This window comes from Amblyomma americanum, chromosome 4 (genome assembly GCF_052857255.1).
Source record: "Amblyomma americanum isolate KBUSLIRL-KWMA chromosome 4, ASM5285725v1, whole genome shotgun sequence".
In the NCBI taxonomy this organism is placed as follows: Eukaryota; Metazoa; Arthropoda; class Arachnida; order Ixodida; family Ixodidae; genus Amblyomma; species Amblyomma americanum.
Genome location: NC_135500.1, coordinates 195,309,679 through 195,598,036, shown reverse-complemented (window position 1 = coordinate 195,598,036; position 288,358 = coordinate 195,309,679). Strand labels below are relative to the sequence as shown.

Sequence of the window (288,358 nt, the reverse complement as noted above, 5' to 3'; positions counted from 1 at the left end):
ATATATGCTGACGACAGTACCATACTTATTCCCGAGTACAATGTGGACCGACTAATAATAAAATGCAATGAAGTCCTCCAGAAGTTATCCATATGGTCTCAGCTCAACATAATTAAAATAAATACAATGAAAACAAAAGCAATGATATTCCGCGCCCGAAATAAACCTGTTGAAATACATCAGTCTATTAATTTTCAGTGCCATAACATCGAAATTGTGGACGTTCATAAAATCCTCGGTGTACATTTTTCTCAGAACTTAAGCTGGGATGCACACACTCACTATCTTAGGAAAAAACTATCCTCAGTTGCAGGCATGATATCGCGTTGTCGGAGACTGCTTCCAGTAAAAGCTAAACTTCAAGTCTATAATGCTTTATTCAATTCCTATTTAAATTACTGTTCGTTGGTATGGGCCACAACAACAAAGAAAAACTTAGACAAACTCCATTTGTTACAAAAGAAGGTTATCCGCTACATTGGAAATATCGATCCAACAGCCAGTACTAAAGATGCGTTTGTTTCCTTTAACATCATAAGGGTTGATAACTTATACAAATATCGATTACTCCAAACATTCTTTTTTTCCTCTACTGAAGTCAAGAACTTACTCTCATCTCTGGCATTTTTAACACTACGTAGCACAGATATACACACAAGAAGTAAAGATGTCTGGGAAATCCCCCACTTCCGCACTTATTATAAACATCAATCATTAGCACATAACCTGCCATCAATGCTTAATATGTACCAAAACACAACTCGTCTGAATCCCAAGAAATTGTGCACTTACTTCATAACATTGTGAACCACATTTTTGATGTTATACTTAGTTTTTTCTACTGTGCTTCCTTTGTTTACAATTTCGTACTGTTATTTATGTCAACTTGTACTATTTAAACTATTTTTAGCTCATTTTGGCGAATATAGTGCATTACATACTGTATTATGTTGCCGCAATACTGTATTATGTTGCGTATGGTGTACATTGCTTTATATTCACATTTTTTTTTTCTCAACTTCACTGTCCTGCCATGTAACGGTCTCCTGGGCCTCGTCAAGCTGCTCACCCAGCTTTTAGCCCAGGAGACCATTCCAGTTCTTTCTGGGAAAAATAAAGAATGATTGATTGATTGATTGATTGATTGATTGATTGATTGATTGATTGATTGATTGATTGATTGATTGATTGATTGATTGATTGACGAAGAATGGCGAGCACCCATTTTGCACAAATCATATTTCGGCTACTTAAAGCGAGGACCGCGCATGCGACGTCCTTCCGATATCATGTAACGAGCAGAACAGTAAAGTGATTGTTTTGTGATCCTTAGTGCTAATAAATGTTATGTCAAGTTTACCTGCTAAAAAAATCATAGCAAAATATGTATAAAAAAGCTCGCATACCTCCAGACTTTCCTCGCGATAAGTAATCGCATAAATGGCAGCGCTGTTTCATTGAATCCAAACCAATGCTGTTCTCCGTTTTCTATTCTGTTATTGTGTTATCAGAACGCCACTTACCTCGATTAAACAGCTTATATATCGGAAATGTCACAGGCTACGCTTCAGAATTTTCCTACACCGGTCACCCATGGTTTTAGAGCTCCAGCCAACGGTGTTTCTTAGATAAAATATTCTATACATAATTTTCATCATAGAGCCTCTACCTCCTCTGTTTCCGTCATTCGCGGTTCTTTATCTTATATTCGGATTAGTAGGCTACAGGCTTGCTCCGCAGGTCGACCGGTCCACCTTTCTCGAAATAAAGACATTATATTCAAACCTCACGCGTTGTATTTTTTAGTACAACCGTTTCTTGTACCATTCATGTCGGGAAACAGAGATTAATATGCGTCATTTTTAAACGTGGCACGTTCGAACGAAAGTGCTGGAAATGAGAATATAAAGCAAGCGGAACAAAATGTGCAGTAACGAAATCCCTCGTGCCAACGTGGCACATATGCACTGCATTCAAGCGCTGGTGCTGTCGCGTGCAAGGTGCCTATAAAACCCTTTGCTTTTAAGCTCGAGTGGCTCCTGGCGTAGGCAGTGAAGTGGAGCGGCAAGCGGGTTAACTTTCATAGTGCCGGGATAATACGATGGAGAGTCCTTCAGATTGAGAGAGAGAGAAAAAAAAAAGAAGCGCCCGTCGTATCCTTGTCCCAAGCTTATAAAGCGCTTGAGGCCATCTGTCACGTGTCATAGGCGCTGAAGAAAGAAAAAATACAACTTCCTGCGTTGGTACCTACAGGGAACTGATTGGTTGTTGCGTTACGACACAAAACACTTGAGGCATAAAAAACAGAGCAAGGAAAAGAGAATAGTGGTGACACTCATTGACATTGCGTGTATAGATGGTCATTAGCTTGCCAGCAAGTGTATACCGTAACATTCGTAGTAAACAGAAAGAAAGTGTACGTACAAATTTTTACCCTTTATTCTAAAGGAGGGTACTCTAAACATTATGCTAACTCGCACCCTGCTTTGCAATGCTTTTCATGTAATATCTTAAAAATATAACTTAAACGCTGTGCTCTCCGAAAAAATAACTTAAAGAATACTGAATTAATAGAGACAAGCCTTGCCATCTTTTGCGCAGGATAAACACTCTAAGAGCTCCCCCCCCCCCCCCCCCCTTAAAAGAAACGGCACTGCGTTCATTGTAAGGAGCGAGGAGTTCGTCCCTTGTCTACCACTGCGAACATTTTCTCCAGAAAAAAAACATGTTTGGACAGACAAAAAAAGATCACTGTCGTCATTTCTTCCACAACACCGGCAATGTAAGGAAACACATCACGATGCGAGAGTTGATGAGCGAACGCAAATTTTTGGCTCCACAAATACAAACCGTTTCTTGTGAAGGGATATTCTGAACGCGTCGCTGAGAACGTGAAATGTTTCTTGGTGTTGTTGCTTCTGAGTTGATGTTTTATTGCGCACATCGCACCGTCGACTTGCCTGCTCAAGCCTTGCCTTAGCGGCAAGAAAGTTGTGAGCACAAAGACAACAGCGTTTTTCTCCGCGGCTTCACTTCTCAGTCGAATGCGAAAGTGTGCCTGTCGAGGCTTCCAACGTGACACGTTTGTCAAGTGCACGCTCCTTTGAATGGGGAGCACGTCAGAGCACGCCAAACAACCTTCACGGTTTCATCCCTTGTGAAGCGCGACAGGGTACACTAAATGTAATAACACGCTTGCCACCGTTTTTTCTTCACTCTCAATGCTGACAGTGCGAACTATGAAAGAGTCAGTCATGATTGGGTAATCTAGGATATGTTGTGTTTGCTGAAAAAAAGGAGCAATCATAGACGAGACAAGAAAACTGTTTCCGAGCTATAATATTAAGCGAAGGGTAGATAGTGGACACACTGCTGCACGAATTTTCAACGTTTACATTATTATGCCTTCACTGATTTTTTTCAGCCTTCACTGTCGCTATTGCAACGCATTAAATTCGGATCAGAGGGCTTCCGCTGTTAACTAGTTGTGTCGTTAAAGCGCAGGACTTTCGATTTGCTTTGTGTTATCAGTCGCGTTCACTTCCAATTAATGCCTGTAAAGCGTGCTTTGCCTGTAGGACAGACAAGACTTGCAGCAAAGCTACATTCTGGTACTCGTGGAATGTTTTGTTTTTGGTAACTTTTATTTACATGTGGAGTAAATGTCGAAAAAAACCTGACTGTAAAAAGGAACGAAAAAACTACGGCATAAGCCCACCCATCACTGATAATGCCCAATCTTAGGAACCTTGTTATTGCCGTGAAAAATTTACGCTATGTCTATATCACAGAAACACGTAAATCTTTGCCCCATTATTATATCTCTTTAATTTCCTGCCAACCGAAGTTTATGCTGTCTCTGCAGTGATATGCATCGCGACAAGTCGTTTTTTTTATCTAATGATTTGAACAAAGCATCTTTCGTCATGGTAAGCCATGTGTCAATTTCGAATTCACATTTAACACGTTAGAATTTGTCTATGCTTAGAATAATGCTGAAGGTCTTCGCCCGTCTTAAATGCAAATTTTTTTATCTGAGTGCCCAAGGGCTACAAATCCTTCCAGTACGCGTTATAATTTAATACGAAGAGAAGCAATATGAATACATTACCAAGCAATCAGCGCTTTCTTACAGCCTACAAGCTTGTTGAAAGGAGTATAAACGTAATTTAATTGAATATAACTTAGTAAAAGGCAGTAATCTCAGGGTTAATATAAATAAAGGAGCGCCTTAAACTTCACCCCTGCTTTCGTGAAGGCGCCTATTAAAGTTTTTCTGGAAACTTCGTAACAGTAGCGTCGCTATTGTCTTGCTAAGACTCGGCTGGTGTGGGAAATGAATCCTTCTCACGGAAGGCAAAAGCGTTTTCCCTTCACATGACGCCAGTTTTTTTAACATACATCCAAACAAGATGAAGTTAAAATGTCCTCTAAATCGATCGCCCTGTTAAGGCGCGAAAACTCATCCACGGTACATGTTTAGAGAAGCGAGCTTTTCAAGAGCGCGATAATGCGAAGGCATTAGCTGGACCATTAATCAACTCGCGAAAGCTCGAAGAATTGCAAACTGTTCTTTAATAAGACAGCCACTGGAGTTCCGTCTTGCCGCCGCTCGTGCGAGAGTTTTCTTTCTCATAATTTCGCCCGCGTAGATGTAAACTGCATCAGTTATGAATTTAGTGTCCAAAGCGACTTTTGCCGGCTGTAACCATGTCACTAACAGCTACTGTCAGTTCTTTGCTAGACCATGCGAGTCGGGATCTTGAGGCTGTTTTTGAAGTGTGTGTCAATGCGTGTTTATGAAAAGATACCTATCATCACGTTGGCATACTTGGATGTGTTTTCTGATTTGTTTTTTTTTTACTTATTTACTAGCATAATGCTTTCCTGCATTTACAAACAAGATACGTAAGCATGCTGTAGATTTTATAAATAAATTTTAACATACAGGAGCGACGCGTGCACCGTTAGACGCGCCGTAATAGAGGAGTACAAATTAATTTGGACCTCTTTGGGCAGCTGAACGCGCATAAAAGCCTCAGTACAGCGGCGACTTTGCCCTCAGTAAAAAGCGGCAGTTGCCAAGCAAGTACTTCCGGTACTGAACGTGCCAATTAGTGCTCAGTTGTCGAACATCATGGCCACTGCATCGTAGCAGCAGGTTATGCATGCGCGTGCAATTACTTATAAATTTCTGAGTGGAGAATGGCGCCTCATTGTTTTGTCCGAACCGCTACGATACTCCCTATGCCTTAAGGTGGACTTAAGATCTGTCATCGGCACGGGGCCGCGGTAGCAGAGGCGCAGTATTGTTCTCATTTGCTTTGCTACGGTGGCATTGTGGTACTTTTGAGCGCTTTCAGTTAATCGGTGTTTTAACCCCAGCCTGTGGTGTGTTACTCGTCTGAGGAGACTGGTTCGGAGACCCCGCTTAAGTAGACGGCGTAGTCTTTAGATACTCAACAACTATCGCCGCTTAACTCATCACAAGATAAGGAAAGTGCATTACGCCTAATGGCAAACATCTCGAATAAAAAAAAAGAAACCCGAAAAAATGATACGTTCGCAAGCGTGTCAGCGCGGGAATAGGTAATAAGGTCCCACTGTCAGCACCAACATATTTCTACGTTTACTAAAATAATCCCCGCAAAAACTGCTGTTTCCTGTTTCCTTTCCGGAAAACAAGCAAAAAAAAGTAGAGCAATGATGTGCATTATAAATGCGAGTGGATTAGAGTCAAGTGCTACGTCAGCGCATGGCGCATACCCCTGGCACTGACAGTGGCCAGCGAAATCCGACATGTAACGAAGGGAGGGTGCATGGGAAGGAACACAAGCCACACCACTAACAGAGGAGGCCGCACGCGTTCCGAAAACGATCCACAGCGAGCGCCGACGTCACCGCGCGGCTACGCAGAGCCTGGGCCGCGAAGACCGCCAGCAGAAAACAGAGAGCAAGTGGAAACCTATTTCTTTCATTTCTTTTTTCTTTATCTCTCTCTCTCCCTCTTAAAGCTCCTTTCGTTCCCGCATTCGGCTTTTCCTCTGCACTGGTGTCGCACTACCGACTTGCTCGCGGCGTTCAGACTCTGTCTTTTCTCAGTCGGAGTCGTTCCCGCACGTTCACAAGAATAATCAATAAAGGTCGCTCAGTTCCATAACCAAAGCGTGTAGGGTGAAAGAAAAAAAAAATGAAGGCGTAAGCGGAAACTTATTTCGGACTTCATTTGTTTTTCGTAGCTGTTCACTTCTTCACAAAGCAATCCGCTTTTTTTTTTTTTTTGCGTTTGTACGGCCTCGGTACTCCGTTCTTCCTGCCTTCCGCGCAGTTCACCACAGCCGAGGCGACCAATCGCTCTAATGCGAGTAGCCGGCTGTCCCAACCGCTCTCCTCCGCTCTCCTCTCTGGCCTCCTTCCGCATAGTCAACTCACTGCAATGCACCCGTCGTCGCTGGCCCTCTCCTCTCCAGTGCCATCCGCGCTCTTGCCTCGGAGAGATCGGCGTTCCTCCAAAGTTGGGCACGAGCATTTTTCATCCTTGATATATATCCCCTCCCTTTCCCCTACTCTTCGTGTTTCCGCTCTCTCTCTCTTTCTCTCTCCCCTCTTCACTGCGCTACCTCCGTCGTCTTCCCGGTTTTCCTCCCGTCTTTGTTTGTGTCTGAGTTGTTTTTGTTCCAGTAGGCTCGTGCGCGTGGTGTCGACCCGCGCAAGGAGGCGGCGGCCGGAGGGTGTCCTTGTTGTTTGCCGGAGAAAGAGAGAAAGGGAGACGGATCCGTAATTACTGCGTCGCGCACCGCCGTTTACACGAAGTGGCACTCCATTTGGAAGCGAAGAAAGCGGGGCGGCTCCGCCAGCGTCCCGCCTTCTGGCGACCCTGCTGGTAACAAATGATCGGCCACGCACGCTGCGCCGTCCGGGGCCGCCGCCGACGCCGCCGGAGAACCAGCGCCAGAGAGGACCTCCTCTCTTGACGTCCTGGCTGCCGCGAGTGCCGGTTGCACTCAGGGCTGGCTCGGAGTGGCCAAACCGGCTCCACCAAAAAAAAAAAAACGCACAGCGATGGCACATGACTGCGAGCCACGCGTTTCCCTAGCAGCCTAATCGCAGTCTCCACGCGTGCAACAGCGTAGTGTCGATGCTGAACTCGGTAGCGGTGAGTAGAGGACGAGCACAGACTCAGAACGTTGCGTTCAAGAAAAAAAAAACAGTTAAAAAAGAGTTTATGAAAAATAAAACAGAGATCGAACGAGAGTCGTGCACCTTGAACATAAAGCTCAAATTCAAAAATAAGAGCGCGAAAAAGGAAGACGGAAGGGGAGGAAAACACAGGACAAGCGCTGACTCTCAACTGAAGTTTAGTCACAGGAAAGACAGGAATCGTAATAAATCTGTAGCGACCTGTGCAATTAAGTATGAAACGAAGTTTTTGCCGCACTCTGAGGGCGCAGTGTATAAAATGCCTCGGTACCACGGCCAAATTTACATTGGACAAATGGAACGCTGTATTGACACACGACTCAGAGAACATCATAACTCATTAGATTCTACCCGGTCTACTAATTTAATTGATCATTGCCGATAGTGTCAATCCTGTTCTCCTCCTTATACCCTAGTGAGATATTGTATAAACACACCGACCAATTAATTGACCAGTGAACTGGTAGAAGCCTACCGAATCAAGAAAAAAACCGAGATTGTGTGTCAGCAAACCATCGCTGCTCCTGCATGATAGTGAGGTTGCCTATCTTGACCCTACGTAGCAACATGTGCCTTGTGGCTTTGTTGTTTGGTTGTTGCCTGCCACCCCTTATATTTCTGTCTGTTTTCTTTATTCAACTTCAACTGGGGGTCAGCCGCTTGTCTTGCGTTTTTCTCTCCTTCCGTCTTCGCATTTAGCGCTGTTATTCTTGAACATGTATCACCAACTCGCCCGCCTAGCTATTGCGATAACATCTAAGATTGCACGCTCCTAAAGTCAGTTTCTTCAAGCTTTGTCCCCAAATAGTTTGTTTATTTGTCTCTAATGTTTTCAAATTGCGTGAACGCGAGAATCAGTTTGGCTGTTGGAGAAACCCTCCGTCAGTACTCAGGAGATGAGAACAGAGGAACGCGACAAAGCTACAAGAAACTTCATATCTTACAATTCCGCGCTGCTTTGAATGCTTCCGCCAAGATATACAAGACTTGATGACTGGTGCCCGTTTGATTAACATGTATCTTAGTGGCAAATTGAATATGTCAATTTAAAATTCTTGTAGAACAACAGAAAAAAGCTTTACGTTTATATTCAGACAAGAAATAATATTATTAAGGACACCCGAACTAATTAACCAAATAAAAAGAGCTAGTTATGAAAACACAAAATCGCACAAAAAATGTCACATTTTAAACAGGTCTAAAAGATAATTACTCTTTGATTAGTAGACAAAAAAAATCTTGAGGCCACTTAAATCACTTCAACAGCGCAATACGATACTGATGTGTTCTGGATCCATTGCAAACACTTACGGCTCGAGCTCTCGGCATATTCAACCAGGAGCAGCTGCCAACTGACGCGGGGGCAGCCGCGCCTTGATTTCCCCTCCGCTACTGTACCGTACAAAGCGGCCACGCTCTCAAATTTGGGCTGATGATGATAACGGCATCCCAATGACAGCGCGAGAGACTGGCAGTTGCCGATGGCGTTGTGGTCTGATGCAGAGGTCAGTTAAGCTGACTTGCTCGCGGCGCCGCGGGTTTTAATCGCACTCGTGGCCGTAAAGTATTTTATTTATATATTACGTCATCTGCAAACCTGACACTTCGACGCCCCTTGATGTGCTTGTCGTCTCCGGTAGCGATACTAGCGACTTCTGAAATAGGGGACCCTATTGGCTAGAGGGATAGGGAAATAGCGAATAACACCCCTCTGGTAACTGCTCGGTTCCCTTACATTGGCACCTTGCTATTCCCCTATGCTCTTAATTTATAGCGTTCCCTTAAGGTGAAAGGTAAGCACAAACTCAAGACAGACCACAAAGAACCGCCAAGGACAAGCTCTACTACCAACTACGATGCAACATTGCTACCAACACGCTACTATCAACTACCATGCAACATAACATGCACCCACTAGCCCCAACCGAAGTTTTATTGATATCGTTCCTTTATTCAAGAAGTCAATATTGTCGCAGCCTCCCATCTCCTCCGGTGCTGATGGATTCTCACATTTGGCGGTGCGCTGTGCTGGTCACGCTTTGCTTTGCTGGTCACGCGACGCCACTGACGTCACCACTGTTGCGACCAATCAGGAAAGTCCATCTCGGATATCGGCGGTTTTGGTGTGAGGACAACTTTAATGCTCTCGCATTAATGCGTAATTGGCCTGTTAAGGATGGATGTATTAATGGCCAGTGGATTGCATCACGATTATTATCCATGATCACTGTTCGTCGACGTCTATTGCTCGAGTCTGTCTCTCGCTTGCTTTCGGTTTTTCTTTACCTAGAAAGGTGCCCTTCCCAGCACGTGATTAAAGCTTTTTTTTTTTCTGCGGAACGTGCTCTATTGAAGCCGGGCTATTTGTTGGTTGGAGAAAAGTTGTCACGTGATATTCTAATTTTGTCCTTGTTCCGTCTGTATGAAAGAGCCAAGTTCAGAAGAGTACTTTTTAAACTTCGGGCTTTTGAAAAGGTATTTTCACGGTTAGAACAAATAATTATTATTCACATTAGAACATTTGAGCGTTTATAACAGGCGCATTTTTCTGTATTTTTTCTTTCACATGCGTTTGTGAGAAACATGTGCATCTTTCATACTTGTCTAAAGCAACTGCACCATTTCGAACTGCGGAGAGTGAGTGGCCTCGTCATACAAAATCAGCTTTTAGCTTCTGTGTATGTTTCGCGCCTAGTTTTCTCATCGTTGGTACCAAGTACACATATAATTTTGGACAAAAGAGCGCATTTGCGTCTCGCAATATTCTCCTCAGTTCGATCTAGTGCTGTTGTTTGAAGAGACTATGCTCACACAGGCGCTTATTTAAAAGCGTTTTGCAGACTAGCCAACACACGCTTTCTCGCAAGCGAGCGATTTGTCGTACGCAGTTCCTACATTGCATTCGAAATTAAGGTCACTATACTTCGCTTCACCGCCGTGGTTCTGTTTTTTTTTTCCCCCGAATGTTTTTTTTTTCCTTTTTCACTTGTTTTCAGTCATCTGCCCTTCAGCTGCAGGGCGTCGGAGACAGAATAAAAACTAAGCGCTTGTTTCCGTTTTATTTTTTCATGTTATGAGCCACAAGAAGTGAAAACAATACGACCTGTGGCCTTTTCTTTTCTTTATCGTCTTGAGCACGATTTTTCGCCCTTCCTTTCGTTTAATCCATATGCTGCAGCAAAACTTACGTGTCTACAGATAGAGCTGATTAAAAGAAACTAGCTTTTTGCAGCCCTGAAATACGGGAACTAAAACTGTTCTGCACCACGTTGCAACTGACTTCCTATAGTTTCCCCCTCCATCAACAAAGCTGCAACAGCTCTTTTAGTCATGTCAGACTGAGCTAACTCGAAAGATGTTTACACTTTGTGGGCACGAGTAGTGCAAACCAAGCTTGCCAGTCCCTCTAAAGAGCGGAGTTCAGTGTTTAAGAGCTGTACCTTATTATTTGTTTGGAACTTATGCGTAAATTTACTCCTCTTCTGCACAGTCTAATAGTGGCTGAAACGACCAAAATATCACGACACATTTCGATAAAACAGCAACTTGGGAGTACATTATACGCTTCCGAAATGCGTAAAAGCAAGCGTTCGCATTCACAAAACAAGAAAAGAAAATGCTGAGCCAGTCAGCTAATACCAATTGTTTATAGACCTAAAACATCGTGACTAGCTCTTTGTCATTCTTTTCTGCTTTGATTTGGATTCTTCAACAGTGTTTACGTTTCGGCTAATAAAAAGAAGACTCATAGTTTACTGTTCTTCATACGCCAACTTCATCGAATTGCTACGTCATTGACAGTTTACGCACAGTAACAATCAAGACAAACAATCTACTGTGATAACTGTACACAAATATTGCTTCTAACAGTTAGAGTAATTTCCATCCAAGACCACGAAAAGACGACACCCCCTTTCGCGCGACGTCGACTGGGTACGCTACCCACTTTATTACTGCCAAGTTTGACTTTGCCTTTACTTTAATGACCCAGGAGCATAGATTCACCCAAGGGTCATATATCTGACGCGCACTGCTCCCTGGATTTGCGTAATTATTTTCTCCTTTTAGAAGGCCAAAGAAATGATATGAGCGCGAAAACTGGACCAATGTAAGAGAGGGAGAGAGAAAAAATCAAGCCAATGGGAGAAGAGGCAGTACCGACTGAATCTTGCATCGGTCTGAGCTTCACTCCCTTCTGTCTTCCGTGCTGTGAAAGCAATATTTAAAGTCGAAGCGACAGCGCAATTTGCGAGGTTCATTTCAAGCGTGCTACAGCAATTCGAGTTCCCCGCGCTTCCATTTCTTCAGAACCTTGCCTTTTCAAGATGCATAGACGACAATTTCATGCTGTGATGGCCATGACACTTCGCTCCATTCAAGATCGTTGGGAGAATGCGTGACCGCTGCCATGAGTAAAGCTTTCCTCTTCTTTTTTTTTTCATTTCACAAATTGAGTTAAACAGCCATTTTTCTTCCGTTTTCACCCTGTATAATCGCTGCGTTTCACTGGTGATTTCATTCGAGATAATTCCTTTCTGCCTTTTCTTTTCATCATTATAACTCTATTTATTTCTTTTCCTAGACTTTGTCATTTCTTTCGTGGGCCTGCCCAGATAGAGAAAAAATACCCTTTTCTGGGACAATGAGTTTCCCGAAACAGTCTATAAAATCGTGTGAAATACAAAAGGATTATTTCTCTTCTACCCCAACAGAATTACACTTACTGTGCTACATTTTAATCAGCATATCTTGCTAATACGTTCCTATCACACTGCACGCACTTGGTCACATTTTAATGAGCATAGGTTGTTAATGCCTTTCTATCACATTGCACATTCTGTGCCAAATTTTAATGAGCATAGCTCATTGGATGCGTCTTATGTGTAGACTTCTGTAGACTATAATAATTGGGGTCGAAAATATAACAGTTTACGAGGGGTCAGGAGCTCAGAAGGCTTTATGCCACACGACACAATTCAAATAGATGCAGTTTATTGATTAAAAAAAATCTGTTTACAACACAAGTGATTTATTAAATAACTAATTTTTACTCGCCTAAGCAAAACAGGGGATAGCGAGGATAACCATAGTAGAGGGTTCTGGATTAACTTTACCACCTGGTGTTAGCGAAGTCTCAGTAAATAGGTATTTTTACAATTCACCTTTGTCGACGTTGAAGAGATGTTAATTAGCCCTATCAGTGTGGAGACGCATGCGTGATTCAAATAGCGAATACAGGTAGTGCGCTTCCAGACTGTGGCCGCGGGCTGAAGGCGAAATGCTCTATTTTCCTAACAACACTGTCAAGAGAACCGTGCCGCTTCAGTGAAGCTGGACTTTTCAGTATTCCGCTTCACATTCCGCTACTGAATTTTGTTTACGCAAAGAACGGTATTGTACATCACAAAAGAATAACCACATATTCCGGCAGATAAAAGGTATAAAAAAGGAACTAAGCTGGCTCCGTTGTGCTGAAAAAAAGAACAAGCAACTCGGTTCTAAGCCGAGGAGTAAGAACAAGGAGCACACAGCGTGAACTTAATGTGGTAGGCAGTGAATTGAAAAACAAAGATCAATATCCGTTCACATACACGCACACACGGGCATACACACACATGCACAGCTACTACATGTCCCCCCTACCACCCCTTCCGTTCTTTTCACGCCCGAAGTCGAGCGAAAAAAAGACAAAAAATAAACGATAACCAGAAGTGCTGGCAATGGCGAGAACGACAGCAGGAGAAACTGGCAGGATATAAAAAAAATGAGAGAAAGAGAGAGAAAAAAAAAGGGGGGGGGGATTGCGCGGACGTCGAAAACTGCGCGGGCTGCACAAAACACCAGATCCGGCGGAAGGTTTATCTCGCGTTATGAAGACTGCTACTTGTTCACAGCCAGAAGCAATTTCATCTTTCTCCCGTGGAGTTGATCTCTCAGCCTCTTCCTCATCCCACAGGGACGACGCTGGGGCAACTGCGGATGAAGAAGCGGAGAGTAGAAGAAAAAAAGAAACAGAAAGAACATAGAGCGAGAAAAAAAACGTGATACCGATCTAAGAAGCGGGGAAAAAAAAGAAGAAGGAATGAAGGGAAGCCAGAGAGAGGGGAAACAAAGGAGAAGAGAAGGACGGAAAGAGGAGGCAAGCGCCGCGTAAGTAGTGGCCTTCGCATCGTGATTGGGCAAATTACGGGGGCCCCACCATTAACATACGCACGGGTCGATTCGAGTCTGCGATTGGACAGACGACCGTTCCCGCCCCTCCCCGCTCGGCGTACCCTCTCCACATGCGCGACCATCGGTTGCCATGGCGACAAACTCCTTCCTGCTGGCCTCCTCATCTTCCAGCCGCCTCCTCTCCCTTCGGTCCACCTTTTTCCTTCTGTTCCCTTCGTTGTCATTTTTTAGATTTTTTTTTATATCCCCGACTCTGGCAGCGTCTGCCTTTCGGTTGCAGTCGACGATGCCGGTCGTACAGCGCAACGCGAAACGAGAAATGTTTTCTTTCGATGCAAATTAAATCTGAGCGTTTATCACGCCATTTCGGATAGTAAACTTTTGTCGGCGGTGCGCACGCCTCCTTTTCTATTCCTCGTTCACTTTTTATTTTATTTTTACTCCGCTCTTTCTTCGCTCGGGAGCTGCTCTTCTTCGGCATGTGTGCCGTGCTTGTGCGAGCGATCGTATTCAGCGGTCGTATAAAAACGTTATCGCCTCCGACGTGCTGCGCGAAGCTTTCTATGCCTTCTTGGCGCTGAGGCGAAAACGTCTCTAGTCAGGTGTGTAGCATTGCCGAGGCTGCTTCTCCTTTTTTTTCGCTCGCTATCGCTGTCTTCTCCTTCCTAATGGGCGCAAATTGCGCTCGCGTATCCGCCTCTTTCTTTTGTTTTTGCTTTTCTGGGCCGCTCCTTATCCGTGCCCCATCGACGGTTGCCGATGATCTCAAGGAGGCGTGGGTGGGGGAAGGAGCATGTGCTCCTAGGAACGCCAAGAAGAAAACACTCGTTCGGGTGAGCGAGTGGGGGAGAGAAAAAGACAGGCACGCTGCCGAGGGAGAGGAGGAAGCGCCGAGGTGGTGGGAGGGGGCCGACGAGGGGACGGAAATTGAATCAGTCTGATTAGCGTGGAAGCGCAAACGCAGTGTGCGTGCGGACAAGTGAGTCAAAGGCGCCGCTCGAAACAAGGTTAAGAGGCGATTACAAGGTCAGCTGACCCCCGCCAACAGCGGCCCGATCAAGCAGGTGGTCTCACGTGATCGCTGCCGTCACGCCGCCACGCTGCCGCCACGTGACTTGGCGGCCCTACACTATTTCGCTCTCAGGCGATTTATGTGCGGCGAGAATTCGGCGCGAATTGGAATTGGGTTTGCATGGAAGAATGAACCGCAAAGCAAATAAGGATATGAAAAGGGCAGCCAAGAAATATTTGTGGCTTTTACGTAGCGCGGAACAAAATAAAATGGCCAAATAAAACTTTCACCTTTCAAAGAACTACGGCACATGCCAACAGAGAATGAGTCACACAGCTAGAATGTGCAGAGAGATTGTCGTAGGGAACTTGAGGTGAAAAGCACAATACAATAGTATGTTCCGAACAAAAAAGTAGTGCGCAACTTTCAACTGCCACACGATTTTCGCTGAAAGTATCCCGCAGGAAGAATCCGGCTGTAGGGCTTCACTTAAACTTTCGCCGAGAGATGTGACCGCGCGCCAACGTGAGGATGAAAACCGCTGACGGCGGTTCTAAGCGTCCTTTTCAGGCTCTTCCAGGGTTCTCGAAATTAAAACCCGCCTCCACCCCTCTCCCCTCCCCCAACCTCCCGAAAAAATGGTTTCCACGCGCGGGAAGAGCGGCCAGCGCCAACACCTGAACGCTTTCCAGACACCCTGGCCGCTCTACGCCATCTCGCCGCTCCCTCGGAGGCAAGACCCTCTCGCGGCGCCTCCAACGCTGCACCGTTTATCACACTTCTCCTGCGTCTACGAAGGCCGCAGCAGCTTCAACCTTAGCTACGCGTCTTCCCTTTCTTGCGCGGTTCTGCTTGCTTTTACTCTATATATATATTACGTTTTTGCCGAAGTCGAACTCGCAATGTGAAGAAACGCTGAGGCAGCCGTTTTGCGAGCGAACAGATTCGTCACATCCAGGGTGAGATGAGCTTCTCAGCTGAACTGTCTTGTTCTTACGCATTCTGTGGGTCCACGCGGGATTCGGTCGTTAAAACCTGCTTTTTACCCTCTCTTGCCTCCGAGAAACTTTACTGTGTCGGTCTTAACAGATGGTTTTAGACGAGGGTGACGTGTGCGGCGCCTTTCCGTATTAAAATACTTATCCATCACATCAGGAGCCAGCAAAACGTGCCACGGCGTAAATTTAAGAGCGGAACATTAATTATTTTCTTTCATATACAAGATAAGAACTGGTCCTGCAGCGGAGGGCCTTGTGTGCACGAAAGCGAGGGAACTAGGTCTACAGCAACGGTCTCTGGATACCTGCGAGCTTTAGGGAGAAGGGGCGTATGAGAAAAGGGCGAGGGATGGATGGAACGTTTTAAATTTCGCAAGACGGGACGGGGCACACACTTGGCACGGAACAGGCTGACTCATGCCTCTAATTAATGCTGATAGATGAGTATACTTCATCGCAGAATCCTCATCGTTCTTCTGGCGTGTCACGAAACACGCTGAGCTGACCTTATCCGCATTCAAGAGAAATTTTCGTGTTTTTTCAGCCTTCCTTCAAAGTTGGCGCGGATGGCAGCACTATTTTTTTTTAACTACATATTTCATCACATTCCGTAATGCGCGTCGACCTCGTTAGTTTGGGAGGACACAATGCATAGCGCTCAGCCCTTCTGCAAATCGATGCCAAAGCGCATCTTTTGGTTTGTAGAAAAACACTGCCCCGTGAGAGACAGCACGAGTTTTGGGGAAGCGCATTCCACTATCTCAAAAAACGCTCTTTTTAAACCTCTCCCCCAGAATTCTTGATTCGTACCCACTTCCGGGCGCCCACTGTCCGGTAAACACAGCTCCAGCCGAAACTTGTGCGTCGCAAGCCTTGTCTGGTGACGCAGTATCTGCTGCACTTCGGTCTTGATTCTAGACGCCACTGTTTTTAAGCTCACTTGAGAAAACGATGGTAAAACCATGGTTGTGTAGCCATCATCGTCTTACGACTTGCGACAGAGTAGACCGAGCATTTGGGCGTGTTAGACGCGGTTCATTTCGAACAATAGGATAGCGTAAAATAGGATGGACGTTTGCGATGTAAAAACTAGAGGAGAGCTGATTCTAAACTAAGATTTTTTTGGAACAGGCACAGATAAGTAGGTTAACAGCAGGGATGAAAACTTCAATAAACAATGACAACAGCGCGAACTTTTCAATGCAGAGGCAATGACTCTCGCCTGCTACCTAAAAACGCAATTTCTCGATCTTCCAAGGCAAAGCTGGGCTTTATTGGCCTCAATACAGCACCGGGCCCTGCGACATACCCCTCTTGAGCCAGCAAAAAAGGAAACGTTTGTTCAAAAAGTAAGGAAAAAATGAACAGTACAAAAGAAACAGAGCACAAACTGCGCTCTGTACAGCTCGGTTCTGTAGAGAGAGCACCGAGCGATGCGGAGGGATGCTGCGGAGCGGATGGGGATGAGGAGGAGGAAGCGCACGGAGCGCGGCCGGAGCTTCGGGAGAGAGCGCGCGCTGTGGGGAGGTTCCCGGAGGAGGGGCCTCCTATAAAGGCGCCGGGGGAGTCCCGGTGCCTCGATCAAAACACCGTGCTGCGACGGGAACGTGCATCGGCGAGAGCGAATGCTGCGCGAGTGCCATCGTGTGATCGGCACGGTGACTGCGACTGTCGCTGCTGTTCTGCTGGTGCTGTGTGCGTGCGGGTGACCGAGTTCTGCTGCACTGTTCGGGCTGCTTCACCGCGTCACTCCGAGCTACCCTTCCTGGACCTGGAGTGACGACTTTTAGCGCTGAACCAAAGAAACGCTTCCGTGTCAGGCTTAACCGAAACCGAGTCGGCAGTCCCCTCACGGTTCCGAACCACCTGCACGCGAGACGTTGCGAATCTGTCCAGGTAAGATTTGACTGGGTTTACGGAGGCCGCTCATCGAGACTGTTTCGACTTCCCCTTGACAAGGACTGCAGCCAGCGTCGCACGAACACTGAGGTGCTGCGCGCGCCGTGTCGAAAGTTTCGTGTCAAACTTGTAGTCGTGTGTACATGCATTTGAGCGAATATGAGCTGTCCATGTAGCGACCAGCTGGGAACTCTGCCATAAGAAACTTCTTTCATCAGGCATGCCTCTTTCAACTGTCTACCCGTCGCATTAGTCATCACCAATCCAAGCGGTTAGAAAGGTTAAAGGACTGAGAACTGCTTAACAAATTATTCGTTGAACTCCGGCATCTGTTCAAAATACAATGGTCGTTCTTCGACAAAAGGTCGATTAGACGCCTTACCGAAGCAGACGTATATATAAGCAACGGGGCACTTCCTGGAGAAGAGTTTGAGACGGGTACCCAGCTTGACTGACGGATGAAATGATCTCGCCGGTGAGCCTGAGCTGAAGAAGAGCGCGAGCCCGACCGGTAGATGGTCTTCCCGTAAGCAGACAGACCTCAAGGGTCCTGTGTTGTCGTCAGAGACAGTTCTTCCCGGAAGAAGTGGTGGAGTGGCAGAGGGGAGAGAGCGTCGTCATGGACTACGGATACCTGAACCAGGCGGCGGCCAGCGCCGCGTTCGAGCCCTGCATGGAGTCCGCGGCGTGCCAGCTGTCCTGCTCGTACGCCGAGCTGGGTCCGCCCACGGCCGCCTACCACCGGTACTCGGCGGCCCCCGTGCCAAGGTCCTTCTCGGCGCCGCCGTCCGCGTCGGCACCGACCTGCGGCGCAGCGGGGCTCATCTCGCGAGGTGTGCGCCCGGAGCCCCCGCCGCCACCGCCGCCGCCCCCGCCGCCGCAGCAGCCGCAGCACCACCCGACGCCCGTCTTCCCGGCCATACAGAGTGAGTGCGTCGCCCTCCCTGACGGGCCCTTCGCGCCACTCGGTACACCTCTCCGTCACAACGCGGATTGGTACAAAATAGTTGTTGTGGCTTGTCAGTATACGCACCTGTGGGGTCGAAACTTGGGGGCTAACGAAAAGGTTGGAAATTTGGTGGTTAACGTTAAGAAGCACGAAAATAGAAGAATGCATCAGGGAACAAACGCAAGCTAATGACTTCCTAGCTGAATTCAAGAAGAGGAAATGCGCATGGGCAGGGTATGTGTAATGCACAGAACAGATAAGCGACTGTAGTTAATGGTAGTGGAGTGGATGCTAAGAAAAGGTTAACTTCGCAAGGAGAGGCTTAGAACCAGGTTGGAGGAGGGGATTATAAATACGCAGGAAGATGGGGGGGCCGCAGAAGGCGCAAGATGGGGTTGATTGGTGATCAGTGGGGTAGGTCTTTTTCTAGCAGTGGATGTGGTCGATGTGATGATGAATATTATGTACTACAGATGTACAGACGAGGGTACTACAAACGTCCACAGGCATGGAAATATCGTGACACTTTAAAGCACTTGCATGCATTCTCCTCGCGCGGTGAAAAGCAACATTGTATGCCTTTGTGACAGATCTGAATGTTTGACGAAATGTGGCGAAGTCGAGGCTGCGACAAATGTTCGGAACCCTGAAGATTATCATGGCAGAAGTAACGTGACATAAAATCCGACCAAAGTTAGAAAAGCTTTTAAGGATTGATAGAAATGGAAAGATTTAAGTTCACAGTTTTCCAGCGCAACGCCACACGGCAAAAGAAGGAAAGAATAAGGAAGAAAACTATGAACTTAAATCTACAATACTAATTAGCCCAACAACTGACGCTACAGAAATGAAAAGGTGGTTCAGACTTCGAAACAAATTCCGAACTACCGATTACATATGCACAACTGCGAGGAAAGGATATAATGTGAAGGCAGAAAAGTGTTTTAGCTTCGTTTTCAGTTTATTCTGGAATGCTGTCGCCGTCCGCGACTTTGTTGCTGCCGTTAAGTTTAGGCAGCTGGAAAAAGAGCAGAGTAAAGAGGGCGCTGTTAAAGCGACAGTTTTTTTTTTTTTTTGAAGCGATGTTTATTGCCTCAGGGCATAAAAACTATGAAGTGAAAGATGAGTAAAATGCTTAAATAAATGAAAAAAGTTTAGCTGATCTGATGAAATCAAGAAGTGAACGATGATATGGACCCTGTGTCCATGCAATATATGAATCCGGATTGTCCGGCGAGAGTCCCACTGACGCCAGGTGCCGAATTCTCTTCTTGAGGGATGTTCTCCGCCATTGTCGTAACTTCCTTCAAGAGAAGGACGAATAATCTTGGAACTCCTTCTTTGAACATCATTTTATATTTGCCTATCAGACACCGCGTCGCATGGATGTTCGGTTCCAGTAACTATGTGCGACAGTGGCTGTGACTCACAGTTGAAGTCGCAGGAGCAGATCACGCAAGAAGGATTGTTCCTCTAAGAACGTGCTCAGTGGCGTGTGGGGTGCCATTGGACAAAGAACCTGATGTCTAGGGAGAAAAAAGGAGAACCACTTGAATCCTACTGAACGCTAGGAAACACATTCGGAACTGAACTACACCGAAATGAGATTGTTTGTCATCTCTTGTCCACCCCAAGGTTCTCCGAAAGCCACTTACGCAATAACCTCCAGATTTAACTCTAGCTTGTCATTGAACGGCTGCAATATTCTAGGGTTTAAGTCGCGTGTAAGTAATGCGGGTACCATACGGTTCATCCAAGCATGTTTCACTATAGATTTTTTTTCCTTTTGGGGGTGTTTTTTTTTTCATATATCATAGGCAGCGAAGCTTGTTGGCAAGTTCCAGTGGAGTGGTACCTACAACGGTAGTGATGTGGCCCTGCATCACTGACGCCAGAGCTAGCGTCAATCGCTGGCATAGAGGGCGACAGAAAGAATGGCTGTATCGAGTGAAGACATCAGCATCTTCAGCTTGTGAATGCGCATCAGCGCTGTGATAGCGTTGATTGACATTTTAAATAGAATAAAACTCTTCAACATCGTCACAGTTTGGTAGGCAGTGTCAATGACGCTTTTGATTCCCCAATTTTAATGATCGCATATTGAGGAGCTCTAATAATATAATCTGGGTTTGAAGCTTCACTGCATGGCGAAAAGAGTTGCGATATGAAAATAAGAAGAAAACAGTAAGTTTTCACGTGTAACGTGAACAAAACGGTCTCAACATGAGGTGTCGACTAAATGGGCGATATGTACTTTAGCAAGCGCAAACTCTACCTGCTTGCGCATTCTGCTCTCACTATTGGCGGTTGGCTTTCGGATACCACGGCTATAGCGGATACAATACCTGTGACTGTACCTGTATCTGACATCACCTGTGACTGTACGAAATGATTTATACTATCTGTAGATTTCAGAGACAAGAACACCGAGAACACGTTTACTATATGTTTGAGGCGCGTAACGAAAGCTCGCTCGACCCCAATACGACACACCCGTCCCATCATCAATTGACTGAATGTGACTGAAATGTTGGATGCTTTGAAATGCTTTGAAATGCTTGTATCGTGGGTTATCAGGCAGATTTGTCCGGATTGTCTGCGGGCTAACACAAAAACAATGGTATAAGAAAGCAAAAAAAAATACTACTGAAAAGAGCGGCGAACTTATCTCATTCTTTTAAGGTCCTACGTTATGACGCGCTACCAAATCTAAGAACAACGCAGGTAATTTAAAAAGAAATGGTATGGACAAATCATGTACCCTCGATGATGTAGCAGTTATGCGGGTATAGGAGTAGACTTTTCCTAACCTCAAGAGGGGAACTTGTGACACATCACGCTGTTATATCAAGCCTGATTAATTAACGCTAAACTCAAAAGTAAAGGAAGGAATTAATGCAGCAGACAAAAATTTGCAGAATCGTCTGAATTAAACGCTTGGAGACTAATGTCATTATCTGGTGCACTGAATCAGCTACGTCGAAGCATGCCACCTTCCTTGCCGCTAGTTGCACACTGGCGAATTGCGTTCCTGCTTAAATTTAGTATTTAGCATTGTTTAGAGCTGTCTTCAAGAAGACTAGACTATTGATAAAACGTGATATCCGTACTGAAAGTTTCATATGACGAGTTCCATAATTCCATACGTCTCCATAAGAAATTTTCTGAAGTCAGTATGGAGGATATGAAGCCGGCATGGACTATCTGGAAGCACGTTTGAAATCTTACGGACTCCATATGACATCATGTACACCGTATAGAAATTGCAGAGAAATTATGTGGAATGCTTATGAACTTCGTACAGACCAGATATGGATTTCCATATAACTTTACATATCGTATGGACTCCACATTCTCAGAATTCAATACGAGCGGCTCATATGGAACGTTTCAGTAGGTTAATGTATGTCATACTATGTTTACGGAGGGAGCTGCGCATGACTGCACGTGCTTGAGATCTGGCCAACCAGAAATTAATGAGAAGACGTGGCATTCATTACCAGGAATTCGGACAAGTGCTTCTAGTTTCCTTGGCTTCCACCACGTGGTGCGCAGGGCTTTGAGCATTCAAAAATAGCGCAGTGACGTCATCAGTGACGTACGAAAGTAAGAGAATGACCGAGTGGCCGCAGAAGAGAACGTAATAGGCCGCTAGGCTTAGCGGTACTGGCTAGGCGCTGTCGAGAATTCCTGGTAATGAGTAATAGTGACTGCGTTTTGGGGGCCCGACGCCACTGACGAATCACGTGCAAGGTGTCAAAGAAAAAGCAAACGACCACGCAGAAGAATTCTTACACGTGCCAAGACAGTGCGACCCTGCAGAAGTGAGCGCGTGTGCTCATTTCTCAGTTGGTCGATCGCTTATCTTGTGACATGCTTTGTCAACAGCCACGAAAGATAAGGCTGCACTTTTCCTTCACGAAAACTCTTCCCGCACTTCTACGCGACAATTAACGTACTCCATGCGGCGAGAACACTCCGCGTCATTTTCAATTTTTCCGATGCACTGCCGATACGTATTGCCGCGCGCTCTGCTACTCAACGCCTCCTACACTTTTGATTCCAATCACTTCGAAGATTCCGCAATCTTCCATGCGTAGTACGGGCGCATATTGAACCACCTTCAACGTCGACACGTTGTCGGCCAAACCCTACGCTCGCAAGACAAGATGAACATCCCGCTCAAGTGACAAGACACCACTCGCATGACGAGCCCATCGGGAAAGTACATGTGCCCGAAAAGAAGGCCTCTTCGTTCAACTGCTCCAAACGGGTCTGTGAATGCATTCGGTAATAAAACAAACACATCGTGCAAAAACATGTCGCCCTATTTCTTCTAACATTGTGATCATGTAGTTCAGAATGCAGCTCCTTTTGCTACATAAGCAGAACGACCAAGCAAGCAAGTCAAATGGAGAACCGAGTCATGCGTTTTAGCCGCTGGACAACACACGAGTCTTGCAATTATGTTTCTTTGTAACTAGGGAATGGTGCCTAAATAAAGGTGCCTACTTGGCACGCTGCAGAGGCGAAACATGGCGAGCGTGGGTCCACCTGCCACCCATTAGAACAAAAGAAGTAGTGAGGAGAGAGGATTTAAAGTTAAGCTCGATTTACTTATCTGTCGTTGGTAAATTGAAAAGGTGACGACATGCCCCTGTGTCACTTTCATCAATGCTGCCATTTGCAACTTTGAAGTACTAAACCTCACATTTCAAGCCATACTATACCATACCGTACCAAACCATACCAAGGCGAAGAATCAGTCCCGCGAAGTCGTTATGCGGGAGAAGGACAAAACATTCTTTATGCAATTAAGAAATAACCGTTCTCAACTCCTAAAGTAAAGCAGCTTGAAGAGAAGCCAGCGACAGTGAAGGACGAGGGTTGGTTGCTGTGAACAATTTAGAGGTCTGGCTGTGGCTTCATGGATGAAAACAAAATTTCCTACTCTGTAAAGATAACATTCCTTCCCCCAACACGTGTCAGCGATTCCCCTAAAAAAAAGCTTGCTATTCCCTGGGAAGCAAAGTTTGTAATTGTAAAGAAATCGGTCTGGGGACTGAAAATAAGGACCATTACCTCATTATAGAAATCGTTATATCACCCGAGCTCGTCAGAGTAGTTGGCAGTCCGAAGGGTATTTTACTGACAACTAGAAGTAAAATGCTGAAAAAATCAATGAGTTTAATAGCCATGAAGAAATGACAAGGTGTAACATTTTCACACAAAAAAAAATATTTGCCTTCTACGTACCTGCATTTACTGTAGACGAGAAGAAAAAGAGCTGGCTGCCTCAAAAGAAAGCGTGGCAGTTGACGAAATATTTTTTTTTCTGGTAATAGAACTAGAGGCCATCATTTAACAAGCTAGCCCTGCTTAGATTATCATGAAGCTTCCTGCAGGAAGTGCAAGAACAAATTGCTTCGAGTATCTGAGTGAGATCCACTTGCTTAGTCCAGTTCTCTTCCCAGATACATTGTCATTTCAAATAATATGATCGCAAGAGGCTAATGCTGCGGTGAGGTAGCAGCAAAGCGAAGTCTCTGATATTATACCGGGTATTTCAAATTATTCAGTACAGATTTTTTTTTAACAGGCATGAGAGATACGCCATTGCCGTCTATGCATGTGGATTGTACGGCAAGCAGACATTTTTTGTGTGACAAAATGAAATTCAAAGACTATAAACTACTTAAAGTGAAGAAATCGCATTTTTTAAATTTTTGTTAGGGCTCGAGGTTATATTGCGAAATTGCAGGCCGTCAACATCGAGCGAGAGCAGTATTTGAAATTTCTGAAATGGCATCGTGTTTCGGTGTGTCGAAAGTAGAAGAAAAGTACTCTTTCAAAATCTCTGAACTGGATTTCGCCACATTGCACATTCATCAAATGGAGCCACTGCGCGTGAACCCGCCCCGGAGACAACGCCAAGATCTTCTACGTGACGAAATACAGGAACTTCATAAGTACTAGATTTAATAATTGAGAGACGCCTTTTTGATTAATGTGAAATGACGGAAAGCCATCCTAATGAGTTTTCAAAAGCATAGTTTTTCACTGTCGTTATCTCGAATCACAATGCCAATTCAGAAAATTTTAACGTTGAGCTCGCCTTCGATGTTGACGGCCCTTAATTTCGATATATAATCTTGTCCCCTAAAAGAAAAACAAAAAGAAATTAACTAGCTTTATTTTACTAATCGTGTCTTCATTTCATTTACCGCGTAAATAATGCCCGCCTTACCGTGAAACCCACTGTACAAAACTGAAAAGAAAAATTTGTATTCAATAATTTGAGACACCCTGTATATCACAACTCGCTGGAGAATTGTAAAAGCTGCGAAACAGTTATGTGTGTTATAATTTTTTCGGGCATTCATATTCGATAAATTGACACGTTTGCCTCACTCTGTTTTTTCTCTGTTTCCTGTGCTTTCTGTTTTAACCACTAATAAAGTCAGAGCTGCATTAATTTCTGACGTCTGCCCAACACTTTGTAGTTGCACGTGCTATTTTCGTTCATTTGTGGGACTGACCGATGAATAGCGCGCTCAAGCATTACACAGAACTTACCTTGCAAGAGAGAATTATTTCGTGGCGCCACATAATAGAAACGAGTATAGCTATTTAAACTTCCCGTAAATGCTTTGCACGAAAATTATGTCTGACAGGTGCAAGAATTGTTAAAACCGTCAGAACAGAAAGAACAAGAGAATATTGTGTCTTTGATGACCAGATGTATCAAGTTTTTTTTTGCATTTTTAAATCCGCCGTTTGGCTACAGAGCGTAAAAAAGGTTTGGGGAAAGAAAAAGATTAGGAAAAAGGCAAGAAAGAAAAACTTTACAAATTTGCAGCAGTCAAATTGTTATCATGATATGTGGAGGTGAGAAGCCTTCGGATGGTGATGCATGGTCTTAGGTTTGTCAAAAAATGACAGTACCTTAAAAAAATAAAAGCTCCAAGCTCGGCGCCGTTGTGCTGTGGCATTAAAGAGAGTAGAAGGCTTTTCAGTGTCAGCAACGCTTCACTAAACGGATCATTTTAACCTGGTCATGGATTATCTAGTGCACATGAAATGGGCATTCCATTAATGTATGCTGCAGTGTCTAAATTGAACCACAGTTTCCAGACTACAGAGTGATGGCTTCAATTAAAAAGAGGTGTCTTAAGTGACGTGCATGTAACTTATATAAACCTTAACCTTATATTCGGGTCAATTAAATGTAGGAAATTATGATGATGATACGCGAACGCCAGAGGCAACACCTTATTTATATTTTTTCACCGGTGAATTCATTCCTATGAATTATGGCATCAGCGTGGTAAGAAATATTTATTAAGTTTTCGTAGTGAAGAGCTTTGTGGGCCGCTTCTTCCTTATGTTGTCTGAAATGCGACGATGTTCTGGAACCTCCTAGGATACTAAAGAATGACTCTTGGTGTCGAGACCAGCCCAGTGCGTTGGTCTCCACGCCAAGAGTGCTTCGTGAGGTGGCAACCCCATGGAGAACGGCAAGGCTCGGAACACGAGAAGGGGGGGGGGGGGGGGGGGGGGCGGGGCTTACTGTCGCTTAAGATAGTACTTATCCTTTACATCAGGTAGCAGGTGTGTGACAAGATATTCTGTTCGTTAGATAACGGTGTGGCGAAGGTACTTTTGAACTGCCTGCCGAACGATATAAAGTGCGGCGTGCCTGATTTCTTGCAGCTGTGTTAATGCTGATGACTTCATCCGTTCAAAGATATAGGAGAGCATTTGGCTTGTAGAAGGCACATAGACACAACAAGATGATCTTTGATCTGAAGAGAATCCGACAGTGAAGAAGTGGTTATCTGCTCAATGCTTTTTCTATAGAAGTTAGCAGATTTGCAGCCCGGGCCTATGCTTGGAAATTCCAGAGTCTGAGTGGAGGATTAAACGAAGGAACAAGCTGCAGCGACTGAGTGACGATGAGGAGACCAGGGCAGTAATTCAAAGCGTGGATGAAGCTGGAACTATTGCAAGCTTTGCCAACGTGAATTGAGGAATGCGTACTCGCTTGAAATACATGCCAGAGATTAGCTCGTAGCTTTCCTTGAGAACTTAACGTTTAGAGAGGAAGACATCCAGTGGAGATCTGCATTTTTCGAGCATGACATGTCTCTGGAGCCAAAGCAGCCACTAAGAAGCCACGAAGGCGTTCGCAATACATTTAGTTTCTTCTCTCTTGACATCGATAACCGCTCGAGAACAGGCAGGCAGTAGTCCATTTGGGCTCTGAGCGAATTATCACAAAACTATTTTACTATTTTTTTCTCTTCAGGGCCGCATATTTACCTCCTGGCCTGCTTTGCAATTTACCAAAAATTATCCTGTCCAAAATGACGCATCGAGCTGAGCAGGATGGTGCCTAATCATTAAAATGGTTCAAAAAGAGGTTGAAACTAAATCAATTTTAACTCAGCCAACTGGTCGCTTCGGAAAGAACAAAAGGATGCAGTAGCTAAGACGCAAACAAAACACTTCTAAGAAATTCATACGGGCATTTTGCACGTGCTGAGACACGCTAAAATTCACGCATTAGCTCTCTTTATCAGTCGCAGAATGCCTGATGTTCTCACCAGGTGCATTTAACTGCGAGCGTTCTGTTATTACTGTGGGCTAGTCAACGACCCTTGCTTTAACTCTATTCTGATCGTCTCCACTGGCACTTAAAGGACGTACTAAAGACGGCGCTGCTTTTGGCAAATTTACTTTATGTCTTATTGTGTCAAAGACGTCCACTACCTTTGTCCAGTTACGTTTGTCGCCAGAGTATGCAAACCAAATTTACTGCCGGTTTGTGCTAAACAAAAGCATTTCGAGAGTCTAAGCAGTGTCTTTTCTCCTGTGGTTTCCCGAAGAACAAATGACCGTCGATTGAAATATTGTCCAGTGGTATTGCACGTACTGATTAAGTGTTACCTGTTTCTTATTAACGACCAGTTAAGCGCATTACTTGAGGCGTTGCGTAAAGGGGGTTGCAGGCGATATGGCAGGTATCCAAGCTGTTTATACAGTATTTAAGGTATTGTCTATTCGATATTGGCGGTACAAAAGTTTCAGTAGGAAAAAGTACTGTGGAAATGTTCTGTGAGACAACTGAGGACGAAACAGCACCAGGACGGCCACGATATGAGATGCGAGACATTCGTTTGATTTGCGGATTTTCCCGGAGGATGGCCACCTAACAATATATGAAAGACAAAAGCACGCTATCCTGTGACGTGAGGCGATAATTTTGCTTTGATTATAGGGCAGATATGCTTTAGTTACGAGTAATTGCAGTGAACCTGGCTGCATGTTTTTGTATCAATGAACAGAGTTTGTTGCATTAGCCTATTCAAGATATTTCATCTAGATTTGACGAAAATTAACCTGCTCAGGCATTAGATGTGGAAGGTTAGAGTCACAGCCACTGGCCGAGCCAAGATCAAGGAAGTCTTTTCAAAACCTCTACGATTGCTTGGCAACAATGACGTGGACATCGTCGAAGTTTCCCGTCTAGTTTGGTCCAGTAATTTTTTGATCAAGAAATCTACACCGGTTCCGGACAGTGTTTCTTCACCTTGGTTTGGCCAGTGACCATAAGTGTCATTTTTCGCTCAACGTGGATCAAGACAGCAATATACCGTGCTGTTTTTTTTTTTGTCGTACGACGTCTTTATAAGCGAGTATTTTAATGCAAGAGACTGCGGTGGAGTGTTGAGGCGTAGGTATTTCAGGCTCGTAAAGTGTATTTTAGCTACGAAGCTAACGTAGCTCTCCCCGTGTCAGAGAGAGACAGAGAGAAAGGCAGGGAGGTTAACTAGGCAGCGCCCGGTATGCTACCCTACACGCGGGTAGGGGAACGGAGGGAGAGATAGAAAGGGGAGAGAACAAAGGGAGATGATCACTTTTCCACATGTCCGTTGGCCATTACTGGCAGGGTACACAGGGCACACACTGATAGTTCACAATCTTGCACTCAGTCCTGAGTCATTCAAGAACTTGAAAGTGCCTTGTCAGAATTTTTAAAGACCCCGTATGCAATGCTGCACACTTCTCACGGGACTTCATATTTCCGTGAATCGTGCCCATATTCGATCAAACCATCGCATCCCTAGCGGCGGGCACTGGCGGATAGTTTATTCCGTCGAACCTTGCCATCTGCGGAGGCATTTGATTTTTATCTTTTTTTATTCCCGTTGCCGTGAGTACTGGGACGTCAAAGAAAGAATCTACGGGGATCCACGGAGGGTGTTTTCCGAAAAGAGATGAGAGGCGAGGAAGAACGGCGCATGGTTTGGGGGAGGGGGGGGGGGGAGGCTGAGTGGCGGGGGAAAGGGGGCAGGCGGACGGGGGCCGCAGGGGTTATAACCGAGTTACGGGACGTGGTGCGCTGGCCGCTCGTTCGGCGGCGGCCTCGGCCGATGCTTGCTTGCGTGTCCAAATTACCGCCACCTCGCCGCTCTCTCTCTCTCTCCCTCCTCCTCCTCCTCTCCGGGGCGGCGGCGGCCGCCTTCGCCGCAAATTTGATCAAAGGCACCCTGGCTTGGATATATAAAACGCTCGGGCCGAACCAACGGGGCCGCCAGTTCGTGTAAGGTTGGTGGTTCGCCGTCATTCCACACACACTGCGCGCACATTCAGCGTCGATCGGAGCCGAGGATCCGTTGCGCGCCTCGCACGGGCACCGACGATTTCTGCGGTCCCTCCGAGGAAGTTGGGCGCCTCCGCCACGGAACCAAGTGCAGTGCGACTCGCCGGACGAACGGTGCCGATGAGGAAGTGGGATTTGGTTCCAATACCACGTGTTTTAGATGTCGTGAGCGACTGCGGTGGTTTTGTTCTTCACTGGGAAAGAAGAGTTGCACTAGAGGCGAATTTCTGTACAGGCTGTGCACGATGAGGTGGTTATATAACTCTAGACAAGATGGCGGTACCACAAGGAAGGTGAGTGTGCCCTTGACTCGGAACTGTGATTTGCCGCTGAATGGGCGCATCTTATCGTCGCAAGCGTAACCTCTGTAGTTGGGAAAATAACGACGATTTTTACTGCACTTCGGAATGACCTTGAGCTCTGTGACCATTGTGCGTAATTTGCATGAAGATTCAGTTTAGCACCCCGGTAAGTACGACAAGCTTAAATGCAGTCTCGCATCATTCCTCACGCCTAATGAGTATGCGTAAGCATAACGCCCTTTCTCTCGTTATAATTTCTTTATTTACAGTATATTCAAGGGTCCTCGATTCAGAAGTTAAATTCAGAAAATACATTTAAAAAGAAGATTATTGACTTACTTATGTTATTTCTCTATTCAGTTATGTGCTGCGAAGAACCATAAAAAAAAGGATGCGTGTGAAAGTAACCTGCCCCTTCGACTGGTCAATGTTTGTTGCAATTCTTGAAATAATGTCGTTTTACTTGCCTTCAGTTTATTATCACTGCGTTGATGTGGTTACGAATTGAGCTTAGATTATAGATATGTGCAGGAAAACTAAAGGGCTGCCTCATTTTTTTATTGTGAATAAATGACTAATGCGAGAATTTCGAAGAAAACTCTAGTTTAGTAACGTGCAGAAATAAAGGCAGTTGTCTTGTTATAAATTTGTAGTATCTGACTAAAATTCAGCGCAAATATAAATAATGATCAACACAGAATATAAGCGCTTGACATGGTGTGATTTTACTTGGTGGAATCGTCCGTGTGTGTTGAATTCACCTGAATGCTATATTTTCGTACCAATGTGAGCACAACGCTGTCACTATGCAAATTTCTTGTGATGCATTCTATTATTCTTGCCAAGGAAGGAGATAATGACCATTTGTCATGACCGCCGTAAGAATGATATCTCAATCAACTGTCGGAACGCATGTTACATCAGCATTAGCGCGGGTAAAAAGAATTATGGAACTTATTCTTCATTTTTTTATTGCATTTCACTTTGATCTCGGTGTTTGTGGGCTAAAAAACTGCCGTGAAAAAAGAAATCTCGCATCCATGCAGAACTGTACTTTTCAAAACCTTCCATGCGTTCTGCGTTGTTCAATGACACAATTTTGATTTTAGGACTGCAAGGCTACAACAAGCTATATCTGCCTGAAAAGGCACTTACTCTTTTCAAATATTAAATAAATGGCTGCTTAATGCTTTCCTGACGCATTCCGAACTTTTATCGAGGACCGAGATACAAAGGGAATTTGACAAGGAGTAAATTTTTTTTCTATCTGAGATTCATAACTTTTTAATGAGCCTCTCTATAACCGAAAATGACTATTTAAGACGTACAATGGCTCAATTGGGTATTTCAGTTAGCGTAACAACTTTTCTTTTTTTCTCTAAAAAGATGTTGCATGCGTGGCACTTGTGATTCAGGCAAGTTCCTGGCATGGATCATTAACTCTAAATTTCTATCGTAACTGAGCCCACAAAAAAACCCACTGTGAGGAAAAATGCAAAATTTAGCATGGGACACATCTGTCCTAACGAATGAACCCTTCAGCCTGAATCATAATCCGAAAACCGCATTCTGTTTTTCGAGAGGTCCAATGTTTGTCAAAGCGAAATTTCGTATTATTTTGCTTATTAAGAAAACATTTATTAATAAAATCTACCCCTTGAACAACCGAAAGACTGGCTCAGTTTATATTTTACGCGTGTCTGTATACGTGCGTGGTAAGTGAAGAGGATGCCCGGCTTTCCTGATGATGATATTGAATGGGCGTCATCAACCAGCGCCATTTGTCGGCTGTCAGTAGCGAACATAACTTAATTCAATGGGAATAATTTATTCGAAACAAAGAAAAAATAGTGCGGTGAGATGGCGCGCGAAACTTTTGATGCTGAAGGCCTACTCTTCCTGTGCGCTGCATAATCTGACTTATGAAATACTCCCTACGTTAGCACCGACTAGTTCTGACGGCCATAGGAAATCAATGAAGCTTACCAAACATTCTAAATTCCCACGGTGATTTTCCTTTCATGTTTTCGCTTTGCTTCTAAATAACTTGGTGATAATAATTATTTACTTTCTATACGTACATACTGCCCAACTACTAAGATATAAGCGCCAAAGCTGGAGAGCGTCGTCATAAATGCCCCATCTGGGTCTTTTTCTCAAAAAGTACTTTGATTTAATCATTTTCGAGCAACTAACATGAAAATTTGTCGAATCTTCTATAAATTCTACGTAAAAAGCTCCCCTGACCTCCACGAGTCACCACGACAAATGCAGCGCTACTACGCAAAACACAAGTATACTGAACACAGCTAGTCTCCAGAATACGTGTTAGTGGCTACCTGCTAACATCGATCTCGGAAAGAACAAAAATGCGAAGCAGTGCCTGGGCACTGATAAAGCGGGAAACAGGGCCACGATGGCTATTAACTTTTATTGTAATTCCATTCTAAGCTTAGTCTGTTCGCCCTTCTTCACTGCTCAAGCGCTGCCCTGCCCCCTTTACAGGTCCTTGCAGTAAACTGCCCCCTGTACTGGTCCTTGCAGTCCTTGCGACATTCGTCAATGGGGGGTGGGGGGTGGGGTGTGGGGTGGGGGGTAAAGCAGAAAAGGATCAAAGAAAAAGTAGCGTCATAACATACAAGTCAAGGAAGGATCAGTGTAAGGCACGATTACGTTTTCTTCAAATATGTCGCGTTCTCGTCGTTCGGTGCGCTAATTGGCAGATCTTGTTGCAGGAAGGAGGAAAGGGAGAGGTAGGCTTGCATTAGGCGGCCCCTTAAAGGTAGTCAGAAATACGATTAATTAAAACTGCGGGAAAAAATGCTGTTATATTACTCCTCTTTATTCTCTCATCAAACAAAAAAATTTTAGGTGCATGTCATTGTGCACTCGTTTGTTGTCGTAAATTATGATGTCTCTTGCAGCAGCTCTTGCCCCTCCTCCCTCTCCGCCTCCTTTCATTCCTCCTGTTTCTCCAAACATTGAATAAAATGTGCTGTCGTGGAAGTTCCGTACGCCGACAACTTTCTCACTCTCCTCCCAACAGTGTGTTCTTTTACGGCATGCTATTCTGATATTAGATATAGAGCAGGGCGGCAGCACGCTGCACCCCATTACGCCCACTAATTAACGGCATTCCGTTCGAAAAGTTCGATCAATACACGTTGTCGGTTCATTTGAGCAAAATCATTAATTACTGGCTTCGCGTCGTCACTTTTTCGTTCAGGCAAAAGAACGGCAACACGATGGAATGCGCATCCGGTCGGGCCTTGCGCACCTTATTAAAGGGAAAAGGAAGTTGACATTTCGTAAAGACATCGCTAACTCTGCCCACGATTACCTAAAAATCGTGAGAGCTCGTGTCTCTTGGTGCACACGTTAATTTAGAAGTTAATTGGGAAAATCGAGCTCCTGAATCAATTTAGCGCAGTTGTGAGCACGTCTTGTGGGTGCTGTGAGCAGGCTTTAATAATTTTCTTTGTGCACTGCACTCTTCTTTCTTGCTCCACATACGTCCAGGCAACTGGAAAGCATGTTCTCCTGTATGACATCCTGCGCGTTCTTTTATATGAACTGCCAAACTTTTAAACCGCTGCTCAAAATATTTTTATTTTTTTCGATCCAATGTCTTCAGTATTCGCAATCAAATAACTGCGATGGTCAACGTACGAGACGCAGTGCGCTCATCTGCCGCACTTCGAGGAACGGCCGGAACATCAAAATAAACGTTCCTAAGGTTCCCCAAGTAAAAAATAATTCAGTGTCGCAACCGTTAGAGTTAGACCATTACTTCCTGCAAATATCACGAAATAAAGCTGCAGTCATAACAGACAGTTGTTCCGTGTTACTTTAAAAGAAGCAAACATTGTTAAGAAATCCGCATTTCGACAAAAATGTTAGAATGCGCACAACTTCCGCTTGTGGAGACGTGGGCATCTTAATGCACAATTCCCGGGTCGTGTGTATTTATAGTCTGTGCTTTATATTAGTTTTGTGTGCTAGCGTTTGTGTCACGCAGGGTGCATTAAATGAGTGCCAGAAACCTATTTCCTTTATATTCTGCGCTATTTGTTCTTGTTTGTTTGTTTGTTTGTTTGTTTGTTTGTTTGTTTGTTTGTTTGTTTTACTCCAATTTTACGCGTCTTAAGGGGAAATCTGGGTTTTTTTTCACATTTTGAGTTAATTATCGCATCACATTGCCTGCTGTCCCCTGTCTCTGGCACAAGAAACAGTTTTTCAAAATACTGAGTGGAACTATTTTAAAACGGCAGACACAGCAAACCGAAATCGAAACTTTGTGGCCAGAGACGATGCTCGTACGAGTGTTTAATGGCTGAAATGGTGACTGGAAATGACAACTCCGTCCATAAAAAGGTCTAAGACGACCTAATACAAAATCTCAAAATATTTTTTTCACGCGGCGAGGAGGCATCAACGTCTGGGTAATTTTGTGACGTCGCAAAAGCAGTGTTGTTCATAGAAATGACCTGAAGTGAGGCCCCGGGAACGGCAGACATTAAAATTAATTTGCGCGAGAACAAATTGCCGCAAGGCTGCGAAACGTTGCGAAAAAAATGAAGACGCGGACGAAAACTGACACCAAAGGTTTGGTTAGAATACGTGAGCCCGTAAATATTCTCCAGAGTTCCCGTTTAATGTTGCGAAAGGAAGTTCTCCTGCACAGTGCAGCCCCGCCGCGGTGGCTCAGTGGTTAGGGCGCTCGACTACTGATCCGGAGTTCCCGGGTTCGAACCCGACCGCGGCGGCTGCGTTTTTATGGAGGAAAAACACTAAGGCGCCCGTGTGCTGTGCGATGTCAGTGCACGTTAAAGATCCCCAGGTGGTCGAAATTATTCCGGAGCCCTCCACTACGGCACCTATTCTTCCTTCCTTCTTTCAATCCCTCCTTTATCCCTTCCCTTACGGCGCGGTTCAGGTGTCCAAAGATATATGAGACAGATACTGCGTCATTTCCTTTCCCCAAAAACCAATTATTATTATTATTATTATTTCTCGCTCAGACAGCAATGAACCACGATTACGAATCTTTAATTCACGAATATAATATCTCAAGGGGCATCAAATTCACCAAAAAGCAGAACATCCGCAGAAATTTGATGAGTGAAAGCCCGTATTGCTCCAGAATGTCGACTCTTCTCGCAGCATTTAAATCACGAAGGAACAAAAAAAAATCATACGTGGTCTTTGTTGAGTCAACCGTATTCTTCGCGCTACATTTTGGACCATAAAAGCATGCCTTATTAATGTTACGCTACTCACAAACTACTGATGATGAACAGCTTAAAAGTGCTCTAGAAGCTCTCACTGCAACCTGATTAGTGACCTTATTTTTTTTGTATGCACGTTATGCAACGTTTTCTATTTAAAAAGACAAAAAACTTATGTGTATATTCACATTGCATATCTACTAGACTGTTATGCGCCCGACTTGCTTGTTCAAAACTGAATTTTTTTTCTTGTTTGAACGTAACATTCCACAAATATAGCGCATGTGCCTGTAGCCAATCCAGAGTATAGCACGTACGCAACGGATTCCAGTTTATGTCTTGCTCTTCACTATCACCCTTGCCTTCTTCGGATACATTCCTAATAAAATGCGCACCTCACCTCATTAATTCTCTGAGTGGCTGGTTCTATGCCACAGCGATGACAGGGCCGACCTCTTTCCTGAAAACCAACTCCATCCCCACCCTACCCCTCTTTTCGCATTAGGCTTCTCCTCAGCATAGCTGTTGTAGTGGCAGAGCACCCTTTACAAAAGGAAAAAAATTTGAGGGGACACTTAGGCTCCGCCTTAAGAGCATGACGCGATAGCTTCATGGGTTAATGCCCATATATGCAGAATTTGTCATTCTCTACTTAACATTTATGGACCCCTGAGAGTCCTCATACAGCTCCTGGCGCTGTAACGCATAGGTTAAGCGATGCGCCACAGCCCTGCGGTGGCAGGAGCTGCCACCGATGGGGCTTGTGCAACACAGGTTGCCCTCTAGCAACCACTCGTGAGCAATCATTACTTTAACTGCCACCTTCCCCGGTGCGCAGCTTTCCCACAATCCGGTGGACAGGTTGTAATGACGTCAAAAGGTCACGTGACCCAGGTGGCCCACCTGCTTCCTAGGTTGCTTCTCTTGAGATTTTACGTGGATTTTTAGCTCACGTTAGACGACCCGCAGCGCATTTTCTGCGACATTACCTTCTTAATGCTCTCGCGTAAAAAAAAATGTGCAGCAAAAAATTTTTTTATGTGAGAATATGGTGATCCGAGCACAGGTGCAGAGGGAAATAAAGAGAGAGAGAGAGAAAGCGGACTGCGGCCTGCTTTACACGTCGTTTTATACAAAGGGGAGAAACCATTTTTAAAGGTCGTTGTTTGCTCAATTTATGATGTAGACCTGAAACAAGCTATCCTCACGTTCCGCCAGTGGGCTTGTTGTTGTGTAGCCTTGGAGCTGAGAGGTCAGCTCTGGATTATGTGAGGACACGAGTTCTCTTTTTTCTTTTTAGCCTTTGCGTAGTGCTGCCAACTTTTTATTTTTATGTGTCCCGGGTTTTGGAAAACGTTAATGGTTCTTATTAAAAATCACCGTGAAATTTTCGAAACAATAGAGGAGAACTGTTCCAACTACCACTGACAATAACAATAAAAATTGATTGCCTGCTTCGGAATCATGTTCTGTCTACATTCTAGCATATTCTCAGATCCCTTGTCGTTATTAGAGAGGGTCTGAGACCCCCTAGGACCCCCCCCCCTCCTCATCTTAAGCCCTGATGATATGGTATGGTATGGTATGGTGTTATGGTGTGGTATGGTATGGTATTATGGTATGGTATGGTATGGCCTGGTATGGTATGGTATGGATGGTATGGTATGGCACGGCATGGCATGGCATGGCATGGCATGGCATGGCATGGCATGGAATGGTATGGTATGGTATGGTATGGTATGGTATGGTATGGTATGGTATGGTATGGTATGGTATGGTATGGTATGGTATGGTATAGTATAGTATGGTATGGTATGGTATGGTATGGTATGGTATAGTATGGTAGGGTATAAAGTACTAAATCTGCTCTTTCGCTCTGAGATACGCCGAAGTGGAGGGCTTCGGAATAAATTCGATAACCTGAGGTCTTTTTATGTGTAGTGAGATTGCACAGCACACGGGCATTTTTGCATTTCGCCTCCGTCGAAATGCGGCAGTCATGGCTGGGATTCAGTCCCGCGTCCTTGTCCTCAGCACCCGGATGCCTTTGCCACTCAGCCACCGTGCCGGTAAGACAGTGTGATGGACCGATATGAAAGGAGCTGCCGCTGTTGTTGTCAACAAAGACGAACTGTCGTAATATCCAGAAAAAAAGAAACAACGTCTAAATACGCCAAACAAGGCAAAACGAAAGAAAGTGCACAATCACTGAAATATGCGCGAGATTTGCATTCCTTTTCTTACCCTTTATTCACCGCAGAAGCTTCAAGAATTAAGACGCGTGGAAGTAAAAACGACACAAACGCAACCAGATTTCAACGAAGCACCGCGATTTCCTGACGTAACAGCATCTATTTTCAAGTGAGGGTCCCGAGCACCTTTATTGGGCAGTCACTAAGAGGAGTAACCAGTAATGTCGCCTACTTAATTCTTCAAACATACAAATGGTCAGATATGAGTAGAACACTTATTTGTGAGTGTGTGCGCGCCACCCTCTATGTGCCTGTATTTATTCGCCACCATCCATCCTGTTCTCTACAACACTCAGATCGCTCCCAGGCCTATACTCACACCAAAACTGACCTCTGTCATGGCTATAGCCGGTGCTTTAGGTGTGTTCTCCAATTCCTGCCACAACCTCTCCCAGTGCATAGCGGCGGACTTGGTCAGGCCACCATTCGTGTTTTTTTATAACCATAGTTTGTCTCACATTTGGAAATCTACACCCCGACAAAAAATCGAAGCAACTTTCATGCCAGAACGGGTTGTGACTTGCTGATGCTCATCGCTGTGGCAGTCGTGACACCCCGGTGAGCAGCAGCAAAAAACTCCCAGGGCAATCACGATAATCGGTAGCGCGTTATTACAGTGAGGGTGATTTCTGTTAATGAATTAATATGTATTTTATGATAATGACGTATTTAGGCCATATAATTCAGACATTGTACGTATTTTCTCCTATAACTTATTTAGTTACCTTTTTTTTCAAGATTTCAAGTTTTCCTCCTTAGTAATGTTCTTGAGAGTGACAAAAGGCGCCTTATCATCTCTGAAATTAACGCTTGTGCAGTCTAATTGTCGCGCCATATCCTTGCTTTGAAGCACGAGGTATACGCAGCCTTGTTTAACGCAAGTCACTGCATTTTCCGGCGTAACCACCTGCAAGTTATTATATGCGGCGGCAAACGCCGTCCTCAACAGCCTCGCTGGTGACGTCACAAAGTCTGAGAAACAATCACAGGCGTCGGAGAGGTCATATGGGTGCTGGCGTCATGATTCTAAGAATCAATGAGACGCTTTGCATGAGGCACGTGAGTGGTGACGTCATGTTTCTGAGAATCAATCAGAAGCGCTGTTTGAGTCACGTGATGGGCCTGTGGACACGTTATCTGCTACACCAGCAACCTCTCGCGACGCAAGCAGACGAGCTACGGGGGTTGCGTCCCGTAAACAGAACAGCCAAACAGACAACGCGGCATATTATAAGCGCTCTGTGCGCATGCGCGCACTCTCTCTCGTCCGTTTCGCTACTGCGGTCCTGCATGGGACGCTGAACGGCCCTCTCGTCTCGTGATATATGAATAAAAAAATGGAGAGCTTTGCAAGTACACTTTCTCCGTCAATATGTGCCTCGAAGCTCCAACCGTGGCGCTCTTACAGAAGCCCAAACTGTTGTTTCAGAAGCTGATGCATGGGCGAGGGCGGAGCGGCTGCCGGAGTGGAGCCCCGACCGCGAGCGAAGCGCCGCGGCGGCAGCGGCCAGACAAGTATCCTGGTTCGGACAGGGTGAGTAGCCTGCTCGGCCACGGTGCCCCTCTCCGCTTCTCTCTCTGTTTCCTTTTCTCTACAGTGATCTCTGGGTTCAAAACTTGGTACCTTAACTTTGAATGACCCTTTTTGAACCTGTACAGCTCCATATTCCGATGAAATTGTCAGACGTATAAGCATGCACGTCATAGGATGAGAATGAAGGCCAGCCTAAACTGCAACTCGTAGCTTAAGAACAGCGGTAAAGAGGTGACAGCGACACAGAAAGAATCCAGAACTAAGGTTTATCCGCTCCTTTCTTGTCCTGATCTTCTTTCCTTGGGTGTTTTCTTAAGCATACATATTTTAACGAAGAGACCGCAGCAGTGCATTACGATGAAAACTCACATTGTGTTGTACATTTGTCGAGCTACCAATAATTGTGCACAGAACACCATAAAAGTATGTTCTTTTTAAATTGTTTTCAAATTCTATTCTTCAATGCGAAGTCGAAAAAACAAGCACTATCGACCTGCAGTCTAATTCTTGTGCTTCGTGAGTTAGTATAAGCTTGAGCACGCCCTGGTGCTACAAATTTCTTTTCGAAGCGAAAGCTTCACTACGATAGGTGAAGCCGATTTCACCGTGCATTGCCGACTGACCTTCAAGTGAGTTAGAGGTCAAGTGTGGCTATAGGCCTTACCATATGTGGTCCACCGTGGTGCCTCACCACTTGACCTTTGACCTTTCGATTCGCCGGTAGTTGGCGGTAGAAGAGGCCGCAGCGTTCATTGCGTAACCAACCTCTCGCGATCAACAATTAATTTAACTGCCACCTGCCAGGGTGGCAGGGTGGGCGCGCTGCCTATCCAGTATGCGGAACGCACTCAACGTTAGAGACGCCAAGCCGCGTCTACTTGCCCGATACACCACAGCTTTCGCTGTCTAACCAGGTTCAGCAGTTGTTAATCCGCAGCTGTTTTTTTTTTAATTAACGAAAGATAAAGTAGCAAACCGACTCGCTAACGGAGACGCAGTGAATAGCCAGAAGCCTTTAAAAAATCTGGCCAGAGTACTTTAACAGCAGATTCTGCGAGGACAGCCAAACTGTAACGATAATGGGCTCTGTGCAGGTAAAAAAAAAAAAGAATAACGTGCGAATTCACACCTTAAGCAGCAATTTTTGGAAGCCCTTCTAGCTCAGCGAAGAAGCGGTCGGGATATATCGTAGCAGCGATAATTCTGCGCAGGACCCCTCAGGTTCGTAGAAGTAGGGCGCCGCCACTTAGAGAAGCCAAGGCGACAGTGGACACGCTGTAATGAATGCGCCACCCGTAACGGACACAGCACCATGTCTTCGTTACCTGAGTGTGTCACTGCAAGCCCGGGAGCAGAATCGCCGGTCCAGTGCCGGGGTCGTTATGACGACGCAACATGGAACGCGACATTGCTTATTAGATTAGCCCGGAGTAACGGGTTTTCTCCGCCGAGGAAGCATGCCGAATGGACGCCATCTTTTTTCGTTAGCCGGATGTAGGTGAGAGCCTCACGGGATTAGCGCAATTTGCACCGGAGACGAAGATTTCGTCCCGCGTGCAGAGCGAGCCGCGGGAGTGGGAAGTTGTGATGTAGGCCGCCAGAGACGTGTACTGGTAGGCAGAAAATACAGACGAAGCTGCGTCCGCTTAATGGGCGACGTAACAACTTACTTCATCATTTACCGCGTTATATTTGTCGCGTGTTAAGTAAACGCTGCCATCGCTTCGCGATAAGTTTGCAAAAAATTTCTCTGCCTTGTGCTTAACTGCGTTTAAGGCCTGTAAAACAAATAAATGTAGACACGAGAATAAAATAAAGTAGGTACGAGGAAGCAGTTTCACCCCAACAACTGAATTTTTTTCAATAATTCGATTGTATAAGCTGTGATTGCCTACTGCAATACCGTTGGTTGAGTGAACGTTAATGGCATGTTGGAGACAGAACCAGTTCGCACTGTATGGTGGCATGTGCAGTGTTAGGGGTAAATCTCTTAAGGTGGAGTGTATATGTAATAGGGGAGTAGTTATTAGCATCCACCTAAGCGCAGCCATACGGCTCCAAAGAAAGCTAGTTTTCACAGAAACTTCTAAGTTGAAGAAAAAATCGTTCTGGTTCGTGATTCAAACCCGGGACCACCGCCTCACTGGAGCAGTCGCTGCAATTGAGGAAGCCACCAAGGCAGAGAACTTTGGCAGGTTAGACACCGTTAACGCCAGGTGGTAGTCTTTCTGCTCAAACAGAACAGTTTACCATATTTATGGTCTATGGTTTATGGGGGTTTAACGTCCCGAAGCGACTCAGGCTATGAGGGACGCCGTAGTGAAGGGCTCCTGAAATTTCGACCACCTGGGGTTCTTTAGCGTGCACTGACATCGCACAGTACACGGGCCTCTGGCATTTCGCCTCCATCGAAATTCGACCGCCATGGCCGGGAGCGAACGCGCGTCTTTCGGGCCAGCAGCCGAGCACCATAACCACTCAGCCACCGCGGCGGCTAGTTTACTATATTTGAAAACAGCGCATACAACAGACGAGGAAAACACAGGACGAAATGACGACACAGGCGCTGTTTTGAAATCTGAACTTCAACCAACCCTTCCAACTTCTGGTGTTACTGAACAGTTTACCGTTGACTTCGCACATGAAAATATAGCCCATTTAAGTCTTGCAGTACCTGATTGGAACCTGTTCTCAGAAATGGTTCATCTTTTCAGTAGCATCGTTTTCTTTATCACCATGCTCCGCAAGCTCATGTTTTTATCAAGATTTTCGGTTGGCGTTCTTTCTAATACAGCTTTTGCACCGCCTAGAATGCGTTAAATATGCGCACGAAAAAGCTCTATGTGAACTTCTGAACATTTATCTTTATTTTGAGCCGTATTCTATGGCGGAATTACTGTGTACTTTAATCTACATATTCCTTTCCGGCTTCTTGGCACCGTCCTTAAGACAAAGATCTTGCAGAATACTAGAGTTCGTTACAACATTATATGGGTGTTATCGTCCAATAGCATTATTTCAGCTTATAAGTGCTTATAAAACACTACTTTTCCTCGCAATTTCTCAGTGCCCTTTATACATAAGTGAAAAAAAAAAAGCACGCGGACCTACTAGCAGAGAGTCGTCGTAAACATGGAAATCAAAAACAGCTTCAATATCTATGTTCACACTATGAATTTCATATAAAATTGCCAGAACGCTGCTAAACTCCTTCGTTCATCGAGAACTGAGGAGGAATATAAATATTTGTTAGTCCTTATAAATCTTTCAACTATAATTTACTTCTTCCTATAGTTTTTCTAGCTGTTCCTGCTTACTGGAGAAAAAAAAAGTAAGGAAAGTCAGTTTCATATTCTGACGTATCCAACATGCCCGGATGAGCGTCCTTAAACAGTCGAAGACGTAAAAGCTTCAGCTTGAGCTGAAGGATAAAACATTCTGACGAGCTGTTCCGGAGGCCACGCGCACAATGGTTCGCAACAACAGCAGTAGCGAAGTCACCATGCGGGCCGCATGAACAATGGGAGCGCTCCTGAACAGAATGGGCTCGCACCGTGACGGACACGCTTCCGTGGGCAGCGGGTCTCGCATTTGTCTTCCCAATAGCGGCCACCAGACTCGGGCATAAGAAAACTTTTGAATGTGGCATGCGCACAGAGTGGCGCTCGGATCGCTATCGTTCCTACACGAGAATCCGGACTCTTGCTATCGCCTAGTCTACGAGATTCTGGACCGGATTTCACCAGAAGCCTGCGCTCACGCTCCGTTCTTCGCCGTTTTTCTAAAATAAACAATGGTCGTGCTGCCGCCACATCGCGAGTTTCTTAGTGGGGTTACGTAAACACCGGTCTTCGAGCCCGGCTATTTCGATATCAGTGGAAAACAAGGAAGGTAACTGCGACGTTCTTACACCATTACTGAGTGCAACCTGTCACGCAATATGTCATTTTAAGCGTCTCGTAATGCTATAAGCGTCACGCACGTTAGGGAAATCACTTGAGCAGACTCTGGGCCTGCATGCGTCCAAGTTTTTTTCATGTGCAAACCATCGTAGCGAGCCTAACGTAATAAACAGAACGTATACGCTGTGGTACGTAGGGATTTGTCTTCGTCACTACGAAGCGCGCAACTCAGTTTTGCTTATCATAAACTCGAGAACCCCAGAAAGAGTTCGTAGTTTGCATCTTACCAGATTCATGTTAGCACTGCGTGAGCTCACTGAGCTCGACGCAGGCATCTTGTCAGCTTGCAACAGTCAGCTCACATAAGCATACATTGATTTTCGTGATCACATGCAAGGACAGACCTGCGGAAATACTAACGTTAGGAGATTAATCTCGAAGATTGCTTCCTTCCGGTTGTTTGTTGTGACAGCACTCAGTGAGCATGAGTTACTTAGTTTTCATTAAATGTCTTCCCAAACCACATTTCTTGAGTGAACCCTTCTGGATACTGCATCCCTGTATATTGTTTGAGCTGGGGTTTTTGGCAATGCAGGAAGAGGTCAAACCAAGCGGGCATAACATGATAAATTTCTGTAAGTCAGTTACGTTTTATACTTCGCCCCTGCTTTACCGGCCTTATTAAATTCAAATTTCCTCAACACAGCGCAGTTATTACATTAGGGACAAAGGAACATAAGGCTCAGCTAAATGTACACCCCTCGTACTTCAATTTATTGTAGTCCGCCACTTTTCATCATATTATTCTAAGAAAAACGCTAATTTAATGAATTAGACGAAGTGAGAAATATTAAGAATGTAAAACACCCTGCACGTTTCCCCTTACTAGTGATCTTTAACGGTAAACTTAGTTTTGGTGACTACTGAGACGCACAACAAGACGTGGCTCGAACAAATCACAACACCTTATCATCGCGTGTTGCCCAGAAGTCACTTGGTTGGTGTTAACTTTTAAACCAACTCCAACACGTAATGTTCCTTTCTCTTGTCAAGCTGTCATAGTCACTCAGCGAAATGAGCATAAAAATTAATAAAAATAATAACAGCCTAAGACCATATGACATTTTTCTTTTTGTTCCCGACAAATCTCTAGAATGTGTTAAAACTCGGAAATATCTCCTATTTTAGGTAAGAGGCATCATGGACATGTTCTCTGTCTTCCTGATCCAAAGCTAATCTTTTACAAACCTGAACCCGTACAGGCATGCCTAGCACGGTCACTTTAAGCAAAGACGTCTCAAAGTAAAACCCCATTTTCTCTTCATGTTTTATGCGTTCGCTTCATCAAATCATTCCTCGATGTACTAAGGGGTTTATCGCCAGCACCCTCCCACAAAGCGCGCATCTTTAACGTCTGTATTAGCCAACACCGTTTCGTATACAATAAAGTTGAATTTGATTAATTTCTAACAGCGTCCGCAATGTCTTTCATTCTTTTTCTCCCTTCTTTCATTCTTTCCGACCTTTTTTTCACTAGGAGCTCGTCAAGGGAGGACGCTCGCTCTCTATTGTGCCTTTCATTTCAAGTGACACTGATACGCTAGGGAAACGTGACGGGAAAGAAAGCGATGCTAGTTCTGTGTTGAGAAAAATGACGGCAGCTTGCGAATTTGCACACCGTTTGTCAAAGAAAGAGTTAGGGCCTAAAGAAAAGGACGAAGGAAGGTACGAAGGTATCGACCCAGGCAGCCGGCGATCACAAAGGGCTCTGAGCGGCCATGCTACCACTGCGGCGGTCGATGAGGCAACCAGTGGTGGTGGCGCGGGTGTGGTATGCTGGCAGGGTGGGGAACACTGTCGCGCCCCCTACCTCATAAGCCGCCTTCACAGAACCCGCCGCTCACAAAGCCTGCTCCCAGCAGGCTATGGCTTTGCTGCATTCTTAAAGAGCCCTGGCCGCGACTTCGTCAATACGCTCAAATAGGAATCGACCAAAGCATCGCAGTGACAAGCACTTTGACCTTGCGTTCATCTTGTTTCTTACATCTTTCGCACGCAGTATCTGCACTGTCTTTTAAAGGAAAATGTTACACTGAGAAACGACACCACCCAAAAAGATTGTTCACAGCGTTCTCTTTATTAAAAAGATCGCAATACCTCACTAATTTTTTTTCTCTGACTCAACAGTTTTTCGTTACAGTGGTTTATAAACGAACTTCGCAGTCTCGCAGCAGTAAATTTTTTTTCGCAGACGCCCTCCGACTGTGATGCTCTGTACCTCGCTTTTCAGCGATGGAGAACACAGAATGCTACTTCAAAGTATTTCAACGGAATGATACAGCCCTATCTCCAGCCGTGCAATGTCCATGTTGCATTCAGCCGAGCCCTAGCGGCTGCGACCGGCGTGTCATTAATAGTCTTTAGAACTTTCGAAATGGCGCACGGTTTCTGTGAAGTGTTCCTTAACTACTGCGTCTGTGGTTGCAGCTGTCATTAGACAGCGTGGTAGAGCTCTTAGGGCTGTGAAAGTTTATGAAAACAATGGAAACGGGACTCTCGAAAATGCACATCATTACAGTAGTAAGGTTGCCACGGCAAGCCGACTATGCTCCTTGAATTGATAAATCGTCAACTTGGTACTCGCTCAGAAAAAAATTGACGAAAACAGTAGAGAATAATGCCTTGCTTATGATATTAAGGGCTTATGACGGGGTCAGTTCTGACACGGCACCGTGACCCTTGCATCGGCTTTAACGATCCCATCGTACATTTGCTTGCGATGAATCTAGTGATAACATCTTTAAATCCTATCTCCTGAGGCCACAGTATGTTTTCGTTGAATTATGCCAAGCATGCCATGTTTTTAGCGTATCATTTGCTCTAGGATTCATTTTACAGTACTTTGGCAATCACTCGTAAAGAAATAGCAACTTTATATCGATAACAGCTGGATGCACATTTTAATAATGGCGAGAATAAAACTGTTTTACATTCAATAATCATAGCAGCCTTTGTGAGCAACTCAATAAAAGAGCGGCGGGCTTGCCAGAAATAGCACGGCTTTAGCAATCAACTCCACTGATGAAGTTGAGGACTGTGTAGCAAAAAGAAGTCATCATTTGTGAGGAAGCAAGAAGTGATGCAGCGACGCTGCTCCTAAGAAGAAGCAAGTGGTAGATTATATATTACTGGAAACAACAAAGAAAACCATCCATAACGTATGCACAATAAGAGTTGCAGATATAAGACACTATGACTGAAAGCTCAAAGCGAAGAGCCGTTCAAAAATGAAGACCACTCTGTGAAAATTTGTCGAAATAAATTTTGTGTTCTTTCTTCTACTTTTTATGTTTTAACCGAAGACACTCAACTCGAACTTTTTTCGTATTTCCAGTTCTTCTTTGCGGAGAGCACTACCCGCATTTGATGGAGCTCTTGATGCGAACAAAAAAAACTGCATACGGGCAGGCACAACACAGCCAAAAAAGATGTTCCATGCACTTGCTTTTTATCCCCGTCGCCCCTCAGTGGAGCTCTTTCCACATTTGATCCCTCTCGTCTCGAGGAGTGGTGTCCCAGCCGCACTTTTTCCTGACCAAACCTACGACTCGTCGCCCCAGACAGTCCTCGGACAAGCGGTTACGGTTAGGGCAGTTCAAGCCGCCGCGTCCCGACAATCTGGCCAAGTGTTCTATCCCTCACGTTGCCCCCGCTGACGATTTCCTTCTTTATTTTTGTTTCTTTTTTCTTCGCGGCCCATGGGTGAGCACACAGTCCTGCGCTGTTTCCTAGCTCGTTGGGAACACGACAGGCTTGGCGGAGCTAGTGCGGGTGGCGCTCCCCCGTCGTCTATTCGCCCAGAGCCGTGTGTAGTACGTTCTCCGCAGAGCCCCAAGCGCCACCAGCCACGACATACGAGGCCGCATCGCGTCGACTGGCTAGCAGTGCACACACGCGCGCGCAGACGCCCGTCGAGGGGAAGAGATGTTGCTGCTTCTGGTGCGCCGGGTTGCCGAAGCCGCAGTAGCAACAGAGGCGGCAGCGGTAGTAGTAGGGGGGGAGGTTGCGGACGGCATCACCCCTCCCCACCTCCTCTACTCTCCTGCACGCCCTTCCTCGTGATGGCGCGTATGACTAAGAGCAGAGAACTCGGGCGCCGAGAGATCTCGGAGCCCTAACTTGATTAGGACCCTTTTCATCTTCCGCGAAGGCCCGCGTTGTTTTCCATCGTTCCTTCCCTATCCGCGCGCGCAGACACGGGCCCTCCGCCGCCGAGCAATGAGCCTGGGGTCTGTCGCACCCCACTGCGCATGCGTCGCCGACCTCGCGGCATCGCCTCGCTCCTGGTTCCCTCCCTCTCTCCTTCATCTCATCTTTCCTCGTGCCGCATCTTCCGCTTCGCTCCCTCCTCTCCCATCCTCCGGCTTCGCTTCGCCTGGCGTCTTTCTCTCCATCCTCGCACTCTCTCTCGCTCTTCTTCTCCTGCGCCGCCTTTGTTCTGGCCGGGCCGCAAAAAACACACGCAGCTTGCGGCGGCGCATTGTTCCCTCCCAGCCATCGTCATCGCGCATCTATGGCGAGCTTTGCAATCTCTCTTCCTTTCAACGCAGTGCGCCATTTCCGTCCGCTGTGTTTCTGCTTTTCGCCGCAGAAAGCCTCCGAGAGCCGCGGCGCTCGTTCTCCTCTCTTCTTTCTATTTACTTTCGTTGACCGACTATTCCGGTTAGCGAAGGCGTTATCAGCCGTCGATGATGGAAAGAACGCCCTTTTTCGCAAGCGGTTCAGCTACAGAAACAGCATCTTTGTTGTTGCTGTTGTACAACAAACAGAGGCTTTTTTTTTTCGTCTGTAGACAACAGCGGTTCAACGGTGAAAGGGGATGCCAAAGTAGAGGTAAATTTTAAAATAACTCATTCTCACACTGAGTGAGGCACTCAAAGCGCAGTTATGGAGATCCAATTTTTCATCAATCCTACCACACCTTCTTTATGGTAACAGTGATGTTATGAAAGCGAGCATTGAACTCTGTTTGAAAAAAAAATGCGTTGCTTTTTTTTTCAAAAAAAAAACTTTGATAATGGCATTGTGATTATCTCAGTACCTAATTCAGATGAAGCATCCCGTTGCTTAGTCTATAATGTTGATTTAATGTAAAGCGAAGACTGTTCGCTATTTATTTTTGTATCGCTTGTTATTTTTATCGACGCTGTTTTGATGCTAGAAACGGCAAGCTATGACCGACCAGCTACTCTAGATTATTTTTGTTTAGCTGTTGTTGCGGCTGCTGCGCTCAACACTATGATCATTAGAAACAACTTAAGCAAAATTAAAAAGATGGATAGCCTAAAATAAATGAATGACCGATAGAAATGGAGACGTTGTGTGCTACACGCGAACGCAGGAAACACTTAGATTAAGTGTTCACAACTTTAAAGAGAAATTTAAGCAACAGAAAGCTGTTCAGGATGCAATCATGTAATGTATTTGAAGCGCAATAAACAAACAAATGTCACACTCTTCTTAAATAAACATCACTTCAGCGCTATTGTATAACATAATTATGTTACCACCACGCAAAGAGGAATTTCTCCCCTTAAAACATCGAGTTTCACAGGGTACCGAAAGGCTAAAACAAAATAAATTCGTTGTTCCGAAGGGTACAATTTTTTTTTAGTCCAGCGCTCGAAAAACTTTCCCCTGCGCACGCTACGCTCCTAAACGCTTTTGTATTGGCGATGGAAAACCGCAGCGTGCCTCGGAGCACCCTATAATTTCTCACAGAGGCGTCGGAGCGTCTGCTGCCGTCATCAGTATTCATTCGACCCTAAGATATACAAGGCCACAAAACTCACGTAAATCTCTTTCACCTCAACCCTTCTTTGTTTTTTTTTTATTCCAATCCTTCCTTTCCGACTCGTGTGGCTTCAAATACGGGCCGCATTAATTTTCGACAAAGCCACCCACCAAAAAGCGGTCGTATTCCTACCATGGTAGCTGGCACACTTGCAGCATTTGCATTGCGCTTCACGTGAGAAGCAAACAAACAGCATCTTGAGTTCACAGAGAGCTGTGGAGAAAGGAGGAGGGGAGGGGGGGGGGGGGAGATGGTGCGTGTCGGTTGCGCGCCCTAATAACGGAATGCATCTCATCTGTTGATGCCTCCGGGACGACAGAGTGAATGCCATCGTTTTCGCGGCCTCACCCCATGCCCGCTGCTGGAGATGGCGGCGTTGTTGTGGAGCACCCCGGAAGGAAGGAGCGAAAGAAGGAAGGAAGCGAAGAGAGAGGACGATGGGGGACTTCCGCTGTCTCTGCGGCGCGAACGCCATCGTTCTTAGTTTACCCCGCCATGCGAACGACGCCGCGGGCGCGTGTAAACGCTTCTTGTTTCGATCGTCGAAGTAAGAGGCAATCAAGGAAAGGGTTCACCACCACCACGTAAATCACTCCGCTTACGAGATTGCCGACGGCCTTCGCTTTTGTGCTGTTGTTTTTATTGTTGTTATCGTTTGGTTTCGCGGGGACCATTTCTGAATAGCCTGTCCCCGCGACGTTTGCAAAGAGATGCAATCTCGCTTTCGAGAGGGCCGGGAAAGTAGCGCATACACAATTTTATAAAAGAGATGCGTGGATGCGCGAACGATCTGAGGAGAGCGTTGTTTTATTTAAAGGCATCATTTTAACTAAATCCTAAGCGTGTTATTCTGTTTTGTTTTGTTCTTATTTCAATAAACATTGAAACAGAAGAGCTTGAGTCTAAACATGCGAAAATTTTCGAACGTTCGAAGAACACGCGAACGCTGAGCAAACGCCATTTTCAGGTTTATGCATGAATCCTAGAGAAGCATTCTCGAGAAAAATCGTATTACAATACGAATTAAGCTTGTACTCATTATTTTGTGAGCCGATTTATTCGCTTTCGCAGTGCAAATACAGTCACATCCAAAAAGAATAGACTTGCAATTAGGGCTGAATTTTGGGGCAGCACTCACTGTACGTAACAATTTTGAACGCATGATCCGTCATCGCTAGTTCCCGCATCCGTATGCATCCCATTGTCTTCACCGAATGAAAGCTATTTGGCTGACCATCGGAGAGAACAGGAGATATACAGATTGAAGCGTGTGTGAAGCTCAAATATGTAAAGAGAAGCTGTAGAACAACAAAGGTCACAGGTACGCATGCGCGCTGAAGTTACTGTCTTGTTACCGTCTACCTCAAAGGTCTGTAAGGCTGGTACACTGATGAACAGAAAGTTGGGTCGGTTGGTTGAGGGTTCTATTTTCCCTCTATTTTCTTTTCCTTTGTATTCACGAAAGTTCAGGATTAAATTTCAGGCAGCCATATTGTTCAAAGAATTTTACGCTCTATCAAGCGGTCGCTCAAGCAAAGACTTGTCTGGAAAAAAGAGTGGGTTTCACCACACATTTGGCAATATCGATCATCTCGTTTGGTGTCTTGCGTTGCAACCAACTTCCCCTCTTTGTCCTATGCCTTCAGCAATCGGCTTTGTTGCGCTGCTAACCGGGGTGGATCTGCATGGATGGCTAAACTGTTAATGTCACTGGACAGCCTTGAATTCGCATACATGCAAGTAATGTTTCAAGAAGTGCAACACGTGTTCGTAGAAATATTGACGAAGTTGTCTGCGAAAGACAATGAAGAAGAAAATATGAAAATTTCTAATAATTTAGTCAAGCTTTAAAAAGGAGGGGAGGGGGAGGCTGGAACTCACATTTGAAAACCTACCCATTTGTACACGTGTGGCAGATTTGCAAGCCAAAGCGCAGTGCACAGGGCACCGTGCACTAGGCACCCTTCAATGGGTGCTGTGCACTGGGCATTATTCAATGTGCACTGGATGGTGTGCTCTCAGCACTAGGCTGTGGGAGTTTGACGGGGGACTGTGAGCACGGGACAGTTGCCCCTGAGCACCATGCAGATACCACTAAGCTGGTGGCACCTGCAGGTTCGAAGCGTACACCAACAGAATCGAAACCAGATTATGTAAGGTCACATGATCAAATGCCTGAATGTGACAGTTTCCGTTCTGACAACTGATGCCCGCGGGTCAGTGTTGATAGATATCGATGTTCTTAAGCATTCTTCTCAACAAAGATGTTCGAATGTGCAAAGCAAGAAAAAATTCAACTCTGATTCAAAATTTACACTTCGAGTGCCTGTTTTGCACAGACTCATACTACAAAAAATAAACCAAGCTCAACCATGACAGCACGCGGCGAGACGGGCGAACTATTACGTCACGCGACAAACGCCGTTTCGAATATCCTCCGAATGGGAGCCGGGTTCGCGCAAGTGCGGTTAGCGCCGACCCTCCGAGACACCCCGCCCCTGACTCGGCTCCCCAGAAGGCGGCGGACCTCGGTTCTCCCCGAACTGCAGTCGCTGGGCATTGAACTAGCCAGGCGGAAGACGCGGTCTCCACGCTCAATTTGCGTCCCCGGACGAAGCTCCCTCGGTTCTGCTTGCATTGTTTTCTTTTCTCTTCTTTAGTCGCAAATTTGTGCCGTGTCGTTTCGCGGTTTGCGTCCTGTTTGGTCTTGTAACACTTTTTCGCAATATTTGACGATGCGCTTCATGTAACGTGGCGCTTGCGCAAGGCGAAAAGAAGCGGGGACAACTGGTCAATTCTGCGTAGTTTATCTTAGCACCATTGCAAAAAAGCCGCCGCGGTAGCTGAGTGGTTATGGCCCTCGGCTGCCGGCCCCAAAGAAGCGGGTTCGATCCCGGCCGCGGCGGTCGAATTTCGATGGAGGCGAAATTCTAGAGGCCCGTGTGCTGTGCGATGTCAGTGCACGTTAAAGAACCCCAGGTGGTCGAAATTTCCGGAGCCCTTCACTACGGCGTCTCTCATAGCCTGAGTCGCCTTGGGACGTTAAACCCCCCAAACCAAACCATTGCAAAAATGCTCATTTTAGCAAGGTGAAGAAGGAGACAAGGCAAGACATTGTCGAACAACGACACAGCCACAAGGTGTGACTCGTTCTTGCTCACCCGAAAATAGCAGAACACGCGAATGTAAGCCTGTATTTGAAGGGACGTCCGTTATCTTCTGGCGTCAAAAGGCTCGACTGATTACGGAAGTTCTCCATGTTAGAAGAGACAAAAAAAAACAAGATAAATATGTGTTGCTCTGCTAATCCAAGCCTAAAATAGTTAACCGGCTCTACCGGATAGAACATGAATGGAGTGCGCGTATATTAAACTTTTTGCGGTCCTCTTTTTCTTTTTTCAGTTTGATTTTCCCGCGCATGCATATAGATAGCGCCGTTGGCTAAATTATTGTTTTCCTTTTTGTAATAAAAGGTTGCTGTCCAGCGCATTGTCCTGTTTGTTTTCCCGGATTTGTGTGCTATCGATTCACGCTGCTGTCAAAATGTTTGCGCCTACTGCCAGAAAAAGGTCATTTACCTTTCGTTCTGCGTTTCAGTACTAAAATTACATCGTGTACGGTCGGTTACTCAGTTCACAAAGTACTGCTTTCGTAGTACTTAGTAGTGATTTTGCAGCAGTACTCACTAATTCTTGTTTTTAGTCTAACGCTCATATTTCCCAGAAGCTGCTCTTCTGTTATTTTTCTTTCCATCATATGATGTTTCTTGACCTCTACACATTCTACAGCCCCGACAATTTCTGTTTTGCCGCAGACAGTGAGTTTTCCGCTACATCTTCGGTTAGCGCAAATGCAAACATGGCGCCATCACACGGCCGCGCGGAAAGCAGTAAGCTTTCTGTTGTTCGCCAAATCGAAGGAAAGCTTCTCAGACCTACAGAAGCCCACAATGCATTCCATCACGTTTTGCCTGTTTTTCGGTGTTAAGTGTGGCTCACACAGCCACTTGTTGCGTTGCATGCAGTTTGTAGTAGCCCACACGCCCCTACGAAGAGCAATCTTCTTCTGCTACAATCGGCACCCGAAGCATACGCTCCTATCACCACTCCTTAGTTGAGTAAGACATCCCAAATGAATAAACCTGAAGCACATTTTCAACCACATACTACATGGCTATTCCTGAACAGCGTTCTATTCTGCGCCATTTCCTTTCCCAAACAGCCAATTCAATTCAGTTCGTTGATGTCTACAGAGTAGTTTGTCCTGCCGCGACATTTTTCTGCGTCTGCAGGCACAAGCTAGCGCAATTCATGTTTTCTTCGAAGCTTCAAATTACGATCGCTGTGGACATGTCGCCACCTGTGCGCAGTGATGTTCAAACTGCTCAACAAATACTCTGCCCTTTTATGCTTGCGATAGACTCTTCATGGCCGTGTCCGCTTTTCTTGACTTCGTGTCGTTCAGCGAGCAAACCGATTTCCCTACGGTCAGTGTGGACGTGTTCACTGTATGCGTAGACCATTTTATAACAAAGTTCCAGCTCTTTACTCCCGTGTTTTAGATTTCTGCAGCTTTGAAATATATATTGCCGAAAATAAACAGGAGTTTGCTGGTTTTCATTGGTACCCTGTGTTTATTTATCTTCTTTCCTGGGTAAAACAGTGCACTGTGCGGTGGTTCACTTCTTTTCATTGCCGCTTGTGAAGAATGCACCTGGGCACAGGCAATCATCAAACAGAATGACCTTCCAATCAAAATCAAAACAAAAGTTCGAGACTTCTCTGATCAGTACACTATAAACGCGAACACGCTTATTTGGGAGTAAAAAAAAGAGGAAGGTGTTCTCTAGCGCACTCAATTTTATAAAAGGCAGTGCGCTAAAGGACAGCTTACTCACTTTTTGAAGCGAAAAGCTTCACTACGCCAGGTAAAGCAGTCGTCGCGTAGGCCGGAGAATGACCTTGAACGACCTTCAGCCCAACCATGTTAATGTGGTACAGTTATGGTGTCTAACCCTTGACCTTGGCCCATGACCTCTAATTGACATCTGACCTTCAGATGACCTTTGACATTGGGTGACCTGGGTCACTGGGTGACCTGGGTCACCCAATGTGACCCTGGGTGACCTGGGTCTTGAGGTTGAGGCTTATTTTCCTTCAAAAATGAAAGAGGGAACTGCGACAAAAGGCGGTAAAGCCTGACGAGGTCACAGTTCCCCAAAACAGTTTACACAGCAGTGCGCAACACAGAAATAACAAATATTAAAATAATATGATGGTGAACAAAATACACTGCACCAAACGACAGTATCACCGTAAAAATAAAGAAGGTCAAAGGTTAAGAATATCCGATGGGGTGATGTGAAACCACGTGATGACATCCGGTGGGGGTGTTGTAACACCAAGCGATACCGCGTCTCACCGGACGTAACCCGAAGCGTGGCTGTGTTGTGTGTCCCCGCAGGAGCCCTGCCGTACAAGGTGTACACGGCTGCGGCGGCCGCTGCGGCGGCGGCGCACGAGGGCGTGCTGACCGAGAAGCGCAAGCAGCGGCGCATCCGCACCACGTTCACGTCGGCGCAGCTCAAGGAGCTCGAGCGGGCCTTCCAGGAGACGCACTACCCGGACATCTACACGCGCGAGGAGATCGCCATGAAGACCGACCTCACCGAGGCACGGGTGCAGGTGAGGACGCACTGTCTCCACCGTCCTCCTCCTCCTCCTCTTGCAGCATCACTGCGTATACTGGCAGCAGACCAGCACTCAGCGAGAGGGATGCGCAAAAAGTTCTGGAAAACGGAGATACCTCCGTATTTTGTCCTTAATCGGGGGGCTAAAAGGGACGAGGAGACCGATTTGTGCGAGTTGGTTCTTCAATGACAAGCGAGGTTATCTTACACCTTGTGATCTTATTTTCCTTCTGATTATTTCGGGCATACCAAGCACCCTTCGCTCTAGCACGATTCCGTAACTTACATTAACTTGGCATTGCGTGTGTCCTGCTGCGACCCTTAGTACAGATGACTCTCGAAGAAAATATGGCATCATCTTTTTTTTTTTGTGCACGTTGGCAGCGCATGTGGGCCTCTCTGAGAGTGTTCTAATGGTATAACTCCGATAGGCAGCGGGAGCCAGTCGGGATTTGTAGCAGGAAAGTGGTTACGGTGAGACGCCCTGTACTGTAGCGGAACAGCGGTTCAGAATTTCGTCCGACAGTTATGAACAAGCGTAATGCCTGGAAATGCCAACAGCATTTAGTGCTTATCGAGATCGCAAACGACTACGGCAATGATCTTTCTATTTAGGATTTTTTTTCCTCGAAAGAACGGGCCAGAAACTCTTCAGGCAGCCAGCAAGACCAAAATATTCCCAACAACACAAAGAATCCCTCTCAAACAATCCTAAGCAGTCCACTGCGAATATCGGTCTTAAGCACACCTGAAGTTCTCAGTGAATTTACACGGTATATATACTATACACGGCGCGAAACGGTCACCAACGGAGTACAAGGTATATACACGCTCTCCCCCTTTCTTTAACGGCGCTTTTTCGCTCGCCTTAGCGTTATGAAGCAGCCACCGTTGTGGCGTCAGCACCTGCTCTTTCCACGTTGGCCGACACCCGTCAAAACACGGAAAGAACGTGGTTGTTATACTTTTTAGGAATGGCGACCGGGCGCAGCCCAAACGTAACCGGGAAGTCGCTTCAGGAAGCACCTGTCAAGAAAAAATGAGAGGAGAGAATTTGAGCTCAGGGGAGCTGCGAAAGCTACGCATCGTACCTTCAGTTTACCCAGGTTTTGCACCCTCAGGAAGAACTATTTCAGGATGATGTCACTTCTAAGACGCCCTACCGATTTCAATGCGCTCCTTGAGGGACGAATTTATGGTTCACCTTAGTGAACAAAACTTTACCTCGGTAGGTGGCAACATAACTCTCATTTGAGACTGTACCACCCTTGTAAATGCGGTGAAATATAACTCTGAGATGAAAACGCAATGCGTGACCAGCATTCAAGTGCTAAACGGGCCAGCAGGATGCATCCCTTACTTCCCAGACGACCATAAAAGAGCAAGCGGAACGCTGCTCCTATAGAGCACATCATGGCCCGAGACCCAGCACCCTCGAAAGGTTATAAGCCTGCCTCTCCTGAAACGCCGCAGTGGTGCGCACCCCGCGGCTGGCCATTTGAACGGGCACGTCGAGCCATTGACGAAAACCATTACAGCGTGTTCAATGATCTGCCGGAAAAGCTTTGCGTCCCGCTGCGCACCAATGGAAGCCCCGCGGCTGATACGCGTGGTTACGCGTGGTTCGTCCCCGGTTGACTGTGCCCCGCTGGCCTCTCGGTTGACTGATTCCAGCTGGCGTCGCAGGTGCCCGGACACTCACTGTGGGTCTGACGTTCTTAACAGTAATGAGGCTCCCTTTGCGCCCTTATAAAAATGATCCATAGACAGTATATAGACTTCTTATAGACTCTACTGACTTCCCTTAGATATTTCTTTTTGTCTATTCACACTCTATTGACTGTCTATAGACAAAAGTCTACTAAATGTGAATGGCCATAAATCTATAGGTTGTCTATAGACTGTCTATGGCATTTTTATTGCCTATAGACTGTTCTCTATGCTTGTCTATAGAGTGTAGACTTTATAGACAGAAGTCTATGGACAGCCTAAAGAATGTTTTGTATGGGCGGATTCTGTCTCGTCAGCGAGCAGCACCACGCGGTCTGTTCTGCACCAAACAGGTTTGACAATCGCTATAGATTGCAACAACTTGAGAAGAGGCACTCTTGGGGACGCTATAGTTTTGAGAGAGATTTATTAGCCCCAGACAGCTTTAAATGCACTACTGCACTTTCTGAGCGCACGATCAGCTATGATAACTGAATGTGGCCGCCTTTTATCGAGGGTTTCCGGATTTTTATCTCTTCAGTGTTCACGGTAGCCAAACGGATATATAGGTCTGCTTAATTTCCTTGTTTTTTCCCAAATATAGTAGTTTTATTTCTTGCTTTTCTGTCATATATTCGCGAGACGTAAGCCGTAAATTAGGTTCTCGAACGACTGTATTTATCAAAACGGTGTCTAATGGCGTTATTTAATGCACGTCTATCCAGGAATACTGAACAATCATAAGGTGGAAAATATTAGCAGCAGATTGCAAAACACTTGAATTCCTACTTGTTCTTCGCGCTTCTTGTAAACTTTACAATACTATGGGCGAGCAGCCATTGGTTCGTTATCCAAACGCTGAGACATAGCTTTAGTAAAAACTCGCAATTATTCGTCCCAGTCCAACGTTTCGACAACACTTAAATTGTAAAACATAATGTGCAGTACTAGTTATGCGAGGATAGGACGCCAAGTGTATCCTGAAGATACTGAGGGTTTGCCTTTATAGTTCCCATCATAGATCATGCACTGCATGCTAACATATAAGGAGATGTCCGTAGTAATACTACCGCACTTTTATTTATCTTTTTTAAAGCTTAAGTTTGCCTTCAAAAGTTAAACGATCTGTAAAATACGGCTTTTCTACTCACTGCGCGACCAGCAGATCTGCACCACCATTTTTTCTGCTTCAAGTGTTGTCCGACGTAGATCTTGTGACTTGGATGCAGTTTCAATCCGCAAGTTAGAAATTTAGTGGCAGAAATAATAATAACTGCCATTAACTGCTGTTAATAATTGCACAACTTATTTTGTGTCGAGAACAAACAAAAAGATTTCTTCATTCGGGGAAGCTTTCTCCATATCCTGCGTTCCAGAGCTTCCGTAATATTAGCGAGCGACCTCACGATTAAGTATTCGCCAAGAATATAAAAAAGCGCACTACAGTCAAGCGCTGTTCGACCGAAAGAAAACCATCTACGGATACGAAAACGATGAAGAAACCAAGACCTAAGAGCACAAAAAGCGTCGAGAGTGACGCCGCGGTAACTCTAGTAAGCTCGGAATCGAGAACGCCGTGCGGTGAGCACCCAACCGTGCTAAACGTCCTTCCGCCCGCGCACCACGCGAGCAAAAGGCCGACAGGAGAAGGGGAGAGGGGGGGGGGGGGGAAGCAAGGCTGCTCTGTAAGCCACCCTCGCGCCTTTTGTTTGTGTTCCGATCCGCGCAGCCAATGGTTCCGGTGCTATACAGCGCACAACCAGTGTCAGGCGCCCGCCACAGCCCGACTGGTTTGTGGTGCCCCGCGCTCCGAGCGGCACACACACACTCACAGACACACTGAATACCCCCTGTCTGTACAGCGGGCCCTTCTCCCCCCGCCTTCCATTCGCTTGCCTGGCATGCTCGGAACTGCATGCTTCCTCGATTTTCCCCTGATGAGCCGGCCGAGATAAACGAGCTTATAATAAAATAACAAGTGCTGCCCTCTCTTCGTCTCACCCGCACTACACAGCTCGAGCGGGGGTGAAGTGAAGGGGGGGCGCTGTGTGGAGTGGGAAGGGACGCGGCCACCGACACGTGACCGGTCCAGAAAGGGTGTCGCGAAAAGCAGAACGAAAAAGGGAGAGAAAATCAAGCAGCGGGGCCAAGCTCCGGGTGCAGATCGCCCGCCGGACAGAACGGCAGCAGCAGCAGCAGGTTCAATCTAAGAGAGTGCTCAGTTTTCTATCGGCACGACAAGCGGACGGACGGGCGCTCTGTCTGAGAGAGCGCTCCACGAAGGCCTAAAAAGCGCGCGCTTTCCCGAAAGAGCGCGCGCGGAGCTCGGGAGGCCACTCTGTCAAGAAGGGCGAGGGAAGAGCCCAGCGACACGGTCGGCTGTGTGGCGTGTAAACAGGGCCCGTTATTAAAGCGTCATCCCCCGTGCTCCGAGTGGATGGAGGAGGGCGCGGGGGTGTCCGTCCATCACGTGGTCAGCGTTCGCGATCCCGCTGTCATGCTGCAGCCATCTGTGCACGGTCTGCGGCGTTACACTGCTTCTCATCACGTTTTCGCTGGTAAAGCCGTGAATCTGAGCACGTCCAGCAGCGAAGATTGTGCTCGCGAGCTTCCACAGGGTGATTTCGAGGTCGCTTTGGCACCGCTCCTTGTCATATTCGCCGATTAACGCTGGCTGAGTAATGACATTAATTTATCTGACTTACGCCCACCGAGACGTCATTCTTTGCTTCTTAAATTTTTGATGAGTGAGAAAACACGCTCTGTTCATTGGGTTTGTGCCAGAAATGATATAAACGTTATTTGTTTAACCGTAATGCAACGTTCTAGTCAGTTTTGAAGAAACGACACTGCTTTAGCGTTCACACTTCTCATCTTAACATCTGTTTGAAGAAATTCGTTCTAGAACAGGACGGACAGCCAAAAGGGAACGGTGTGCTCGCTCAAAGCGTTACAAATGCTGTGGATTTCACAACAACGAACATTTCCGGCGCACATTGGTCATGTTTCGGATATAAACGCGTTAGTGCGCGTAAAGTCCACATAAAGGCTAAACTTTGATCGCACTGCCGGTTTCTAAGCTTATTTCACCAGCTCTGAACTTAGCAAAGTAGGCGAGATTTTATTTCAAGCATCCACGCGCGAAAAATGACAGCCATATTCCCGCGCTCTCGAAGGACGCCGCGAGCTCCTCTAGCGGCTCGGACCACCGCGAGCGCGTCAGTTCAGCTCCAGGCAGCCGCATCGAACGCCCCCTTGTAAAAGAGACGCGCAAGCATCAGCGCCAGCAGGACACGAAGTAACGCCTTATTTAACGCAGGCCGCACATCTGCGCTCGCTTCGCCGCACAAGCAAACTAGAGGCGACAGTTCACCGGGGATCGAACAACAGTGAGAAAAGTAAAGGGGGGGGGGGGGGTACACTTGCGTAGGGCCCTCAGAAGACAAAGGCGGCGGCAGGCGCCGCGTTGTAATCAAACTGCCATCTCTGACCGCGACAACCGGACGACGTCGAACGACAGGCGACGTCGCTCGGAAACACTTTGCCGCAGCAGCAGCGGCGGGGGGCGTTCGCCACAAGCACCACACAAGCAGCGCGTGGCCGCGACACGCGACAACACGCGTTAGTGCGCCGGGCCTCCGCCGCGCGACGCCGCCGTCGCACGTGCGGCACGTGGCCTGACAAGGGGCCTCCTGATTGGTGCACGCGGCGCGAACCGGGGTTGGTCACGTGTGTGGCCTGGGGCCATCTGCTCCTCCTGCTGCTCGCGGCGCTCTTGAGGCCGCCGCTGCTGGGTCCAGAAACCAACCCGCAGCTGTTTCCCCGTATACGAGAAAGGGAGGCTGGTCGAAGTACGCTTCTGGCAACTGTGCGATGAACTAACGGCGGACAAAACGTCTTCAAAGCAAAGTTCACCGGGTTAGATATTTTGCATGTTAACCACGGCTTTCTTTTTCTATGCCAGAGGAAGCTGTTGTCTACTATCTGAAGAGAAAGTAGGAAAGAAAAATTTGAAAAGGAAATGAAACAAAAATCAGCCTTTTGAAAAATAAAGGCTCGAATGAATATTTTCTTCACATTTGCCGGAATAGAAGTGACCACCGTGCCTTCAATAAACATTGGTATTCTTTCTTTTACAGCGTAGTTTATAAATAAGGCTGCAGTAATTTAATATTTCGCTGCATACGACGTCTTTTATTATGCTGTCTAACGCCTGTAGTGGCTGGGTCTGACCTGCCTTTTGTAGTGGGCTACTGACCTGACACCGCTAGCCATGCACAGATGATACGCAAGAACTTGGGTCAGTGTAATTGGGTGAAACTGGCTCTTTATGCGAAATTTACGTAGTCCCGAAGAAGAGCTGTTGAGCCCAAACCAGCTTTTAGAAGTTTGCCGTTTTCTCAGCTGATCCTCGTGCACGAATGCATCCTGTTTATTGTTGTTGTCGTTGTTTACGCTTTCATTCGTAAACTAAGGTATGTTTTAATTTAACCTCAACTTCAATCTACAGAGAAGGCCTCCAGCGCTGTGCTCACCTAAGGGCGCACTGTGAATGCCAAGAAGGGGAAATTATGCTTCCGTGTAACGGCACTTGAATTATTACCAGCTCCAGATGCCAGTCCCCCAGTCGAAGGACGGGCGCTTTTGAGCGCGTTTTCAAAGAGCGACTAAGTGTACCTCGTGAACACTTACCCTCTCGGTTCATTAATCACGGACGTCATTTGACGTTGCGCAGGGGAGCACGACAGGCTGCTCTGCTGCCTCTTCACTGTGCGCTATCGCGTTATCTGCAGCATCGCGCGGCGCGACACGATCACAGCGGGAAGACAGGGACGATGCGGCGACTCGTGCCAGCATCCGTCCGCGCAACCAAGTCCGTCGCGCAGTTGGAGACCATTTTTAAGGAGGCTACGATTGATGCTTACCGCGATTACATCGACCCCGGCGGCCCCGTGTGCGAGGGTCGCCGGGTCATCTTTTAGTGCCGACTCGGTGCTTCGATGCGTTCCGCTGATTCTTGCCTGTTCTAAATGATCCACACTGCAGGCGGGCTTTACTCAAGCGTGGATGGATCTGCGATTGTCCGAAGCGAGTCTGCGGGACCTTTAGAAAGTGGCAGATGTGCGGTGGTGGTGGTGGTTCGCTGATGACTATTTCGCGCCGAGCCTGACAGCAGTGAGGGAGAGAAAAGTGGGTGAAAACCGGGTTCGCTTTCAAGGCTTGTTTGATCGGCCTTATACGGAAGCCGTGTTCAGAGTCTACTGTGCCCACGCGCCTGTTCTGCGCCGCTCCCCCCGTCACCGTTCCGCGGTTCGACGACGAGTACCGTACACTAGACCCCCCCCCCCCCCCCGCCCCCCTTCATTTTGCACCCTCTGCTCAACCACACCACGAACAGCGCCCTCCCCTACACAACCTTTGGCGCACAACTCAACCCAAGCACTCTCCCCCTCTCCTTTCTTTTCTTCTCCTCATCGGGCTCCGCAAGCTAGTGCGGGACGCTTGGTTTCACGCATTCAGTGCCCTTTTCAGTCCCCGCACCTAAGCTGCCAACTGCGGCGGCAACAATGGCGGGTTAAACCAGAGGCCCTCCGCGGGCAGAGGGAGGTCCCGTTGCTATAAACGATCGCTTAATAAACTGCCCCCCGTGGCACAGTGAGCGTATTGACTGGCATGCTTGACGGCCACTTTTGTGCTGTCCTTTATACGCTCACATTCATGGCGATGTTCTGTTCTTCGGGCTTACCTCCTGCTTAGAGCTGGTAATTAAAATAAATATTTCGGTGATGACACAGTTTTTCGCTCCGTTCCGCTGTCAGAGAAGTTTCTATGCTGGAAGCGACCGGCGCCGCATGCGTGCAATGATGCAAACTTGAAGAATCTATGCTTTGTTTAAGGTCACGCTCACTAATAAAGTTCGTACACGTGTGGACCTGAAGTCGGCCAACCGTGTGCTGTGTCAAGTATGATGATTCGCTGGCACCAAGCTCCAGTGAGCGGAGAAATAATGATGATGATAATGGATTTTTTTATGGCGCAAGGGCAACTGTTGGCAAAAAGTGCTATGGCACAAGGTATTTTTTTTCTACTGAGCTTGCTTGAGAGCAATGGGTTAACCGTTTCAGAATTGTGGGAGACGAAAGTCAGCATTGGATCAAAAAGCTGTGCATTCGTGCATTAGCTAAACATAAACTGATGCTATCAAGTTCCTGACAAGTAAGCTTGTAGTGGGGGAACATTTTCAGACAAGAAACATCATTCAAATTGTAGAACCGAAAGAAGCTTTTACAAATGCGTAAAAAAAACACTCCTTCATCCGAAGTAATTTTGGGAAAAGCCACGTCGTCAAAAATATGCAAGAAAAACAGATAAAAGAACAAATAAACATGCCTCATTTAAGGTAGCATAATTATGATTAATCTTGGCTTTGCTAAATCAGTGGTGGAACCTATATAGCCCCTGGACGACGTAATCTGAAGAGCGAACATTTTCTTGCGAAGGGCTGCCGAAAAAGGTTACGGTTTAAAAGAAACAACATTAAAGAAAGAACAGCAAGAAGGCTGCGTTGATTATCGCATTATTTTAATTATCCTGCCTACGCCACCTGCACTGGCAAAATCTAAAAACGACCCAAAGAAAAGGCGTGTTGGGTTCCATCGATGACGGACAGGCATTTTTCAAGCTGAACAAAAACCATGCAACCCAAAGCACCCCCCTGCGTAACCCTCTCGCGCCTATTCAGTATCAGCCGCCGCAGAAACTCGGGCATTCCAGCCCTGCATGGCGAGGATTCGATGATGCTGGGCAGAAAACTACAACAGGCTATGAAGACAGACAGCGTGCAAGGGTACAGAGGACGGAGAGGGTTTTCGGAGGAGGGGGATGACAGGGCGGAGAGGCATTGATAAAAAAACCAGACTCGCATATAAGCAGGTTGCTTGCGTCCAAGACTCGATGGTTTACTGCGCCCTAGCCGCCAGCGCGGCATATGTGACGCGTTACGCGCGACAAAGCCTCGCGGGGAGAGAGAGAAAGAGAAAGGGAGAAACAGTTCTCTGTTCTAGCTGCGAAGCCCAGCCTGTGCTTTTCTGTCCTATCATATGCCAATAGCCGCAGGCAGGGTTTTCACGTCTCCCGGTGTTTGGCGCGCGCGTTGTAATTCAAACATGAGGCTGTACAGGACATAGCTAAAGAAGGGGGAAAGCCTGTGAGGGGGAGAACACCAGGGTGCGCCACGCTAGGATGGAGACGTATACCCCGACACGCCGGGGTGATCACCTGTGTGCAGTGTGCGGCTCTGTTTAACCTCCTCCATAAGTAAGTTACGCGGCGCCGTCCGGGTAAGTGAAATCCCGTTAGCCGAAGAGGGGGGAGGGCGAACTTCATCCGATGTCGTCGGGGGAGGAGGGGGATGAGCGGATTAGCGGATCGGGGTGCCCCAAACGCTGCGAGCAGGTGTGACAGATGGGTGAAAAGCTTGCGCGGTTTACGGGAAAGGCCGGCGCAAACCGTGCGGACTGGCGCGTGTGTACTTATGTAAGTGTCGACAATGGGCGCAGTATATAGCGTCGGGCCCCACGTGTAGAGGGCAGCAGCAGCGTTTGTTAGCTGTGCGTTCAGTTCCGAGTCCGCGGGGCGATAAGCTTGATTGCCTCCAGTCGCGTCCATATAGCAGCGGGAATGGTAATGAGAAGGCATGGAGCACAACCCGAGCCGCACGACGAATGATTCTGCATTCGTACTTTTTTTTATTGCGCGCGAAGGGATATCGAATAACGCGTGCTTTGATTTACTGGCAGGTGCAAACGAAAAGCGCGAAAAGTAGCTTTTTTGTAATGCCGTTTTGTTGCTACAAAGTGAAGCAAAATACTAAAACTCTTAGTTTACCAAAAGATAGGTATCGCTGCTGCATTCACTCAATATGTTAGCAGCGAAATAGCTTTTGTTGTTAACAATGGTGCTTACGCTGCATGCTACAGTACAGTTTAAATGAAAACGTTAGTGTCCTCAGAAAAGCGCTCGGAAGCCAGCACGATTAAGAAAGCCATAGGTGCTCTGTGTGAAGTTTCAACCATCGATGTTCAAATTAGAGCACTTGTAGCGCACAGCAGTTCAACATAATGCAAGATGTCCAGTGCTGAGGCGGGACCAACTTCGTCTTAACGATGATATATACTACACCGGTTCCTGTATACTACGCTGTCGAAAGTGCACCTGAAGTTCGGGATCGCGAGACAAGCATCTCCTAACTAAAACAGACAAAACTATAACGAAATGTTTTGGGAAATAATAGGATAGGAAAACTTGTAATGTCCAACAGAAAGAGGTTAGCTAGAGGGCTACCCGCCTAAACGACGGCCGAAAGGTAACTTTTTTTAATTTGTTCACAACTGTCCAAGAAAAATACGAGTCAAGTTTGACTTAAAACGGGCGTAATGTGTTTCGCTTGCCTAATCTCCTGAACACGAAGCTAAGCCTATCTGATTTATCTTTAAGGCAAAAACAAAATGTCTGGCCTTCCTTCTCCGATGGGAGGGACCCTTGACACTAGATTAGCACACTGCGGAGGCGCGCAAAAATTACTCATCCGAGCGGAGAACTTGACAGCGTCTCAAAATTGGCGGGGTGTAAAGACGAAGTGCAGAGGGCGCGCACGCAGCATAGAGCTAAAGGTCACCTCTCTTAAGCCTCCTCCTCCGAAGGACAAGGCGACGGTGCACCCAGTGGGGAAAAGGGGGCGACCCGTTTCATACACTTCCCCTTTTCCCCTTTCTTCTTGGCTTCGTCGTGCGCACGAGAAGGGAAAGGCCGGTAGCAGGGAAGATGCTCTCCCAGTTCCACAGAGGCCCGAAGTAGAGAAAGGGTGGTGACCAAGGGCGAAAGAGAGACGAAAGTATAAAGGCGGAAAAGGACACGGAAGAGGCCTTCCTTTTTTTCCCCTTTCTCCCAAAGAGACGGCCCGTGGTACGGCCGGGAGAATAAATCTTCGTTTTCCGAGCGAGGAACGGGAAGAAGCGAGCAAAGGCGCGGGAAAGGAGGGAGACAGCGGGAGGGGAAAGAAGAAAAAGGGAAAAGAAAAGGAAGGGCGCGTCGCGCGAACGCCACGAAAAGAGGGCGCAGCCTCTTCCCTTTAATTTCCGTCTATTACGGGCCTCTTCTTAATGGACTGCCTCCGTTTACTTATTCATCTATCACAGCTCCTTTCCCGCCGCCGCTTTCTTGGCCTCCGCGCCGACCGAGCGCTCTCTTTGCGCTGTTTCAGCTCTTTGCTCTTACAGCCCCCCGCTCTTTCTTCCCCCTCTGCTATCCCGCGTTAGTTCTTGCTACCTCTTTCCGAGGTGCACGTCTTGCCTTCGGTCGTTCCTTTCCTTGTCTGCTTGGAAAAAAAAAGAAGGAAGAGTGTAGCGAGGACGCTTAAGTGCGTCGCCTGTGTTTTGTCGGGTCTTAAAGCGCCGCCCCTATGCAACAACTGCTTCACGGCACTGCGAGTAAAAGCTCCGGCGTTGCGCATGGCGAGTGTATACGGGCTGAAAAGTTGCCTCAAAGTTGCCAGAACTTTTTTTTCTGTTTATTGTTGGTTGTGTATCGCTAAAGTTGCTCTTGTTCTGTAAAGTCTTATTTTTTTGGTCAGTCTCGCGGATATTGGAGCGCGGATAGCAGAAGCTAGGCGGTGAAACTATCGGCAGAGCTGAAACTATCTCAGCACAGCTGAAAATTCTTGTTGATTCACTTGTAGCTTAGAGATCAATGTTTTGTCTGCGGTCAAATTCAGTCGATGGGTAGTGCGGACTGTTGAAAATTGTACTGCGAACTTTTTTTATATATCAGAAGCGCGATTGTATGATTAGTCATCATATGCAGGTCCTAGCCAGAGACGTTCTCCCCTCACAGTACTCATGCCTGTCAGACCACCTATGTTATATGTGGATAACGTGCATCACACAAAGACATGAAAGGAAAGTCAGACGTCCAAAAATACGCTTTAAAATACCTCATAAATTTGCTTAGACTTCACATTTCACATTGTGTGCATCCAGGAGTTCCCAGACCAGGCTTTTTATCGATTGATGAAACGAATTTTTTTGTTCTCTTCTTGGCGGTTCGACATATGCTTAGTTTTGATCAACTTTTTAGGCCTTTGTCACATTTACTACGTAGATTTGTATGCGGTACGTGGTTCTCACCCATGAATATATGAGGGGGAGGGGGCAAACGTCGCGCTGTCTTGCATAGTTACACTGAACAACTGTTTCCAACGTATTTTCTTCCCTCTAAGCATAGCTATTTGGCTTGAGAAAATCGCCTTGGATTGATATCTTTGTCTTAACCTGAGTATTCAGTCGATTTCTCCAAAGTTTATCCTTGTATGGGAATGCCTTATAGAGGCTGTAGGAAAGGAGGAATCAACATGCTTTTTTTCCTGCATGGCGTTAAAAATGTTTTGCAGAACAATCATAGGAAACTTTCATCTCGTTTTTTTTTATTTTAGGAAAGTTCTATTTCTATCTAGAGGCCGCGTTTCTGAAGAAGAAAAAAAAATGAGGGGGCTAAAGAATGCATCAAACATTCTGCAACAACAACAACAACATTCTGATGAAAAGCTGTCGAACCAATAAGTTATATTGCCTGAGAGCAACAAGACCTTGTTGAGATAGTAAAACAGGATATTTCTACGGTCAACAATGTATTATAAGAATCACGTTTACTTTGCGGCTGGGCTTACAAGGAGCTTTATATAGTTGAGAATATTCTACGTCACGAACCACATTATTCCTACACTGTAAACAAAAGGGGTAAAGATGGAGTAAACTGTCCTCTAGAGGACAGTTTACTTTCTTTTTACTCCCGTATAGGTGTATTTGTGTTCAGAGTGTAGTTAGCAGAAATGCGTAACTTGCATACATCGCAACGTGCCTTCTACATGCTAATTATATTTCGTTGTAAGGACGATCACGAAAAGTAGTTCTTCTGTCGCGTCTACAGTATCACCTATAGTCATTCTATCCTTCCAGTGAAGACGGTGGCTTCTGGCCCAAGTATCTCGATCGGAGCCCGAATATTGTCATCCATTTTTCTGGTTTCGCTTACACACGCGGTTACTCCTCCTTACACGACCCGTTGACAACAATTCTTGGCTTTTTGTTATGAACATATGCCACGCCCAGTATGCCTTTGTTTTCATCTTTGTTCTTCCTGAAGCGCCGACGTCGATGCAAGGTAAAAAAAATACAAATAAAATGCAGAGCCAAGCAGCTGAAAAGTTATGGAAAGTCGCTCTATACCTGCGGTTCCGTTCATGCACAGAACACGAGTGAACAGATCCCTCTGTGCGCTTTCTAAAGGAATTGAATCGAACTGAATTGAAAAACTGCGAAAATTCGCACTTCCTGCGAGGCGAGCGTGTCGATTCGGTTCCCCCTGTCGACGCCCATGGCGTATGGTGCCCGCTTTCGAACTCGTAGAGAAGCCGATCTTCCGGGTGATTTGAGTGACGGTTCCACCGGATCCCGAGGCCAAAGCAAACGGTCCCCCCCCCCCCCCCCCCTTCGTCCTCCTCCTCTTAAAACACAAACGAGATCTCCCTCTCCTCCCGTGCGCATCCGCCTTGGTACGTGACCGGGATAGGAGAGGCTCCCGCGGAGCAGAAAAGGTAACCGCAAGGATCCCCTGCTCCTCTTTCTCCGTGCCTTCTTTCCTTTTTGTTGTCTTTTTTGTCGTGAATTTCCTTGTCGCAGCGGCGTTTCAAACGCTTCTGCAAGTGCTCCCGGACCAGCGATGCTGATAGCTCATTTCCGCCAAACTGTTGGGCAGGAACCAGAACTGGCTTCCCTATAAGAGTGGGTATCACATGCTATTTAACTGAGACGTTCGTACCTTTGCAGCATACATGCGCCAGTGGTCACCACATGTGACTGAGGTAGAAGGTCTTGTGGGACGTCATCAAGCATAAAGGCCTAACAAAAATGTTATTTAGCCTAAATTAGTGCAAAAAATGCGTGAAAAGGGGTGGAGGTACGATATGGGATGTTGTTTAGTTTCATGACAACAAAAGAACACATGTGTATGTGCCTACGGGATGCAAAGGTGAATGGATAGAACAGTTGTGGTTGCACTGTTTTATGGTGTCGACTTTTATTGAGATCGTAGGAGTTGCGTTTAAAGCTGCAAGGAGTGAGGGCTACAAAGCTCTGATTTTAAAAATACATATACATCTAGGGAAGACTTCTCGTCGCTCTCAATGCAAAGTAGTCATTTCATGTTTTTCATTGCAGGCGTACGAAGTTTTTTACCAGGTCATAGTAACGTTTATTATGGTGCTCATCATCTTCCATCCCAAAGCAAAGATGGTAACGAACCACAGAGAGATGAAAAAAGTCGTAACCAAGGCAAAAACTAACTGCAGAGAACATTTCGTGTTTGTAAGGGTTATCTGATACATGACCACATAAACATCTCATGCTCACTTCTCTAGAAACCTGCAAGCAACCCGTTGGAGTCGCTGCACCTTTCAATATAGTCCATTCCTGTCCAAATTTCTATTCATTTTTTAATTCACAATGTGCGGAACGTTTTCTTGTCCAGAAACTGCTCGCGACAGCTACGTCAGGTCCGGGAAAGTCATTTACACTGTCGTCACCGCAGAAGCTAACACATGATCGATGCACTTCAGTAGAACACAGGGACACCTCGGCATAAAGCGAGGCATAACAGAAAATTCAACCCACGTACAGGAGGAACAAGACACCGCAGGCTAGAGGAGAAGCCAGAGTTAGAAACAGAAAGATCGAAAGGAGAAAACCAGGTCCCCGCGGACAACGCACCTCGCTTTGCGAAACGCGCAACGCAAAAAGACGAACGAAGCATGCGGCAGGAAACAAGGCGCCGTCAGGCAGCGGGAGCTCGTAATATACGTCTGCCGCGAGACCGAAGGGAACAGCCACGGCGGCACGGCCATAGCGCGGCCATGGAGGCGAGCGTCGTCCTGGCATTTCCCCTCGCCGCTCCTCGTCCCGCAAGGTTCGCGGCGGCTGTCTCAAGAGTGGGGGGGATCTCCGCCGCCGCAGCAGCCAGCGAAGCCCTGCAGCGCACGCCGTTCCCGCTCGCGGTGGCGTATCGATCCGGAAGAGCCCAATGTTTCCGCCAGAGGGGGTCAACCTGCCGGAGGAGACCGCGGGCCTCCCCGCCGCGCGCCCCTCTGTCCCGGCGACGAAAGACGAATCAACAAACGCCTTTTGTCGCAGGGTGCACACGCGGCTGTCGTGTGAGATCTATAACACAGGCCAAGTTCCGCTTGAGGAAGAGAAACCGGAAGAACAAGAAAAGTAGGCAACACTTAAACGCCAGGTAGAGCCAAACGCTATAATTTTGAGACAATTATAAACCCATGAAGTCTTATCGTCTCCTTAAACCATGTTATATTGCGCTAAAACTGCGACCCAAAAGAGAAGAAGACATAGCACAGGAAGAGCGCTCTTCCTGTGCTATGTCTTCTTCTCGTTTGTGTCTTAGCTTTAGCGCAATATAACACGGTTCATGGAGACGGTCACTAAAACTGCGACCCAAAAGAGAAAAAGACATACAAGAGGACGAGCACTTGTATGTCTTCTTCTCTTTTGTGTCGTAGTTTTAGCGCAATATAACATGGTTCATGGAGACGATCACCAACTCGCCCGACAATAGCTCTTGTTAAAGCATACTATCGTATTCAGTGCCGGAAATGTGTTTTATAGCGTATGCGGACTAGACAACTGCGATACGCCTCTAGCTGGGGCACAAATGCGACTCTTGCGCTATTTAAAGCAAGGGACTCCTAGGAAGAATGGTTAACTCAACTGTAAAGCAGGCATGACGCGCGCTACGTGACTGAAAGCTGCCTAAATTTCATAGTCATCGAAATGGCGAAGTCAAGTCAACCGTTACCCGCGCTCTTGACTTGTCTTTGCAGCTTGCAAGCGGTGGACACTATAGGGGGCAGCTGGCTGCTGCAACTCAGCGAAGGCGTTTCTTTCAAACCTTTCAGACACAGTATTAAGTATGCAAGTTATAGCATCGCTTAGCTTACCTATTGTGTTTCAAATCAAAATCAAGCGTCACCTGTACGCAAACATTAGCAGTGGCCTGCGCCTCTAATGGCTGATGCCTTTGTTACCTTCCTTGAGGCTTTGAAAAAAACAATGTTAGATGTCGTTTCATATCACTTCTGGAAAGACTGCAGTTTAACGACTCCCGCCGTTATAAAATGAAAATTCACTGCGGTGTTACCTGTCAATGATGACGTATATTTGCGAAGTTACGAAGAACTTTTCACCGGAAAAGTTTTACAACTAAAACCTACTCTTTAAGTTCCCATAATGGAACGGTCACCTGGCTTGGTGGCTCAGTGGCTTTCTTGTTCTGCTATTTTGCCCAAAGTTCTTATATCAAATACCTACTTTGGTGACCGGATTTTGATTGAGGCTAAATGCTCAAGGCGTCCACGTTGTGTACGATATCACGCACGTTAAGAACCCCATTTGCTGGAAATTAATCCGGAGCTCCCAACGATAGCGTCCTTCATAACTCCAACGCAGCTTCTGGACGTTAAATATCACATTCCATACCATACCATACCATACCATGGCAAAACAAATCGAAACCTTACCAAATAATGGGTAACACAACAGAAAATTCAATGTTCAAGGTATCTGGAAAGAGTTTAAATAAAGCGCAGGCCAACAGCATACGGGTACGGGCGTCGATGTTATAGTTCATGCCTAGCAGCTGAACAAATGTCGCTTCGTTAAAAGAGTAAGAGAGACTGGTTAAACTTGTCTATGGCTTAGTTAAAATATTCGACGAGAGCCGGGATATACCTCCATTTTCTCGTACTTCTTCTCTTCTTTCTCTCTTCTTTTGCTTCTTCTACTTCTTTCGCCTCCACTTCTTTCTTTCCGTCTTTCTTCTTCTCTACCTTATATTCGCTGTCTTCTTCGCTTCTTCCTTCTTTTTTCTTCTCCTTCTTCTTTGTTCTATTCATTGTCTTCTCTCTCCTGATTTACTTGGCTTCTGTCTGCTTCTTCGCATCTTTCATCTTGTTTTTCTTCTTCGCTCTCTTCGCTTTTTGTGTAAACATTTTGGTGTAAACATTTTTTTTTCATGTAGCACATGTTATGGCGACCCAGTGAAAAATTTTATATTGCTCACGAATGTGGCGTGGACTTTAAACTTTAAAGGAGTTCCAAAATGGAGCGTTTTGAGTTAAAAGCTACAAAAACATAAAAACGTGCTGGGAAAGTCTTGACAAATGATAAAAAAGTACAACTAATATACATTGTCATAAAAAAAAATGGAGGGCAAAAGGGAAATAAACATTTTGTAACGATTTTTTTTTTACCGAGACATAGTTTTGTACTGCTCTGGAAAATTTAAAGGGCTATCAAACGACGGGAAAATTATTTTCACGATAAATTTAAGAGAAATTGGTTTCGACGGTTCAATAAAAAGCCAGAATTTTTTTGAACGAAATCGAAGAAGGTAGAGCGCAAACGTTGGTGCGTTTGGCATAGAATGACCCTTAATCAATTATTATGCTGTCATCGCTGACGCCTGGAGCTTATTAACTATTAAATAAGACCGGCCGAAGCCACCCTCAGAAGCCTCAGCACTATTCCTGCCATTCTGGCACAGCGACTTCTCTGGTCTGTCTGTGAGAGTGGCAACAGCCTCTCTCCATACGAAATGGATTTTCAGTGGAGGTGTGTGAATATTCGAAATTTCGAACACGAATCGAATATGTTTGATATTCGGCTCATATTCGATTCAAGAATTTGCCAATCGCAAGTTTCCGAATGTTCGCCAGTGATCGAGTACCGCGCTGACCTTCATTAATTCAACAGCGGCAAACCATATCTGGGCAAACTAATCAAAGGTCGAGGTCAAATTGCCGGGAAAAGAGTACAAATGCTTCCTTTTCACTTTCTTCGGCGTCGTTTATCGCGTGGACCCACCTAATCAGGGTGTTGCTACGCTTTTCCACATACAACACCTGACGATAACAAGATGGCCGACCAAGCGCAATGAGAAAGCGCGCGCTTTTTCCTTTAGGGTGGACTTCGCCGTCTCGTTTCCGAGACTGTGAAATGCGGGAAAGCGCACTTGCGAAGTTCTGCATGAGGATACCGAAGGGTTGAGTCGAGGTGACGCCGGCAGGGCAAACGATCGCGTCTGTTGCATGGTGCGCAGTAACCCTGCGCACTTCTGAAGTGCGTGTGACGGCAGGCGTGACGACAATCGGAAGAGCCCGGTCGCTAGGAGAAAAAATAGCCTGGCCGCGTAGTTTCTGTTTCTGAGCTTAGACGCTAGCCCTCTGCGAGCGACGGAAGTTGTCGGCCCGCGCTTTCACCGACCGTCCGAGCTAAGCCGCTCGCCGGTTTTGGATGCCGACTGGCCTGCCTCCACTCATATATTTTTTTCCTTTTCAAAAGCAGTCTTGTCGCTCCGACGCCAATGTACATTCTCCCGCTTACGTCTTCTTTGTTCTTCTAGCACGTCGGAGCTGCGCACTCGTCACTGGCTTTCCGGTGTTTGTAGAAGGGAGCCTCCTCATAAGGCTCCACCGCATTTTCGCATTTTAGGAAGTTTTTGTTTATTTTTTTTTACCCGTGTGCGCGGCGCATTTTATAAATCGGCCTTCGGAGAATCCAGGCAATTCTACTAGACCGTATGGCCAAGCGTAGCCATATGGCTACAAAAGACCACCGCCGGCGAGGAAGGGGTCCCGGGTTCGGACCCCGGACCAGAACGAATGTTTCTTCAAATGCGAAGTTTCTGTGGAATCTGCGTAGCTTTCCTATGTAGCCGTATGGCTACTCTTGGAGAGATAATAACGAGTAATTACTCTCCTGTTACAAATCTACTCCACCTTAGAGCAATCCGCTATAACATTGGACTAAATTCGTATCTGTACCTGTGGCCTAGTGCCTTGACGATCCGCCTCGCATGCGGCAGGTGCGGGGTTCGATCTCCGGTGCCGTCGAGTACCCGCCGGTTTCTCAACGGGCACAGGCTTTCTCTTGACCTGGAGCTCGGCTTCTCGGGTGTGAAATGTCTCTATGACATCCCCTCGAACAGATCAAATACCTTGTGCTAAGGCGCTCATAGACCCAGCTTCCCTTCCAAAACTAAAATCAAATGAAATCATCGCCATCAAAAGTACATGTATTGTTACGTGACCGCAAGCCGGTGAATTAGATGAGATGGCAGACGGTTACAGGATGATGTAATGGCGGACGGCCTGGCGCGAACAGTCCTACCCGCACCACTGCACAATTCGTCGTCTTCTAGTCCGTCACAATATGTTCCTGTGAAGTTCTTCGATGGTATCTAAACGCGGTGCTTCGACATGGTTCACAGGAGATTTCCGCAGAACTCAAAAGAAAAAGAAAAAAAGAGTTCATGTATCAAGGCGGAAAGCTGGGCTAGTTGGTGTGCCATCTTTAATTAAAAGACTAGCGCATATAACTAGGACACAGACATAGAAGAAGACAGGACGAGCGCTAATGCTGTCTTCTTCTAAGTCTGTGTCCTAGTTATATGTGCTGGTCTTTTAATTACAAAGTTTAATGGCGCAAGGGAACGAACACAGGAAGACACAGAGACAGAAAGAGCGCCTCTGTGTCTTCCTGTGTTCGTTCCCTTGCGCCATTCAACTTTGTGATGAACCAACTAGCCCAACAGCAAGTACTTCTGCAACGCATTTCTTTTAATTAATGAGTTCATGTAACGGCTGTCTTCTCTGCGCTAAGCGCACGCCCACCTTTGTGACACAAAAAACATCCAGTGTCTGATATACAAGGCTTCTGCACCTCGCGCCATCTTCCCAAGAGTGGCCTCGGTGTGGCATGCCGTGTTGGTCCACGCTACGGTCGCACGGCCATCCGTCCCGTTGGCCGCCTCTCCCTCAGCGGCAGCGCTTGTTTCTGGGAGAAGAGACCGCCCCGTTAATATGCATTGCGCTGGAGGCAGTATCAACGCCGGGTACCTCCCTTCGCCGACCGGGGGGGGAGGGACGCTAGGCGCATGTGCATCGCCACATGCGCGGCCGCGAAGGAGGGAGAGGGGGGAGTGCGGGGAGCGGTCCGCCGGAGCCGCGCGCCGGACGCATTTATTATGCGCCAGGGCGACACGCCGCCGGGCCTAGCCAGCTAGCCAGCCAGCGGATCACCCTCCCTTGTTCTTATTGCTGCTTTTTCGCCGAGCCTGGACGAGCCTACGCAGCGCTGGTGGCGGTGGTATCAACCGCGAGAGCCGCCCCCGAGGGAAATGCTCGGCCCGCGGGATCCCCACTCTCTCCAGTGACGAGTCTTGTTCGGGTGCTTTTACGCTTGTCCTCTCCGTTTCTGAATTTTGTTTGCTTGTTTGCATACGCGGCCTATGCGCCTCTTTTTATCTTTTTTTTTATTTGCTGAAATGTGAGTGGAAGTAGACTTCGCGTTCGATGTTCGACATTGGATTGATTTGCAGATCTTCGTCTGCCTCTGGTTCTGACGAACTCTAATGATCGACACACTTGTATACCGGTTTCCATTCGAGGACAGGGCAACTAATGCTTGCAGCATTGTGAAGCGGCATTTTATTAAGAAATTCGTGCATGAACGAATGTTTAATGTGTGGAGTCGCTATATACCGCAAGGTCGCAAGGTAAAATAGGTACAGGTTAGAAACACTGCGCCCAGTGCGGCTTGATATTATTCGCATGTAGGCTTAATCTGCTTGACATATCTGTCTCTTACGCTATAGTAGGATACAACTTAAAAAAAACAGCAGTTGTTAACGCTGGGCCACGGTTCGTGGCGTACTGTATTACTCCGCTAGCCAGTCAAAACAGTAAACGAAATCAACTTTTTAACTTTTAAAAACGTTGTTAAACTAGCCAGGTATAAAAAATCTAGTTTTCTTTTTTAGTTTTTTCTTGTGATTAGCTACTCGTTTAGGTGACAAGAAAAGTTTTAACTACGCACTACTTTTTTTGTCGTGGAGGAATTCTGTGCTGCGGTCCTGAATTTGGGCGGAGCTTCACTGCAGACTTAAGTTGTATCCGTCTATATTAGCTTTTTTTTTCTTTTTTCGATGCACTAAGCACAGTGTCGAAGGCTTGTGTATTGTGCGGAAGTTTCAGTCTCGCGTTTAAGGCCGTGAGCACCTACAGATCTTTTTTAGAAGTATGTTTTTGTTTCTACCCTTACAAAAAAATAAAACTAAAAAACTTTTGTTCGCAGACTTCAAAACGCAGCTCCCCTTATTCTATGAAGTTATTGTGGGCTTCTGTTTCTCAAACAAAACCATTGGGGGCGGAAGAAAATCAGGACTGAGATTATCTTGGCTAAGTCAAACGAAGTGGTGAGAACTCCGCATATATAATTCGAAAGGAGCAGTAATTTTTTGCTTTGACTTGTATAGTTTCATTATCAGGGTGCGAGTATTTGAAATCGCACCATGTTTTCTTTTTCTTTTGCGATGTAAAAAGACTTACTCGTGACACGCAAACTTATGACAGGGAAACTAAATGACAGAGGTAAACTAAAGTATCGGCTTCGTTTCAGAAAATATGTCATGCCGAGGGTGAAACCATGCTTCGAAGTGCCTTATATTTGCTCAAGCATAGCAATTACACTTGTAATAGGGGAATAATTACTCATTAGCATGCACCGAAGAGCAGCCATACGGCTACAAAATAAAGCTACACAGCTTCCACAGAAGCTTAATTCGTAGTTAAAAATTCGTCCTGGTCCAGGGTTCGAAGCCGGGACCACCGCCTCACAGTAGTTTGACAGATGTCGGCGTTATAAGTGGCCCCAGCTCTCAGTCGCCTGATATTTAAACATGACCGGAGCTCGTTATAGTCAATTCAATTCGAATGCAAGAAATCGTGCATCTACGAAGACGGCCTTGAGCGGCATAGAAGTAGAAGTGCATTGTCGTGATCATTCACGCGGAATTTACAGCCCCTTCGCCTGAGCATAACCCGTAGATAACTCGGCCCGTGAAGCGAATCTGAAAACAGTAACACTGTGAAAGCTAAAGATGATAACGAAACTAAACTAACTGAAAAAGAGAACATAACAAAAGCCTCGCGGCAATATTATGGAGAATCATCATATTATTATGATGCAATATTATGAAGGTCATCAGCAACTCTGGCAATTCAGATTCCTTGAAGGACAAAGAACACACGTGAATTACGCCCGACAAGGTGCACCGCACTGCGAAAAAACAAACGGCAGTGACAAGAAACCGCAAGTGTAGATGTTCGGAACCATTAAAAATGTCGGCACTTTGAAAATGAAACTAAGTAATTGATAATTGATTGCACTCGCAGAATTCCTCTGCCACCCAAGGTTAGCCACTATGACTCTCATCTGAGTTTAAGAATCAAGCCCAGCTGGCTTCTCATTACTTCACAGTGCAGCAGAAAACGAAGTTGTCTTTTTGTTGCATGCATTTTGGAGCAAGTTTGTTTATCATCACTGATGTAAATTTTAACTGATGAGCTCTTAATAAGTTAATGCAGGCGAATACATTATCCTGGCGTGTTAGAATAACCATTTTGCACTGTGGGGCTGTCTAGTCTGCGGGTGATACTTTCCTAACAAGAGCCACATTACCAAGTTCAAATTTTCCGTCTCACCTATTTACTCATTATTCTTTGTTTATTTGTTGACAATCTAAAGGTCCCAAGTTATATGACATCCTGGGAGGGAAGGTTGAAAGTGTATTAGATAGTAATAAAAACGAGCAAAGAATGAAATGTAAGCAAGAAGCAACCAAACGCGCTACTGCCGATACACGTCAAGAGGAAAGAACATCGAGAAAGAAAATGGTGAACACAGGCGTGAACTCGAAGGACACGTTTACAGATGGCAGAGGAAAGGCATGCGTTTCCAATAATGCTTTTTTTTTTCAGGTAATTTCTGCTACATACTAACGCGGCCCAATAAACACCAATAAAGAGACTGTCTACTTATACACTCATTCACTCAAAGGAGCAATAAACTGCCTGTTAGAGGCAAGGCTTCTGAAACGTTAAGTATAATGTCCATTAGTGTTCTATCACATTTCGTCTAGTTATAACTATTATTCACCAGTTAGAATATCAAAAAAATTGAAAGGAGAATTCTAAATGTGTCTTGAAAAACAATTTGTTGTGATTTGTTGTGAAGAACCATGGTGAAGTGTAAACGGAGCCTCAGTGAAGTGATTCCTCAAGAAAATCCAGAAGCTGCAAATGTCTATGTTTATATACAAAAATTATTTCTTAAAGGTACATTGAGGGCAACTTCATCTAGTGACTGCCCTCAGCAAAAATGGATTCCTTGGCTCTTTTCGGCTATTTTGGCAATTTTCCGCCAACAAAAGATGCATTTATCGGCTGGAAAATTGGATTTAAATATAGTATTCCCGCCAGTCGATTCAAACTCGTGACGTCCATATCGAAAAGAATGGGTTGCCGCCGTTTTGAAGTGAATGGCGGTGTAGCGTAATCCGAGATCCGCACAAAAAATTTGTGTCGACGCATGCATTTTAGTTGCGAAATCAGCCGGTGACGGCGACACCTGTATTTTATTTTGTAGCTTATGAAACTTTCACTTTCGCTTAGAGTGGTCACTCTGTGATTAGAAAGCGGCACCCTATTGCTACAAGCCAACTCTTAAATGCCCTCAGGGTTCCTTTGAGTCTCTTTACGACGAAACTTTACTGGGTCAAACTTTTTTCTTTTTATTACGCCGGCAACAACTAAATTCGCGCTAAACACAGGCAGCACAAGTGAGGAAAGAGGAGAGACAAAAAAACTGCCTAAAATAAATTGGGAAGACTGTTGCTTTGCCACACAAGACGAGTTCTCTGTTTGCAGAGAAAACAAAACACACTTTTGCGCCGGCTCATCAAAACAGTTCTTTTCGCGAACGTCCTTTTCTCTCATCGCTTAGCTGTTAGGGGGCAGCTCTGCATGCCTCTGCGGCCTGCCCACTTTACGGGTATCCGGCACAACTTTCGCGCACACTGCAATAAAAGCGAAGCAAGCAGAGATGTCCAGCAGTGGTCAGCATTGAAAAAAAGTAAAGAAACAAAAGAGAGAAACTGAGTCGAACGCAGCTCTGTGCTTTCGGTCTGCACACTCGGCTATACAATCGGTCTAAAGCAAGAAAAGAGCTGAAAAAGTGGGTAAGAAGAGATCACTGCAACTCTACAAAGGGGAGAACGGCTATTGACAACCCGGTGACAAAGAGGCAATAAGTTTGAGCAGGCCCGCAGCATTGGGAGCAAAGAAAAGCGAAGCCAACTGGCGAGGAGTGAGGGGTTGGGGGGGGGGGGGGGGGTAAAGGAAAGTGGCCAAAGACGAAGTGTCGACAGTTGGCAGGCTAGCCCCGAACCGCTGCAGGAGGCCCAACAGGAGATGAAAAAGAGCTAAGCGAAACGGGATCTATGGTCTCTCAACCAACTTTGACGATGGCGAAGAAAAGGAAGCGGGAAAGGGATCCCGAAAGAAGAAGAAAAAAAGGAACGAGAAACGCGAGAGAGCAGCCTGCGAACGTGTGTGTGTGCGTCACTGTGTGTACGGGTAGAGTTGCCTGTGGAGAGTCGCATTTGGAAGAGAGAGAGAGAGAGAGAGAGAGAGACCGAAGGGAGAGGGGTGCAGTCTTCAACGAGAAACAGGCCGTCGTGAGGAGGTGATCAAAGCCTGAGGTTTGGCGGCTGCGCTGCTTGGCCGTGTAGTATATACTTTGGCGCCCCCTTCTTGCCGCGTCCTTTGGGCATCCCTCCTTGGCCTCCTTCCTTTTGTTCCTAGGGGGGGTCATCCCCGGAGCTAAACGGGCGCCCTTGTCTGAAAGACGGCAAGGCGCCAGGCGAGGAACGGAGGGACGAAAGGGGGGGTAGGCGGAGCTGATCCAATTACCGTAATTGCATTAGCACTAATTAGAGTTCCGTCAATACGAAGGACCGGTTTCCGACCCGCTCCCTTTCTTCTCCCCCCACTTTTTTTCCCTTCTCGCTCCCTGCCGCGCCTCCCGACATCCCCAGGGAAGAAAGACACGAGTCTGGTACAGCACGGAAGGAAGCCAGGCGTGCCTTTTTTCGGAAAGCTAGGGATTGCGCACGCGTCATAGGGAAAAGAAAAAAGGCGCCGGTGCGCATTTCACGGGCAGCAGCTCACCATGCGCAAGCAGATACGCACCAAGCGGCTGTGCAAGCTAGGGGCTCGGCAAAGACGCGGTCGCAAGCAGGTGTGCGTACACAGCCTCGGGGGATCCCGTGGCGTCGCGCTGTATACGCCGCCGGGCGTCGCTGTCTTCGCTGACTTCCTCTCTCGTCCGCCAATCGCCGCGCAGAGAAGAAGCTTGGGGAAGTTATCTCGGGTTCTGCTGTGGTTGCGTCGCCTGGTGTGAGCACCGAGGCCTGAGCTTCGTGTTAACGGCGAGAAGACGGCGGCGAAGGTGCGTCGGTGTTCGAGAGACGGCTGGCAAGAAAACTTGGAAAGCACTCACTGTCGCTCCCGCCCTCTCTCGGAGTTCGCAGGCACAGACTATCACTCTAGACAAAAAGGAGTAAGAAAGGAGCAAGCTGTCCTTTAGTGCGCTCCCTTTAGGGAGTGCGCTAGTGGATAGCTTACCACCTTCTTAATCCTACGAAGGCGAATTCGTGTTTAGAGTATGCTAGGCCGAAAAGCGGGAAAGATAAAGTGTTTGGCTTTTTAGTACGCGAAATATTTTTTTTTTGCACGTGTACCTGCAATTTTCCTTCTTTTTTTTTTCTCTCACGTTTTGAAGTACTCGCATGGATGCGTGAACTCACGAGTGCTACAAGGTGATACATGCGAGGACACCTAAAACAACAGCAGTTTTACGTGAAGAACACATAAAACTTTTTCTTTAACGATTTTCAAATAATTTTGGTACGCTACTCGAGATCTCGGGAAGACGACTTTCAAGACTCATTGCTCGTGTGAATGGGATAGAAACAGCTTGTCATGGTAGAGTAAAATTTCGAAAAAATATTGTTGCTAACTGCGCTGGAAGTCCCCATCTCTAACGTGCACAGAGACGCTCGATCGGACCCTTTGACGCGCAGTCATGAATACACTAAAATACGTACACGCACATAGTAACCGTTCGTTTCAGCTTGCACCGAGGCTTCTGAAGAAACGTATGCAGATACCCAACAAGGCTGAAATAATTTGTTAATGTCACAACGTTCTTTTCGCTTTTCTTTGTCTAACGCCGCCGGCACGGGGCCTTATATAGATTCCTGCTATTCTCCATTCAATTCGTATTACGGTGCCCGTATGATCGCTATGCGTAACTTTAAGCTGCTCACGAAGAATATACACGATCTTTTCGATTCTACGTGGCCGATTCTGTGATGCTCTATATTGCCTATGACACAGTAAGCACGCTGGCTGGAAACTTCCGTTCTTAAAGAAGGCGTCATGTTTAAATATATAGCGTGGAGCCAACAGTTACGGTCACTGTGATCTCGAGGCGTCTCACAAAAATTTCTTCAGATAGTCCACAGACTACTTGTAGCCTCAACCCAGCAATTCTGGACAAAAGCATTCTTCAACAGGAAATAGTTTATGAACGCAGTTTTTTAATATATTGTAAGATTTCACTAAGAAAGTCAATATATCCGATTATCTCTCCTCAGCAGGCCTGCGTTATTTTTTTTTTTTGCTGTTAACGTTTCTGCAGCCGTCAAAACAATTTCCCCATTGGTATTCTACGGCAATCTTAACCATTTGATGCGAGTGATGAAAAACTTTCAAAGAAAGATTTTGCTACTCATCAGAAGATTGGACCATTACCTTCAATATTTCCATAACAGCACATTACAATATTCCAATATTCAAAACATTTGTCCAAGCAAGCTGAACTTGATTTATTTTTATAAGTGCCTATCGCCAAGTGCGCCAATCACTGCCTCCGCCGCTGAACAACGCTCTCTCTTTTGAGGGCAGACGTTGGCCCAACAAACAATTTGTTTCATTCATACCCCTTACAGCTTGTCTGTCTTCTACGCGTTATTATCTGCCCGCTGTCGTAGTTACATGACAATATAAATTAACCCAGAAGGGATGCACGGCCGACCACAAATTTATGAGAACAGTGTCATCACTCTTGTTTGTTTATTCACATACCGTAAAGGTTCATTAGGGCATTACATGAGAGAGGAGGGTAAGGGGGGAAGTACAAGAAATTGAAGAAACAATTATAAACAAAGAATAGTAAAAAAAGAAGCAATGCGATGTGTGTATAATATTCCTAAAAAATATTAAATTTGCGAACAAATTCGTCTAGGTTGTGAATTGATACAATGCTATCGGGAAGCTTATTCCTAAGGTAAATAGCGAGAAGGAGCAGCGATTGAGAAATAAGTTAGTACGAGCAAGCATGGGCTGTACTCTGAAGTTGTGGTCGAGGCGCCCAAAAAAATGCTATAAAAAGCTTGATATGGGTGGCAGAGAACGACGACGGCAAAAAACAGTGCGTACTTGTGGAAACATGACTGCAGGGAACGCTTTCTGCATTTTTCCCGACAGAATAAACTGAGCGACTTTTTTATTCCTTTGTAGCTACACGCGCGCGAAGTTTCTTGTGAAGAACCCGGCTGTTTTCTTTTGAAGTGGCTCTAATTTTTTATGAAGTGCGTCTAATGGGGGTACCAGATTAATGAAACATATTCTACTTTGAAATCAACAAGTGTTTTGTAGTTCAAAAGTATTGTAGGTAGATAAGTCAGGTGTAAATCACATTGTATGAAGCCAAAGGACCTAAGTAAGTGCCTTGCTAGTAGGTGCATCAATTGAATTGCGCCATCTTAAATAAGTGAATGGTTAAGAACATATGAGTGCTGACAGTTTCAGTGGTTGCGTTGTTTATTAATGCAGTATCATTAGAGTTGTCGTCACATAAAACCATCGCCGATGCCCGAGACGAAATTCCCTGATAGATCGAGAGGGGTCACGTGACCTTGTGACGTCATCACAACTTGCCCAGTGTGGCAGGTGGCAACCTGGCCCCTGGATTACGAGAAACCAGGCCACCGTGGCCAGTGGCAATTAAATGCATGATTGGTCGAAAGAGATCCCGTGATCTTGCGACGTCAACGAGACCTGCCCACTGGGTTGCGAGCCTCCTGCTTTCTGGGATAGCGACTATAGCCGGATACAATTCAAGAATGCAGCAGAAAATACACCTCAGTGGAGGCGCTCATCAGCCAATAGCGTCGACCAATTGTCACGACGTCCTGGTTAATCCTATTTCACGGTGGCGGCCGTAAGTCACCTGCGGTGTCCCGTTAGAGGATTAGCCGCGATGTGTCGAGAACCGGTCGACGCCGTTGGCTGGACGACCTCCTTTGAGGGACATTCGCCGCCGCATTCTTGGGTTCTATGTTCTGGACCCATAGATAGAGAATCGAAATAAAAAATTAGAACGAAATGTGATATAAGCCATTCTCGGCACCGTCACAGCATTACGGATACCTGCTATATACTGCAGCTAGCGATCCGAATATGGCGACTGATGGATCGAAACAAACACAGAAGTTGCAACAAAAGCTACGACAACAGTGAAATCTATTGCTATCGTATTGCACTCTTAAGGTGACTTAAACGTCCTCACATTTTTTTTTAAATGACACTCGACTGTCGCGTTTGTTTTTGCAGTAACCTCAAGATTGGTTTTATCGACGTTAATTTTCCCCTGCACAGTTGTTCGATAAGGTCTAACTGCAAAGACACTGAGTCCGAAGGTCTCTTCGTCTCCCTTTGAACTGCACAGACATCTGTGAATAATCTCACATAGGAGGAAAGGTTATCAACATTGTCATTCTTCCGTTCATCTACACTTTACCTGAACGACGAGAATATCGCTGCAGATAACATCAAACAAGAGACGAAGACAGGAGTAACGCCAGTCCTTGTCCTCGTCTTTACTTTGACGTCGTCTTCAGTGACCTTTCTGTCGTTCAAGCATGTCTGACCAACTGGCCTTCCAATCAACAATGTTAACATTCCACAACTTATCCACCCGCCGCGGTGGCTCAGTGGTTAGGGCGCTCGACTACTGATCCGGAGTTACCGGGTTCGAACCCGACCGCGGCGGCTGCGTTTTTATGGAGGAAAAACGCTAAGGCGCCCGTGTGCTGTGCGATGTCAGTGCACGTTAAAGATCCCCAGGTGGTCTAAATTATTCCGGAGCCCTCCACTACGGCACCTCTTTCTTCCTTTCTTCTTTCACTCCATCCTTTATCCCTTCCCTTACGGCGCGATTCAGGTGTCCAACGATATATGAGACAGATACTGCGCCATTTCCTTTCGATATATGAGACAGATACTGCGCCATTTCCTTTCCCCCCCAAAAGAAACAATTATTATTATTAGCTTATCGCAACAACCTCTTTCGTGCTCTTTAAAAGTATACATGTTCCGTGTATGGGTTAAGGGACAAAAATTAAGCGTAGATAAGAAAAACAACGCTGCCTATAGTAGCACCTAAACTGCAACTGAAAAGAATAAATGGAGTGGAACAAAAAAATTTGTGCACCGGGCCTATATTATCGCTGGCCTATGTCTGAAAGACGAAGTGTACACCACTGGGAACGACAGCGTATAGTCAAGGACAGCGTTGGCTTCGATGCAAGGGTCTATTGATGTGAGGAACGTTCGCTAAGTAGGATTTTTAAATGGAAACGTTTGCAAGGGTAACGTGGCCGGCGGCTGATTGACGACAGGGTTAAACGCGAACCATCGGAAGGTGCCTTTTCTCTGCAGTACAGGACCTCAGTGGGCTTCTACGGCTGATAACGATGATCACTGCGATGATGATAATGAAAAGTATCCAAATAACAGCGCTGACGTCGACACCGCTGGCACCTGACACCGGGTAGCGGTGAATCAAAGCTAGAGACTAGAAAACGGTGTCAGGCGAAAAATTCCGGATTTTTTTCCTGCGCTAGCCCTAGATGCCTCGCTAGCGAAATAGCCGTCCTGCATGCGATGAAGCCTCTACCTGCCAGCTGCTACCCCTCACGGCTGACAGGTGGCAAAATAAGGATAGAGAAATCGCCCTCTCCATTTTCAGACGAGAGGGAAATGCAAGTGCTAGACGAAAGACAAAGAGTCAGGTGGTGGGTTGCGGCTGGCAAAGTGGAGAGAAAGAAATCCCCTTTCCTATTCGCACGCTAGTACTAGGCGGGCCACTAGAGCCGTTGTGTGTTGTGAAGCCTGATGGTATCCTGGTGAAGAACGAAAACCGGTTTCGCGGCAACTGCAGCCCGGGTTCGAACCCGACCGCGGCGGCTGCGTTTTTATGGAGGAAAAACGCTAAGGCGCCCGTGTGCTGTGCGATGTCAGTGCACGTTAAAGATCCCCAGGTGGTGGAAATTATTCCGGAGCCCTCCACTACGGCACCTCTCTCTTCCTTTCTTCTTTCACTCCCTCCTATATCCCTTCCCTTACGGCGCGGTTCAGGTGTCCAACGATATATGAGACAGATACTGCGCCATTTCCTTTCCCCAAAAACCAATTATTATTATTATTATTTAACTGCAGCCAGGTGGAAAGTCAGAAACCGCGCTGCGCCAGCTGCCGCTTACATTGTCTGTAAAACTCTCATAAGCAGCTGTCATAACGTCACATTTAGATTAACGAAGTAAATCTTTTTTTTTTTTGTACCAGAGCGTCCCTTCGATCGCAAAGAATACCGGGTTGGAGAAACCCCCCATATGCGACTCACATTTCCTGTAATGCTCCTCCAGTTTCCCCAAACTTTTGCGGCAGAGAAAGATATGCGCGATAGAGCTGCTTCTTACGCGCGCCACGCGTTGATGGTCACATCTAGGTGGAAACCCGGGCAGAATAACTCGCGGAGGACGCCAGCTGCCTGAGTCAGGAACTGCTCGTCCGTCCCCCCCCCCCCCTCTCTCTGTCGCTCGCTGCGGACGTTGGACACACTCGAGCCTGTCCTCTGTCGCACAGCACGAGCCGGCCGGAGTCTGGCCCGAGCTCTCCGCCGCAGACGCGCGGTTAATTAGATTTGGCGCCGAAAAACTCGCGCTTTGCCGAGCACCGCACACGCGCACTGCCAACTGCGCTGCTTTAGGCCTCGCCAGCCGGACCCGCAGTGCTCGCTGCTGTCAACGACACTTATCTCGCGCACCGGGGAGGCCGACTTGTTTTCCCTCGCAGCCACCAGCGAGGAGTCCTTTGGGAGACGTCGCACCACGCCACTGTCGTCCTTGGAAGCAGTTGGCACTTGCACGGCGCTTTATATGCTGCCAAGCTCGTAGTGCAAAACTGCGCTCTAAAGGCCAGAGGAAAGTTCCGACTTGTCCGCGGGAGAACTTTCGCCGCACAGTTCTTCGCTCCCCTGTTTCCTCTTGACCGCTGTGCACTCGCAACTGGAGGTTGCTATCTCCGCGGTCACGAGTCGCTACTTTGCAGCCGCATGCAAGATCCCTACTGAAAGATTCCGTATGACAAGTCCCAAAATTCCATAAGTTCTCATATGGACTATATGGAGTCAGTATGAAGCTTATGGAATCGATATGGACTGTATAGAAAGCACGTTTAGAAACTTATGGACTCCATATAACGTGTAGCTCACCGTATGAATGCCGTATAGAAAATATCTAGAAAGCTTATCGAATCCGTACAGGAAACATATGGATCTCTATATATTTTTCCACATCTTGTGGACTCTATATTTCCATAATTCCATACGAGCGGTTTCAGTAGATATGCACTGAAGCTCTTTGATAACATCAATAATAGCACACTAAACTCCCCACGAGGCTTATGCATTGAAGTCTGTCACTCTGCCCACAGCAGGGAGATTAGCTGACAGCTGTCACGCCACCTAAGCGCATTCTATGAACTTCCCAGGGCTATTCAAAAGCTATTGTAATTACGGCGGGGAAAAAAGAGTTACAAGGCGCCGACAATAGTTCAATGCCCAGCTAACAAGTGACGCCTTCTTCTGTGCGACTCTAGCCTGGAGCAAGGCATGGACCTCAGAAACCCCGCAACTCTTACCTCGATTTAGATTTGGAGTTTCGTAACTAGTATGTTTAAAAGCTCTCGCATCGCGTACCATGTTTCTTTAAAGGCATGTCAGTGGTTTGAATGGGAGACAAAAGAGTTAAGGTGCCCTGACAAAACCATGCAATACGTGCAATGACAGAATGATAAAAGCGTGCAATGCATCTTATTTAACTGCTGGATATATCGAACATACCGTCACTTGTCTTCCAGCTTGTTATGGGTTGCATTCACTATGGTACTGCATTCTTGTTTAATTACTTCTTGTATTTTTGTACTCCTCGACACCGGCCCCCTCCTCCCTACCTACTTCGATTTCAGGAGTACGTTAAGGCACCGCCTTTGTGTGCATGTTATTTCCTTGCACGTGCTGTCTCATTCTAGTATATACGAATACGTGTAGCGTATATATATATATATATATATATATATATATATATATATATATATATATATATATATATATATATATATATATATATATATATATATATATATATATATATATATATATATATATATATATATATATATATATATATATATATATATATATAGCAGACAAGGTGAAGTAAATGAGGGGCCCGTTTGACAAACTTATGAAGGGAGCGAACAGTCACCGAAACCAAGGTGCATAGGGGAACAGGGGAACGTTATTTTTTCAATTTCTTTTTAATGTGTTGTGCTGATCAGTGGGATAATATTACTTAGATCAATAAATCGCTTAAAGAAAATTACTTATAAAGCAGCAGAATAAACAACCATGCCGCCGGTGGGATCCGAACCCACGACCTCCGAATATCGTGTCCGGTGCTCTTACCAACTGAGCTACGGCGACGGCTGTCCAATCTGCTGCTCTCGTGGGTATTTATGTTTTGCGTGTAAGGGAACCTTGAGAGTGTTCACCAGCGCCACCCTCGTCCATAGCGGTGGACGTAGCACGTCCTGTAATACCGCGAGCATGACGTAGAACGTCATCTAACGGCGAGGGCAGAAACTGCGCGAAAGCCCTCTTATGCTACCTATGGCATCAAGACTGCCAGAACCGAGACCCTCGTTAAGCTATTAGCAGACAAGTTAAAGGAAATGAGGGGCCCGTTTGACAAATTTATGAAGGGAGCCAACAGCCACCGAAACCAAGGTGCATAGAAGAACGTTAATTTTTTTTTAATGTGTTAAAAAAAATTAACGTTCTTCTATGCACCTTGGTTTCGGTGGCTGTTGGCTCCCTTCATATATATATATATATATATATATATATATATATATATATATATATATATATATATATATATATATATATATATATATATATATATATATATATATATATATATATATATATAGCAGACAAGGTAAAGTAAATGAGGGGCCCGTTTGACAAACTGATGAAGGGAGCCAACAGTCACCGAAACCAAGGTGCATAGGAGAACGTTATATATATATATATATATATATATATATATATATATATATATATATATATATATATATATATATATATATATATATATATATATATATATATATATATATATATATATATATATATATATGGGTTGTGGCCATCCTAACGCGGTGATCGTTCCTCGCGCAGGTGTGGTTCCAGAACCGGAGAGCCAAGTTCCGCAAGCAGGAGCGGCTCAACCAGCAGAAGCAGTCGTCCGCCTCCTCGTCGTCCGGCTCCGACGCCGGCCTCACCACGTCCCCCATCAGCACCACGGCCGACTCGACGACGCACACGTCCAGTGCGAAGGACTCCAAGGACGTCAAGGTCATGCTCCAGTCCCAAGACGTCAAGCACCTCAACGGTAGGCTTGCCCATCGCACCCCCACCCTACCCCTCCTCCTTCATCTACAGTTGAACCTCGCTATAACGATCTTGAAGGGGTCCGGCGATTACTTCGTTATAGCCCGTGTTGACCGAGCTTCCAAACGAAATCGTCATTCCTTCGTTATATCCGTTATTTCGTTATGGCGAGGCTGAACTGTATTAGAAATTATGGGCGAGGGTGGATCCTTTTTGAACAACAACGCACCTTTTCGCTAGCAGTTCCTCCCGCGTAATCACAAGCAGTTCGTTGGGATTAAGCGCTAGTTGAAATTGTTGCGATCCGTGTCGACTTCATTAAACGAATAAACACGTCATTAAATTGTTTGTCGGGGTTTATGAACGCTTTTTTCTCCCGCCTTATGGCAACGTTTTTAGGCCCTTTTCTGTTTGCATCTCATTTACTTCCTAATCGTATGTCCGCGCCTTTACGCGTCTCTCGTCAGGCAGTTCACGACACTTTTCGCGTTACTAAATCAGTACTGCCCTCAAAAGCAAATCAGGTGTATTTTCTTCTCGGTTTCGTTTAACCACTAGTTACTGCACCATAAAAGATAACGAAGGTGGGATATTGGTTTCTAAACTGCGCTAAGTTTGGGACGCTATAGATAAAGCTTCCCCATATGTCTTTCTATGTCATCGATACGTGGCATTAAGTTCGTCGGCATTTAGAGAGGATTCAACGTTTCCTCTCACGTAGTGGCGAGAATAGTCTGGCGTCCTTATGCAACTATACTACATTTTGTTTCCCGCTAGAGCTTGTCTCATCTGGACACCACACCTGCTCGCACAGGTATAGAAACTGTACAAAACGAAGTAAATTGTCTAAAGCAGGTGTAGGTTAGATAGACACACGCGCCGGGTCAACGCAAACTATCCAAAACTGAGACACCGGTTCTACGTTTCCGTCTGCGAGATCAAGGCACAATACTAACGATTTCACGTAATTCTACCCGGAAAAAAGTACGTAAACACTACGGCTTCTCTGTAGTTTCACGGCTGGAACACGAGGAGTTTTTTATTTGTCTCGAATGCGCGTTCAGCGCCTGATCCTGCACACACAGCAACGGACGTTGCAGCTTTCCGACAGACACCAGCCGCGCGAAGTGCAAGAATCAAGCAGTCCTTCTTAGACCAACGGAAGAACGTCCCACTCGCCGCGTTGCGAAACCCCTCTCCCGTGCGCTGCAGCTTTGGTGGTCCAGCCTCCAAAGCGTCCATCCCTCACACGCGTTTGGGGGCATCCGAAAGTGGTGACGTCATGACTCCCAGAGGCGGCGGCAAAAATGGCGACACGGTGGTCCCTCCGGCGAAGCGAGCGAGCTGGGAGGAGTGTCCGGCAGCGCGCTGTCCCTCGTCTGTTTCCATTAGCGTCGCGCGGGACACGCGGAAAAAGCGCCGCGCCTCGCACGACCAGGGAAACGCCGGCGGACTCGGCGTCGGGCACGCAGTAACAAAACAAAGAAAAAAATAACGGAGACAGAAAGAGAGCGAGCGAATGAGAGCTAGGAACTGGAGAGGTAGAAAGGGGGAGAAAGAGAAATGGGTGCGCGCAGAGGAGGCGGGGGCGGAGAGAAGCACGCGGCGTCCATCTTGAGCCGGCCTTCTTTATGTCTGGCGGCCACTGGGCCTAATGGTCGAGTTGCGTCGTCTGTCTCCGATGCTCTCTCTCTCTCTCTCTCTCTCTCTCTCTCTCTCTCTCTCTCTCTGCTGCTTCTTTCTTATGCGCGCGCACGGCCGCCTCCTAAAGAAAGCACTGAAGACGACGGCAATATGCGCTGCGCGCTCCCGCCGACGTTCCCCTATTTTATGCTTACCGTCTTCGCGCGTACGCTCTGAATCTCTTATGTCCGAGTGCTTTGTCCAAAGTTTGTGCGGGAGGTTGTGGATGCCTGCGCTGTGCTTCGCAACAATGCATCCACTAAGTGCGACAAGTATACCATATGCAGAGAGCCTTTCGTGCTGTTATGACGATGAGGACGATGATAACTACGGTGATGCTGATGCTGGCGTCTCTTAATATGGCATTTGCAGAACTGCAGCTCATAATAAGGGTACTTTAGACTGTCAGCATACTGGCTCTAGCAGAAGGCGGCGCCATCTATGAGACATGGCAAGAGGGGCCACGTGCCATAACCGTCGGGCAGGCCTGACCAGTTAATCTGACTGTCCCAGGGGACGATACAATTAGTAATGCTTCATACACCAGATGCTGATGAAAATTGTTACCATAAGAGGAAGAACCAAAATAAGAGAATCGTAAAACAGCTCCTCGACGGCTGAAGCAAATGTTGACAGCAAAAGCATGAACAGAAGAAAAATAGGCACGAAAGGATACAAGTCTAAAATAAATAATCAAAAAGTGTCTTCGTTTGCAACATCTTGAATGGTCAAAGATGATCATTAATGTGTTTAAACATGTGAGGCTTGCGTGAAGACATTTTGCGAACGCTTTAATTGCCTCAATTGATTCGAGGGAGGCGGTGACGACATGGACCGTCTTCATCGCAGGCGAACTCCACAAAATTAGCCCATAAAACAGCAATTCCGGAGGGTGTAGGTCGTTTAGAGTACATACAATTGTCGCCACAGTTGGGCTTAATTTCCATTGATTGTACGTACACATTGTTGATGTCCTTGCTATCGTGTTGTGTCTCGAACAGCCCCGGTTTACATGCATTGTTGCGGCTTGTTTTTGTCACCCTGCATATATTCTTTTTTTTTTTGCGAAGATAGGTGTGCATAAGGATATCTTGGAAGGAAAGAGCACTGGCGTAAGATTTCATAACCGAAAATTTCCGCATTCACTGTCGGATGACGAAGATACCACCCATATTTACTGGAGGGTAGATGCGCTCCAGAATATTCCATGTTTATTGAGAAAATAGCCGGTTGTCTTATTTATTTGCGCCGCCATCCCAGAATAGAGAAAGTGTGTGTGTATGCGTTTATCAGTGTGTGTATGCGTTTATCAGTGTGTGTACGGATCACGACTCGCTCGTGTCTCGCTAACTTTTGATCACCCTGTCGTGTGCTGAAATCATTTCACCTGAAGTTGACGTCCGAACTGTACATCAATCACGGCTTGCCAATCGCTTTCACATAATAGCAAGGTATTTCCTTGTCCGGTAGGGGTGCTAGTATGTACTGCTGGTCAGTCAATGTTAATGTGAGACATATCGTATCACAGCATGGTTGACATGTATCTCTCTATCTTTCTTTCATTTGGCCGCATACATCCTTGCAAGTCTTGATGCTTAGCCCGCGGTACTGAGGCTACTTATTCAGCTTCTTGCAAATTGTGTTACCATTCTAACCCTGTCGCTTAGTTCACTTCTTCGCTCCTAGTGGAGAACCCTCAAGCAAGAAAGAAGTGTTTCGAGAAAAATAATTTCTCATCAAGTACTTTCTTTACTCTTTCTGAAACAAGGTTGTCAAAGTAACGTGATGCTTAGAATCACAGGGTACCTTATTTAGGTCCGATACGTCGTTTCTCCCGTTCACCTGGCGCCAATTTGAGTGGCTTCTCCGCAAGATAATGAGCCTTGCAGGAAAGCATGCTTTACAAAAAGGAGGGATCGAAGACGATTCGTGCCCTCTCGCTGCTCTGTAAAATCGCATTGAGCTCAATCGTTTGATACAAGCACAATTTTCTCCTTATCTCACCCCCCCCCCCCCCCCCCCCCCAGCTACGTGGCTTTTTAATGTGCCGTATGTCGTCAAAAAAGAAAGAGTAAAGATCAATCCTTCACTGAGGCTAGTGCAATCATGCTTGATTTGAATGAATTGATTAGAAGCACAGCAACGGTTATCCGTTTCCAGTAAGGATCCATTCTGTCCTAATCGCCATCGTCATCATTTTGTCAATTCTGTAAGCGCGAAATCCCTGTCTTCCTTCATGCATGATTCACTAACAGTCACATGCAATGTTCTCCACTGATCAGCATTCGTGACTTATGATGAACGAGCCTAAAGGGTCAAAGGGTCCATTGCAATGGGCACGCGATACTAACGGTCCTCCCCCTTTTTTCTATCTCCCTCAACGTTCTTTACAGGCAAAGTGGTGGCTGCTGACAGCCCCTGCAGCCAGCAACAACAACAGCCACACATGTCGCCGCCCAAGTGGAGCTCAAGCCCGTGCGGCCAGCCTTCCTGCCTTGGCCCGTACCCGTACGGCTCGGGGCTGACAGGCGTCGACACCAAGCCCAGTTTGTCGCCGCAGATCTTCTGAGGGGCGGCCACCGACACCCACTCAACAGAGGCGGGCGCACGGCGCCCGCCGTGGCACAGAGACTATTACAGCGACCGTCACCACACCGGCCGGGAGAGAATCCTGCCATGGTGTCCCCAGCCTCTATGAGCAAGGGCGCAGAAAAGTGGCTATGCGTTCAACCGCCCACCGTGTGTGTCGGCCTCGTCGGAGAGTCAGTGAGCTCGCGCCAAGCCTTCTGAACGAACGAGCGCCGCTCGCCGACACAGTTGCGAGTCCATGCGTCCTGAAGTCGGCGCCTGTGCGTGCGTACGTGTGCGCGTGTGTGACTGCGCGCAGCGATGTGCTTTGTCCATCCAGAGAAACAAACGTGAATTAATTTAAGCAGAAAAAAAAAGCAGCGGTTTACTCACTTTACGTCTATCACTGACTATACTTTTTTTTTTAGTTCTTAACGTGTGCTCGCTTTTACCACGACGTTCAGTATCGCTGTACGGTGCGGAAAAAAAAAAGGAAGGAAATCCCTAAAGCCCGCAAGCCAGTGAACATTAAGCGCGGGTGAGACATTAGCATGTTCTTAAGGTTGCCGTCATGTGTTGTTCCTGCGTAAAGGAGCAGTCATAGACAGCTAGCCTCGATGTAAGCACTGATGGTTTCGTTCGAACGAGGAAGACTGTTGCTAAGCACGACCAGTTATATTTTGCTCAAAGTATCCCTTTAAAATCACTGCACCAAGCACTTCCGGTTGCATTCTGCATTGGCGTCTCTGCCCGGAACAAACATATGAGAGCTGTTTCGCGGAAAATTCACGTAGTGACGTGCACGCTGATTATGTCATAGTAGCCCGCTCGTTGCGAAATTTATTCACATAAGTACGTAAATTCCACCCTGCTTGAGGCGCAGTCCACTTATATTGCTGTTTTACGGCCTACTATACGGCTTAAAGCGACACGAATGTACTTAATTTTATCTTTATATTGAGTAAGTTCAGATCAGCAATGCAAATACAAAAGACGACTGCAAGGGTCAACACAGCCTTCAGTGCTAACATTTGGGAGTAAGCTGACTGTAAATTTTAAAAAGAAAATTCGTCTACCTCTCCTACTTTTTACTGCGCAGTCTTTTGCATGATTTACGCTGGTCCGAATTCAGGTGCTTCGTGTGTGTAACTACCGAAATTAAGAAAAAAGAAAAAAGAAACCGCGCTATCGAACGAACGCCGCAGTCATTCTGCGTCCCCTTCTGCGAAAACATTTTGAGGAAACGTGATCTTGTTTGAGAATATATTGCGAACGTTATAAGCGTTCCAGTAGCAAAGATTCAGCATTTGCGAATAAAATATGCTACGTGCACAGTGTTCGGGGCTCTTGGTCTTCCCTCTTCAGCGCCACAGACTGACTGTGGTCGACGCGCACATTGCAGATATGACAAACGCAAATAAAGAAAGTCTATGCGACACTTAGACGCTCACTTCACAGCGACATGTATGGGAGCTCCTTCGAAAGCCCGCTCTGCGGACAAGGTTCGGTTTGGTTTGGTTTATGGGGGTTTAACGTCCCAAAGCGACTCAGGCTATGAGAGACGCCGTAGTGAAGGGCTCCGGAAATTTCGACCACCTGGGATTCTTTAACGACCCGCCGCGGTGGCTCAGTGGTTAGGGCGCTCGACTACTGATCCGGAGTTCCCGGGTTCGAACCCGACCGCGGCGGCTGCGTTTTTATGGAGGAAAAACGCTAAGGCGCCCGTGTGCTGTGCGATGTCAGTGCACGTTAAAGATCCCCAGGTGGTCGAAATTATTCTGGAGCCCTCCACTACGGGACCTCATTCTTCCTCTCTTCTTTCACTCCCTCCCTTATCCCTTCCCTTACGGCGCGGTTCAGGTGTCCAACGATATATGAGACAGATACTGCGCCATTTCCTTTCCCCCAAAAGCCAATTATTATTATTCTTTAACGTGCAATGACATCGCACAGCACACAGGCCTCTAGAATTTAGCCTCCATCGAAATTCGACCACCGCGGCCGGGATCGAACCCGCGTCTTTCGGGCCAGCAGCCGAGCGCCATAACCACTCAGCCACCGCGGCGGCTGAGTGAGCCACAGGGTTCGTCATACATCCCAGGATGGGTAATGGACGCTGCCAGTCGTGCTCTTTGAATCGGTCTCAGCAATATGTTTAGTGCGGAGTTCGCCTGGTTTTCTTCTTCAGCTTTAGAGGTGCCTTCGGCCTCCAGCGCGCGGTAATCTGCGGGAGCATATAACGCTGCCGTCAACGAGCAGTTATAAATATATTTCTAGGCAACATAGTTTTCACCGCGGCTGCCTGATGGTTGAAGTGCGAAGCAAGCTTCCTAGAATTTCAGCCAAGATGTCTTGCTTAGCAGTGAGCTTTATTTTTGTTTTGGTTCTCTTGATGAAAAAGTAGCGACTTTTAATTCGCATTCTGGGTGAAGCGAATGCGACACAAGAGGATTACGCAAACCCTGTTGGTAAGTGAAACCAGAGTAATTTTCGTTAAACGCAGTTTGAAAGAGTGCATTGAAAGCTCTCTATTGTCCATTTATGCAGTCACAAATGTTGTAATATTTCAATTTTGGGTTTCTTAAATCGCTAAAAAAACGGCAGCTGAGAGATAGAGAGAGAGGCCCTTTAATGGAAAAGCAGAGAATTTAGCCGGCGTCTAAAAATTGCTGACATGCTGCTTTGCGCGGGAGAAGGGATTTCAGAGATAAAGGCGAAAGGATCAAATCATAGACCTGGCGCAAGTGTTGCAGTTAATGAAAAAGAAAGGCGCCAACAAAATCAGTCTTTTTCCAGTGCTTTCGAAACAATAGCGTCATTTCAGGCTTTTTTTGTAACCTGAATTCCTCAAAGGAAAAAAAAAAACACCGTAATGTCACCGTCAGAGGTTAGACAAGGGAAAAATCATGGACCTGCGCTGAGCTGGGTTCTCTCTTTCAGAAGACATCTGCAACTTTGTTCGTAGATCGTCATAGTAAGCATGATGCATGCGCAGTACTGCAGAAAACGGTTTCAAATGTAGCGCTGTGTACTGTTAAGTTCCTCATTCCTCCAGCATAGGAAGACAGCATACGCTAGTCATGATAGTACTCAAAAATACGGCAGCAAAGTGAGGAGGATGCACCGCCATAATGCTGTTCATATCATCTCATCAGTGTCAACATGCAAAGCAACCTTGAAGATAAAGAGAAGACTGAGCGGGAAAAAAAAAGGCTATAAATACACGCGTTACATTTATTATGCTTTTTCAAGAGTCCGAACATGCGCTAGTTAAGCATCTGGACAAAATAATTCCACAAATACAATTGATTCAATTCCTTCGGAACATAATACATTTGCATTTGTGTTCTTGTATACCTATAAGAAAAGGCACGTAAGGCAAAATGAACTATGCCGTCTCCTTAAAACTTATTTCCTACTGGGTTACGCTGGATTATCTTTGGTAGTTCTATGTTCACTGGCGAAAACATGCACTCTCTAATTATCGTGCAGATATCCGCTGCGTTCATTCGCAAAAATTATAATAATAAAAATATATTAGGGAACTCCGAGCGTTAAAGGGCATTGATTCTGGAATTTCAAAAGACACGGCTGTCGCAAGAACAGCGGTGCACATCCTTGGTGAAAGAATATTTTTTGTGAGTTAAAATAATATAAAAAGACACTTTTGGACTGATATATCAAAATATACAAAAAAAACAGAAGGGCAACGCCCAGCCCGCCAGCTTGTAGCAGTGCGAGCGACCGGGGACCGAGCAGCGCAGCTTACAGGCAAACAAAAGCACGGCTCGGGGCGGCAGGAGCGGCGAGCAAGAAAAGAGCAGAGAAGGAATTCACCCCCCCCCCCCCCCCCTTGCCATCCTCCCCATCTTCCTGGGCGATCAAATAGAAGAGCCCGGGCGCGCAGTCTTCGCGACGTCGTCGTGTTTACCGACCGGTGTTGCGCAGTGTTTGCCCAGGCAGTCCTTCCAGCGTAGTTTGTCCGTCGACAGATGACTGGCAAGGCGGCTGTCAAGCGGACTGGGGACAGGCAACCAGGGAGCGTATATACCTTGGTAGGCTGAAGGGCAGCCATCAACCTACATGTTGTAAACTGGTCGCCATGAAGTACTAAAAATTCGGGGGACAATTAAAGGTGCACTAAAGAGGAATCTGAACTCGTCTTTTTATGGCAGGAACTCTATCTGCATGTTCCTGGCATTCTTAGAAACTTCGAATTATTGTCCTGTGCATCCGATTGCCCTAATTACATCGGATTAAACGTTCCGGCTCTCGCCTTATTTTTTAACTCAACGCGGTAGGTAGGAGGAGTCAACCAACGCATCAGCCAGTCCCGTGCAGGCTTGCCGCTCTGCCATCGGCGGAGTGATACGTAAATTAAAGAGTCCACGTGTATTTTTATTTCCGTGGGCCTAGTTTTCCGCTATGTTGTCTGTGACTGAAACTGTTTATTCACAAAAATTTAAAAAGAAACACAAAATAAAAGCTAAAGCGAAGCCGCCACTCGACTGGCTGAAAGGCACTCCACGCGTTGGTTGACTCCGCCTACCTACCGCTTGAGTTCGAAAAAAAGGCGGGAGCCGGGACGGTTAATCTATTTTAATTAAGGCAATCGGATGCACGGAACAATAATTCGAAGTTTCTAAGAATGCCTGGAACGTGTAGATAGTGTTCGCGCGGTGAAAAGACGAGTTCAGATTCTTCTTTAGTGCACCTTTAAGCTCCGCCAAAAGGGATACAGACATCAAGTTTTTGGGTGTCCGTTTATTTTTTCCCTTGAAGGAGGCTTACGGGCTTAGTAATTATGAAAATAAGCTCAAAACACCATAGACCGCCATTATAATCGATTACAAACGATTTTGTACCGGCAGTTTTGGTCCCGGTCGGCAACAGCACTGAGGTGCACCTTGAAATCACGGTCGACCTGCCAACCAACCTGGACTACCACTTTCCTGATGACGTCAGCGTCCCCGGCGAGCAGTGTTCCTGCGGACAATCACTTGGTTCAGTGGCGTCACAGCAATTGGAGCAAGTGCACCTTGACTTCATTCGATGCGAGCGGAAATTCCGAGCGACTCCTCGGACAACATTCAAGATCACTTTAATTTGTGCTCCACTCAACGCCTGCAACTGCAACTTTCTATAAGGCTTAAGCCCATAAAACCATATGGTTTGCTGGCGTTCGAAATTTTGTGTCTGCCGCCCTTTAAGGGTGACGCGATAGCGTTAATGGCCCTCTTCGGCGGCCTGGGGTCTTCTTTCCATGTCACTTCGCAGACACGGAAGCTGTTTTCTATTTTATGTTTCATATTTACGGTAGCTATTACAATTTAATTTGAAGTGCCTCCGCGGTGGCTCAGTGGTTGTGGCTCTCGGTTGCTGACCCGGAAGACGCGATCCCGGCCGCGGCGGTCGAATTTTGATGAAGGCGAAATTCTAGAGGCCCTTGTATGCTGTGCGATGTCAGTGCGCCTTGAAAGAACCCCAGGTGGTCGAAATTTCCGGAGTCCTTCACTAAGGCGTCCCCCATAGCCTGAGTCACTTTGGGACGTTAAACTCCCATAAACTAAATATAAAAAATTTAATTTTCCGCAAAACACACGTCTCCTTTTAAGCAAGTCAAACGAACGTTCCTCAGTGGTACTGGCTCCCTTTCCTCGATGCATGCGTGTGTCTTCTGGAATTTTTGTGTGCAGGCAAAGTGAGAGCTGGGTGCTGGTATTATTGTGAATGACGGGTTGCGTGATGAGACATGGTTAAGTCGGACTTGAAGCCCGTAAGGGTGGGTGTACATGCATGCAAAAAAGAAAAAAAAAGAGTTCCTCAGTGGCACTGGGGGTAATGCTCCCGGCTCAGGACCCAAGGGGCAGCGGTTCGAGTCCCAGCTTGACCATTTTTTCATTTCAGAGCAAATGCTTTTCGTTCTTCACAGGCACTACGTAATGGTGGTGGTGGAATGAATTTACTACCCCGGCGACCGACGAGGAATTGTGTAGTTACGTCATCACTGCTGTACTCTGTGATTGTTTTGGGGTGTTTGAATTATTCGCGCGAGGCCACGTGGCTGTGACGTCACGACCCTCTCGACCAATCAGGATTTTTTCGGCACGCCGACGGCGCCGGGTTCTCCGCTGAACAGGACCCTTACCGTTCTCGTGTTAAAAGCGGCAGCCATTGCGTGGTCACTTTCCAAGTAGAGCGCGGTGGTGCATTAAGTGGCAGTAGCAGTAGTATTAGCAGTAGTTGTACTCTACTGGTGGTACTATAGTCGTTTCAGTGGGAAGTGAGAGTGGAGAGGCTCTGGCACACTGTGCTATGCGCACTGTAACTATCCCACGGCTGTGTATACCGCGTTACCGTTGCCGAAGTATCGGTAGCCCGACTGCGCATGCGCTGTCAGGCACCTTAAAAAACACTACGAAAGGCTTTGTAACCACGTACTATAATATCGTGTAGTACCGGGAATCCACAATCGCCGCTGTATCGTGCAGGGCGGCGATTTCTGTCGCACCTTGCGCCGGTGCTAAAGAGTCGCTGGCAGAACTTGATTATTACACCGAAAAGCTGTTATAGGGGGCTCAACCATGACCCCTTCAGTAGGCCGTAAACGCGGGTGCGCTGCACTTCCTGTAAGCGCTTCCCAATACCTTCATCGTCTTCTAATGTGGCGCGCGCTCACCCGTGACAATGTGACTGGTCCTTCGACCGTCTTGGATGACGGAGCATCGCATGCCACCTACTCGCGCTATGCTGAAACGGGTCCCCTTCCAACAGGTACGTGCATCCGCCGTAATCGCCTCTTAACGGCCACTCAACAGCACGAATGAAAGGTTGATTGCCCCCAAGTTGCCGTTTTTGTAGTTGCGTGGACTGCATCAGTGTGGCGTTCAGTATGGCATCCAGGGACCGGTGGTGAATGGTACGCGCCCGCAAGGAGCGACGGACTAAGTGCGAACTAGGTCCGGCGCCGCCTAGGTCTAAGAGCGCGCTGCCCGCGGTCTTTACTGGCGAGATAAAATGACAGCAGCAGCTAGGGGCTTTGTAAAAAAGTATGGTGCCTAGCCACTGTAATAAACGGTAGCACCGGCAAGAGAACGTAGGGGCCGGTATCTGCAGCTGTTGCCGTAGCCGTTGTAATCACTTCGGCGCAGGTTGCTGTGCCCTTGGTTGTGCGCGTCTTTTCTACCTTTTTACTTATTGATTCTTTCAACGCTTTCATGTCCAACATTATTGGACAAAAATTTCGCATATTGCAAAACTTTGGAAATATTTAATCGCCTATTCATCCGAAAAGCCTTCCTTTTATAGCGTTTCCATCTCTAACATCGAGCATGTTAAGGCTGCCATAGGAAACCAAAGGGGAGCGCTTCTGACGATAGCAAAAAAACGTTAATAGCAATAAAATGCAAGCCTGCCGACGGAAGATCTGCGAATATATTGATTTTTATGGTGAAGTCTTACAATATGTGAAAAAATTGCATTCGTAAACTGTTTCCCTTCCAAAAATGCTTTTGTCCAGATTTGTTGGACATGAGTGGCCAGGTTGGTTGCCAATCGACGGACCCGTGCACTTTCCTGTTCTCACATTTACCGGCATGAGCACAGTGGAGGGGGCGAATTAATTCAGGTCGCTTCGGCGGACGCAGTTGCTGCGACGCGCTTCTTTTATGCAATAGAAATAGGAGCTTGTTGGACTAGTGTCTGTAGTTGGGCCAAGCGGTGTTGCCGTTTCATATGTCACACCTGGCCCTGGGGTGTGAAATAAAAGAAAACAGAATTGGACGCGAGCGGGATTCGAACCTGCAGCAGCACGAACAGACTTGCACGTGTAAGTACCCGCGGGCGTCGTCTTCTTCATGGAAGATGACGCAGACGACGACATACAAAGCACAGCGCGAGAGACTGGCAATTTATCACGCGTGATGGTAGGCTGGGGCGGTGGCGCAAGATGCGGTACTTCTCTTACGCCATCGCCCCAGCCTACCATCACGCGTGTTAAATTGCCAGTCTCTCGCGCTGTCCTTTGGACGCCGTCGTCTTCCATCCGTGCACAAGACAGTCCAAAAAGAGCAGGCGGGTATAGCACGCGCAAGCCGAAGTTTGATCGCGTGGCCACTTTATTGACCCCAAGCCAAGGTGCTTGGAAGCGCCATCTCGCAAGCACGCAGCAAATCACATGAAACGGCGGGAGATTTGAAAGGGCACTTGGAAGCGCCATGTCGCAAGCAAATCACACGAAACGATGAGAAAAGTGGCCCAACAAATAAATTATAATTGGTGTGCATTAACTCTGTGCTGTAGCAATGTCACACGTGAGCGATGATTAAGTGTTCCTGCATTTTTCTTCGGATCGTTTAGCATCTCCATTTCTTCTACTTTTTGTCTGCACGCGGCAGTGATAGCGGAACAGCGCAGTGGGAAGAATGTCAGCTGCCACCCAATAACGTGCTTCACACCGTTCCAAAGAACGTCGGACTGGTGACGTCACAACGTGGTGACGTCACTCCCGCAGATAAGTTTTCGCTGGAATAGGCCATATTATAGTCCTTCGATGCTTTTACATTAAAAAGCATTAAAGGACTAAAGCCATACTAAGCCATTAGCAGAACCGTAGTCCTTATGGCATAACCTTTTTTCACCAATACGTTTCATTTTAAGCCTGAAAGCTACCGTAGCTAATAAACATTGGTTAACCATCTGTAGGTTGCCATAAGTTTCGTATAAAAATCCTGTACAGATAGTGGTCCCGTGAATTAGGAAGGGCAAAAGAATATGTTTAGCACAATTCCCACCTTCGCGCGTCGATTAGCGCTAATGGGTCCCAGCAGCGGGTCCTTTTGACCACGCAGCCACGGACACGTTGGTTCCCTATAATGTGAATTACCCCACGACGTGTACTTATTAAGCCCCACTTTAACCAAGCTGTACAAACGTGCCTGTGGGTAGCCAGGCAGGATACTCTATACATGTGTGCGTCTCCCGGAATTTTGATGTGCAGGCAAAGTGAGAGCGTGATGTTTGTGTGACTGTGTATGACGGGTTGCGGGATGCGACCTGGTTTAGTCGGGCTGGAAGCCTGTCAGGATGGGTGTACTTCCATGCAATAACGAAAAAAGTGCTTATGGATGACGTCTATGACTCGCAAACTAGGGGTTCGACTCCCGACTAATTACTCCAATTTTTTTTTCAGCGCAATTCATTTACTTTGCATACTAATTAGCATGTCCTAATGTTGCGACATCCTAATCATCAGTTTTCTCATTTTTAACCACTTTTCAAATCCGCCACGTGTGACGCAGCCACTTTTTCGACCAATCCGGATTTTTCACTCACGCCGCCGCCGACATTGACGCCGGATTTTCTGCGAATGTTGTCGTTTTATTATGCCCCGAGTGCAATAGCCGCCCTGAAACAAAAATTGGGGAATGCTTAAGCTTCGCGTTATCGGTTCCTGTTACGATCACCTCTTCTGTGCTCACACAAAGACCTAATTCCTAATTAGCATACTGATATTTCCTCATGTACTACGTGTCAGTACAAGTCTCTAAGCTAACTCACTAAGAACACAACGCATTCACTAAATCTACCCTTATTCACCTTAAACAAAAGAGCCTTCGTGTCCTATGGGTAGTGTGTCTCGCTATCAAGGTCCTGGGTTCAATTCCCACTCAACTCAAATTAACCCAATTCTCTTTTCAGTTCAGTTTTCTTTCGTTGCAAGAACCTCCCAGCAAAATTGGGTGGTAACCCGAACATTCTTGGGCCTGTTCCTTAACTTTATTATTTCCTTTTATCGGGATTTTTCGCTCACTGCCAATGAGGCCGACACAGTTTTTTCACAATGTTTGCGCGATCACTGTAGTCATTCCGCTCATGATAGAAAAACATGTTGTAACTCATTGAAAAGATAAATGTATTTACTTTTCAATGGTATACATTGTTAATAGCAATAACTGTTGGTACGAGTGCAGTGAGCAAAAAACGTAGTGCATAAAACAATACTATAAATTGTTCGAGTTGACTGCTTGCGTCAAGGTTTCTGGAAAAAACTACAGCATCAAAAGAAAGGACAGCGTCTATAGCGTTTAAATGAAATGTTAATCTCGGTAATGAGTGAGCAGTTCTTGGCTCCAGTGGGTAATTATTTAGAACTGGCACTTTAAAACGACCAAAAATGATAAAAATGAGGCATATTATCTGCTCAATAGCTTCCCATGTATTTCACAAAGCACATGCATATTTCATCCAGTGCACTAAATTTATTTCAGCTGCACTTAGTAGTTCGCTAGTTTCCATAGTTCAAAGTTAGCCGAAATCGCCAGAACACGACCCATGGAGGCTGTCACCGGACCACCGTCGGTCGACGCCGGCCTCCGGTACACTGGCACGGAGTTAGGGCATCAGGCCATCCGAGCGCCTGACAGAATAAGTGATCAGCGGCTATTCTCAGCGGGTTACGAACACATATAACCTTTCTCACAACCGGAAGGACACCACGTACTACAGAAAAAAAAAAAACAAGCGAGTTGTGGGGCCCTCATGGCTATTATAGAAAGATTGTCAGTGAACCAACTATAACTTAGCATCAGCCTCTTGTTTACCAACACATACACATACTTTTCGCTGGTTTTCTTTTTTTGCTACAGCACATACTGACACACAGTGCCGAAGCCGTCAGATGCCTCATCGGTCCACCGAGAAGACATAGCACCACTCATCACGTCAAACGGACGAGTGCGTGGCTCTACAGAGAGGTTCCGGAGCCATCGTAACAATACGCTCAATCCCTGGACACAAGGGGCACCTTCTAAGTGAACCGGCCCATGAGCTGGCGAGCGTGGCTTGACTACACCGCTCCCAGAGCGGAGACCTGAAGGCGCTGATCACGTTCTCAAATGACACTGATTGATGAAGTGCGGCAACGCCGCCCGCGGTACACAATACAGCACACAGACCGCGACAATGACCGCTCTCCAAAAGCATCCCCACTATTACAGGGACCCTGAAATGATTTTGATAGTCACGTCCTTATGCAATAGCCTTTCTTTGTGAGTATTCAAGCCAAATATTTAAAATATCTGTGAAGACCCTATAATTTACAAATAATTTTTTAAAAATTCCTCCTCGTAACCGACTAGGGCGACATCTCACCGCGGGTTCTTATAGTCGCCCCTCCCCATCTTATGTAAAGCATTAATCTGGGCGAGCCTTCTCATTCAGCGTGCCCAGGTGAAGTGGTAGGAAAGGAGTGAGGCGGGGGCGCAATCCCTTTTTTTTTTACCATTTATTGGTCCGCGGGAAATGTAAAAACAACGCAAAAGAAAAAGAGGGAGCCTGGACTAGCAACGCTTTACGTGCTTTAACCCCTGGCAAAAAAAAAAAAAACGGTCTTAAAAAAATGAAAGGCGCATGTAAATGTTTCTTCTCACTGGCTATACCTCAAACGCACCATGAGGAAAGGAAGGCGGGAAAGCAAAAGAGAGAGAGGTGCCTTAGTGGAGGGCTCCGGAATAATTACTGACATCCCATAGCACACGGGCACCTTCGCGTTTCGGCGCCAGGATTCGAATCAAGGGTAAAAAAATTGAAAATTCGTTTTTGGGGAAAGGAAATGGCGCAGTATCATCTGTCTCACATATCCGCGTCGCCGTAAGTGAAGGGATCGAGTGAAAGTAGAAAGAAAGAGGTGCCGTAGTGGAGGGCTCCGGAATATTTCGACCACCTGGGGATCTTAAACGTGCACTGACATCGCACAGCACAACACACGGGCGCCTTCGCGTTTCGCCTCCATCGAAACGCGGCCGCCGCGGTCGGGTTCGAATCCGGGAACTCCGGATCAGTAGCCGAGCGCTCTAACCACTGAGCCACCGCGGCGGAGAGAGAGGAACAACTTTATTGAGCCGAGCTAATTACGACGTCTTCTTAGCCGCCGTCGATGGAAGTGGTTCCCTCTTCACGGGACCCATATATGCTTCCCTAACCGCCTGGCCCCTGGTGATCAGGACGAGCTGGTTATCAAGGTCTCCCATACCGCTCGCTAAGGGAGGATGAGGTAGTGAGGCAAGTAAGAGGTGGGGGGATTGCCTTGACGAAATCGCATACTCCAATGACGTGTTGGAGCGCGCCTGAGTCTTGCAGAAATTTCATTCCTTCTCGTACCTTTCCGGGTACATCTTGTTTTGATGGGCAGAGGAAAAATTGGTTTTTGAGGGAAACAAATGGCGCAATAACTGTCTCACATATCTCGGTGGACACCCGAACTGCGCAGTAAGGGAAGGGATAAAGACGGGATGGAAAGAAAAGAGTTGTGGTAGTGCAGGTATCCCCGGAATAATTTCGACCACCTGGGGATCTTTAACGTGCACTGACATCGCGCAGCACATCGGCGCCTTTTGCATTTAGCCTCTATCGAAACGCTGCCGCCACGGTCGGGTTCGAACCCAGGTACCCCGGCTCAGTAGACGAGCATCTTAACCACTGAGCCAGTGCGGCGGGTAGGGGCAGAGGAAGAGTATCATTTTTAATCGACAATATCTGCAGTGTCGATGACGCTGGATTAAAGATTTTTGCGGCGCAGTGACCAGTGATATGGAATGCCGATCAATCGCCTATGCATTCCTCCTAACCTCAGTAAATATTGCGTCATGGCCCCTTTAATTAAGGTGCTTCACTTGCTCATTCTGCTCTTGTTGTCGTTGACCTCTGTAGACATACCCACGCGATGGGATTGGCCGTGGGTTTTGGCGGTAAATGCAAAAAAAAAAAAACATTAGAGTGTACACACAAGCTTCGCCTGAGGGTTTTTGGCTTAGTTTTATGAGGGTTTAACGTCCCAAAGTGACTCAGGCTACGAGGGACGCCGTATAGTGAAGGAGGGTCTGACGCGATAGTTTAATGGGTTGACTCCCATACATGCAGGTCACACTCTACGTTCACAGATCCCTGGGAGTCCTCCTATTTCTCCTGGTTCAGCGGTTAAGCGATCGATGCACCACTGCCATGCAATGGCAGGTGCTCCTAGCGGTGGGCCTTGCTTGACCGAAGTTGCTCTTCCTGAGTGACCAATCATTAACTGCCACCTGCCACGGTAGGCAGGTTGTAACGACACAGCAAGTTCACGTGACTTAGGTGGCCCAACTGCATCCTAGGTTGGTCTCTGGGGACCACCTGCGAGAGCCATGCCCGTGATTTTTCGTTCACAAAGCAGTCACCGGATTCATCGGGAAACGACCCCTTTAAGGCTATCGCGTTAAAATAACATAGGCAATTGCGAGAAAAAGAGAGGCACGAGGCAAAAATGTAGAAAAGTGAAATGATAGAAAACTAGCTGCTTCTCTTATATTATCGCTCTGTTCTGTTTTCCTCTTTTGCAGTTTTCAGCAGCTACCTCCTGAATGCCCTTTCACTTACTCCCCCTACTCCCCGTGCCTGGGGTCCTCACTGCTGTCTTTTCATTTCGTTTTCTTGTTTTTTATTTCACGGAACAATTACTTGGTAATTTGGTCCTTTGGCTCGTCCCTTTCTGTTTTTATGCTGTTTTCTTTTGCATACTCGTTTTCCCATGATTTTTTTTTTATATAGTGAGCATGTAGTTCCTTTTCATATACAGTTGTGCACCGTTAATACGATCCCCGCTAATAAGGACAACTCATTTATGGACAATTTTTCTGGGGACCAAACTTTTCCAATGCATTTATGCCTCGCCAATATGAAAAATAGCTGTCCAGGCAATCTACAGAGCAAAAATGCACGGAGCCCATTGAGGCCCATGCATTTCCGTCGCTTGATGGAAGGGCGGTTACGCGTCACCGCTGCCAGGTGTCCCATAAACAGCTCTTGCTGTAAAATAAGGTGCAACGCCACTAGCATTAAATCTCTGGCCTAAGAAACCTTGAAGCTTGGCAACATGTCTGTTGTTTATTCCGCTATCATTACACAAGTTTTCCGCTGCTCTTTGGCAGCCTTTTCACCTCCCTGAAAGACTCTGTACAGCCTTTCGGATACGAAACTTGCACAGCTAACGTCCATAGTTGAACAGAGCATCCATAAAGACATGCAAAAAGAAAGAGGAAATGCACACAAAACTTTTCCGTCACAATAATGATTATTTACAAGCAAGACTGCACAAGAGCTGTGAAAGGTACTCGTGCCACATTCCGCTGACAGTGAGTTCTTGACATAGTGCGAGGACTCATTACAAATTCTGGTGTTGCCATACATTTATGACCTGAGTCCAATTTGTTCTCATGTGCTGAATAACAAGATGCCTTTTAACAACGATTTGATCCCTATGGTAGTGTTGTCAAGTGCAGATCCTTTTTATGTGGTACACTACTGGCCTGCATCCAAATCATTTTTGGTCACAATTTACATTTGACGCTAAGCGCAGAGAGACAACAGAGTTGCAGTGATGCAATTGCTTGCAGCTTTCAGAGCAGCTAACAGTGTTTTAGACAAACAAAACAGCTCTCTATTGCAAGCATAGGAATCACAATTTGAGCACATGAACCACATCATGTGGGCAGTGAAACAAAACTAAGCCATTCACAGGCTTGCTATTAACAAACTGCATGTGACCCCTTAACTACCACAAAGTCGTGCTCTAGTAGGCAATGCATGGCCCAAATATTATTTGCCCTGTTGTGCAGACCAACCATTAGGATACATCCACGTCACAAACTGAAACATTGTCTACGAACTGAGAGTTACCACCCCAGCCGACCCCCAGACACTCTAATCTGGACCCATGGGCCCCAACACCAGCCCTTGTTGGCATTTATAGCCGCCGCCGGCCTGCACATGTACCTATAACCCTCTTATGCCGAGGGGCATATTCACGCAATAAATTTTTTAAAAAAACAGAGTATATGGTGTACTCCTGCAAACAAATCACACTGTGCACTAAACATGAGCCATCTTTGTTCCAATACAGGCTGTGTCACATAATCCTTGATCTCGAAATGCAAAACAATTCTTTCCATTATGTGAGTTCGTCTAACTATGATAATAGGACACTGTTAAGTGAAAACTCCAAGAATTTTACAACAGCCATGTACAGTACTCCATTGAAGCTTTTACTGTAGATTGCCCGCTTTGCTTTTCTCGCTTCAGATGTTTCATGAACAGGGTCGTCACCTGTCACTTTTAGATATCAACGCAAAGCATGCACATGCTTTGCCTTAAATGTGAGTGATGCATCACATCGCAACTAGCCTCATAACCCAACTACAGTTTTGGTTTGTTGTTTCTTTTTTAGCATGATTTTATTATTTGAAAAATGGCTTTTAACAAAAAGAAGAGTTCATGAGAGATATAATGCACTACCAGCTCACAGAGCTTAAAAAGCCCTTGGAGTTGCCCTTTGATGACGTTTTTAACAGGTTCGATAACATCACAGATGTGATGGCAAAATGCTTGCATGCAAAAAACAACCTCGAGAGAGTAGACAGTGAGTGGCAGAGAAGAAATGACAATTTGTTTTTAACTCTACGCACATCAGTTTCATTTTTATAATTCAGCACAATAACAGATCAAAACTGTGTTTACAAACATCAGGAACGCTTGTGGTCACTGGAGGAGACTGCGGGTATCTTCTGCACAGTCATCTGCTACGCTGTCTGCACGGTTCGTTTACCATGATGTTTGACAACTGCCTTCCATGTAGAGCTGTCTAGGCTGTACAGTCTGAAAGGCTGTATTTGCGAGCAATGAAGCTTTTGCGATTCGGAGACACATCCATCTGAGTGAGTGCCTATACATGGGGGGTACTATGTATATCATCATAATGCATTTATAATGGTGTTTTAAAAAATATCCACATCGAAGTGATATTGCATACTTTCTCAGGCTCTTCCTAAAAATACTCGCCAACTCCTAATGAATGGCCGCCTTTATAGGTGCACTTCGAAATGAAAAAATAATTTTGGAAAATTTTGGTTACAGCCGTTTCTATGGGCCACACTTGCAGAAAGTAGCCCCATATGAGAGTAACTCCAGCACACACATACTGTGATGTTTAAAAAATACATCGGCTTTGAAACGACGTTCCACACTTGCATATTCTATCCTGGGATCTATTTGGCTTTTGCTCATGCAGGCACAACCTCAGAGGTGTGCTGCAAAATCAGAAATCTACATTGAGAACTTCTTGTTTAACGGGCCACAACCCTAGCTGTTACTCCCAGCCAGAAACAGCGGCACCAGGGTACCTTTCTTATGTCACAGACCGGTGTTGGTCTATAGCCATGAATGTAACACTTGGTCTTGAACTTGGCTTGGTTGTCAAGCAAACGTAACATTTAACTTTGGAAGACAACAAACATTTGCCTTCACCATCTTTCTTGGAGTGAATTGCCCATAGTTTGCAAAAATGTAGTGGGGCTCAAATCTTAGCACAGTTTGGCGCAATGCTGTCACAATCATACCACTGCAGCTGCATCCATGTAACCTTTAGCAGAAGCTGGAACTGGAAACTGTGAAGGAGGTTGCAGACATTCTTTAGAGTGGACTTTACTCGTACTGTGTGGCAAAGGCTGCACTAGGTGAGTACAGTGGAAGAAACAACAAAAAAAAGCCTGAACAAGGCAGGAAAAAAACAAAACAATGGTGCTACTCTGCACCTGTATAAAAACGAAGCTTATCACAAGTTACTGGAATGACATAGACAGTAAATAAATAACTCCTTTGAAACAGTAACTTACAAGTAACAAAAGTGACAAGGTAATGTTCGTACAAGCCTCCTGAATGCACAGAAACAATGGAACCAACCTGAATTGAAGCACACAAGGCTAAGGCCTAATGTGGTTTGAGATCATATCTAGTAACGGTCTAATCCAGGCTAATCAAATATAAAGCAGATGGACAAACGTCTACGTTATGTGCCACAGCTAGTGTCATCCCGCTACAAAGCTTGGAGCTATTATATATTAATATGTTCAATTGTCTCTATGGGCCTCTAGTATGGGTTCACTTAGTAATGCTAATCTAATTTTAGCCTCAAGCCAGCATACTAAAATACTAATACCAAAAGTTGCAATATATGGCTGAATAAAGGCAAATGCTAGAATCAACAAGGAATCTGCATACAAGCAGCAACCTTCACCACTAAAACCTCTCCATATCCATCTAACATCACTTTTCAAGAAACATCTAACCTACTCTGCACAAAATGACTAGCAATGTGTGGGCCTTCGGTGGGCAATCTTGTATGTGGCTTCATATCGGCCTCACATCATGAATGAGGCTTTAGCTCTGGGGCAAACTCCAGCAAAAATGCCTCCAACAAGTCCTGGAAAAAAAAAGAAAAAAAGATCAGAAATGCACACTTCTCTATATTTTCATTTATGCAGGCAAACAGTTGGCAACAATTTTTAAACTTGCACCCCTCTTCCTCTGGCAGTTTTAACTGCCATTTAACTGAACACAGAATACGGCTCAGACCAGCTTTCAAACTGCAGAACTAAACGACCAACAGCACGGTAATACCTGTGCCACATGGGCAAATTTAATGCCATTAAGTGCTTACTGCCTTAAGTTTTAATGCACTTTATGGGGTGCCACATGCAAAAATTTAATGGCATTAGCCTTAGTCCGATTCGCAAATTACTGAGTTCGCCACAACTCATTTGCCCCAGCAATGCTTACTCTCGTCCCCATTCGAAATGCAGAATAGCATGAAAATTTGGTAATAACTTCCCAGCCAGTAGCAAACGGTTCATTCGTAACTTTAAGTCAGATGAGGCATCTCAACAGCATTTCCGATGTGAAGAGCACCATTTTTACCAGCACTTCTGACAGCTACTCTCGGCTTGTGCGACGACATGAGAATTTATGGCTACTTTTTTGACTTGTCAAACAAGAACAGCAGCGTTTTTGCAATATATATATATATATATATATATATATATATATATATATATATCATATGAACAACTTTCCCAAGATATTAGTGGTGCTCATCAGCACTGTTCATATTTAAGCAAAATTTTGGCAAGCGTTATCATCATCGTGACTCACATATAATGACATTTAATATGGATGCCTAGCACAAACTCCGAAAATAATGACATTAACAAACTTAGCACCTTAAGCATTTAATGCCATTTCTTGTGTGCATGTGGAACGGATATAAGTCACATAGCATTAGCTCCGAAACTCAGTTCTACCTCTGATGAACGGTAACTTCTGCGGTGGCTTTGTGCTTTGCGTAGGCCAAAACTGAACACTGTATATAGCTGAGACAATCCACTAGAAGCATTTTTGGTTTGACCAGTTTTTCAACACTGTAATCAATGTTTGAGTGCTAATATGCATTTTATTAGTGAACAGAGTAGTTTAGAGACTTGTTATACTACTAGTGATATCTCCTGTGATTTGAATACGTATTGCAGGAAGAAATACACTTGGCCAATAGATACTACAGCAAGTCCACTGGCCACCTTTTTGTCATTTGAACTGTGCAATGTTCAACTGTAAACATTGAATTCAAACTGAACTCCAGTTCAGAGCTAGTTCAACGGCAGCTGGTAGTGCTGGAAAAAACCACTCAACTGCCATTCGACTGAACTGCTCTACCCTTAGTCTACCCTTAGTGCTCTTAAAAACCCCTAGGTAAAAGGGATATTAGCCCTGCCTAAAGATGGAAATTATTGCATGGAGATAAAGACCAGCAATACTGTTAGTTTTATTAACAGAATGCGCAGCACCACACAGGCCAATTTGTTGCCAATTTGTTGCTATAATGTTTCTTCTAAGAGAGCAGCAGATACACAAAAATGACACTGCGACGATTTTCTTAAGTCAGGCATGGTGTTAACATTGCTGAGTAGTGACAGTGAATTGATAACGGATATACAAAGCAGCAACCAGTATCCTTAGCAGCTAAGATGCACACACGTTCACATGTAAAACTTAACAATCTACTAGCTAAAAAACCACCATGCAGTACTTACATAAAAAAGCTGCTTGTTCAACCGAACATTTTGGAAGACATCAAATGCTTTGGCTGCACCCTTGCGAGCATTTTGCTGCCCGACTACATCGAGAATATCTGTAATTCATAAGCAAAATTCAAAGTTTCTTTAAGCAGAGCAAGAAATGGAAATGTAACTACATCTTTATTGTTGGTTTGCTACACTTTCCCTCAACCAGCACTGAAGCTTTATTTGGAATGAAAAAAAGAGGGAACATGTACTGAAGAACATGCCTCATTAAACTGCTGTCCCATCAAATTTTAATGGTGAGAGCAGCAGAATGATTTTTAGACTTGCACAGAGCACTCTGAATATTCTGCATGTCAAAGAAGTTTGAGCTCTCATTTGCCGCTTGATAACTCTTTGGGGACTTAAAAAAAAACCCATTAAACTTGGGCAATGCCACATGACTACACTTCCATGTGGCTGTATACTGTTACCTGCACATTTCTGCTCTTGAAGCATCATCAACTATCATGACCTTTCTTCCCTCTTCGTCCTTCCCCCCAAAGCAGGTTATCAAGTCAGTGGCATAAGCCTTAAGTCGACCTCTGCTTTTCTTTTTAAGTACACTAAAAGAGCCTCCCTTCTTCTGCACCATGCAAGGTAAAAAGCACAACATGAACGTACAGATGACTGAAAACAAAACAAGACGGCTTAAGTGTACAAATTACGAACCCTCTGGACATTTTATGAATGTCATAGCAATTAGGTCTCACAAAAAATTTCCGTTTTTTTTTTTTGTCACAAAATTCCGATGAGTCAAAAGAGGTCGCATGACCTTTTGACATCATCACAGCCTGCCCTGATGGGCCACTCTGATTAATCGAGAGACGTCACGAGACCTTGTGACGTCACCACAACCTGCCACCATGGCAGGCGGCAACCTGGCCACTGGTTTGTGAGCAACCTGCCCATAGTGGCAATTGGCAGTTAAAATAATGATTGGTCGAGAGACCCCCAAAATTTGAAATTGACTTGGATAAAACTGCATGCGTACTGTGCACTTTTAAGAATTTGTCATGAACTTCAACAATGTGTAGGTGGCCAGCGCTCCATCCCACCACAACTCGGACCTGCTGTGGCAGCATGTGGTAAAGGAGTGGCAGGGAATGGTAGATGAGTTATATAAAATGCAAACACGAGAGAGACTGAAACTGAGGAAACTGATAAAATGAAACAAAACTGAACCACAAGAAAAACATTAGACACTTATTGTCGACACCATAGCAGGCAACCTAATGCTATAGCATTTCCTTTGAAAATATTTTTAAAGCGGCCCCAAAGTGTTCAGTATATTATTTGTTTTATGAATCAAGAAGATGGAAATGGGAAAATGAACAGACTGGTAACTGTCACTAAAAGAGTCACAAAGGAAGAAGAAAGATAGAAACAAGAATCTTTAAAGAAGTATAGACACCTAAATTTGGTAGCATATTTTCTTCTTTGCAGTGATGCATAAGACATTAATATACATGGATCACCATGTGGTCTTCGACCACTAAATAATTTATAATTGAATTTTTCTCTCATGATGTTTCGGTTTTACTTTCACCAGCTCTGTGACATCAAAGTTCTGCATAGGTCAGGCAAGGCATGAAAAAACTATAATCACTGCTCCTTCATTCGTTGTCATTCCAGCTCATAAGGCAGGCTAGCTTTAGTGTTGTAGTGAATTAAAATGACAAAGCACTGATTATATCGCAGTTTTTCATGCCTCGAGTGACCTATACTTAATTTTGACATCACAGTCATCGTTCAGCTTTTGAAGCCGAAACTGAAAGAGCACGAGAGAGAAATTCGATCATAAATTTAGCCATCATAGGTAAATACTACATTGTGATCCATATATGGTAATGCATTATGTATCATTACAAAGAAGAAATCACGTACCCAAAAATTACGTATCTATACTTCTCCAAGATTTCTTTTACTGCACGGAAAAAAGAATAGGGAAACAGAATAGACAGAATAAAACAAAATATCCACAAAGTAAACCAGAGGAAAGAAGTACACAAAAACAAAGTAAGTACAGGAACATAGTACGCAGGCTAGCGGGTGGCAGAAATTGGAACAGCAAGGTTGGTTAAAAACACTACACATTGAGCCACTTAGCACTGAGAAATGAGCAAACAAGAGGCCACAAACGTAGCTTTGTTCAATCGGCATGAAATTCCGCCTTTTTGATGATGTGAATGCTGGAGTAAATGCACTCATTTACTAAGCAATTAACACACATCACCTCTAATGTCTGTTTCTCATCTTCCATTAAACAAATGCGAGTTGAAAACTAGCCTAAGTTAGGAAAAAAAAGTGGGCACAGACAAAACTGCCAGCTACCTGAGGAGAGGCAAACAAATTTTGCTCCAAACGGAGCACCCTAGATGCAACTAAAGTGAGCAGATTTTCTAACATGAAAAAAAAAAAAAATCCACCAAATGCCCTACTATTTCAGTTCAGTTTCAGTTTATTTCCCACAACAAGTACAGGGCATGTACGATGTGTGGCGAGGGTGACGGGATAAAAGCTGCGTCAAGGGCAGCTTGACTGGCCCCGTCTCCCCGAACCACATTGCAGCAAGCACGACAGTTTAGAAGGACATAAAATATATATGATGGGAAGAATAACAAGGAACAAATGGAAAAAAATATACGAACAAGATAAGTGCAAAAACAGTGAATGAGTGCATAAGTTAAAAAATACATTCAAATCTAACAGTACAGGTTAGTTAATAATATCGAATAATTTTTTCTTGGTTAGAACCCGCAGCTGCTCTTCCGTTAGCTTATATTTGTTAAGTGTACTAGGCAGCCTGTTTCGAAGCATCTGGAGACCGTAGTTAGTACGTGATCGCGGAACGTGCCAATGTTCATGGTGGCGGGTGGAGCGAGATGATATGTTAATCTGCAAGTTTGCAACGGCTCGTAATGTTGTTATATTTTTATGGATTTCAGATTTCTTCCCTATTACTATAATACCTAAACCTAACAAAAGATGCCCAGGAAAAAAAATACTGGTAGTCATCACAAGTGTGTGCAAGCATGAAATGTACATACAGTGTCAATATTAGCACCACCTAGCTTCACACAAAGAATCCTATGCCATCTTTTCATTCTTAACAAATGGAAGAACAAAGAAGGAACGGTCCTAGTACTAACGTGGCAGGTTCTCAAGCAGCAGCGCCTTGGCCTGCTTGCGAGCAGCTAGTTGCTCCTGCTCCGAGCGCCGCGGCCACTCAGGGGCCAGCTGGCCACCTGGCCATAGAGACTCTCGAAGCATGTCCAGCATGTACACCTGCATTGGCTCCGAGAACACCCAGGACACCCATTCGCGCAGTTGCCTGCAGCCAAAATTTATTCCATGTTCATCATTGAGTGCTACAACCTGTTATTGCCTCCAACATCATGATTTTCACTAGTTTCTTATTAGATGCATTTACTGTGTAGTTTCTTCCACGGCCTTCACCTGTCTTGTACAGCCGGTGTCAAACTTGCGTGGAGTGCTCGAGCAGTGCGCTACCTTGCAAACCAAGTGACACCATGTCCCAGTTGATAAGTTTTAGAGAAAAAGCTTGCATGAAAGTAGAGGAACAAAGAATTAAAAGCCAGGTGGGCACGAGAATGCACCTAAAGCCTGTCAGCTGCTGTCTGATATCACCTTTTATTGCTTGCAGCTCATTGCTCAAGCACACTACACAAGCCCAGTACCGACTACACAGCAGTGAACAGTGGCAAAGGCAAGGACTAGGTTCACAGAACAATTAAAAACAAGAACCTCTAGAAACACTACAAAGCTCAAATTAAACAAATGTTTTTTTTTAGGTGAAACTTTATTGCATTAAAACAATAAAAATGGTACATAAAGCACCAATGATAAAAAGGAATCCTTGCCACAATATGTGTAACTCACTGTGCTCGCATCTGGGTGTACTGAAGAATAAGAACCTTTTTCGGTTTTTTAGATTTAGATCAGGCTATAGATTTAGAAAATTTGTTTACTGATACTTAATGAAAATCCACAAATGCTGCTGGCTGCAATTCTACGCACTGCACTTTCTTTCAATATTTGAGAACCGGCCTTGCCTGTTGATTGGCTTGCCATAGTAGGTCTGCACAAATGAAATCAAAGCACGGCGAAGCAAGTTGAAGACTCCCTGAAGTTCGAATAGCTCATCTGCAAGCGCGTACAGTGGCACAGCTACATCATCTTTCTTGTCATCTCGCCTGAAAAAGAAAAACGAAAGTAATAAGAATGGATTGTTTACTAAATAAACATATGCCATAAAACAAATAATTTGCAACTGTTACATCTGCAAGCTTATTCATTATGTCTTCACCTGATGTTGATGGGACCAAAGCATCACTTTTAATTAACTGGCTGTTCGAACTGAGCAGGTTAAAATTAAGGAGATCACATTGAATTCGTGACTCAGTGGTACAGTGGCATAGAATGTCAGCTGTGATTAGCCTGTGATCACACAGCTCTGGGGATGCCCTTAACATGGCCCCAATTTTTCCAGTAGAGCAAGTAAGGCAAATGGCACTTCTAATAATACAAATGCTATTAAAGAACCTTAACTTAATTTTTTACACACATTTTCTGTTTCTTTCAAATCCTTTCCATGCTAAGTGAATTGTGCTGTATTAGTACGAAGCACCACTAAAAATGTGACACTAGCACAAGTGGAGAAATGAACACATTCATGAAAAAAGCAATGAAAAATTCAATAAAGATGCAGCATGATCACATATAACAGAAAGAACGTTGGGGCCACTCAGGCCACTCTGCAAGCGGGACAAGGCCTGTGGCAGCGAGGAGAGGAGCTTCAAACAAAGAAGGTTAGAGCTATCTGCACCCTCCTCGTTAAGAAGGGTTACCAATCAACATTTTCTTGTGGCGACAGCATTCTTTTACATTCGTAATTTATTTCGCTGATTTTCGATAATCTGAACAGGAAAGGGAACATCTGAATTATGCACTTGTTCAAAATGTGCAAAGTTCGAATTAAGGGGAGCTGTTTTAATACACTTGATAACAGCAAAATTAACCTGAGAGTTTGAATAAACAGGAAGTTCGAATGAATGAATCCACTCTATATGAAACTATGCGAAACACATTTGCATGCACAGCATACACGGCATAGGAAATTATTCAAAATGTATGCAAAGCAAACATGAGCAGCTTGCAGGCTGTTTGGTTAACTATGCATGTAACAGATACAATTCACTGAGCTTCTTGTGAAGGGCTGGCAAAATTGAAATATTTAGATCACAGAAAGGTTCATTTTTACTACACACTAATTCTTTGTGCACAATGCAAAAAGCGTTAGACATAACCAAAAGACTTGCTTCACTACATAACAAACAGAAGACAGATAAGTGAAGCCAAGTGCTACTCACAAGTCCTTATCGTAGAGATAAAGGTCATCATCTTCTTCATTGCTGTCTTGAAGAATGGGACCAGACAAACTGCACAACAGCATAACACATTTTAAGTACAGCGGGAGTACAAATTCATATCACTGTACTTCTCATGAAAAGGGCTCAGCAAACATTAAAAAAGAGTAAGGAATAACTAGGCTATTCCAAGCTAACAGAACAGGGCCATGGATTAAAATTAGAGCACGGAGTTCTAGCACATCATTTAACCAGTCATGGCATTGTACTTTGTACTGTTTTGCATTCACTGTTCACAAACAGCATGATGCCTTTCCAATCTAACTGCCTTTCAGGACCTCGTGCAATGATGCACCCATAGCTGCTAGTTACTCTGCCTTTAATTTCACAAAGGAAACAAACAGTAAGAGCTCCTTCAGATAGGTCATGAATGCAGCTCACAGGGAGATGGGAAAGATTTTCTTCTTTTGCTGTTATGTGTACACAGGATTTGGAGGTAGCCAAGCACATAAGCAGCAATACTTAATTGGCATACTACACCATGCCAACTGAAACAGTCACAAAAAATTTTCTGGAAATAATGAAGCATGCAGCATGCCTGCATTTTGTATTGCATGCCTTTAAATAGCCCATCACCACACCAGCTGCGTAACAAATAAGAAGAAAAAAAGGGGAAAATAAAAAAATGAACAAAATGTGTCACACAAAAGGTGTCACTAAGAATACAGAAACTGAAGCAGTCACTGTAAATGCCCTATGACTAACATCTCCAGTGAAGGTAGTCATCCCACAATACTAGCAGATAAATGTGCACCTAAAATGGACTATGTGGTCTCCAGAAAGGCCTGCCATGGAATGTTAACGAGGAAATAGATGGCAACATGTTAACGACATCAAGTTTTAATTATACAAATTTTATTAGGTTCCCAATGCAACTGTTCTGGTGATGGCTGCTTTAGCATATGAGCTGCAATGTTAAAGGATGATTGCATCGAAATGATGTGACCCTGTTCTACGGTGTATCAAGTGCCCGCTCACTTGCGAAATAACTGCAGCAGAGGAAAGGAAATATTCTTCTTGACCGCAGGCAGGTCCTCCTTCAGCGGATCTGGGCTCTGGCTGAGAAAGCTGTACAATGCCTCACTTCGGCTCAGGCGTTCCTCCTTCATTGTAAACTGAAAGAATTTAAAAGTGGTGTTCAACAAGAGTTAACATCATCAAAACGTTCACATGTGCTCATTCTGAGGCAACAGAGAATTTCATGAGGCATCTCCTAATATGAAATCCCAAGACAACAAGGCAAAGCCGAACTGATCCAACTACACAAAGCAGGAATGACTTTAGCCCTTTCAATGTAGTAGAGTTACAAAGCAAGTAATTGTTACAAACCTATGACTTAAAATTCCATTTAACTAGATAAAGCGCGCACAGCAGAGCAATGATGAACAGACACACATTTGTATGCAGATTGTTTTAACCACATTAGTTACACATGGTTTAGCATGAATTCGTCTCACATGCAAGGAGAATCAACTGAAGTGCAGTTGGTTTAAAACAAGGATATAATTACTAGTATTTAGATTCATTAGAAATGGGTACATGGCTGAAAAGGTAAACTGCACAGCTTTCTCGTATTTTTGTACTTGAATGAACATACGGCCTTGTCTGAAGCTTGACAAATTTTTGTCATAGTTGTTCTTCACACTAGTGCACAGTTTAACATATCACAGATATGTGATATCACAGATATATCACAGGTATAGAAGCTGAGCCCTCACATCAAGGAAGCGTTGTAAGGCTGGCTGTGTCTTGTCCAAGAAGGCTTGGTCAAAGCTACGGAAGCGAGGTTTGCTGGCAGATGGCAGGCTTACTTGCTTGAGCTCCGGACACATCTACAGTGACAAGTTTATAATATTACTTTTCAAAATGTAACCACGCACCACCAACATAGTTGAAAGAACTAAGCAAGGGTCCACTCTCACCGGCAAAAGTCGTTGACGGAGGCAGTGGAAGTCAGCGATTGTCTTTGTAACAGCCCACCCGCTTTGGTCTGGTGTGCTCACTAAGATGGTAAAATATGGCAGAGGCTTTGGACTGCAGTCTTTGACAATCTAAGAAAAGGAAAAAGAGCGGTCACACACACGTCAACTCCTTGTGCAAACATAGAATCAGTTGAATCCAAACCCCAAGTTTATGCATAAGTTATAATTGTCCTTACTGCTACAGACCTCGAGTGACCATATTTTAGCTGAGGACTCCTGTAGAACCGGTGTGAAGTCCTGCTGCCTTATACCTTTCTGCTCAATTTAGTTGGTACCAAATCAGAGGCTGTTAAGATGGCATAGGAAAAGACAAACATGACAGGACAATGCTTTTTGTGCTGTCGAATAAAGTGGTGAAGCACCTTAACACCTGATTGTTCAGGTAAAGTAATGATCAAGCTGACATCTGTTCAATGATGCCTGACGTTAGTTGGACAGCGTGTTAGTAAGTTATCACAGCATGACTTCACCAGCTTGTCTCTATAGAATTGTCTACAAGACATCGAGTGCTAGGATTCACAGCCTTTTGCTCACAGCTCCCAACAACCCCTTAGAAGGACGTTGCACAATGAGAGCATGTATTTTACACACATTCAGCATTTTTTTCATTAGCTGCTCATGCTAACCAGCTGCTTAGTAAGCAGGACATTACAGATCTAATTGCTGCCTATGCTAATCAAACGAGGATCCGGAGATGGTGAGTATCTGCAAGTGCATTGTCACACAGTGGTGACAACACAGGAGACTGCAGGAATACGAAGAGCTTGATGATAGTTTAGTGAATGAAGTCATGCACACTAAAAAAAAAGAATGACCTAGCAAGCAGTGCCAACAGCAAACACAATCAACTGTTGCTATGCTTCAAACTGGTACATGCCACAGGTTTTGTACAACTGCAATTATGTGAGATATCAAGATTTTTCAAGGAAACCATAGACACTGTAACGTCTTCAATGATGTAGCATATACATAACTATACCATGTGTAAGCGAAAAGCCCTGCACTTATGTCACATGTATGGACCCGTGCTCCCTAGCAATCCCACGCACCCAGCACCTCCTCCTCAAGAACACAACCGAATCTAGTCCACAAGAGGGCAATGACTTCTCCAAGCAGCCTTTAGTAACCTTTATTCCATGCCACACATAATCACCTCACGTAACTAGCTCCCTTGGCAAGAAACTACAATTTTGTATCGTCAGTAGGGATGTGCAAACATTCACAATTTCAAAACAGTTTGTGAATAGTATTTATTATTCAATTTGCACTGACCTTTTACTATTAAAAGTATTAAAACCTCCTAAACACTCATCAATTATGAAATCCCTGTTCATTTGAACTAGCGACCAAATATCACAGTGTATTCAAACAGCTCGTGCTAGCTCCAATAACTCGCACTTGTCACATCAGTTAACTCATGTGTGGAAGCGCTGCTTGCGGAAAATAGCAGAATAAGCTGTGTCCTGCATGAGTTGTTGTGGTTATTTCCCATCAACAGGTTTTATCCTTCACAATTTTTGTTTGTATATTAGACTCTATAAGTCACATACCTTTAGCCGCAGAGGGCGCAAAGAAAGCTTATGAGAGATACATAAGCCTCGACCTCAGCCCATGCAACCGCACAACGTACATCGTGGCCCACGTGCAAGTAAAATGAAGCCAACCATGCGGTGTAGCTGGCATGGTTTCGTTTTCCCTGTGTTTGGGCCCTTCACGGGGATTGCAGTCCAGTGAAACCAACACATAAGGGCTAAACGGGCTAAGTGCCACCCATTATGAGCACCGCATTTGGAGAGGCATTCCACAACCACAGCATTGTCTTCAGGCATCGTGAGGGAGCGTGAAAGGGATGAACCTGTTCATGCAGTTCAAGCTGTCGATCCGTTCCGTGAGCTGTCTAGCTGTGTTTCGCCAGCATTGGCCTGTACCTTGCCCCTCCAATAATCAACCGCTAACGTCATTCCTCCAATAAGGAAATATCTGGTCAGCTTAAACTGCTCCATGACAGCATTCAGTAAGCTCTTTTGCCACATAAGCATTAAGTCAAACTTTACGGTCTATGGTTTATGGGGTTTTAACATCCCCAAGCGACTCAGGCTATGAGGGATGCCGTAGTGAAGTGCTTTGGAAATTTCGACCACCTGGGGTTCTTTAACGTGTACTGACATTGCACAGTACACGGGCCTCTATAATTTCGGATTCATTGAAATTTAACTGCCGCAGCCGGGAACGAACCCGCGTCTTTCGGGTCAGCAGCCGAACGCCGAAACCACCGAGCCACCGCGGCGGCTTCAAGGCAAACTTTAACATTAGACTTTGTTTACTGATCACAACCATGTTGTTTAAAGCATTGTAAACAAGATATTACCAAGATTACTACTGCACTACTATGTAACTACGTAATTCCCCCTCCCTTATTTAATGCTTGGTAAGCATTACAGGTATACTAAATAAAGCTTATGATGGGTGAAAATCAAATTTGTTCGCAGTACCGCTGTCTCTTTTCACTGATATGCTTCGTGGAAGAGCATTAGTTTTCGATTAAACTACCTGTGGTAATATATTCAAAACTATTTGAAAATATTCAATTCAATTCGCAACCAATTTTTGTTATTCATATTCGCTTTACAACCAAAACTGATTAAATTGCACATCTCTAATCATCAGCTAAGCCAACAGTGACATACACATTGTGTTTGCTTTCTTTCTTTTTCCTTTGCTTTCCTTGAACAGTCACATGACTTTATCATGTCTCTTTGTTAATGCAAAAAGCACTAGCAATATACGTACATGCGTGAATGCATCTGTGTGACACAAAGTTTTCAGTACTTTCAGGTAACTGCTCCTGCCACCATGTTCATTTTTCTTGGTGCTGGTTTTGATGTCATCACCATAATCTTTTGCTTCCATTGGCATTATGTTTCTAGCTTTCCACCTCATTTTCATTGCACTTTGCCACGACCAACCTGCCCCACAAACGTTGATCGACCAATCATATTGCATTGTGGTTCGTAGTCGTCTCCTTTTATCTTCTTTCTTGGCCATGCGATAAAAAAGTCCCTCTCTTCTCCTCGAGTGTACTGAAATCAGCCAATGGTGGCAATTCATAGGTGGCGACACAATACAAGTCACCCTAATGCAAGAGGAGCCATGAAGGGTAACCGGCACTTAAAAAGCTGAGCAAAAATGAATCCAGAAATGTCCTTCAGAGCCCTTCCAAAGGGAGAGGAATAGGACGAAGGGGACGAAAAATAAGCTGTCTCCACAACCTGTGAGCTGTGTATGGTGGCCGCCCACTTGCCCAAGCCCTGGATCCAGTCGTGGGCTCGTTTTAGCTTGTCAGTCAGCAAGCTGCACTGGGCTCTCATTTCCTGGATTTCCTTCTCCAGTACCCGCACCATCTGCGCATATGTGTGTGCAGTGGTCATTTCCTAGTTCACAAAAAACCCAGCACTACTGATGACCCGTCTAAAGAGTGAGTCAGCAAATTTCGTCACAGCCATCATTTTCTAACTTGCTCGTGAGCAATGAAACACCAAAAAATTTGGCAGATTCATGCATACCAGAGAGGCAAAATTTAACAAGACTGAGCCTTTCACTAGCACTAGTTCACGCCTTTAACAATAAAAATTGATAATAACATCACACATCTTGAAAGCACCGAAGTGTTATATTTTACTTCAAGCATACACTGCATAAATGCACATTTTACTTCTTAATACCATATACCAATAGCATTTGCACAATTTAAGCAGCAAACCATTTCATACTAAACAAAGCAGAGCTGATTCCATTGATATCACAACCCAATACCCAATCATTGGCACCTTTATTGGCATTTTCAATGCAAGAATGCAAAGATTGTGATAGTGAAATTTATGGTGCAAAGGCATCTGTGGCCAAAGAGCACCATGACACAAGGTATTTTCGTTTGCTCAAGTTGGGGTCAAAGACCTATTTCCCAAGCATTTTATCCCGATTAAGCCGAGCACCAGGTCAGGGGAAGCTTGTACCCATTGCATCACCGGTGGGCACCCGGTGCCACTGTGGATCGAACCCTGCACCTCCCGCATGCGAGGCGGATGCTCAAACACTGGGCCACCGCTGCGGTCTAAGAATGCAAACAATAGGCTGCAGTAGAAACTTGTGCAACTGAGGTTGTCATAGCACAACAGCTTCGCTAAAAGAAAAAAAGAGATAAGATTCCATACCCCTGCTATTATATACCAGTGCAATTATTAAAAATTTATAAAACCTCCAGTACTATAGTTGCCAGCCTTAAAGGTGCACTAAAGAGGAATCTGAACTCGTCTTTTTACCGTGGGAACTCTATTTACACGTTTCTGGCATTCTTAGAAACTTCGAATTATTGTCCTGTACGGCCGACTGCCCTAATTAACTCGGATTGAATGCCCCGGCTCCCGCCTTTTTTTGAACTCAACGCGGTAGGTAGGCGGAGTCAGCCAACGCGTGGAGTGCCTTTCAGCCAGTCCAGTGGCGGCCTCACTTTCGATTTTATGTTGTTTTTAGGTTTCTGTGAATAAACAGTTTCAGTCACAGACAAAATAGCTGCAAATTAGGCCCACGGAAATAAAATACACGTGGACTCTTTGATTTACGTATCACTCCGCCGATGGCAGAGCGGCAAGCCGCCACGGGACTGGCTGACGGGTTGGTTGACACCTCCTACCTACCGCGTTGAGTTCAAAAAATAAGGCGGGAGCCGGGAGGTTGAATTCAATTTAATTAGGGCAATCAGCCACACAGGACAATAATTCGATGTTTCTAAGAATGCCCGGAACATGTAGATAGAGTTCCTGCGATAAAAAGACGAGTTCAGATTCCTCTTTAGTGCACCTTTAGCAACTGATTGTATGGCACCCAAAGTCAAATGCATCAGTATTCTGTGAGCATATGAGCACATTCACTCTTTCAGGCAAAATTTTTCACTGCTTTCAAGTGCATAATTCCATAAGATGCAATCTTACTTTATGCTAACTTGCCCTTTTTTTCATACTATCTGTCATGAAACATTTCATGTTTAACGTCCCAAAGCGACTCAGGCTATGAGGGACGCCGCAGTGAAGGGCTCCAGAAATTTTGACCACCTGGGGTTCTTAAACCTGCACTGAGACCACACAGCACACTGAGCCACTGCAGCGGCCATGACAGGACTGTGGTCACAAGTGTATGTTGACAAAATAGGGCGGCCTTAATTTGCCTTTGAACGCTCCAAGGCAATAGCAGAACTCTTCCTCAAATCCTTCAACAGCAAAATTTGCGAGCGCAAGCAATCACTGTGCCAGAATAGGCCTCATGTGCACTCCACTTAAGCAAGCGCGCTCGCTCGGCACAGCGATGTCATGTTAGCCAAAGTGAGGCCCTCTACACTCCAATGGCGCTTGACCGCAAACACGTTTGGCGGCTTCGGCGCACTTCGACCGCACTGGCAGAGACTTGGAGCATGTGTCTATTTCGTGCCGAGTGCACCAGCCGCCGCCAGGCCGTCCAGATCGGTCCCTCCTCTCGTCAGGGCCGCACTGCTTCATGAATCTACGGCAGATGGCGCTCGAATGCAATACGCATCATCTGCGCCTGCGCTTATCCAGGCGCAGCCGTTGCGCCACGTCGAAGTGGCTGGAGTGTAGTACGGCTGGATTTGCGCCTGGCGCGGCATGACCGGCCTGACGTGAATGACCACCACCAGCGCTTGCCCGCGCGCCGAGGACGTCAGAGTATAAACTCGCCTTTACTGGCAATTTGACCTGTGAGCTTTTGCTGCACATGGCACATTCATGCACCTACTGTCTGAATGATGTCGGGTCACTGTCTAACTTCCCCAATTCAGCAATATTTTGTCCAGTAAACCAAGGACACACCTCATTACTGTCGTTATCCCTGCCCTTGTGTATGTGTCGCCACAATGCCCTCCCCAAGAACCCTGTCAAGCTGGTTGCAGGTCTTTGCTAAGGACATTTTTGAAATATGTATCTTGAAAAATAACAAACTGAACTGAACTGAGCAGACTCGGGCAAGATACCTTTGGGTCTGAATTGGGTGTGGCCTGCAGTGCCTGGAGCGCTCTTCTCTTGTCATCCAGGCGAGACTCCAGGCGTGTTAGCTGGTTCTTTCTCTGACCGTAGCACTCCTCGACCGTCGGCTGTGGTGATTCCGCCACTGCTGGCACACACTCTTCCTGTTGGCTGCTGCTGGAAGGGCTCTTGTCATCTGCGAGTGAATAGTGTAAGCTACTCAGTCAGTCACTTCAGAAGCCCTTTTGTTCAAGGTGCATTCAAAGTATGCAAAGCTCTGCATGTTGAATTCTGCATTGTGCTCTCATACTAAGGTGTACTGTCCTTTATTTTTTTTTCAGTGTTTCAACAGCAGCAAAATAAACATCAAGAAAGATACGTTCACAGATATTCTTTCTGGTTCCTTAATGTGTGTGCTTTAAAGGGACACTGAGGAGAAATTGAAGTTGGCTTGTATCGATAGAATATAGCAGCTCCTGATCACAAAAACGCCACTCTTACTGAAAACAAAGCTCTTGTAAGGTAGAAAATAGCAAGAACCAAAATACAGGTGTCGCCGCCACAGGCCAATCTCGCAAGTACAAGCGTGATGACTTCCTAGGACAAGAGGCACCACCTTGGAGGAATTTTCCTTACTTCATGGAAGCCACGAATCTCTGAGGCTGGCAAAGGAAGGTTGCGCACCGCACCGCTAGCTGTCAGAAATCACTGAGTCTGCGTTTACGTCACGTATCACGTCACTCCGTTCTGAGACGTCATAAGAGTTCCCTGAGTTTGAATCAGAGCGGCGGGAAAAAACTTTTTCATCTTCGAATCCAAATTTCTTTGAAATAAATGCATCTTTCGCGCCCGGACAAGCGGCAACAAAGCCATGAAATGCCGAACTATCAGATTTTGCTAACAAAAAAAAAAAAAAATGATAGAGTTCTCCTCAGTGTCCCTTTAACAGCTTGCCACAAGGCTTCATGCACACATGAAGGAGCCATAAGAACCACACAGCAAAGCAAATCCACACCCAGAGCCAAGACTGAAACCATGAAAGCATATGCCAAACTCTTTCCACATACTGCCTAGCAGTGATGCCTCTACAATGGAGTCCTGAGAAAGGGCATGTGTGCACATAAAATATGCAGAGGTGCAAAGACAGCTAGATATTTGAACCCACTTCCTGCACAACCCGAGTGAACATGTTCCCATATGTTAACACTTTTCTCATCAACTCTCACATGCTCTCAGGCTTTCAAACATACGGAGTTGTTTCACCCTTTGCTAACCTTTTTTTAAAGGCGGAGGGACACCAAATTTTTCACTGCATTTCTTTTTCCTCTATAATAGTGCATGACACACTAGTAGACAAGGATAACCATGTGGAATTTGCCTGCACTCGGTAAATACATGTGGTTTCCATGCAGTTTTGGTTTTGGTTTCAACAGCTGTACTGTAGCTATGACGTCGCAGCACAGACTGAGGTCACATGAGGCCTACAAAAAGTGCGATATAATTGTAGTTCCACAGCTTTGATTTGCTCTCACTTTTACGCATGCCTGGCTCATAACTCGGAAATACATTGCGCAATTATACAGCAATTATACAAAGGGAGAATAAACAGTCCTCCCACCCATACCAGGAGTTGCAGCTTTATGCACAGCCAAAGACACTACATTCCGAATTTCACAAGAAAAAGAGCATTTTAGACTAAACAAACAGACATCTTTGGCTGCTTTGGTTAAAAAGAAAACAGCTGTAAACCCAGAGTGACTAGAAATTTTGCCGACTGCAGGGCTACACACACTATGTCTTTCAAATATACACTGCCTGTCAGTCACTTGACCATGTAGTTGAAAAAATTGCACAAAAAAAAAAAAAGCTAGTCCTGAACGATGTCCAAAGTTCGGCCACTAAAGCTTCAATAGAACACACTTTCAAACTTGGAATAATTTCTCAAAGTAAGAAAATGCAGTGGAAGCATGTGCATTTGTTGTAATGGCTTGTAGTGCTAGGCCTGAAGAAGTCACAAGTGCCATCATTTCCAAATGGTGCCTCTCAGTACCTGCCAGTATCCCCTTTGAGACCCCTTTTGAGCCCCATGAGATAATGATGGGGAAGGCACAAGCCGCACCTTTTATTGTGCAAAAGTAGTGACACACGTGAAGAAAATTCCCCTGTGAGCCAGCAGAAAGAGGTGTGCCAACCATAGTCATGCATACAGTGTACCCCAAACTTTGTCATTGACAGACGGCATGTGGACGCTGTTTTATGCCTTGGAAATTCGTATGACATCATCAAGCTGTGCATAAAACCATTTCTACACATAACATGCACATTTTGCAAGAAAAGAAAACTGCAGGTTTACAAGTCAACAAGTATAAGATACAAAATGCCTGCTTTTTTTAAAATGAAATACCAACTGACAATGCTATGTGCTAATGGTAGCCATGCCTGCTAACATGCAAATACACATCACTACTATTAATTAAGAAGGGGAACTGACTTTTGTGTGCCGATTCTATATACATCATTTATTTTAATGTTAACTTGTTTCTTGAGCATTTATGTAATTTGTTATGTAGCTTTTTGTTGAGAGCTTTCAAGAAATTTTGCTGTAGGAAACTTGCTAAAATGTGTGCTCTTGGTTTCTCTTGACATCAAGCAATGCAATAAGGGTACAATTATCATCCTGACTATCATGGTGGTTGAGTTATAGGATTTTGAAGCTGCCACTTGAGACACAAGAAAAAAGCCTGCGTTTCAGTTTCTGAAGGGACGGCTTCAAAAACCTTATAACACAACATCTATGAGAGACAGGATGACAAGTGTTCCTTTACTGCATTCCCTGATGTCAAGAAAAACCAATGGCAGACATTTTAGCAAGTTTCCTGCAGCATAATTTCTTAAAAGTTCATCACAAAAAAACTAGCATAACATATTACAGAAGTACTCAAAAAACTGGTGAACATGAAATTAAATGACATATATAGAATCAGCACACAAACATGACATTCCCTGAAGCTTTCATAATTGTGACTTCATTAATGAAACCTTGTTTTCTAAGACCACTGTCCCCCCCGGTTCCCGGAGTTCCCGGGTTCGAACCCGACCGCGGTGGCTGCGTTTTTATGCAAGCAAAACGCTTAGGCGCACGTGTGCTATGCGATGTCAGTGCAGTTAAAGATCCCCAGGTGGTCGAAATTATTCCAGAGCCCTCCACTACGGCACCTCTCTCTTCCTTTCTGCTTTCACTCCCTCCTTTATCCCTTCCCTTATGCAGTTCAGGTGTCCTACGATATATGAGACAGATACTGGGCCATTTCCTTTCCCCAAAAAACCAATTATTATTATTATTATTATTATGTCCCCACCCCCCACCCCCTCCTTAAACAGGACTTGTCGGGCTAGTTGGTTGATCATAATGCAAAAAAGACGAACTGCGCAACAAGAACACGGACGAAAGGGAGGCAGACACACACTAACGCAGACTTACAACTTTACTAAAAGAAGGAATACAAGGCAAATATATATAGCGATCCCCAAGATGCGTTGGGGATCGCTATATATATTTGCCTTGTATTCCTTCCTTTAGTAAAGTTGTAAGTCTGCGTTAGTGTGTGTCTGCCTCCCTTTCGTCCGTGTTCTTGTTGCGCAGTTCGTCTTTTTTGCATTCCTCCTTAAACCATGGTGTTCACTCCTCTGTGGCGTCACACCCTTCCCCCCACACTCCCCGTAATAAAAACAAAAAAGTCCTTGCCTTCTTTGTAGCTGCCAAGGTCAAGGTGAAGATTTTGTGTCTCAATCACCATGCTATGGTAAGCCTCACTAACCAGGAAGGAATGGTAATAGCGCTCTTCAAGAATCTGATATACTTCTTTCTGAGCTTGCAGAAATGCTTCAGGTCCCTGAAAAGCAAACAAGACCTTTTACTGCACCTCATCTCTGAAGAGTGTGAACAGGACAAGACAAAGCAGAAGCACAGTAATACATGGTAAGACAAGCCCATGTGAGCAGGCTTCTACTCGTCTACGTGCCAAGACCCTCAGAAGAACAGCAAGAACAGCTAACCAAAAGCTTTCAGAGGTCAACATAAGTCAATAAGTTTATTTTCAAGGTTCAACTGGAGGGTTACTGCCAATAGCCTGACATAGACTCGCTTATCCAAACACTGCCTAATGTAGTGGCTTTCAATGATAGTCTCAGCTTCAGTGAACAAAACCCTACAACTCAACATTCCTGCCTTAACCTCCTTGCATGAATATTTAAAACATATCAAACATGCCATGTGCGACTGACAAATCATTTCGTAGCCTCAAAAGACTTGCCTTATTAGCCATGATGAAAGCCTCTATGCCCTTGAGGACGCCCTTTGAGAGTCTGATGCCAGGCCGTGGCCGCTTGATGTATGTTTGATAGATCTCATTTCCCAGTTGGTGCCATTCATCCTGATGAGTACCAGAAGATGACACAGATCAGATGATGCAAATCAGAGAATGCTATGGACATCCAAAAAAAAAGTAAGCACTACACTTACCTTGCTTGAGAGTTGCATGCTTTCCACATCTTGCCAAAATCTTGCGGTTTTGAGGAATAGAAAAACGGCACAAAAGAAAATAGGACCATTCGACGATGGCGGGAACTGTTATAAACCAACTAAAGAAAAACACACGACAAAGAGATTCTAGAAATGCTAGAGACAAACAAGTGCAACACTCACGACAGCAGAGATTTCCCAACCTCTTCGCCTTGCAAGAACCTGGCCAGGTACTCTCTACATACTGATGACTCCATGAGAACTGAGAATGCAAACACCTGCGGCAAGGTAATACTCATAGTTCATAAGGTAGAACACACAGAAGAGTCATCTGAAAAATGCAGAAGTGCTCAGCAAGCAAAAAAAAAAAAGATTAACAACAACCTTCCGTCCTGGAAGGCTTTCTTGTTCATCGGATGGTGAATAACAGTCCAAGCCTCCAACCAATTTAAGCTGCTTTTCACACCGTGCTTTAGCATATGTTAGCTGGAATTAAAAAAAATGCAGAAAGTTATTAACAATGTTGTTAATGATGTCATAAGGCAAAATCAAGACTTCTGCCATGCAGTCAATGCTGCAGCCATATAAAAGCTTGCAAGAAAAAAACATGCCACCGGAAAATCAAAGAGGATATTCTTCATAATGTATGGGAACTTCTCAAATGATGAAGCAAAAATTACCATTGTTCTATGAGAGAAAACTTATTTAGAAGTGAGAAAAATGCGGAACCTTGAAGAAATGCTCTTTTGCATAGTACGGGTATACTACAAACTCCTCATATGTACCACATGGAATATAATTTTATTCAGTCACTTCACGGTCCAAGCAGGAAGCTTTTGTTCATACCTGTTTGATGTATTTGGACAGATTTCTTGATTGCAACAGGTCCCCTTTAGCTGTACTTGGTGCATCGTATTGTTTATCTGAGTACACAAAAAAAAGGTATTTATTTAGTACTGTGATGTATACTGCAGTTGAAAATTTTCTAGAAAAATTTTCACGACTAGCCTTCACTAATGCCTCGTGCTTTCTTCAGGTTGTTGGCAGTGGTAGCTTGCATAATTTCTGATACAATGTTGAACCTGTGTAGGAGAAATGTCTGCAGTTAAACATCGTGTATACAGGACAACAAAAGCAGAACTTAGCTTCCATTTCTCCAGACATTTACAGAAATGTGCAAATGCACGAAACTCGTGCACACAATAAATTGATGTCAGCCATTCATAAAAGCATGTGAGCATGACATGTATATGGCATTAAGTGTTTTATGAGCGAGGATTCCTTTACACGAGCAAACACACTCCAGAAGGTATGCGATAGCAGTACCCAAAATCAGCATAAATCTTGAAACCAGTAAATTAAGAGATACGCAACATAATGCTGACATCATATCATAGTACTGATACAACCCTGGCATCGTGTTCCCCAGCACTTTTCTTCCCTGTGATCTCGCAACTTAACATGACATGGCTCTGATTATGATTAAAGTCTACTCACCTATCCAGCCATCCATCCCACCAATATTTTGAAAATATTACTGCAAAATTCCCTAGCAAAACAAGGGATTAAAAACCGCACAACAAACAAGGCATTGCTGTAAATAAATTTCTTTGTAGGCTACACTGCCCCACCATTTGTGCTGTACGTTTCCAAGCCTTATCTCTTTAGAGAAGCTTACGCATCAAGGCATAAAAACACTGAAGAAACAACCAGCTCAGTATAGGCCCACTTCACCACTGGGTCAACACTGTTCCCCAAAAAGCACTACAATATTTCCAGGAACACAACTTTCTCCCCGAATGTGTGAAAGCTATCTGCTAGTGTCACTGCACCGTTAGGCTACAAAACATAAGAAAAATAAGCTTACCGCATACGTTTCAAGTCCTGGACGTCAGTGCAAGTGTCAATAACAAATATAAAATCTTCCCATGTCTCAGCGTATGCGTAGGTCCGGCTGTGCTTTTCATTCTCCACCTGAAGCCACTGAAGGTAGGCAATAAGCTTTTGATTTATATAATCTGGGTCCGTGACTAAGTCAACTGTCGGTTGAAAAACTGGAATAGACAAATACGAAATGTGAAATTTACTGCGTCCAAGGTATTGCACCATTCACGAAACAAGAACCTCTACAACAAATACACAGGACATCATACATAATGTCAGACATGGCTTTAAAAAATCTACGGCATGCTGAAGGCATGAAACTGCAGCAGCATTGTTGGCAGTTGCCTGCAGCAAGCCGGAGCATTTTTACGTCATGTCAATACAACTGATTAGTCAATATTTATAAACCCTTCAGCCACTGGAGATAAACACAAAATGTTTCAATTGAATAACTGTTCAACACTGAAAAGAACCATAAGTGACAGTGATAAGGGAAGAGTAGGTTAATCGCAAAACCGCTTTCCATGCTCTCAAGAAAGCATGTAGTGTGGCAAGGGCATGTGTTCTGAACATTCCACGCCTGGCAACGCTGCCTTACCGGGCATTAACATAAGGCGCCCATGTTGATGCGGCCAGTTATCATCAGCACCCCATGACTGACTGTAATTGTATGCTTGCCTCGGTTTTCCCACACTTATTTCAGGGAGTGACAAAAGCATTCAAGGTAAAAAACACATATTCATAAAAAAAAGTGACAATTAGAAGTTTTTATACACAATAAAATTTTGACCGAAACCTTTCATGTATCTTCGATGCTTTATATGTTAATTATTTAGCACTAACTAATTGTTCAAGTTAGCTGCATAGCATTTCTTTGTAGCCGTATGGCTGCACTTGTGTCGATGCTAATGAGTAATTGCTCCTTATTACAAATTTACTACACCTTTGGGGATTCCCATAAAACACATGGGAATAACACCGTTCCCACTTCAAGCAGATGGTAGACGGTAGGGCCTCACCCCATCATCTGCTGGTTACCTCAGTTTGTAGAGAAAGCGCCCCAGGTAGGCAGTGGTCCTGGGTTCGAACCCAAGACAAGGACGAATTTTTCTTCAACTGCAAAGCTTCTGTGAAAGCTGCATAGCTTTCCTTCGCAGCCGTACGGCTATGCTTGGGTGCATGCTAATGAGCAATTGCGCCCTCATTATAGGTACTACCTTGAATGTGACAGTATAAGCAAGGATATTCGATATAGCATTCAAAAGCGCAGACACTAGAATTGACCTTTTTCATGGTTCATGGTTCATGGGGGTTTAACGTCCCAAAGCAACTCAGGCTATGAGGGACGCTGTAGGGAAGGGCTCTGGAAATTTCGACCATCTGGGGTTTTTTAACGTGCACTGACATCGCACAGCACATGGGCCTCTAGAATTTCGCCTCCATCGAAATTCAACTGCCGCGGCCAAGATCGAACCCGTGTCTTTTGGGTCAGCAGCCGAGTGCCATAACCACTGAGCCACCACGGTGGCGCACAATTGACCTTTTTGTTCACACAATAATGCAACATATAATTAAAGTAGAACTGATACTCTCTCTACGGTAGGCATCAGCCTGAGATTCCTGTGAGATTCAATCAATTAGGGCTCATTATATTAAGCTTCCGCAGCAGCTAGCAGTGTCACTGGTCAGCACACATTTAAGACATATCTACATTCTCAGAAAACAAGAAAACCTCTTCTAAGCCATATGCAATGCAATACTGAAACTGAATTACATCACGTATGCATTAGAAATAGAACTGAAAAAGGCAACAGGCTCTACTGACATGCATAGCATGAAACCATTAAATTTCAAATGGTGTCCAAAGCACATGATCAGACACAGCAGATTTTTTCACCGTGAAAATGGCATGATGAAGTTAGAGCAGCTGTATGAACTAACAAAGCACTCTGGACCTGGCAACATTTTTTAGCTACTATGCCGAGTTCCAGTTCAGTACCGAGCACAAAAATTAAATGCAAAAGGTGTCATAGCGGTTGATGAAAGCCCAAATAAGGAAGGCCACATTTGGCCCTGGTGATGCTGCTTGCAGAGCCTAACAGAAAAGCCACCGAGCCATATGCATGCCGTCATGCAATCAATGTTTAGAAAATTCTCTGGGCACTCAATGCAGATTACTCTATATATCTGGGAATAATATAGGTGGTTCAACCACAATATTTGTTGCAGAGTGGCATGATGTTCAAAGTGATGATGAGCAGAGTGAACGCAGTAATGATATGCATCTATACGTGCTCATATTCATTTTGTATGGCTTAGAGAAAAGAACTAAAAAAAAAATCATCTGACAAGCTTTTATGCTATGTCGCGCAATATGAAAACCCAATGATAGCTGTTACGCTGCGATACATGTTATGTGGCTTCCTTTCACTGACATTGTTTTCCTTGTTTATTGCATATGTGTCCCCCATTGTCTATTCACATACACATGCCGCTTGTGCTACTGCATTGGCGCTTGTATTCATGTCACTCAGCCACTAAGTCATGTTGTATTACTGGAATTTTCTTGACCCTTCTCTCCACACCACATTCTCTCTAGCTTCGTTACACATAGTGCCACCGGTATGGTGTACTCCACGTGTCATGCTGCGGTGTCTCTTCCTGTCCTACTGCGCTGCGTTATGGCTACGAACCGTCATCCTCCACGCTAGATCATCTCTCAAACATAGCACAGCACAGCAGCTCTATCCTGTACCCCTTCTCCCCTGCCTGCTCTCTTAACCCCCCCCCCCCTACCCCCCTGCTGGGATCTAAAAAAACACTGCGAATCCAGGGGGTTCCTTTCATTAACAGTTATCACTGTAAAAGCAGCAGATCTCAATATGGCTTAAGGATACTGGTTTGAACAGCATAAGCCTACACATTGCATGCCTGCACCACAAACAGCCACCGCTTTCGGGCCAGAAGTAATCGGCATCTTTGTGAATCTCTCCAAGAGAAGCTGTGGTGAGGCTCAATTACCGAGGCAGGCTAAGATCTCCCGTAGCAGGTGGCGCACAGAAATGCAGAGGGCGTATTCGGATGGCAGTAGTAAGGCAAGCAGGAAGTCAGCCACCTGGCGCAAGTGGTCCAGCTCCAGCTGAGGAGTCTCCAGGAAAGGGCTCAGTGGGAATGGCCGTCTCTCGCCATTCCTGCAGACAGCCACCAACAGCGGGACCATTCAATGATTTCGTAGCAACAAGTAGGCGAGTTTATTATTATAATAAAGCCTTCAAAGAATGTGCACTCTTACAGAGATATAAGGGCTGATGCTGAAGGAAGATATGCTAGGCACCAAAAAAAAAAAGAAAGCCAACCCCCCCTTGTCACCTACCACACATCAGTAATAGAAGCAAATCTCATTTCTGGCTCATAAAATATAATGCTCTGCTTTCTTTGTTTGTTTTTTTTAAGTACCTGATACCTCGTGGTAGCCTATCAAAACCTACATGAATAATAAAACTACTGTTGGTAACCCTTCTGTGTACTGTTTACATGTATGTCTGATCCAGTATGCTGTGAACGGCTATCTATGACTAAAAAGTACTTCCCTAAAAATATCATTTTGCTGAGAGATGAGACCAACCAGTAGGATGGGGTGTAAACAGCAATTTCCAAGAAGTACAACATTCACACTGAATCCAGAGTGCTTCCTGTACATGAAGATCTTTGTTTAACCTAGACTGACAGGACACCTGAACCAGATTTAGGCACCACAACTACACAAACGTTTCGCAGGGCCAATAATTATTTGGTTTTTGCTGAAAAGACGAACGCCACAGAAAGCACCATAAACATCACGAAAATTTTCCAAGAAAAAAAACAGCCTAAATTTCACAGTGGGTAACCTCAGAAAATACCATTCAATTTTCAGGCCCAAAACCTGTGCTTGCATCAAATCCCGTTTGCTGGCATATACATAAATCTTAGCTAAGCCAATCCCCAGCTTCAGTTCACAGCCTTCGAAGATGGTTAAGAGCAAGGCATTTATTTTGTTTTCTTGCCTTAGGTCTGCCATTACAAAGTTATGTCTTTATTAAACAAACATCAGTCTAGAGCCAAATGAGATCTGCGCTCAGAAACAATGGTCTTCCACAAATGCAGCTCAATCTCTTAGCAAGAAAATGCTTCAGGAATAAAAGTGTAAGGGATTGCCTAGCACCAGTGACAATGCAGATGCCCCACACAGGGAAAATGTGGCCAGGTCAGACACCACCGCGTCTCGTATAAAGAAAGAAAGATTGGTAATAAATATGATGCCCGAAGTTCATGGCAAAAGATAAGTTGGCAATGTATTTAGTGTTGAAAAATAAAGCAAAAAAGTAAGACTCTGACAAAGCTAAGCGCACTGTCTCCTATGTCAGCAGGTTGGTTCCTCGTAGTCATATATGCACTGACCAAATATGGTGCTTTTTGAGCAACTTCCTCAGAAGGCATAATGAGTTTACTTCATAAGGCCAAACATTAAACCTATCCTTCTGATACTAAAAGTGTGGGCATATTTGGAAGCTTGCATGTGTATTAATTAATGTCCATGTTAGTTTTTTTATTTGCCCTCCACTCCATAGCAATGTCATATATTCACAACCTTTCTTTTGTAAACATGTTGATTAAAATGTTTTGTTGGAAGCCAGCACTCACAATGACAGCCTCCTGTGTCATTGGTGGATCTAAAAGGACCACCTTCCTTTGTGTGGTGTCCGCCACTGAAGAAACACACTGGCAACTCTTATATGAATAATGCTAAAAAAAATGCATTGTGCCTGTGGGACTGATCCCTCCAAGTGTAACCATTATATTCGCCTCAGTCTAGTGTCCAAGTTCTTCCATGCTGCTTCATGAAAATGTACCTAACTGCTCAGTTTACTGTTTTGCATAGGACGAAATTGGTAGACATCAAGCTTACAAAAAAAATAGAGGCATTCACAGTTGCTTCAAGTTTTTTAGACTGAACAAACACAGTTTTCAATAAAGGTGTTCTGTCCAACACCCTGAATTGTGGTATATGTTTACTTCAGTTAGATTTCTTCAACAGCACGAGAATGTCTTCTCACCTTTACTAATCTTTGCTATTATGGTCAATTTGTCCAATTTACTTTAATGGTATGATATCCCACTGGTTTATAACCACAGTAAACACAGATGATGCGATCTGCTCAGTGTTAACGTGCATAATTACAGCAACCATGAAACAATGAAAACTGTGCATCTCACCCTCCAGTGGCTATCCGTGCTGCATGAAAATGCTTCTGAACCTTTCTAACCATGTGGTCGGTCAAAAGCTTGACGTCATCAATCTTGCGGCACCGTTCCTTGAGGTTCCGTAAAACACGCCAGATTTCACCCCTAAAAAATGATTAGCATAGCGTGTCAGAATGTGAGCAACATGACCAGTTAAGACAGCATAGCACCTACCCAACTAATGAAAACAATGGCACCTATGTGTACAATGGCCAGTGTTTCAAAGGAATACTTAGGTTGAAGAGGTAAAGCCTACTTTGGATAAGAACTGCATGAATGTAGCAAAGCAAAAATAACTACTTCAGTCGGTAAACAAAGAATTACGTAGCAGCACATGGTACATGACGCATTATTTAGTGCTGTGCTATGATTTGTACAATACAGAGCTTTTGTGAAAAAGTTATTCCAAAGAGAAATGTCCCCACACCACACACACACACACAAAAATATATAAATATTAGCCTGGCAGTGGAGACACGGATATACTTTGTGCATTAAAAACTATGACTCCAAAGCAGGAAACCTCTTAGACATTAAGGATAGGAACCATACTGAACAAAATTTTTTGTGACATTACAATCCTCGAGGCTTATCACAGGAACTGCCATTATATGCTTTCGATTCTCTAGCTGGTTGCTTTGAACTACAAAACTACACTGCCATTTTAACTCTGACACAGTAACAGGCTGAACAGCTTGAGATGAATTATGCAATTATATGCCTTTAAAATTCTAGTAGAACAGCCCAGCTCAAAATACTGCAAAGTGACATCAAACAACGAATGCTTCTATTGCAAAAGCACATTGCACAATAAGAATCAAATGCCTGTTTTGACAGCCACTGTGTTTTAGATGTGTAGCTATTAAACACGAAATTGTCTTAGTTACTAAGTTTTTGTCCACTGCACCCCTGTGCACAGAACAGGTATTTTCAAGGGTGCACTGTGAAAAAAATTAACTTCAGTAAGAGATACGATCGAGCTCACACTAAAATTTTTGATCCTACACTAGGCTAGGTTTCACACTCTGATCAATAATCGAAGAATTTGCTGAATCTGCACTTATTTCTGACAATACTAGTACCTTTCCCCAATAGTAGCAAACAATGATGACATCACAAGATTAAGGTTTCTTTCAGATGACTATGTTGTCATATTCTGCAATTAAATTTCTACCTTCCCCCTTATGGGTCACTCCGAAACTATAGATCACATCTGCTGTCCTATTCTCACTTCTCTCTACTAGAAGTCCTGCTTAAACAACTCAGCCTGGGTTTGTCTACAAAGTTGTCCTTTCCCTTGAACCTTGTACGTTGGACACGGTAACAGGAATGTGTGCTTTGCCATTCAAAACTTCTTAGAATTTATACGGCTTCAATACTAAATTTATTTGTCGTTTATGGCTAATTCCCATCATTTATTTCTTTTCAAACCTTTTTCGTTTGCTGAAGATAGAGTCCCATTCCCTCATTCCCTTGATCTCACGAAAATCAATTTGCTATTTACTTTAATAAATCTGCCTCCTGCTTTCGACCACATAACTGCAAGATATATTTTAGCATTAGGAGGCCGCCACTTGGAGTCGACCAATCCCCTACAGTGGGTGTGTGTCATTTTTCCATTTGAGAACATAATTTCAACAGTCAACAACATGAACACGCAAAGCAGATTAAATAGAAAGGATGAAAAGATCGAGACAGCCGTGTAACACGTGCATGGGTGCCGAATTATTATGCAAAAAAACATCACCTGAGAAGCATGCAGAAACAACGATGGTCAGGAACAAGGTGCTTGTACCATGGCAGTATAAAATCTCTAAAAACCAAATCAAAGATTTCATTTATCTTCGTGTCGACAGTGCGAGAGAAGACTATGTGCTTGGCTTTCTCGGAGCCGTCCATACGACTGTATTCCTTCATCTTTTCCTGTGTAAGAGAGGAGAGATATCGCAAAGTGAAACGCACGTATCTTCGCAACTGTTTACTTCAGATGACGAATACATTCGTTCTTTCGGTTAATGAATCGGCATAAATCACCTGTAGCACTTGCTTTAACAAATGGTTTCCGTCGTGTTCTCTCAGTACAATCGGATACTGGTCGTCAGTACACAGCACACTTCGACAGCCCAGGATGACGCCAATTGATACCATTCCAACATACATCAGAGCTACTCCTGCTGTGTCCAAGTGTCCGTAATAGTGAGTCAACGCTGCAGCGATGCACACCACAAAGCTCCCCTGCCAAAGCAATGCAAACATATTAGCGATAAACTACAAAATCCTCCAGTGAAAGCCATACATCAGCACCGCGTTCATCAAAAGTTACCTTGATGAGATTCCTTCCCAGTGTCCCCATGGTTCCCTTGTGCACCATAAAACAAATTTCTCACTAATTACCTACAAGGCAAGTAAATCACGTGAGTTTCCCCAGCGTCTCTCATCAGAACCATGTGAACGACGCAAACATTCGCTAGCACTGTGAAGGGCCTCTGACGGGCGCGCTTGTCAGTCTGTCATGAGCCCCGAAACTGGGGGCGTGGACGTTTCGCTCATCCAAGAGCCCCACAAAGATGCTTCCAACGAGCGCAGATATACTTGAAGGTTCGTGCATGCATGGCTGCTGTATACCAAGCGAAAACAACACAATCTGACAGCCTGGACTCTTGTTTAGCCCGAGCGTACGCGCGTCCACACGGAAAAGGGAAGATGCTTCGCCACTTAACAAGTGTACCACGTGCCCTTTATGGATTATCGCTTGTTGCACCCTCTGCCGTTGGTTGCGCGGTCTAACGTCGCCCTGGTCGTGCACTAATCTTGTGGCTATGAAACCTACGAACACTATGATGTACGCATCATTATAGCTTCACTGCCGCTGGTTACAACATATATGCAACATTTTCTGTATATTTCTTAAAAGCCCATACGCTTTGAGCTTGTTCACAGAAAAGCAGATAATTTTACGTCAGCGTGATTAGAGAACAATCAGCTGGTTGTGCCGTAGAGTCTAAACATGTAAGTAGGGCCAGCGCATATTCCTGGTGGTTGAATGCCTAGGTGGCACCGTCGGCGGGGGCGGCGACAGCTGTTTGTTGTGGGGCGGGCGGCTGGGCGAAAGTTGTGCTTACCCGATGAATGGGACGTGGGAATTGAAGTCATGCACTTCTCATCAGATGCGTACGATTGCTCGTTGCTGTTGATGCTGGCTTGTGCTTTAGACAATGTGAATTGTGTGCACTTTCACGTTGCATTCAGCTGCTTACCACGAGTAAGTCTGACGTTACGCTGTCAGTTCTCAACTCAACTTCAGCTTGCAAAGAAGCAAATCATCTAGCCCCTGATCTGTGAAATTTACGGGTGGTTTTCAGTCGACAGCTGCTATTTGACCCTTTTACTAGAAAAAAATAAAAAAGGCAACTTAACTGACCCCTAAAACACGTACTGCGCCTCACACTATAGGTACCGGCTTTATGCGCGTTGTGATCATTGTATTGATTCCTTCTGTTCATGCTGCAGTGAAGAATAAACTCGGCGGCATTTATTCTTTGTCGTTGCAGATATGTACTCACTGAAAAAGACAACACTAGGCACGAGGACATTTTTTGCCTCTTGCCACGCAAAGGACACTTGTGGCAACAACGGATTGCCATTGACTCCGAATTCAATAAGAGTTCTTGGCCTGTTTCAATTTCTGAAATGCCTGTCTCATAAGAACCTCTGTACATACCTGGATGCATTTCGCAGCAAGCATGGTAAGATCATGTTCATCCCGAAAAAACTTTTGGCACACTGCAGAGATCTACTTGCATGGCCATGCATGATCACAAAGCCACTCCGCTTTCTCATACTCAATTTCGATCACCATAGAGAGGCTTGTGGTCGTCTTCGAACACTTCCGGAATAACTTGCGAGATGAAATCCCAAAGAAGTTGTCGTAAGTCCCGCTGTTCTAAGCACCTAGCTGAAACTTTCAGATTTTTTTGTACGGATACGTATATACGTATAGATCGCGTGCATTATATTGTAACACTTCTCACTTTTCAGAGTCGAGAACATTAGCAGGATATGCAGAGAAGTGCTAGAGGCTCTGGATTACCTCCACAGTAGAGGAATCATTCATCGCGCACTGTCTCCAAGTTCAATTCTTTTGGATGACAAGGTATGTCGATTACTTTGGTTGAAAAGGAAATCGAGATTTATGTCCTCAACCCACTCTTTTACAGCAACAAGTTAAGCTTTCCAACTATGGTTTATGCCACATGACAGAGAATGGAAGGACCGTTCCTTTCCCATTGGGGTGAGATGACAACTAGTAATATGTTGCTACTAGAAGACTATATTTTTAACTCTGTTTTACATATGAGCGTGCATATTCATACTGCAGGACACCGAAATACCTTGCTCCTGAAATTTTAACCCAGGAGAGGCGATCACTACAAGGTCCAAAAGCTGACATTTGGTCCTTGGGCATCATTACCGTAGAACTCGCCTTGGTATGGTACTTTTTCACAGTTTATGCGTACAGCTGTGGGTCTCTTTTTAGATGACAATAGCACTGCTGTCCATCATGAGCAATGCTAGCATTCCTGATTGTATAAAAAAATATTTACTTGTGCTCATATCTTTGCTTGTATTCTTGCTACTGCATATTGCAACAATGAACTTAAAATCTTACAGTGCTACTATTTTGCAGACAAGGACAGGGAAATGATGGGGCTCATTATGACGCATACATGAAGAAGGCCAACAGTCGATGGAACTGAGGAAAGCATAGGGGAATATTTTTGTGGTATTCATCAATGATAATTTTGTAGCCCTTTAACTGTACAATGCAACATGACCTAGTGCTGCTCCGTAGTTATGTAACCATTACCAACTCGCCCAACAACTTGCCTTGTTGAAATTAGTAGTGTAACCATTCTTTTATCTGCAAGACAACTGATTAGCAAATAGAAGAAAAAACAACTACATGGCACCAGTGGTGTCCAAATGCACGACCTCTGCATGTCGTGTGCAATGCTCTACCGATTTAGCGAAAGGATGAGTAGAGAATAAACCAGTTATCTTGCTGTTTTTAATTAGGTGGACCATATTCTTTCCACAGCCACCTAGGTGGCTCAGTGGTTATGGTGCTCAGCTGCTGACCCAAAAGGTGCGGGTTCGATACCGCATGCGGCAGTCACATTACAATGGAGGTGTAATGCTAGAGGCCCGTGTCCTGTGCGTTTTCTGTGCATGTTAAGAGCCCCAGGTGGTCAAAATTATCTAGAGCCCTCCATAACAGCATCTCCCGTAGCCTGAGTTGCTTTGGGACATTAAACCCCGTAAACCAAACCAAACCAGACTGTATCCCAATTCCTTCAGCACGTGTATCTTGTACAACCTACTGCCTACTTATATTATCTGAATTTCATCAACTGGCCATTATTTATACAAATAAGTTGCAGAAAGCAACTCCGCTGTTTGGCAGTCTTGTTCTGTTTTTTGAATAGTGGGTCTGGTCAGAACAGGTTCAGGTGCTAGGTTGCTTGTGTGTGACTGCATTTGCTGGGCTTCTGTGAACAGTAAATGTATAAAAGCATGTCATTGCTTGAGTCACCGGTATGAACTCACCATTGATCCCATGTTGCTTCATGCACAACACTTGCTAGCTATTTGTTTCAGGTTGGATACTACCAATTTTTTACCTGCGATAATCTTTATTGTCGTAAACTTGCTTTGAATTTTTTAAAAGTCTATTGCATTCGTTTGCAGAGCTGTGCTGCCAAATTTTTGGTAACTAAACATATATACGAGTGTCCCAGCAGGCATTTCACATTGTGTCCTCTGTGGAGACATATATCTTATGCATGCAGCAGTCAGAAAGTGAAAAGAAAAACCTAAAGTCTTCTCTCATTTGCAGGGCCAAGAGGTTTGGAAAGGAGCAAGCCTTGACCAGATTTTTACTAAGCTACTGGGCTGCATTAAGCAAGGTAGAAACCTTGTTTTGATAGTGTGTTTGACAATGTAGCATCCTATGCTTATTGTTTTTGATAGATGGAGACATACTGTCACTTCTGGCTGAGTCAGACCCTCTCAGCACTAAACTTGAGGTATGTGAAGCCTTTTTTTTCTAGCAGCGGTTGAGAGACATTTCCTTGCAGAACTATAGAAATATTAAGGTCGTCTTGTTTACACTATCAAAGAAAATTACTTATACTTTCTTATTTTGTGCATACAAGTAGTTCCTCATTACAAAGTTACAAGCAGTTCCTTGTTACTAAGTGGACGCCTCTGGGGGTGGCTTATTTACAGGAGCTAGACTCTTCCCTGAAGTCCTTCATCTCATTATGTCTAAAGTTTCTACCGAAGGAAAGGTAAAATTTGTGACTGTGGATTTAAAAAATAAAAGCTGTGATGGCCATGCTAGTAACATGCTATTCTTTCATATTCATCTCTAAGACCATCGGCTAAGGAACTTCTGGGACATCCCTTTGTGTCAGCAAAGTTGGATGAGATGGGAGATAGTGCACCTCCACGAGCTATGCATTTGGGAGTCATGCCACTACGATGCGAGTCACTGGGTCCTCTAAAGTGTACGCCTTGCTTTGGTAAGGATTCATTCCGCCTTTTTTTTTTTTATGAGGTTCAAGCATAGCATAGACCAGGCAGTATTAATTAATAGAAAACTACATAGCATTTGTGCAGCCTCTGGAATCTCAAATTTTGCCCTGGTAGGCAACTGTGACAGCAGTCACAAAGCCAGCTCATAGGTGCACTGCATGGCATGTTTTCATCTGCACTTATGACTCTTTTTAGTCTGCACTTCACCGCAGGCCTAGTGCACTTCACGGCATGTCTAGTTTTTGGTTAAACCAACCGATTTGACTCATGGCTAGGGATGAGTTTTCTTTGATGGCGAGCATCAGTCATACTATATTTTGCCGAACTTTCAGGAAGCCCACTGGAAGAACGGCCTCTCCCAGAATTGTATTCCTTGTGGCGCTTGGCTGGTGGAGATGCCGAGACGGAACTCCGCAAGCAAGGATGTCTGCGTGCCAAGCCACCTATCTGCACATTGCCATGGTATTTATGCACTTAACATGGTTCTGCCTTTGCACTGATGGCCACATTCTAGATATAGAAATCAAGTAATAAAGGAACAAGAGCTATGAATGGCCATTGGGTATGTAGTTGTATCTACAGCTCACGCTGTAGATTCACCGATAGATTGCAAGGTCATATGGCTAAAGCAACGATATAACAGCTTTAACTCTAAGAATAATTTTTAAGATAGAAGTCTACACGTTTTACGGTAGCACTAACACAGCTCTGGTGAATGCGCATTTTCTTCTATTTGTTTTGCAAGTGCGAGTGATTTGAAATGATTAAAATATGTTGATTTGTTTCACGAGAGGTTTCTTGGCAGGACTGAGTTCTAAGAAGTATTATTGAGGCTCTAAAACAAGTGTTGAGGAGAAATTAGTTTTCACAGAATCATATTTGCTAGCGCTTGTTTTGAGATGAGGACAGAGCAACACATACGGACATAACAGATGCTAGTTTTTCACAGAAATTGTGTAATTAAGCATCTGAGAGGATGGAAAGTTTTAAGTGCAGCCTTTGCATACTCCTTAGAAAAATAAGATTAATAGGTTTGATACCACCCAAATGCTGGTGTTGTACCATCTGGCATGCTAGAAATGTTGTAAGGACAGGACAGCCTAGAGACAAACTTCACTGTCTAAGAAAGATGTTCCAATGTCACTTCAACAAAGGTCCTGCACACACCTTTGTTGTGGTCCAAATGAAAAGCCATCCAAGAGGCACTTGCAGTCCTGTAGTGGTCGTTAGTGTTCAGCATGCCTGTGCATTCGTGTCGTTGCATTTGTACTCACATTATCTTTTTTTTTTTGCTTGCAGTATTGTACTTCTAGAAGGAGAAGAGCTTGGCCAAAAAAAGGACACTGTATTCTTTTATGATGACACAGTTGTCCTTCTGCCCACAGAACAGCTTTGTCAGGTATCTTTAGTTGTGTATTGTCTGTAAACATGGTATGAAACATTCTTCATTTATTGCAGAGGCTGAAAGGGATGGATCCAAGCCTTTACTACCCTTTAATAGAAACGTAAGTGCCAGTTTTAACAACATAGCTCTTCTCATCACTTAATATAATCAGCTGTCTCAAGAGCTCTTGATAGAACAGAATGTGAACTGACCATTAGTATTGCTGAACATATTATTATCACTCAGTCTTTCAACCATTAATGAGGCGGGGCTTTAAGGAAAGGCAAAGCAGCTAACATGAGTTAGCTTTACAAATGAGATGAAGAGCAGCTGATATGAGCAGTTTGGAAACGTGCATACATTTACTGATGGGAAATTTCACTGGAGAAGAGGGATGTTGCAATGGTTCATTTAATTATTGTAATATAATTTTGCCACCTTCCGGTCATGTTGCGTCAACGAAACCTTTGAGATATTTCCCGCGTTTAGCGATGGATCACCTAAGGTTACAGAGCAAAACTAAAAGATGCTACTCCCCACTGATGCATCTCGTAAGAAATTGCATCTACTACTAGAAACACCGCTTAAGAGGGAGCCACTGGTGGCAGTGCATACACCGTTGTCATATGGTGGCACAGACTATATGGTTCTTGTGTAACACTTTTGCTGCTGCTATAATAAAAGAATGCATCGCTGCTAGGCTTGACTAGTTTCAGAATGGGTGACTAGAATGCTTGACTAGTTTCAGGAATTCAAAATAAACCAGCACAGCATATAAATTGGGTTTTGGGAGGTTATATCATCATTGCAAAATATTATCATCATTTTAGCAAAAAGTTTAAACCGTATATGTAACAATTAAAAAACATTTGAAATTCAAACCATGCTCACATCCCTCTCAGGATAGCCAGTCTTCCTATCTGCATCTCTCTTGCTAGTGATTGAACAAAAAAGCTCCTTATAAAAGTAGGCACCTAATGTTCAGGAGGAACCATATAGAAGAGGAAATGGCTGAAAAGCATGCTAAAATTGCGTAAACGCGATGCATAGCTCCACTGTAATGAGTGTCCGAAAAAATGTTTGTGGGAGCACATTCTTTGGACTGTGTCTTCCAATCATAAAAGTAACAACATTTCAACTAGATAGGGCTGGGGAAAAATTGATAGCTTTGTAAATTTTTAGAAACACCACTTAGATTCTACATGCTAAAAATTGTTTCCATGAAAGACGCAACAAGTGCATGAGTGCATGCAGTAATTTACATGAAGCATTTGTGTCGCTATTGCCCCACACCAGGGGAATAAAGTTTCATCTGTTATGTAATCTTGCCCTATGCCTGCAACACAATTCCCTCCCACTGTTGACTTTGGAAGTTCTCCTTTTTGTCACATAATGGAAATAGAAAGCTTTAGTTGGTAGTTGCTGTTATGAGAGACCTTGTGTGTCTGCATCTGCTATACTCTGTTTTATACATAGCAGATAACGCTGCCAAAAATAGTGCACCTGTTCACGCAGACTATGTCCGTGCCCAAAAAGTAATTCGCCCTGCAGCCAAAGCGAACACAAGCATATTTAGTTGCAACAGATCTTCAGTTCCATGAATGGCAATCTCCTGGATTTCGTTTTACCTCTTTCCACATTTTCATCCTCCAACTCATTGAGACTTCAAGAAGTAAGAATGGCTTTGGTGGTCTGATACGCGGCTGGTAGGGCGAATCGCCCTTACTCCGTCTGCGCCTAAAAAGTAGTTCACAGTCAGTGAAAATTATAGCCAGAAGCATCGCAGGTTCAACCATAATTTTCAGTGCTACCATTTTGTTTTATAGCGCTCTTTGTTTTTGTCCAAACACTCACTGAGGCTTGGAGAATGACGAAAGATACGTGGCAGAGTAATATGGTTTCCCGGATGCATTACATCTGCAGCCTCCACAGCGTTGCCTGCTGTGTATGAAACAGATTATAGTTTTTGGTATTGGTGCAGCGGAATTAATGGAGCCATGCCAAACAATTGCTTTCAGTAGACAGAATGTCCCTCCAAGCCCGAATTCCAGTAACGACCTGAGTAACACTGCAGCGCTACCTGTGATCATTCGTGAAAAAGACATTGAGTACCAAGTGAGACCTCTTCTTCACCGAACCAGCTGTGGTGCAGTGAATAGGTGGTAAGATTACTTATGTTTCAAAATGCAGTTGCAGCGTGTGATCCTGTACAACCGATTGTTGGAAGCGTACCCATATCAAAAGCAGCGCATTATCCACGAGGCAAAGCTGGACATCCCTCCACTGTATAGGGCCCACATCTGGTCAGCATTATTAGATGTACAAGTAAGCAAGTTTATAAATGTTTGAAAAAAAGAAAGCAACTGTTTCATGACTATTTTATATGTAGCAGCCTCTCAGGGTGAGAAAAGTAACTTTCGCCAACATTTGGTGCAGGGCGACCTCCTGAGAGAGTATGAAGCCATTGACAAGGAAACACCGACCCCAACTGACAGACAGGCAAGTTTGTAACAAGGACTATACCCCTGTATACCTGCCCACAACAGCAGAGAGTATCTCATTCATCTGTCTTATTTGCTTTAGCACATGTGTTGCATTAGGGCTTGTGATTGAAAATGAATTGTTTGTATGCATTTAAAAAAAAAAAAAACATTTTCCTGTACAATGTTTCATGAGCTGTGCCCATAGTTCTGGGATATGTATGTACTGCAGCTGATAGTTCGAGCGTTAAGTGAATGCTTTTTCCTCAAAAGAATCCCGTCTCATTTCCAGATTGAGGTTGACATTCCTCGATGTCATCAATACGATGAGCTGTTGTCATCACCTAGTGCTCATGCCAAATTCAAGCGCCTCCTGAAAGCTTGGGTTATCAGCCACCCTCACTATGTTTACTGGCAAGGCCTAGACTCACTGTGCGCTCCGTTCTTGCATCTGCACTTCAATGATGAAGGTAGTTCCATTGTTGTTAGGGAGCATACGAAGTGTGCAGCTGATCTAAGCTGATGCATTTATTTGTTTCACGCAGCTTCAGCATATGCATGCCTGTCCACATTTATCTCGAGGTACCTGTATGACTTTTTCCTCCAGGACAACTCTCAAGTCATAAAAGGTGAGGTTAGTCACGTATATGAACTTGGGGAAACTCACCGGAGCCAAAATGTTCTCATGATTCATTTTTATGCAGTTGCTAGTGTCAGCTGCCGCATATCAAATGAAGCCTTTGTGGAACATATTTTGATGTTAAAGATGCTGCAGTCGCATAAGTTTAAATAGTAGTGTGTGCATGTGATAGTACCCACAAACCATAACATCAGACTGATAGCACCTGCACTTGTGGTGTGTCTGAAGGAAGGAATGATCGCTTATGTCACACAGAGCTGTACAATGTGAGAAAATGTGAAGTGTGAGGTTTTTATGGTTAACTAAACGTGTGTTGCTGGGGTATGCATGACAGCATTGTTTGGCTCTAATACTTCCCTGGCAGTCAAAGCCAAAGTGCAACACTTTGTATAAATGTTGATGGGATTTTCTTGGGGTACTGTGAGTACAAGCTTATTTAACGTAAGGTGCTGTAAAAGCAAAAAGCTCTCAAAAAGTCAATGCCAGAGCTCCTTTGAGGCAGTTATGACTGTTGCACATTTTGTCATCTTCAGACACGTATTGTGCTTTTGAGGATAGCACTGGTAACAGCAGTTTTATTGGCATCCTTTCCAGAGTACCTGGCAGTTTTTTCACACTTGGTTGCTTTCCATGACCCAGAGCTGACAAACCATCTAGACAGTATTGGCTTTCTTCCAGAGGTGAGCTACCCGTTTTTCTGTTAAATGGCACTCTCTTAACTGGTAACTCTTTGTATTTTCCTCACAACAGTTGTACTCAATTCCATGGTTCCTTACAATGTACACACGTAAGTCTGCCCAGAGACATTTCTGTCTCTCAGAGCTAAGTTGCACTGACGGTGGCTGTCCTGCACACAGATGTGTTTCCCCTGCACAAGATATTTCACCTCTGGGACACGCTCTTGCTGGGCAGGGACAGCTTTCCACTGTGTGTTGGTGTGGCCATTCTGCAGCAACTTCGCACAGATCTGCTCTCGTTTGGCTTCAACGAATGCATTCTTCTTTTCTCAGACATGCCTGGTGAGTGCGTGGCGGTGCCGACATAACACCGTCGTAGTGCTCCCTCTCTATCGTCCGTTTTTCACTTGTTGCAAGTTGTGACCAATTATATAGCAGTAGCAAGTAGTGGGCTCATATTATTTATGCACGAGTCGCATTGCAAAAATGTGCAACAAATAATGGCAATGGAACGAGTTATTTTGACAAGTATGTTAATGCCAGCAGCCGTACTAGAATCATCAGTCAATTACTTTGCACAGTTAATAATCACAGCATTTTATTCATTGAAACATTTTTTAATTATGGGCCAATATTTGACAAATTTTGATTTGATCCAATTCTCTCCTGCAGTTATCACAGGCTTACTATCATTGTTGCTGAGGGCCTTTTGATGCAGTCAAAGGCAGGAGTGTATAAAAAGGATCACGATAAAATATCAACCACAATCTCGCTCTCAAAAAAGGGTACCTGCCCTTCATAATGGACCAACTGGCTGCCAGATTGTGCACAAAGGCTGCTTTGCGAGTTGCTTGCTTGAAGCATCTGTCAAGTGCCATTCTCCCCTTTTTTCACACTTGATTCCCACAGAAATAGACATACAGAGATGTGTCCAAGACTCCATCCGCATCTTCTGCAGTACCCCGCAGAGCTCCACCTTCAGAGCTCATGCAAGGCCAGGCAGCCAGCCCCAAGATCCACTTGTGAGCGTGCATGCCGTCAGCCTCTTGACTTTGCAAACTTGTTTGACAACGCAGGCTAACATGCAGGGAAGTTGTACCATCCTTAAAACATTGCGCTAAATGAACAGCAAATTGAGCTGCTCTTTACTTGTATTGCTGATTGCCCATTCATAGCATTTAAGGTTTCGGCCAACACAGAAGCAGTTCTGGTTTGTTGCAAGATCAGTGTACGTCAGCCATGGTGCATCTATCATATGTCTGGCATGCTAAACAAATACTGCAACAGCACATGAAAAACGTGTCGTGTAGGTATCTCCAGGACAGTTTTTTTCTGAAGGGTGTCTGTGGTGGTGTGCAGGGCATGTCTCCGGTGGCTTTGGAGGAGCTCAAGGCTGAGCTCTGCCCAAGAATCTCAGCCCATGACCTGCTTGGTGTGCTCGAGATGTCCCGAAGAGACAGCTCCAAACTGCACCTGCTCGTTGTTGATGTTCGCCCTCCGGACGAGTATCCTTAAATTGTCATCTTTGCTTGGTAGGGTGATGTGCAAGCAAAAGATGCTCGACACCTCTCAAACAGAAGACAGTGCTGGCTAATCATTCAGACACCTTGGCTATATAGTCATTGTAGCAGGCAATATGAATATCCATATACTAGTAATGTTTTATGTGACCAACATTAATGCTAGAGTTCATTTCTAGCTTCTTTTTTGCAAGGTGGCATTTCGTATTTTCATTTTTTTTTGTGTCCCTTAAATGTGCACACAGTATAAGCTAACAAAACCTTGCACTTAAACTGCCCCAGTGCAATCACTTTACAAAAGTAACATAATTAGAGATGGACAAGGGCCCCTACTGAAGGTCCCTTTGGTGAAGCGTTATTGGCTCAGGGCTGAAGTGGCTCCACCCTCAGTCAAGTCATTAACCCTATAAATGTGCAGTGCCCTGCATACAGGGCTATAGGAGCTGAATCTGATTAATGGTAACTTGTACAAAGTTTTGAAACAGTTCTGCTTATCCATGGCTGAAGCAAAACTGCACAACTTGGCTGCCCGTTTTAAATGGGAACGGAATTTTTAGAGCCCATTAGTTCAACCTCAGGAAGCCAAGGTCCTGAATGTCATAAGAAGCATGCCAGATTCAAAATGTGTTAAACATGAGAAGATTGCCCACGCTTGACACAGTTGTACACAAAGATGGGAAATATCAACTTCAATCTCATGAGCCAGGCATCCACCTCCATTTGAAATGAGAATGATTCTCTTACACATACAGCTTGATTCTGGAACTGCCACACTATACGAACGTCCTTTAAACTTTTATTCTAAAAATTCCAATATCCATTTGAGCCAGTAGTTTAAGGTGTGATGCGACTTTCAACACGAGCTTTCTTATTTTTTTTATTGATTTTGATGAAACCTTTTCAGCGTGTTATTAGTGCTCTCAAACTTCAAAGTTCACAAAATTTCAGCACTCTATATGGAGAACATTTTTTTAATACATTTTTTCTCTTCTACACCTTGTGAAACACCTGCAGACTAGACAAAATGTGTTAGAAGAAGACCGGTTTAACGTTAATTGCATTTCTGAATGCATGCTACACGTGCTGACATTCTCAACATTCTTTTTCAAAACAGTTTGCATAGACATGTCTTAACTGTAAACCAGATGTCTCACGAAACACCTACAATTCATCAAAATGAAAATGAAAGAATGTCATCGCAATGACTGAAGCTTTGAGAGTGCAAAAAAAACAAACTGGGTCAAAGCAGTCATGAAGAAATCTGCTCCACAAGGCGAGCATGTAGTCAGAAAACCGAAACTGAGAAGAACACCGATATTTTGAGCATGTCCCCCAAAATGCAATGCCACCGTGGCTCACAAAAAATTTTTAGCAGTAAGTCTCAAAGGATTTCAGCAATGAAACTTTGGAACAGCATAGAAACAAGGCATCAGAGCTGATACAATCATTTTAGGGAAAAAAAAGGGGGAGGGGGGGGGGGGGGGGGGGGGCATTTTTCACCATTCGAAAGCCGCATCACCACCTGAAGTATCCCACATTTCTTGGGAATGCCTTATGCACCCGACCTGTGCAAAGTTGGTGGAACAACAAGCAGCAGGCATTTTAACAGTAATTGCTATCCTCGGAAAGGATACTGAGCTGAGCAATTTTGTTGAGGTGCGGGCTCAATACGTGCAAATGATCTCGGTGCCTAGTATGGCAAGAATAAGGACGTCGGAAAATACTGCAGGACAGCTGTGACTGCAGCCACACAGAAGCGTACGCTACTTAAAATTGGGCAAGATCTATTATGCTCAGAGGTCTTGCATAAGCTGAGCAGTGTCAAGTTTCTCAAGGCGCCATCAATTGGTTAGTGTGCTGTTTAGCCTGTTTTACGCGCGACAACAGCCACCACGAGTAACATAACTTTCGTTGCATTGCAGAGGAAAGCTACAAAATATGCTCACCACACAGATTATTTTTATTGCGGGCATATTCACATCTTCATTCTGCTTCAAGTTGTGTGCTGCACCTGCGGCACACTGATTCATTTAAGCAAGGAGCTCCTGGCTCAGTCTTAAAACACAATATATACTTCTAATCACTACGGATGCACTCTATGCCCCCGATTTCCTCTCCTCCCAAAGAACAGTACACGACGGGGAGGGGGAAAAAAAAAAGAAAGGTGTGTTGGTTTTTGCACGAAAAGCTGGATACGGCACAGCATTCCTGAACACAGGCAGATACCAGCGGGGCACCATTCCCGGGGCCCTGAATGTCCCACCAGGAAGCGGAGAGCCTGGCCAGTGGGGGGAACCACTGCAATCAGCCCTGCAGGGTGGGCGCATGGTGGTGGTGGCTGGCAGCCAGAAAGAGCACTACACAGCTGTCAGTGTGAGTACCTGGTCTTGGTAAGAACGCCATACCAAGTCCCTGTGAGCAACTAAACTGAATTTTGCAAGCTGGACAGAGCAGGCTCAGTACCTGCAACAACTTGCGCTTACTCTTCTGTGTAATTTGTGTTATTTTACCTTTAGTCTGCTGGTCAGCTTATGCATTTTTAATTACTAATTTTCACTTCTCAATGAATGTATGGCTAGTTCCTGAAAAAAAAAAAAAAGCGAAGTATGTGTCCGACGTTGAAGGCAATTAGTTGTGGCACCTTTATAAAACAACTGTGGTGTAGCTTACAAAAACAAAGAATGCATATTTGGTTCTACCATTGATAGCATTTAAGTGGTTACAGATATAGAGCCTTTACCAACTGGCACATCACTGACATGTCTTCGAATTTTGTATACGCTTATCACCCATTTATTTTAGTGTCTCATGCAAGCCAGAGTGCAAGAGAGAGGAGCATGAAATCTATGAGCAGAACATATGAAGAAGTGTCAACACCCTTCAGTTTGCAGTTTCAGCAAGTTTGTTTTTCTAAGAAAAGCAGTTGGCCACAACTTGGAATGTAGGTCCATGAGTGTTGCAAAAACCTCCTTTCGAAATGCAGAGCCATTCAGCCAAGCTTTACTTCTTTCAATGCACAAAGATAGCGCGAAAGAACTGGTGACAAGGAAAGAGGGGGGGTCTAGCGGAGTTGGAGTGTGGCAGCATGCAAGCGAGGCCGGCTCCCTGCAGGCGGCCAATGGACTGGTGCGCAGCGGCCAGGCACGGGTGTGCCTCCTTCACGGCGGCATCGAGGCTCTGCGCACGGCAGGCCTCCTGGAGCTGCCCCCCCGAGTGACCCAATAAACCTGCTGCTGTTCACTCATACACTACTTCCTCGTTCGGGTTGAACGTGTCGATGTACATGTTCTCCTTTTTGTGCATACGGCGCACGTGCGAGCGCAGGTTGTCCCGCCGGGCCGACCGATAGCTGCAGTGTGGGCAGAGGTGTGGCTTTTCGCCCGTGTGCATGCGCCGATGCTGGATGATCTTCTTCAGCTGGATGCTAGCAAAGCCACACACGTCGCACACAAAGTTTTCCCCACTGCGGTGCTTTTTCATGTGTTTCTGCATGTCTGCCTCCGTGGAACGGTCCTTGCCGCAGATCTTGCAGCTGAGCTTGACGGGCATTAGCTTGGCAGCGCCCAGCACGTGAGCCTTCTGGTGCTTCCGGTAAGCCTTGTACACGGTGCACGTGTACGGGCAGAAAGGGCAGCGGTACTCCTCTGCGTTGTGGCGGTGTCTCTGCGGAGGGGCCTCGGGCTTGTGGCGCTTCTTGCCGCACGGGTGGAAGCCCTCCTGCAGGACGTGCTTCATTATGTGCTTGTCCAGCTTGTCTCGTCGAGGCGACATGTATGGGCATGACGGGCACGAGTAGAGTGGGCACAGGGAGCTCTCCTCGGAGCTGGCGTAGCTGGCATTGCGCGCCGCTTTGCGAGACACCCCGTGGTGCATGCGAGCATGCTTCTTGAACGCACTGCGACTCTTGAGCACGGCACCACAGTCCTGACACTCATAGCCCACCTCTTCTATTGGGGCCAAGGCGCGGCAGTCTTCCTCCAGCGTGGGCTCAAAGAGGGCCTCTTCGACAGCCATCTCGGGTGACGGACCCACCACCACCTCGCCCCCTTCAATAATGTCCTCCTGCTTGATCATCGAGTTAGGCACAAGAATGATCTCGCCATTGGCTTCCCCTTCCTGGAGCAGCATCTGGCTCACTGGAGAGTGCAGGGTGTGACCCTTCATGCTGAGCAGGCCCTGGCCTTCCAGGCTCTCCAGGCCACTCAGCGTTTCCTGCAAGACAACATAAAAATGCATGCTCAGCAGCGAAAATTATCTCCACTTGTCAAATAGCATGAGCACAGGAAAGCTGCTCAAAGATACGATGAAGGGAGAGTTTGAGCCTACAGTAAAATTAGAACAAAAAATTAGTTGCAGTGCATACTAAAACTGTTCAGGGCAACCATATCGGAGGCCTCGGGGAAAACAAAATGTCCCAAAAAAATGCACCAGCAACAGTTACTTTTGAGTTACTTATTCTACATTGACAGCGTCACCACTGCTGTTCATAGCTGCGCATGAATACAATGTCACCTACCACGCCATTGTTGTTGCCTGTAACAAGGCAACACTTCAGAAGTGCATGTGGCCAAATCCAGCACTGCACAGGCTACATCACGAATGCCACTTATTAACAATGGGTTTTTAGCCCATGCCGACACTTTGACAGCCGATTTAGCCCGCATGGAACAGCAAGAGCAGATCGACCAAAGCAGGATTGTAACTCCATTAGCGGTTTCCGACATGTTGCACCGGATGCCGAGTGCACTTCAGGGCGGCGTGAGCCTAGTTGTGGCTATTAGTGCAGTTCCATCGCCAGCACGGTGCGAGCACGAATGACTGAAGACATGAAAATGAAACTATGCTGTCGCAGGGCATTTAGGATCGTCTCTGCATTGAAACGATCACGACAGCCACAAAGCCTCGCAAATTCCAGAGAAGCATGCTGCCCTTAGTATATGTCAAAAAAGAAAAGAAGCAAACGATGGTTATTATTACGCACGTATCCAGGCAACTATGTACCCCAGATGGTACTTTTTTTTTTTCCACAGCCCCATGAAAAGTGCAACAGCAGGGGTCTACTGCATAGTGTAACGCGCATTCTGATAGATAATTAGAGGGAAAAAAGTACTTGCTTTAGATTCATGCAAATTTACGTATTAATTTTGAGGAGCTGAGCCAAACATAGTCGAGAGTTCCACTCTGTCCTGTTTGGTAAGAGAGAAGCATAGCAATTCAAGAAATAAAATGTACTCTCTGAAGAACAAAAAGAAAATAAAAAAATGCCATAGAACACTGAAGTTTCATGGGTCCCGAAAAAGCCAATCCTTTAAAACATTGTTCTTCTTCGTTCGTCAAGGAGAGCATGTTTTATTTCTTGAATCACTATAAGTAAAAATATGTTAGGCAAAGTATATCCATGGTCCAACATAGTCTTCAATGGCTAACAGACATAGTAGTATGTGATTGACTGCACTCTTCATAAATGTGTATGGAGCACAACCACTGTGACTTATGCAATAGGCTACAGAGTATAACAGCGAAATGTTACAATCCACTACACTCTCACCTGATGTTTCTCTCGAGCTAGGTCCATGTGGATGACTTGGTTGGTGGGCAGTTTGTGCATATCCGGGCTGTCGTCAGTCACAATCTCGCCCACGATGTCGGGCCCAATCTCATCTCCCTCCATAATAATGCCATCAGGGCCCTGGAACACACAATCAAGCAACAAAGTTAGCCCACAAATGCTCGAAAACCCGATGCACTGACGAACAGAACCGGTAAACAGTGAAGAAACCCCAACCGCAGACTTCCACACAGGATCACTTTTGTTTCCAGTGCACACAGAGTTCCATAACACTCTGTATAACATACATGTCTCTACATGCAGCAGTCCTTTAGTTTGTGGTCCATAGCTGCCCACAACATACTGCGATGCCAGTATTAAATGTGCCATCAAAAATGTCATTCCTGATCAGAAAACTGCCATTTTTCCACAATGAACATAGACAATGTAATTGTTTGCTTCATCATGTTCACCAATGACTGAGGCTGTTCAAGAAGAAAAAAAAAAAAAGAATGAGCTTGCCATTAACACAAGGTGGTTTTGTTTGCTGCTACCAATAGACCATCAGACATAATGCAAAGATATCAAAAACAACTGCACTGAAGGCAGAGCAACCCAACATAGAAGCAGGCAACGACAAAGTGCAACATACTTCACAAAGTAAACCAGGCACAAACAAAGAGGCACACCTGTGAACAAGCAACTGACTGTCATATATAGTTGAAACAGCACAAGTACTTGTGTATGTGTTTTCTTTTGCATCATTTAACACCAGAATTTACTATTAATCCCTCAAGTGGCCATAAAAAACGGTGTACCAAGACTGATTGGCCAACAGAGTACAGCTTCTACAACAAACAGGCTTCACATGGGAATGACAGCTCTGGTTCACGACAGTGTTCCGATGACTCACTGCAAGCAGATTCTGATGGAAAGTTACATCTAGGTGAGGCCTCTAGCATGTGTTTTAGACCCGCTTCAAAACAAATGATGCTAACTGCTACATACATGCAACTCGGCTATTCAATTGCTTAGACAACATTCGAGCTCCACTACCAGTCAGTATTCAATGACTGCAAGGTACAACAGCTTTTCTTCGAGTGATGTCATCGCAATATGGAAGTAATCAGAGAAGATGGTAATGCAAGGCAAGTATGGCAATTAGCCTTGCACCCTTCCCTTATGCATTATGTTTAAAAAGGATAAAGACAAAGGCAGTACTTGTAAAGTACAGGCCACAGTATTATGAAAGGGAACAAGTTATGCACATCAATAGGATGACTACTCCACAAGCATGCAAATTAGTACCAAGAAGACACCTGTGCTATCAGTGCAGAAATAACCATATTTGTTTTATGTGCAAGCTGACTGTTCCCTTTCATACTGCAGGTACCTGGTACACTCAGAGCCATTGTACAGGGGGTGCGCAGGGCCACACATGAAAGGATATTAGCAATGCACACCTGCGAGTAGATTAGCGTGTTCATGTTGATGATGGAGGATGAAGAGACGACCGATGCTGACACGGGTGGCAACATCTCCTCCTCAGTGCCCAAGGTCTGCATGTCCTCGGGCACCACCTCCACGAAGTGGGTCGCTGCCTCCATCATCTTGGAAACGGCTGCACTTAGAGGCGCTCTCTCTCACTCAGGGCTGACTATGTTCCTTTAGGTGCAGTCCTTCCATGCACCACTAGGCCATCCCAGTGCACCACTGGGACCGGTGGTCACAACCTTGCTCCTTCAACAGCCAATAGCAAGCACTGCCGATCTGCCGACAAAACCAAATGAGGAAAGAGATCAGCTCTGCTCACAGATACCCGCGTAAACTGAGAGCAATAAAGCAATCGCACGGATACCACTTTCAAAACCTAGGCAAGGCGTTTGAATTTTGGTTTCAGTGCAAAGCTGCAAGAGATTCACTATGTTAGGATGCCCTTCATCTTGACACAGTGCAAAAAATGCAAACAGTGAGATACTTTTATACAACATGAACAAGATGACATTGTGTTTTCTAAAGATGAATGAGCACGAACCCACCCAATTTTCCCCTCTTTTGGAATATAATTCTTGCCAAATGGCTGGTCAAGTACGGATGCAAATGACCACAGCTTCATCAGGGCTGTGACACTTAGTAATACAATGTTATTAAAGATGCGGCTGATAGACAGCTGCAGCCTGTTACAGCACTGCATTATGGGGAATTTACATGCACGCACAATGCGCAATGATGCATTACTGCCTCCACTTCCTGCAATGCCGATAAGGGGGCTGTCAGGCCACACTTGTCTGCTTTCCCAGCTCGGCGTCTTTATCTATGACCCTACGATACCTTATCTAAAGAGTCTCGCTGCCTATAACACAGCAACGCATTCGTCATGCTAAGCTGTAAGCAACGCAAACACAGATTCGACTGCAAAGAACTTCTCAAACCCGCTTCCTAATTTAATGGCTGCGAATTCAAATCTAACACTTCAAGCAAATAACCTGCTTCGCATTTGCAAAGCCGGCATCTGGGAACTTTTCAAATGACCTACTGGGCCACGACAAACAGCAGCACGCCAATAAAAAGGACAACAGCAGTGAGTGTTTGTCACGTGCACACCGCAGCGCACAAACAAAGCGTCCGCGTCGTCTATTCAACGCGCGAGCGGCAGGGAATGCCCCCAGTGATAGAGCGCACATCGTTCCTCTTTGGCTTGTGCAACATTCCCGACACGCTGACAGCCGTCACTTTCAAAGGAATTCCAACAACCGGCGGGACTTCACACAATGTTCACCACGCCAACAAACGCCGGCCACTCGGCGCCAGAATTTCGGCGCTTTTTCTTTTTTTACACGCGGCGAAAGGGGGAGAACGCCGCCGGAGCTTGCGCGGCAGGAACCAAAATGAAATTTAAAAAAAAAACGCAGCGGCCAGGTGCAGAAAGTGAAGAACCAACCCTGCGGAAATACGCCAGCGGGCCATGCCGGTCCGTCCACTTACGGGTCCACTCCCGCCGGGCCTCCGACTCGGCCACGCCGGTAACATGCGACGCGCCAACGTGCTCCCCGGCTCCGCCAACGAAGCAAATCGCCTCCAGTCATGCCCACCCGATCACGATTACCCGTCATCTAAATGCCAGCGCTCCGCAGTGCACACACCTTGTCCCAAGCATTCTGACGGCTGGCGTGCACCAAACATGAGTTAAGAACGCAGGCGCCTTCGCGGCGCGCTTCGCCTGCTACGCGTGAAATGCGACGGCGCAGTGCGAAACGCATCGTACACGCGGGGCGCAAGAGCCGGCCGTGCGTTTCAAGCGCAGGCAGCGCCGGAGCAGAAAGCCAACAGAACAAGCGGCAGCAAGATCCCGCCACTGACCGGCGATTTCTGCCGCGCAAATTCAAGGAATAAAAAACAAGTATCCTGCACCCAGACAATCGCGTAACCAACCTCCTTGCCACCCCCACCCCCCATCCGGACCCGCTTTGCCAGATTTTTTCATTCCACCGAAATTCACGCACAGCGACAGACGCCAATCGACCAAACGCACACTCTCGGCATCGCCAGCTTTTTCTTTTATTGCGTTTGTTTCCCCCTTTGGTGGTGAAGTCATTGCAGACAAGTTGCGGCGGTGTATCGACTGCCGAGGCACGCAGCTTGCGCAAGCTGTTCAATAAAGCATCCCAGAAACGGCCACCGTTGCTTAACGCTAACTAAACACACCCGTAGGTCGTTTAAGACAATACACGCGAGCAGGTAGATCTAAACAAAACGATAAAAACCCCTAAGCTGCGGCAAAGTCGAGCACAACACTGGAGCAGATCACGAGCACATCCGAGCAAAATGGCGACAGCACAAAGACGTCCAAAACGCTAACTTTTAGGCTTACAAATACTTTGGCCTAAATTTAGGCCTACAATACTTACCTATGTTTAGGTCGATGAAGCTTTCGACGTCGTAAGCAGTGCCTGTTCGTTCTTGATTCGTAAAATAACCCAGGAAGCCAGCAGTTTTTAATTAATCACGGATTTCAATTTCTTCGACGCGACGCACGCTTCGATTCACAACGCCATGTTCCTTAAGCCTTCTTCAAGGGAAAAGGTCCGCAGCGCAGTCGGCTGGCGCATAGCGAGGACTATTTAGGCTTACTCAAATTTTTAACAACTGTGATATTTACAAAACTATAAAAAAACATTGTTTTGTTAAACAATAAAATATTTTAGAATGTATTTACTTTATTCGGGTATTGCTCAAGTTCAATAAGTCAGTTCACATTGTGCTACTAAATATAAAATTTTATACTATAAACTTACTTTTAAAGAGTGTGTTTTTGCCGTTAATTTATTATAAGTTAGTTTTTATTTATTTATAATTGAAATTATTGCAAACATAGCAGTAGAATATTTCGGAGTTCTGTAAGCCAAATCGATAGCAGTAGCATCGCTGTGCGGCGGCTGCTGCTGCTGCAGTTGCTGCTGAAACTAAAGTTAGTGGCTGAAACAAGGCCAATTAGTTGTGCATTTGTTTAATTGGTTTGGGACTTTGACATGCATTACGGGATCTGACACCAGGCTAAGAATATGTTGCTCAGTCAAGTCACTTCCAGGGCCTATCGGTTCACGCGTAGACCACTGCGCCTGAACCAGTTTCTCACAAACCGAGGAAGCCGCGTCTCTGCAGCGACTCAGGCCATTGAATCGGAGCGCATTCGAAGACTGTTCGAAGGGCTTGTGGCTAGCGATCGAGCCTCCCTTGCCCAGTCCATCACACTCATAGAATCAACAGCTCGCAAGGACCACGAAGAGGCACAGGACTTGCTACAGCTGGTTCTTCAGGAGAATAAGGCACGCAGGAAGGATCGCCAGCTGGGTTCGTTTCGGATGGGTACGAAGTGCTGCGTTGGGCATTCCTCTGGGCTTTCTTTAACAGATTCTCTTTGTTCAAAAAAGGACTCACGGGACCGCCTGGCACTGGAAAGTCGACGTTCATCGAAACTTTCGGAAAATTCCTCACCGGTTCCGGCCACAAAGTTGCTGTGCTCACTGTGGATCCATCTTCAGCTGTGACAGGAGGTAAGCTGCATTGGGTTTTTGTGATGAAATGAGATGTTCTCGTGTGTGATGCACTGTATACATCATCGCATGCACTGAGAACTTTACAGGAGAGTTTGATCAAGAAATTTCTTGTTATGAATATATATAGTATCGATGTGGACGTCAGTGCAACGCGCTATCTCACAGTGCAGCAAAATGTAATTAATTTAACAACTTCTTTTTTCAGACTTTTTTCTCAATTTTTTTTTCCTCACGGTTTCTTGTGAATGGAGCCCTCCTGCTAGATCTGTTTTGTTCACTGTTAAAGCAGTGTAAAGGACATAAGTTAGAGCGTTTTCCATTAGTTGCAAAGCAATGTTTGCTAGATATCCTTAAGTTTAGTGAAAGGCCTGTTTTCTGTTTTTGCTGGGTGTAAGATGTAATGATTTAGTGCATGTTGAAACACACCGAGTGTCAAATTTTTGCACACGCTACATTACTTTTCTTGGGCTTGCATGAGTGGTGATTAACACTACTGCTGGCGTCTTGTTGGAGGCACATTTCAATGTCTGTAAAGAAATCTTCGCATTGCATCCATTTGGGCATGTCATGTCATGGGCATGGCTACAAGAAAAACCAGCTCAGTTTCTCCGAAGAAAGCTTATTGAATAAAAACTCTTAGGGTGCAAGTATTGAGCCTACCTAGGACAGTCACGAAACCAGGGCAGTATTACTGCCAACTTGGCTTATAAACAGGAAACTGTGTTCTCAGCTTTCCATTTGATAGACTAGAGCTACGTTCACCTCTGCACTGTTTTACAAGTTCTTGGCAGCACAGTTGAAGCTCTAAGTGCAATGTGTAGACTTCTTCAAGTGTGCTGTTCTCGCATGTTTATGAGCCGATCACGCAGGCCTGGAAGCTGTCGCCCAGTACTTGTAGCCTCCATTCTACTGCCAACAAGTTGTGGGAATCTCTGCAGAACCCTCTACAAGGAATGAGGAGTTTCACGAATGGAAAGCTTAACAACAGGACTTTTTAGCTTGGTTGCTCAGTTGCTTGAGCAGGTGCTCTAGCTTGGCAATCATGGTTTGATTCAAACACAATGATGAATTTTTCTCTAGCTATAATAGATTATAAACCATTTCAGACATTGCACGCTACTGAAGCCAGCAGCCTACTGGCTATGATAATATCTGCTCATTGTTCAGAGAAAAGAATCAAAGGCAGTGCTGATACTAAGCAATAACCAAACCCATTATAGTTTTTACACAGCAAATGGTTACTGCCGTAGCAACGTGGAATTTATCTACATTGCAGCACTTGTATTTTAGCATTCCATATTGTGCTCTTTAAGCTCTTCATTATTCCTTTCGTCAAGGTATGGCTAAATAAAAGCAAATTTAAGGGAGTGATTGTACATTAGCATCCATTTGTGCGTGGCTATATGGCTACAGAGAAAAGATAAACAGGTTTTCGAGTAACTTGCAGTTGAAAGGTGGATATATTTTTTGTTTTGAGTACTGCATAGTTCCTGAGAAAGTTTTTTAGCTTTCCTTTGCAGCTGTGTGGCTGTACTCAGGTATGGATGCGAATGAGTAATTACTCTCTTAATTGAAACCTTGAGGGATTCCCCTAAATGCATTGGACTAAAATAGAAGTTGTATGCATAGATTGGTACTTTTTTTTTACAACTGCATTGTTTGTGTACCTTCCACATTGTGGCATGCTAAGTATGATGTGGAGTATATAAAGGCTACCTTTGGGAAACTGAACTGTTTTCATTTCTGGCCAAGTGCCTACAGTTGATAAGTGGAAAGGGAAGTTCGTGCTTCCTTAAGCTCATTGCACCCCCATGGTTTCTGCCAAGATGACTACATAAAACCCTGCACATAATTTTAGTGCACCTTACTTAGCCAGGCATTTTTGGATTGTTTTAAGTCACCGCATGAATATTCTTCAGGTTCTCTGCTGGGAGACAAGACTCGAATGACCCACTTGACCAGGGACCCTAATGCCTACATTCGGCCATCGCCAACAAGAGGCCATTCTGGTGGGGTAACACGTACCACGTGCGATGCCATCCAGCTCTGTGAATGTGCTGGCTACGATGTGGTCTTGGTGGAGACTGTTGGTGAGTCTCACTGAAACCGACCTTTTAGATTTTGCATGCCAAACATATAAGCTAATTAATCCATACTTCATTGGCTTGTGCATGTTCTGTAACTAGTGCAAATGTATACATGCTTAATTGTATAAATTTGCTTCCTGTAGTTTTTATTCTCATGGGGTCACCTACGTGTACCAGTTGTTGCACTCTGCATAGGTCACTCCTTACTGAATGATTAAAGTTTTTTTTTTTTCAACTGTTGCAATTTTTGTATTAAAAAGATTTTCTGCTGCACTGCATCTGACCTAATGTATGTCCTTCCCACTCCCCTCTTTAATGCCTTCGGGCCCTGAGGGTATTTGAATAAATAAATACATTTTTTCAGCTGTTCAAAGATAGTTTCCTGGTTTAGCTTTGTCATTAAAGAGTTTTAGGCTGTTTGGTGTTTCCTTGATCATCCATGCAATGCAGATGGTGTCTCGCTGTGCAGTTTCTCTTGAATTTTTTGACAAAAATCATTTTAATGCTGCTGATGCGAAATATAAGTGAATCATGACTCTGAGCAAACAAATTTTATTTCAAATATTTGCATATGACATGCAGCTCTGCACAAAAAAAAATTGTGCCTAAAATTGCAGTGTGTATTCTATATTGAAGCCCTAGCGTGGGAAGAGATGCCTGTTACAGCTGCCTGCCCCTTGTTGGGGCATTCAAAGATGACAAGGTGCCTCAAATTGCAGGGTAGCCTAGGGGCCCATTGCCATTGCCCATACAAAAGGTGGTGCGAAGGAACTTGGGGGCTGTGGCATTTTTTGTGAAGGAAATCATTTACATCTCTGACAGAACTAGCATGTGTACTCAACATGACATTAGCATCTCAAATAGTCACACTAGAGAATTTTGGGTCTGAGGAAATTTCATATTGCAGCATGAAGCATCACTGAAGCTAAGCATGTCTGGTTCATTTTATGGTTGTGTAGAGTGGGACATAGTTGTGCTGTTAGCGTCTGTCCTGATGTTGAGTTAATACTCTTTGGTTACTTTGAGAAACACTGGCAGTATTACTTCCAGGAACGTGTTTTCAGCCAAACATATGAATTGCCTGAAATCATTGTGTGAGCTCCTAGTGATTGAAATTTCTCAGTTAATCCAAACATGTTACATTATTTTCATAATTTTTTTTGCACTAAGCCAGTACACAACATGCATAAGTGCCAAGAAAACTGCAAAACTAATACAAAAAATGCCAGTACAGGCACTAGTGTGCACTTCTACTCCAGGGGCCTGCTCTGTTTATTTTCACATTCTAATGATGCGCACTGGTTACAAATAGCGATAATATCAATATGACGCAGTGCCAACAAGTTGCACACTCACACCTGCAGAGGCCTCCTGCATTGACCTGAAGGTTGTTGGTTTCATTGTTACCAGGAGCACTAGACAGTGGACAAGTGCAGCTAGGAATTTTCTTGGTGTACCCCCCTCCTTCTTGAAAGAAGTCATCCACAGGATACTGCTTCTTTGTAGAAGATCGTGCCTAATATTGAACGAACAGATTGCCAGAAATACGGCGGCAAAGCATTGTGAGGTGTGCCACAGCAAATAGGCAACCATAGAGTGCAAACTACCACTAGATCAGCAGTGCAGATAGGCTATTTGAACAGTGCATAATTGCATCATCGGAAGAGGGAAATCTATGTTTAAGCCCTTAGAAAACCGAATTGAGGAAAGTGTTTTGCTTTCTTGTATTTTGAAATTTCTTAATTGAGTGACTTCTGTTTGTGGATGTTAATTTCTATAATTCTTTTTGCATCTTTATCCACATCACATTAAGAATTCATATATGGCATAATTAGCAACACTTCAAGAAGCGTTCTAAGGCTCCTTTAGAGCTTCAGAGAAAGGCGTGCAGCAGGGGCTCCCTAACTTTCTGGCATTTGGGAACCCTCTGGTTTTGAAAAGTGCCAAGGAACTCCTGTGAGAGGTTGAGGGAGGCTGAGGTTTTGGTTAGCTACTGGTAAAGAATTTCTGTTATCTTGCCTCTGGTGAATGGCTCATCAGCAGATGCCAGCATTTGATAAACTGAATTACACTGAAGGGTCACTATGCAGAAATAAACATATAAACAGCAATTGCACTAGTGCAACGGGCGCATCAGCTTTTATAGAAAGGCTGAGTCAGTGTGTAGCTCAGTCACACTCCACATGGCAAGAGTTTTGAGACGGCCGCTGCCAGACACCCCTGTTGCTTATGTTTTGTGTAAAGCTGGGCTGGTAACTTCTGCAACAAATCGAGGTAGCATGTCCATTGGTATGAACACAGAGCATTGGGCAAATATACATTCAGCAGAGCTTGCTTTATGAGTACGGTTTGTGTTCACTTAAAAAATAAATCTTTTTATCTCAGCACAGTCATGTCAGAAACAGATATGTCATCAAAATAATATGAAAACATGAGTGGTCGGGTTCGAACCCGGGAACTCCGGATCAGGGCGCTCGCAGTCACATGGGCCGTTTGCGGTGGATGTCCTGGTTCCTGTCAGCGCACAACAGAGGTTTCAATCCGGCCATGGCCTGCATTGGATCGTATGCCGCTGCATCTGGTTCAAGCCGGGATCAGGGCGCTCGGCTACTGATCCGGAGTTCCCGGGTTCGAACCCCACCGCAGCGACTGCGTTTTTATGGAGGAAAAACGCTAAGGCGCCCCTGTGCTGTGTGATGTCAGTGCAGGTTAAAGATCCCCAGGTGGTCAAAATTATTCCGGAGCCCTCCACTACAGCACCTCTCTCTTCCTTTCTTCTTTCACTCCCTCCTTTCTACCTTTCATTACTGTGCGCGTGCAGGTTCAGGTGTCCAAGGATATATGAGACAGATACTGCGCCATTTCCTTTCCCCAAAAAACCAATTATTAATTATTAAATTAGGGGTTTGGAGAGGTGGGAAGGCGTGCATATATTTGGGTTTGGTAATCTAGACTTGCTCTCTCTCTCTTCTTTTTGGTGCAGACAACTCAGCAGAGCTAATTTGCCCAGTTCGGGAAAACCTGGCATGGTATTTGTAAGTGTAGCTGTGTCCACTCTTGTTGTTCCGCATTTTCTTCATGGTTTTGAACCCGGATGTCAAGATGGGCAACAGTTGGGACTTTGTGTAGTTGCCAGCTTCACCTGCGCGATAATTGTTGCAGTGGCCGGCTTTGCTAACGAGCTGTGAACATATGACATTAGCAATATCCAGGAGGACTATCTCACTTTACACATCCACTGACCAGCACCAACTGTTCATGCGATGAGTTCAGTTACATTCTTTTTTTGCTCTCTGGCCAAAGGGGATTGTACTTGTGTGTGCCTCGTGGTTCTCATGAACAATGCAGCTGGAGTGGAGGATGCATGTTGCAGCACGATTAGTGTGGGTATACAACTTCTTACCGTGCCACTGGCTAATGATGCCATCAGAAAGCCAGTTGTGAGTCGCAAAATGAGCAGCCAGGTGGGAAGCATCCTGTGCTGCCTTCACTAAGCTTGTTAGATAATGTTTTATTTACTCAAATCTAAGCAAGCCAACATTGATAGTATGTTGACCCTGGAAAAATCGCAAAACCAAAAAATCTTGAAAAAACGTCCTTGAATGCAGGTTGACGGAGAAGAAAGGCCAAAACCTAAGTGCTATGCTTAGGTGGTCATGCGAAGACTCTTCATGAACACGGAGGAACATTCCACCACCGCTATCATCATTGGCTGTTTTTCAGGCATTTTTCTCATCCCATAACGTGCCGTCCTTGGTGCTGTCCAACTCCACAATTTTGGTTTCCGCAGCATGCCTTATGATGGCCTCTTCGCTGTACTGAGAACATCGTTATTGTTGCAGCACAGCTGAACAAGTTTTCCTCAATAGGTTGTCTTCAGCATCAAAGGAAACAAACAGGACAAATGAAATGCAAAAACAAGTACGCCAAAATAATAGCTGCCGGAGCAGAAGTATAAATGGGGTCTGTTAACACTTCACATAGTTCTTCACACCATGGAAATGAATATCAAGTCAGCCTCCCTCAACTGCAGTTTTCTCATTTTGTTTTCTCCATTTCAATAGTCTTGTTCGTGTTCCATTTGATGCTGTTACTACATCCTTTTTTATCATGCCATACATTCTCTTCATTTGAAGATTCAATGAACTGCCGGCCACTTTAAGACTGAATGCTCTTTAAAGGAGCAGTGTAGTGGCACTGCCTAGTCACAACTATCGCATCAGGGAACAAAGCGTGCACTGGCATCAAATCAATGGCACACTAAAAGATTTTGCACTGATGGCATCAGCATAGCCACATCCTCAAATCTATGCCAGCATGCGAGTTTTGTGAATGTTGTCTGGATAATGCTGCCCATTATACCTGCATGTGCACATTCCATTTCCCAAATAAATTAGACTGTGATTGGGCGCCATATGTCTCTAACATGCCTCTTTGCCACTCCTATTTCTTGAAAAGTCATCATCACACATTCATAAAGTGCTGTGGCCTCAACATTGTGGCTACTACCTTAACATCGTATGCTGTGTATTAACACAGTAGCGTAAAGGCCCCGTTCACCAGAAAATCCGGTGTCGGCATTGTTGGCGTTATCCTTGTCGGCGGTTGTGAGGAAAATATTACGAGCATGACTCTGGCAGGTGGCGCCCAGAGAGCAACCTAGGAGGCAGGTGAGCCACCTAGGCTATGTGGCCTTGCGGCATCATCACAACTGCCGACCGTGGCAGGTGGCAGTTAACCTAGTCATTGGCTGCCTGGGAAGAGCATCCCAGGCCGCACAAGGCCCACCACTTGGAGCACCTGCCATCGCAGGGCAGTGGCGCGTTGCTTAATCACTGCACCAGGAGGGGTATGAAGGCTCCCAGAGGTCTATGAATGTAAAGTAGAGAATGACCTTCTGCATATATGGGGATTAACTCATTATACGCTATCATGTCATGCCCATAAGGCGGAGCTTAAGTGTTGCCTCCAATTTTTTTGCCTTGCACATAGGCGTGGGGCAGAGCGAGTACATGGTTGCAGACATGGTGGACCTGTTCCTCTTGCTGATCCCGCCTGGCGGTGGTGATGAACTGCAGGGAGTTAAGCGAGGAATTGTGGAAATGGCTGATCTTATCGCCGTCACAAAAGCTGACGGTGACCACCTCCCAGAGGTCAGGCGCATGGCCGCAGAGTACATCAGTGCCCTCAAGTTCATGAAGCCCCGGAGCCACCACTGGAGGCCCAAGGTTGGTTCTCACTCCTCTGTGACAGCATTGAACGGGGCGCTGCACGATAAGAATGCTATGCAAGTGCTTTTGCTGCTTGAGCATTTAATATGGGATGTAAACACATTGAGAACTCGTATGAGACATGGTTGTTATGTTACTTTTTGTTGCCATTGCAGCAAACAGCTGGTGCATTGCTGAGCGCTGCAACATTTACTCTTCTAGCAAACCACAGAACTGACTTCAGGTAGTGAGTGTGCAGGTGTCAGGAAATTTCCATCTTTTCAACTATCCACTAGAGGAGAATTATTGTGTTTGGAAAGTATACATAGCTAAAATGAGTAAACAGAATGTAATACATGAGAAGTGCAAAGCTTACAGTGTGATAGTTTGGCAACCTTGATTCCATTCTATTATGCTAGGAAGCCATTAACAAGGTGCTTCAGGGAAACCCGAAACCAATTTTTAAAAATATGCTTCTTGATGCGGAAAGATGGCTTTTTTGTCAGAAAGCAGATGAATCATATTGGCTAGAAGATGGTCAACTAAATTCTATTGTTATTTTTTTAGGCATTACAGATAGACTTCTAGTTGCATAAGAAAGGAGGTAGGCACCTGGTTGCAATTAGAGATGCGTAGCTGATCATTAGTAATAGCCGCATTTATTTTTGAAAACTTCTGAAAACATGATTACCCTTGGTGCTGTGGCTCAGAAAGTTCTGGCCATTTCTCATGCAATTCAAAAATCACACGCCGACTGTGCGCACAGCGATGTCCATCAAGTGGCGTCACTCAGTGGTGCACGTGCCACGTGACCTCCTCTGTCACACCCGCACTACTCACCACTGCTCACTGCTTCTGCCGAAGTGGTTACGAGAAGGTCACGTGGCATGTGCACCATAATTGGGTGTGATGTTCACTGGTAGATGTCACTTTGAGGGCAACACAGGTGTGAGACTTTCATAGCCACAGTGCCTAGGGTAATCAAGTTTTCAAAATTTTTTAAACAAATATGGCTAATACGAATGGTAAGGTACGAATTCCTAATTGCAGCCAGGTGCCTGTTCAGTAATAGTTAAAAGTTAACTATTAGCACTGGTATTACTTTGTGGAATAAGGCATCTTTCTGCATCAAAAAGCCTATTTTTAGTTGCAGGCTTCCCAGAAACACATGGTATAGGATGATAAAAGGAGTAAAAAATCTGCGTTTTACTGGGCTGTTAAGTATTTAAATTGGAAAGACACAGTCTGTCCTGATGAACTGTGAGAACAAACACAACTGCCTCACTGCAGGACTGCTACACATATATGTGCAGCTCCTGGAGCTGAGTAAGAGATGCCGGCAATATTTTCATGCCAGCAAGACTTTCATGGGTAGCAGCTTAAAATACCCATCCCTCCAGAGAAAGGTATATACTGCAAACAGCCTATTTGTTCTGAGTTCAATATTTCGCAAATTCAACTAAAGTCGCAGTTTAAAAATGTTATACAGGCACTAAATTTTGCGAGGTAGAAGTGGCAGGTCCCATAGTGCTCCTTTTGTGGCACTGACTCTAACTCATCAGTAAATAGAAAGAAAACAGAGCATAGTAAAAGTTCATTAATTCAAAAATCCGGATAATTTGAACTGCTTGGTCCTGGTTCGACACTACGGGACTCGCACCGGTTAATTTGAACAGGCTCCCAAGGAGGCTGCATCCAGGTTTGACCGGCATGGCAAGAAATCATCGAAATAGCCCAACTTAAAACCAGAGTTCCACGGTGGAATGTCGCCCGCGCACACCTGATTTGTGCGTGACGGCAAGCCTGAGGATGAACAAATGGCTTCATAACGGCTCAGTCTCCAAGAACAGTCGAATTGCTTAGTTTCGGTTTCATTTTCCTGAGCTTCATGCTATCCCGCAGCAATGGCGGCTGAGCACCATTTTAGATGCTGATTGGCGTGTCGCTGGTGCTTCTTTTTCTATTTTTTTCCTCTCGCTGTTTAAGTGCCACTAAGCCCGTTCGCTCTTCTCTCTGGTGTTCTGGTGTCTCGGAGTGTGAATTAACAAGCTTTTACTGTAATGGATGCTGTTCCTGAAAGGACATTCTCAGAAGGAATTGGAACACTGTCCTGAATTTCGCAGCCTCAAACAGGACCTAAACACCCCTTCTGTTTGTAATCTCACCTTGCTAAATACAGGATTTCACCCACAAAAGCTATCAAGTACTCAGACACCTTTATGCTCGGAATAAGGAGTGCTCGACCAGAGGCGCAAAGTAAATGAACAGAAACTTGGACAGCAGGTCAGGAATATTGCCCTTGGTACGCTTCTCAGCACCCACTGAGCGCTTCAGCAGTGAGCAGCGAAAAGGGCCATTTCTAGAAATGACTGCACATTCTCTTTGGAACGAGAACACCCCCATGTGGAGTTGCCGCCACATTTACTACTTATAGTTGTACATAGGAACAGTGTACTGACCAACAAGAAATTCTGTCACAGAACAAAAGGTTGACATTTTGGGCATTTTATTTGTGGAACCAACAGTTCTCAAGTTGTTTGCAATTAGAAAAAATTTGAAAATTAGGCCATTGCAAATATTAAATTGTTTATAGCAATTGCTATATCTTGGTAGCACTCGCATTTGGGGAAGAGGTTTGAAAAATCAACCAAAACACTTGGAAGGCAAATTGAGGAAGGTGCAGCTTGCACCTTTATAAGGCACAAGCTGCGCCTTCTTCAATAAAGTGCAAGCTGTGTGCACGTCTCACATACATGTAAATGGTGAAATTGCACTCAGAAAGACTCTACGAATTGAATGACATAACTTTCAAGTCGCTTTTACAACTACTTTCATTGAAAAAAGGGGTACACATTTGTACCTATAACTTGGAAAAAACCTCAAATGTGCTGCATATCCTTACTGCAGCTTTTTGGACATATTAGGCAACTTGTATTGGAATTGAAATTGCTTCAAGAAATATTACGAGGCAATTGAGTAATGTAAAAGGCTCAAAAACTAAATGATTTTCAAAATTTATTTTTCCTACCAAATTAAGGCTGCATTAAACAGTGCGCCTACGCTTGTAAAAGCACAGAGCACCAATGAGGCCTACTTGCAAAATATAAAAACGCACTGAATGGCTTCTTTGATAGCTTGGTAGTATTCCGTATGCAATAATATGATGTGTAGGTGCATCATTTTTTTTGTGTTGGCACTTGAAGCAGGTGGGGCACGTGTCCTGCTGCTGCACAAAGGATTAAGAGAAAGGAAAAAAGCAGAGTGGTTAGAGAACAGACACGAGTTAATGATATCCTAGCTGAAATCAGGGTGAGGAAAATAGACATGGGCAGGGCATATATTGCAGAGAGCAGATAAACAATGGTCCCTCAGGGTAACGGAGTGGATTACGAGAAGACAAACATAGCAGGGGTGGCAGGGGGGGTGAGATTAAGAAATCTGTGGGCGTAGGGCAGTCACTTCTGATTCAGGACAGAGTTAATTGGAGGTGAATTCAGGACCGTTTGTCTTGCAGTGGATTTAGTTGAACTGCTGCTGATGATGATGACTTTCAAACCTCCATCATGCGTCTTGCTTTTGTTTCTGTTGATTCTGGAAGGCTCTTTTGTGTGTGCTTAAAGGAGTATAGACACCTAAATTTTGGGTACGCGTTTTCTTGTTTGTAATGATAAGTAAGACATTATTATATGTGGATTACCAATTGGTGCTCTCCTACGACCGCTACATAATTTATAATCGCATTTCTTTTTCATGCTGTCTCGGTTTCAACAGCCGAATGAGGACTGTGATGTCAACTTGTACTTACTGGTCACGTGAGACGTGAAAAAACTTCAATATAATCGCTGCTTCCTCATTCGTTGTCATTCCGGCTTTTGAGAAAGGCTGGCTTCAGCACTTCAGTAAATTAAAACGATGAAGCAGTGATTTTATGGATATTTTTCCATGCCTCACGTGACACAAAAGTACTCTCTGACGTCACAGCTGTTGAGACCTAAACTGAAAAAGCATGACAGAAAAAAATCGATTATAAATTATTTAGCGGTCGTAGGCGAATGTCACGATGTGATTCATGCATAGTAGTGTCTTCTGCACTTCTGCATCATTATAAAGAAGAAAACATGCCACCAAAATTAGGTGTCCATACTCCCTTAATGCTGTTGGAGGACATGAGAGCCTTGTTGTCAGTACATTTTAATAGCTTTTACAATCTGCTGCATTAAGCAGCAGTTACAGCATGTGCAAGTCTCTACCTGGCATGTTATAAAAAATGCGAGGGTGGTGTTCCTCTCCACAATTGCAAGTTGCAAGATTATGGCGCCAGCGAATGGTAATGTTTTGTAGTCCTACATTTATTGTAGACTAATGTTTGCATCTACATGGAATGGTCATCATTTACAGGTGCTCCAAGTGTCTGCAAAGGCCAATGTAGGCATCTCTGAACTGTGGAATGTTGTGCAAGAGTACAGGCAAGTTCTGGAACCTTCTGGAGAGCTGGACAATCGTCGCCGGCAGCAGCGTGTACGCTGGCTGTGGACGTACGTGGGCTCGGAACTGGAGCGTCGGCTCCGCAGTCATCCCGACATTGCTGCTTGCACAGCCGAGCTGGAAAAAGCAGTTATTGATGAAACAGTCACACCTGGCCATGCCTGCGACCAGCTAATGTCACATTTCTTTAAAGGAGACAGCTGAAGAACTGTAAACATGTGAATAAATGAAATCTTAAGTTTTGTAAGTGAGGCAGAATTTTTTAGAAAGCACAAATAGGCACAGCGGAGCAAGTTCCGTACCATTATTGACTACACATTCAGCTCAGTATGTGGTTGTGAATTTTTTTTTAAGCGAAATTTATTGCCCCAGGGCATCAATGATAGGTGAAGGTGTGATGAAAGATGTAGTAATGATTAAATGAATGGAAAAAGGCTAGCTGATTTGATGAAATCTAGTAGAGAACGATGGTATGGTTCCTGCATCCAGGCAATATATGAAGCAGGGTTGCTTGGTGAAAGACCCGCTACCTTCAGGTGCCGGATCCTTGTAGGCTTGAGAGCTGGGCAGCTCCACAGTAAGTGACGAATGCTGGCTTCAATGTCCTCGTGTTTACATATCGGACAGCCTGGCCGAGGAAACAAATCTCGGTACTGAGGCCACTTCCGAGTGACGGCAGGTATGAGGGCAACTCCAACCCGGATCCTCCTAAGCGTAACCTCCTCTGCACGGGTAAGACCGCGGGGGAGGGTTACCGCACACGGAGGGATGAGAGCACGTGCGCGGCGCCGGAGGAGTTCCTTTCTTGATGAAAGGAGGGTAAAGTTGTCCAAATGAAGGAGCCGGGGCAGTTACGAGTCTGGACTCTCAAGGCAGGTTGCTAAATCTGCCTGGCTTTGAGAGGTCAGCAGATCCCGTGGGAGCCACTCAATATGTACTGGCTGCGGGATGCGTGCCGCGAGCCGGTGGATGTCCTGACATACCGTTGGACAGCGGCTAACACGTCGTAGCAACCAGACAACTTGAAGGGCGTCAGTGCAGATGACAATGCGGGCCGCAGGGAGCATAGTTATGGCGGCCACGGAGCAGAGTGCTTCTTGAACTGCAACGAGCTCAGCACAAAAGGACGAAGGGGGTTCCGTAAGCTGAAACCTAGAGGTTTGATTCATGGCAGGTCTGCATGGGCAGTAGATTGCTGTTGTTGCTTCACAGGCTTGTATGCTTGCGTCTACGTAGACAACAATGGATCCTTCAGGCAGGCAAGCATCTTGTTCCTCAAATTTCTGGCGAAGCAATGATGCTGAATCAGCAGATGTTGGTCGGCGATTATCTTTTGGCTTGTCACTGAGCTGTGCTAACTTCCATGGGGGAAGAACTGATGTTGGCGGCTGAAGAATGGAGTGCGACGTTGCATAAGTCCTCAGTGCATGTGTGAAGTGCGATAGCCTGGCCTTAAGGCTGCGCACATCACGGCGCTGCTGCACCAGCTCATCAGTGGTATTGAGCTGCGCATTCTTTTGTAAAGCTATGACCGGTGTGATGCATGGAATGCACGTAATGGCCCTCATAGCCTCTCAGTTCACGACTTCAAGGCGATCCCATTGGGCTGTTGTAAGATGTTGAGACTAAGCCTTATAAACAATACGTGGCTGCAGAACTGCCCTCACCAACTGCCGTGCAATAAACGAGCCTGCGCCACCTGTTTTAGGAACAATTCTTCTAATCAAACCCAAAGTCTGAACAGCTTGCCTTTTTGCCTGAGAAAGCCATGCAGTCGCTGATCCTGATTGGTGAATCATTAAGCCAAGGATTTTTACACTCGGACTTTCCTGTAGTGGGGTTCCTGATAGACAAAGACGGATTGGACTTGCAGCAAGTTTACAGCGTCCCCAGCATTTGGCGACCGACGTGTATGTTGTTTTATGCACGGATAGCTGAAGTCCGATGGATGATGCGCAATTAGACGTAACATCCAAGGCAGATTGAAGGGCAGCCTCCTGAGTACGGAAATCTTGGTGAGTACTCCACACCGTGATGTCATCAGCGTACTGAAGAAATTTAATGTCACGGATGTCATGCAAGCGCCAAGCCAGCGGGATGAAAGCAATATTAAATAACGTCGGCGACAATACTGATCCCTGGGGCACGCCACAGAGAGGAACAAATGATCCGACCGCTGAGGCGTATTGCAAATTTTCTGCCTTCCAAAAATGATTCGACAAAACTACGCACTCTCGGAAGGAGATAAAGCATGTCAATGGAGTTCAGAATGGCTGCATGACTGATGTTGTCATATGCCTTTGCAATGTCCATCGCTAAAACGGTACGCACATTGCGGCTGCGGGTAGATAACAAAACTGCAGATGCCAAGACAGTCAACCCGTCCTCTGTACCAATATATGGATGAAAGCTGATTTGTGCGGGGTGATAAAAACCGTGCTGCTCTAGCCACCATGACAATCGTGTGGCTAGCATTTTCTCCGTCAGCTTGCACAGCGTAGGAGTTAAGGAGATAGATCATAAGTTTACAAGGTCCGTCGGAGGCTTTGTTGGTTTCGAGATAGGAATCACGACAGCGGATTTCCAGCTCTCGGGCACGACGCCATCAAGCCATACTTTGTTCATGGTGTCTAGTAGTTGAGGGAGTGCAGTGCTACTCAGGTTCTTGTACACCTCGTACTGAATATTGTCTGGACTGGGCGCTGTTTTCCGTTTCGCATCATCTATTGCAGCCAGCAACTCAGGCATAGAGAACGGACACGCAATTCCATCTGCGTCGACATCAGACGGCATTTGATATACATGCGCTGGGATGCCTGCCATATTCATACTAGCGGCTGAAGAAGGCACAGCATCGTATTTTGGGAAAAACTTTCGCGCTGCTTCTTTGGCGAAATCATCTGGCGACAAGTTAGCCGCGAAGCATGCGGTTGCTGCTGCGTCAGTCGAACAGCGACCGTGTTCCATTGTACGGAATGTTCACCAGAGCGAGGCATTCGAGGATTTTGCAGAAAGTTGTTCGCACCACGCATGCCACTGCCGTCGAGAGAGGTCACGTTCATATTTGCGTGCCTTAGCTGTAAGATAGCGCAACCGTGTACGTGCCTGCGACGAAGTAGGATCTCGCGTAGCAGCCAGCTCGGCTTGACGGCGTGCCACCCGCATGTTAAGAAGGCTGAGGTCTGGTGCCGGTCGACCAACATCAGTCCAGGTGGTAGTTGTAGCACTGTTGAGCGCTGTTTGTATGTGCTGAACAAGGATTGGCAAAGAATCTGAAGAGATATTGTCCAGACAGGAGTGAAAACTGTCCCAGTTGATCACAGAACACATGTAGTGTAAAGGTCAGAAATGTGAGGTGTGAAGACCGATGATGATAGGGTGATGATCACTTCCCCAGTGGTTGTGAATTCTTTTGGTTTGGATACATTGGCTGGTGCCCTGCATGAACTGTTGAATAGTGACATGCACATATGTGTGTCTGTGTATACATGCACATGCAGTTTCCGCAAGTTCATTGAAAGATAAGGGCATTGTGAGAGATCCTATGTCCAATGTTCTTGTCTGGCAGTTTTTAGTCTTGATGCAGTTGATGTTGGTGTTGACTGTTTAATATAGCATTAATTGCATTGTGTAAAAACTGTATGTGCAAAGTTTTTGTGCTTGTTGCAGTAGCAATTCTTCTTCAATGGCAATTTGTGTGCAGTTGAGATATCTCAGTGCTTTGGGTGGACTGTCGCACTGTCTAGCCTCGCACCAGTTGAAAACATGTTATCTACTATGGAGGGCACACTGCTGCTAATGTTTCTGTAAGCTTCCATAAATATGTTTGGAGGCAGGCTGTCATTCTCTAGTGAAGGCTTGCATCATCGCTACAGTACCAGCTTTTTATTTTCGTACCTCCTTTCATCAGTGACCCTGTTCAATCGGTGTGTTACACTTCTCTGCTGTTGCTGCATTTGTCATCAGTGAAGAGGAAGTAATGATTTTTGGGACAAGCTATTTATTTCAGAACTTTAACACAAAGCATTTATTCCCTGTCATCAAACATACGTTGGAAGCTTTGTCAAGCTATTGATAGGAAACCTTTTAGCAAGTGTGAAGTTCTTTCCAATCTGGGACTGACGACTGCAGCTTGTTTTTCAAAAGCAGGGTTGGCTTCTATGGGCTACACAGTGTTCTGCACTGCAGTTTGCCTGTTTTTGCGCTTAGGAAGCAAGCAGTTGCTACTAGGAGATGATGATGTTAAGAGGCACCTGATGTTTCAAGCAGTGCAAAGATACCGAGCCATTTATAAACTTTCACCGCAACTTGCACGTCTCATTTCACCGGCATCGCAGCACTCACACATTCACTTACTTTACTGAAACTCTTCGCAACTAACAACATCCTCTGCTTTACTTCATTGGTTCCCGTAGAGCACCATCGTTTCCTTTTTCAGCTGCCCGAAATGCTACCGTAGACCACACAGTGTTTACTATGCCTTGAAGGGCCAGCCTAAATTCAAAACTGCTCTGCGAATTCAAGAGCCTGGCACTCGGCTCTGTACGTCTGCGCTAACGTGAGTGCGCCAAATGACATTTCAGAACAGTGTGTAAAGGGCAGACGTCAGCTGCCAACCACGACTGTTGTTTCCGACTTTCGGTGAGCCTTAGGTTTCGGACACGGGGCGTTCGGGTTTTCACCAGTGTAGAATTTCTTTAGCAGGTCAACAGCTTGCTCGGCCCAAACGCCGGGTACAACCTCGGTGTCATGCTCGTCGTCGTCGAAGACATTCAGCACAGACCCGACTCCTCCGAAACGCTCGTTTGCGCATCCGAAAACAATCCGTTTGACACCCAGCTCCTTCAGGGCGGAACCGCACATGATACACGGCTCTACCGTAACGTACACTGAGATCGAACGGAACACGCTTTCGAAGTCGAGTCCACGCTCTTCGCACCAGGCAAGCACTTGGTCAACGCAACCCATCTCGGCGTGGCGACAGGCGTTCTTGAATTCGTTAACGCGATTTCTGTCCCGAGCAATGCTTTTACCATCATACACCATAACGCACCCTACAGGCACTTCGCCCGAAGCCAATGCTTCATTTGCAAGGCGGAAACATTCGCTCATCACATGGAAATCGGCAGATCCTCCAAATGGGGTAGACGTGATAGACATGATGGCAAATGATCACAACATGGATTGGATTGGATCTGAGTCGTTCCATATGATTGCAAAGTTGTGCGGAGTTTTCTTATTTTTGCAAAAAAACAGATTTACCTAAGCATTGTTGTAAAAAAAATAATGAAATACTGGAGTTGCTTTGTTTAATAGATAAATTTGCCTCAAAACCACAGCGCCACAATTTGGAAGGTCGCAAAGCGAAGCCATAGCCTGAACGTGTGGTGGCGAATTTCCAACCACAATCAATGACGGGTTTCGTTTTGCACGTTGTAACGCGTCGACCGTAACCTTCACACGGACCCCGAAGGTTTTAAAGCTGTGATATGAACCCGAATTGACCACGACGTCCGGTGTTAGTTGTGCAGCATTCACAGTGGAAGGACGGAATGCCTTGTCTACGAGCTGTTACAAGCGTAGATCGCAGGAAAACCGGTCACCGAAGATGCGGGCTCGGATGGTAGAGTTTCCGCGGGCAACTTGCGGCATTGTGCTGAGCAGACGCCTCGCTTCCAATGGAAGGAGGACTTTCTATGACATTCTGGAGGTCAGTCCGAACGCAAAGCAGAATGAAATCAAGGCGGCCTACTACAGGCTTTCTATGCGGCACCACCCGGACAAGAACAAGGGGAGCAGCGCAGCCAATGAGCGCTTCCAGGAGATCACCGCCGCGTACGACACGCTTTCAAACGAGTCTCTGCGCGCCACATATGACGAGCGCATTGGCACGGCGCCTCAGAAGTCAACTACCTTTCACGCTATAAAACCGACGCAGAGACCGACGCCCATGAGTGGTCGCACTCCCATTTACAACTTCGACGAATTTTATAGGCAGCACTACGGGGCCGCCGTACATTCGTATCAGGTTCGCAAGAAGAAGTACGAAGAGTACATGCAACAGCAGGAGCTGATGAGGGAAAGAGGAAGCGGCATAGCCGTGACGCTAATCATGGCTATCATCCTTACGGTGGCTGCATTATACCAGTGGGACGTGGGGCACGACGTTCCCAGGTCACCCGGAACGGAGAAACGAGAGAAATAGCCACACCATTGTACACACAATCTTTATTCACCGAAGGCGTTTGTGGAGCGGCAGTGACAAAGTCTACATTCAGCGCCTGCAAAACCACACGCGGAAAAAAAGTTTATTACCGCGCAGGCGCAAGTTTAAAGTTGATGTTGCAGTGCTCTCCTGCCCACTGTAGTCAAGCCTTGCGATGTGCCTTGTCTGCTGGCACTCACTCTGCCTCGAGTGCGGGGTTCGATTTGTACAGCAAGCTCTGCGGTGACACAACACTGGAACGACGCTTGGAATGTCGAGAAGACCTTCGCACAGGAGTCATCACGGCCACACTTTCTTTCCCGTGCATCACTGCTGACAGCCTGCATAACTTCGTTGTGTTACCTTTACTCCTACAACAAGCAAGCCTAGGGCTCAGTGGAAAACTGGTTACTTACCGTTTTAGGCTAGGTTCTTCATAGACCTTGTAATCAATGATTGTTGAGTCAAACATGTTTTCTGGCGACACAACCTCGAGATTCTTCCGTTTCTTGCGTGGGCCTGTACTCGCCTTACTCTTTCGTTTTTCTGAGGGTGATGGTGAGCCATGTGCTGCTTTGGGTTCTTTTTCTGATGTCCTTTTCATAAGGTTGTCCAGGACATCAGCCAGTTCACTGCGTCCCTGTTGGTGCGAAACAGCTGTGGATTAACTACCCATAACCCCACTAGTCACAACGTTGCCTCAGCATGCAAAGCTGGCACAAGAGAAGTAAGGGAATTCCAATCTACTGCGGTTTCATGTTAATGCTACTTAATTAAATACCTGGCAAAAAGTATTGCCTGCTATGAGTTGGTACAATGCCCAACATCATTTACAGAAAGCCGACTGCATGAACACTACAAGTGCATACCATTTGCTGTAGACATGCAAAAGTTAGGCACTTATTCCTTTTCTGGAATTTGAAATACGCCTCCACTATATGATAGTGAAATGATAATTGATATTAATGATAACTAAAGTAGCCCTGAATGGTTTGCACCAAATGTAATAACAGCAAAAGATTGAGGGGTACTGAACCACCCATCATCATTCTACAAAAATAGTTGATCTAGCCCATCAATGGAGCTATCGGTGATTAAAGACTACTCTGCATTTCCCCTAGCAACTCGGACAATGTAGTGAGCCAGAGAAAAAAAACAAATATTAAAGGTCAGGACTACATTCTGACCACAGATACGTCACCCGGCTTCGTTGCTTGCACCTGTTGGCACCCTCACTACCCCTTCCACAGCCAAAGTGGATGGCAATGACTGTGCCGCAGCCTGCACACCACCCATGCCCCTGTGTACATCCTTAGCCTGCTTAGTCTACCAACGTCATTGTGGTTTTCTTTGCATTATAGAGTGTGATGTTTCATGGCGAGGCAATGACAGCCCATCGCAACTGACGCCATTTAAGCCATATGATGTCATAAGGAAGGATTCGCGCAAGAAACTGGTAGCAGACATTGCCACAAGGCATTTCGTATGAAGCTAACTGTTTCATGAGCCCTTTAAATTCACAAAGCACTCCAGGATTGTCGTTAGATCTAAGGCCATACATGAACTACTACTCTAAATGTACTACTCTGAATGTACTACTGAAATGTACTACTCTAATACCTGTGCTACACGGGCGTTTCGAATGCCTTCCAAACGAATGTCATTTGACTCGACTGCCAAACCTGCGCCGCTACACGACGTTTTTGAACGGCATTCGGTTCATATGACATTCCAGACGACGGAGCTCCGCGGAGACATTCGAGATTTTGGAATGCCTTCGATGCGCAAGCGCGACTACTCTCTACCGCAGCGTCTTCGCGCCATAGGTGGCAGCATAAGTTTTGAAGAGCAAATACGTTCGTTAAACGATGAAATTCTAAATACCATTTATATACACTACATGGATCTTTTCCAGAAGTTTTGTTAGCAAGCAAATATTTACCGCATACTCTGGAACCCATCGTAGGAAAGAAAGGCAGCCATTTTGGCCCGGTGCCAGTTTTTTCGCTTTGTGCTGTTGCTTTTGCTGTGTTTTGTCTTTTTATTTTGTGTGCATCTGTGTGTACATTTTAAGTGAGCTTTTTTTTATTCAGTGAAGTTTATCGCACTTTTTCATTTTTTGCAACACACGCAGGAGATAGAGCCCATTGTAGCCAACAGACCGCACACAAAAAATGGCAGGGCTATGGGCTTGGGCCTCTGTTAGAACAGAGGCGTTTAGTAATGAATAAATAGTAAAATTTATTAGAAATGACATATTACTTTTAAAAGTAGCAATTTTATAGCGGGCTGTAACTATACAAATTAATTGTTGCTGCTATATTTGTTTAAAACAAAACTTGACGGCAGCAGCGCCCCTGTAGCTTGGCAGCAGAATACTGAAGCTTGCAAGTGCTTTTGGAATAGTCGTGTAGCACCGTGCGGGTCCGTCCAGTCCGAATGCCATTCGAAGTTTCGAATGCCGTTAGACTCAAATGTCATTTCAACTTACCCGTGTAGCACAGGTATAAATGAACTACAGCACGTTGGTCGTATCCTTGCAAACTTGCAGTAGGTTACCAATCACAGCAGTGCTCTTATGATGAGAAATGCAATGGTTGCAACCATTAGACATCTTGCCTGTGGTAAGCAGCAACATTGCAATGAACATTCCTTTGTCAGTTCATTAGCTGAATTCATCATTCTGTATACACTTCAACTGCCCTCCATCTCCACAGCTTTGCATCTGCATTTTCTCGTAGCATTGTAGCCTATCAAGGCCTTTGCTGCTGTGGTAATGAAACTAAATACCAATTTAAAGCAATTATCATGACAATTAATTAACCTGGATTCTCCATGCTGCACTAATCACATCACTGTCCATCAGTACAATGTGAAACGCTGAACATGCATGCTACTGCTCGACAGGCACATGTATTGTTGTGATATGCACCTTCATAAAGCACAAACTATTCAGCCCAATGCTGTGGCTTAGTGTCTATGGTGTTCGACTACACAGCCCAAGGATCCAAGATAAAAGCCCAGCAGCAGCCACATTCAGTGGAGGTGAAATGCGTAAATGTCTGCATGCGCAGTGATGTCAGTGCACATTAAGGGACCCCGGGTGGCCTAAATTAAAAAAACCTTGCACTACACTGTCTCTCACAGCCCAGAATCAGCTGTTGGAAGTTAAAATTTCAAAACACTTTCCACATTACTGCAGTAGGACTGCCAAGCCACATTTCAGCCACCAGCCTTTCAGTTTATGCTGTAACCTGTTCATTCCCAATGGCTCCAGTTTGAGGATGGTGTACTCTGACCCATACCTACGTAATGTCCTGAAAGTTGCAAGACTGCATGGTATGCAGCCAGGTGCATGCATCATCTACTAAATAGCTTTTTAAATGCTTATAACAACATTACTGATTCTCTAAGAAGCGTACAACATTGTTACAGTTAGTTTTATGACATACCCAATATACTAAGAGGCATACTAGACATAGCTTGTTAAATACTTATAACAACATAACTGATTCTCTGCAAAGCATAAAGCATTGTTACAGTTAGCTTCATGATGTACCCAATATACTAAGAGGCACACTAGCCAAACTCAAATTTCATTGCAGCAAGCCTTCGAACCCCACATACCATACCAACTATGGCTGTACTATGTGCTATTCTAAAATTTGCTGTGCCCAACACTGAAGTACACATGTACACAACACTGAAGTGAAGCTGGCTTAACTATAGTGAAAAGGTTCTGTGGTGCTGCAGCCAGCTTACACAAAGTGCCATGTGTGCAATATTTTTGCACTGTAGCTAGTGCTTACAAGGCTGAGTGAGATTGGTGGCTTGAACAAGCATACAGCTAGCTGTCTGCCATGCTCAAGTTTTACAAATTCTGACACAGCACATTTCACAGCAGCCACAGTGAGGTCGCCACTAGCCACCTACAGCAGAAACAGCTTCAGTGTCCTCTCCAGTTTTCCTTCCCTAGGATCCATGGTCAGCCACATTCCTCTGCTCTTCCTCTACCACTTCTCTCTCTCTCACACTCCAGAGCGGTTACTCAGTGCGAAAACTTCTAAGGCATTCAATCATGCTCGCTCAAGTGATTAAAAAACAATCATGTGAAATGCGGACAGCACAGCTGAATAGCTCGACGCACCCTCCTCACTGTTGAGCCTACTATACAATTTCAGCAAAATCAAAACCTGAGCACTAGGAACTCTGCTTAGCATAGCACTGTCAATGATTGATGCTACAAAATAAAAACGTAATACCTGTCTCCTTATCTGTGCTTGAAATAAATTTTTGGTAACTTTTGTCCTTGAAATACTTTTGAAGAAAAAAATCTGAGTTTCGCAGTGTCAATATGCTGTAAGCATTTTTTTCTTCTTGCTAACTTTGGTACTATGCGTTTTCTTATATTTCTAATTTGCTGCAGCCGTCAACTATAAAACCATCCTTCTGCACATTGTCAGAGAGTCCAATATACTCCCTACACTGCGTGTTTAAGGATTTCAACTGGCAAGCATTGAAACTTGTGAAATACCCAGTGGCAGCTGCCCAATCCAGTGGAAACAAATGCAAGATTAGGCTACTGTGACAATTGTAAAAGGTCACTTGATGAAACTCACTGTAGTAACAAATTCCAGTCCTGCAACGAGCGACCTTATGGCTTCTGTCGGATTATCAGCCTTTTCGTAACAGAGGCAGCGACACAACCAATAGGTTGGGTATTCCGTTACACTGGGCACTTGCTCTTCAAGCTGGTCCAGCCATGTTTCAACGTCCTCTGGTGGGTTCGGCTGTCAAAACAAAGGAAGAAGTCACAACTGCGATGCTAAATACAGAGGCAATCCTGGTTTCGTCATGTATACGCTGTTTCACACTTCGAGGGAAACTGGGAGCGCATTACCACTGCACTTTGCGAAGCGCTGCCATTGACAGCCGGGGAGAATCAGCGGCAAAGGTACCTGTGCAATAAGCACGGCCAGCCGCTCTTTCCATGCATGCGCCTGGTGCCAGCCATTCTGGCCTTATCTCGGTGGCAGCAGTACTCGAAGTGCGGCAGTCACGCGCTTCCATTTTCCCCACCAAGTGTGAAACAGCCTGTGCATTCTCATTGAGATGCATGACTGCAGCATATTCTGTGTTGCCACATCAACAAGGAATTTTTTACTGGAATGGAAGCCAGGAAATTTCAGGAATAGAGGGCCTTAGTATAATGTTGAGCAGTGCTGCTGCTGGAAATGTTCATTTACATAAACATTAAGTTCCTCTGTCCGGTACAAATGAATTGTACCGTATTTACGCGCATAATTTGCGCACCCTTAACTTATCACCCGGGTTTACAAAAAAACATTTTTTACTCGCATATTTTACGCACCATCATGCACGCGGGCTCTACCCAGTAGCATTCAGCTATTCCGCGTGTTTGTTCAGAAGGCTTCTTGAATCTTTGGTGCACTGGACGTTCATGGTGGTGCCAGAGGCCGTTGTTACAATCGCGGCGGCACCAGCGGCATCGCCACTCGGAACGGCCAGCAGCGCTTCCAGGGAGGATCGGCAGCTGACAGAATAGCCAACACCGCTGTTTGTTTGGTCAGTCGTTTGCTTGACGCATGTGACTCGACTGCTGGCTACGCTTTTCTTGGTGGCTCATGTCTTGTGATAAGATATCACAACTATACGGCAATTTTCAAACTGCTTGTCAGTGACTTATCACGGTGCAGAGCGGTGAAGCCAGCAAGAATAACAGCGCACGCACAAGTTTGCCCATAGACGACAATCATGTCGGCAAATCAGTGCGCACGTGGCTATTCTCGCTGGCTTGGCAGCTCCGTGCCGTGATAAGGCGCAGACAAGCAGTTTGGTCGACGCTCACGCGGTACTGTTAAACAATTGTGTGGTGTGATATTTGATTTATTGATTCGCGCTTGATATCCCGGACGAAGTTGCGAAAGCAAACTTATGGAATCCGGAACTACTGAACAACTGGCTGGGCCGCAAGCGATGACACTGTTTTAGCATCTTATTCAGCTTCATGCACGCACCTTCATGCCATCCCGCAAGGGGGGGGGGTGCTCGGCTTTTCATTTAGAGTGAACTTTTTTCCGAGGGGCAGCCAGCGTGGGGTGTGGGTCCGGGTGCTGACGTATGCGCAGCAACATACACTATACCTATATTGCGCGTTATGACCTTTGTGGAGTTTTTTAAGTCGCGCTCGCGGAATCCCCTGCGTAATTTGCTCACCCCTTTCTTCGAGCCCTAATTTCTAAATAAAAAGTGCACAAATTATGCGCGTAAATACGGTATTTTATGATGCATGGCCAGGTGCAGAATTGACGTCGTGCAGCCTTCCAAGCAATCACGGCTTGCTTCCAAAACCCTGCTTCAATAGAGTGACCATATTATTTGCAGGTTATGCTGCTCACCTATTACTGCTTTTCACTGTGCTGATCCAAGTGAAACAAAAACCTCAGTGAACAATGCGCAGTGTTTTCCTAACTTGCAACAAAAGTACACACGAACTCAGCAGCAGTAAAACTCCTTTAAAAGAAATTTTTGCCACATTTTGCACGTTGAACCTTTGAAGCAGTTTGTCTGCCAGTATGAAAGGAATCCAATACACCAAGATGGCTCAGTGGCTTTGGTGTTCAGCTGCTGATCCCAAGGTCGCATGTTCGATATTTGCGCCAGTGGCCGTATTTCGATGTAGACAAAACACAAAAGTAGCGGTGTGCTGTGAGATGTCCGCTCACGTTAGGAACCCCCGGTGGTCTAAATTAATCCGGAGACCTGCACTATAGCATCCTTCTCAGCCCATGTGTTGTTTCAGGATGTTAAACCCCACAGTTTACAACTTTCAAAGAACACTCCATCTGTCTTGAAATTTTGTGCAATACAACGAGAATACAGATCATGCTTCATTTGTTGCTTTGCTTGCTTGCTTTGCTCGCTACTTGCCGTTGCTTGCAAAAGAGATCAAGATGACTCTGCAGCACTCATACAGCCCTGTTTTCTTCTGTCCTATCATCAACACTTATTAAAAGATATAAAAACACAAAAAGGCAATCCAGTTTGTCACAGGCTGCAGATCCAGTTTTCTCCCACCAAACAACATTCAAAATATTGCGTGTTATATCTAGGACAGACTGCCAGCTCCACGCTCACAATTCAGATAAATTCAGAGAAATATTTTCAAATTTTGTGACTGGGAAGCTTTGGACCAAGGCAGGGTTTTGTCGCCAAACCAACACGTAAGAGCAGAGGAGAGGCCTCTGTCACTGAAAAGCCATTTGGGAGAATGGGGAAGGGGGTTCATCGCAAGAAAAACTAGGTTGAAAGCAATTCTTCTTTAACAGAAACAAGCGCTGGGTCAACGAGTAAAGAGGACAGAAAATGGTGCAGGTAAGCTTCAATGTTTCATGGTGCAAAGGCTGCAGTGGCTGCAGCGCATCAAGGGTAACTCGTACCACAGCCTGCTCTGCTCTGAAAAAAGGTTTTTCACTCGGTAGTCACCTTCAACGCGTAATGTTGGCTGCATTCCCAAGCTTTCACCTGCAAGTGCCTGAAGGGCTGAATGTGTTGCCTACTTACCTCGTCCAAGCACTGTTGAAGGTCTGTCAGAAGAGATGACACGCTGGCATGTTTTGATACAACTGCATTATCATCTGCGCTCTGAAAGACACATAAAAGAGAGAAATTGCAGAACTGGCATTTATACATTGCCATACAATGCTGCGTCTTTCTTAGTCCAAAAATCAACATGACATATTTGCACGAATAGGACTGGAAGCTGAAGGCTTTAAGAGAAATTGAGGACAAACAGAAGTTGGCCTGTATTGAAACAGCTTTTATAAGCTAGAAAGGACCAAAAATGCGAAAAACAGGTGTCACCCTCACCAGTTGATTTGCAAGTAAAATGTACACGTTGGCATCGATTTTTGTGCGCGGATCCCGCTGGCTATGCTACCCCACTATTCACTTCACCACGGTGGCAACCAAACTTTTTCGTTAAGGGCATCTAGAGTTCGAACTGACCGGCAGTAAGATTTTTAAATCCAATTTTCTCAGCGGTAAATGCATCTTTTGCTGCCCGAGAAACGTCAACCTAGCCAGTAAAAGCCACAGAATAAATTTTTATTGAGAACAGTAATTGGATGGAGTCCTCAGTGTCCCTTTGCATCAGCAAGCAGCAACTAGTATTCACAAAAGCGGCATTTCCTTTGGCTGACAAAGATGCAAGTTCAGGATTTCAGTAATGATGTAACAGAACAGCGCAAATTCCTTTAACACCACATATGTTACCTCCCATCGTGATTATGCATCCTCTGATTTAGCAGGCAGTTTTCATGTGGCAACACTTCACCATGACAGGTGCCATATTCTAGGCAGGGTCACAACTAAAAGCTCAAAGTGAGAGGAAAATGTTTATGCAGAAGCAGATGTTCTACCTCTAGCTCGAATTTTTCCACACAACTAGATTATCTTGCTCTTGTGGCCGTGGCAACAATCGCCGATGCGTTCAACCACCATGTTGTTGCGCAGCAATGGTTGCCTATATGATACGCTGTGCAGTTGATGTCCCATCGATAATCTCTAGATAGTGTATGCACAATCATAATGACACGAAATGCAATAAAAATGGTACCGGTTACAACATTTTAATGGCTGCACAGTTTCTGGACTGCTGACGAAGTGACCAGTGAAATTTATGCAAACTATGTCTAATTATGAAGCACATTGATAATATGTGTTCTGTTGCTGGATGCTGTGTTGATAGTGAAGAAAGCAAAGTGACATTCACCTCTTGGGTTAAGGAACGCTTTGCAGGCTTCTGAAGCACTGGAGATGCACCCAATGCTTGATTTTCTGAAGACCTCAAAGCTGCTCGAAGAGGTTTGCCAGACGACCTCCGTGATTTCCGCGGTGTTTCGTGCTTCACAGCGTTGTCTCGGCTAGACTGCCGCAAGGCCGACAAGCTGTAGCCTCGAGCACCCAGCCATTCCTTGAGAGTTTCGCTGAAAAATATGTGAGCATGTAAATCTTAAATCTGCAAATAAGGACTTGTTATGAAATGCCAGGGATATACTGCACAGAAATTTGCAGACCCCAAGTACTTTATTCAAATGCGCACAGTGATGCCCATGTCACACGGTCAGTTTTGAACCTCGCTAAGTCAATGCTCATTGAATTCAATGTAGATCAGAGGTTGTCACACGGCCACTCTCAAGCCCGATAGTCTGATCTTGCTTGGCTCGATCAAGATTCCCTAAGCGCTCCCGAGGTTTGAAGCACAATCGAGAGCGGATGTTGGCACTCTCGCCCCAACTGATCTATATAAAAAAAAAAGCAAGTTGATGACGTGAAAAGACAAATATTAACGTATAAATTGATTAAACCACATGCTAGACCATTTTTAGTGCACCATGCCTGCTATACAAAGGCGCATGTTTACATAATCTCAAATCCAGGCTCTACTGTCAGTTGACGTAGCGACCACTACCGCTGCGTCTGCTCACACAGTTGACAAACGTATGTCGGCGAAGAAAAGAACGTGATGAATCGAACCTGCCACTCCACACCTTCGCACCAACACCACTGCACAGTGTTGGTGGACATTAGCATCCTGCAGATGTTGGCGGAACATTTGGTTTGGTTTGGTTTGTTGGGATTTAACGTTCTAAAGCGACTAAGGCTATAAAGGACGCCGCAGTGAAGGGCTCCGGAAGTTTCGACCACCTGGGGTTCTTTAACGTGCACTGACACCACACAGTACATAGGCCTCTAGAAATTTGCCTCCATCGAAGTTCGACCGCCGCGGCCAAGATCAAACCCGCGTCTTTTGGGTCAGCAGCCAAGCGCCGTAACCACTGAGGCACCGCAGTGGCCCGCCGGAACATTTGCTGCCATCCTACGTGCATGAGAAATAAGCATTCAAAACACCCGTGCTTTGATCCTGCTTGAAAACAACGATGCAGATCGAGCGCAAATAGGATAAAAAGTGCCCATGTGACAGGGGTATAAGAATCTCAACTAAAGTACACAAATCTAGGCACAACAAGCTTCCCTTTTATCGTAAAAGCTGGACAAGGAAAAGGTACTTCCAGATGGCTGTGACACCATGAATGCAAGGCACAGAAAATATGCAACTTTCATTACAACTTGGTAGCGCGATTTCAGGAAAACTTTAGAGGTTTCACAAAATAATGTAGTGATGGTGCTGTAGCATTCTATACACAGTTCTTTGTGCTTTTATGCCATGAATACACTTTTACACAGATCTCTGCGCTTGCTCAGACTTCTTGAGCAATATGCTGACAACGTGGTCATATTCTGAGTAAAACGTGATGGAATGTTTTACAGAGGAAGGAACAGTAAGGGGGCAAGTACTCGCGGATATGAGTAGACTGCATATGGGGAAGCTGAATGTCTATATTTGACAGTATGATCCTTCACAATACTAAAAAACTGTACATCAGCTCCTTGCAAAGCGCCCAAGGTTACCACTCTTCCACAGTTAAAACCCATTCACTGTGGCGGCATGAACTGCCAATGAGAAAGCAATAGCACACTGCATGTAGCAGTGTGCTGTTTAATCCGAGACACACAGGTGCCCAGCCTCAGCATACATCTGCAACTGCTGAGTACACTATTCATGGCGCCAATACTGGCAGAGATGTCTGGAGCTGCCTGCACCATCAAATTGAAGGAGCTTTTACTGTGCAAGAATTACGACTTATGGGTTCTGTGCATGGTCTAAATGGTTGACTTAGTTGGGACTGACTCGCATGGTCTTATAAGTGCGGTTCGTTGCAATTGAGGACGAACAGCAAAATGTAGCAAACTGTCATCCATCTCACTAATTCAATTCACCAGTTTATTCAAACTGATGTTTCAGGCACGTCAACATTAGGTGCATTACAGACTCCTGTTATATTGAACTCCGCATAATTTCAACAAATTCTTGGCTCGTTAAGAGTGTAAATTACTGAGTCAATTGTACACCTCCGAAGCAAACATTTTTTTTCGAAAAGTGGTGTGCTTTAAAGGGGCCCCAAAACACATAATCGGTACATTGTTTTCCCTCCTGGTTGCATAGAATGAGAAACAGTGATGCTATTAGCATTGGTCGTACCGCATATACTCCAGTTTTTATTAGTTTAATTAGCTCGCAAAAACAAATTCATGGCACTGACGGTGTCACCATACAGTGGCAGATTTTAGCAGTGGATATGACATCACTTGACGGGAGCTTGATGACTAGACAAACAGTAAGTATACTGCAAATTGGGTTAATAACTAGAAATACGTTCTGTCAAGTTTTTGTGTTTTATATTACATCAACAAAACCAACTTTTTTGCCTTAGATAAAAGTGCTGTAAAGCAAGTAAAACAAAAATACACCAACAGAGGCTCTGGCTACTTTTTGCATCGAAGGACTTTGCGCCTGTCTGTAAACATACTATGACCTAGCACACAACACTTATGGCTACTCTCTATGTATTTGAGAACGGGTTTGCGGAATCGATCCGATCGACCCATTGCGCTTATAAGCGTTCGTTTCGGTCCCAAGGAAGGATGCAAAGAAAAAAAGTCGTTTGTTTCACATTTAGCCATGCGCATCGTCAACTTGTGGAGGATCACCGGGTGGCGGCACCAGATGGCGCCACGTTCCCATCAACAGCGCGCACTTCTTGCTCGCCGTGACCAACCAGTGCGCTAGGTGCGACAGGCCATGGTAGGCAGTAAGCAGTAGCGGCACGCGCTATGTTAAATGTGTCTGATATCTTGCGCAGGCTGTCACACCATCGCAATATCTCGCGCTCAAGTTCACATCCAGTTTGGATCACGTTCGGATCCATAAGTTGGGGAACGTCACTGATCAGTGTTCCCTTCTGCGCCGTCAATGTGACGGTGAACCATCGCTAGGTGTTCACATGACTGTTGTAACCATGCAAACGGCGCTGCAGCCTTGGCAAGAACGAGTTACAGCGATTAGGCAACCATGGTGTGCATACTTCCGCCACGTGCTCAGATAGGCTGTTTTGATTGGTCCCCCCCAAGTGTCGTCATTGGGAGAGTGACATGGGAATGAGAAGCTGCGCGAAATTCGAGTTGAGGGCAGCATTTTGTTTGCTTGTATTTTGAACTTTCTTCATTGAATAACTCCCGTTCCTATGCATTGATTCCAGCAATTCTTTTTGAGCCAGCATCTGTGTGACATAAAGAATCCATCTGAAGTATAGCCGGCATCCGCTCAAGCAGTGTTTCACAGCCCCTTTAAAGCTTCACATTTTAAACTGACGCTTTTAAATCTGCACTACATGGCATGGTTCAAGGAACAAGAGTTCTTTTCCGTCTTCAAGTACCAAACAAAAAGAAGCAATATGATGCAACCAAATTGACTTAATATTTATGCCGCACAAGATTAAGCACCCCCTGATTTCTGTTTCAGGATAGATGCATGAGTAAAACGTTTGTGATGCTGTGCATTTCCAAAAATGTTGTTGAGCTGCAACTGTAGTCAGTTTCTTAACCATACCAATTAATAAACAAAGGGCTTATAGCGATGTCTCGTTAATATGGCCCCCTTTAATACGGACTCAAATTATGGACAGTTTTACGGGTGACCAAACTTTTGCAGTGTATTTGCATATTGCTAATATCAAAACTCGCTGTCTAGAAAATGAACAGAAGAAAAATGTGCAGTGTCTAATAGAGCCCATGCATTTTTGTCTCATTAATATAGATGATAATGAGAGCGAAATCCTAAGTGCCCCAACCAGGCATTTCAATTTCTGCCTTCTGTGCACAGGACACCAAAGGAATGCAAGGAAAAGGTGTGAATGGCTGAGTGGTGGCCCTTTTCTTTGGTTGTTTCATGCTTTACTGTGCAAAGTTGCCCAATCGATGCATCTCATGTTCCACGTTGCATGAATGACAGCGATCAAAGCTCCCTCTCCAGCTTGTGCCCCGTAGAAAGCTTCATTCTGCAGTTGTCAGCCGACCGAGTACTGATATGTAGTAGTGGTTCTTGAGATGTAAACAATCGCAGTAGCAGCTAGTTCATTTAGCTATGAGACGCCATCAAGCTTATCATAGACCATTAGGCGTGTCAAGCTGCATCACATTATTTTAAGCACAATGGCGACCAAGACAACGGACTTGCAGCTCCAAAAATAATGTCCAAGTTCAACTTCGCCAGACACCAGTATGCACAGAAGCAGACCATAATCACAGCACTTTTTTTTCTCTGCGATTCGTTAATTCAGGCGACTCGCGTTAAGTGCAGTTTTGCTCACGAACCAAACTGCGCACATTATCAAGGCACGACTATACATATATCCAGGCGTCTCATAGCAGCTTCTGAAAGTAAGCAGACCGAAGCGCCACCTATAAGTTCTCAAGTCAGCTTTAAAGCGACACATTACAAACCTTATTTCTGTACATTTTGAGTAGCCGTAGCATTACTGGATGCTGCAAAAGGTGTAATGACCAGCGGTCAAAATTCGGACCACTCAGCCCACCCGAATTTTATAGTATGGAGTCTATGGGGACTTTCACCACTGGCGTAATTAAATTAAACAGGTCAGATTCAATAGTTGCCAGGTGGAGCACTGGGACCAGCTTTTGTTGACCCTACTGCCAAATAAGGCTGGTGGCTTACAACTTCTACCAACCCTTGTCAGATGAAAGCAGCCAGGCTGCAGCATTACAATTTTGTATGTAGATAAAATTTAAATCTGGTTTCTGAAGTAAATGCTTTTTCCAATACTACAGTAAACAAAATATTTGCTTTCAAACATGGCTTCCATACATGGCTGCACATAAAATTAGTTGGAATGCTGCCAAGTGAGCACTTTCACGAAGGTTCACACAACATGCAATGAAAATGTGCACCGTGTTACTCACTGCAAAGTGCGGCTGCGCATAGGAGTCGTTGGTAGCCTCTTTGGTGTCACACTCCTCCGTCCCGGTACAGTAAAGGACACAGACTTTTTGATGCGGGAAGTGCTCGCGCCCTTACGTAGGCACGAGGAACGTGGCTCCGGCAGCTTCTTAAGGCGGCTGCTCGGTCTCTTTGGTGACAGAATGGGGCTTTCCACCATTGTGAATGTGCCATTCAGCTCGTCGCCGTCACTTACATCTTCAGCAGCAACAACCTCCGTCTTTTTCGGACTGGCTTTTTTCACTGGAGACACCGTTGCTGGCTTGAATGAGGAAGAACGCTTCTGCCGGTAAGGCGTCTCACCAGCAAACATCTTGCTGCGCTTTCCAGTTGGGGAATCACTTGCTTCTGAGGAACTAGAAAGGCAGATGCTATGAGCAGTGTGAAAGGGTGTGCTCCCACTAGAACTGTCAGAGGAAGAAGTCATGTTGGCAACCTTCAGCGCTGTGCTAGGCGAGCCTGCGGTAGTGTTCTTAGACCTCAATGAACACGGAGTCGAACAAGAAGTAAGATGACTGTCTGAGCTTTGCACAGCCTTCACTGTGCTTGAACATGGTGGCGACTGTGGCTTTGCTGCTGACCTTGGAGGGGAATGCACCTCACTGCCACGCTTTGAGATGCCAGAAGCTGTCTTGCCTCGAGCCTTGCTGCTGCTTTGTAAACTCCTTTTTCTAGTCATGTCGGCTATTGTGCTTGAGGCATTTTTTGGCGTCCGTCTTGCGGCGGTGTGTCTTGAAGAACTGGTGCTTCCTGCTGTTGACGGATTCCTCACGGGAGTTTTAACAATTGGGCGAGGCTTGACTGCAGATGTTCTGCCTAACGATCTTCTAGAGATTGAAACTTTCACCTGCTTTTGAGCTGCCGACTTTCTGTCCAGTGCCTTTTTAGCCACCTGCACCTTAGCTTGTGCCACAGATGCATGGCCCGATGGTCTTTTAGCAACCTGAACCTTTGCTTGTGTTTGGACTGCTGACTTTCTGCCCAATGATCTTCTAGCAACTTGAACCTCAGTCCGCACAGGGGGACCTCTAGCCCTTGGGGACTGCTTCTGAGGCACTGAAAGCTGCTGTGACTTCGCTGAGGCAGAGGCTTTGGTACCTTTTGCAACGTGCTGGGGCTTTGCAAAGACAGAACTTCTACGTTTTGCTTTCGCAGTAGTTCCAGCGACAGGAGGCTGGTCTTTAACTACAGTTAGCTTGGAGGCTGCCTTAGATGTTGATGGCACGGGTGCCACAGATGTGCTGGAAGGTGTTGGCTTTCCTGATCCTTTAGACTTCTGTTTCGTGCCCAAGGGTGGAGAACCCTGGAAAGTGACATCTATGTTATATACGAACCTCCCGTGTGCCACGCCAATTGAAAACTTATTTCACCAAATGTAATACAAGGTGCAGTATAACCAAGAGCTTGCAACCTCAGGTGACAAATAACTGCAATACAGTGGCATCAAGCTTAAAAGCCAGGAGGCTACAGTCTACAAGACAATAAATATAAAAGAAAACACAGGGAAAAGAAAAAGAAATGGCCAAAGTGAGGGACTTCAGACATAAATAGTGCCATGCAAAGTCTGAGCATCATGAACATCATGAACCCCTCATGTAGAGCCCACAGCCAAGGGCCCTTGAGGTATCTGTAATAAAAAATAATTAAATAAATAAAAACATTTCTCACCTCTGGCTTCTGTTCCAAAATGTTTTGAGACTTCGTGGATGCTGAAGTGCACTGGGTGGAATCTGCAGCAGTGGCAGGGTGTGCCAACTTCAGTTGCTTGTTTTGTGGCACAGACTCTGGCAGAGACTTCCTTTTTCCTGGACTCGTTCTGAAAAAAAAAGAAAAGTTCCACAGAAAGTAAAATAAAATAGCTAAATTAAGATGAGCATCAACATTCTGGTTAAAATTTCGGCCAACAACCAAGATGGTTTTCTTCTTAGCAGCAGCATCAAAGTAATTTACAAGCACTGGGACTGGTAGCTACTTTAGAATACTTCAATTTTGTGCAGCTTAATAAGGACAGCAATACACATGCTAAAGCATGAAGATGTGCAGTTTAAAAGAATTGTCTCAAGTCGACACAAAAAGAGATGCTTTGTATGAAGCAAAACACAAACTTCTGTCTTCAGGACAAACAGTAGCATAGTATGAAATTGATTGAGCCAATGGCTTGCTGCAACTTGCAAACAAGCCAGTGACCAAGCATACGCTGCCCGAAGAATGAGTTTGCTTAACTCTGAACAAGATTGGGCATTCACACATACATAGGTTTTTGAGACCATAAAGTTTGATATAACAAAGTTAACGTAATGAGTACAGGTCTCGCGCGTATATTTTTTTTTATCCAGAAATGAAAGCCCGCGTAAATTTTCATACTGCACAGTCCATTCAGGCTTCACAGTTCATGCCCACTTGTTGAGAACGAGCTAACTAATCCTTCCTTCGGCACGTCTATCATTATGAACACAACGACGAATAATTGACGCCATCCGTCACTTCTATAACGGCTCATTTAGCAAGCACGATCGCTTGGGGCATGCGACAATGACGCGTTCGCGTGGTAGTTGCAATGTAATTGGTCATGTCAGTAGCAACCCGTCAGCAAAAGCGGCTACCTCCCCGAAACCTCGTAATCGTAGGAAGATGTCTCTTCTTCGGAGTCCTCCGATCCGTACGCCTCCCACCACGAGAGACCATAGGCATCACCGTGGATCAGGTCGTCCACGCGAAACGCAAACTCGGCAAAGCTCAAGAAGCCCCTTAAGTCCCGGTAATTACGCAGTCGGTCGTAGTCCCGGTACAGTTCACTGTAGTCCCGGTAAGACATTATCTCGTGCGCCAATGAAAGCGCGGACTGCACGTATGAAACGGTGATGGATGCTTCGAAACGGTTAGGATTAGTAAGTCGTAACGTTTACATCACAGCAAGAACGCTACTCATTTTCTTTCATGTTCACCAGTTTCGCACCCACAGCGCGCGAAGTCACTGAATATCGGTAGAAGGAAATGTGACGCGAAGGTTTCATTTTTTGGCGGGCGCGAGACATGTCGAAAGAGAGCGACCAGTTTAATTCGAATCAACCGTCATGTACAAAAAAATCGCTAAATGGATATCGACATCATTACCTTGCAGAGGTACCGCTTTCCTTTGAGCGGGAAGGTCCAGCAGAGGGAGTCTGCAGTAGGGTCTTCTCTCTCCTGAAAAGGTGAAGTAATTAGGTCGCAGCTACGCAACTGTGTGTGCTGCTTGGAAGTACCAAATACCTACAGCTGGTTCGAGTACAGCCGCCGCCGCTCCCATGCCGACAAGGCCTTTTTTGGTGACTCTGGGGCTGAAAGACGGATAAACTTGGCTGAATAACTACTGAAAATGTCTTTTCGTACGAGTGCATGTCCACCGAAACTTCCGCTGATAACGTTGCATGGGATCATGCCGCCAAGAAACGACCACGAATCAGATACAGCACAAGCTATCACGCCGAACGTAAACAGCGGTTAAAACTTGTCGCATCAGACACCAAAATTTAATTCCGGTGCCAAAAACAGCATGAAATAGGGGTGCGCGGCCGTTAGACAAGACTTTTACAAACGCAAATACAACAAAGAAAAATGCGCTACAACGTACGCGCCGGATCCGGCTCTAGCGAGACCACAAAAAAACGACGATTGAAACAATGTGCTGAGTAGGATATACAATCGTAGGACTCACCTTTGCGCACCTTCGGTTTCATGGTAGTGTGTCACAACGGATCAGGCAGCAACGGAATAGCAAAATCCAGTATGAAAGCAACAAAAACCCGGTGCTCTCAGCCAGCGCGCAGCCTGGCGCAGCCGCCTTTCTCGGTTTGAAATCGCGTCATGGCGATGGGCAGCTTTCATTGGCTACACTCTCGAGCTCAGTGATTGGCTGCTGAGCGCTTTCGTAACGGCGAAGAGGAGCAGACGATATGCTCTTCCGGAAAGCCACCCTGCAGGCGCAAAAGTTGACGCTCGCCCGCGAGAATGTGTACTGTGCGGTTCCTGTGCGCTTTGTTCTTACTTACAGACAAGATGTGCGCTTCGGAACCGTGTTACGGCTTGGAAAGAGCATTGTCAGGCCTCAGACACCCTGTTAGCATTGTTCCTTTGCCCCAAAACGAACAAGATGTTCTTGTGGGAGAGCATAGAGGTATAATTATGCAAATAACGTTGCGGCATGCCGTCCGTAGCAAGAACGCTCACGTGTTCTTGAACATTACAAATAAGATTTTGACTACAAATGCACCGGCAGATGAACGCGGGCTGCTGAGCTTTGTTCTCGACCCTGATTTCCCGGAAGAAAAGTATGTCTACGTATGCTACAGTGCTCCGCCAAGACAGTCTGACATGGATCACGAAACAGCGGTTTCCAGGTTTCATATTTTAGGCGATGACGGCAACGCCATATTCAAGGTGAGACCTGTGTGTTTGTTCGTAGGTTTTTGCATTTTGTGGATACGTTGGCACACAGCTATCTAATAACTTAGACTGCACATCCACAGGACGTACTGTGGACGAACCGCTGAGAATAACCTGTTTTCCTGAGGACGTCCTCTGCCGATTCTCAATAAGTCCCTGCCAAGTTCTGTTTCCTGGCCTCAGTACAACCTCAGGACATCCTAAATACCGCATCAGGATCTTCGTGTGTTTTCGGGACGTTAAGACGACCATCTGACGTACACAATTAATGCGATTTATTTGTGCATAATGTGAGAAACTATCGCGGAGAGGCTGGGCATTAACGAGTTGTTGAGCATGAGTTGTTGGGCATTAACTTAAGTTGGTGAGCATGAGTGTTTCTCTATACAATATTTTTAGAAAGTGATGACACTGGACCGCAGTGACGCCTCTGGAGCTAAGAAAAAGTTAGGTTTGTTAGCATCGATCAAAAATTATTTCCCAAGTCTGGGTGTTTTTATGGGCATATCCAAAAAAAAAAAATTGCCGTTGTGTCAAGCATGTTATTCTCGGCGACCTTTCCCCATGCTCTGCGCTGACGGTCTCTGCCTTCAGAAACATGCAACAACGCTGCAGAATGCGTATTTTACATTTTTTTTTCGCTGACTTTCGCTGAATTTCTTAAGAATGATCCACAGAAATGTTGGTGTCCTTTGAGTAAGCCCCAAGAACTCATGAAAATAACAATTGCTGATGAAATTAGAACGGATGCTGTGATGCATCCGCATGATATGCGTGTAGTTCCGGTGTTCAAGGAAGGTGACAAATTAACAGTTGACAATTATCGCTCTATGTCTATTACATGCACTTGCAGCAAACTGTTGGAGCATGCTTTTGCCGGCTAATTGCGAAGATTTCTTTGGGATCGTAATTTTTTTTTTCCTGAAAATCAGCATGGGTTAAGACAGGGTTTGTCCACTGTCACTCCGACTGTATTGTCCGTGCATGAATTTGCATGTGTGCTCGTAATGACCGCACAAACAGACGTGGTGTTTTTTGAATTTAGGAAAGCTTTTGATAAGGTCCCTCATGGCAGACTTCCTGTGCAAACTGGAATGCATCGCTATTCCTTTTCATATCATCCGATGGATTCAAGCCTACCTGAAAGATAGAAAACACTTTGTAAAGATCAATAATGTGCATCCTTCAAGTGTGCTTAGTGTTTCTTCCGGTGTTGCGCAAGGAAGTGCGCTTGGACCGTTATTGTTTGTTAGTTTACGTGAATGGTCTAGTTGCGGCTGTTACTGACGTTGTATCAGTTGTTATTCGCCGATGATAGTGCGGCGTTCAAGCAAATTATTTCTACCGAACATGATTACATGTCTGTACAACCAGCTATTTTCACTATTGATCAGCGTTTGAAATGGGGTGTGGAGCTGATCACTGAAAAAACCATTCTTCGCCGGATAACTAAAAATAAAACGATGAATTTGCTAGCTTATTTTATTCATGGCAGTGTCATTTTAAAAGTTGAAGAATATAAATATTTATAAGTACTGCAATTACAAGAGAAGGCAAGTGTAGCAGGGTAGGCAGAAAGTTAAATGGGCGGATGATATTAAGAAGTTTGCGGGGATACAGTGGCCGCAGCTGGCAAAGGACAGGGTTAATCTGAGAGACATGGGAGAGGCCTTTGCCTTGCAGTTGGTGTATAGTCAGGCTGCTGCTGCTGCTGCTGTTGATGATGATGATGAATTAACAAGTTAAAATGGTCGACACCGCGTCTCGAAAATTATGGGCTTTAAGCAGAAAATTGAAATTGCTCCAGTACACTTAAAGAAATTAGTGTATGATACATGCATACGGCCTTAACTCGAATATGCTTCACCAGTGTGGGACACGTGCATAAAAAAAACGACATCATGCAGCTTGAAAGAGCAAACAGGAAATCTGTTCATATTTAGAAAATATAGAAGAGAAGGCTCCCCATCGCAGTTAATGTATTGAAACAGCATTAAAAAACCGGAAACACGTAGGAATATAAATCGACTGACATTTTTCTACAACAGCTTGACACAAAAAAAATAATCTTACGCACTGCATTAAACATCGTCCAGTAAGAAGCGTAAAATTCACGAACACTCATTTGCCCCGATTTCTGATAAAACGAATACTTTAAAGTACATTTTTCATGTTTACCCCTATAACTTTCAGACCGGAATTCCTTGCTGACACATTTATTTAATTCTGAAGATTTCGGTGCCATAAACAAAGGGCACGACATTATCTACCAATGGCTACCAGGGCATAGCGGACAATCACCGCGCGGATGAGGTCGCGCGAACTGCTCACCACGACGGCGATTTTGTGTCCATCCCCATCTCGAGAGCCGACGCAGCGGGTAGGCTTAGACCACTGTCGCGGGACATCACGCTTGTCGCGTGGAATTCCGTCCAATTTTCCAATTCACGTTTAAAATCCTTGGACCCAGATCTGAAGCTCCGGCTTCCACCCGGCCCACCACGACGTGAAGAGACTTTGCTGTGTCGCCTGTGGCTTGGTGTAGCTTTCGTTCTTAATCGGTATGGCTGGTAGCCTTGCATGTGCCATCTGCGAGTATGACGAGACTATATCCCACATTCTCTGTGACTGCCCTGCCTACAGCGCCGAAAGGCAGTCTCTGTGCCGTGAGCTGGAGCGTCTAGATCTACGCCCACTGACGGAAATGAAGATTCTCGGCCACTGGCCGCGGTGATCGTCGGAGGTAAAGGCCTCCAAGGCACTGCTCCGCTTCTTGAGAACTTCTGGCCTGCACGATAGGCTGTGACTTTAACGAACGCCGACTTTTCATAGTGTCTTCAATTTTTCGGCTACTCTCCTTTCTCTTTCATTTTTTATCCCCTCACCCCTTCCCGCCCGTTTAGGGTAGCAAGCCGGTTATTCTTCCGGTTAACCTCCCTGCCTTTCCTCTTCTTCTTCTTCTTCCTCCTCCTCCTGAAGATTTCGTTAGAACTGGAACGCTTTTTTTGCAAACTAAATTGTGTGAACTTGTATTTTTGTATTTCCTACATTTTGTATGCTGCTAGACATTGTACGTTTTTCATTCTTCTAATTGTATGCACAAAGTATGTATTTCGCTTCTGTTGGGCCAAGAAGTGACCTGCAGTATTTTGAAATACAGTTGAACCTCGTTATAAGTAAGCTGAAAGGGCTCGACAATTGCTTCGTTATAGCGCGTGTTGACCGAACTTCCGAGGGGAATCGTCATTCCTTCGTTACATCCGTTATTTCGTTATAAACCGTTTCGTAATAATGAGGTTCCACTGTAAATAAATAAATAAAATAATCCACCATGATGGCTCAGTACGCTGCTCTGAGTTCGTTACCCGATATCCTCTTCAAATGCATGGACGTCGAGGACATCAGACAGTTCGTTGCGTCCCTGCTGGTGTGAGGTGGGTGTGTCTTAACTCCCCGTAACAACGTAACACCCTATGCAGAGTAAATTCAAAGCATCACAAGTATGAAGGCGAAACAGCAAAAAAACGTTTACATGAACATCCTGCTACCAGTGCTGCATGCGGCAATGTAGGACTATGCCTCACTTGTTGAATCTACGGTGGCTATACTCAACCTAACTATTGCGCATGTAACTACAGTATGTTCAAACACTATACTTACTGCGATGAGTTTGAGGGCAATGGAGTTAAGTACACAGCGTACTTCAATAAACAATTTCCGACGCCTGGAAAAAAAAAATGTTCGGGGCCTAGATGCACAACTTGGTAAAAGATGCACTTTAGGGGTTGCTTATGCAGATTCCAATGATTGCTATAAAATTCAGCTTTCTTCATGGCTCTCGCGTCTGTAAACTATTGCAACAGGTGGGAGGCTGTCAACCAGAGCTGCACAGTCAATTCTGGCACCAGCAGCTAGTCACACATAACATTTTGTATGCCATGACTTTTGAGTGTTTGGATCCTGTTACGGACGGGCATCTTTTGTTCTGCCACATTCAACGCAGCCGCAACACAGCTGCGCACATGTCATGGTGTTGCCCTGGCTTGCGAATGCAGCAGCGAGGGGATTTCATATACGTGCGTGAAGAGTTTTGACGCAGAGGAACGAAAACCAGTCTAAGTCTCCGCGGTGGCTCAGTGGTCATCCATGGTTGTTCGGCTGCTGACCCGAAAGACGCGGGTTCGATCCCACTCTGGTGCAGTTTGGCTCCCCGCAGCAGTGAGTGCATCGTGCTAAGATGGAACTCTATGCAAGTCTCTTTGCACACAACATGGAAAAAGATAAGAGCTGTCCTTGTGCCTAATTATTATTCATAATAATAATTGGTTTTGGGGGAAAGGAAATGGCGCAGTATCTGTCTCATATATCGTTGGGCACCTGAACCGCGCCGTAAGGGAAGGGATAGAGGAGGGAGTGAACGAAAAAAGGAAGAGAGAGGTGCCGTAGTGGAGGACTCCGGAATAACTTCGACCACCTGGGGATCTTTAACGTGCACTGATATCGCACAGCACACGGGCGCCTTGGCGTTTTTCCTCCATAAAAACGCAGCCGCAGCTGCCTAATTATTGCTGAACGCGATCTGGCGATGACAGAAAAACAAGGTGACACTGGCTATACGCCTCCTTTGCTGTCTCTAATGAGGCGGCCCAGAAAAACAACACCTCAGAGGCGCTTCATCAGTGATGTCATATCCCAGATCTATATATGGTTGTGCCATTGCACCGAAGGCGACGGCTTATATGTTATGGCGCACTGTCCGCACCTCTCTCGGGACGAGGTCACGACGCGGGGTCTGCGTGCCAGCCAATCACGCCTTAGCGGTTTGCAGGAGGGAGATAGAAAGGACCGACACCCGTGGAGAGGAGGCCGCGAGAGACGCGGTGGCCGCAACACATTTCACACGCTACGACGAGCCCACATAACGAGCTCCGCGTTCGGAGTTTGTTACGAACCTTTTCACCCGCCCTCGCCAGCCAGCCCCGATGTATTAAGACGAGCATGAGCGGAGAAATGGACAGAGTTGCTGAGGGCTATACGGAATCATGTTCCTGCCTGCCTCTGAGACTGTTTGCTCTCTGTCCCACGGTCGAGCATATCTCAGCCCCCCCGCCCTTATTGTGAAGAATGAGAACAGACGGTTCTGCATGTTTCAGGAGTAGCGGTGATGTCAGTTTGAAGAAAGGGCCTGAGACATACGCCGGCACCTGTTGAGTCCATTTCTTAGGGATTAGAATGTGTGTGCGATGGCGCAGAGCTGAGTAGGAAGCTCAACGCACATGCGGGTTTGAGTTGCGTTCAGGATTTCACTACAACGCGAAAGTTCAAGCTCGGGACAACGCCGTATACTTTACTAGCGAGCAGATAGGTGCACTCCGTGAAGCGGCGGGTGTTGGATAAAAAAACGGTCGCCTCCTCAGTCGGCGGTGGGGTTAGAGACGACCTGATGGTATATCGCACTATTCGTGGAATACGAAGTGCCAGCTCATTTATTCGCTGGGGGAATTAAAGTATGCACGCACCTCGCTATACGGATCAGTGTTGTCATCCATACGCCAAATCATTTCACTGTATATTCTCGAAAAACGAGTTGTCGGTTTTTTGTAACTACAGTTAGACACTTTTCCGCATCCGCATTCGCAACGTACTTGATGTCTGCATGGGATCTTCCTTACCTGAATACTGGGACTTATTTTCCGTGCTTATGGACCTCCTTCACCCCGCGACGTCACGAAGATGCGGTGGCGTTGATGTTAGCAGCGACTTTCGCATGGTAGGCAAAACAGGTTCCGCTTGCCCGTGCCTACCGCAGCTACCGGCGGCTGCTTCAAGCCTGTGCACTGCAGAAGCAACATGTATTGACCAGCTGCGTCACTGCTGGATCCGCGTAGTAGCATAAAAATATTAAATTAGCTTCGATAGGTTTCTCGCGCATAAATGATGCATTCGGAAACTGGCTAACAGGCATTGGGCCACGGTAGTAAAGCGCGAATTCTGGGAGTCGATCGGCACTGCCACTCAATGCACTTAATAGCATGCAAGTTACTGCGTTCATTCACCTGAACTTCAGGATAGTAGGCTGATAATTGCTCAAGGAAAAAAAAGACATATGCAGCTGCACACGCACTTATCACCTTGAGCCGGAGTGCACGGGGCGCCGACAGGTTCACTCGCCCCCAAGGAATGCGTTTTTTTGTTAATAGCACACCATGTTTTAATGGCGCGTTTTGTGACATTTAATATTTACTTGAAACTGTTTCTTGATATGACGACGTAATTATTTCATTCGAGTAGAAAGAAGTCTGGTAAGTTGTGTCAATCTTGCGCGGTCGCGTTGGTGTGCTTAGAATAGCGTACCTTAAGTGTGCTAAACGCCATATGCTTTTACATTGCATCATGCATGTGTCATGTTTCATGAGGTAGTACATGATCGCGAAGCTCGTTTGGAAAGAAGCAGCCGAAGGCGTGCTACTAACAGACACGTGGCGAGATTGAGAGGGGACGCGGCAATGAAAAGTGTTTTCGTTATTCATGCATGCGATATGTAACTAAACTTGGTGCAAATATGAAATTCCTACGCTAGTTTCACTAATTCCCTTTATTTATAGCTATACCTGGTGCAGTTCTGGGTAATTATAATTAACACCGTCGTCAAGTCCCCCCTAGGTCTCAAATAATTTAGTAGATAGTGCGGTTTTTTTATGCCAGCATGTACATAAAGCCCTGTTCATTACGATGACGCGATTAGTTCTTTTTCTATATGATCAGTACTTATGCATGCATAGTTACATGAAAACGTTTCTTACAAGAAATAACTAACACAGTACTGCACGTGTAGGGAAAAAAATCGAGAGATTTATTACGCTCCTCAACGTCTCAGAAATAGTTTGCGACAAATGGAATCATTTGATTTTCATGCGAATTACGAAGGTGAGTGATCCAGTCGCAGAAAATGTGAGAGGTCACAAAACGAACCTTAAAGTTTATTCTCTCGTTTATGGCATCTTCGCTTTCGCTTTAGTCAAAGAAATGCGGCACTGAAATTAAAGAAATTACCTCACAATTTTTGACGAGCACACTTCTAAAAAGCGTAATTTATAAATTTGTACTCAATAATTTGCTATAATTTTTCGTCACGAAACTAGACTTCAGGGCTAGGAAAGAAAATAATTCTAGAAATAAAAAATTTTCACCAAATCGACCAGCTTAATAAGAGGACAAGTCGGCCTGGCTGGTGCGTGGTCATGCGGCTAAAAACAGCGCTAGGGGAGACAGGAGGTGAGGGACACGACGCTGTCCCCACTTTTCGCGCAGCGCGACACGTACGTATGTCAGCAGACGGTGAGCGCACGTCTGCTCCGCCGAAAGAACGCCAGCACATCCTCTCACTACTGTCCCAAAGTAATATCATTCTGACTATAGCAGAGTGTCAAAAACTTCCTATTTTATTCAATGCCTAGCGTAGAAATCAACGGCAGAAATGCTTTCTGTTTACTAATAACCATATATACAATACACAGTGGCAAACTATTTCTCTGAATACGTCGCACGTGGTCAACGCGAGCTCGTGTAATTCAAGAAATTACTAAGTTGAAAACATCAACCATTACTGTGATTCGCAGAAACTGGAAACGCGCCTACAAGCCTTGAAAACCCGCGCTCAACACCTATCCGCGACGCCACTCCCCGACCTTTTGCCTACCACAAGCTCGCTAGCGACTGCAGCGCCACCTCGTTTGTTTACAAACATGCAGGAGGTCTATACGGACGCCATTGTGCAATGCACTTACTACAGCTATGCGCGATTTCCGACTTTCCACTCTCATTATGCAATCATTTGTAAGTGTCAACTCCTCTTTCTGAATCAATGCACGAAAAGGAGCCGTCTCACAAGGTAGCTATATGCGGTCACACAATGCCAGCGCATTGCAAAACAAGCCATAATTTTGTAGCGATAGCTACGTTACGGTAGCATTTCGAGCCTTCAGCGTGGCGGCGCCGCCACCCTGTGGCGAAGCGCAACCCTGTGGTGGCGCTTCACGTTGTCACGTGGCTGGTCACGTGGTGCGGAGCAGCTGCCGGCGGCGCGGTGTCGTGGCTGATCACGTGATTCGTCACGTGGTTGGTCACGTGACCATGTTCCACTCGGCCAGCTGTAGCTATCGCGTCACTCCAGGTTTAACCAGATGTGAACCACCGCCAATTTTTTTGTTTATTCTCTGCCATGAAAACTGATAGAAAGAGATGAAGATTTGGACCTATGTTAGAAAGGGCTTATAAAAAGAAAGAAAAATAAAAGTGGCCCGCCCGCACCGCCAGATGGCACAACGAGCTAAGGGTTTGGACATATATGTTAGAAAGTGCTTATAAAATGAAAGACAAATAAAATTGCCCCAGTAAACTTGTGCGAGAAATATCTAAGAAATATATAAGCGTGGTTATTGGACGGCGTGTTGTCGCAAAGTTTAGGGCTGATCCCTCGCCGGCCGTTTGCTTCATAGCCGTCATCGTAATGGTTTTTTTTTTTTTTAAAGACCTGACTCATAACTGATCCGGATCCGACCTCCTTCAAAACGCTTCGTTTTCGCCTGCGTTTCACTTCACCTTTATTTCTTTAAATACTAGAACAGAGTTGTAATTACAGGAAAAACAAGATCATATTGGCTTACATGAATTAATGCATTGCAAAAGGTTACATTGAATATGCCGGGGTTTGGCCTGGGCGAGAGCAGGACAAAGCATTGTGATGTCATGCTCTCCTCGCCGTTCGTGTCCAGTCGTTCAAGCTGGTCTCCCCAAGCCAGATAGCCTGGAACCATGCAATGGCTTTTATGCGAGCACACTCCGCGACACTCAGAGGACACCGCAGCGGGTTCGTTGACTCACCGGCACAGCGGAGAAGAGGCTTCAGGCAGGAAGGGTGAACGAAATGGGTGTATTGCCCGTGTATGTACCATATGTATACAACTTTTGCGCGATTCTTCCTCTGCCTGCGGGTGAATAGTTGCCTGGAAGGTAGACCGCACGCGACCGGCATGGTTGGAAGGTGGACAGAGGGACGGAACGCAGGAGGTCGAGAGAAGGAGCTCTTTCGAGCTCAGTACACAAGCTCGACAAAGCCCGCACGCAGGGCGAGGGGGCGAAGGCCACAGTTTCACGCTGTCAACGTAGGGTCCATATTTCTAGGGACCCTAGTCAACTTGAGCCGAAGCGTTACGTCACCGTCCAAGATGGCAGCGCACAAGGACCACGCTGGATATCTAAGCCTACCAACGTGTGTATAGACAAATAGGGCTTTGTTTGAGTAGCCTAAACCAGCCAAGCCCCAATGAGAGTTTTTTGAGTGACTGACTCCTCTGTGAGCATGAAGCAGACTGTACGAACTGTGTATCACTCCTCTTATGTGTTTTTTTATAAAGCTGCCAATCAGTGGATGTCTTGCTGATGGACGCTCTGACTATTACGTCTAATTTCTTCTCCACCTAGGAATGCATAACACGTTGGAAGAACTACTCGGCGATCACCAAACAAGCCAAATAATGCGGCTATCAACGACCAAAGTTGGCAGACGAGTCCTCGAGGACCTCCACATAGCGCTGCCACCCACAACAGAAGACAGAGGGCACATTCCCGAGGACTGGAGAGATAAACTTCTAGTTAAATCAATACCAAAAGACACGCATCCCTAGCACGATCAAGGCAGGAGAGAAGCCAGTGCTAGAGCGATAGAGAAGTATTACAGCAGCAAAAGTGACACACTATTATGTAGACTCGGCGGGCCCTACGCGAGAGGGCATCTGCACCGTCGCTGTCATACACGATGGAAAGCAGGTGGATGGACTCTCGGTGAAAACTAGTAAAGTTGCGTTAGCCGAGGAAGTGGCGATAGCGCTGGCGGCCACTCACTCCGACGCCACGCACATAATTTCTGATTCCCAACTCGCCTGTCAAAATTATATGAGAGGAAGAATAGCGCCGCTTGCCAGCAAAATTTTAGCAAACGCGCAACATAGCTCAATGCAGAGAACAAAACAATCTGTATGGGTGCCCGTACACCAGGGAATAGAAGGGAACGAGGCTGCTCACACAGCCGCCCGAGCGTCTCTCCCCCGGAGTTCCACTGAATTCCCAGACTCTGTCGGGACTCCTGCACCGAATCCGCTTACCACATATGCGGACATTACAGCATATCCGAGCCTCAGTAGGCAGACGTTCCCAGAGCCTGCCAAGGGCCAGGATAGAACTGAGGAACGACACCTCAGAAGGCTGCAAACGGGGTCGTTTCTAAGCCGTGCGATTCTAAAACACTTAGACCCGACTTTTTCGGAGTACTGCAAGTATTGGTCCTATTCGTACGCGCCTGCCAGAAAAATCTGCAAATAAAGTGAGTAAATCAGCCAACGCGAGAGGGCTGGGAGGCAACCTTGTCTGGCTGCTTGGACCTGGAGTCCCAGAGATCTCTGGTTCAAAGAGCGCGGGCAGCGGCTACCGCCAATGGTGTCCCGGAATGAGGACTACCACCCAGGCGAGGGAGCGGTGAAACCCTCCACTCTCCGCTAAAACCCGCCCCAGTGCATACAATAAAGTTTTGCCACCACCACCACCATAAAGCTGCCCATTTTAATTAAGATCGAAATGTCAACAGCAGCACGGGGCGTTACAGCAGAACAGTTTGCTTTTCTGTAACACGGCGAGTTGAGCGAATTGGTACATACTTGAACTAAAACAGCACAAGAACAGGGACAAGAAAGGACAGGACAAGCTCTGACTGAAGGTTTGTTGAAGAGGAACACGTGAAATATGCTCTCTTTACAGCGCTTGTCCAGTCTTTTTTCTTGTCTCTCATCCTCCGCTGTTTATGTTCAAGTTTGCCTTTCACTAATGCATTACGTGTGAAGAGCTAGAATCAACAAGGCTGGGAAGTGAAACTTGTTTATTTATTTTGTGCTTTTTTTGTTCTTCATAATGAATTTTAAATCAACATTAAAGGACTACATACACGAAATTCCTGCTTTTCTGTTTTCGTCTTTCAGACGCACACACACACACACTCACGCGCGCACACACACACACACACACACACACACACACACACACACACACACACACACACACACACACACACACACACACACACACACACACACGCGCACACACACACACACACACACACACACTCACGCGCACACACACACACACACACACACACACACACACACACACACACACACACACACACACACACACACACACGCGCGCGCGCGCGCACGCACGCACGCACACACACACACACACGCACGCACACACAAGTCAATATAACTGCAGATACGTCGATTGCTATAATTCTTGCTCTTGAAGCAGGTATTACAGTTTACATTGCAGTTTTTCCGTACTCCATTATATATATTGCAGGCGAATACCACGCGGTGAACCACGTATTTTAATGTCTCACACTTCGTTTTAAAGAAGAAAACATACAATAAAATTGGGTGCCCATATTCCTTTATGTTCAACTCCTAACTTACATCACTCATCCTGTTCAAATTAGGTTGTTTGCTGACGTTTTTTTTTCTAATGAAACCAATTCCCCAGAAGACCAGATTTAACAGCCACGCAGATGGCATCGAAAATTCACTTGCTGGAAATGAAAAGTCGAAGAAAACAATTCATAACATTTGTTTCTGAATGATACGAACGTGAATAATGCGTTTTCGGAATTATAGTCGATTAGCCGCCGCGGTCACAGTGGATATATGGTGCTTGGCTGCTGGCCCACGGCCATGGTCTGGACGGTTCGATTCAGGCCTTTGCTGTCGCATTTCGATGGGGGCGAAAAGAGGGCCGTGCGCTGTATGATGTTATAGTGTTCGTTAAAGAACCCCAGGTGGTCGAAATTATCCGCAGCCCTCTTCTACGGCGTTCCTTATAGCCTGAGTCGCTTTAAAACATAAAACCCCACAGACAAATCCAAACCTGTATAGGCGACTATTTTTCCACTTATTTTTTTGCTCTCTTTAGTGTCGAATACTTAATTTTATGGGATGCCGAATTTTAGCTTGAGGGATTGTCTGAATGAGCGGTTGCCATTAAGTGAACGCATTCTGATGTTTATGACGTTGATTCTTACTTTTTGTTAGTGTTTCTTCGTCCATAATGCAAGGACGTCCGCAGTGAGGCTATTAACAATGAACCGGTAATAACAATCGGTGAAATAGTGCTCCTGTTGTCACGTGGTAGGCACGCCTGACAGTTTAGAGTCTGCGCTAATATAATGAGACTTCACTGACTTCTTTCACTCCCTGTCTTATCCCTCCCCTTACGGCGCGGTTCAGGTGTCCAACGATATATGAGACAGATACTGCGCCATTTCCTTTCCCAAAAAAAAAACAATTATTATTATTATTATGACTTCCTTTCGAATGCGAAATTAAGAAGAAGAACCAAGATGGTAGCTGGTAAATACTATTCGGATTACGGCCTTCCTTTATAAAGGCTTGTTCACATGCAAGCGACTAAGCGGCGCGTCGCAAGCGAAAATTTGCCATTTTTTTGAACCTCTTCGCTCTGGCCGCTCGAGCCGCCGCGACGACTCAAGCCTCTTTCACATGCAAGCGAAAACGCTAGCGATTCCCGCCGCAGCGGCGGAAAAACCTGTTTCGAGTCGTCGCGGCGGCTACAGCGGCCATAGCGGCAAGGTTTCAACAAGTTTGAAATTTTTCGCCGCGCCGCTCAGTCGCTCAGTCGCTCACATGTGAACCAGCCTTAATAATAATAATTAATAATTGGTTTTTTTGGGGGGAAAGGAAATGGCGAAGTATCTGTCTCATATATCATTGGACACCTGAACCGCGCCATAAGGGAAGGGTAAAGGAGGGAGTGAAAGAAGAAAGGAAGAAAGAGGTGCCGTAGTGGAGGGCTCCGGGATAATTTCGACCACCTGGGGATCTTTAACGTGCACTGACATCGCACAGCATACGGGCGCCTTAGCGTTTTGCCTCCATAAAAACGCAGCCGCCGCGGTCGGGTTCGAACCCGGGAACTCCGGATCAGTAGTCGAGCGCCCTAGCCACTGAGCCACCGCGGCGGCTGTTTGGCGCCGCGGCGGCAGGATTCGCTAGCTTTTTTTGTTTGCGCATGAAACAGGCTTAACTGCCTCGCTCATTCCGTGAAGCTGACCCAGCGCGTGCGAGCGAACCGAAGCAGCTAAAATCTGGCGCGACGGAGGCCTAATCACGGCTATGCCACGTTCGTGCATACGGCAACCCGAGCCCATTCATCAGGGCGCCCACAAAGAGCTCGGCCTGGCTGTCGATGGATTGGGCCGTTGAGCGATCGGCCGCAGCAGGCAGGAACGACGGCAGCGGAATAGAGCAATCGTTCGGCGAACGCTTGTAGCCGTGCGGGCAACTGTTTTCCACCTGAAAGACGCGCCGCGCTGCTTTCGCTCGTTGTTCCTCTGGCGCCATGGCCTGTCTCGCACGACGCTCACCCAATCCGTTTACCGGGGAGCGCAGGGCGCGCACAGAGGTTTTCATTGGGCGCTGTAGGTGGAAATGGGCCAAGCCGTGCAGAGTCCTGGCACAGTGTGTAGCAGAGTGTTAGGGTTTGATTAGACTATTTCGCAACTAATTTATTATAAGACGCTTACGGTTAAAAAAATGTGGGAGGGACTCCTTACCCTGTGGGAGAAGACGTGTGCGCTTTCACACTGCAGGGAGCTGTGAGCAGTTATATCAAGCCAATCTATTAGAGACGTTTCCTTTCTTAGTTGTTCCTTCGCAACCAACATCGCGAAGCTATGAAGAAAACTGCAGTAGTGTATAAATAATTGTTGTAGGCGTTGTAATGTCCGTTATGCGCACGTATTTAGCCTAAGCAAAGGCTCGAGGACCCGCGAGCATAAAGCCTTGTCTCGAAATGTGAATTACTCAATCTTTAACGCGACAGCGTTGAAGTCCTCGCTGTCCGGAAAATCCGGTGTCCGTGTTGTCGGTGTCGTGAGCGAAAAATCGCGAGCATGACTCTGGCAGGTGGTCCCCAGAGAGCAACTTCAGGTGGGCCACCTAGGTCACGTGACCTTGCTGCGTCATCACAACCTGCCCGCCGGATAATGAGCAAACTGCCAACAGTAGCAGGTCGAAGCAGTTTAAATTAATGATTGGTCGCTCGGGAAGAGCAATCTGGGCCGCACAAGGCCCACCGCTGGGAGCACCTGCAGCTATCGCAGGGCAGTGACACATTGCTTAACCGCTGCACCACTGCTCCAGGTGTGGTATGAGAAGAGATCTACGAATGCAAAGTAGAGAATGACCTTCTGCATATATGGGAATTAACTCGTTACTATATGGCATCATACCCTTAATGCGGAGCTTAAGTGTTCCCTCCATTCTTCTTTCTTTTTTCAAACTGTTGTTGTGATCTGGCCCGCAAACATATGGGGCGACCACATGCTCCACCCCTGTTGCACCAATTCATCCCTGCGCCTGAACACCGCTGTCAACCACCCGCAGGCGCTGCCCGAGTCCGAGGTGGTGTTGCTGCGCGTGGCGCAGCGCGACCGGCGCTACAACGGCGGCCAGCTGCTGTTCGGGCCCGACCGGTTCCTGTACGTGACCACGGGGGACGACGCCAGCAACGCGAGCCACCGCTTTGACCTGTGAGTAGAGCTGCCCTCCCCAGCGCCCTGCTCGGTCACACGTCGTCACTCGGTTGAGAGGCGCAAATCTGGCGCGTAATCCGCCCTTTCGTCAACCATGCGGGAAGGCCGGGTATTTCATTCGGGCAGGATGGGTATTCTCTTTGGGCTCTATGGCATAGGCCGCAGACCGCGCTCTTGGGCACGTTTTGGGTATACAGCTGTCGTAAGCATAGAGAGCTTTATTTTTCCAGCTCAAGTATACGAGCCCGCCCAGCCCGTTTGACGGACAGCATCCAGTGGCGGGAGTGGCAGTATAGGGCCCCGTGAGAGAAATTCACATGTGGGATGGACACCTCGAACGCCTGGACCAGGGGTGGATTTATGGGTTATTCTTGGAGGGAGAGCTGAAATATTTGCTGTGAGCTCTTGGGATTTTTTCTTCCAACAAATGTAGTTTAGCCTGGTTTGCCCGTGCGAAATTTCTTGCTCTAATTAGGCTATAGGCTAGTTTATACCTCGCTACGTCTGTTGTCTAGCTCTGACTGTCTCTTTGCGCGCCTTGCTGATGATCGAAGACTGACTCGCTAACGCAAATCTAGTCAGGTTAGCGTAATAGACACTGTAGCCGTGCAAAACAAGGGAAGTGCTGCCATGAAAGAGAACTCGAGTTTAGTGGAAGTAGAATGCATTGCACAGAGAGTAAGGCAGGGTTGTCCAGTGCATTTAATGGAGGAGCGTTGCCATCAACTACGTGAGAGTGTAGTGCAAAGCAGTGACGAAGCTTCAGGTTCGTTAGAACGTTCCAAGATGACTTCGGTGACACGCGTGAGCATGAGCAGCTACACATCAATGAAACGGAATGACCTGCAGTGCTATCGCGAGATCTTTCACATCTAAGCGTTTCAGGCTTCAATACACTCTTGGCTTTCATGGTACCTCCCTAAGTCTGTGCCATTTAACGAGGGTTCGAACACCATATCATAGCACGTAGTGCTGTACAGTCCAACAATCAATTGTACCCTTGCACTGGCTGGTACTCGTCGGCGTCAGGAACGTGCTAACGACCTCTTACAATAAGTGACAGTTGTGAAATACAACATTGTGTTACCGCAAGTCTCGAACTCTGGAAAAGCGCTGAACGTGCAGACACACGATTAACTTCAGCGGCGGTTATGACAAGCACAGAGCACAGGAAACAATGTCACACGCGTTACCCGTGACGCATCGAGCCGGCGCGGTCTCAGACAAAGGTGCCCGGAAAGGAGAAATGAATCGACTGGCATCTGACCTAAACTTCTGGGTTAAGCATCCATTGTGCGGCTTTAGAAAGCGATGGCCTCTGTTTCACGTTGCTTAGCACAGGCAGTTCAGGTGCTCTGACGTACTAATAAAAACGTTAGAGATCACTGCGGCTACCCGCATTGGAGGAATGGGAAAGCATTGACGCCTCCTCGACACTCGTCGCCTCCCTTTTCCCCTCTCTGAGTCCATTGACGCTTGCTTCTAATTAATTAACTAATTAATCTATGTCAATCAAACTTTTTGTTCGATTAATATCACTCATCAAACGCGTTTTAATCCACTTCAAACTATATGTTCACTTCTTTGCCTATTTTCCCACTATTTTGCCATCCACGGCTGTTTTCCCGTCCACTCACTATATCGACGTCCGCGCTTCTTGGACATTTTTCGACATTATTGGCTCTGACTAATTAACTAATCATCCTATTGACATCCAATTATGCGCGCATCATCCTCACGTCGTCCTCTATCGATCACAACCATTCGTTTGATGCTATCTCTTCTGAGAACGTCACAATCGCTGCGGACACGTTTTGGTGACACGCTTTGGCGAGACAAGGCCGTCGACACAGCCCAGAAATGCTTTTGCATAAAAAAAAAAGTCGGTTCGCTCAAAGAGGCTTAGACACACGTAACTTCCATGCCACTGGCGCATCGTCACAGTGGCAGACAAACACTCCGCGGCGTTGAAGCCCGTCGATGCACGCCTGACGAAGAGCAGTCATTTTTAAACGCAAGAACGAGCATTTCTCACGAAGGAGAGCGCACCGTGGGCAATGCAGGCACTTACGCAAAAAAAAGGTGGTAGGGTTTTAACCTAGTTAAAACGAGCATACGTGCGAAAGCATGTATTCATCCCTCGGCTCTTCCCTCTGGCATCTGCACGTGCACGCAACCGCGCTTTCCGCTCTTCATATTCACGCCCTCTCTCCACAAGGCGGCAGCTGGCGCGATACCCTTCTCTCATTGGCTACAGCTGGCGCGACGCTCCTCCGAACTCACCCGAGCTTACCCGAGTCACTCCGAGGCTTCACACAAGCATCTTGGTTGGGTTTGACCCCGTTGAGAAGTGCTTTCGCATTAAAGATACGTGACCGGGTTGAGCTATCTCTTTTAGAGAACCTGATGTGAAATAAGCCACGAATGTGAGCCGACCAGCAGAAGCAGCTCTCTGTAAGTAAGAGGCGCAGCAAGTGAGCCATGTATTCTGCCGCGAGCATGGAGTCCAGAGTTTGTTAAACCGGGTAGCACATACAACGAATCGATTAGTAGGACGCACTGTATAGGAGGAAAGGAAAAGATAGAGATAGTCAAGAAACGGAGGCCAGTATAGTCACAGTAAGAAAAATATAGGGCGGCATTCAGAGTTTCTGTTCAGAAAATGGCTGTCGATACTGGAACAAAGGTTTGCAGAATTGGTCATTCTATAGCCTTTACATTCATAGATCCCTGGGAGTCCTCATGCCACTACTCCTGGCGCAGTGGTGCAGCGGTTAAGCGATGCGCCACTGCCCTCTGCGATGGCAGGTGCTCCCAGTGGTGGGCCTTGTGCGGCCCGGGTTGATCTTCCCGAGCGACCAATCGGTAAATCTAACTGCCACCTTCCACGGTGGGAAGTTTGCACACTATCTGGTGGGCAGGTTGTGATGACTCTGCAAAGTCACGTGACCTAGGTGGCACACTTGCCTCCTAGGCTCATCTCTGGGGACCACCTGCCAGAGCCATGCCAGTGACACCGACGACACCGGATTTTCTGCGTAACGGGGCCTTTATGGCTATCGCGTTAATATTCAGGGGCTTTGGGTGGTCCTACGCGTTCGCAGTGGTGGGCATGCTGGTATAAGCAAGCTACCGATATCAGCGCTTTGCATCGTGGCATAAAGCAAAAATTGTGCAATAAGGTAACTTGGCTCTGCTATACTGTATAAGAGAGCTCGAAATTCCTTACATGGTAGTGGAGTCGCAATTTTCTTTCTCATTTTTCGTGTCATTTTACTGTGCTCATTTCTGCCATTGAATGTAGCCTGCGTTTTCGCGATGCGCTAGCTAACTTTGTGCATTCAGGAGAAATTTGAACGTGTGTTCCAATAGTATTCACTGTGTTGTATTCATTGTTTTCCTCTATGCCTCTGGTCCCGAGGGAACAATAAATAAAGTAAGGTAAAGTAAAATAAGGCGTTTGAACAACCCTTTGGAACAACAGTCGCGTTGTGCTGTGGGAAAGCTCTCAGTTCATGCTGAAGTTAGACGAGGAAGGGAAGCGATGCTAGCCCATGCATAGTGACACCATGGGTGAGAGTGTGGGTGCGTTGCTCCCTTTACACCCTTTCCGACTCTATTAGCCTTTTAGCTCGAGCTGAGAAGTTGTTTGAGGCAACGCAGCCAGCATGCACGATCTATTTTTCAATCAGAATTGATTCTCGAGTGAGCTCTGAGCCGACTGCATGCTTGGCAGAGATCCTTGCAGATTTGCCGTCAGCGAACTGTTCTTTCGGCGATCTCACGCACGGTTGGCGCTTGTGAGTAAATAAGGAAACAGGCGCTCTTTCGGCCAAAATATTCGTGCGACGTACTCAGAGGGTTGCAGGGGATGAAAGTTAGTTTCGAGATTATCCGCATGCATTATTTAGGCCGCGTGAGAGGTCGTTCCTGCCTCTCTTGATGGGGCTGCCCGAGTCTTGCTGGAATACGCGATAACTCAGGACTGGGATTGTCGTCCAGCCATTCCTATTTTCGGATGTTTCTGACTACCGTCGACGGGTGCAGGAGGTGAGATTACCATTTCTTCAAATAATTATTATTCTTTTTTTTTTCACAGTTGGCAAGCGTTTACAGGCCCTTTATAAAAGGCGTGCGTTGCCGAACGGTACTTGGGAGTATGGTAGAGGAAGGAAGCAGTAGCGGTTTTTCTCGTGTAAAGGAAAGAAGGAGAGCCGCGAGGACATATGTATGGCTTGGAGGACTGGTTCATATTTTTCTTGCCCTTTTACTGTTTCAAGGAGGCACAAACACAAAATTTCGAACGCAAACAAACGATATTTATGTCATGCGTGTAAGGAGAGGCCTCCAAGCAAGTTTCGGACGCAGGCGTTGAGCGGAGCATAATTTAATATGTCTTTGAATATTGTCCGAGAAGCCTATCGGCATTTCCACCCGCCTCGAGTGACACCGGGGTGCACTTGCCCCAATTACTGTGACGTCACAGAACCCAGTGGTTATTCAGAGGAACTGCCAGTGTTTGCCTGCGTTGGCGAAGTCGTCAGCAATGTTGTAGCCCAGGTTAGCCGGCCGACCGTAACATCAAAGCGTACTAATCCGCTGATGCCTGCCGAGAAGGAAACTTCCGTTATAAAATCCTTTGTAATCGATTATAACGGTGCGCAATGGTGTCTTGAGCTCATTTTTATGATTACTAGGCACGTATATGGGCCTCTTTCAATGCGAAAAACGGACACTCAAAATCTTTGTCTGCACTCCTTAAAGCCAGCAGCAAATAAAACCACAATAAATAAATAAATAAATAAATAAATAAATAAATAAATAAATAAATAAATAAATAAATAAATAAATAAATAAATAAATAAATAAATAAATAAATAAATAAATAAATAAATAAATAAATAAATAAATAAATAAATAAATAAATAAATAAATAAATAAATAAATCGGTCGGTCGGTCGGTCGGTCGGTCAAGCTCTGTAGCCCTATTTAACGTACGCAAGAGCAACCACGTCCGCCTACCACTGCAGCATGCATGAAGTATTAAAAATATTATATAAATATTTCAGACAGTAGCAGATCATAATTATAACAAGAAATATTGCAACAGAAACATAGACGATCTTGTTGAAAAAAATGTACCCGAACGCATTCAATACAAGTCAATTGTTGTTGATTAATAACGGTAATAAGTCGTTACTGCAAACAAAGCAATCCACCGACTTGTCAGGTCAGTCCAAACCGCAGTCAGTGATAATGGGGGAAATATTGCCCGAGCAAGTCGTCCGACTTTTCTGCAGAGCATCCTGGCTAGGCAGGAACATTGCTTTAGCCTTTGAACGTTGCTTTAAGGTTCGAGAATAAAATAACCTCTCGATAATTCGAACTATAGGAGACTGAAATTTGTTCGAAATATGCGGAGTTCGAATTAACAGCAGCCTTTTGAAGGTGCGTAACGTTGAGGGACCAAAGCGTCAATTCGAGCAAATCAGATATTCGAATCAAGCGAGTTCAAAATAAAGAGATTTCGCTTACTTAGCTCTATATCAGTAGTTCCTTGCAGCGCTACCAAAGCTGCGATTAGTGCAGATGCAACATTCTGGCGCTGCACACATCACTACCAATTTCTTTACTCAGTCGGCCCACACTTCAGATCAAGACTCCCACCCAGAATTCCTCGCCATCTGGAAACACTTTATCACTGACTTCACCTGAACGCTGCATATACAAACGACTTGCGATACCGTTTCGGTCAAATGAACAGTGCGCTTTCTGTCAACTGCGGTTCCATCGAATCTGGAACATATCCTGCTTGAGTGCGCTGCATATTCTGAGGAGCGTGCGTACTATGAACAGCGCGTGGCAACGCTCTCCCCTGTGCCTCTAACCATGGACAGTGTTTTAGGCCCCTTAGCCAGCCCTAGGCAACAGAGACATGCAATGAACTTTTTTTTTTGCGGATTTAAAGGACATTGGACATCTTTGAAAAGCTCTAATTTCACCTCGCATGCTGCTTTCATGCATTCTTCTCGCAGTGAACCTTGTCAGCCCATTTATCAGACTATGCACTTCATCATTTCGCATGGTACATCATTTCTCGCCGGTGCCCGTGAGTAGGCATTTAATGGCCGCATTTTAGGCTCCCCCCCCCCCCCTTTTTTTTCGTTCTTTAATGTAACCTTTCCCACAACACTCTCCTTCCGTCTCTATCTCCCAAATTCCCTTCCCCACGCAGAGTAGCATGATGGAGTATTAGCGTACGCTCGCTTTATGAGCGTTATTTCGTGAGTCTAACGTGCTTGGCTCCTGCCCACGCTAAAAAAAAATCGTTTCCAAAATGGCGGTGCCCTTCGCGAAGCAGGACCCCTCGCTTCGGACCGGTCTCGTCGTTGGTAGCGCCGTTTTCGCTACGTTCATTGACCACACATGGTACACCGGACTTTCGCTACGTCTTATCTCGCCTGTGACAAAGCGTATGTGCGATATATTTGCTTAGTTTTTTTTATTTAGAGGAACAATTCTGCCGCATCTATATATGCATTATTGCTCCAGACCATTTCTATACGGGTTTAAAAGAGGCAGCCACAATACGCCTGAGTCGGAAAGAAAATAGCAAAGAAAAAAAAACAAAGAGAAAAAGGTTGTGCAAAAATGGCACGTACGCATGCTCAGCGCACGATGACTCATGTGTGACTCACCAAGCGCCGGGCACGCGTAAGTGCCAATTTCGCGCAACCTCTTTCAGATTTTTTTTCCTTGCTCTCAGACCCAGCAATTCTGGACAACTGCATTCTTTAACGGGAAAGAGCTTATGAACGCAATTTTTTTATCAGTCAATATCAATCAGATATCAATCAATATATTAGCAGAGCTCCCCCGAGCGGGCTTGCTTTTTGTTGCTACTAGCTTTTTTTGCTATCATCAAAAGCGTTCCCGTTTGGTTTTTTATGGCAGTCTTTCACTGCTCGATGCGAGCGAGGGAAAAACTTTAAAAGAAAGATTATGCAGGCATCGGGAAAATGGGCCATTACCTTCAATATTTCTACAACAGTTCCTTACAATATTACCGTATTCAAAACTTTTGTCCAAGAATTCTGGACATGTTTCTTTCTGACTCAGGCGCACTGTAACTGCCTTTTTCTAACCCCTATAAATTCTGGTCGGGAACAATCAAGTGCCACTTTGATGAAGACTGGCCCCCGGCCGAAACGTAGGTCAGTAAACGCTTGTTATGTTTCAAAGCGCGTGTTAATCTACTTTATAAATATAAATACCAGGTGTTTCAATTAAGCCCGCCACTATTATTTAAATATAGGGTTTTGGATGTACGGATAAGCTTTTGCTGCATCCCAACAAACACAAAACCTCCTCAAAATCTCCCAAATATAGCCCATCAGGACATTTGGAATCTCCCCAGGAGGTGCTCATTTTCCCCGAACACGTCCAAAAAACGTCCCCACAACTAGCCGTGTCCAAAAAGTTGTGCGTCCCAGGGAAAGCCCCAAAAGGTTAATGCTCGATTTCTCGGCTCTGGCTCAATAAAATTATTTCCTCTTTTTCATGCAGACTTCAGGCATCTAAGCGCACATATGTGACAAATTTCCGGCACATGCTTACGTTACAGGTGGTGTAATACATCTGTCCACTCGCGTGAATGCATGCTGGCTCGGCGATTCGGACTTACCTGTTTACATGAAATGTGCTTTAACAAGGTGAAAAGTTGGGCTGGTTGGTGCATGATCTCGTGACGGGAGCAGCGCAGCACGAGACAAAGAGAGAGGCAGGACACGACGCTGACTAACAGCCAGATTTTTAATGCACATTCGTGGAATATAGGCATCTCGCGTATAAGAAGGAAAGGAAAGAAGCATGAAAAACGTATAAGATGTACACGTGGTAACAGATTATAGGACAACGCACGCAGATAATCAATTTCGCTGTCACGAAACGCTGACGCATACGTCGCTCTTTTGTCGGATGTTGAAGGCTTCTTCAATCTCCCTGGTCCGTTGATCAAAATATGACGTGATGACCATTGTGTTGCTAAGCTGCGGATCACATTCATGCCCTCTGCAATGCTTTGCTAATTCACTGCTGATGGCGCCCTTTAGGGATATTTTGTGCTCTCGAAGCCGTTCATTCAAACAGCGCCCTGTTTGACCAATGTAGGTGCGTCCGCATGACAGAGGTATTTCATAAACCCCGCTTTTCACACATTTTTCTTGCATTGATTTTTTCTTTGCTCGCTGTTGACTTTGGCGCACAGGCTTCTTAACTTGTTGGGTGCTGACATGAGCACTTTTACACTAGCTCTTGCGCCTACCTTTTTGAGACTGTGGGAAATGCCATTAATGTAAGGAATGACCGCGTACGGCTTCCTTTCTTCTGATGTGGTTGTGACATATTTTCTGCCTCTAAGTGCTTGCAGAACGAATCCCTTCTGCGACACTGGATAGCAGTCTCGTCGGGTAATCTGCTGCTTTCAGCCGACGGTTCTGGGTGTCAAAACTGCCTTGAACCTCATGATGACAGGGTCTCGTCAACGCGGCTCTCATTGCTGTTTTTTTCTACTTCCTGCTTGATGACATTGGAGTGCGCAGATGTGTAAGGGAGCAGTCCCTTCTAGCTTCGTGGTCCGTACCGCCAGCATACGTGAGCGCCTAGAAAGGCTAGCGTCAAGTCAAGAAATTGCATAACGTTGTTTTCTGGGAGTTCACTTGTTATTTCTAGTCCTAGTTCGTCTAGTCCTTAGCAAAAGCAGCAATGAGAGCCGCATTGTCGAGATCTTCATCTGGCGCACGTGCATGCTGCACGTGCGCCTGCAGCATCGGGACCTATCAGCGCGTGCTCACCGGCGGTGGGCGGTCTTCCGGTACTCCGGTAAAGGTAACGGTAGCGCGGCGGTACACGGTGGCGAGGAGCACCGCAGCAGGGGCGGGGCAGAGATTGTCGCGCAGCACGTGCGTCATGGAATGACGCGATTCGATTGACGTCGTCGCCTTGCGCTCTCCCGCAGGCGCGGGCTTTTCGAATGGCGCGAGAATCGGCCCAAATTACTTGAGCAACACACTGTGAAAAAGCGAGGGCGGTAATCGCGCTTTCGAAATTCTGAAAACTGGCATGGCAATTATACTATCGGCGTGCTACAAATCTGTAAGTGCATTTGGGCGCCTATCTCTAATAATTAAAAAGTTAACTATTATAACTTAGTTAATCACTTTTTATTTTACATGATTGGCCTGTTTTCTGATCTCCACCAAGACTGGTATTGCTATGCCACAAAAAGCTTTTCTGTACCTCTAAAACTCCATTCTTTAAAATTAGTGGCCGGCTTCTCAGAAACGCCTGGTATACGCCGGATGTTCCAGCTAACCCTTCCAGAGGCCATTTTTTGTTTCCATAAAAAAAATCCACATAAGTAGTATATTCAGGCCAATTAAAAAATACAATATTTTTAGTTTTCCTGCGCGAAATAATGGTGGTTAGCCTTTTGCAGGGATGTGCAAAATTTCGCAGATAGTATCATAACTGATGGATATACGAGCACCGTTGAAATGCTGAGTCTTATCAGTTAAACACCCGAAGAATATTGGAAGTAATTTCTGTTTTGAAGGTGCACATTGCGCCTGAAATAGAGAAAAATGATGTTACTGCGTGGTGGCAGAATCTCTTTGCACAGAAATGACAGACGACGCGCTACCCTGCTCAATGTTTCCCGAGATATTATTTACTGCGTTCCCTATATTGCACGAAAAAAAAAGAAACCTTATTCGTGACATGAAAGGTGCGAAATTTACGTGAAAGAAATAAATCACAGCTCGATGCAGCACGCTCTCAGAAAACGCCGCGAATCCGGTTTGTATGCAAAATTATCTACATAGTGTGTCAAAGGGCTAAGATGTTCGGCAAAAAATGGGCTTTTTCAATTAGAAGAGCGCATTTTTCGGCATAGCATAGTCAGCAGTGTAGTGCATCAGAATACAGCTAAGACATGCTGACTCATATTTAATAGTGAACTTTTTAACTATTACTGTTAGCCCACCGACACCGCGACCCAACATATTTTGGCTATTTCAACAGTTACGCGAACAGGAGGGGATGCTTTGCCTGCAAGTTTCTCTAATAAAGCGCGTGTATTTTGGCGCGATGTAGCCAGAATATTATGAACGGTTCTCCACAACCTGATTGACGCTACGAATGCTTGTATTGTATGTCGAGTATACTCTGTCCAGAAACCATGGCGCCTGGTCCCCAGCCTGCTGTGATTATATTGGCAATTGTGTTAGTAAATGCCTTGTATCTAATAAACGGTTAAAGGTGCACTCAAGAGGAATCTGAACTCGTCTTTTTACCGCGGGAACTCTATCTACACGTTTCGGGCATTCTTAGAAACTTCGAATTATTGTCCTATGCGGCCGATTTCCCTAAATAAATCGGATAAAACGACCCGGCTCCCGCCTTTTTTTTTTAACTCAACGCGGTAGGTAGGCAGACTCATCCAACGCGTGGAGGGCCTTTCAGCCAGTCCAGTGGCGACTTTGCCGTCGCTTTTATTTTGTTTTTTTTAGGTTTCACTGAATAAACAGTTTCAGTCACAGACAATATAGCCGCGAATTAGTCCCAAGGAAATGAAAATACACGTGGGCAATTTGATTTACGTATCACTCCGCCGATGGCAGAGCGGCAAGCCGCCACGGGACTGGCTGACGCGTTGGTTGACTCCTCCTACCTACCGCGTTGAGTAAAAATAAGGCGAGAGCCGGGACGTTTAATCCGATGTAATTAGGGCAATCGGCCACATAGGACAACAATTCGAAGTTTCTAAGAATGCCCGGAACGTGTAGATAGAGTTCCCGCGGTAAAAAGACGAGTTCATATTCCTCTTTAGTGCACCTTTAAATTCATCGATAGTTTGTAACGTCTCTGACCTCGCTCTTTTTGTGGACTAATATTCTTTTACTATCTTTCCGTGTTCATTGCTGACACACTTGAAGTCACGAGGCGCTTCATTACAAGGTCGAAAGCTTTCCGATTGCAGTATATATGCCGCCTTTCGGGCTTGTAGAAACTGTTTCATTTTTCGGGCGTGTAAGCAACTAAGGACACCAAGCGAAAAACACTCGGTTAACGTGGTCAGCATGTCAAATGTCCTTCTTTTGCCGTTACCCCCAACTTCATTTCTTGCACTCTTTTTTGTTGCTATATGGTTTCATCCGGAATGTGTGCGTGTGTGTTCTTTTAATGACATTTGAATCTCCCGCCGCAGCGACTCACTCCTGGGCAAGGTTCTCCGACTGGACGTGAGAGGGCGCCAGCGGTACGCCATTCCCGCCGACAACCCCTTTGTCGGCCTTGGACATCCGGTGCTGCCTGAAGTGTACGCCTACGGTTTCAGAAACCCGTGGAGGTGCACGGTCTACCCTTCGCAGCATACTAACGGTACGCAGAGACGCGGTTTCGTTGTGAAAACAAAGCAGGTATATGGGACAATCCATCGCTGTTATGTACGCAGAAAAGAAGGGGAAAAAAGAGATGAAAACATATTGAGCGAGTTACTCATGCTGTTGTCGTAATTTAGGGAGGGAAATAAAACCGATATTGGCCCACGCCGCCTAAAGAAGAGGTCAGCCAAGCCTGGTTACCGACACTGGCCTCGCGCTGGCCTTAAGGCGTAGGGAAGGATGTGACCTTTACCTCACAGAGCACCGATGTCCGATATCGCCTGGCGACCTTCGCCGGCCGGCTTATTGTTCTGGCCTTGCTGTACGACGACTTGGCCCGAGCTCAACTATCGTCCATGGCGAGTTCACAAGTCACGATTTGTCGACCGCAAAACTGATCGCAGATTTATGGTTGAATCGTTAATAGTGGTTATACACTCGAACCCGGATGTATCGAATTTGGAGGGGATTACGGAATCGTTCGATATACGATAAATCGATATATAAAAATGGCAATAGAAACGCTTTCGTGTACGCTGGAAGCAAGAATTTATTGCAGCCACGCTTGACGCTTTCTTCCAGTGACGTGCTGCCCGCTGGGCGTATGGGCAGCGCACCGCTCGCTAGGCGTTTCTACGCCTAACCTGCCTCCCGTCGAAGCTGAAGAGGAGGATGGTTTAATTTGAACTAACCACTGCCTATCATAAGACGCTTGACCCTGTTATCGGTGAACTATAGATACAATAATCTCATTAAAGCTAAGGTACGGTTGGTTTCGGCAGCGACTTCGGCAGCAAAGCATGCCAAGGGGGGGGGGGGGGGGGGGGGGGGGGGGGGGGCACCGCGAGGTCTTAGTTACGTTGGCTTCACCGCATCACAGAAATGCGGCTTGGAAAATGAGTACAAGAGACCGCAGGTGACCCTCAATTACTCCTCACGATCATCTCGTCACGCGATTTCACAGCGCCAGCTCTGCCAAAGGCTGCGTAGTCCATCCGTCTCTGCCCGCACATCACGTGTTCGTGCGTCACCAAATTGAGAGGCGTGCTGTCGGTCCGCGGACTGGACAACCAAGGAAGTTCAAGTGCCTCTCTACCCTCGCGGGAATTAGCGGCGGCCCGCGAAGATGCGCGCGCTAGCTCTGGCAACCACCGCTAACAATAATTTTATATATCCGGGCTCGATTGTACGTGCACGTGCCGTCACATACGTATGCAGCAGATACAACACAAGCACGTGCCTTGACTCTAGCTGCTGGCGCAACATGACTTTTACGCTGCACGTGCTAGCCACAATGGTTTTCCTGCATGTAAATGTCGATTTGAGCTTTTTACGTCCTCTGTGTGTTATGTAAGGCATCTAAAGACCGTCATATGCATGGCCTGATTAATTTACGGGAAGGGGGGTGGAGGGACATTTTCTATTAAAACCCTTACTGACCCTTCTAGCACAAATAAAGCTCTAATAAAGCATTGAACATGACATTGCATATCACACTGTACATGGGGCTCTCGCCTCAACTTCCCATGGAAGAGGTCACCATAGATTCGGCCTTCGCCCATGGGGAGCCGATAGCCTGCAGCGGTGATCTGCGGGGGCTACAAATGAGCTTGTAATGCAATCTGCAAACCATCTGCGTCTTAGCTATACTGATAGCGAAATGTTCTGCTCACAATGCGAATCCAACAGGCCGACCATATGGAAGCCCACATGCATGGTTAGCAGGGCTCTGGTCCTTGATGCCGAGAAGGACCAGAACCGCACGTGTCAAGAAGTGTGAGTGACACGCACCCGTGGCGGCAGTCCTCGAGCCCTGTTGGATCTGCCTGATTTGCCAATACGGGACGCTTCTTACCTGCGCACTTGCGGTTTTCCACATCTCTGTGCCGTGCGCCACTGGCTTCTAGGGCATACTGCATTCTGCCCGTGTGCTGTCCGAGCTGTGAGTCGCCCTCCAGCTCTCGAGCGCGTAACAGCATCAAATTCTGTTGGCATGCATTTAAATCGCGTGGTTCTCATTACTCCGTCGCGCGCTTGGCCGCCAATTAATCATGCATGTATCCTCATTCTCAGGTGAATAGTCGGTTTTCTCCGCCAGTGCAGTTCTCAAAGCTGCACTATACCAGCTGCTGCTATCTGCTCGCCGCTGGCGGTGTTGCGACAGCTGCAAAGACGTGGCCCTGTTCAGCTCCATGTGAGGACAGGGTTCGCACTGCCGGTGATGATTTATTTTTAATAGCGCAAAGCCAGACTGCCCTAAAGAGCTGCTAACACCTTTGTTCTGATCGAGAACTCACCTCATTTTCAAGCATTTCACTCCAGCAAAGCCCAAAACCAGGGAAAAAAAAAAACTTGCACCGACCAGTAACTGCTCCGTTCGTGCTTGGAGGCATTGGAAATTGAACCCCGCATCTGCCGCGTATGAAACCGTTGTTCAGACTATCATATATGCTGACTGCAAAGCTCACCACGCAGGGGATAGAAAAAATAAATAAAAATGATTTGCATTGCCTTTTTTTCTTGCGTGATAGTTAACCCGTGATGTTTCCAGAGAGAGCGCCGTTTGACCGCTTTTTCGTTCATGGTTTATGGAAGTTTAACGTCCAAAGCGACTCAGGCTATGAGGGACGCCGTAGTGGAGGGCTCCGGAAATTTCGACCACCTGGGGTTCTTTAACGTGTAATGACATCGCACAGTACATGGGCCTCTAGAATTTCGCCTCCATCGAAACTCGACCGCCGCTGGCCGGGACCCGCGTTTTTCGGGTTAGTAGCCGAGCGCCATATTCAATGAGCCACGCGGCAGCGACCGCCTTTTGGTTCTGCGTGTTCGTGGGTAAAGGATTACAATATACCGGACTACAATAAGCCGACGCGAACATGCAACATTTTCAATCGTGTCCGAGGTATTGCGAGTGCGAGGTTCCCACTACGACGCGCTGACTATAACAAGTCGCTGTTCTTTGCGGGAAGAAAGCTAAGAAAATGTCATGTTCTTCGTCGTAAGAATCTGTTCAAAATGACGTAAGTATTAATGAGGGAAGCATTTAACGCGTCTCTAAACATTGACTGATGACTCTGGGTGCGCTGTATGCAGTGAACCGTAGTTGCAAAAAAAAAAATTGCAGTTTTGAGGAGCTGCTGTAATATCAGAAGTTGCTTCAGCACACTGTTGTTCTGTTTGGACAGCCCACTATTCTGTAGTTTATTTTCGATCCGTAGACCTAGTTACGAAGAAAAGCGGTGATATTGTACTGATTATATCAATAATGTGATTTAATGTGTGGATGTGGTTCATTGCTGGGTGCCCTTCCCAGACGCCCTCCTGTACTCTCAGAAAGCTGAAGCCTTTGTACTAATTCTATTAGCGATTACCTTAGTAAATACCGTGTAAGCAGTGGGCAGTAATCTAATCGGTATAAGTTTTTTTTTTTAATTTTCTATTCCTTTTTTAAGGATCAGTGTTATGTTGACATTCTTTCACGCGTCAGGTTGAGGTCATGAGACGTTGCATATACAGGGTAAAAAAGTTTTTTCCAGAAAAATGTTTTCACCGTTCTTCAAAAGATCTGCAGCGGTCCCCCGGAGCGACAAATCTTCTGCGCAAAACCATATTACGTCATTTTCCTGACAAAGAAAGTAAATCCATTGCGCCTCACACCTTCCAACCTATCCGCTTCTTCGAAAAATACCGCAAATTCACCCCTGCGGGTAGGAGCTCCTGAGAATACGCCCTCTATCGTCACGTGACTGAGGCAGTCTGAGAGCTCTGTCGCTTGGTGACCCCGTGCTTCTGTGATTTCGCGTGGCTTTCAGGGAACGCAGTGCACTAAACACATCTACACTATGCGACGTGTGTACCTTTCTAGTATAAGAGGCTGTGCTATACACCGTTACACAGGCGCCATGACATGGCTTCTCGGTGGTTAAGACAGTGGCACAGTGGAGGGTGGCTGCAATCAGCACGGGTTGGTGGCCATGGTGGCCCAGGTTGGCCGAAGCTGATTCCAACTCTCAGTGCTGCGAGAAACCGCCCCTACCCCACAGGGGCACGCTAGGCGTGTCGGTGAGTGGCGCCACCGTGGGTTTCCCCAGCTATTGCGCGTCTCATCCATGTTCGAACCGGGGTCCCGCAGGAGCACCTCTGTTGGCCCTTGGGTGTCGGTGTGTGGCGACACCGCGTACTCCGAGCACAACGTGCTTCCTACCTGAGCCCGGGGGGGCCGGCCCACAGGAGCACCGCCGCTGTCAGTCAGCAGCGCGCGGCCGCCGGTGAGTGGGCGCCACCGTGGGTTCGTCCAGCCAACCAGGGGTGCTTCGAGGACTGCGATGGCATGGCAATGATCCTTCGGAGCAGAGACCCCGGTATAGCCGGTATCCGCGGTGGCGCCTTGCCGCCAGGGCGTCACCGCGGGTGCCAAAAAAAATCGTCCCCTTCTGGCTCAGGTTGGGAATGCAACCCACAGGGGCAGCACAGCGTGCACGCCACGGTGCTGTTCGGTGATTAGCGCCACCGTGGGTACCGAGCTGAAGACCCCGTTTCGATTCCGGATGGAAGCGCACTTCGCAGGAGCACTTCGGTTAGCCACCGTTGGTGTCGGTGTCTTGGCGTCACCGCGAACTCCCAGCCAATAAAGATATTTTTGAGGGCTATCTGGATTCATTACTTTTGTTTTTCGTGACGTCACAGCGTCAACCGTTATAGCCAAGCCCTCCCCCAGATCTCGTGAAATCGCATGAAATAGTGTTATCTTATGACAACGATCGAAATGACGCCATCACATAGCCAGTAACATCGGCAGCCAGTCACAATCCGACCTCTGTCAATGTTCTGTTCGCTGAGACTTGAAGTCACTCACCGGCTTTCGAACAACTACTGAGGAAGCTCTCCTTGTAGCTGTCCGACAGGTAGCAGTAGCTAGTAACTGTTTCTCTTTATTTATAACGCAAAGAAACGTCCAAATTTCGATAGAATCAAATCAAGCTTTGTGTCCCTGTTCAACTCGACACTGCAAGGCGCGAGAATAACACATGCAAAGTCGAGAAAAAATCAGGAAAGGTAAAAAGGTAGATGGAAAGTTTTGGGAGAGGGGGCGAATAAAAAAAATGCTAACATGAGCCAGCTATACGGGAGCGATAACAATCTAATAGAAGAGTCCTGACTACGAGATTAAAGTCACTCTCTCTGAGCTCATATTAATTAACCTAATCGCATGAAGTCGAGACACAACATCGTAAAACCGTTGAGTACAACGCGGCGCAAAGATATTAACATAGCATTACGCGCCCGGAAAAGTAATCAGACTAGAGAAGGATGTTTGCAGAGAGATGGAAGACAATGACCCAACATATACAGACCGTGATTAGTACACCTTGTACACGTGGAAAAACTACTTTATTCTAATTCTCTTAACTTTGTAAAATTTAGCTTACCTTTCTCGCCCAATATGCAGGCGTTACCCACCCTGGCTAGCTTGATCAAGGCGCCATCGCATTGAAGTCCAGCAGGCGTTGTTGGAGTTCTGATTAAAGCAGTGGTCCTCGAATTTTCGACAGTATTTACTATATGCAGCGTAATTGCTTTCTTCAGCAAACTTGGCTGTCGCCCTTAAGAGTTCACACCTCGTTTTTGCGAGATGATGTCTGTTGTATTTCGGTCTTCGCAATGATTTGTTTCCATCGTTTGTCGTTTAAATTCATCAAGCTGCTCCCGAGGAACACTTTTTAAAATGTTAACACCCTTTGTTACCCACCGCGGTGGCCCACTAGTTAGGGCGCTCGGCTATGAATGATGAATGAATGAACTTTATTTCCGTCATCATGGGGCCTCACGGTCGGGGTGCAGCAATTAGGAGGGGGTGCCTCCTAGCCGGCTCTCAGCACCGGAGACCGCGGAGAGAGTCTTGTAGTAAGCTGTCTCCCCCTGACGGATGATGAGTCTTTGCTGTACAGGGTCGTGGGTCCGGATCACCTCTTCCCAGATGGCAAGGTCTGGGATCCTTTGTGATTTAGCCCCAGGAGAAACCTGACACTCCCAAATTAAGTGATTTTGCGAAGTCATTCTGTGGCAGCTACTGCAGAGCTCCCCACTGTCTTCATCGCGTAGTATAGAGTACGCAAAGAATTTGCTGACCTGAAGCCTTCTCCATGCTCTGCCCTCCTTTGGAGTGAGTGACCTATCCGGAAGTGAGAATTTTCTTCTATCGAATCTAGGTGTTTCGGTTATTTCTTTATACGTTATGAGAGGGTCTTTATTCCCACTCAGGGGCACTTCCAGAGCAGCTCGGATGTAAAATTCTCGAGCGAAGCTGTGAGCAGCCTCATTTCCCGGAATGCCCCCATAAGCAGGAACCCATATGAGGGAGACCTCTCTGCTTGAGGGGTATCTTCTTAGTAATTTGGCGGCTTGACATGAGACGACGCCCTTACAAAAGTTGTGAACAGCTGCCTTACTGTCAGACAAGATGATCTTGGCTTTGGTACTGACGCATGCTAGGGCAATATCAGCCTCCTCTGCCACTAAGGCATTCCTAGTGTTAATCGATGCCACAATCATTTTCTCCCAATTCCACCAACGGCGTCAATGACGGAGGCGCCACCGGACCCACAGGCTGCGTCGCAGAAGGCTATGTTACCCGGCGGGTCCTGGGCAAGATGGTTCATTATTGTTCGAGCTCTATGTCTTCTCCTTTCTTTATCATGCTCCGGGTGCATGTTCTTAGGTATACTGGCAGTTTTGAGATGCTTCCTTATGTCTAAGGGGATTAGCTCTGCTTAGTATGGGAGTTCACAATACCTGTGCGGAGATCACCAGGGCAGTAAGAGAAGCGCAAATTTGGAGGCTTAGCTCCTCAATAGGAGGCAGGCAGATCCTTAATGACCTAGGGGAGAGCGAGAGGAAACCCCCGTATACTGCAGGGCGCTCGGCTACTGAGCCGCAGTACCCGGGTTCAAACCCGACCGCGGCGGCCGCGTTTCGATGGAGGCGAAACGCAAAGGCGTCCGTGTGGTGCGATGTCAGTGCACGTTGAAGATCCCAGGGTGGTCGGAATTATTCCGGAGACCTCCATTACGGCACCAGTTGGCCTCTTGCTTCTTTCACTCCCACCTTCCCTTACGGCGCGGTTTGGGCGTCCACCGATATACGTAAGACAATTACTGCGCCATTTCCTTTCCTTAAAAAGCAATTTTTCAAATTTTTACCACCGTTTGTTCCTCCTGGCAAGCCGTTTTCACTGCGGTTACGTGTGTAATACAAAGAAGCCAACCCTCTAAACGTACGTGTGGTGATGTGTGCTGCCTCACTAAATGCTGGGGCTAGTATCACTGTAATGGGGACCGAATTCAGAAGACATTTATTTATAGGTAAGATAATTCTATGATCAAGCGACACGTGCTAATCACAACACCAAACTGTTCAAAGCGAAAGGGACCCTTCGGACGCCCACCTAACTGAATTCGGCCCCTTGTTAGCAATTTAAGCCAGCCTTGTCCTGTGTAGGTTGTCCTCTTGTCCCTCGTCTTTTTCGGCTTGTGAAAATTATTCTTCGACATGTCTTACCAATTGGCCCACCATTTAGCCTTGCTTGTTTGCCGGCGCAACCCTTTGGCCTAAAAAACAAAAACAAAAAATAAGCATTCCTAAGCCTTTTAGCATTCCCTCTTCTCCGGAGCGACGGAGTGATTGAGGTGGCTGCGCCTCGCATCACCACGCGGGGCTTCTCGAGACTGTCCACTTCAGGCCGAGCCAACCTCACAGCGTCCTCGTTTGGCTGCAACTGAACGCGGCAGTTTTTTTCTCTGTGCAGATATTGGTGGTGAATGAGGTTTTTCCATAGGCAGACCAGAGACACCCGACAGCGGAGCCCGCCTGTCTCGGAGGAGTTATGGACGTGCAAGGCGATAGGAACACGCACGCCAATCCGTGGTATACGCCTTGATCACTCAGCATGAAATGCAGTAGGGTGCTCATTTAGGCAGTAGGTGTGCTTACCTCCCGGTTTAGTTTTTCGTAACGGAGTTGCCTTATAGGTCCATGTATATTACGATGCTATAAAGGGCCGCGTCGCTTTTGATGGATGCGAAATGCTAGAAATCCGTGTACTATGCGTTGGCAGTACGCGGGTGGTTCAAAATATCCGGAACCCTCCACTAGCTACGGCGTTCCTCATAACCTGAGTCGCTTTGCGACTTCAAACCCCATAAAAAAAAACTCAAAGGATGGTTACGACTATGCAACGCGAGATTCAGCGATAGCTGTCAAGGCGCTTAGTAACGTGACCACTGGTGTAGTGGTCACGTGATGCACCCCTGCACTGGTAGGCTGCTGTCACAGACAGAGCCACCCGGGAGCTTATGCGACCCAGGTTGGCCGGCGCACCCACCGGTTACGCCGACGAGAAAGCCAGGGACGGGCGCCTAACAGCTATCGCTGTATAACATAAAATATGGTATGAAGACGTATGCTTAGAAAGTAGACAGGCACACACGCACGCAAACACTCAATCACACACAAGTTCGTGCTTGTGGATTCACGAAAGTCGGTTGCGTTGACCTTCACTGGGGAAAACTTTTTGTCCTAACAACGAATGGCACATACCCGCTCTGGAAGAAAAGGTGAAGAAGGTCGGCAAGTAGTTCTTTATAGTCGGCCGGGGTCCGGCCTTAACGTCGGCAATAAATGTCTCACTGATAGAAACCTATAACTGCAAGTAAACAGCCCTTGTGAGTAATTCTGAGTCTTATTCTGGGCATATGCTTTCTAGAAAAATGCCAGTGTGTTGGTAGCACTTAGGCGTACCTGACCATGCATATTGCACTACCTTTTCACATTATTGAATAATTTTGGCTAGGTGTGAAGTAGTGTGTAGATGAGTGAGTGAGTGTGAGTGAGCGGATGAATGAGAGTGAGTGAGTGGGTGAGTGAGAAGGAGTGAGTGGGTGAGTGTGAGTTAGTGGTGAGTGTGAGTGGGTGAGTGAGTGAGTGAGAATGAGAGAACGAGTGAGTGAGTGGGTGAGTGAGTGAGCGGGTGAGTGTGAGTGAGTGGGTGAGTGAGTGAGAGTGAGTGAGTGGGTGAATGACAGTGAGTGAGTGAGTGTGAGTGAGTGAGTGAATGAGTGAGTGTGAGTAAGTGGGTGAGTGTGAGTGAGTGGGTGTGAGTGAGCGGGTGAGTGAGAGTGAGTGAGTGTGAGTGAGTGAGTGGGTGAGTGTGAGTGAGTGGGTGAGTGTGAGTGAGTGAAGCGTGCCCGCTCTGCATGGCGCCCTTCTCTCCGCCGCGCAGGCCAGACGAGGCTGCTATGTGGCGACACGGGTGTCGAGCCCCACCGGCCCGAGGAAGAGGTCTACCTGGTGGAGGCCGGCAAGCGCTACGGCTGGGAGGACGTCAACCGGGCGCCCTGCCTCGGCGCCTGCGTCCACAGCGTCCGCGGTAGGAGCACCATACTCTCTCGGAGGACCGCTATAACAGCTATTTAGGCTACGAGGCCACGCAGACTTGAGCCGCATCATAAGAGGGAGAAAATACAGCGGTAAAAGACGAGTCACAAAAGAACGAGACACCTTTTTACAGCTTTTCAACAAGAAGCGCTAATACCAGTCAGCCGAAGTTTGCTTCCAATTGTCAGTTGACATGGGAGTGCTAGACGGATCACTCAATTGTCATACTAGCTCCGCGTTTACACGTAAAGCCTCCTCCACAAAGTAACTGAAGATATTGATGAGGAGTGGTTTTAGGGCTTTCTTGAGCAGGTACCCCATGAAAGAGTTGTAGTGCAGAGTTCATTCCAAGCCTGATGAGCTCCGCTGTTTGTTGTCCACAGTTTTCGAGCCGAAAATTTTCGCAAAGTATCGCACTGTAGCACTTTTGAGGCCTCACCAAAGATGGAAAGAATGCACCTATAGGAAGTGGCTACTGGTATTCGCATAATTTTCAGTACGATCACTGCTTAATAATGCAATTAGTAAGTCGCTCATTGCACCTGGGCTACTTTGACGGCCTATTTAAGAAGTGGTAGATAACGAGATATACACTTGATTTCTGTCTTTTTTTTTTCAGGTCGACAGTCCACCACGGGCACCCTTGTCGAATTTTTGTCTACTTTTCCTATTTTTATTTTTCCCGGCGCTCTTCTGGTCGAAAGAAACTCGCTTAGTTTAGCACCTACCCTGCGTTAATAAACTCGGTTTGTATAGCGTGCCAGAACTTGCTTAGATTAACTTGAACGCATTTACATTAGGAATGAACTCAGTGCTTTCAAATCTGCAATCTAAATGTGTTTAATGCCTTCAAAATGCGTTCAGAAACTCCGTGTTGGAGAAACTCCGTGTTGGAGAAACTCCGTCTTGGAGAAACTCCGCGCTTGAGAAGCAATCGAAATGAATTCAGTGCTTTCCAAATTCAAGTTCATTAACTGTGGTATCGGGATAGCCTACGAAAGCCATACCGGTCTTGTTCGTCTTATATTGCACCATAACTGCAGCATGTTTATCAGGGCAGTGTATAAAGGGTTTCAGGTCGTCAAACAAGTATCACCAAAATCACTTTCGTTGAGAATCAACACCCAATGAAACAAAAAAAATCCAGCCGTGTTCTCTAAGCGGTATGTGTAGTTGAACCTTTGTTTTCAGAACACGCATGCTGTCGCAGTCACGTATGCACACAAAGACGCGCGCGCAAACACACACACACACACACACACACACACACACACACACACACACACACACACACACACACACACACACACACACACACACACACACACACACGCACGCGCACACACACACACACACACACACACACACACACACACACACACACACACACACACACACACACACACACACACACACACACACACACACACACACACACACACACACACACACACACACACACACACACACACACACACACACACACACACACACACCCGCGCGCGCGCGCACACATACACACGCACACGCACGCGCGCGCGCGTATTTTCTTTGTATCAGTGACGTTCCGTGGTCGATATATCAAGGTGTACAGAAACAAGACAAAAAAGAGCAAAACAGAGGAGCCAAGTAAGAATCAACGCTCCCAACATTGTCACGCGACCAAACACTTTTCTGTTTACCCAGAACAGTGTTATGGGTCAGCCTGATTTCCACTGATGCTAGCAATTAACTCTCTGTCCGACCGCAATCGCCTCTCTACATCCATACAGATCCATTGTTTCCAGTGCCAGTGCTGCGTATATTACGAAAGATATTAGAAACGGTGTCAGCCCGAGTTTCCCAGAAATGTATTCGAATCGAGGTCGATAAACCTAACATCCTCCCTCCCCACCATCCTGTTGCGCATCAGCTCCGTCACATCGATGATCAGACGGGCGAAAACATTTCACCTCCTTCTCTAACAAACTTATCGCCGCGCAGTTCTTTATCCGTCCCACTTCTTTCCTCGTTGTTTTATGCCGAAGCCGCGTCGCTTCCGAGAAATCGAACACTTAACCGTATTTTCCATCGATCGCGTGACGCCACAGTGCTCGCCGCACCTGTATCGCGAGAGTGTTTTCGAGCTTCATGCGCGTTCGGGTTCTTTCCATCCACGCACGGACTGCGAGTCCAAAAGTAAAGCGAAACAAAGCGATGCAAACCGAAAACAAGAAACGGCCGAATCAAACTTTCCAGACACATGCGACTATCTGCACACTCGGAATAAATAAACGCCCGCGCCCTCTCCCGTTGGCTAGTGTACACTGCGAGCAGGGCGTCTTGTTTTGACGGGGGCGCAGTCCAGCGACGCACTGTGACGCACTGCACGCGAACACTCGTGCTCGGCGGACGGCAATCTCGTTATCGTCCATGCAGGATCGAGAGCCGAGCACCACTCGACTCGGAGGATCAGGGGATGCGACCATGGAGGCTGTGGCGAGAGAGACAGGGGGGGGGGGGGGGGGGGGCAATGTGGAGGGCGTGTTTTGAGAAGGGACAAGTGGTGTGCGTGTGTGTGTGGGGGGGGGGGGGGGCATCGAAGAGTGGCCCACTTTTTATGAGAGGCCAGAAGCGGAAGGTTGCCGGGGCGGCAGCGCGTGCTTGATCGGCGGCCCTTTATCACCGCACGCTCCTGTTCCTCCTCACTCTCTTCCTCAGATGGCGCCGGCCTGGTGGTCGCCGCTGCCGACAGCGCCCCCGTGTTCCGCTACACCAAGAGCGGCGGCCAGGCCATCGTCGGGGGCATCGTGTACGGGGGCAGGGCGCTGCCCCGCCTGCGTGCGAAGTTCCTCTACGCAGACTTCGTGCACGGGTGAGGAGGGGCGATGCGGGGCGCCGACGCCGAAACCAGACTGCGGATCACTCACAAATACAAGCTGAGAACGCACCGAAGCGACTCAAGCCGCGTTTACATCAGTGCGACTCCGTAGACTCCAGTCCACTTTTTGAGGGAAAGTTCAGAAACGTCGCTCGAAGAGAGTAGAGGACGAGTCACGGCTTTCCTTCTCAAAACCTGCTCTTTCCCTCAAAAGGTTGACCGGAGGACTTCTGTCGCATTCATGTAACCGTGGCTTCGGTCAACTCGCTGTCAGGATTCAGTGGTTGAGAATGGCGGGATTGGGAATTTCTGGAAGGATGCTATAGGAAACTCTTTGTGGAAAGGGGGATGTTGCGGGAAGGGAGCAAAATGGAGAAGAAAGAAATATACAAATATAGGAGCAGTGCAAGGGTCGTGTCAGAAATAAAAAAGGAGGGGAGGAAGATGGGGGCTAATTGTTTTAATGACAGTTAACTGGCTGATATGTTGTTTGTCAGTTTCTCTCCGTCCGTTGTCTTGGCACTGTTAAAACAATAAGGCAGTAGGCAAGCTGCTTTTGAAGAGGCAAATAAGCGGTTGAGTATAAATCACTGCTGGTCTAAAACTCAGAGCAGCAAGGCAGCATTTGCTTTCGGCATAAAAGCGTGAAACCGTCGCAATTTTTTTGGCGTCCACGCCGCCATGTCAAACTGCTGTTACTTGCAAGTCGCACTGTACAATCAAGTCCTCGTCTTATCGCACTATGGCGCTTTTAATTAAAAGCCTCATCGGGAAACAAATGCGGCTGGTCATAAAGTTCTCCCATTGGCTGGAGGAAGTGATGTGAGCAGGGCGGATAACTCCCACTGGCTGGAAGGAAATGAAGGCGCTATAGCGGAAGTGAGGTCACTTCTGGTAAAAGTGCCAGCCGCTTCGAATGCTACCGCATTGCCAACACTTAGTGTAATTAGGTGCACCTGTAAATGTTTTGCATACTGATTGGTCATCAGTGATTGCACCTAGAGGTTTCTAATAAAAACAATCAAAATTTAGGGTATTCCTTTTCCTGATATCCCTGCAGTGAAATCTCCGTGACGTTGTCCTTCCCGCTCCCCATTCCGTTTTATTTTTTTTTACTACAGATACCTGAAGGGCTCTTGGGTGAGGGCTTTACATGAGGGGTGAAGGGCACGGGAGACCGCACGGAGTCGCAGCGATCTTTACAGCTCATGTGTCAACTTCAAAGGCAGCTTCCGAAGTCCTGTGCAAGCGCGGAGTAGCAAGAACAGCCACAAAAACGAAACAGCTAGCCACTTACTAACGAAAGAAGGTTCACCGTGACTGTGATACCGATGCCAAAAAAACATCATCTAAGTGAAGTAACGGTTCTTCCAAGGCTCGACTATAGCGAGGCTCAAAAACCCGTTAAGACCTTACGATCAGGTCTTTTGTCCTCATCCCGTAGACGTATCAACAAAGCAGCAAAGAATTCCGTTAATTTTAAAATTCATGTGAGGAGCTTCAGCAGGCGTGTTAGAATGAATCGGAGTCGCATCAGGAAAACCTACAGCCTTTATCAGCAAAGCGTAGATGAAAGCATAGGGACACCTGTCTTAACTGTGCCCTACGTCTCGTTATAGATCTCCTGCGTCCCAAATCTCTTGAAGGTGAAGTTGTATGATCGGAAAACTTTATTAACAGCAAAATAAAATTGTTGGATGAATTCTCGTTCCCGCCGCTCCGAGAGTTAGGGCTTTCCCGGGTGCTACAAGGGCCCCAGTAGACGTCCCAGGAGCAAACCCGGACCTTCGGCACTTTTTACTTTTGACAGAGGCTGTGCGCACTGTGCAGGAGCAGTTTATGTCACTGCCAGCTGCGCTGTAAGCATGCAGTTTTAATGTGATTGCATTAATAACTTCATCATCATCATCATCAGCCCGACTACACCCACTGCAGGCCACGTGCCAACTGCCAACCATGGCAGGGGGCAGACCGTGTGCGGGAAGAATTCTGGAAGAGCAACCTGGGTCTCACAAGCCCCACCAGCTTCATCTCGCATAGGCATCAACAGCTTCGAATTAATGCTGTCACATTGCCAACACCTAACGTAATGACATGTGCCTGTGATCTTTTTCCAGCATTCTTTAGTTCCTAACTGAGGTCCAAGCAGACCTCATAATGGGACCTCATAATGGGACCTCATAAGTTTCCTTGATTTCTTTACTTCTTTTTCTGCGAAGCGCCGATTTTCGAGGCGTCGCTGTCCACGCAGGTCTCTACACGCACTGGAAGAAGTGGCTGGCCAGAGTGTGTGGGTCTCTGAAGACATCTGCCTCAAAGCATGTGACGGTCAGCCAAACAGCCTGGAATCCTTCTACGTGCTCGCAATAGGAACCGACGCTAACGGTAGGGGGCACGCTTAAGGGGTCGCTACATATATACGTTCTATTTTATTCTTTCGTTCATCTATAAGCACGCATGTACACTGTTTGTCCGTATATATGTCTCGCTTCATTCCTCGATCAGATACGAAAAAACGCTGAAGGTCATGCTGTCTCTGCTCTGGGCTTTGCTTCGCGTCATCGCAGATGAGCCGCTGATACTGACCACCACGGACCTGAGAAACGACGCCCCGAAAGGAGCCGTCTACCGACTGACGGGCGCCGACTGTGGGAAGCGGCGGGAGCTCTCTTCTTCTCAAGGTCGGGGGAATTCCGTCCTTAAGACTATAGCGTCTGCGTTGTCTGTCTTGTCGGCTTTCCTGAGATATGCATCGACTTGCGTGCGAATGTGCGCCCGTCTTGACACAGAAAACGATGAGAACAAGTTGGTCCAGCGGGACGGTTCCCTGAGTCACTCACTGCGTCCTCCGACGTCACCTCGGTGCAAGGACGAGTTCCACGGGCCAGGACCTCGAGTATTGCCACAGCACGAAGACGCGGATTGTGAATCGTGTGAACACTGCACTACCGTGCAGCAGAATGCAAAGCTGAGAAGACAGTGTGAACAGGAGCTAGATGATACTAAAGGCAGCGTCTCTTAAACAGCAGAACCAAATACGTTATATAACTGTGGACGCATGTTTATTTGTTCACATGCATGCGTGTTAGCTCCAGTACGATGCGGCAATATTTCGCTTCTCCCCAATCGTCAAGTTTCGTGGACGAGTCGTAAACCTCCATGTTTGACCGATCGATCTATAGTCGGAGACCACTCAAGAACGAATCAGCAGGACCCTGTAAGGATGCCATCCAGCCAACGGCGTCGACCGATTTTCCTGGTGACGCGGTTAATACGATTTAGGCGTAATTAGTCCCCTTTGATCTGCCGCCTCCTGAAGTGTCATGCCAGCAAGTCCAAGGGGATTAACCATGATGTCTTCAGAATCAGTCGATGCCATTGGCGGAAGGGGGGGGGGGGGGGGGGGGCTTCCTTCTTGGGGCATTTGCCGCTTCGTTCTTGAGTTGTAACGGACTATACTAGTCTTCGCAATTGAAAAAAAAAGAGTAGAATGGCAACGTGGGGAGGTTAAACAACGCCGCCTAGGCACCTTACAGCAGGAAAGGAGGATGAAGGCAATGAAAGAGAGGGAGAGAGAGATGAGTCGGTTGTGCAGAATGTACTATCATGAGCACTATGAGCAGGGACACGGGAGCGCGTCTCGGATAGCTTCGAACCCTGCTTGTATAGCGACACTTGGCGGCTGCCAAGGGAGGTGCGTTCTTATATTTCACAGAAGCAGACAACGTAGCAGAACCCTTTCCACAATGTTGCAAAAGGCGGCCGCCATATATTGCCATAAGGAAGGTTTGAGGCTATCTGACACGCGCTCCCGTGTTCCTGCTCATACTGCTCATGATAGTGCAGCCCTTGTCAAAAGTAAGGTGCCCAAGTGTTTGCTTCTAAGCCGCGTTTAAGATTTCCTGTTGCATCCGTGGAAGCCTTATTAACTTTCGGTGTGGTGCAGACTTGAGTTCCTCTCGTCTTCAACACATTTAGAACGCTAGCAATGCATTACGATCTACACAGCGCGGCTCAGAAGCGAACTGCTAGGGCTCCAAAATTTTGGCAAGCGCTGAATGGTAAGGTTGTAATAGGTGACTGCTTTGTCTTTGTGTGTGATATGTTTATTTTTGGTTTTCGAAGAGTTCGGTTCGTAAACGTCATGAACACAAGTTAGCGGTCTGTATCCGGCCGCATTTTGGAGAAGTGTAAATGAAAAAAAAAAGCACTAGAGTGCTAATACAACCTTTGTCCGTAAAATTCTGAGACTGAGTCCGTTAAAAAATGTGTTATCACTGAAATCATTTGTGCAGCACCCCTTCGAAATAGTCTCCCTTGCAGTCTATACAAAGCTTCCACCGCTTCTTGAGGTCTTGAAAACAACAGGAAAACACTTCTTTTGGCAGGGCTGTCAGCTCCTTCGTCGTGGCGTCTTAAATGGCCTCCACGCTCCCCATCCAGCGACCTTTTAGGGTTCTCTTCACACAGGCAAACAGGAAAAAATCGCATGGGGAGAGGTCAGGCGAGTATGGCGGATGGGGAAGTCAATAATGCTGTGCTTGGCGAGAAGTTTTGTCACGCTGAGAGCAGTGTGCGGCCTTGCGTTATCGGGGAGAAGGCTCCATTGTCCAGATGTCCAAAAGTCAGGGCGACGGCGTCGCAGTGCATCACGCATGTGTCGGAGCGCGCGGATATAAAACTCATGATTCACCGTCTGCCCTTGTGGGACGAACTCGTGGTGTATGACACCTCTGGCATCGAAAAAAACTATCAGCATCGTCTTTGTTTTGGTCTTCTGTCGCCGCACCTATCTCGACGCCGGAGAGCTTGTGGACCGCCATTCGGCGCTCAGCTTCTTGGTTGGGGATCGTATAGAAAACACCATGTTTCGTCTTCAGCAATGATGGTGTCGACGAATGCAGAATCCTTCTCTGCGTCGGAGAGCAAATCAGCGCTCACTGATGTCCGCGTGTCCTTCTGATCCTGTGTGAGGGAGTGCGGCACAAGTCTGGCATTCAGCTTTCGTTTCCCCAAGTTCTGACGCAAAATTTGGTGGCATGTTTTCTTACTAATGTCGATAGCATCTGATAGCATGCGGACTGCAATGGTGCGGTCTTGCTGTACGATTTCCCTGATCCGAGCCACGTTGTTTTCATTCAGTGAGGTTGAAGGGCGCCCCTGCCTTGTGTCGTCTTCCACCGACGTTCTCCCCGAAACGAACCTCTTCTGCCACCCGAAAACTCGCGCCCGCGATAATGTCTCGTTGCCGTAAGCGTCACGAAGGAGCTCGTACGTCTGTGTGGCCGTCTTGCCAAGCTTCACACAGAATTTTTTATTTACACGCTGTTCGAGGTGGACGTCCATCTCTCCACATTTACTCACAGTAGAATGCGCAGAGAACTAGTGACAACTTATTTTTCTACGTGTAGTGCCATCTAGAGGCTGCCACAGCAATTAACATAAATAGCTCAGGTTAGCCCGAAAAGATGGTGCTACACATACGCACCAACATTAGTTTTTTGGAGTCATTTCTAGCGAAGAAAATAAATCAGTCTCGAAACATTACGGACAAAGGCTGGATTTGAATGCGAATAGGCAACCTAAGGAGGTCGGAGCCTTCCACTACTCAGTGCCTCGTGAAAATAGTCTTGACATGGAAAAGTTCTTAACTATGAGTAGTTTAAAGCTCTCCGCGTATGTAGGACTGCGTTTCTTGTTCTTGACCCAGGAATTGAATGACAGCACGTTTTTTTGCACTCGGTATTCATTCTTTACGTTCGTTGAGGAAAACGATTATTTTCCACGTGTGTAGAGGAAGACTCACTCCGCGTACGTGTGGAGTTCGGATTCTCTTGTGACTTAACAGAACCCCAGAGTACCGCGCTTGACAGCAGAGTTTTTCTGGCTACATGTGCAGCCGCTTTGGATGAGCCAGTACCTCACGTTACTTCCACAAATTTGTCTCAAATCGCTTCAAACACTTAAAGCGAGAACTGAGATTTTTCGAAAAACAAGTTATCCGCGAAATCCAATGACTTTCTCTTCATGGGACTGATGATGTGACTGAGCAGGGGTCTAAAACCGAGGGGGAAATCACCCGTGACTCGCCGCTGTGCAGACGATAAAAACACCTCTATAACATTTTCGAACGGATGCAAGTCTTTATTAGTTTCTCAGAGCAAGTTGGAGAGTATCGATAACCATGTATTTCTCATCCGCTGCGCTGGCTCAGCGGCCATGGCTTTCGGCAGCTGAGCTCAAGGTAACGAGATCGAATTCCAGCCGCTGCAGACCCCGCCACGTGTGTGTACTTGTGCGTGCAAGCGCGTTTGTGTGTGTGACTACCGGAGATGCGTTCGCCACAGTCATTGATTAGATTGTGCACATGCAGCCGCAAGTGATAATCTCTCTGTATTGTGCATGATGCCTGCGTATTAGAGCATTTGAAATCAATTAAGATTTCTCGTCACACCAGAGCAATGCGAATCTGGACGCAAACTTATGTCAGAGCCTTTTATTTTTATTTTACGCGGTGATACAAGAAACCATTTTCCCTTCCTCTCCGACTAGCCACCTTTTTATTTATTTATTTATTTATTTATTCACTTATTTATTTATTTATTTATTTATTTATCTACGTATATCATGCAACACTGCATGACTGAACAAACAGTGCACACAGAGGGCACGGCATCAGAGCAGCAACTGGTATAGCAATCCGCTTATAAGAAAACGCTCAATGTCCAACACAATGAGCAGACGACGCGCGGGCTCCGTCTATTAACGGCAACAAATTCTTCCACTTCAAATACGAATAAGTGCTGTTGGCAGCTCGTACCGGGGCGAGCGCCCAGAGCTCCATGCTATAGTGCGCGTATCGTGCCCATTCACGTGATCCATTGCTTATTTATCGAATCGCAGGCGCCAGCCACGCGGCGGGGGACGACGGCTTGGCACCGGTCATACTGGCGGCGGTGATGGCACTGGTCAAAACGTCCACGGCTCCCTAGAGCACCGCTCCTGGAGGTCCGCCAAAACGCCCGCGTTATCGCGACCCTGAATGTCTTTGTATACACGCAACGATACACTCTTGCGATACACCCCTCTCTACACGTCATGCGAGATGCGTTATGGAGGGGGCTAGCTGCTCGAGGTCGACGCGTGGACGAGCGCCTTGCCGTCGCCACCTGTGGTTTCGTTAGCGTTGCGTCAGCGGTATATTTTCTTTTCTATGCACGTTCGACACGCCTTCTTCGTCTTCAGTCACAACGTGTTATGAGTGTTATCGATAAGCGTAATCTGGCCTTGAGATGTTTGTCACGTGCTCTCATTGTCATACCGAGCACACAAGGGAGTGCTCTCCTTGCTGCCGCCAATGCACGACGTTTAAGTGTTCGAGTGCGTTTTCAGTAGAATTGGGAGTTGCTTGCGTCACCTCAGCTACACCTGTGTCACGACCTACGCTTTTTACTCAACGTTTCTAATCTACCCTTTGATTTCCCTTGCTCGGTCGGCGACGTGGCTGATAACAGTTGAGAGCTCGATCCAAACAAGCCAGTCGCTTATTCGCAGAGGAAATGCACATCTAACCGCGAACGGTCACGTTGGCTTTGCAGCTGCGACATTTAGTTGCTGGTTGCTTGCGAGGACTACGCGCTTAAGCTGAGCAGCGACGCACATCGTGCACGAACGAACAAACATTGTGCCCGAAGAAAGTGCGCGACGTTATCGCTGCATTCTTCTGCGATTCGTTTTGAGCCCATTTCTGCGAATGCAGCTGCGCGGAACATTCTTGATAACAGCAAAACACTCCGAACAATGATGCTTGAGAATAATATATAATGGCTCTGCTATTGCGAGGCCTTTGGTGCGTGCCGCAGGGTGCATTCTTCGCAAGATGGCGGTAGTAACGCACGAACCGTCACATGCTAGCACTCACGCTCAATAAACGATGATGATGACGAATTTTTATGGCGCAAGGGCGTCTGTGGCCAAAGAACGCGTGACACAAGGTTTTTTTCTTCTACTCAAAGTGGGGCCGAAGACCCATTTCCCAAGCATTTCACCGTAAAGAAGCTGAGCACCAGAACAGGGGAAAGCTTGTATCCATTGTATCACCGGTGGGTACCCGGTGGCACTGAGGATCGAACCCCGCACCTCCCGCATGCGAGGCGGATGCTCAAACGATTATGCCGCCACCGCGGTCCGCTCATAAACGAGGCGCTGGTAAACAATACAGCAAGGCTCCGGAACTGGTATACAAAAAATAATTGGGGAATCGCCTAGAGCAAGAATTTTTCGCGAGTGATCTGTGCCGTTGAAGTGATCAGCGTTCAAGGCTTCCCACTCCAGTCGCCATTCCTCTGTATCTCATTGGAGGCACTGCGTGCTGCTTGTGGAACTGCGCCCATTGAAGGCACTTCATATACACAACCAGAATCAAGGTTAAAAAAAAGTAAACTGGTGCAGATTATGAGAATGATACTAAAAAACTAAAAATAGATACTAAAAAAAGACACGCGCCCTTTTAACCTTTTGTAGGACGATGGGACATATACGTCCCACTTTTCTCACCGCACTAGAGATCTCGTAGGAGGCAGTGGGACACAGGAGTCCCACTTATGCTGTGCTGCCACCTATCTTATGTTTCAATACCCTGCTTAAAAATGGTTTCAGCTGCGGCCACTAGATCAGATAATGGGTCGTGACATTGAAGCTTCGTTCTTTTGTCGAACACGTTGCAAGTCTTTGGCTATATGCGATTTGATAAAAACAAAATCAAAATGCCCGTTAAGTGATTCATTTTTTTTCTGAATAGAGATGAACAACTCTAGATCACAACGTGCACTTGTTTTGAAGATTTGAAATGACAAGTAATCAGAGGAAAGGACTTTCATTTTACCATGCTGAAAACTGTTGAACATTCAGCTAAGCCTAACGACTGAATTTTGAGCGGTAATATTCAACAATCTTATGTCGAGTTTGCTATTTGGCGCCAAAACATAAGTGGCGAAACATTCAGAACTACCAGCATCAAGAAAGTGGCCAAAATGCTTGGCATGTCAGATGAAGTTAGGCTCACCTGAAAAGAACACAACCCTGTGAAAGTTAAACAAGGGCATATATTTCGATGGTGTTCTACGAAGGTAAGAGTACAGTGAACAAGTTCAAATGCAGGCAATCAAGTACCAACAAGTTCATGAAGTCGTTAGTGAAAACAGTGTGGAAATCTATGTAGCTGAATGAGACACTTACGTCTCACTTTCTTTGCCCCCTTTTAGTGCCAATGGGGCAAATCTGTCCCACTTTTTTTTTTGGCTGAACTATTCGGTATAAAATTGTGGAATTGGTTGAGAACTGTTTCTCTGCACCTCATCTGCTCGTGCAATGAAACATTTTCGTCATTTTCTTAAATATATGCTTTCCCACAAAGCAAGGGGTTAAAGGGACCATGGAATGGTATTTAGTCAGGTTAGGAAGCGCGCATGAGCAATCAGTATTTCATCTCTAGTCACCGCGCCGCAAATACTTTTAATCTAGCTTCATTAACACAGAAGGAATCTCGATTACAACTGATGCTCCTCCTCACCGCCTTCAAGTCATACACGTAGAAGCGCCAGAAAAAAAAAACAAATAAGAAAACAGGCCTGGACTGCACCCTGCCGCACCCCATCCTGCCCATGTAATATAAATACGCCAAACGAGACGTCTCGCCCAGACTTCCCAACCACGTCACTGTGGCAGTGGCGGCTAAGAATGCGCGCAGGTGTAGCCCTAATCGGTTGCGAGCAGCAATTTTTAAAAATTATTTATACATTAGGAGGCCGAAGCAGAGTTTTTAAATGTGACTCGAATACTCACAAAGACCACCTGTAGAGATTTGTTGCATTAGAATATCTATTAAAATCATTCAACCCCCTTTAAGACTGGAATGCGATAACATTAGGGAAACCCTTTAGATGCTACTTTGGTGTTTTTGTGTCATTTACAGTGTTTCCCGCCAAGAACTGGTTCTAACCAAACTTGCAGCCATTTTTGTTTCATTTTCGTTTTAATTGATTTTAATAACCTTATTTTTATAATTTTTGAAACTATTCTTAAGAAGAAGATAGACATTAATCGCTACCGAAGCCAAGAACTTGTTCTTAACCGTATTTTCCTAACATTTATCTTGTTTTTTTTCGGTCTTCTCTTTCCTTCTCTTTCTTTCTTCCCTTTTATTATTTTTTACGTGGTCAGGTGATGATGACGTCACCAGGTCACGCGAGCTGCCTCTACCAATCAATAATTTATTTTCCATCTGCCACGATGGGCATGTAGCTGCTCACAATCCGATGGGCCTGTTGCCACCTTCCCAAGTGGGCAGGTTGTGATGTCACAAATTTGTGACGTCATCATAACCTTTATCATCATAACGTTATTTAAGTCACATGATCTGTCTCGACCTTTCAGCGAATTTCGTGACACATGCCGTGATTTTTGTGGAACTTGTGGACTCTTATCCTGTGGCATTAAAAAAAAAAAGACGGGCGCTGATACCGCGGCGGGGATTGTACGATGCGCACTCGCTCGTCACCACCCTGAATGCCCTCAAGGAGACAAAGGAAAAGTGACTATAAAATAACATGCATAACGCTGACACAAAGCCAGCCACGGAAATAAAATTCTGTGTTGGACTTACGAAATAACCTTCCTAGTGTCGACTCTCAAAGTTTATTGGAACATCTCCTTTATTGTAGGCCTATTACGTGTGTTGTGCGGCAATAAATTCCGACTTGTGCTGAAGGATGAGATCTAGCAGTGTGACTGTTTCCTAGCGTTCCTAGCGTTAAGCACCTTGGCAGTCGCCTCTTTTCCTTTGCAGGATACGGCAACGAACTGGAATTTTTCTTTCGAAAACTCTTGCAACAAGCGTACAACAATCCTGTGAGCAGTATGAAGACGCCCAAGATGTTCTGTACGCCCTTGCAAAAACATTGCCTGTGCGTTGCCGTATTGCTCGCAGTGTTGCTGTGTGTTCCTGGCACAATCACGGTGGAAGCGGCAGCGACAGGTCCATGCGTCAAACCAATAAACAACATAGAAGCGCCCAGGGAGCGCTATTTGGAAAGGCCTTACGGTAGGGACACAACAATCCTATGAGCAATATGGCGACGCCCAAGAAAGGTCTTTATACCCATACAAGAGTTACTCCCTGTGCTTCGCCTAATGCTCACTGGCCTGTTGTGTGCACATCGCGCTAGTGCTGTGGAAGCGTCAACGGAACCGGTTTTTAACAGCTCGGAGAGGAGGCGTTTCGGCATCCTCGTCGCCTGGCGTGAGAAGAGCGGAAATGACGTGACAGCGTTACGATAAATGAAAGGGAGTCTTCGAAGGTCCTGGAACGGCAGCCAATTTCCGAAGTCAGTTCTGTCATGTAAGTACTTAGATATAACAATGTACAACGGCTTGTCCTGAGCTATGCACATTACTATTATAATTTCAGTCAAATTCAATTTCAGTCATCACACATTTCTGGATGGTTTCCTGTATGGTGTGCTAATTAAAAAGTCGATTTTACGACTTCATCTTCGCCATGCAGTTCAACGCATAAAATTATTAGCAAACAGATATCTTGTCAGATCACAGAACATGCATCGCCCATTTGGAAACCGCATCACGCCTACCTTTTAAATACATTTAAATCAATTCCAAACAGAGCGCCAAGATCCATTCACTCATCGTATTAGTACATCAGTGTAATATTTGAATGCAATCAAAAAGTTTATTACATCTCTCACTGCCACGCCATATTTCCAACTTCTGGTTACATCAGAATTTTTTCCTTATAGTTCACTTTGCTGCACAGCCTGCACTGCCCTACCAGCGCGCATATCTCACCGCAGGCGTCATAAATTCCAAGTTTTCCGACCACACGGCCACGCTGTCACCTTTACCGCTTCATTTTTTTCCTTGCCGGTGCAAACTGGAACGACCTATCTATTATGGGCTCATCGACTTTCGCCGAAAATGTTACCAATCGTCTTTCGTTGCGTAAACACTTGGTCATCATAACGTTCGGTCCAGTACGTCTCTTATGTAATACCCCTTACCTGGCCTTAAGGTAATAAAATGAAATGAAAAAAAAAATCACAGAGTACGTGCTGTACACGTTGGTCATGTATACACTTGGATAACAATTGGTACCACCTGTCGCGAAAGTTCCCAGGCCAATGGCCCCGTGGCCGCAGTGTGGTCGCAGGCGTACCTTCACGGAATTCCTTTTCGACACCTTGATAAGGGGAAAAAATTAGAGGTCATCAATTGGATTGATGCGGAGGAAATGAGATACCGTTTATCTTTTCCTCGCTAATCTATTACAACTCTGATTATATCCCAGTTCCAATTATCTGGGACTCTTGATTCTGTTCCAAGTCTTATGTTCAAATTCCGATAGCTTCTTTTGCTGATTTTGTAGCGATAGCTACATTACGGTGCATTTCGAGCCTGAGCGTGGCGGTGACGGCGCCGCCTAGCACCGCCACGCTGTCACATGGTTTGTCACGTGGTGCGGAGCAGCTGCCGGCGGCGCGGCGCCGTGGCTGATCACGTGGTTCGTCACGTGACCAGCCACGTGGTGCGGAGCAGCTGCTGCTGCCGGCGGCGCGGCGCGCCGGCGAAACCGAGCTGCCAAAACGCTAAGGCGCCCGTGTGCTGTGCGATGTCAGTGCACGTTAAAGATCCCCAGGTGGTCGAAATTATTCCGGAGCCCTGCACTACGGCACCTCTTCTTCCTTTCTTCTTTCACTCCCTCCCTTATCCCTTCCCTTACGGCGCGGTTCAGGTGTCCAACGATATATGAGACAGATACTGCGCCATTTCCTTTCCCCCAAAAACCAATTATTATTATTATTATTAGCTGTGCGCATGAGCCGTGTCAAGTGGGACAAAGATGAATAAGGAACGCCCAGCGAAACGGAGCGCAGAAAGACTGACTTTGCAGATCGCAGCATGAATAAAACGCACACAGAAGACGAGGAACAAACAAGACAGGACTGTGCTGCACACATAATAAAGAGCCCAGTGTAGAAGAAATACGTTGAAGTAACACGGTGGTTTGGGCTAGTTGGTTGCAGTTCATAATGGAGACAAGTTTCGCAGCATGAATAAAACGCACACAGAAGACGAGGAACAAACAAGACAGGACTGTGCTGCACACATAAAAAAGAGCCCAGTGTAGAAGAAATACGTTGAAGTAACACGGTGGTTTGGGCTAGTTGGCTGCAGTTCATAATGGAGACAAGTTTCGCAGCATGAATAAAACGCACACAGAATACGAGGAACAAACAAGACAGGACTGTGCTGCACACATAAAAAAGAGCCCAGTGTAGAAGAAACACGTTGAAGTAACACGGTGGTTTGGGCTAGTTGGTTGCAGTTCATAATGGAGACAAGTTTCGCAGCATGAATAAAACGCACACAGAAGACGAGGAACAAACAAGACAGGACTGTGCTGCACACAAAAAAGAGCCCAGTGTAGAAGAAATACGTTGAAGTAACACGGTGGTTTGGGCTAGTTGGTTGCAGTTCATAATGGAGACAAGTTTCGCAGCATGAATAAAACGCACACAGAAGACGAGGAACAAACAAGACAGGACTGTGCTGCACACATAAAAAAGAGCCCAGTGTAGAAGAAATACGTTGAAGTAACACGGTGGTTTGGGCTAGTTGGCTGCAGTTCATAATGGAGACAAGTTTCGCAGCATGAATAAAACGCACACAGAATACGAGGAACAAACAAGACAGGACTGTGCTGCACACAAAAAAGAGCCCAGTGTAGAAGAAATACGTTGAAGTAACACGGTGGTTTGGGCTAGTTGGTTGCAGTTCATAATGGAGCTGACTGAGCGAATTCCACTCGGCCAGATCTAGCTATCGCGTCACTCCAGGTTTACCAAGAGCGAAACCACCGCCAATTTTTTTTTTTTTTTTGCTGCGTCAGTCTCAGTCGTCTTCTAATGAGCTGAGTCATTCTTAGTCAGGCGTCTTTCTCCTCTCCCCTACAAGTGGCAAGAGGGAGGAGAGAGACAGGCGGTGGGGCGGAGGACGATAGTTGGCAGGTGGAAGGTGTGGGAGGTGGCAGGTGTGCCCACCTTCCAAGTGTGACCACAGCGATGGTCTCCGGGTCTCCGCTCCAGCGAGGCCTCTATGCTACCGCATAATAGCGAATGGCGGCGATCACTACTTCGCCGTACGAACACGAGCTCGTCATGGGCGCCAAGAACTTTGAACTTGTACAGAAAATGATACATTTTGCCTGTGATAAAAAAAAATGGGCGAGTTTACGTACCACTTTCAAAAATTAAAACAGGGCCTATTTATACAAATGGGTTGAAAAGCCCTGGAAGTATACTGTTACCCAGCACGGACTCTACCTTAGGCAATCGGGCTTTTTTTTCCTCATTTATGGCCAATATCCGTGCAATCAAATCGTAGCCCTCTACCGTCCGTGCTCCTCGATTCAAGTATTGATATATATTCAAAAAAAGCAATCGTTACCGCGACGTTATTTCTAAACCCGCTGCTTATCCTTCAAGGAAACTGAGCTGTTCCCAACGATTTTATTCACGCCTCAACACATACTATACCTGCTGATTCATTTGCGGGGAACCTCGTGGGAATTTACCGCCAACGATACGCCGTGCCTGATGGCCCCCGTGGAAAGCGTGTTTGACGCACATCTACACAGCTCATCGTTCGGGTGCAGAGCAATAACTATAAGCGCTACGGGAAACGCCCATCGGCTTAATTACATTCCTGCCCGCGTCGGCATCTTGTATACCGCCTTTCCATTAGGACCTGCATGTCGCCTTTGCTTAGCGGTGTGATTTTGTAACAATCTTAGCACTGGCACAACATTGAAGATGCGTCAGGGTCCCCCAAACCCTTTCTGATGCATATAGTCAAGGACAAGGACTGCACAGAAAGCGGCTACAACGTGTGAAAGGCGGGAAGGAACCCACGCTTTAACCGCATACGTCATCCGCACCTGCGCATTAGGTACTGCTGACCAATGACCACCCCTAACACGTGGCCGCACAGCAGTGCTGCAGACACGCCTGCCAGCAAGCCAGAGCTGGAATTCCAAAGGCACACGCAATAATTCTTTCAGTAATGAAGCTGTGGAGACGACAAGAAGAAAAAGAACAGAGAAAAGGAAAAAGAAAACCCAAATACATTTCCTTTTTTTCTCAGAAGAGCGCGCACACCACGAAAGGGACATTTCTGTCGCCTTACGTAACGCAGGGGTTCTGGAGAAGTAGCTGGCGTCGCGAGCTCAACGTCCTGGCGCGCGCGATTACTTACAATCTACCGCGGCGCTCGCTGAAAAAAAAAATTGTGCAGCACTGTCAAAGGTACAGCCAGCTTCGTTTAATCAACGGCTGAAATTGCAAACCCGCTCACAGGCAGGAGCGAAAGCTACTGGTGGGTACAACTTTTCCTTACTCTGTGTTGCATTGCGTTGTATTATATTGTGTTGTTCTGTATGTTGTGTTGTCTTGTATGATGTGTTGTCGTCTCATATAATGCAAATACTGCTGCATTGAAATAGGCTGGCTTGGAAGGGGATATCCTTCGCTCAGCCGAGGCAAGCGCCTCTGCAGCTTCCACAGTGCTGCACGTAATTAGTGGGATCGAGAATACACGCAGTGGCGTTAAACCCGTGATGTACGCACGGCCGTAGCAGCAGCGAGAGCCAGCGTCTTCGCCTCACACCCGTCGCGTGCGACACACGCATAAGGGGCTACCTCTGCAGGAACTGTTCTTCTCGACTGCGGAGTGCCATCATTTAGCTTGCATGGATTTCACAAGAACGGCCTCCGCGACGCCCGCATGTGGTCCCGCCGGCCCCTCCGTTTTCCTTAAACCCTTCCCTCTCTGTACATAATAAGGCCTACTCAGAGTACAGAGCCCCCTGCGGCTTTGTACATAACTCGCGAACCTCCGCGCTCTTGCCTTCACGTAAATCAGTGACCCCCCCCCCCCCCCCCCCTTCCCCCCCCCCCCCGGGCTTACGCTCGGTCACTCGTCGCGCGTTGAAGTTGCGTCACAGTACGCACACTTTGTCTGCGGTCATCGCGCGACCAGGTGAAAGGGGTGTCCAGCAATTATCGGAGTCCATTCGTCGATTTTATTGCAGTGAACTGGAGAGAACAGGAAAGAAAGACAGTAAGAACGAAAGAGGGAAACAATAAAAAAGACAAGAGAAGGAAGGAAAAAAGAAATAAAGAAAGAAAAGGAAAGAAAGGAAGGAAGGAAGAAAGAAAGAAGGAAAGGAAGGTGGGAGGGGAGGAAGAAAGAAAGAGAGAGAAGGAAATAGAAAGAAAGGAAGGAAGGAAGGAAGGAATGAATGAATGAAGGAAGGAAGGAAGGAAGAGAGGAAGGAAGGAATGAAGGAAGGAATGAATGAATGAAGGAAGGAAGGAATGAAGGAAGAGAGGAAGGAAGGAAGGAAGGAAGAGAGGAAGGAAGGAAGGAAGGAATGAATGAAGGAAGGAAGGGAGGAAGGAAGGAAGGAATGAAGGAATGAATGAATGAATGAAGGAAGGAAGGAATGAAGGAAGGGAGGAAGGAAGGAAGGAAGGAAGCAAGCAAAGAAGGAAGGAAGGAAGGAATGAAGGAAGGAAGGAATGAATGAATGAAGGAAGGCAGGAAGGAAGAGAGGAAGGAAGGAAGAGAGGAAGGAAGGAATGAAGGAAGGAAGGAAGGAAGAGAGGAAGGAAGGAAAGAAGGAAGGAAGGAAGGAAGGAAGGAAGGAAGGAAGGAAGGAAGGGAGGAAGGAAGGAAGGAAGGAAGGAAGGAAGGAGGGAAGAAAATGAAAGATAGAAAAGAAAAGAAGGGAGAAAGAAAGGAGAAATAAAGAAAGGAAAAGAAAGAAAGAGAGAGAGAGAGAAAGAAAGAAAGTAAGAAAGAAAGGAAGAAACAAACTGCATGCAGAGTGATTAGGCAGCAATGACCGCTCGCTTGCTTCCTCGTGGGTCGGTGAGCGGGAAAGAATCCGGCAGGCAAGAGTGCGAGCGCGAGCGCGCCCATCCGATGTATGCACTGCGCTTGCACCATCGCGCTACGTGCGGCTGCTAATTAGTTTGTTGCGAGGCGCGTTACTGCGCAAGCAAATAGCCGGGGATTCACTTCTCGACGCAAGGACGCCGCCGGCGTAATGCAGACGGCAAGAGCTAGCCCTTGCAGTGAAGTAACAAGTTTGTTCTGCAACCGCAGCGGCGGTCTAGTCGAATGAGAGTAACCCGCCTCGGATGCGAGAGTGCGGGCTTCGATCCCCAGGGCCGCCAAATACTCCCAGTTTTTCGATGAATGCATTGCAAGCTTCCCCCTAACATGGGGTTCGGCGTCTCTGGGATGAAATTATGCTTGAGAAAAACGGATGTTTGATCCCAAAGCGTGTAGAACAGAAAACGTTTCTCATGGCACTTTTTGATCAAGTTGCCATTGCGCCGTTAAAATTGGATCATCATCATCACATCGCCATCATTAATAACTTTAAATCACTATACACGCTGCTTGTGAAAGTGTTTTACTTGATTTCGTACGGTTTCCTTAACCTAGTTGCATTGGCACTTAGCGTGCGGGTGTTTTCACCTCGCTCTAAATGCGGCCGTCGTGGCCGTATGTGTCGAACCTGCGACCTCGATCCCGATTAATTAAGCTCGAGTATGTTATTATGTCGTGTAATTCTGAGCGCATGCAGAGGATAGCTAAAAAATATTGGCAAAAAGTCATTTTTCCCAGCATGAACAACCAGGATATGTCTCCTGCTATGTAGAATCTTCTCTGTGATCTCCAACTCTGCTCTGCAGGCAGCCGTGGCCATCTTCTCCTCAGGAAACCAGCGCTGTACTCTGTCACTGCATACATTACCCTTATAGCTAGATCATGTTTATTCACATTTCTTGCTATGCCGCTTATTTTTTTCGAATTATTTCAAGCTTTTTAGTTGCCTCTAAGGTTCGGACCAGCAGCTCAATGCTGACATCGGCTATAAACTGCCTTCAACAGCAGTACTGGTGACCTCCTGTTTCAAACATGAGTGTCTGTCACTCCCTACTTATTAAGCAGTTCACATAATACCCTTCCGCTGCGGCCTGTTCTTATTCTGCTAAGTTCTTATCCTGCTAAGCCTCACGCGTTCTGCAGAAAATCCCGCGTCGTAGTCATCGGCGGCGGCGCTGAGGGCGAAAAAGCAGGTGTCCCACCTTTCACCAAGATCACGTGACCTTGTGACGTCATCACAAACTGCCCGCAGGATTGTGAGCAAACTGACCACGAGATGGCTGTGTATTTAATGAATGGTTGCGAGAGGTTGTTCGCGGTGAGCAATCTGGGTCGCCCAAACCCCATCGACGGCTATGTGGCGAAGATCGAGCCACCTGGCGGGGCAGAGGAGCATCACTTAACTGCTGCCCCATTGCTCCAGGAATGATATGAGGACTCCCAGGGATCTATGAATGCAAAGTCTATGGAATGACCAATTGCGCATATATGGGCATTAACCCATTACCTATTGCATCATACCCTTAGAGCGGAGCTTAAGTGTCCCCTCCAGTTTTTTTTTTTTTTCTAGCATAGATGTAATGCCTTAAGTGGGTACTTCGCCGCAACTATATAGAGGACATGAGTATTACGCAAGATACCGAGTTCCTGAAATTGAATTTCCACGTTCAGTTTGAAAACACCCGAATCCGATTGTGTATAGGAAAACTTACGAGACGGCGCGAACACGTGTAACAATAAAATGCCACAAAATAACGATATCAGAATCATAGGTTCTTTTACTTTGGCTGATATATATACCTTGGTCACATATTTTTTTAGAAGATCCATTTTTTTTCTTTGTTTGAATTTTAAGACAGAATTGCCAATAAAAGGAGTAACCTCTTGGAGCTGCTTTGCAGAGTTGCTGAACTTCGTGGAATTCATGTTTCCCGGTCGAATCCAGGCCTAAAAATACCGAACCGAACAGCTGTAACAGCTGCAAAGACTAACTGAATTGCTGGCGACGTTTAAGAGCCTTAATCTTTTAATTGGTCTGAAGGGACACGGCTGATAAGCTGGGGAAATTTTGTACTTGACATTACGACTCCCGATATTCTCTTTTTTTTAATTTTACCACGTAGCTTTACGCTGTTGACGAACCATAAGAGTGTTGAGGAAAAGGAAAATATATTTGACAAATGTGCCTTGGATGCTCCGTCCTTCTGAACGCAATGCCAGTAATGAGGCATCTGCGCATTGCTCATGGACACCTCCACACTATGGAATGCAGCTAAGCCTATGCGGTGGCACCGTCGTTGTAAATCTTGCGCGGTCAGTCGCGGGTGCGAAGCACTGGCAGGCATGCGGGGAAGGGCTTGTGGTCCAGTGCTGCGCCGCCAACACGTCCTCCTATCTCAGACCATCCGTAGTGGTGCCCTTGAGAAACCTAATTATATTACTTCGCCTTGGGCAGCTTTCGAAGCTTTTTGGGTAAATAAAGCAGTCTCGGGTCAACGCGCCCAAGGCGAAAAACCACAGAGGTGCAGTGACCTATACACCACACTGTGCTCGTGTATAGGAGACTGTTGCGCTCGCAGGCGCGCTCATCGCGATGTCACTGACAAGTTTTACTGCCTTGCATACTAAACGCCGACCGTCTGAGCAAAATGCTGCATTCCAAAAAGGGTCGTTAGCAGTGGTGTAAGCAGTTATGCAGGAATGAACACTGCGTCGACGCATTAATTACTCATCGATGAAGCGTTGGAAACACCTGCATTTCGTGTGTTCATGACGCCGGTGCTTTTTTTTTCTATAGAAGGACATCTACTTTTGAAAGATCATACTTTAATAAATTGTGTTTGGTTACGCCTTTTGCCAACTGCATTCGACCAACAGCGTGTTTATAAAGTGCGAAACATCTGTTCCAACTCTCAAATGGCATTCGTACACTAAAGAAGCCCTTGAAACACATGCTTTATTCACTTCACTTGACGCGGAGGAGAAGCGAAGCACGTATGACTACTAAAGGCCGATCTTTCTTTTGCATTATGTTGGCTAGAGCTCCCATGCTCTTGAGAGGCTGTTCGGTATGAGTGATTCCTATAGGTTTCGTATCATTTAATGCCGTGATTTTGGGCCGATGTTGCGACCTAAATAGCGGCACTTAACTCCATGTGCGAGGCCAAGATGTTTTTGTTTAGCTGTGTGCGATCAAACTTCCAATCGCAAAACGCGAGACAGCGGGAAAGAACTATGTAAATTATATTACATAATTTCTTCATTCAGAAAACTCGGTGCTGGCTGCAACATACCGTGCATAGCGCATGCCAGCAGAATCTGGTGGCCTGTCAAGGACAGGGAAAGCGTGCTGTTGAGACAGCTGTAGTTATGATTGTAGTAATAGTAAAGTTTCCTGCACGGTTGAGCGCTGCACACGCTGCACTTGTCATGATGTGATTTGGAAGTGTGCCAGGCAGCGCATATAAAGGACACAGTGACAGTGTACCGTGTTTTTTGTATGCCTTCTCGTTAGAAATGCCCTCACTTCGATTGCGCTGTCTGAAATGTTTCCCAACGAAGTTACTTTCTGGCCTTCCGAAACAGCCGCAGCAAGATGCAGGCGTGTTGTGAAAACATATGACGAAGAATGAGAGGAAAAGAAAGAAGAAAAAGGAGCAAGGCATATGCTTAATTTGCGTTATCCTGTTACTCGTACAATTCGTTTTCTCAAGTATAGGCAGTGGAGATTGCGTCATCTAGTGAGCCGGGACACGCATTCAGGGTGATGTGGAACATGTTCAGTGATTTCTGGAGGCTGTGCGCTAAAAAAGACGTTCACAGGAAAAAGGAGACAAGAGGAAAGGAACGTCTTTTTTAGCGCACAACCTCCAGAAAGGAATATGTACAAACTAGCCCGTGAGAAAGTCTTACTATATGTTCAGTGAATGTTTTAAGGGTTTCCCTTCTATAAAGGCCATTTGTTTATGTATTTATAGTACATGACAGAACACGCAGGAACGGATAAAGACGAATAGGCACACCACAGAGGTGTCTACAGACACTGCTTTGTTCCCATTGACAGCACTACGCCCAGCGAAAAAAATGCATAAAAATACAAGACAAACGTCCCTACAACACGCCCTCCACAAGCTTCCTGCGTTCGTGACGTATCCACCCGTCCACGGTGTCTGCGAGCTGTTCACACCGGATGTGAATCTGTGCAAAAATCGATGACCACCGCCTACTCTTATCTCCAGCTTGTCGACGACCGGCCCCACTGCGACCTGCAGACGCATGGTGCGAACACGTGAGCGACAAAAAAGCTCGGGAGCTTTCAGTGCCGATTAGGGAGGAACGCGCGCGCGAAGCTGAGGCGTGCATTCCGGATGTCTCTCTACACAGCTTGCACAGCACCGGAGGTTGCACCGATGAGCCGGGACGACGATGTCGCGGGACCAGATAAGGAGTCCGCGACCCATGTCCACCTATCCCTTCCCTCTCCCCTTCTCTTCCTACGCTCACTTTCGCTGAAAACACGCGGGCGGCCGCACTGAGCCATGGCTGCAGCGCGCCGTTTCCCCACGGCCAAGCGTGTGCACAGAAACAGTAGAAAAGCGCGCGCCTGTTTGCGGTAGGGGCGGAAGCTTTCGAGATGGTTGTAGCGCAAATATTTTGCAGACAGGGCGGCGATTGCACGGTTGCCGCCCGCCACGACGCGTAAAGGAAGGGAAAGCCGGGAGCTTTGACCGCCGGCATTTGCGGTAGTCTGGAGGACGGGGAAAAAAAAAAAAAAAACGTCGCTTCTTTTGCATGACCGAGGATGATGCGGTATTTTTTTTTCGTGGTTGTACGTGCACCGTGTTCTCATCATGACCTACGGACGGTAGACCGTGACATTCAACCCCTGAGTTCAAAGTCGTGGGTTCGGTTCCGGCCGTGGCGGCCGCACTCCGATGTACGCGAAAAGCAAGGACATTTTAGAATGACGAAGCCAGACTCATGCTGGCTGACCACGACAGTGTCTATGTACATAGTGTTTTGTGTGTTTTTGTTGAGTGTTTTTTTTTGGTTAAATGTTATGGCCAAAGCCAGGCAATAAAGAAAAAACCATGTGCTGAGATTTGGGTGCATATTAACACGATAGCGTCAAACGGCCAGGCGTCGCATTGTCAGTGTTGTGAGCGAAAAATAGGGTGGCGTAGGGAGCCCCATCGCAACCTGTCCACCGAATCATGCAGCCACCGATCATCGTTGCAGGTGTCTGTTAAATCAATGATTGATCGCGATAGGTTGCTCGGAAGAACAACTCGGGTCCGCACAAACCCCACCGGTGGCAGCACCTGCCATCGCGGAGCAGTGCAGGGTGCATCCCTCCATCGCTCCACCACTGCGGAAGGAGTGGTGTGAGGACTCCCAGGGACCTATGATTGTAAAGTTGAGAAGGACCAATTCTACATATATGGACGTTAACTGATTAACACTGTCGCGTCATATACTTAAGGAGGTGCTTAAGTGTTCCCCTCCAATTTTCGAAGAGCCACAGTTGGCCAAAATTAGCCCGATTCCCCCTAGTCCGGCATATGCCTGATAGCCCAGAATGTTTCACCAACATGTGCATGAATATCCTTGAGTCAATCAAATCGACTTCAGTACGCGTATGGTGCTTATGAACTAATTATCTTTCTGCGCTGATGTACCTCTAAAGGAGGTCTTCATTTATTGTAGCGCTCTCGAATCCCTGAAACACTCGCCAATGAAAAAAAATAAAACGTAAAGGGCAACTTCATCGAAAGAAGCCATTCAGCCAGAAGAGTTCTTTCTGAACAGGCAAAGTAAGCCGATAAAGTTCTGTGTAATTAGAATAGAAAGGGGAGAGCTTCAGTCTGCACTTATTTAACAAGAAACAGTTTCTCCCAAAAGACATTCAAAGAGAAAATGCACTAATCTTTGCGCTTATCTTAAAGTGTATTAATGCGATGTCACTGCAGTTGTCGTCTCACCACAACCCGGATGATGTCCAAGACTGAATTCACTGATTGGTTGGTGTAGGTCACGTGACCTTCTAGCGCTATCACAACCCGCCCTGATGGGCCAGCTTGGTCGAGAGAGGTCACGTGATGTTTTGACGCGAACACAACCTGCCCACCGAGTTGTGAGCAAACTTATTTCTAACAGCAACCTAGATATATAATGAAAAATTTTTAATAAGAAGAAAAATGCGATCTATGGAAATGTCGTCACCGTCACAACTGCAAAAGCCTGACGAAAACGCACACCGAACTTGTCAACAGAAGCTGCGACAAATGTGAAATCTGATACTGTCGCATTCCACTCTTACGGAGACCTAAGCGTCTCAAGTTTGTTGTTCTGGTTGTTGGCGTCTAGTAAGTGAAAGTAAGACGCGAAGATTGGATTTTAAAGAGAGTCAGCTATACAGAAGTTAACCAATTCCTTTGCTATAGTACAAAACAAGGAATGAAGAGAAAATCAGAAAAATAAGAGTAAACAAAATAATGCAACGCAGTCGCGCGTGGATTCACACGTACAGACATGTCTCTCTTTAAATGGGGCAATTAATATAGTATGATCCTTGCAGTAACACTTCCGTAAGAAATCTCTCAGAAACAAACCCAAATTCCTGCTCCCACACGGCTACCGTGTTCACAGTCCTCCCGGAGCTACGTATATGATACGGTAAAACATTTCATCTTTGAATGTTTGACGTCGTTTCTGATCCACCATCATCAACAGGCACGGACAAAACTTTACGGCATGCGGATTCGCTAAAAAAAATAATTTTATAACACTCAGCCAAACCAGCTTACTAAGAAGCAAGAAAAGCCTGAACACACTTATTCTGTAAGCCATTGAACAAAGTATACATCAGAAATGGTTTCTTGGCAAGTGATTAATAAACGTAAACAGAAGTCACCAAAGACAGCAAAAAACATACTCGTAACAGTGAAAAACTTAACGCGTATGCATTCAATAGGCTCTGTTCGAAACGTCGAAAAGAATGAATGCTTCAAGTTTTTCACTGTTTTGTTTTTTTCACACTCACAGACGAAAAACACACACACGCACACATGCGCGCACGCACGCACAAAAACACACACACAGACACGCACACACACACACACACACATGCGCGCACGCACGCACAAACACACACACACACACACACACACACACACACACACACACACACACACACACACACACACACACACACACACACACACACACACACACACACACACACACACACACACACACACACACACACACACACACACACACACACGCGCGCGCGCGCGCGCGGGTCTTTTTCACGAGCTCGCATTCCGTAACCTCCGATACTTGACTACCATAAGGATGAGACAGTTTCTGTCAAAATCTCGCCTTCATACACACTCAGGTGTGCATGATTTGTGACGTTCGGTTCGTGGCTTGCGCGGTACTACTTGCACCTACCGCTGTAAGGGTTCGAACCCACTTCCACCACGCTTCGGAAGACAGCGCTTGCAGCGGCGTTGCACCGATCGCCCGTTTCCAATGGCCCCACCGGTGACACCACCAAGCCGCCGGTGGTGTCACCGACAGCTTGCTTTGACGGCAGCGTGTCACTGACCCTTGAGCCACCCCGGCGTCCGCTGACGAAGCCAACGTCGTCACAGTTCGACCCAGCACTTCTCCTATCTCCTGCCAGTCATGGAGTTTTTCCAACCCCCATGGCGTGCTCTCAGCGGGAAGCGCTGTTGTTTTCAGCGACTGCGTCGCAGTCCACCCCGCTCTGCGCCCGCGCTCCAAGGAGTCGCACCTGGCGGAGGTGGCCTTGAAAGCAAATGAGAAATTCCTAGCGGGGTGACTTCTGCACCCCCCTCCTCCGTTTGAGGCTCTGACGCAGTTTGCAGAGATGCAAACAAGTGTACATGCTACGCGTCTTGTCGGTGCACTCGACACCTGCAGGCGGCGTGCGAATGCCGAATGACGCTCGTCTGGGGTAATTAAGCATGCACTACCGAAAGTAAGAAGCTTGGCGTGAAGCCATCCATGCCAGGCGAGCACAGGTGGTCCCGGGGCAGTAAAGAGGGGTCACATTTATTCAGGTTCCTCATGAGCCTGCAGGTATGCACGTGAACCTATCTTTTTTTTTTTTCATTGCTACTGAGAGCCTGCTGTAATAAAGTATTATTTACACATAGAGACGCACACAGCGCTCTCGAACCTATTTCGTCACCACAAATGAAAAGTCACGTGGCTGGCGACCTTAACTGCACTTTAGTCACACAAATACCGTGCACTGGCATTGTTTATTTCAGAGCTACAGGGGACCCAGCCCAACAGAGGTGGCAGTGACTTAAACGTTGAAGATGTTGCATAGAAGGAGGAGGCGGAAAGGTAGGGAGGCAAAGCTTCAACACAGAACACTGGGACATAAAAGGAGATACAACCCGTGAAACCTTGAGTGCGACTATAGTTGGAACAACCCAGGAGCGGAACTGCAGACCCCCCTCAAAGGAGGCCCACTAGCCAATGGCGTCGACCAATTTTCATGACGTCATGGTTAATCCTTTTGGACCTGCTAGCGTGACATCGAAGGGGTCTTGGGGCAGCTAAAAGCGGTTTAATCATGACTTCATGAAAATTGGCCGACGCCATTGGCTGTGGGCCTCCTTTGAAAGGCATCTTTCGCTTCGTTCGTGAGTTGTGTCCAACAGCAACTCCAATCATTGAATGTCGCATCAACGAGCTCGTACACAAACACTGTTAGATTCGGTGGTCTCGGCATGCCCTGCCCCGTTCCTTTCGTACAGGGGGCTAACCAGCAAATTGCTCTTGATATTCGAAGCACAATGGAGAAAGTCTACGGGTTTCGTTCCGGTCCCTGCGTGCATCGATGCAACTTTCCGGAGAAATGTGCAGAACAATTTGGCGATGTGTTTCAAAAGAATCCAACCAAAGAAAATGCACGAATCGGGTCTTGGAATATTAAAAGTCAATCTTTATAGACACTGTACTTTTTTATTAAATGCGCGGAAATGAGCTTTGTTCGGAAATAAGAGGTCTGCTTTGCTATACAACGAGTGTGCTCATATTTTACTTCAATTTGGAGAATCCGAGTACCGTGACGTGAAATTCTCGCAGATGTCACACAAAAATTCTGCGCAGAGAATCAGAAAACATGTTCAGTCAGTAGGAGTTAAAAACACGCCTAACCTAGCGGTTCTTGCGCACCAGTGTCGTGACTTTAGGTTTCGGCACACGGTGCGAGTAATAAAATGCCGCCATCTATCAAGTGAAGAAGCCATTGACCCAGCCTCCCATTGCAGGCACGCGGGCCGGTTTCCTTGCCACCGATTGCCGCCAGCATTCCGGCACCATTCGTCATTCTTGCACTACATGTTGCACACACTCGAAAACGCCGGACAAGCGGACAGTTTCGTCGCGGTGCTGCGACACATCCGCTCTTGGCATCAAACAGAAAAAAAAAGTAAAGAGAAGGAGGAGAGCTCTTGGAGGAGGAACGGTGGCCGTGTCGTTGCCCTCCCGATACGTCAACATGTGGCAACGCGCAGAATTGCCCCATTCGCCGGTTTTTTTTTTTCAAGACCGCCGTTTTGTACGCGATAGCATTCATGGCCGAAGTGTGGCTTGACCCTGACCACTTTCGATGTCAACTTCAAGCCGAGAAACATTGTACTCCTGCTCAGAGAAAGAGGGACAGTATAAGTTATGCTGTGATTTGTCATTTCAGTCATTCATTTCATTTTATTTCCTTAAAGGCCCCATGACTGGTGTATTACATAAGGGGTGGGAACTAATAATAAAAAAAAGCATTCTTACAATTGTACATAATTTTTTTGCATTGTCATTGAACTTGGATGAGCAGGTGGTGGTGGCGATGTCGCCTGGAAGGCCGTTCCAGTCTGCAGCTGTGCGGGGAAAAAAGAGATTGGCAAAGGTGACAGTGCGCGAGAGTGGACGGGCCACATGAAAATGGTGACAGGTATGGATTGATGTGCGTGCTGGGGGAGGAAGAATATAAAGAGCGGTGCGCATGGGTCTATTAGATTTTATGAAATAAAGATAAGCCGGAAGTGCGACGACAGAGCGATAAGGACGGTAAACCGGATGCCATTTTCAAGGCGAGAACGCTCACGTCATAAGCATAGGATGAGTGAATAAACCTGGCCGTGCGATTTTGAACGGACTCAAGATAATAAATTAGATAAGCTTGATGAGGATTCCAAACTGGTGATGCGAATTCCAACTTTGATCTAACGAACGATTTATAGGCTAGTAAGTTAACATGTTGAGGAGCGTGATGTAGATGACGTTTTAAGAACGTTCTGTATGACATGTGGAGATTAACGTTACGAAGCAGCACGTTGTCTATGAGGGACGCCGTAGTGAGAGTCCGCATGAATTTCAGCCACCTGGGTTTCTTTGAACGCGCCGGCATGACACAGTGCACAGGCGTGTTTTTCAAAGAAAAATGGAATGACGTTTCGACTTCCACAAGAGAGACTTGTTCGCAAGCTTATGTCGGGTGTGAGGCTGGCACTAAACTTAACGTCGAGGCTTAAGACAGAGGGCTTAAGACACCCTGTACGGCTGGCGAAAGGGTGGATTGTACCCACTTGCTTTCGGGGCACCTGATGACACGTCCTTACGGGATGATGTCAGCTTTGCCAGCTTGTTTCCGTGGGACTCCTTATCCTAGCGCGATCTAAGACCACCATGCTGGAAGTATGCATGCAGTTGGATGCGAGCGAATTCATCTAGACAGCTCAGTTCCAAGCGGCGACTTGTGAAGAGGGCATCGTTCCATATAGTTTTCTGGTCTTGTCCTTCCACTGAAATATATTGCCCAGCCTTCAAGACTGCACTTAGTACAGAGTTTGAGGAAACGGTAGCAGTTATAGGAGCGGGGAGTCAGACCTCGATCTTTGGAGGCGAGGTTGAACTTCAGACACTCTTCGAAGTCAGCAATCCGGGCCGTGAGCGACACGTAGCGACGACTCTCGGCGATGATGGGTCGGTGATACGCCGGGCGCAAACGCAGAAATTCTGGGCAAGCTCATTTTTTCAACGGGAAGTAGTAGTTTATGAACTCAGTTTTTTCGCATAACGTAAAATTGCACTGTAGCAGCGAATGTATCCGCAGAGCCCTCATCTGGACGTTTGAACTTCTCTGTTAACAATTGCCAAAAACCTATCCCGTTGGTTTCCTATAGCTGTCATAACTACGCGTTGCGAGCGCGATACAAACCTTAAGAAGCAAAATTTTGCTACTGATTGGAAGGTTAGATCATTGCCAACAGTATATGTTCGTAACAGTGCATCATATACTATAGTATTCCACAGTTGCGTCACAGTTTAAAGTGGTGTCCAAGAAAGCTGGTCTTAAATATGTTTTAAACCAAGAGTTTGGCGGAAGCTCGTCCCTGGACGGGATGTTACGTGATGAAAAAATTAACCGGCGCTGGCTAAAAATTAATAGCACGACGTTTCGGCTTCTTTATCGGATGTTTGTTCACGAAGCTTATGAACAAGTCTTGGGAGCCGAAACGCCATTCCGTTCGTCATTTTGTCGGTGCAATTTTATTTCGTGCCTCTCATACGGTTATCACTGTTCTAGTCTCGAACATATGGCCCTACCTCCAAGCAACGGAGCTGGGACAATTTCTGCGCGATACACAAAACTACCATGTCCCAATGGATGATGCAATTCAGCGCGCCGTGACATAAAGAGGGCACTCAGTTGCACTGAGGGTAGCGCAGCTTGGTTTAGACGCTATTGTAACACTGATAACGATGCGGGGAAGGCGACGGAGAACATGAGAATAACTGTGAATGGAAGGTCAAGAGCTCGAACAGCGCTCAGGCGTCGCTAGGGGGCACGCGTCTGAGATGCTCCAGACAGATATCAGCAAGAGAAAGTAGTGTCTAAATGCGTAGATCTGGAAATGTTACGAGCGAGTTTCGTGTATGTGGCACGGATGTGAGTGCCGCAGGATGTGAATTGACATCAGGCTATTTCATGGGGAGTTGAGAAATGCGACCGACGCTTAAGCGCTCTGTGTTCACTTTTCATTCCCTGCAAGCGTTCGCCACAAAAACATACATATACGCTTCTACGTCATATGTTCTCTCTAGGGGGACAGCAGCTTCATTTTTCTCGTTTCGCGCGTTAGCAGCGCACAAGCCGAGAGCCGCGCAGACCAGCACCTGGTTAACGTGACCAGACGCACGGACTCTCCGAACAGCTGCCTTCTGCAAGGAAGCCAGCAGCGCGCGTAAGCGTCGCGCGCGGGAAGTTATGTCAGCAGTACGCTCTCGACCTCGCGCGCGAGGGCCAGTGAGCCACTTCCCGCCCGCGCGACCTAGTGTGGAAACGTCACGTAGTACGCATCGCCTCCGGCAGTCCGAGCGTCGGTCGACGTGCGGCCGGTAGCCGAGCGTCCGGCCCCCGCGCCGCCAAACAGCGAAGGCGGCAATGTCTGGGACGTTGACCTTCTCCGGCCGGCTCGCCGACCAACGTCAGCACACGAGCGGCCCAAAGTTCGTTTCCCGAGCTGGTCGTGGGGGGGGTCGCGATGGGTTCACACTCTCGCCCACTTTCACGGGCGAACGCTGCAGCAGCAGCAGCAGCGCGGTGTCGGAGGAACCTTCTCTCTCTGCCCGCCGCTGTGAGCTGAGGCGACGAGTGACGTCAGTGACGCGCGTGGCCCGGCTCGTCGTCTTCCGGGCTTTCCCCTGCGGGGGATCGCGAGACCGTTGGCAGACACGTCACGGTGGGAGACACTTGTCGCCGCTGCTTTTCTGCATGGGGTGCCTTGACCTCTTATCGGCGCCATCGCCGGACACCGGTCGTCAAAAACAGCGCTGCGCGGACAGGCAGATGGGGCCCGATTAGCACGTATGCACATTCGCCCCTTTTTGGACGCTGCGACAAACGTCATTGGGCGGCCGGTGTTTCGGCGTCCTTCCCACGGACACGAATCGATGTTATACGTATACCGGTTTCGCGGGCCATTTCTGAGCGCGTATAGCAAAGGCCCTTCTAGGTCGGGAACCAGTGAACTCCATCTGCCCTTGATTAAGGAGATGTTGTCGCGATGTTGCAGGCAGGGCTGAAGTGATGGCTGTATCCGTTTGACGTGTCGGGAAATTACGCAGAGCTTTCGACGCACCACGCCGGTAGAGTGTCTAGATAATATGCAATGGTTACTTGTGGATGTCTTGCACCGACGACATACTGGCGGGCCAGGACCATAGTGAAAGTTTGCGAGCTTGACTAATCCGCTTGGCATTACCTGCTCCCTGAAAGCTATAGAAGCTAGCATCGGTCAACCATCGTAGATGCCGTTCCGGAATCTGACTGGGCCCATGGACTGAGCCAAGCTTCGGATGTTTAGACACTATCACGCCTCCTGCGGAATTCAAAAGAACTGCTGAAAACATGAACATAGTAGAGAAATAAAAATAACGGGATGCCACAGTTAGCTGCCGTGACGTTCCTTTTGGGGAACATTCCCTTTCCAAAGACTTTGAAGGGCCAAATTTGACGGAAATAAAATTTTGTAAGAAGTTCCAGGAAGTTTTCAGAGTTGAAATTGTTTAAATTTTCCTAATTTCGATGAGTTTTCAAGCTGCTGTAGGAAAAAGGCCTGAAATAGGTATTTTTGGACTCAGATGGCGGAATTTTCGGTTACGACATGGATCCAATCCTCACAGACTCTAGCTGACAGTCCAGCTCATAGGCGGCGCGACCATCTGCCAACCTCCGCGAAGTGGCCACTAGAGCTAGTCAAGCTTTGTAGCAGACTTTCTCAGGGACAACTCTATGAGCGCGAGGAGATGCTTGCATACATACGTTTTCCTGAAAGAAGCCACAGCGCACGTTCGCACCTTAGTGTAAATAATCGCACCGGAGTTCGCCCCCGAGAAAACAGGCAGTCGGAAAATGAGTGAAGGTACACAAAGAGGAGACTGCAGCCTTTTCCCTTCCCGCTAATGGATTCGTAGGTACTTCGGCGGATACGCAGTCAACAGTACAATGAATGCGCCACCGTGACCACCTGGCCACTGCGACTTCCTTTTCACGCGCTGTGTCACCCTTTAAAGACACACCTTCTGTCAGGTGGGGCGCACTAAAGGTCCCACATTCTGTGTTTTCATTCTTCTACAGGGAGAACATTTTTTACGCTGTCACTCTGAAAGAATGCAGTATTTGCAACTGGAGCTTGAAGCAGCAAAACACTTGTCCTTTGGAAAAACGAGCCGTACTTACAGTGCGTTTGTCTGCGGTATTTGCTTCTGATTGGCTATCGCGTGCGACGACCCGTGGCCGTCGTTAGGTAGGAACGGGCCAGTCCCGGCCTTTACCGTTCGGACGAGAAAGCAATTCCGCATTCTCGCTGCACCCCCCCCCCCCTCCCCTGACGGCTGTTTGCGTCTACTCCACAAAGCACAGCTCGTTGATAAACAATGAGAAAGCAGTTTATAAATCAGTCTGTGTCAGCCTAACGGCGATTAACCCGCCTTCTCCCAGCACCATTACGGACAAGGCGAAGAGACGGAGCAAGCATTTTATGCTTAATAATAATAATTGGTTTTGGGGGAAAGGAAATGGCGCAGTATCTGTCTCATATCACTGAACACCCGAACCGCGCCGTAAGAGAAGGGATAAAAGAGGGAGTGAAAGAAGAAAGGAGAGAAGGGGTGCCGTAGTGGAGGGCTCCGGAATAATTTCGACCACCTGGGGATCTTTAACGTGCACTGACGTCGCACAGCACACGGGCGCCTTAGCGTTTTCCTCCATAAAAACGCAGCCGCCGCGGTCGGGTTCGTTTTTGATGGAGGAAAAACGCTAAGGCGCCCGTGTGCTGTGCGATGTCAGTGCACGTTAAAGATCCCCAGGTGGTCGAAATTATTCCGGAGCCCTCTGCTTCAACTCAGACCTCACTAAGGCATATGTCTTTCGGATGCACGTATGATGCTGTTGTGACTTAGCGCAAGCAAAGGTTACAGATGTCATATACAGGGAGCTTCACCAAACACTTCACACAATTTTTAAAAATAGGCTTCCTGAGTTAGAAAAGCGCTTTTTTCGGCATAGCATTCTCAGCGGTGTAGTGCTTCAGAATAGAGCTAAGACGTGCTAATTATAAGGCTGGTTAACAAATATTGAATACCTAACTTTTTAGCTATTACTGTTAGGCTCCTTGATTATTGAGAGGCGTGCAGCCCGCCGTATGTAATATCCAGGCCAGTTTGTAGAATTTAGAGCGCGCGGTTACCCTCAGCGCTGTGGCCCAGCCAATTCTGGCTACATCGCGCCCAAATACACGTTACTTTCGCGACGCTTTCGGGCAAAGCAACCTGTCCAGTTAACGTAACTGGTCGAAATAGTCAAAATTTGTTGGGCCACAGTGCCGAGGAAAATAATAATAATAATAATAATAATAATAATAATAATAATAATAATAATAATAATAATAATAATAATAATAATAATAATAATAATAATAATAATAATAATAATAATAATAGGTTTTTGGGGAAAGGAAATGGCGCAGTATCTGTCTCATATATCGTTGGACACCTGAACCGCGCCGTAAGGGAAGGGATAAAGGAGGGAGTGAAAGAAGAAAGGAAGAATGGGGTGCCGTAGTGGAGGGCTCCGGAATAATTTCGACCACCTGGGAATCTTTAACGTGCACTGACATCGCACAGCACACGGGCGCCTTAGCGTTTTTCCTCCATAAAAACGCAGCTTCTCTTAGAGGAAACTAACGTGATCTTTGCTTACTCGTTGTGATCAGTGCTCATCACAGGGTATACAGGGCGTTTCACCTTAGATTTTATGAATTTTTAAAAATAGGCCTTCGAGTCACAAAAGGCGTGTAACCCACTGCAATTAATATCCATATCGATTTTTAAAATTTCGAAAATGAGATTACCCTCGGAGGCAAAACGCTAAGGCACCCGTGTCTCCGAGGATAATCTTATTTTAGAAATTTTAAAAGCCGATATGGATATTAATTACAGTGGGTTACACTCCTCTTATGACTCCGAAAGCCTATTTTTAAATATTCAGAAAGTCTAAGGTGAAACGCCCTGTATACCCTGTTATGACCACTGATCACAACGAGTAAGCAAAGATCACGTTAGCTTCCTCCAAGAGAGGCTGTTGAAAACGAAATATTTGTTGTCATCGCGTAAAAGTTTTTATTATTATTATTTTTAAATTTTTGAACTATCAGCGCGCAGTTAAAAAAAGTAACGCCTATGAACCTGAACCCATTTACCCTTCTTCGAAGACCTCTTCGAAGACCGGCGCTATACACTGCGCACGCCAGTCGCGACTGTGGCCGCAATGCGGACGCTGTCGCCAGACCGCGGCATTGCATCTCTCGATCAACGACCAAAGTGAGAAAAAAAAACATGCCATTAAATAAAGACACCCAAGACAGGCACGTGTAGCGTGCGCACGCATTGCAGTATCTCGCAAATGTCTCCGGCCGTCGCGCGCGCGCGAGTTGTTTTTCGCCGGCGTGAATAATGGCGCGTGGGATCGCGTACACGTAAACAGGGGTCCACGACCCTGCTAGCAGCAGCAGCCTGGGGTAGGGAAGGGACGGACATTGGGACACAGGCGCACGTCTTGGTGGCCGGTGGTATGCCGCCGCCACTGTGCCGGCGACCCTGGCGGCGGCAATACGCGGATTCTTTTCGCCGCCGAGTGTGTGCAACACACCGCTTCGGCGCATAGCACAGGCCGCGGCGAAGCCTTTAGGGCGGCGAAAACAAGCCCGCCGGACGAAAATAAAAGTGAGACCAGCGAATAGGAAGAAGGCCTGTGAGCACGAAGGGGAAAGTCAGTGTACACACTGAGGGTGCACGACAGCGCCGCGATTCGGTGTGCTGATACACCCCAAGGTTGCACAGGGCGTCAAGTACGCTTGCTTTTTCTGTTAAAATTTGTGCTTGCCTGTGTTTTTTTTTTTTTCACTTCGAGCTTTCCCCGGTTTCTTTGCATATGCCCTATCGTAACCAATAAGGGGCAGGGGGGGGGGGGGAGGATTGGGGGAGGGAAAAGACACTCACGTAACCACCGCGTCCGCGACTGGGAAGTTGCGACGACGCGGGGGATTGGCGGTGGAGAAGGAGGGGCTCGAGGGGAAATCTGCGCTCTTTTGCAACGCCCTGAATACCACGACCTAAGTAAGATGGAGAGACTGCCGTCGGTCCTTGCACCCGAACGCCTTTGCCGGCCGGCGCCTCGCTAACGCAACAACGCCGGACTAAGCACTCTCTTTTTGAGAACGCGACGTCGCGAGCGCGGTTCAAGGCTGGGCGCACACACACACAGCGCCCGTGTGTGCATAGACGGCGATGGTTTTGCCGCTGCAGGGTTCCTGTAAGGAGTGTCGCGATGGGGAAAGTTCTACGACCGCGTCGCCGGTATACTAGAGGCAATGCGTGACTAGTTGTGTGCGCGTGTGTGTGAACTTGCGCTAAAGGCAAACTGTGCGATGCGTTAGGCCACTCTGACGCGGCCGCCGCCATATATCTGGCACACGCCTGTGTCAGCTGCAGGCCGCGCCCAGGTGACGTGAAAGTCAATTGGTTTCCGTGTTCCCAAACGCGCGTGACATAGCTTCTCCGTATGGATGAATTCGGTTCGCGTACCTTGGAAGTGATGCCCGAATGTACTACGCTTTACAGTTCACGGTACGCCTGCACGTCACAGCGTGTCACTTTTAAAAGAAATTCATAAGGAAAGAATGGAGGCGAATAAGAAGGCTGAATCAGTTACGAACTGCTGCTGCTTTCTGAGGTCAGCGCTCCGGTCAGACGCGTGGGGATGTTGCCGTCAATAAACTTGAGTCTGGATACGTTGACGTCAGGAGCCGCGTAACAAAGAGTGATAAATTTACTTAAGAGGAATGCGCAGATAGATGGACGCTGCAGTATCGGCTTTTTTTTTTCTAGCTGGAGATTTTTCAGAATCTATACATGGAAAATGCGGTTTCTTAAAACATCTACCGCTAGAGAACTCACGAAAAAATGGCTTGCAAAAAGGCGCAAGCTTACGACGCGAAAACAATGATTGCAGATGAACTTGCATCATAAGAGCATAACCTTAGGCCCGAATTTGTAGCTTGCGTGGTTGTTTTGAAAATAAAGTTGTGTCAACCACTTGCAAGCGCACATGCTTGAAAAACCGGTTTCGCGAAAATTCTTTCCGCGCATGAATACCGCTACATATAGCTGGAGACGCTACGGATAGCTGGATCGATCGATCATCGATAAATCAATCAGTCAATCAATCAATCAATCAATCAATCGATCGATCGATCTATCAAACCTCGTCTGTGTTAATGCCGTCTTTCGGAAACTGTGGATAGTGTCTGAGGCTGGTAGCAGAAGCCTTGCTTATGCGCAAAAAGAGGAAGAAAAAGCAGCAGAAACTTACTATTAGCGGAAAATACAGCAGTGATGAAGGAAGATCATCACCAAGGAAAAATTTCATAATAGACCCAGGCCAGGTAAAATGCAAATATAAAGTAGTCTGTCCCTCTCTTCTAGGTTGGCTACACTCTCTCGGTGGTTAACCTCCCCGCATTTTTCTCCACCTGTACCTCCCTCTATACACTCTCCTGGCCTTCGCAGCGTAACAAACGGTGACAAATTGGCAGTCCCAGCTCCAACTCAGCGCAGTATCGTAGGGCGGGAATTTCCTGACTCATGGGGTGGGAAGAGTGCACACGCGCGATGACTCGAGTGCCCGGTTTTCCGCAGCTCCCCGAAACCCAGGAGGGCGATGAACCTTGTCTTTTCCCTGTCGTGTTTCTGGAACGTTCGAATCTCCTCTCCCTATTTTCGACTCGCAATGTGGCACCCACGGTTAGCACAATGCTCACCGCCAAGACTCGGGCCATTTTGCGCCGACCGTCTTCCTTCGAAACTTACGGTTGGACATTATAGGTGTTTAATTGCCAACGTGTGTAATTACCCACATATCCCGCTAGAAGTTTCTGGGCGCAGAAACGTCCCATCAGTGCAGGGGGTCATTGACCCCGCGTAGAAATTCAGTACTGAACTCCTGCTTGCTCTTCTCCCTATCTGTCTCTCTTAGCCTAACCTATCTTTATAAAAAATATATATATCGATGCATTTCCTGCTCTCTTTGCCTTATCTCCACCCATAACTCATCTTTCCACGGCAACCCTTGTACAGACGACAGAAGTGAATAGACCTGACGGGCATCGGTTTTGTTGAATGGATACGTCACCGGTCGTCGACCTGTGTTCAGATCAGGGAGGGCCCGGAAACGGGACAGTAATGGCTTCAAGAGCCCTTGAAGCATGACTGGACACGCGGTTTCAACGCTAGTTAAGGAATGCAGAGAAAAAATGTTCAACTCAAACTAGCCCGACAAGCATGGCTCCGACTCTCGTGCGGCAGGATACCCTTTGAAGAGGCAAACACTGGTGGTTTCAGGAACGGAACTCGGTTTGAAACGCGGACTGCAAGCCGCAAGCCGGGGATTAGGTCTTCCACCCCTGGGAAACACAGACGCACCAGACGTTCCGGCTACAACACAGACGCACCAGACGTTCCGCCTACGTCTGTCAAGGCTTGCACTCCCGAGAATCAACAAAGTATCTCCCCCCCCAGGCTCTGTCTCAGAGGGCCATTAACACGGAACATGCCGCGACAGGCATGTGCCGCCCTTCTCCGAGCATGTATCGTGTTTCCCTGAAAGCGGAATATGGTGTGATGTGGCAGACAAAGCATTTTATGCATACTATGACGCCTTTTACGCTATCAGTCGAACACAGCTTCACCATAGCACAAGTGCAATAGCACCCCACCCCATCGATTTGTTTGTATGGAACGAATGAATTTCAGGGCAGGTGTGCTCGTTTTTGTGCGAACCACATTTTATGCGGTGGCACCCTCTCCGTCATCCCCGGCTATTTCTCTCCTGCAAAGACAGGTGGACGTAGCATACAACGAGGAAGCATTCTGAATGTGAAAGCCCACTTCTGTGTCATTACATGTTGACAGTCCTGGTGACGAGTGCCGCAGAATGCGAGGTCCTTTTCAGTGCCAGCTAACTGGACAAATAAGAGGCATAATGAATTGTTTACTCGAGGTTGTTAGCTACTGGTGAGATTAGCCCTGCAATTATTCTGCCGGAAATTGCTCCACCGTAGCGACACATAGGTGTTGGTTAAAATCGCCAATTTGCGGCTCAAATCTGTGACCTGGCAGACCTGCGTCTCCACGCGCCCAATGCCACAATAATCGTCAGCCGCTGCTGTCCCCATCTGGAGTCCAGATAAGAGTCCCGAAGGAATTTTCGAAGAAAGTGGGAAGCCTCTTTCTTATATGAGTGGTTTGCGCACGGGTAAACAATGTCTTGAAATGAACTGTGCGGCGCTCCTGCTCTATTGAATGAAGCGAGTACACTCTATACAGAAGGGAGTAATGCGTCCCCGATCGCACTCTTTTCTATAAAATGGTGCGCGCTAGGGGACAGCTTACTCCCTTTTTGCTCCCATATAGGCGTATTCGCGTTAAGAATGTAGGACACGCCTTTCTGCATTGAAACCTAAGCAGCGCATGAGATAGTGTTCCGCATCACCGCACACACCACATGAAGAATACAGCGTAGGCACAGTATTTGCCAAAACTAATCAGGCTAGACGGTTAGCTCTAAATCTCTGTATGGTAAGGAGATCGAACCCTTGTCCTCACCTTCCGAGGACTTTTAGGTCTGCAAGGAAGCCGTAAGGACTCTACTATTCGAATGAGAAGCAAACCATGTAGCCTGTTTACTTTTGGCAAAGGCTGTACATACGCTCGGCCGCCGCGGCGGCTCAGTGATCATTAATTAAAAGGCTAGCGCATGTAATTAGTACACAGACATAGAAGACAGGATGGGCGATCGTCCTGTCTTCTTCTATATCTGGGTCCTAATTATATGCGCTAGTCTTTTAATTAATGATGACACACCAACAAGCCCAGCTTTCTCCCTTGATCGCATTGGCTCAGTGATTATGGCGCTCGGTTTCTGACCGGAAAGACGCGGGTTTGATTCCCGTCCTCGGCGGCGAAATGCTAGAGGCCCGTGTACTGTGCGATGTCAGAGCACGTTAAAAGAACCCCAAGCGGTCTAAATGTCCGCAGCCCTTCACTACGGCTTTTGGGATGTTAAACTCTCATAAATCATAAACGAACGGCTGGCTACGTTGAATTTACAACAACGAATATGTGTCGCGTCTCCGGGCCCAACAAACGGCTCAAGTTTTTTTTCAAAGCAGGTTTTGAGTCTGCCTTTACAATACAAGATAGGCGGATACACATTGTTGATGAAAGTCAGAGGCGACGTCCTTAGACTGACACAGGTCTAACTGAACTCTCGGGAGAACGAGGATGAAACACACACACACACACACACACACACACACACACACACACACACACACACACACACACACACACACACACACACACACACACACACACACACACACACACACACACACACACACACACACACACACACACACACACACACACACACACACACACACACACACACACACACACACACACACACACACACACACACACACACACACACACACACACACACACACACACACACACACACACACACACACACACACACACACACACACACACACACACACACACACACACACACACACACACACACACACACACACACACACACACACACACACACACACACACACACACACACACACACACACACACACACACACACACACACACACACACACACACACACACACGAAGTCAAGGAGGCGAAACGCTGGCGCTCTGGTCGAAGCTAATTACAATGTTGCGTAAAGACCCTGCTTTGTCGCGCTTAATTTTCTTGCTGTACTCTGCGAGCTGAAAGCGAGCAGTACGTAATCAAGAACAACAAAGAAATGCAGCGTTTGAGACTACAACAATGTTGAATGTAACGTTGGAGAATGTAGCCGAAATATTAGTAGGCAGCACAAGGAGATATAACTGCAATCCCAAAAAGAAAAGAGAAAACTGAAGAAAAGAAAACGCTAGAGCAGTGTGTACACAGGAATGTGGTCTTACTCCAAGTATGGGTGCGGCAGAAGGGGCCGAGAGAGAGCATTAGTTTACGCGATGGTGCGCCAGCCTTATCAATATGGTGAAATATTGAAGGTCTATGTACTACTGGCGTACCATGATTAGCTCGCTGCGCAAATTGTCAGAGTGCTCAAAAAATCTCGTATCAAATTTTAGTTATCTGCAGTTTCCAGAGATGCGACATATTCCGGTTTTGGACGCATTAATCTTTTTTAGGCAGTACCAAGTTCAAGTTAAAGGGTAACTCAATGACCGATACACAGATAACTGTAAGCACGGCTAGTGCTGTTTATAACGTAAGTGTTGCTGTCCGTTAACGTCACAGTGGTAGTGATGTCATTGCCAAGATTTGAAAACGCAAAAACGCAAAAGATTTGAAAGGGACGTTATTGAGGCCGTACACAGATGCATGAGAAGTTTTTTGACACACGCACAAGTTCATTTTTAGGCCGCCGCGGTGGTTGAGTGGTTATGGCGCTCGGCTGCTGGCCCCAAAAGACGCGGGTTCGATCCCGGCCGCGGTGGTCGAATTTCGATGGAGGCGAAATTCTGGAGGCCTGTGTACTGTGCTATGTCAGTGCACGTTATGGCCTATTCACACGACGGACTGTACGCCCGCAGCCCGCGCATCACGAGTTCGTGCGTCACCAAATCGAGAGGTGTGCGGCCGGTCCACGGACTGGACAACCAAGAAAGTTCAAGTGCCTCTCCCCTCGCGGGAATCCGCCTTTTTTTCACGACGCGACAGCGCATGCGCCCATCCCCTGGCGGCGGTATCGCGAAACATATTGGAAGTGTCGCGCGGTCCACTACCGGCCGTGGAAGTGTAAACAAACCGGCTTCCTACGCGGTGTGCGTTGCTGCAGCCGTTGGGCGTTCAGCGCGACGCATTTGGCGATGCCTACGACATGTCCAATGTCCAATATGTAAAGGGAAGCAAACTCGGATTTTTTCGCTTTCCGAGCGCTTCCCGGGACCGCCTTCGACGCGAAGCGTGGATAAAAGCAGTTCGCCGGCTCGACGATCGTGGCCGCCCTTGGGCACCGTCAAGCACGTCAAGACTGTGCGGGAATCACTTTGTGACAGGTAGGGACGAGGTACTGTGGTTAAATGCGTGTGCAGTCTATCACGAAATGATTTGTTCATGGGAAGGAAGGCCTCGAATGTCACCGCGGCACCCAGACTTCGTTCCGGCGCTTTTTGCTTTCTCAAGCAAGAAGGCCAAACGGGCAAGTTCTGTGGGCCGCATTCAACACGCGATGGAGCGAACAACGAAAAAGAAGCTACGAGAGCATTCACGAATGGTGCTAAAATTTTATCATAATCTCCTATAAAAATTTCCTCGTTTATGCCACTACACCCTGGCCAATCCCCCCGTGTGGGTATGTGCCATGTATTTAGAGGCAGAAGAAGAAGAAGGTGCGTTAAGCGTGTGTTCGCATCATATCCATGATGAAGAGCTCTGCGTGGTATCGCCGGAATGGCTCAATGTGCGCCTCTCGCGCTCGTCTTTATGGACGCACATGCTCGTTTAACCTATGCAGCGGTGTGCTGTGGGAAAATAAAGTGAAATTCTAGCAGAGCTGCCATGGTGCGAGTACGCTAGCGCTTTTATAGCTCGCGTAGCTATTGGGCAGCGCTTGAGCACAACGATTCCTTGTGAAAACTGTTGTCCCCAGTCGTTTTCTGTGCTACGGCGTGCACGATGTAGTATCCACCTTTCATGGATGGCAGGCATACACAGCGGAAAACGCCAACCTCACTGATCTGGGATATTTCATTGAACATTATGTTCCGAATGTAGCCTTCATCTCTGAAGCGGCGGCCCTTCCTAGCTGGTGTTCGCATCGCATGCCGGATGTTTGGAGATAGTGAAGGATTTTTCTCTTCGGTGGGCACAGCAGCCTGCCTCGGACTTCGCACCAAGCCATCAATCAACCCTAGAAATCCTCCAGGTACCAGGTGCTGCCCACGAAAACGCCATCGTTGACACATTCCAACAAAACGTGCTCCGCAGCGGCACTCAGTCCGGCCGGGTTGGGCGCACAGTACCCTTCCAGTGAGCTTCCAGCGTTGTACGCGAGGTGGCAGCACAGGAAAAGGAAAAGGGCGGAATCGCGTAGATGCGCGCGCCAGCTCTGGCAACTACCGCTCTTGCCAGTAATTCGGTGGTGGTGGCGAAAAGCCTTTATTGAATGAAAGAGGTGAGGCTCTTTAAAGATCCCCGCAATAAGTGGAGTCCTGATTCCGGGACCCCATTGGTCGAAGCCGCCAGCTTAGCCCTCTTGACCAAAGCCATTTGGGCCTGAAGGTCCGAGCAGCCAAGCAGGGCCGCCTCCCATTCCTCTCTGGTAGGGTTGGGGTGGGGGGAGAGAGCTGAGTTGCGCTGGCAAGCCCAAACCATGTGGTAGGTGTCAGCCACCTCCCCACAGTGTTTGCACCTGCCAGTGAACGCGGGATCGAAGTGTTTTAGTACTGCCGGGCACAGCATTGTGTTCGTGAATAATCGCAGTAGAACGCGTTCGTTTGCTTTCCCCAGTCCCTTTGCAGGGGCTGGGTACAGGTGATGCCTATCCTTATAATAGGATGTGATAGCTTTGAAGGAGAGCAAGTAGCTACCTTCAGGTTCCAGGTGATCAGGAGCCAATGGGAACGCCCGGTGAATGAGTGCTCGGGCCGCCGCGTCTGCAGCTTCGTTTCCTGCTGCTAGACCCTGATGGCCCGGAGTCCAAACCAGGCAGCGGGGTGTAGGATCGGTATCCCGGCTGCAGCTCCTTAGTATTCGTTCAGCTTAGTGGAGTTATCCAGCCAGCCTCATAATTGCGACATGCCGAACGCGAGTCTGTTATTATGTGTTTGGATTTTGAATCAGAAGCAGCTAGGGCGATGGCAACCTCTTCAGCTTGTGTTGTGCCTGGGGCTCGAAAGGAAAGCCCATCCACCTGTATTTCTTGATGTATGGCCGCGGCCGTGTAACCCCATTTCGGCAGCCCCATTTCACTGAGTGGCGTCGAGCTGGCGCGCTGCTTTGACAAGCTGCACTGCGTTCGCTTTCATGACGAAGTGATCGACTCGGCTAGCAAGAGCGCCCAGGCCATTGAAGAATTGGACAAAGGGCCACACCTGCACCATTCAACCGCAGTCATGGGTCGGGAGGAAAAAACCAGTTTGACCAACGTTGCCAAACCCTTTAAAGTAATCTGGCAACAGTGGTACACCCAGCGCGTCGTCTGCTCTTCTGGTCCGTCGCATCTGCTTCACGTCATTGGATCGCAGGCCAGTTTTTAGCGGCGCATGAACACGTGATGCGGGGGCCGCGGCCGAACAGACCGTCGTGTGAATCGGCCATTAAAGAACCCCAGGTGGTCGAAATTTCCGGAGCCCTTTACTACGGCGTCCCTCATAGCCTGAGTCCCCCATAAAACCAAACAAGTTCATTTTTGCTGGCATTTAGCTCCAGGCACCTGGCTTTCCGCCATTCCAATATAGCGTTACGCAATAAAAAAGAATGCTTTCGAAGGAAATGGATATTTTTGATAAAAATTGGCCCTCATAGTATGACTGCTCTGCGTTTCCTTAAGAGAATGAGCTATTTAGAGGCCTTTCCTTTAGTTCCGCTGCGCTCACAATAACACTTTCTTTCCCTGACGCAACGCTCGTCTATGCTCCCGCTGAGGAGAAAGGTGCGCAGATAACAGCCGTGAGCGCTTTGGAAGTGGAGAGCTTGGACACCTCCATGATGTGTTCTTATCGGCAAGAGCTTGCCGAAGCCGCTCCTATACTCAGGCGCAACGGATTGGCGACATGTCAGAGTTTCAAGCTGATAACAACTCACTGACGGGGTTATTGGGCGAGTGTAGACTGCTCTGTTTTTTTATCGAATAAACGAAGTGCTGAACTAGGATCTTGTGATCTCGAAGCACGTGAAGGAAGCTGTGGAAAATGTGTGCATTGCGATGTTGCGCGATAGCTCGTGAAGTGGATGAGCAGCCGTTCCTTATTGTTTTCCAACCCAATTTCATGGCACAAACAAAAATGAAAATACAATAACTCTGGGCCATGCGACGCACTGTGTTCAGCCTTGTGGGGCGCCAGCGGCAGCGGAAAAAAATTCTGAAAAATAAAAAAAGAGCAGCAGTGCCAATGCGTTGCCGTCGATACAGCAGTAAATGAGAACAATAACTGAACCGCATTTTTACAGTGCAGTGTGGTTGTTACAAGCTGCTTACATAGGCGGTTAAGTTTCGCGGGATTCGGAAAACTCCTCGAGGAGAACGAAATGGCTGTAACTGAAGTTGCGAACTCAAGGAATAACTTAGATAACTGCTAGCATAGAGCAATTTTATACGTGGTTGAGTTACGTATAACACAAGCGACCACAATACCTCGCGCTTCCATACCCAACGGTTCTGAACATAAGCAGTTTTGAACAGGAAATAGTTTATGGACACAATTCTCTCATGTAGACTTCACTATAACAATCAATAAATCCGCAGATCTCCCGTCGGCAGACTTTCATATTTTCGCTATTAACGTTTTTGCTATTGAAAACAAATTGCAAGCGCTCGCAACTTATGGTAAAGTCTTCGTCATAAAATTTATGCAGGTAGGCTCGAATGTCCAACAGGCGGCGCTTGATCACTATTTGCATGACGACAAACATAACAGGAGTCGGAAAAAAAAAAAAACATGGCTTCTCAAAGCAGAATGGGTGAAATTCCGCGAATCAAACTAAGCAGGCACCGCAAATAAGAGAGAAGGCCTGTACACAGGCGGCCGCGTTATGTCACATCATTGTCTCCCCATCACGCTCAAGGCTATCCAACCATGTTCCAGAGGATATAGCGCCGCACTTATGTTTCATGGCGTGATTATCCACAAATGTTACGCGCGAACATTTCACGGAACGATTGCATTCGCACTGAAAGCTGCGCAATCGCTCTTTGCAACCTGCATCGCGGCGATGACGGCGGCCTATCAAGCTCAGTAACTTCGATATATCGTCTCCACTATTCGTCGTTTACGAGGGCCCGATATGCAGAATCAACAAAAAAAAAAATAGATGACGGCCAATACGGACCCATTCCGTGTTGAGCGGCCTCCCTAAGACGACGAAAACAACAGGAGAGCAGTGTTATCGGCCCACGGTTCTTTTTCACGAGGCCACATGCCCTCACTCGAGTCTGTTTCGTCGAAGAAGGCGCAGCGATTGCGTCACCCGTCGACTGACGAACGGGGCCTCCGTGTCGCCAGTGCACGAGTGGACAACCGTGGAGCGCCAAGGGCCAGATTCTATGCAGGCACGCCTCCTATCGCGCCCGTTTCCCAGAATCCCTCCGCGCGCCCTTCTGCATCCCCCCCCCCCCCCACCCCTTCTTTATCCCCTTATCAGCGGGACCGCGCCGTTATCGGACATTCGTTGCTGTGACACACTGGCCTTCATAACAAAAGGATCTCCTTCTCCACGCGAAGAAGGGAGCCCGAGATTCGGTCTTCGAGAAGGTGCGGCCTTGACTCACATCTATTCTGCGGTCTCAACACAAAAAGCGACAACACTTATAATGAGTAGATGAATAAAAAAAAAGGATACAGAAGATCGATAAAGTCAAGGATTCTGCCTTCGTGGGAATAAGGAGAGGACGAGGATCCAGCAGACGAGTACCGTACGGTATAGGAAGGCCTAAACGGGTTGTTCAGGTTGCGTACGGAACTGCGAAAACAAGGTCGACCTTGGAGATGAGAAAACGTGACTTCGGACGGCGGAGGCAATCACGTTTTGAACACGTGGTTTCTCGGTCACTTGACGGGTTCCCATCACAACACAGCTAGAGCAGGTTTCCGCCGGTGCTCCGCCGTAACTTTGCAGCGTCATGCCATGGGCCTCATTACTTTGGTCTTTTTGTCTGTGTTTTGTGGGAATGCGAACCTCCGGAACGCATCTCCTTTCGCTGGGATCACTGCCGTGACGTAAATGCGGCTCCACTGCGAGCGAGTGACTCGTCACGCCCTTTGCCGGCGAACTTGAAAAGGGGGAAGCCTGAATGAAAATACTAGTCGAAAAAAGCGGCTGCACGATCAGTTAGCTCCGTGCAGGAAGCTCTGCGTCTGGGCAGCCCTTGCTGATGGAAAGCATTGTACTGGGCAGTGACGTCAGCGCGTCGACGTAATTGCGCCTGAGGTAAAAGGTTACGTAAATTATTACGCGGTCGTAGTGTACGTGCGTCCGAGTGGCGTGGGCGAGGAGCTGATTCTCTTGTGGACATTTGACTTCGCGCATGCACGCACGAAGCGATGAATACGCTGTCTGTTCTGTGTTAGCGCTCTGCGGCGCATGAAGCCACGGCTCATTGGGTTGACACATGCGCTGGCCCTGCATCGCTGACGTCACAGGACGTTTCGACTGTCTCAGTTCTGTGTACATTAATACTTTCCAAGGTTACGTGCGAACATTTCTCAACTGGTCTTGAAATCCCGCAAGGCTATCCACGTGCGCAATGTTCAGTGAACTGAAGTGCTCCGGAAAGTATTTTCGCTTAGTGTGTTATCGGCGTACATCAGCCCTGGTAATGCCCCGACGCTGACGCACGCTACAGACTGCACAAATACGAACAATTTCGTTTATGCTTGCGAAAGCATATACAATTCTTACAGTATTCGAGAAATGGTATTTTCAAAAATATTTGTGAAAGCGAAGTCAGCATGTCAGCTGAAAGGTATTCGAAAGGCCTGCTGAAAGACAGCACGCTGTAAAATCTAACCGTACAGGAAAGACAACCTAAAACTTGGAGGACCGTACTCCCGCATCGGTATACCTGATAGTGGTTTGGTTTATGGGGGTTTAAAAGTCCCAAAGCGACTTAGGCTATGAGGGACGCCGTAGTGAAGGGCTCCGGAAATTTCGACCACATGGGGACACATATTCAGGCACATATTATACACATCAGTAGCAAAATTACCTACCGCATTCTATCAGGTATACCACCTGGGGGATACCACCTGATAGAATATGGTAGGTAATTTTGCTACTGATGTGTATAATATGTGTCTGCAGTAACAGTTATCAGACTAGTTTTGGTACTTTTATTGCACAGTTACCACAATTTTCTGAATAAATAATCTAGTGTTTGCCCTCCTACAATGTAACGGCCACTAACATCGAACTGGCAGAAGTTGATAATTTATCCCACATTTTCTCTGCTTGCCATTAGAGTGTATTAAGAATCTGAATAAATAAATAAATAAATAAACAAATGGCTAACGATCTGCATAGAGAGGGACGCGTAACCTTAGTAGCTTCCGCGTTAGCCGGCGTAGGCAGCAGCGGCAATTCATGCATTTGCGGGAACAGTAAGCAGACGGTCGCCCATCGATACTCCCTCTGAAATTCGATTGAGGACGCAATTAAGCAGAGCATGATTCAATTTATTCCCCACAGTTTTCATTCGTCGAAGCGGTATAAGGTCGAAAGGTGCACATGCGGTACCTTTCGTGTATCTACTACAGGGAGATGTTCACCCTGTCATGTATCAATGTGCAGTTTTGTGCGTGCTTTACGGACAGGGATTAACGGCTACGCTTATGATCACTACTGAAAGGAAAATAACGCGCTTTCCGTCGCCTGCAAAGCGCTCCGAAAACAGATGTGATCTGGCTTCAGTCCAGCGAGTCGATCTCTTTCTCGTTTGGCACATGTGAAAGCATAGAAGACACGTAACTGCCAAGAAACACGAAATACACAGCATGGCATCGCATTCACGTATTGCTGCATAGCTGTTTCCTCAGCACCTCACTTCATCACCGACCCGTACAACATAGAAGGGAGGTACTCTGGTATTTTCAGAGTCCTTGACTGTTATGTGCAAAGGTCGGAAGGACTAAAAAGCGATCCGCCAGGACCTCACTAAGTTCGCCAGATTTCGAAGCCGTGGTCACGTGTCCATTGCCGAGTTGGTGTGGCGCTCACGTTAGCAATTGTTACAAAATAGCCAAGTCCCCCCCCCCCCCCCCCCCCAGCGCAGCCACGCTTTGAAACAGAGAAGGTCAGCCAATCAACCTCCGCGACCTGCAATCGCAACGCTCGCCGCCGACCACCGCTATCTTCGGTTCGTTGAGCCCTATGCGAGTACTTCCACGAGGCAACACAAACGAAATTCGATGTGTTGTGTATCTCCTTTCCAGATCGTCTGCGGCGCCCCTGACGAAAGCGAAAGTTGCAGAAGCAGCAGCAGCAGCCCGTGGAAGGATCAGGTCTCGGACGGGAGGCGGGAAGGGAATTGCGCAACGGGAACAGCCTATTACATCCGCGACATACATCCAGGGGAGCAGATGGCGCGTCGCGCTGTTTACCAAAACTCGCCACGCAGCATGCAGTCACGCTGGTTGTGCCTCCGCCGTTGCGTTGCGTCGACGGGGCAGGGGGAGAGGGCGAGCACGCGGGCGGGGGTCCTCCGCTCGCTTATCGAGGAGGCGTTGAGCAACCGCCCCTGGCGGGCTCCAGAGTACAACGATCCCGGCCCGGAACCTTGAACGATGTTCAAGTTCGCGCGCGCGCTCATCGCGCTGCCGTCGTCGTTCTCGTGGGGGTGAGCAAAGCCTTGGCGTTTCCTGGACCGAAGCCATAAAAACGGCTTCGCGGCGGAACAGTCGCCGCGCTACCCGAGGCCACATACACATTAGACGCGTGCGCGATGGGCTCTTGCTCGCGCAAGCCTCTAGCTCTTTACCTGAGCGGGTCACAGCCGGGTCATACCGGAGGAGGGGGAAGGCCAGGTTTCTTTCTTTCATTCTCTCTTCTTTATCTCGCTTATCCACTGCGTTCTCATGCGCACACCGGTGGTGGGGGATCGTCGGGGTGACCTTGTCGCTGACGGGCGGTAAACCAAATGCATCTTTCGGTGTGCCTCCTAGCGTGATGAATACGTCGGAGCTCGTTACAGCTATCCTCAGCTCGGCGTAAGAAGGAAAATAGAAACACACACATACACACAAAAACCGTAGGAAAAAAGAAAGACCCTGAAATGCCGTGGTTCGGGATGACGCAAGGAGATGTCTAAAGGAGCAGAAGAAGCTGGGCTTTCATGGAAGGCTTGAGTTTGGGGAGGAAAAAGAGAAATGAAGCATACGACGAAGGAATGCGAACGTCCTCACAGCGGCCGAGGCTGTTCAAATAGCGCTACACACATCACTACGCAACGCTCGCTGCTAATTGCACCACCGTGCTTAGAGCAAAGACACATGCTTTAGGAGACATTCGTAGGCGGCTGGCCGATTTGTGTTAGCATGTTTTCTTTGTTGTCGGGACCACAGGCTGTAGCCACGGGTGTCTTCGAGATGTGTGCCAGCATCTCTTTACTGGGCAGGTTTCGCTTGATAAGTGGACTTACAAGTCACCGATGTATGCAAAGATGCAACCACTGGGGCTTAATTACTCACCGATTCAGAGACGCTTCATGCAGCTCATAGAAGTCATAAACAGAATATGCTATCCTTGACCCCCGAGGCAGCGCAAAGGTTTATACAGTTTGAATCGTGCTCTATGCCTGTTTCTTGAGACTACCACGAGGACCATTGAAACGCGTGTAGGAAAGAGAGAAAGGTTCGTGGCTCTTGGTGGTTTTGGTTGATGACGAAGAAATGCCAGCTTTGCCCAATAGATCTTGATAACACCGTACACTGGCAACAGTCCATGTTAAAAGAGAAAGAAAGACGAAACAAAGCGATACTTCTGTATTAATCCTCTCCCTTACCTCACGAGAGCTCGTGTAAATAATCCCTTCGGCATTTTGCGCTGTTTTACGTGGTTTATGCCAACTGGCCCCTCGTTAATTAAATTGTGTAATTGTGTACATTTATTAATGTCTGGCAATTTCGTTGGGTGGCGATGTTTTCTTCAGGTGATTCTAAAGACGTTCACTTGTGCGAAGGTAAAAAAATGAAAATTGTTTTTTTTTCTTTGGGGGGGGGGGAGGAAATGACGCAGTATCTGCCTCACATATGGACGGACACCTGAACCGCGCCGTGAGGAATGGGATAAAGGAAGGAGTGAAAGAAGAAAGGAAGAAAGAGGTGCCGGAGGGCTCCGGAATAATTTCGACCACCTGGGGATCTTTAACGTGCGCTGACATCGCGCACCACACGGGCGCCTTAACGTTTTTCCTCCATAAAAACGCAGCCTCCGCGATCGGAGGAAAACAAAGACGATTTCGTAGATCATACACTTCCTTCCTGAAAAAAAAAACAAGAAAAAAAACACTTTAAACCACATACACTATAGTATGCGTTAATGTGCATTTTGTCACGGGGAAAGTGGCTCCAATCAAATCTGTTATACTCAACAAATCATTCGTACTAACGCAACTGATGACGTCATGCACGGCGTTAATCAAGAGGCCGTAATAGGCGGACCGTGTGTGGAATTTATTGGGCTTGAAGCTGTTTGCTGGGCGAGAATTGGCAATGCTCGTTCGTACAACGGGGCGCGCCGATCGGTAAGCCGACACTTAGGCCAAGTACGACACGGAAACGATGCGCCATCTATTTTCAGTCGTTCGAGTGGTTCATGCGAGCACCGATGACATCGCCTGCTGTTTTCCTGTAGTTAGCAGTTAACAAATTAAACCAGTGGAGATCAAGCGAACAGTGCATTAGTGTCTCATGCAGCCTATATACTGCGAAACGCAGCCATTATCGAGATTGACCTCAGGACTTCTTTGAAAACACACATGCACAAACGTGAGTACAAGCAAGGCGAAGTTAGGTACATTAATCACGGCGTTCTTCGGCGTTTAAAAACCACGCCATTAAAAAGCGACAAATACGGATAACTTATAATGGTCTGCAGCCTTAGAATGGCAGGCACCATACTGTCCTAGCCGAAAAAAAAAACGCGCGAATAAAAACTCGCGCATTCAACCAAGTGCGACATACCGAACATTTTCTTCCAATACAGTATAGTGCATACAATAAAAACTGCAACCCTGTTCGAAAAGAAAACATGTACATGTGACAAGTTTAACAATTAGCGAAGCGTTCTTCACAAGAATGAGGGTATTGATTCACACATCATTCTTATTCATTCATTCTTAAGATCAAAACTACTAAAAATCGTCCTGCACATTTTGTGTTATCGAAACATCACAGCACTGAGCGTGTTTACCCAGTGAAGTCTGTTCTGAACTTGATCCTTCTCTCCAGCATAAAATATCTCGTCTGTGCTAATTTCAATATTTTCCAGCTTAATTCGACTTTTCTTAGTGTTCGCCTGTTTTTCCAATCATCGTACACTGCGTCATGCAGCGACCGTCAACTGCGGGATGCGGTACCCAGATCTCGGGTCGATCTTCATCTGAACTATTTTATTCCAGAAACTATTTCAGATTCCTGAAATACTCCCGCTTATGTCGTTAATATTAGTGACTCCAGTGCACTCAGGAGGACTGTCGCTGGTATTGTATAAAATTCCGAATCACTGTCATGTCGATTTTTCTTTGTTCTGTACAGTGGCAGTCCCAGAGGTTGGTTCTAGTGGGGGGGGGGGGGGGGGGGGGGGGGGGGGGGGGCATTTTTATACCAAAAAAAGGAAAAAAAAATAGAAACAAAAATTTCATTTACATTTTATTTGTACAATTTTTGTGCGCTTGGTTGTTGAAAAATAAATGGCGAACGATAAAGGTGTTATTATAACCCGAGGAACACATCATATAACTCATGCTTTGAATGTTAACGGTTGCGTGAGTAGTATTCATTTCGATACCAGGGGAAAACAGGTCGTTGGCTGAGACATCCCCCCCAGGATGTGGCCAGGAAGGTAAAATCACCTGCCCGGGCATTTCACGAGCGGAGTTAGCGACCTTCTTTACTCTGTTCAGGGAACCGGCTTTAGTTCCGCCCTCGGTTCCCTCGGACAAGGTGGCTGGTTGGCGCTCCTTGTCAAGCCAACAAAAGGGATGACCCCCTCGCCGTTACCAATGGCGGGGCGAAGACATGAACGAGTGGCTCCTTGCCGCCCTGACGAGGTTACCGGCCACCGAAGGTGAATGACACCACCGGCGCCAAGGCAAGACAATGGTGGGGGCACGGCAGGACCAAGATACCTCAACAATCTGTACCAGTTGTGTGCTCGTATAACTATTAACCTGTAGAGCGTAGAATTGTGTGAAATAAGACAGCCGCTAACACGGTGAGCTTACAAAGTAGGGGACTACTTGACGCATCACAGACGAAAAAAGGTTTCTAGTTCTACGTCAAAAATTACATCTCGCCATATGAGAGCCTGAAAACGGACGTTCGGGAAGATGTGCGAAGGCTTATGCACCCCCCCCCCCCCCCCCCCTCCGCCCCAAATTTAAAAGAACTGGGACGATGGGAGCAGCCGCTGAAACAGTCAGAGGTCAGTCAGGTCAAGCACAGACACACGCGGCGATGGCAATGCCGCTGAAACGCAGGGTCACCTTCGTTGTTGTTGTTGCCTTCGTGACATGACACATACCCACGACGGGAGATTGGCCAGGGTTCAGTGGGGAGACCCCATAGAATAGGGTAGACTGGTGCCAAGCTAATGATGGTGCCTTGGGTGAAATTTCAGAGTAATTATCTGAGAATTATCTGAGAATTAAATATATCATCATCGTCTTTCGCACGAATGTCCGTCTTCTTTACAGTTCATTCAATATGTAACCCACTCCTCTTTGCAATGCCTTCATCCTGAGAGCAAATAAATACTAATCCCGCCTGTAGCATACAACAACTCAACTCAGCAAATAAATAGTAGAACTACTGAAATAAACAATAAAATTTTGTGGTCCTGGTTGCATCAAACAGCTTTGCTTGCTTTCCACGTCTTTGCAAAATGTCATCGCTTACATTCTCTCGCACGTATATCGGGAAAATATTTTATTCGAACCTGGATATGAATGCAAGCTGATACTGAAGTTCACCGTCCGAGAGAACACAACACGAACACGCGTTCCTCACAGAAAAACAACTTGGGCGGTTTTTTGTGAATCGTTATGCGCGCTCAACAGATACCCGAGAAAGGTAGACGAACTTTTCCATTGACGTACGAAAACTTTATCGTCTACCTGTTATCGAGGCTACCAGTTAACATATTCATACTCTCGCTCCAAATGGCCCAAACAGTGCTCCAAACGACTGAGCACCGTAGGAGGAGCTTCCTTTCTGACGTCACAACGATACCGTTACTGTTGCTTTCAGCAGGGCGGTGTCAACGACCCGAGACGGGCGCCTTGCTGCAAGTCGTACGCAAGGTGCAGCGTGTACGCCGAGCGCACGTCCCGCGTGCGTAGCTCGTACGTCGCACTACGCCTGCAAGGGCGAGCAGGGCCAGCGGTGGCGGCCAAGTGTTTGTCGCCGTCCATGCTCCGAGAGAGTCTCCGCAATCGCGCGAGGAGATTGCGGACCGTTCCTTTCCAGGAAACCGGCGCACGACCGTGAAAACGCCGTTGCGCCGATAGAGAGCATTAATCCGAAATCTGGCTGCTGGCCGAGATAGCGGCCCCTCCGCGGAACGCCGGGTCACTGTCCTTACGCGTACTACAATCCACGCGGCCGGGAGACCCGCTTATCGCTTGGAGGACAATTCCCATGCAAACAGGTGTTTTCGATTGAAATTCTGGGAAGTAGCGTATGCTGACCTGTTATCTCGCTCGCCGCTAGAGAGAGGAGAGGCGGCCCGTTGAACCCGCCCAGATAAGCGGCCGCTCTCTTGCTCTTTTTTTTTTTCTCAGAAAAAACTCTTCCTGCAGTATCGCGGTCAGTGCGCGAGTAATCGGCCAGCACGCCGGGGGCGACATTGGAGTCGTCCCCGCCGCTTGGTGTGTGTACACTGCTCGCAGCTTCGGCCGAGATACCGGCGCCCTTTCGCGCCGCCGCCGCTGCTGCTGAGTCGCCCGCGCACGGGCGCCGGTGGCCGCTTACGCTGCGTTTTTGCACGCCTTCCGAGAAATACTCTTGGCCGGCGGCGACTCCGAAATGGGACTCTGGCGGGCTACAGAGGCAGATATGTGTAGGGAACTGTCTCAACCGAGCAGTCGGAGGGAATGTTTAGCGAGACAATCAATCAATCAATCAATCAATCAATCAATCAATCAATCAATCAATCAATCAATCAATCAATCAATCAATCAATCAATCAATCAATCAACGTTTGATCGAACCTAAAGTGACAAGAAGGGCGCAGGGAAAACAATTTCTGCAGAGACTTCTTGAAACGGGTCTCTGATTAGTATCGCTCGCCTGCTCCATTAGTTAACACCTCTAAACTTTTTGTTACGTCCGGCAGATGGGCCTTGCTTATTGATAAACTTACAGACATTTGCCCCAACATGAGGAGTACGCCACTGCCAGTTTTATTGACCCCCATTTTTGTTTTTAATATATCATTCCTCTTTTGTTTCCGTGCTTATTCTCTTTCTGTGACCTTCCCGACTCTCGGAGCCATTCTCCAACGCAGAATAGTACGCCTGCAAGAAACTTTCCCCGAGACTGTTTTCCTGAGAAAACTTTCCTGCCTTGTCAGGTTGTCTTCGACAGTGACGACGTGTGACAGTGACAGGAAGCTTCTCCGCTGACTTGCAGCGACGAGTTGACAGACACCCGCGCAAACCTGTGACCGCAGACGATGCCCTTTCCCCCAGGTCACCAGGCCGGGTTCACCATACAGAGGGGGGTCACTGCGCTGCGGGGTCTTGCCTGCGTGTGCGCGTCCCTACACGTGCGGGCGTTGAGCCCATCCAGTATGCTTACGGTGCGCGCCCAGGGTGCGTCGACCTGAGTGCTCTGCGGTGTCAATGCGCCATCCGCTGAGAGCAACGCCACTCGCTGCTTGACCGCTTCTATCACGAATGTTACCCAGCTGGAGGGA

General features: G+C 46.3%; 9 protein-coding genes across 15 annotated transcripts; 5 read left to right on the top strand and 4 right to left on the bottom strand.

Annotated features, from left to right (window-relative positions):
- The first annotated feature begins 16,963 nt into the window (after nt 1-16,963).
- On the top strand, nt 16,964-92,843 carry LOC144127490 (uncharacterized). Its single transcript, XM_077660482.1, has 5 exons — nt 16,964-18,209; nt 38,110-38,214; nt 53,434-53,654; nt 87,043-87,256; nt 91,332-92,843. Exons 1-5 carry the CDS (start codon nt 17,903-17,905, stop codon nt 91,505-91,507), a joined length of 1,023 nt encoding a protein of 340 aa, XP_077516608.1. The 5' UTR covers nt 16,964-17,902; the 3' UTR covers nt 91,508-92,843.
- A 12,748-nt stretch (nt 92,844-105,591) lies between these two features.
- LOC144128966 (sorting nexin-25-like) lies at nt 105,592-138,364 on the bottom strand. The gene is made up of 23 exons (XM_077662805.1): nt 137,957-138,364; nt 137,668-137,868; nt 137,381-137,556; nt 135,607-135,738; nt 133,375-133,544; nt 130,337-130,523; nt 129,478-129,551; nt 129,316-129,392; nt 128,854-128,955; nt 128,653-128,747; nt 128,470-128,509; nt 128,261-128,380; nt 127,693-127,840; nt 123,956-124,143; nt 121,185-121,316; nt 117,856-117,984; nt 117,652-117,765; nt 116,912-117,048; nt 115,877-115,945; nt 114,560-114,700; nt 113,636-113,817; nt 110,457-110,554; nt 105,592-108,793 (listed from the first exon to the last, which is right to left on the bottom strand). The coding sequence occupies exons 1-23, from the start codon at nt 138,002-138,004 to the stop codon at nt 108,737-108,739; spliced, it is 2,817 nt and encodes a 938-aa protein (XP_077518931.1). The 5' UTR covers nt 138,005-138,364; the 3' UTR covers nt 105,592-108,736.
- A 259-nt stretch (nt 138,365-138,623) lies between these two features.
- LOC144128967 (TBC domain-containing protein kinase-like protein) lies at nt 138,624-152,177 on the top strand. Of its 3 annotated transcripts, none has more exons than XM_077662807.1 (25): nt 138,624-138,642; nt 139,185-139,379; nt 139,495-139,561; nt 139,672-139,786; nt 139,851-139,924; nt 140,012-140,120; nt 141,530-141,599; nt 141,664-141,719; nt 141,922-141,983; nt 142,069-142,217; nt 142,563-142,692; nt 143,530-143,629; nt 143,689-143,735; nt 145,633-145,729; nt 145,805-145,939; nt 146,051-146,113; nt 146,387-146,564; nt 146,640-146,723; nt 147,329-147,414; nt 147,485-147,521; nt 147,592-147,753; nt 148,321-148,433; nt 148,771-148,916; nt 151,154-151,304; nt 152,043-152,177. In XM_077662807.1, exons 2-25 carry the CDS (start codon nt 139,187-139,189, stop codon nt 152,154-152,156), a joined length of 2,538 nt encoding a protein of 845 aa, XP_077518933.1. In that variant the 5' UTR covers nt 138,624-138,642; nt 139,185-139,186; the 3' UTR covers nt 152,157-152,177. The 3 variants fall into 3 exon arrangements, with proteins under 3 accessions (XP_077518933.1, XP_077518934.1, XP_077518932.1); XM_077662808.1 differs by lacking the exon at nt 138,624-138,642 and adding an exon at nt 138,687-138,895 and having other exon boundaries at nt 145,636-145,729; XM_077662806.1 differs by lacking the exon at nt 138,624-138,642 and adding an exon at nt 138,687-138,895.
- On the bottom strand, nt 150,869-158,577 carry LOC144128968 (uncharacterized). Of its 4 annotated transcripts, none has more exons than XM_077662809.1 (4): nt 158,388-158,577; nt 155,943-156,249; nt 154,480-154,620; nt 150,869-153,143 (listed from the first exon to the last, which is right to left on the bottom strand). In XM_077662809.1, the coding sequence occupies exons 2-4, from the start codon at nt 156,087-156,089 to the stop codon at nt 152,169-152,171; spliced, it is 1,263 nt and encodes a 420-aa protein (XP_077518935.1). In that variant the 5' UTR covers nt 156,090-156,249; nt 158,388-158,577; the 3' UTR covers nt 150,869-152,168. The 4 variants fall into 4 exon arrangements, with proteins under 4 accessions (XP_077518935.1, XP_077518937.1, XP_077518938.1 ...); XM_077662811.1 differs by lacking the exon at nt 158,388-158,577 and adding an exon at nt 157,421-157,933; XM_077662812.1 differs by lacking the exon at nt 158,388-158,577 and adding an exon at nt 157,623-157,855.
- Nucleotides 158,578-158,891: 314 nt separating this feature from the next.
- On the top strand, nt 158,892-171,565 carry LOC144128964 (methylmalonic aciduria type A protein, mitochondrial-like). The gene is made up of 5 exons (XM_077662803.1): nt 158,892-159,345; nt 159,411-159,533; nt 161,456-161,626; nt 166,616-166,851; nt 171,232-171,565. The coding sequence occupies exons 1-5, from the start codon at nt 159,042-159,044 to the stop codon at nt 171,520-171,522; spliced, it is 1,125 nt and encodes a 374-aa protein (XP_077518929.1). The 5' UTR covers nt 158,892-159,041; the 3' UTR covers nt 171,523-171,565.
- A 3,735-nt stretch (nt 171,566-175,300) lies between these two features.
- On the bottom strand, nt 175,301-176,509 carry LOC144128965 (tRNA-specific adenosine deaminase 2). Its single transcript, XM_077662804.1, has one exon. It carries the CDS (start codon nt 176,476-176,478, stop codon nt 175,924-175,926), a length of 555 nt encoding a protein of 184 aa, XP_077518930.1. The 5' UTR covers nt 176,479-176,509; the 3' UTR covers nt 175,301-175,923.
- Nucleotides 176,510-176,788: 279 nt separating this feature from the next.
- LOC144128963 (dnaJ homolog subfamily C member 30, mitochondrial-like) lies at nt 176,789-177,538 on the top strand. Its single transcript, XM_077662802.1, has one exon. It carries the CDS (start codon nt 176,927-176,929, stop codon nt 177,521-177,523), a length of 597 nt encoding a protein of 198 aa, XP_077518928.1. The 5' UTR covers nt 176,789-176,926; the 3' UTR covers nt 177,524-177,538.
- LOC144128962 (uncharacterized) lies at nt 177,528-195,311 on the bottom strand. 2 transcript variants are annotated; one of them, XM_077662801.1, is made up of 10 exons: nt 195,160-195,311; nt 194,719-194,782; nt 194,577-194,648; nt 193,131-193,278; nt 191,426-192,765; nt 186,318-186,531; nt 185,108-185,188; nt 182,143-182,313; nt 177,940-178,163; nt 177,528-177,864 (listed from the first exon to the last, which is right to left on the bottom strand). In XM_077662801.1, exons 1-10 carry the CDS (start codon nt 195,179-195,181, stop codon nt 177,720-177,722), a joined length of 2,481 nt encoding a protein of 826 aa, XP_077518927.1. In that variant the 5' UTR covers nt 195,182-195,311; the 3' UTR covers nt 177,528-177,719. The 2 variants fall into 2 exon arrangements, with proteins under 2 accessions (XP_077518927.1, XP_077518926.1); XM_077662800.1 differs by lacking the exons at nt 194,577-194,648; nt 194,719-194,782; nt 195,160-195,311 and adding an exon at nt 194,066-194,393.
- A 141-nt stretch (nt 195,312-195,452) lies between these two features.
- LOC144129948 (HHIP-like protein 1) lies at nt 195,453-241,271 on the top strand. Its single transcript, XM_077664004.1, has 9 exons — nt 195,453-195,890; nt 210,413-210,540; nt 221,810-221,986; nt 231,275-231,381; nt 234,040-234,058; nt 234,154-234,273; nt 236,531-236,664; nt 236,847-236,960; nt 241,183-241,271. The coding sequence occupies exons 1-9, from the start codon at nt 195,453-195,455 to the stop codon at nt 241,269-241,271; spliced, it is 1,326 nt and encodes a 441-aa protein (XP_077520130.1).
- Nucleotides 241,272-288,358: the final 47,087 nt, after the last annotated feature.

Bases quoted from the DNA above. Each gene is read 5' to 3' on its own strand.
- LOC144127490 (XM_077660482.1), top strand. From the start codon at position 17,903: ATGGACTACGGATACCTGAACCAGGCGGCGGCCAGCGCCGCGTTCGAG. The intron at 18,210-38,109 runs GTGAGTGCGTCG...CTGTTGTTTCAG, and splicing joins CGTCTTCCCGGCCATACAGA to AAGCTGATGCATGGGCGAGG. The intron at 53,655-87,042 runs GTGAGGACGCAC...TTCCTCGCGCAG, and splicing joins TCACCGAGGCACGGGTGCAG to GTGTGGTTCCAGAACCGGAG.
- LOC144128966 (XM_077662805.1), bottom strand. From the start codon at position 138,004: ATGGTGCACAAGGGAACCATGGGGACACTGGGAAGGAATCTCATCAAG. The intron at 128,748-128,853 runs GTTGTTGTTAAT...ACCTTGCCGCAG, and splicing joins AAAGCCTTCCAGGACGGAAG to GTGTTTGCATTCTCAGTTCT. The intron at 117,985-121,184 runs GTTGTGGAGACA...TCCTTTTCTTAG, and splicing joins CCACCATACACAGCTCACAG to ATTGTCAAAGACTGCAGTCC.
- LOC144128967 (XM_077662807.1), top strand. From the start codon at position 139,187: ATGTACTCACTGAAAAAGACAACACTAGGCACGAGGACATTTTTTGCC. The intron at 142,218-142,562 runs GTAAGGATTCAT...CCGAACTTTCAG, and splicing joins AAAGTGTACGCCTTGCTTTG to GAAGCCCACTGGAAGAACGG. The intron at 145,730-145,804 runs GTGAGACCTCTT...TTCAAAATGCAG, and splicing joins AAAAAGACATTGAGTACCAA to TTGCAGCGTGTGATCCTGTA.
- LOC144128968 (XM_077662809.1), bottom strand. From the start codon at position 156,089: ATGATGGAGGCAGCGACCCACTTCGTGGAGGTGGTGCCCGAGGACATG. The intron at 154,621-155,942 runs GTGTGCATTGCT...TGTGTGTTCCAG, and splicing joins ACACGCTAATCTACTCGCAG to GGCCCTGATGGCATTATTAT. The intron at 153,144-154,479 runs GTGAGAGTGTAG...GTTGTCTTGCAG, and splicing joins TAGCTCGAGAGAAACATCAG to GAAACGCTGAGTGGCCTGGA.
- LOC144128964 (XM_077662803.1), top strand. From the start codon at position 159,042: ATGTTGCTCAGTCAAGTCACTTCCAGGGCCTATCGGTTCACGCGTAGA. The intron at 159,534-161,455 runs GTAAGCTGCATT...AATATTCTTCAG, and splicing joins ATCTTCAGCTGTGACAGGAG to GTTCTCTGCTGGGAGACAAG. The intron at 161,627-166,615 runs GTGAGTCTCACT...CCTTGCACATAG, and splicing joins GGTCTTGGTGGAGACTGTTG to GCGTGGGGCAGAGCGAGTAC.
- LOC144128965 (XM_077662804.1), bottom strand. From the start codon at position 176,478: ATGTCTATCACGTCTACCCCATTTGGAGGATCTGCCGATTTCCATGTG.
- LOC144128963 (XM_077662802.1), top strand. From the start codon at position 176,927: ATGCGGGCTCGGATGGTAGAGTTTCCGCGGGCAACTTGCGGCATTGTG.
- LOC144128962 (XM_077662800.1), bottom strand. From the start codon at position 194,277: ATGTCTTACCGGGACTACAGTGAACTGTACCGGGACTACGACCGACTG. The intron at 186,532-191,425 runs GTGAGTAACACG...CATATTTTTCAG, and splicing joins ATGCGCAGCCGCACTTTGCA to CGAAACTCTCAAGGAATGGC. The intron at 177,865-177,939 runs GTAAGTAACCAG...GAAGTTATGCAG, and splicing joins GAAGAACCTAGCCTAAAACG to GCTGTCAGCAGTGATGCACG.
- LOC144129948 (XM_077664004.1), top strand. From the start codon at position 195,453: ATGTGTACTGTGCGGTTCCTGTGCGCTTTGTTCTTACTTACAGACAAG. The intron at 221,987-231,274 runs GCAGAGACGCGG...AGGCCAGACGAG, and splicing joins TCGCAGCATACTAACGGTAC to GCTGCTATGTGGCGACACGG. The intron at 234,274-236,530 runs GTGAGGAGGGGC...CTGTCCACGCAG, and splicing joins TACGCAGACTTCGTGCACGG to GTCTCTACACGCACTGGAAG.